At 43.1% G+C, this 288,358-nt stretch overlaps 2 protein-coding genes and 1 long non-coding RNA gene across 13 annotated transcripts; 2 read left to right on the forward strand and 1 right to left on the reverse strand.

Annotated features, from left to right (window-relative positions):
• The first annotated feature begins 27,158 nt into the window (after nt 1-27,158).
• ACTR2 (actin related protein 2) lies at nt 27,159-62,637 on the forward strand. Of its 2 annotated transcripts, XM_082672171.1 has the most exons (10): nt 27,159-27,360; nt 34,530-34,640; nt 36,697-36,711; nt 40,160-40,375; nt 44,035-44,107; nt 47,282-47,418; nt 48,764-48,913; nt 52,560-52,705; nt 56,776-56,908; nt 59,900-62,637. In XM_082672171.1, the coding sequence occupies exons 1-10, from the start codon at nt 27,313-27,315 to the stop codon at nt 60,068-60,070; spliced, it is 1,200 nt and encodes a 399-aa protein (XP_082528297.1). In that variant the 5' UTR covers nt 27,159-27,312; the 3' UTR covers nt 60,071-62,637. The 2 variants fall into 2 exon arrangements, with proteins under 2 accessions (XP_082528297.1, XP_082528298.1); XM_082672172.1 differs by lacking the exon at nt 36,697-36,711.
• A 3,114-nt stretch (nt 62,638-65,751) lies between these two features.
• LOC309833812 lies at nt 65,752-129,116 on the forward strand. Of its 9 annotated transcripts, none has more exons than XR_014297808.1 (7): nt 65,752-65,765; nt 115,709-117,348; nt 118,772-118,810; nt 120,106-120,186; nt 120,446-120,596; nt 122,146-122,449; nt 128,241-129,116. It is a non-coding gene; the product is annotated as an uncharacterized lncRNA (long non-coding RNA). The 9 variants fall into 9 exon arrangements; XR_014297815.1 differs by lacking the exon at nt 65,752-65,765 and having other exon boundaries at nt 115,046-116,011; nt 117,209-117,348; XR_014297809.1 differs by lacking the exon at nt 65,752-65,765 and having other exon boundaries at nt 115,046-117,391.
• SPRED2 (sprouty related EVH1 domain containing 2) lies at nt 117,403-236,034 on the reverse strand (the record flags this gene model as incomplete). Of its 2 annotated transcripts, none has more annotated exons than XM_082672293.1 (6): nt 117,403-118,292; nt 120,754-120,903; nt 139,449-139,513; nt 141,910-142,078; nt 149,728-149,905; nt 235,801-236,034. In XM_082672293.1, the coding sequence occupies 6 exons, from the start codon at nt 235,824-235,826 to the stop codon at nt 117,627-117,629; spliced, it is 1,254 nt and encodes a 417-aa protein (XP_082528419.1). In that variant the 3' UTR covers nt 117,403-117,626. The 2 variants fall into 2 exon arrangements, with proteins under 2 accessions (XP_082528419.1, XP_082528420.1); XM_082672294.1 differs by lacking the exon at nt 235,801-236,034 and adding an exon at nt 185,722-185,759.
• Between the last annotated feature and the right edge of the window lie 52,324 nt (nt 236,035-288,358).

The following is a 288,358-nucleotide window of genomic DNA, read 5'->3' on the forward strand; positions in this document are numbered from 1 at the left end:
ACTCTTTGTGACCTTGTATTAGGCAATGATTTCTTAGGTATGACATCTAAAGCACAAGCAACAAAAGATAGAGACTTATATCTAGAATATATCAAAAACTATTAAAACTTGGGACTTCCCTGGTGGCGCAGTGGTTAAGAATCCACCTGCCAATGCAGGAGACACAGGTTTGAGCCCTGGTCTGGGAAGATCCCATATGCTGTGGAGCAACTAAGCCCATGTGCCACAACTAGTGAGCCTGCAAGCCACAACTACTGAGCCCGTGTGCCACAACTACTGAAGCCTGCACGCTTGGAGCCTGTGCTCTGCAACAAGAGAAGCCACCGCAGTGAGAAGCCTGCACACCACAACGAAAAGTAGCCCCTGCTCGCGGCAACTAGAGAAAGCCCATGCACAGCAACGAAGACCCAACACAGCCAAAAATAAATAATAAATAAATTAATTTAAAAAAACTATTACAACTTAACAAAGACAAGTAGCCCAATTAAAAATGAGCAAAGGATCTGAATGGACAGTGCCCCAAAGAAAATACATAAATGACCGATAAACACATGAAATGATGCTCAACATCATTAGCTATCAGATAAATGTAAATGAAAACCACAATGAGATATGCTGTAATCAAAAAGACAAATAATAACAAGTATTGGCAAGGATGCAGAGAAATGGGAGCCCTCACACATCGCTGGTGGGAGTGTAAAATGGTGTAGCTACTTTAAATAACAGTCCAGAAGTTCCTCAAATGTTATACGTAAAGTCGCTCTGTGATCCAGAAATTCCACTCCTAGGTTTTACCTAAAAGGAATGAGAAATAAAAATATATGTTTGCACAACTTGTACTTATATACAAAGAACTGTACCTAAAGGTTTATAGAAACATTATTCATAATAGTCAAAAAGTTGAAATGACTCAAATGTCCATCAAATGATGAATGGATAAACAAAATGTGGTATACCCATACAATAGAATTATTCAGCAATAAAAAGCAAAGAAGTTCTGATATGTACCACAACATAGATGAACCTTGAAAACATGCAAAATGAAAGAACCTAGTCACAAAGGCCATATAATGTATGATTCTATTTATATGAAATATCCAAAAGAGGCAAATTTATAGAGGTAGAAGGTATATTAGTGGTTGCCTAGTTCTGGGGGGAATGGGGGAATTGGGGATGATACGTAAGGGGTATAGGGTTTGTTTTGGAGGTAATAAAATATTCTAAAATTAGTTGTGATGGTGGTTGCACAACTTGGTGAATATACACGGATCAAACCCGTGTCCCCTTCGTTGGCAGATGGATTCTTAACCACTGCGCCACCAGAGAAGTCCCTATTGATTTATTTTTGAATTGTACATTATAAGTGGGTAGATTTCATAGTATGCAAATTATATCTCAACAAAGCTGTTTAAAGAAAAAGCAAATGAGTTACAGTTTTCTAAAAGGATGTTAATTAAAGGATAATTCAAAATAACAAAGAATAGCTCTTTCAGGTAACCTTACCTAAAAGACGTGCAAAGATTTGACAAATTATTATTTAATCCTGTAAGATCTTTGAACAATGAGGATATTACAAATACTGAGAATGATATTTTTCTACTTTATTTTCTCTCCGCCCTTTTTCTTTCTCTCAAGAAATCACATTTTTATGTCTTTGAACGTCTTATACTATATTGATTTCAAAGTTCTTTTTGCTTCAACTAGAACTCTCTGAACAAAGGACATAGAAACAAATGAAATAAAAATTATTTTATTACATATACATATATAAATTTAAATTGTTACAAATTGGTATAATATGAAAAATGATTCTAGCTAAAAGGAACATAATAGGTCTCCATCATTTAATCCTATAACCTACCATGTATACAAAAGTCTAAGTTTTCTCACTTGTTTTATCTCTAACTTGTTTTCTTATTGGGAATAAGAACCCCAGACAGTCAAATGAAGTTAAGGAAATTATTTTTCAAAACCCGTTTGTCTGTACTGTCTGAGAATTATGTATTTGTCTCCTTTGGTTAAACCTAAATTCTCTAACTAAATTAAGTCTTTTTTAATTTCTAAACTCTCTCTTTATCATTAGTAATTGTCACAATTCCAGAGTTGTTAACAATTTGGCTGTGCTTTATGTAAGCCTTTTTATTTTAAGTTTATTTATAGCTGTTCATCTGACTCTAATAATACTCAAGAATTTATGTATGCTTTCTTTTATAATATGCTGTAGAAATCAAAACTGAGATTGAAAAAACTTATGAAGCAAATAATGTTTTTTTCCGTCTTTAAAACTTTTGTAGTTATTATACGTCATCTTCTCAATTCTCCCCACTGCTGAGGTTTAGGTCTCTATGACTTTGGCCAGGGCATTCAGGTGTCAGGAACAGTTGCATCGTCTACAAGGAAGGAATGGAAAGGAAGGAAGGCCATGATGAAAAGAGCCTAGCAGGATGGAAAAGCATGTTCTGCTTGATGGACTCTGAGAAGACAATTATTGAAAACGATAGAAAGGCATGCTCTCGGCACCGTGAAGGCCTGTCTCTTCACACAGGAGCTAAGAAGCATCAACCTGAGAGACAGGAAACATAATGAAAGAAGAAAAGGGGACCAGAGAGAGAGAGTGGTAAGCAGCAGAAACACAGATTAGAAATGGCCAGAAAATTGCAGAACCCAGAGGGCTATAGATGGAGAACAGGGGAGTGATGAATCAGGTGGAGATGGACCTGAACAAGTGAGAGGGCAGGTTGGGTGAGGAGGGTGAGGCCAGACTCTGATGGTGGAAAGGAAAAGAAGTGGAACCCCCAGGCAGCAAGTGGAATAGCCCTCAGCTCTGGGGAGGGTGCGGGGATGAACAGGAAGGAAGGGAGGATCAACACATATACTTTGATGTTTTCAGCACCAAAGGCAGGACAACTCAACTGTTTGGGTCAAGTGGGGAAAAGTGGGTGGGGGAAAGGTTTATAGAGGGTTGTGATAAACTGAATTACTCGTTCCTAATTCTAACATTTCCTTTATTGTACAATTCCCACCTCCTTTCTTGCAGGAGGTGGGAAAAGCATAAACAGATGTGCAAAGATAGGAAGTTGCAAAGTGTAATGGTGGGTAGGGAGTAGACGACTTCAGTTATAATGGAAGATTTATACAGGGGATCGGTAGCAGAAAAGCCTAGAAATCTGAGGCAGAGTCAGATTGTGCAAGTCCTCAGATATCAGGATAAGGAACTGGGCCCCAGCAAGGGGAAAGGATGGGTTTTCAGTAAGGATCTAAAGTAATGAGCACAATATTTTAGAAAGATACATTTACCAGTGAAAGACAGAATGGAGGGAGAGATCAGAGGCAAGAAAACGAGTTAGAAAACTAAGGTGCTTGTAGTTCAGAATAGGGGTCTTAAAGATTGTGTATAAAGAATTCTGCTTCTGGGCATTTACATTCTAAGGAGATATTTATGTATACAAAGATTTAACTACTAAAGATGCTTATTGCAACATTCTAATAAAACATTTATAAAATGTTTCTAAAAACACTTTAAAGAGCATCTTTTTGCAGCTAAATCTGTGCACACATTCATTATTTAATAAACTTCTATCTATAGGTTAAAAATCTCCTACTTTGCCAATGAAAATAAATCATTATGACCTTTCTTAGATCCACAATCCTAAAATGACTAACAAAGATATAGCTATATAGACACACACACACACACACACACACACACACACACACACACACACACACACTGCTGTATGAGCTCCTAAAGACAGAAGTATCAATGCATTGCTCAAATATACTGGTATTGGAATTGAGAAGGAATTACAGTGTTCTGTAGTTTTTGGAGACTTTCTCCATGACTACCATCTAAACTGATATGGGAGCAGGGCAGGCAGCTCAATCAGAGGAGGGTGAGAATCCTCCAGAGGGGATATCAGGGGCAATTACTTGTCTATATCTCATTTCTACACTATACTATAAATTCAGTGAAAGTAGAGACACAATACTATCCAAATAAGAAATAAATAGGATTTTTTAAATCTTTGAACAAAATTTTTTTCCTTCATCAGGCCAGTTCTGACCCAGTTCTAGAGATCAGCCAATCCCATGCAACGGGCTTCTATTTAGGTTACCTAGACCCATGATGCTGCAAGGGAGAGGGAATTACACTGATTGAATTAAACCCATCAGAGCTCTCCCTAGAAGCCGGGGATAGGGATCTGTCAATACACCCCCTGGGGTCTTATAGCTGCTACATTATTTGTAAGGAGTGGATGGATGTTGGTAGAATGAATATCTTAAAGATGAAATTAAAGCCGATGATAGCAGAATTCAAATGTCAAGAGAAATTGCATCGTATTGCAATAAAAGAATTTGCAGACGTGATCACAGAACTGCTAACAGCGATTTGAAAAATCTTAAAGAACAAATGAAATACCAAAAGACTAGACATATGTAGACAGTATTATAAGATGGGGGATTGGGCTTCCCTGGTGGCGCAGTGGTCGAGAGTCCGCCTGCCGATGCAGGGGACACGGGTTCGTGCCCCGGCCCGGGAAGATCCCACATGCCGCAGAGCGGCTAGGCCAGTGAGCCATGGCCGCTGAGCCTGCGCGTCTGGAGCCTGTGCTCTGCAACGAGAGAGGCCACAACAGTGAGAGGCCCACGTACCGCAAAAAAAAAAAAAAAAATGGGGGATGGTGAGGGTTAGGTGGAGGATCAATTCTTGTCAACTAATATAGCAACTTAAACTAACTCTAAGACAGTGGTTCTCAACTCCTGAGTGTCAATGAGACATTTTTAAATACTACAGTTCTTGATGGCACATGTGACTGGATTGAAAGACTCAAAGTTTCACTAAACAAGTCAGCAGTAATTACAAGGTACTGGCCACCCGAGGATAAACATGTCTGAGATTCATTGCGTAGTGAACAGCTGTTGCTTTGGTTTCCCAGCATCCATTCCCCACTCTTCAGAGAAAATAGCACACCAGAACATCCCTGGAGAGCCGCCTCTTCTCTGTTCTCAATCGGTGTGGTTGGAGCACTGGGGCTCCCTCAGTCAATAAACACTTCATATCTCCTTGGCCACAGTGATTGGTCCAAACCTGACCAATTAGAACGAGGACCAGGATTTTTGTTTGGTTCTTGGAGGAAAGAAGCTCTTTCTTTCCTTCTGGATTTGAGGCAGAAAGGATGTTGGAAAGAGCTGCTGCCTTCTTTTAGGCATCATGGAGTGGGGTATGGAGAAGGCAGCAGTGGAGTCTGTAACTGCCTGGAACCACCAGGTGGAGCCCGAGCACAATGCAGAGATAGCACTTTTTTTTTTTCTTTTTTTTTTGCGGTACGCGGGCCTCTCACTGTTGTGGCCTCCCCCGTTGCGGAGCATAGGCTCCGGACGCGCAGGCTCAGCGGCCATGGCTCACGGGCCTAGCCGCTCTGTGGCAGGTGGGATCTTCCCGGACCGGGGCACGAACCCGTGTTCCCTGCATCGGCAGGCGGGCTCTCAACCACTGCGCCACCAGGGAAGCCCAGAGATAACATTTTATGTGCCATATCTAGCTATGCTGGAAAATTTATTTATCTGAACTTTTCAGTTATGGGAGCTGTGTTTGACTATACCTTCTTATTCTCTATATTCTTGATGCTCTTGCATTTGGGGCCTTGATCCTGGAAAGACTCCCCCTCCCAGGGCTAGCTAATTCTTAGAGATAGATAGCAAACGACTCTCCCTGCTCGTTCCCTTTCCCACACCCAGAGCGTGCCTTTGACATACAAACCAAAGAATCCAGAGTCAAGCTCCCCAATGATTTCCTTTATCAAACTCTCACACACCAAGCCAATATTCCCCCTGCCCTAAATCAACCCAGGGCCAGGTACCAGACAGCTAGAGACCATCCCACAGCCCAGAGCCTACTGGAATAAGTCAACTATCCAATCCTAAACTTACTCGGTTACCTACCCTGTTTCACCCATTCTTTCTTATCGAAACCCTTTTAATGGCTCTGGGCCATGTTCTCCCCTCTCTATCCTCTCTGCCCCCTGACCAACCCTGGTCCTTTCCCACGTGGCCCTGTGTGGCATGCTGGGCCTCCTGTTTCTAGGGATCTGTGAGTATAAACTTCTTCTTTCATGACAATCATTTCCATGTGGGCGTGTCTTACCCTACCTGATTAAAACAAATCCTGGGTAAATTTTTGAACAGAACTCAATAAATGCCTTCCTTATTGTCTTTTAAAAATTTATTTTATTTATTTTTCGCTGCATTGGGTCTTTGTTGCTGCGTGCCGGCTTTCTCTAGTTGCAGCGACCGGGGGCTACTCTTCGTTGCAGTGCGCGGGCTTCTCATCACGGTGGCTTCTCCTGTTGCAAAAACATGGGCTCTAGGCACGCAGGCTTCAGTAGTTGTGGCACGCGGGCTTCAGTAGTTATGGCATGTGGGCTCAGTAGCTCTGGCTCGCGGGCTCTAGAGTGCAGGCTCAGTAGTTATGGTGCATGGGCTTAGTTGCTCTGCAGCATGTGGGATCTTCCCAGACCAGGGCTTGAACCCGTGTCCCCTGCATTGGCAGGCGGATTCTTAACCACTGGGCCACCAGAAAAGTCCCCTTTCCTTATTTTTTAAAAGCCAATACTGAAGCCAGTGCGCCTAGATCCTGTGCTCCACAACAAGAGAAGCCACCACAATGAGAATCCTGTGCACCGCAGCAAAGAGTAGACCCCACTCGCCACAACTAGAGAAAGCCCACGCAGCAACAAAGACCCAACGCAGCCATAAATAAATAAGTTTAAAAAAAAATTACAGTGCTGGTATCTGAAGAAATACCATTTTTCTCAAAGGTTGATTACATGCTCCTGCTTTGAGGTGGTCTGGTTAATGTATAATGCAGATGCACATTTTACGTTGGGAAAGACCTAACACAAAGGGGGCGCGTTATTTATTTTTTTCTTTCTGTCTTAGTTTGATTGGCCCGCCATAGAAAAATTTGTGATTTTACTTCATCTGTGTCAGAAAAAGTCCTAACTGATACATATAATTATTGCACTGTGGAGGCCTCCTGTGGCTTTTTGGTTGTTCGGCACATATCCATTTCCCCTTCTTTTGGTAACCTCACTCTGGTGTCCTGTTAGGAATTCTTCCTGTTCTTGGTCCATGTGCAGCAAATGGGTACCGTCCCTCCATCAAGACTTGAGCATGTGACCAGGACTGGCCAAGTGTTGGAATTCCATTCCCTGGTCACGGTGATTAGTTCAGCGGAGGTAATTTGACCAAATTTGCCTAATCACGATGAGTCACGGGAAAAGACTTCTTTTCAACTGACTTTGAACCCAGAATGATATAGGATGGAGAACTGTTGACACCATCTTACCATCTCAAGCTAAAAGCTTGCCTGAGATAAAGCCAACACAATAGCAATGTAATCAAGAGATGGGAAAAGAGAAATTGAGTCCTGATGTCATTATTTGAGTTTCTGATCACATTATGCTTGAAGTCCACCCCTACACTTTTCAGTTACATGAGTCAACTAATTTCATATTCTGATTAAGCCAGCTTAACTTAGTTTAATTAAGCCAATCACTTGTTAGAGAAAATTCTCTTATGAAATTTTAGCTTGGTTACTCTTCAGTACTGTGTCCTATTTGAGTAGAACCATTTACTCTTCTGACTTGTGAACCCTGGAGAAATGCTGATGTGTAGACCTGGGCTAACTAAGATGAACAAAATGCGCTAATAAAGGATACAGGTAGACATCACGCAGTGTTACCAAGCTCACTACACAACAGGCCAATAAATCGAGAGATGAGGTGTTGGGACAAGAAATAGTGACTTTATTCAGAAAGCCAGCAGACCAAGAAGATGGTGGAGTAGGGTCCCAAAGAACCATACCCAAGTCAGAATTCAGGCTTCTTTTATACTGAAAGGGGAGGGGGTGTGGCTGTTTGTTGCAAACTTCTTGGTGCTGGAATCCTATGTTCTTGCAGCTGTCTATGCAGGTCTGGTCACGATATTCCTATAAACCTCCAACAAGACAAATGTTATTCTCTGTTCTGTAACTTTTTATCTCCATATGAATGGAAAAGTGTTACACCTTTAAAGTTCAGAGCCTTCAGAATGTGCTATCATGTATATTTCAGGCTATAGGCAACATTCTTTTACAAAAGGTGCAGAGCCAGCATGACTAAGCACAGGCAACAGAGCACCCGCGTTAGAGCTAAAGGAATAGACTTAATATGGAGTCAAGTTTGCTCTTCTGTGTTACAATGGTCCATCAGTGAATATTCCACAGCTAAGAAAAGGAAAACAAAGCTCACTGTTCTCAGATTGTAATTTTTCTCACCTCTTTCCTATTTTCCTTATATGAATCCTGTCTCATTTTCATTAGATAGAATCAATCAGTTTATCTTTCTAGTATACAAATAAAAAAGCATGCTAGTAATTAATTCTTTGAATTATTCTTTGATTTTTCTGACAATCTTATTCTCCCACAGCTAATTTATTAATGTTCTAGGTTACAAGCAAACTTTCTTTGTTGCCTGTTTTTTGTCACATTATAAGGCAATTACCTCAAAGCAAATGAGGTGCCAATTTGTGCTCTATCACATCACCTTCTCAGCTCCAGGTCGTAGCAGACAGGCATCACCATGACCATGTGTATACTCAGTTATGGAAAGTATTAATTTTTCACATTAGTTAAGATTTTGTGGTACTCTTGTGAAGAATTCATGGAATACCAGTTTGCTGCCAGACAAGTTTGTTGATCTCCAGCACAGTTGTAGGATAGACTACTATATGAATGCTTGGTAAGTTCTTCTAAGATCGGGTGGTAGGCAATAAGAACCAGTAGAGGTTTATTAAGCAAAGTCACTTAAATTTTTGAGTGGGTTAATATTCTGAAATTCAGTAAAATGCCAGTTCAAATAAGGACACCAACATGGTCTTTCGTGATATTTTGCTTGGTAAAATAAAGTAACATGGGCCATTGTGTGCAGCTAATTGAATAATCAAAAAAATATCAATTTTTTCATTTAATTTATGTAAATAAAATATCTAGTATGTATTAAGCACTGTGTTAGGTTTGGTATACAGGAGGAAACTGCACCTCTCCCCACAAAAATGTGATACAGAATAAATGCCTTATTAGAAATCTTCATGTGAGCCCAGAGGAGAGGTCGCAAATGCAGCTTAGCTCTAACTACTCAATGGACTATTATGCCATCATTAAATACTATGCTTAAGAAAATTCGTGATGGTATTAAAAATGATTATATATGTAAAGGGAAAAAGCAGAACACAAATCTACATACAGATTTTCATCTTAATTATGAAAACCTAATCAAAATTCACACAGAAAAATACTAGAAGAAAATGCACCTAAATTTTAACAGTGGTTGTCTCTAGATAGTAGGTTATGAGCTCTATTTTTTTCTCTTACTTTTCTAAGCTTTACCCTCCTCCTTCCATGTTTTCTATTACTTTTATAATAAAGCACTTTAAAATTTATTATAAAATTGCTTAAAATAGTAAAAAGTAGACAAGTACAATGAACTCCTATGTATTTATCTTCCAGATTCAATGATTATCAAGATTCTGCCCATTTGCTGAATCTAGCCTTCTTTATTGTTTCCCCCAGAGTATTTTTTAAAATTTTTATTTTATTTTATTTATTTTTTTGGCTGTGTCGGGTCTTAGTTGCAGCATGCGGGATCTTTCGATGCACCATGCGGGCTTCTCTCTAGTTGTGGCACTTGGGCTCAGTAATTGCAGCGGGCAGGCTTAGTTGCCCCGCAGCATGTAGTATCTTAATTCCCCAACTAAGGATCGAACCCGAGTCCCTTGCATTGGAAGGTGGATTCTTAACCACTGGACCACCAGGGAAGTCTCTGTATGAGTGTACTTCTGTGCAATTTTATCACATCTATATAGATTTGTGTAACCACCACCACAATCCAGATACAGAACTGCTCCATCATCATAAAGATCTCTCAAACTATACCTTCAGAGTCATACCCATCCCCAACACCTGGCAACTACTGATCTGTTCTCTATCTCCAAAATTTTGTCATTTCTAGAATGTTATATAAATGGAATTAAACAGTATATCACCCGTTTAAGAGTGCTTTTTTTTAACTCAGCATAATTCCCTTGAGATCCATTCAAGTTGTTGTGTGTACCAATAGTTTCTTTTTATTACTGTGTAATATTCCATAATCTGGATGTACCACATTTTGTTTAATCATTCACTCATTAAAGAACATTTGGGTTGTTTCCAGTTTGGGGCTGTTGCAAATAAAACTGCTATGAACATTCCTATACAGGTTTCTTTGTGAATGTATGTTTTCATTTCTCTGGGGTAAATGCTTAAGCATGCAGTTGCTGCGTTGTATGGTAAGTGACGTTTAGTTTTATAAGAAATTTACAGGCTGAGTGTATTATTTTACATTCTGATCAGCAGTGTATGAGAGATCCAGTTTCTGCGTCCTTACAGCATTTGATATTATCACTATCTTTTATGTTAGTCATTTAATATTCTAATAGGTATGTAGTGGTATCTAATTGTGGATTTAATATGCGTTTCTATGATGGCTAATGATGTTGAATATCTTTTCCTGTGAATCTAATGGATATTTAAAAAATAATCTCGGACTTCCCCGGTGACACAGTGGTTAAGAATCTGCCTGCCAACACAGGGGACACAGGTTCGAGCCCTGTTCCGGGAAGATCCCACACGCCGCAGAGCAACTAAGTCCATGCACCACAACTACTGAGCCTGCGCTCTAGAGCCCGCAAGCCACAACTACTGAAGCCCGTGCGCCTACAGCTCATGTTTTGCAACAAGAGAAGCCACCGCAATGAGAAGTCTGCACCCCGTAACGAGGAGTAGCCCCCGCTCGCCACAACTAGAGAAAGCCTGCATGCAGCAATGAAGACCCAATGCAGCCAGTAAATAAATAAATAAGTAAGTAAATAAATAAATAAATAATCTCTAAGGATCCACCAAAACTTAAAGCAGTATTACTTCTGGGAAAGTGAGAAGGAACTGGGGTTAATGATGAGTATTAAGAGAGACTTAACGTGTACCTCTAATGTGTTATATTTTAAGAGAAGAATGAATTCATGTATTATTTATGTAGTTAATTATTAACTAAAAACAAAAAAGCACAGAATAAAAAACAGAAGCAGTATTTTATCATGGAAAGAACTCTGACTTCAAATCAGACAGACTTGGGCTTCCCTGCTGGCGCAGTGGTTGAGGGTCCGCCTGCCGATGCAGGGGACACGGGTTCGTGCCCCGGTCCGGGAAGATCCCACATGCCGCGGAGCGGCTGGGCCCGTGAGCCATGGCCGCTGAGCCTGCGCGTCCGAAGCCTGTGCTCCGCAACGGGAGAGGCCACAGCAGTGACAGACCCGCGTATCGCAAACAAAAACAAAAACAAAAACAAATCAGAGAGACTTGGGTTTGAATTCTGATGTTCCTACCAAGTGTGAGACTTTAGGTAGTTGATTTTAAACTCTTAGTCTTACTTCTCTTGACTGTAAAGTAGTGATAATAGTACCTCATAGGATTGACATGAGGAATTTGTTAAATTAGATAATATATTAAAAGGGCTTAGTATAATGTGTGGCAGAAAAGAGTTGCTCAGTAAGTAGCAGTAAGCTACTATTCCTAGTAAGAATGAGACTTTGTTAGTGTTTAATTTATTTAGACCTTTGACTCCACTTATCCTCCAATAAATGGACTAGTGTTCATTTTTCAGGAATAGTATCATGCTGTAACATGCTTAGTGATTTCATTCCATGCTTCCTAAATGAGTAATAGGTTATGCTTTTAGGTTGTACAAAGTTGACACTAGCAAATCCCTAGTAAACTCTTTTCCTTGAGGTCCTCGAAATTTACGAAAATATCTATAATGTTTAACAAAGCCTTTTTTCTACATCAGTGTAATTGTCAGAGCAAATCAACGTGGCAAGTATCCCTGTCCCATAATCTTAACCAAAGAGTAAAGAGTGATCATTTATCCTTAACAATGCCCAAACAGGTTTGCACAGGTCTGTTTCCCTGTGGCAACTTTACATTCCAAGATGAAATCTCATCCAGATATTCAAAAGAAACTCAAGCTCTCTGCACTATGTGATAAATGCAGGTGCCATGTCACCAAAATTAAGTGACAGCTCTCCAACATGAATTAGTCCACGTTAGCACACTTAGGTTTCTCTGCCACTGTTGATGTCTGGTCATCAATGCCAACATTCTTCTAGGTGACAACACGTTGCATTTCTCATTTACAGTGTGAATTCAATTCAAGTGTCACGTGTCAATTACCTATGTTTACCTGAACACACATAAAGAACTGATTGTATTTCTAGAAATGTTAATACAGGTCATGGGGGGTGAACGTGGTGAATCTTGTTCTGATAATTAAGGAGAAAAAGGAAACGTAGGAAGGAGAATAAGGAACAAGTATATGAGGTGAGCCTATCTGATCGTCTTAATGCTCACCCAATGAAAAAATAAAAGGGAACATGAATTTCAATGTTATAACTTGTGATTTGTAAAATAACTAATAATAATAATACTTTTTATAAATTCACAGAGTAATGCATCTATTGGGGGTAAAAAACCCAAACTGAACTGTGTAAAGTGAGAAAAGCTTAAAAAGTCTGGTCAGGATCACAAAGTTAAATCTTCTTAAAATGTAGATTAGAAGCCAGGTCTTCTTATTCATGGTTCAGGATGCTTTCCACTAGATTCATTATTCCATGGTATGCCTATATCCATTATTCCATCTTTTAACTTCTCTGTACCTCAGTCTACTCATCTTTAAAAGAAAGGGGTGGTAACAAGTCTGAAGGTAATCATGGGCATCTGTGGGCTATTTTCAATATTCTGCCAAATATCAGTGATACTGCTATTTCATGGCAGTGATACTGATTATTTCAGGGTATGCCACAAGTTACTGGAGCATGTGTCAGACAGTCACCTGTGCACGGTGAGCAAATAGAGGATGTGCTCTGTCTGGCAACAGCGCAGAGCAACAGTCAAAATTAAACAGCAAAGTGCACTCTGGGGGGTTCTCGTGCTGGGAAGGTTGGAAACCACTGAACTAGACTGCTATGTTGCTTTAGCAGTGGCAGAAAGAGAGTTAATTCCCGCTCACTCCTCTCTCTGTCTACGCCTTCTCTGAAAGCCAGGACTAGGAGATGAGTCAGAGTTTGAAGAGGGCTCATGGCTTCCTCTGGCAGTTGTAGGTAAAGATCTCAGCTGGACTCGTAAAGACCAGAATACAGATAAGAAGTGATCCTGGGAAGGTGGAAGAAGCTGACCCTAGACCTCCAGGCCAATGGAAGAGGCAGGGCTCGAGCTTTGTCTTATTAAGTTCTATTTTTATTTCCATAAACTTACATATCTTTATTTTAGACTCATTTGTTAAGCTTCAAGGCCCTGACAGCTTGTGACAAAAGCTCATGCTGTTCTGCACGCTGCTGTTGGGGGACTTGGCCATGGAACATACTCCTTTTTCATCTTCATTAGAAATTTAAATTTATCACTGCCCCCACCAGCATTGTGTTTCTTCTCTTTTCAATAGCAAATTATTAACATCAGATTTTAATCACAGTATTGAGGTAACAGAGTATCTTATTTAGGTTAAAGATAGATAAATTCTGAACTTAACCAAATTTTATACATTTTATGTAGATAATTCAAATGATTCTCAAATTGAAACTTTTGCTGTTCTGAGAGTTTACTTTTCTTTCAGTGATGACAGATCACTTGGAGGTCGAGAGCTTACATTTTGATGTTGGATACTGATGTCAGGCACATTTTTCCCCCTAAATCATGTGAAAAGGGAAACTCAAACCTACTTGGTTATTTTAAAAACTTTTTGGTGGTACTGGATCCTTATTTAAAAGTCATCTATTAATAGTTAAATTCTGAGAGCAATGACATGAATGAATGAATTTCACAAACAAAATGTTGAGCAAAAGAAACAAAAGAATATATAGTGTCATGATTCCATTTATACAAAGTCAAAACTAGGCAAAATTAATCTATGCTGTTAGAAGGTCAGTAATGTTTTCCTTTGAAGTGGAGAGGTAGGGCAGGATGGAAAGCAGGTGTGGGGACATCTTCTGGGGTGCTTGCAGTATTGTCATTCTTGACCTGGGCGTGGTTACATAGCTGTGTTCACTTAGTGATAACGTCTTGGGCCATTAAAATATCATTTGTGCATTTTTCTATATGTGTATTATACCTCGATAAAATTTATTTTAAACTTTATACAATTTACTTAAACATTCATTTTTAAACTCATGGGAAATACATGAAACCATCCCCTCTGTAAAAAAAGAAAACTGGACTATTTTAGTTAGGGTAAATCCTTTCTCATCCCTTTCAAATCTTGTACTCTCCCAAGAGAGTATCAGTTTATCCTTTTTACATACATTTATATACCTAAGTAAGGACAAAGAATATGTATAGTATCATTGTGTGTGTATTTTAAGTTCTGTGCTCTTTTTTTTTTCTAATAAATTTATTTATTTATTTTTTTGGCTGCGTTGGGTCTTTGTTGCTGCGCACAGGCTTTCTCTAGTTGTGGCGAGCGGGGACTACTCTTCATTGCAGTGCGCTGGCTTCTCATTGCGATGGCTACTCTTGTTGCAGAGCACGGGCTCTAGGCACGCGGGCTTCAGTAGTTGTGTCACATGGGCTCAGTAGTTGTGGCTTGCGGGCTCTAGAGCACAGGCTCAGTAGTTGTGGCACACGGGTTTAGTTGCTCTGCTGCATGTGGAATCTTCCCGGACCAGGGCTTAAACCCATGTCCCTTGCATTGGCAGGAGGATTCCTAACCACTGAGCCACCACCAGGTAAGTCCCTCTGTGATCTTTTTAAAACTGTGTGGATTAATAGACTTTGCATTGCTTCTTTCAGTAATACAGGGTATCAACAATATCACTAAGAAAACTTTAATAATTGTCACTAACTTATATATCATTTTGTAATACACTGTATAGTTTTATCACATATATATTTTACTTTTATATGCGTTATATATGTGATATACATTTCATTATAGTATAGGTTTATTATACAACTTGTAATAAAACTTATACAACAAAAGAGTCATTGCGTACCTGTCGGTCAGCAAGCCTCAAGGACAGAGAATTAAACCTGGAGATAGAAGCTTATAAGAATCAACAGTAAGTGGCTGAGTTTAGGTAGCAACGTACATAATGAAGTTTCAAAATTTGTAAAAGTGCTGCTGATGAGATTATGGTAGAGTGTCTTCCATATTTTATCTAAAAGCCTAAGGAAGCTCCCAAATCCAGGATTAAAATTTAATTTAAGCAGGATACACTATAATCTTGCAATTTATATTGCATCAAGTAATAAAGGCTTGATAAAAAGAAAGCCAAAAAAAGCAAAAAAATCAGCCATGGTTTATTTGGTACCGAGTATTCCACCTACATCAATACACACACTCACACACACACGTTAAAAAGTCAAACGGTTTAAAAAAGCTTTTAATGATGAACATCTACTCTCAATTTCTGCCTCCCCAAGGCAACTACCTTCAACTCTTTTAGTTGTTTCTTCTGATATTTAGCTCCTTATTTCTGAACATGTTTCTTCAGCTATTTCCTGATCTTTCTCACTTTAGACATCATTTATTAACCAACTATGGTAAAAGATCATTTAACTCTCATACAGTTCCTCCCCAACACACACATACTCCCCTACTCCTTATCCTCCTAACATCAACATATCATGATATTTGATTAGACCATTATTTAGTATTTATATTCATACTGAGCCATGTAGTATACCTGATGACATTTCCTTGTATTACAATTTTTAAAATTTTCCCTGGATTTAATCATTGCTTCATTTTCCTTTCTTAAAGAAGTTTTAACTAATTCATTACCAAACTCTCCACTAGAAGTATATATCTCTCAAACACTTAAAATACATCAGAAAACTTGAGTGTGTTGGGGGGAGGGGTGGGCAGGAGAGAGAGATAATTTCCCTTCTGAAGTACTTTGTCATGTTACTTGATATTTTTGTCCCGCCATTATTCACGGAATTCTTATTTCTCTCATGTCTCCAATCCCTGGTCTCCTAGTTCTCATGATTTTATATTTCTTGAATAACTCCTTCATTTTCCAGGAGTACATCCTTTAGTAACCTCCTGAGAAATAGAGCATGTCTAGAAAATTGTTTCTCAGTTCTTGGAAATAATCTTGTATTGTTTCTGAAATAATTTTCCTTCTGTTTTCTGGTATTAAACTTCCTGTCCCGATCCTCTATTTTTTAATTTTTTCTCTTATTTTCCATTCTGTTGTCTTTTTACTCTACTTTTTGGAAATTTTCTTGAACTTTATATTCTAACTTTTCTGTTGAAATTTTTCTTCTATCATATTTAAAATGTTATCTCTCTGGGGATATGAAGATATTAACTATAATGACGTTTTTTAAAAAAAATTATCTTCTGCTTTCTACATTGTCACTGTTTTGGTTTTTGTCTTAGGTGTTAGACATTTTCCTCAACTGTCTGATGATCTTAGCCTGTCCAATGATATTTAAGAGTGAAACACTAAAAACTTATTGGAAGCTGTCTGCTGGGCGCTGAGTCTTGCTGACTATTGGGTTTCATTGTAATGTGATCTAGCAGAGGTTGGCTATTTTTGTTAGAGGATTCCAAGCTGTCAGGATCTGTGCGTCTCACCTCTGTATAGGTTTTGCTTTTTCCCAGGAGAGGAAGAAGAGCAGAGTGGGCAGTGAGTAGGATAGAGGTGCAAAACTGATTACCAGCTTGTTTGCAGTTCAGTCAGAAGGAGGCTGGGTCTCACTCTTTTGGATGTAGTCTTTCCCTTAATCTCCCTGTTATCCTCAGCAGTGCCTGTCCCTGAGAATGGAGTCCCTTTGGCTTTAACTCACTCTAGAGTAAAGCCACTCCATTCCATGACAGAAGTTGGGGCGGGGATGGGGGGGATTGTGGTAGGTAGAGAGGTATGTGGTGCAGGGCAGGGTATCATCTGACTGGAAGGGGTGAAGGAGGAAATTTAGGGGTCCAAATGATTCTAACCTATTTTCAGTCAGTTCCTTTTCAGGTTTCTCGTGGATGGACTTGCTTCTTTTCCCCCATCTCAACCTCAGGCATTAAGTTTTCGGCTTTCTAGGCTTTGCTTAGTAACTATCATTCCTCCATCTGCTCTGCAGCTTACAAATATTTGTTGATAGCTTTCTTTTATCTGTTTTCCACCTTTTTTGTCTTGTGAGTTTTATGCTTAAAAAACCATTTTGTGTCATTTTAGTGGAATTAGGGAGAAAGTGGAGAAAATGTGTCATGCTTAACTGATGTCCTTACCATTTCTCCACGTTCAGTTTTAAAACAAAACCTTCCACAATGTTCAAAACTTTCAAGGGTGTGCCACTGAGATTGGGATAAAATCTACTTTCTTTGCCGCAGTCTATAAAGCCCTCCATGTAACCCTCTTCCCTTTAGTCACTGTGCTCCAGTCACAATAGCCTTCTTCTGTTCCTTGAATTAACACAACAACCTCATTTTATTTATTTTTTAAATTTTCTTAAATTAATTAATTGATTAATTTATTTAGTTTTGGCTGCGTTGGGTCTTCGTTGCTGCACACAGGCTTTCTCTAGTTTCAGCGAGTGGGGGCTACTCTTCGTTGTAGTGTGTGGGCTTCTCATTGCAGTGGCTTCTCTTGTTGCAGAGCACAGGCTCTAGGTGCACGGGCTTCAGTAGTTGTGGCACACGGGCTCAGTAGTTGTGGTGCACGGGCTTAGTTGCTCCGCAGCATGTGGATCTTCCCAGACCAGGGATGGAACCCGTGTCCCCTGCGTTGGCAGGTGGATTCTTAACCACTGTGCCACCAGGGAAGTCCAACAACCTCATTTAAAATTTTTTCTTTCTTTCTTTTCTTTTTTCCCCTTTGAATCTTTGTACTTGCAGTTACCTTCCCTGTAAAGATCTTCCCCCAGATATTCACATAGCTAGGTTCTTCTCATCATATAAGGCAAAGACCACCAGTCATCCCCAACGTCCATTCTCTTCTCTTGCTTGGAAATAGAACCTCCCGTTTTTAGCTTGGCACATGGCCATCTAGAACAAAGACTCCATTTTCCAGTCTCTCTAACAGCTAGATATGGCTGGCCAAGTTCAAGCCAGTGGGATGGAACTTGAAATAGTATATGGGACTCTCAGGAAGGGTCCTTACAAGGAAGATGCTTGCCTTTCTTGACCATCTCCATACCCCTGACCTGCCTTCCTCCTTCCTACTGGCTGGCATGTGGAAATGGTAACTGGATCACAACCAACCATGAATTAGAATGGAGGCGGGGGCAAACAAGATGCAGGAGACTAGATCCCTGTTGCTGTAGAGTGTCATTCAGCCCTACAATGCTAACCTACAAACTTCATTTATGTGGCAGAGAAATAACACCATTTTTAAGTCACTTTGTTCTAGGTTTTCTGTCGCTTACAGCTGAATCTAATCCTAATGGACACAAAGGCTCAGGTTAGTGTCACCTTCTTAGAGTGGTGTCCCCCATCCCAAGTCATATTCTATTATTTTCCTTATAGCACTTCTTGTTATCTGAATTTATCATATTTTTAAGTTCACTTGTTTAACATTTGTCTCTCCCAACTAGAATGTAAGCTTCATGAAGGCTGGGACCGCATCCAGGTCCTAGAATGGGACCTGACATAGAGTGGGTGTTCTAAATATATTTGCTGAGTGAATAACGATGCCCAGTCTGGTCAGAGCCCTACTGGTATTAGGAAAGCAGGCAGAATTCTCTAGACTCTTTGCACGGAAGACATCCTCAATTTTCTCTGCTCAGAGTTCACACTCATGTATCAATTTTCTAATTACTAATTCAATGTCCCAAGTGTTTGAAACTAGAAAATTAGCCTCTGAAAAGATGACTTAAACCTCTTGGTCAAGAGAAAGGTATGTCTCCCACCACAAATTAATAAACTGGTATGTGGTATATGATTGGTTAGGAGGCACAGCTTTCAAAGTAGGCAGACAAAAGTTTGAATATCAGTTTTACCATTTATAGAAAAGTGAACTTGACTAGTTAATTTACTGAGCTTAAGTTTCCTCATTGGTAAAAAAAAAAAAGGGACTAACAATACCTATATTTTAAGACTGCTGTGAGGACCAGGTGAGAAAACGCATTCAAGAGATTGAGCAGTTTGCCAAGGAGAGAGCCTGGAAGCAGGGGGACCAGGTTTTAAATCCAAGTCTTTGTGATGCTGGATTCTTAACCCTTAACTTTTACACCATCCCGCCACTAAAATGGCCCCCACGGCTATCCTTCTCAGTCTTATAGTCCTAATATGTTAGCATATCCCCTCAACTGACTTAGGCAGAATACTAACATTCATTCATTCATCCATCCATTCATTTATTCAATTTATTTATTTATGCCAGAAAGCTCAGTTTTATTTGGTGAAGCAAGACAGCATTTAGGACCTGGAGTTTATTCAGTGACGGAATTAGAGTATTTGGTAGGAAGAATAGCTTTTGGATTGGAAGGAGTACTGATAGAATCAGTGAATTCAAGTTTTAGTCCATCATAAACAGTAGAGTTTGTCTCTGAGTGAACTGCTTTAACTTTTATCCTGAAAGTTAAAAAACCACAAACCTTTATTGAGATATACAGATACCATACAATTCATTTATTTGAAGTATATACTATACTGTATGTCAACTATATCAATAAAACTAGAAAAAAAACAATATAATGGTAGAGTTGTATAACCATCACCACAAGCAATATTAGAACATTTCATTATCCCCCAAAGAAACCCCATATCCATTAGCACTCATTCTGCATTTCTCTGCTCCTCCCTGACAAACCCCTGACAGTCATAAGACAATCACTAATCTACCTTCTGTCTCTAAAGATTTGCCTATTTTGGACATTTCATATCAATGGAATCATACAATATTTGGCTTTTTGTCACTGGCTTCTTTACTTAGTGTGATGTTTTCAAGGTTCACCCGTGTTGTAGCATGTAGCAGTACTACACTCCTTTCTATGGCTGAATATTATTGCACTGTATGGACATGCCACTATATTTTGTTTATCCACTTTTCAGTTTATAGGCATTTGGGTTGTTTCCAGTTTTGGGCTATTGTGAATAATACTGCTGTAAACATTTGTGTGTGAGTTTTTGTGTGGACATGTTTTCGTTTCTCTAGTGTATACCTAGGAGTGGAATTGCTGAGTCATACGTTAACTCTATGTTTAACCTTTTGAGAAAGGTAAATACTGCTTTTTAAAGCAGCTGCACCATTTTACACTCCCACCAGCAATGCATGAGGGTTCCAATTTCTCCACATCCTGGTCAGCACTTGTTATGTTCCATCTTTTTGATTATAGCCATCGTAGTAAATATGAAGTGGAACCTCACTGTGTTTTTTTTTTTTTTTTTTTTTTTTTTTTTAACGGTGTGCGGGCCTTTCACTGTTGTGGCCTCTCCCGTTGCGGAGCACAGGCTCCGGACGCTCAGGCTCAGCGGCCATGGCGCACGGGCCAAGCCGCTCCGCGGCATGTGGGATCTTCCCGGACCGGGGCACGAACCCTTGTCCCCTGCATCAGCAGGCGGACTCTCAACCACTGCGCCACCAGGGAAGCCCGTCACTGTGGTTTTGATTTGCATTTACTTCATGGTTTCCTTGATGCTAATGATGCTAAGCTTCCTTTTATGTGTTTATTGGCCATTTGTATATCTTTGTGTAAATGTCTATTAAAAACGTTTTCTCTTTTTTTTTTTTTGTGGTACGCGGGCCTCTCACTATTGTGGCCTCTCCCGTTGCGGAGCACAGGCTCCAGACGCGCAGGCTCAGTGGCCATGGCTCACGAGCCCAGCCGCTCCGCGGCATGTGGGAATCTTCCCGGACCGGGGCACGAACCCGTGTCCCCTGCATCGGCAGACGGACTCTCAACCACTGTGCCACCAGGGAAACCCCGTTTTCTCATTTTTAAATTGGGTTATTTGTCTTTTTATTATTGAATTTTAAGAATTCTTTAATATGCTAGATAGAAGTCCCTTATCAGATATATGACTTGCAGATATTTTCTCCCATTCTGTGAGTTGTCTTTTCAGTCACTTGTTCGTGTCTTTTGTAGCACAAATGTTTTTTAATTTTGGTGAAGTGCGTTTTATCTATTTCTTATTTTGTTGCTTGTGCTTTTGCATCACATCAAAGAAACCAAAGCCTAATCCAAGGTTATGAAGATTTACCCCCAGTTTTCTTTTATGAGGTTTATAGTTTTATCTCTTAAGTTTACATCTTTGATCCATTTCAAGTTAATTTTTATATATGGTGAGGTGGGAGGAGATTAACCTTTTGAGCGAGGAATATCACAACTAAAATGCCAACTAAAATTATAGCTTTGGGGGCGCAGTGGTTGAGAGTCCGCCGGCTGATGCAGGGGACACGGGTACGTGCCCCGGTCCGGGAAGATCCCACATGCCGCGGAGCAGCTGGGCCCGTGAGCCATGGCCACTGAGCCTGCGCGTCCAGAGCCTATGCTCCGCAACGGGAGAGGCCACAACAGAGAGAGGCCCGCGTACCGCAAAAAAAAAAAAAAAAAAAAATTATTAACTTTGTACACTTAATGCCTATGAGATTTGTTTTTTTTTATTTTAAAAGTCATTTAACTAGCCTAGTTTCAAAACTATAACTCTTATTTGAAAGCAACTGCCGCAGCTAATTAGGTCAAAACCTCTTAGCTTTGGAAATGAGAAATTGTGGGTCAGGCAAACAGTACTTGACTGTTTTTTGGTCCAATCTGGCAACAATCATTGATGGCTGCTTCAAGTCCTAAGTGACAAGTTTATGGGGAACTCTGTAATAGATTATTTGGTAACACCAAATTCCAGTGAATAATCTTAACATCACTAAATATGGGATACCTTGACATTATGTTTCTTCAAGTGTGATGCAATAGGAAGTACATACTACTGCCTATGAAATACTTTTGCCAAGATAATTGAACCTTAATCTAATCGTACTTCTAGATCTAACTACCAGTTTACAAAAACTATGGAGGCTCATGGAACAAGAAAAACAATACTACGTGGATACAATCAGCTAAATCCAGAATGTGGGGAAATCTAGAGGACAAATGATCCAGTTTATTCACCCAAAATATAGTATAAAAAAGGATGGGGAAGTGTTATAGACTAAAAGAATCTTAAGAGACATATCAACCAAATAAATGATATGGATGTCCTCTTCCTGAGTTCTTCAGGTACAGAATAAGGTGTAATATACATGGTAATACTATCAGTTTCTAAAATGAGTGAACACCTTTGGAGTGAATTAAAGTTTTACTCAAAACATTCCCAAGGTGACTTTGTGCTCATTAAGTTAGAAACTGTAGATACAAGTAACTGCATTTTTAAGAGATTCCAAGGAAATCATTCTTATCTATAAATTCTGGAGAGAAAAGAGTTAATTATTTTTATTACCTTACTTCAATTGTTTTCCTTCTTAAGTAGAATACATATCAATGAGTAGGAGTGTATTTTAACAGTCATTGTATTGCTCTGCAACCATAAAAACATACTGTTCCATTTGAGGACAGAAGCTAAATCAGGTCCAAGTGAAATGCTAAGGAAGTCATCTCCAACTGGGATGCCAACTGAAGCTTCAGGTTTTCATGACAGATCTAAAGTTCCCCAAAATCCTGAGTAAACGGAACTTTGGAGTCAGGCATACCCATAACTATTCCTAGTTCTGATATATGATAATTTGATGAATTTGGGCAGGTAACAATTTTTAAAAACAACTCTGTTGAATTTACAAGGTATAATTTACAGGTCTCAAATGTACAGTTTCATGATTTTAGTAAATTTATACCGTTGTGCAACCATCACCAAAGTCTAGTTTTAAATTTCCATCACTCAGGCTTCCCTGGTGGCACAGTGGTTAAGAATCTGCCTGCCAGTGCAGGGGACACAGGTTTGAGCCCTGGCCTGGGAAGATCCCACATGCCGCGAAGTAACTAAGCCCGTGCGCCACAACTACTGAGCCTGCGCTCTGGAACCCATGAGCCACAACTACTGGAGCCCACGCACCTGGAGCCTGTGCTCGGCAACAAGAGAAGCTACCACAATGAGAAGCCCGCTCACAGCAACGAAGAGTAGCCCCCACTCGCCACAACTAGAGAAAGTCCCACTCAGCAGTGAAGTCCCAATGCAGCCAAAAATAAATAAATAAATAAAATGTATTAAATTTCCATCACTCCATAAAAGTTCTCTCATGCCTATATTCAGGCAAACGTGGCTCCCAGCCCAAGCAGTCATGGATGTGCTTTCCATATCTACAAATCTACTTTTTCTAGAAATTTCATGTTAATGGGACCATACAATACATAGTCTTTTGCAGCTGGTATGTTTTTAAGTTTCATCCATGTTATGGTAAGTAGTTTCCTTTTTATTGCCAAACAGTGTTCCATTGTATGGATATACCACATAGTTTACTCATTTACAAATTGAAGGACATTTGGATTGTTTCTACTCTTCACCTATTATGAGTAATGCCACTATGAACATTTGTACGCAAGTCTGTGGATATATGCTTTCATTTCTCTTGGATATATACCTAGGAGTGGAACTGCTGGGTATGGTAATTTTATGTTTAACTTTTTGAAAAACTGCCAACCTGCTTTCCAAAGTTGCTGCAGCGCTGTATGTTCCTACCAGCAATGTATGAGGGTTCCAGTTTCTCCACATCTTTGCTAACATTTGTTATGTTTTCTTTCTGATTATAGGCATTCTGGTGAGTATGAAGTGATATCTTATTATGATTTTAATTTGCATTAAATGATTAATGATGTTGAGCATCTTTCCACGTGCTTATTAGCCATTCATAAATCTTCATTGGTGAAACGTCTATTCAAATCTTTTGCCCATTTTAAAATTAGGTAATGTGTCTTCTTATAATGTTCTTAATATTTTCTGGATACAAGTGCTTTGTTGGATATATGATTTGCAAATATTTTCTTCTATTCCATGGCTTGTCTTTATCTTTTCTTAATACATGAATTAAAAGTTTTAAATTTCTATTAAGTATAACTTGTCAATTTTTTTCCTTTATGGATCATGACTCTGGTGTCATATCTAAGCAATCTTTAACATCAAAAGATTTTTGTTTTCTTCCAGAATTTATAGACTTTTAGCTCTTTTACGTTTAGGTCTATGATCCATTTGAATTAATTTTTATGTATAGTGTGAGGTAAGGGTCAAAGTTCTCCCCCCCCCCGCAGATATTCAATTGTCCTAGCACTATTTGTGTTAAAAAATTTTTTTAGTCTTTCCCTATTGAATTGTTTTAGCACATTTGTTGAAAATCAAATGACCATAAATGTAAAGGTTTATTTCTGGGCTGTCTATTCTGTTCCATTGATCTATATGTCTATCCTTGTGGCAATACCACACTGTATTCATTAGTGTAGTAGCTTTATAACTTTTCAAATCGGGTAGCAGAAGTCTGTCACCTTTGCTTTTCTTTTTCAAAATTGCTTTGGCTATTCTGGTTCCTTTACATTTCCATATAAATTTTAGAATCAAACTTGTCAATTTCTAAAAAGAAAAAGGGCTGCTGGGGTTTTGGTAGAGATTATATATATATATATATTTTTTTTCAACATCTTTATTGGAATATAATTGCTCTACAATGGTGCGTTAGCTTCTGCTGTATAACAAAGTGAATCAGCCACACATATCCACATATCCCCATATCCCCTCCCTCTTGTCTCCCTCCCACCCTCTCTATCCCACCCCTCTAGGTGGTCACAAGGCACTGAGCTGACCTCCCTGTGCTATGCAGCTGCTTCCCACCAGCCATCCATTCTACATTTGGCATTGTTATATGTCCATGCCACTCTCACTTCACACCAGCTTACCCTTCCCCCTCCCCATGTCCTCAAGTCCATTCTGATAGAGATTATATTGAACCTATAGATCAATTTGGAGAGAACCGTCAACTTATGTTCAATCCATGATCATGGTATGTTTATTTACCTAGATCTTTGATTTCTCTCAGCAATGTTTTGTAGTTTTCAGCGTATAGGTCTTGCATTACGTTCGTTACATTTATTTGGATTTTTCTGATACTCTTGTAAATGGAATTGTTTTCCTTACTTAATTTTCAGATTGTTAGCTGTTGGCATTTATAAATATATTGATTTCTGCATGTAGTTCTTGGTAGACTTAATTTTTTATTTTATTTTATTTTATTTTGCAGTACACGGGCCTCTCACTGTTGTGGCCTCTCCCGTTGTGGAGCACAGGCTCCAGACGTGCGAGCTCAGTGGCCATGGCTCACGGGCCCAGCCGCTCCACAGCATGTGGGATCTTCCCGGACCGAGGCACGAACCCATGTCCCCTGCATCGGCAGGCGGACTCTCAACCACTGCGCCACCAGGGAAGCCCTAGACTTAATTTTTTGAAGCCCCCGTTTTGTCATGTGTAAAAAGGAAATAGCTGCCTAGCAAGATTTTGTGCAGAATAATATACATACAATTTCAGCAGAAGGCTAGAAATGAAGCTCTCCCACACACAGAAAAATTCAGTAACCTAAAATGTGAGGTCACATTATTTTGGGGAAAGGGAAATGACCAGGATAAGCCTGCCTTCTGGCAGGAAACAGTTGCCAACAGCATTATATCTGTATTTGCATAATCAAGGCATTTTGCTGCATTTTCATTAGTGTAGCAAATAGATGTTTGTTGATATTTCCTATCATTTGCATGTGGTGATTTATAATTAGAAGAAAACAAATGTTACTTCTTAAAAAGTAAAAATTAGTAATCCATTTAATTTCATAAAGAGGAAAAGTAAAAGGACACAGAAATGCTTGAATTCAATTTGCTGAGACCAATTAAATATAATTCCATGAAAACTACACAGTGTTAGGCACTGGGTCCAGAAAAGTAAGACATGTAATTTATGAACTACTGCAAAGTTCAGCAGGCTGAGGTACCTCAATGACTACTGAAGCAGATGCAGGGAAGAGATTCCCCCGAGGCCTCCTACTCAGACTAACTTCTCAAACTTCCAACAACTATGGCAGCTTTATTTTGATCTTTTTTTTTTTCTTTTCTTTTTTTAAATTTTGGCTGTCCGGCTTGTGAGATCTCAGTTCCCCCACCAGAGATTGAATCCTGGGCCTTGGCAGTGAAAGCAAGGAATCCTAACCACTAGACCACCAGGGAGCTCCCATACTTTGATCTATTTTTATATGTTGGGTTTCCATATAAGATTAAATTTGAATAAAGCATTCTATGCCTTTATAAGGTTTGTAAACCACTGTCTAATAAAAAAACAAAGTGAAACTGAAAAGCAGTCTGGTATTATAATATTGAACTGAGGGCTCATGTAGAGTGGGCCCAGATCACAGAATTCCTGAGTGGCGGGGCCTTGTTTGAAACTGGGGTTGTCTGATTTCAAAGCACAGAGTCTGGGTTCAGATAGGTACATATACTGAAGAGGTGTGAAGCAACATCATGCTGCTGCAAGGGAAGTGGTGAGCAATGAGGCTGGAATCGTTAAGCACCTACTCTTGTTCACTTGACTAAGGGCGAACCGGGCAAAGACAGATTGGGCTGGAATTGGAGGAATCGGTGTAAATGCGCGATTTCACGTGTCTGTACCATCGCAGCTCTGCCCACTGAAAAGGCTTACAAGCAATGATACACCAAGCCTCATTCAATGGTGGGGTTAGCAAGGGTGTCTGCCGCCTCCCGCCCTCCCGGCAGGCTTCTCTGTCACATTCCATTGCGGTCTCGCCACAGACCAGATAGCTTTCATCCGCCTGCGCCTCCTTCAGCCGGGTAAGCGGAGCCCCCAACTCCTGCCACGCCTTAAGGAAAAGACCGCAGACGGAAATGACCGCAGCGGCCACCACCTCGGCGTCCATTTACACCCGGTGAAGCGCCGGGGACAAGACGCCGACAGGAAGAACCTGCATGGGCGGCGACCCTGAAGGCGGAGCTGGAACCGAAGCCGGAAACGGTGCCGTGGGCGGGACCTCGGGCTCCTTTGTTTCTTATTGGAGCTCAGCGCTGCCAGTCTCTGCCTCCTCCCTCCCGTCCTCACCTCTTCCGCGCCGGCAGTCAGTAGGTTGCGGGCAGGGGCGGGTAGGGGCGGACGGCCACTTCCGGGTGGGAGAAAAAAGCTGGGCCGCGGGAGGGGCCGGGAAGAGGGAGGAGGAGGAAGAGGAACCGACGGACGGCGGCGGTTGTAGGTTGTTCGGTGGCGGCGGCTCCGGCTCTCTTACGGGCGCACTATGGACAGCCAGGGCCGGAAGGTGGTGGTGTGCGACAACGGCACCGGGGTAAGCGCTTCGCGGGGAGGCTGCAGCGGCTACAGGCTCGGGCAGGGGATGAGCGAGGGGCGCGCGGGCCCTTGGCGCCCGGGGCTGCACCCCTGGGCCCTCGGCCCCCGGGGCCAAGGGGCCAGGGCCTCGCTTCCCGCCTCCGTGGGTGTGGCGCGCGAGAGGGTCGGGCCCCTTAGTTTACCCGAGCCCGCCACTCCCGCAGCTCGGGGTCAGGACGGCGGGCGAGGCCGGCACTGGATGGGGTTCCCACCTGCTGCCCGGCCGGGGCCGGCCCCGCGCTGGAGCCGCGGGATTCTGGCTGGCTAAAGGGCCGGAGGAGTAAAAGGCTGGGTTTGTGTGTTCCAGAAGGGCTCCATTCCCCAGGGCTGCCGGTGTGTAAAAAGAAGATCAAGAGGCCTTCCTCTTCCTGTATAGTTGAAGATACAGAACGGGAGGCAGGAAGCGGGTTTAAAGAAAAAAGGGAAGTGCTGTCATGCAGTGAGCCTCAGTCCTTTCGCAGTGTTTGTTTTTTTGTTTTCTTGTTTTTTGAGGGGAAGGGAGACCAGGTCGGCAGTGCATCATTTACTTTTTGTTCTGCATGCTGGAAATTTGGCCCAGGTGCAGCCCCGCAGAGACCAGTGTGTTCCAGTGGTTGATCTCGCACCCTTTAAGGCCCAAGTGTTAATTCCACTAACCTTAGGGGAAGTTAATCAGTTTGGGTACCCCTCCTCCTTTTTTTCCTTACTTGCAGAATACAGGTAATGTTAGTATTTAAGATTCTAAAATGCAAATAATTGTAAAAATCTGAGTAAAACACTGATATAGAAATTATTTGAAGGTTGTTTCTTTCAATCGCCCCCCCCCATTAAAAAAAATGTATTTTGGGCAGCAAAGTCAGCAAATTAGAAGACAGAAGTGTTACTTATTTTGGATGAGTTCTGTAGTGATCACTTCCCCCTACATTACAAGTCCTAACCATCTTGGAGCTGCAGTATTTTGTGACTTTTATCCCCTTCCTTCCATAAATGTGATAGATGAATTAAAATAGATTTTTTTTGAACTTTAGAGCCCTTTGGAAACTGGATTGTTGAGGGGAAAAAAGAGCTGATATTCACAGCTATAATATGCTGCCCTTGATTGAATTTGTTAGACTTTTACAAGTAGTGATGATATTAGCTTTATCTGACCTAAGTTAAAAACGGAGGAGAGTAAGAAGACATCCATACAAAATGGAATAGTACTTAAAGAAAAGGAGGCAGGTCCACCACTATAGAAACATTTTTAAGATCTATTGTTAAGTTTAAAAAAAAGTTTTACAGCAATTCCATCTTTATTAAAGATATTTATGTGTCTACAAATGTATGTGTATATGAAAGTTTTGGCGGAATTCATAAGAAATGTATGTTCATAGTGGTTACCTGTGAGACTAGGGCTAAGAGTGAGGTAAGGTGGGAAGGACTTCATCACCCTTCTGAATTATTGGAAAACTGTTCTTTGTTTTTTTAACAAACCATGTATTTTTAAACTATCTTTAAATGAAACTAACTATAAACATGTATTACTTTTACAGTTAAAACTCAGTTAAAGGTGCTTTTTAAAAAATATTAGCCTGATTCCCACTGTAGTCTCAAATTGACCTCTAAATAAATGTAAATCTTTAAAAGTTGATGTTAATATATTTTGTTTTGTGAATATGTCAGCTTTTTTCTTTAGAAATTGAAGTCAGTTATGTTTTAATGGATTCCTCCTCTTTGAAGGACAGTGAACCCTGTTTTTGTAGTATATGTTTTCTCATAATATTTAGGTTTTTTTTTCTTCTTCTTTTTTTAAAAAATTTTCTTTTTGGCTGCACCGCATGCAGGATCTTAGTTCCCCGACCAGGGATCGAACCCGCGCTCTCCGAGGTGGAAACGCGGAGTATTAACCACTGGACAACTGGGGAAGTCCCATAATATTTAGTTTTTATGTTACTATTTCATTAGTTTATCTGTGTTAGAAAACTGATTGTATATTATTGATTAGTCTTATGTCTAATCCATAATTTAAGAATCTTGCTTCTTAAGACAAAAGATCAGTTACTATGACATAAATAGAAAAGTGTAGTTAATTCAAACAAAAACTTACATATTTGGTGTTATGTTTCTAGTTACTCTAAAATTTTTATCAGATTTTCTATAGGACATGGTAGACTTCAAATGAAGAAACAGCTCTGATGTGGTATGTAGTCATGAATGCTGTGATATTTCTGAAAATTTAGAGAATTAGGAACCACTTAGATTCTGTATTTCTTATGGTTATACTTCATAGTCATTTTGATTTTACCTGATTGTACCTGAAGGTCTAATGATTCCTCTATGATTAAATAAAGAAGATATTAAAATTAAATTTCTAAAAACTTATGGAAATAGTTGTTACTCCAAAGCAATTTGCCTCTTACACATTTTAGGTGTTAAAATTATAGGTATTTGAGAACTTGATTTTTTTTTTTTAATTTATTTATTTATGGCTGTGTTGGGTCTTTGTTGCAGTGCGTGGGCTTCTCATTGCGGTGGCTTCTCTTGTTGCGGAGCACGGGCTCTAGGCGCGCGGGCTTCAGTAGTTGTGGCACACGGGTTTAGTTGCTCCATGGCATGTGGGATCTTCCTGGACCAGGGCTCGAACCCGTGTCCCCTGCATTGGCAGGCGGATTCTTAACCACTGCACCACCAGGGAAGTCCTGAGAACTTGATTTTTTAAGCCCCTCTGGCAGGCCCTGAATCGAATGCCCTAAGAGTAGGTGAGTTCTTGTGATCACATGCCAGATGTTGGTGCCGCTCTTCTTCCTCACTAGCTCCCAAGCTGACCACTGTCTCTTTTCCTCCTAGAGGAGGAAAAGCTCATCCATTTCCAGTACTTTATGCATTTCACCTTCATAACCATTCAAACCTAAAATGGAGCCTTTGTCCAAACCTGCACCTAAAATAGAGCTGCGGAAAGTGGCCAGATAAGTGAAAATGTGGAGATCTGCTTAGGCTTGGGTGCCTTGCAAGAGTGGGGCCTGGCCCCCTGGTGTTGTATATTCTTTTACCAAACTTGGGTGATTTCATCAACATTGAGTTAGTTCACCAACAGTGAAGACTTCTGGCGTGCCTACTGTGTGACTGGTAGGTATAATTTTCAGGGTCTAGTGATACAAAGTAGCTTATAGTGTTAGGTAATTATACTTTTACAATTCACATTTGTAGTATTATGGCCTTTATCAGGCTTATACAGATTTATATAATGAATTTAGGAGTGTTTGAATTAGAAACAAATCAGAAACAGGTTTGGTTTCACCCTATAAAATGCTTTGGCATAGGGCTTCCCTGGTGGCGCAGTGGTTGAGAGTCTGCCTGCCGATGCAGGGGACACGGGTTCGTGCCCCGGTCCAGGAAGATCCCACGTGCCGTGGAGCGGCTAGGCCCGTGAGCTATGGCCGCTGAGCCTGCGCTTCCGGAGCCTGTGCTCCGCAACGGGAGAGGCCACAACAGTGAGAGGCCTGCGTACCACCAAAAAAAAAAAAAAAAAAGTGCTTTGGAATAAATATAATAAATATTTTGGTGGTCTAAGATCAGAATAATCACTATGCAATTAAATTAATATGTCAATACCATCAATTTAAATTAATAAAGGAAAAATACAAATTAAATAAGTCCAAATGAGGCTTTATAAATCCCAATTTATTTTTTGAGGGAGAAAGGTACTTTTAGAGCAAATGTAGATGAGCTTTTTTTTGTTGCTTGAAAGAACATTATATTGTTCATGTTCTTACCATTTGATGACTCAGTAGGAAGTAAGGGAGCCAGTTTAAACCACAGTGCTATGAAGAGGAAACTATATATGGTAAAATCTATTTCTTAAACACAGCCTTACTGCACACAATGAGAGAACTAAGCCACCAAGTCTTAAAATGATTGGAATGGGGGGAGGTATCTCCAGGATTAAAAATGATACCAAACAAATAATTTAAAAAAGAATATTTTCTTTCTATTTTATTACATCGTGGTTTAGATGTTTTAAAAAATACTTGCTTTTTACAAGAAAGGAAATGGCAGGTTGTCTGTTGGTTATATGTTATTGAGAAATACATCATTGTAATTATATTCTTGTTATTATAACTATTAATGCTTTCACATTTGAAATAATGTGAAATAGTGCAGCACTTGCCATTTTGACCAAACACTAGTACCCTGTAGTAATGCTAGCACTGGATGGCAGCATCTACTTCCAGTAAGCTACTGCTTAAGCAGAATAAATGATTTCATTAATAAGTGATTGGTATCTTTAATTTGAACTAAAAGCCAAATTTCCATTTTTTATAAAGCACAGGAATAGTAGTTTACAATTATTTTTATAGTTTCAGGAGTTCTTAATATTTTGTCATCTTGCCTCAGGCACTTGGCAAATATTTTGTCCCGTGAAGTATGCTCAGACAAGAATTTCAAGATGCAAACTACCTGTCTATAATTGTTCAGGTTATAATCAGTAAACATTGAGTGATGTGATTATGGATTTACCGTGTTGCACGTTTCCCAGTGTGTTTGGCTCAGAATGAGGGGAGGCACGTCAACCTTCGCAGCCTCCTCCCTGCACCAGGACTTGGCTTACGCCCCATCCCAGGCTCCTGCCCCACCTTTACCTTGTGTTACGATTTCTCACTTAAATCATTTGTTTACATTTAATGTGCTAAAAATGCCCTTACAAACTTGTAGGTTCTTTTTTCATTCATTCTGTCATTTTTTTTAAGAACATTTATACCCATGTGAGCATGTTCAGTCTGGTGAATGGACACTTTTGACCCACCCAGTGTCCTTATCTGTTCATTATGTTAATACATAAGAATTTAATGTCTACATTATATTTGGTTTCTATATTTGGAACATATGTATAAATTATGACTAGAGCTGGTGATCATGACAGATTTTATTTATGTAGAAATTTGGATATGGTGGGGTAATGAGAAGAGATTCTCTGGTTTTGCATCTGATTTCCGTTCACGTCAAGTGAGCTGGCTTTTGACTTAAGGACAAAAGCGAGTTTGATTTAGAAGAGAAGCGTGTGAGAGGTTTTTTCATTTTCTTTTAATTTGAATAGACTAGAAAATAGTAAGTATTATTCTTTTCCTCTGTAGCAGTTGTCACTCCAACTCTTTCTGGGTCACATTGTTAAATTATTTGGGAAGACATTGTGGAAAAATGGAATAGCATTTCTGAATTCTGTTGAACACTTTTTTAGGGTGGGAAGTGTATTGCTCTTTATCAACCACTATTCAAATGGAGAGAGAGGTATGAGCAAGCAGGTAATCTATTGCATATGCCATCATATCACAGTAACTTCTGCCTTGGAAGCTAATCTGGTCAGAATTGTATCATAGTTTTAGAAATGGGTATGTGGCTGAATGGTAAACTAAGCAGGACTAGGTTTTGTGAGTTTGGAAGAAAACCTATCTGAGCAGTGTGTTTTATGTAGGTTCTAAAATGTAAACGTGAACTGAGGAGATACGAATTCAGGTGGTATTGGAAATATGCAATTTTAAAATTTTAGGCATATTTTTCATACCAGTAGCTTTAGTCTGCTAAAGACATGACTTCAACATATTTTTAAGAGCTCTATATATAAAAGACTTGAAATTATGCATGGCAGAATGTTCTAGACTATTTATAATTAAATGCGGTTCATCAACATCATTTCCAACAAGATTGTCTTTGCAGTAGAAAAATTTTATATTTTGGAGGGTTAGTCAGAAGTCAGTGAGTTTCAGGTAGTTGCTAACCTTTACCACTGTCAAACAAAACAGTTCCTTGTATGTAACCGCTTTCTCTCCACTTCCGTGTTATTACTATCATGCATCACATTCAGTTACTGTTTTTCTCCTTAATTCTTCTAAGAGAATATGGTAGCTGAAGCCATGGAACAATAGACTTTCTCAATATTAAACATATTCTCTAGGTTAAAATAATCATAGTATCATACGGGTCAACAGCAAAACTTCTAATATTTATTGATCAGTTAAATAATATGCATTTAGTATGTGTCAGACACTGTTCTAGGTGCTTGGGATTCATCAATAGACACAAAAATCCTTGCAGTGTACCATACATTGAATAAAGGCTTGGTAAGAGAGAGGGTAGAGACTGATTGCATTTCCTTTCTTTTATAGCTTCTTCCTCCCACTCTGAAGTTTTAAACTGCCTTTTCCTTGTAATGGCTGCTCTTAAAAATAAGTCTAAACAGACTGTATTATTGGTATAAGAACTAAAAACCCTTGGTTCTATTTTCAGTTTTACTGTAGATTGTTAAATCTCCTAGTACATCAGTTTCTTATTCATAAAATGGAAGTATTATTAGAGTCAGTGATATGTCCTCATTGGAGAAGTACACTATCTGAATATGAAATTATGTCATTTGTTATTACTGAATACGTTTGTCTAAATATAAAGATGTAAATAGCCCAAAATGCCTAATAAATGTTTATTTTGATGCTAGTCCATATGCCATTTGATTTTCCCATTTTCAAAAATGGGATTGCTTAAGTGAATTGCCAGACATGAATGAAAAGCTGCTTTAGTTCTGTTCATTTTCTGACATTTCTCTTTTAAAAATCCTTAGCATTTGTTGAGTGAATTTGTCCCTTCCCCTCTGTGCATCAAGGCAGTGGGCTCCAGCATGAACTGCTCAGCTTAACTCCCTGTGGTGGGGAGACCTAGGCACTAAATAAGCAGTTAACCAGTAAGGAAACGGGAACTCTGGTAGTAGCGCCATAAAGGAAATAAATGGAGGATATGATAGATGGGGTGACTACTTTGGGTAATTTGAAAGCAACAAAAGTTTAAAATATTATATAAATGCAAAGTGGTACTTTTCAGATACAGTTTTTAAAAGGGTAGTATCAGGGCTTCCCTGGTGGCGCAGTGGTTGAGAGTCCGCCTGCCGATGCAGGGGACACGGGTTCGTGCCCCGGTCTGGGAAGATCCCACATGCCGCAGAGCGGCTGGGCCCGTGAGCCATGGCCGCTGAGCCTGCGCGTCCGGAGCCTGTGCTCCGCAACGGGAGAGGCCACAACAGTGAGAGTCCCGCGTACCGCAAAACCAAAATGAAAACAAAACAAAACAAAAAGGATAATATCATAAATACCTTGACACTAACCCACTTTTACTGTTCTTTTCCAGTTTGTGAAGTGTGGATATGCAGGCTCCAACTTTCCAGAACACATCTTCCCAGCTTTGGTTGGAAGACCTATTATCAGATCGACCACCAAAGTGGGAAACATTGAAATCAAGGTAATATTTTATTTATTGATAAATGAGGAGCAAAACCTGTGAGGTGTTCTTTGAATTAAGTAGATTTAAAATGTGATGCCTTGAAAAGCAAAGGAGGAGGGCCGAATTTCTTATATTTAAAATTTTTATCAACACCTGAAGAAAGGCACCAGAAACTGAAGTTAATTTCATCTGACTTTAAGTATAGCTTGATGCCATCACTCTCTGAATGAAGTAAAATACTTAGTAAGATTTTTATGTTGATGTGAATACTATATTAGTGACTTAAAGTCCTATTACCTAATATAATTTTTAAAAGAAATCAGCCTGGTATTTTTATGTCTTTCAGTTCCATATATTTTTCTATGTTAGTGTCTCTTTGGGACCTAAGATTTTTCCTTCCCATGTTCTCATGGCCTGATCCCCCTACATTTTTATATAGCTAGTCAGGAAACACAGGATATAAATCTTATTGGTTCCTCTTTTCACCAGTATAACTGATTTCCATAGTGTGCAGGAGGAAGCTGTGCAAGTCTTTATTTGGCCTTGTATTTATCTTAGCACGAGGAGAGGGAAGGGAATATTGTCATTGCCTACCTGCTGTACTTAACATGAGTAACTGGATGTTAAGGGTGATAGATTTTTATCTTCTATTAAAGGGATTGAAAATCAAGTGGGAGTTACAATACTGTAGAAGAAAAAGAATCAAAAGTCAGTGGTCACCAATTGACTTACATTTTTCAGGTGGCCTAGGGATCAGCTTATACAAAATGCAGTAACATTTAGGGGCCCTTTCACTGAATCATTTGTGAACGGACTAGCATTGTTGGTCCTATCTGGACAGTCCTTGGCAAGACTTCACTGAATTGTTAGTGTGTGAGTTAGTGTGTGCCTCTCTGGAACGTTTATTTGAGATGTCTAGGAAGGTGGTAGTAGGTGGTAGAGGTTTGCTACTTGGTGGCTCTCTGCTGTTGGGACTAGAGAATTGAATTACACAATGAATAAAAGTACAAACTGAAACTTAGGTTCTGTGTTAATTTTTTAAAGACTTAAAAGAGTGAATGATTCTGGCCTCTGTTTTGTTATGTTACAATCAGAAGGGATACTCAATATGAGAGGTTTTTTGTTTTTGTTTTGGGGGTTTTTTAGGGTCTTTTGGGAATTTTGTGGAATTCTGTATTCTCTTATTGTGAACTCCTTTCATTCTGATTGAATTCAATCTTAAATGAACTCAACTTAAAATTTAGCTAATAATAGTGATAAGGATAAACTTTTTAATGATGTTGGAAGTCACACTTTTATTCAGTATCAGCCTTTTAAAGAAGAATGGCTTTTTTATATACTTTATGGATAATAACATTTTTGAGGTATTAAGATACATACAGCTCTTTTTATTGACCAGCATAGTCACAATAATTACCATTTTCTTGCTTTTTAAGGCCAAGTGATAGAAATGAAACTAGATGATATCCTAATAAGACGTTTTTGCTAAGGAATTCCCCAGTAGCATTTGCTTGTATGGTTTGTCAGTCTGTGTTCGATTGGCTCACTTCTGTTCAATCTGCTTAATCTTTTAAGTCTTTCAAGTTAATTTGTCTTCCAGTAGAAAACAGTGAAAGAAAACAGACCTGTGTCAAATTTAACTTGACTACTAGAGCTTGGAAAGTCAACTCTAAATACCCTTTACTTACTCAGCTAGACCTTTTCTGCTATTTATTTTCCTTAATTAAGGTTCTTAAATTCAGTAATGAATTAAAGAAATATGACTTTTTTGGAATTCCTATGCCTAGTGGATTGATTTATACTTTTTGTGTCTTGTTAGCTAAAATGTGGTAGACTAAAAACTGGAAATTTAAATTGTTTAATGAGTTTATTTTCATTCAGGAGTAATAACTGTCCATGCTAATTCGGCCCTAATTGTTAACTCCGTAAACTGTAGTAGTACTGCATCTGACCTCGACCTAATTTGTCTCTATTGCTTGTATGTTTAAAAATTTCAGTGAGGATTTTATTTAGGCCTTTTCTGACTCTTACTTCTACCTTCTCTCTCTTCACCTTTCTTGACCTGTTGAAGTAGAATAACAAAAAGATGGTAAGTGAGGTTACACACATGCTCTCTGTTTGTTTTCCACTTTTGCTTGGTGGGACAGTAGTTGTTGTTTTGTGTCCCTTTGGTATTGGGGAGGGGGGTAATTCCATATTTTAATTTTTTAATTTTTAAGTACTTTGATTTTTAACCTTTTTCATTGCTTCAATTTGGTAGCAACTAATTAAGTCCTATATTTCCTGATTGCATACAATGGACCAAATCAGAACTAATTACTAACATAGTTTTGAATTGTTTTCCTTGTGTTTTTTGTAGATGAATGTTACGATTAAAATGGAATGTGGTGTGCATTTTATTAGAAACCAAGTGGCTTTATTTAGGATATGTGTGATCCAGAAAATTGGGGTGAAGTTGTTGCATTTGGATAAATCCACTTTATTGACCATTGTTAAATTGAACACTGCCTGTCATAGCCTCTATATATATGTGTATATATTTGCATCCAGTACAGTATCATATGTGTATTTAATAAACTGAGTAAAATTTTAATGTGCAAATGAACTATAAATAGTAAAGGGGGAGAAAAAGAGATTGACTTGTTTCCTATATTATCCTTATCGATGAGCAGATTTTGCATTATCTGAGTATAAATAAGAAAAAGGTGGAAGTCTTGTAAGACTTTTGCATAGACAATAGATTCTTCCTCTAAATAAATACCATTGTGTGGCACCTTTTTCTTTTGAACTAGAACTAGGCGCATCCCAGGCAATTGACTCTTCACCATATTTTTCTGTGGTAGTCAAAGTGCTTTCTGTAGTAGATATTTTCAAGTTTGTTTGTTTGTTTTTAATATTATTTGTAAGCAGCTTTGACAGAGATTAATATCAGGCCTTTCTAGTGATATGTATTTTAACTAGTAACAGTAACTTTGTGAAATTTTCTTTTGAATAAACAAAAGCATTTAAAAGTGGAAATTCCTACATTTATCCTAAATAAAAGATCATGCATTTGTCTTAAAATCTGGAGGAGATTAAGAAAAAAGTGCACTTGTAGAGAACAGTGTAGGCTTAATTTAATGTTTTTTATGAAATTTTGTTCTAGGAATTTAATTGTGGTTTTAAAGTATATTTGCTCTACTTTTAATTTGAGGTGACATTGTTCAGAATGATTCTTGGCAAATCTCATCTACACTGCCTGCTTTTCATAAAATATAAATGCTTTTATAACAAAATCTCAGACAGTTACTATAATTTTTCATTCTTTCAGGTAATAGGTGATGGTTTAGGCTTGGTCCAATGATGAGGTGGGTGGTAAAAAACTAAGGCCTGATCTGATGGCTTATAATTTTGGTCTTGGGGATGCGGGCAAGTTACATAACCTTTTATCATTTTGGGGTTTTGGAAGTTAAAATGTTCTAAGGAAAACTATATGTTTTAGGATTTTTTGAAATAAAATTTTAGATATCAATACGTTTTTAAATTAGGTAGCTTGAGTTAGTCAAGACTATTTGCACTAATTTGATAAGTTAATACTCGTTTTCTTCCATTTTAAATGTCCTCTTTGTTCAGAGGGATGGTAAGATACTCAATGCCAGATGTTTTTTTCAGTTAATTGTTTATGGTATGTGTGCCCTAGAAGTAGATCCATGACACTTTTATTTTGAGTTGGCATCAGATCAGGCATATGTAAGCGCCTATTCTTGCATGGAATAAAAACTAAACAGTCTGATCAAATCAGACCAGACTTATACTAAATTTGTTGAAATGTAGTTGTGAATATATATCGATGATATAAACCATCTAATTATCTGATCTGTTATTACCTTGTATAACACAAAGAAAGATATATTCTAGAAGAAAGTAACAAAATTGTATATTAAGTTATATTGATGGCCAAAAGTAATATATGTACTTGGAGGTATAAATTCCTCCCCCTAACATTTTATTAAGAAGTGTTTAGAATACACAGCAGAGTTGGAGGAATTTTGCAGTGAAACCCATACATCCATCACCTAGATTCTGATATTAATGTTTACTATACTGATATATCACATATCTATCCATTTATCCATCTGTCAGTCCATCAGTGTATCTTGTCTTTTGATGTATTTGAAATTATCAGTATACTTCTCCATAAGTAATTCAACAAATGCATGTCAGTTACTAGAGTTCACAAATACAGATTTTTAGTTTTGCATTTTCCTATCAGATGATTCTAAATAGTTAATATTTAAGCAATTTGAGTATTAAGTTATGGTAAATTAACTTTATACAAAATTAGTTGCAACAGAAAAGTTTTAGTGAACATTTCTAGCATGTGCTTTAACTTTGTTTTTCCTTTTTGTTGTTGCTTTCAGTGGATTTTCTGGAAATCTGTTTGGTTTTTTTTTATTGTTGTTGTTTTTAGAGTCTTCACCCTTGTTTATCTCTTCTCTTTTTTTTTAATAGTTATTTTTAAAAGTTTTAAAGTCATACATGTATTTAAACTTCTGTTTTAAAATATCCTAAGGTCTTATAGCAAATAGCTATTTCTGATACTAGGGTTTTTTTTTTTTAATTGAATTCATCAGTATATGTAGAAATCAAGATTATTTAGCATTTTGACTAGCTGATTTCTAAAATAAATTTAAATTCTGGGACATCATTAGCCTTATACACACAAAATTTGACTTTTGAAATGTGGGTCATCTTAAGTATGCTGTCATTGGAGACAAGACTTGTGAGTATTCTGCTTCGTGTGTAATAGCATAGTTTTCCAGTATTGTACTTTAAGATTGAAGATGTCGCTCATGAGATAATTTTAAAGAAGAATTGCTTCTCTTTGTCTTAATTTTTTGTATCTCTACAAATTATCATTCATCTTGGTGAGGCATATATTGAAACTTAATTTCAATTCTAATTGAGGCATATATAGGTAGAAGTTTGTGAAATTTACAAGTTATGTGGTGCATATGTCCATTCTTACAGTGTAATAAAACATCCTTTTATTTTTTGCTTCTCATTATGCTTTATAGTAGTTACACTTATCATTTTGATATTTAGTACAAAGAAATGTGCTGCATGCATTGAGCATTTTTCTACAAGTTTTTTTTTTTCCCTGATGTGCTATCTCACATATCACAGGCCTTATTTTTTGAACATTTGAGCAAAAGAAACAGATGAAACCTCATACAAAACCCTCCAAAATATGAAAATGTGGGGTTTATTTGTGCTAATGCTCTTCTTTTGGAAACATATGTATTAAAGGTAAGGTCAATTTATTGATTTAAACCACGCTGTACATAAAAATTTATTATTCATGATTAAGATTTGCAAGGCATTGTTCATGAAAGAAAAGATCTTTTTAACTTGTGGAATGAAGAACTTTGTCTGAAAGTGCCAGAAAGATTAAAATTAATTATTCCCAAGTTTTCCAAAATATTATGGGAGGATAATTTTCTGAAGGTATTTTATACAAAAATTTGGTCTAAAGCTTTGATATTATAATTTTCTAGGATCTTATGGTTGGTGATGAGGCAAGTGAATTACGCTCAATGTTAGAAGTTAATTACCCAATGGAAAATGGCATAGTACGAAATTGGGATGACATGAAACACCTGTGGGACTATACATTTGGACCAGAGAAACTTAACATAGATACCAGGAATTGTAAAATCTTGCTCACAGAACCTCCTATGAACCCAACCAAAAACAGAGAGAAGATTGTAGAGGTAAGTTTTTAGATGGGTTGCGCACATATGTGTTTCTGTGATGTGATGTTAAAGCACATGTTTTTTCTTTTATCTTACCGTTGTCCTTAAGAATAAAAGGAATAAGAATAATTGTTATTTTCTCCCAGGTCCTATTTATTGAGCACCTAACTATGTTAGTCATTACTTATAAGTAGAATATACCAGTAAACAAAGCGAAGTCCTGCTGCCATGGAGTTTATCCTCTAGCAGGGGAAAACAGACCAAAAGAGCAAAAAGTGAGTTAATTGAATGGTTTGTTAGAAGATAATAGATGCTAAAGGGAAAAAAAAGAGTAGGTTAAGGGGGATGGGGAATGTAGGGAGGCTGCGTTTTTCATAGAATGTGGTAGTATGTGTCTGTGAGAAGGTGATATTTAAAGGGAGTTAGCCAGAATATATTTGGGAAGAACATTCCAGGCAAAGGAAGTAGCCAGTGTAAAGGTCTTGAAATGGGAGCAAGCCTGGCATATTAGAGAGTCAGCAAGGAAGCCAGTGTGGGAGAGCAGCAGGAGACGAGGTGGGAGAAGTAATGGGGCAATCTAGGGCCGTGTAGGCTCTAATAGGGAATTAGATTTAAACTCCAAGTGAAATGTACAAGGAAGGGACATGCTCAGATTTAGGTTCCTGTGGCTGCTGTGTTGAATGTAGATAGAACATAAGGAGGCAAGGGTACAAGAGAGACCAGTTTGGAGACTTTTTCAGTTACCTAAGCACAAGATAATAATGGTTAGGATTAGGGGTAGTAGCAGAGAAGGTAATGAGAAGTGGCCAGATTGTGGCTCTGTTTTGAAGGTAGGGCCAAAATATATTCTGATTTCTTAGATGTGGGTAATAGAGGGATAACGGCAAAGATTTCGCTTGAGTAACTGGAGGATGGGGAAAGACTGAGATAGTAGAAGAGGATTTGGGAGGGAAATGGATCAGCAGTCCAGTTTTGGACATGTTAGGTCTTCATTAGACATCCAAGCAAAAATGTCAAGTAGATGGTTATTAAGATCAAGTTCAGGAGAAAAGTCTGGGACTGGGGATAAAAACTTGGGAGAGTCATGAGGATATAGATAATATGGTTCACCAAAGAAGTGATAGTAGACAGAGGTGAGAAAGCGAAGGGCCAGGGAGATAGAGAAGAGCTGGGAAAGGAGGTTGAAACGGCTAATGAGGTAGGCAGTTACAGAGAGCAGAAAGTCTACATTCTTAATAGTTTAGATAGGTAACTTTTCAAGGTTGTCTTTCATTTTGTTATATATGAGATAGAAACCTTTAATTGCTTTGTATTTTAGTAGCTTTCCAGATACTACTTAATGTAAATATCTTGTTTTACTCAGTGGCTATCTTTAGATGTTTATGGAAATTTTGGAAGAGATTTAGAATTTTTATATTAAGTGTTTTAAAATTTTGAGATCATGGTTTTAGCTACAGAATCCATATCATTTCTTATGGTTCGTATTTTATTACTTTTTTCCCCTAGCCACCCCTAAAACTATGAAAGATGGGCTTTATTGTATTAGCTCATATTTTAATTGCATTTTACACTTTCTGGGTTTTTTTTGTTTTTGTTTTTTGCACGGGCCTCTCACTGTTGTGGCCTCTCCCGCTGCGGAGCACAGGCTCCGGACACACAGGCCCAGTGGCCATGGCTCATGGGATGTAATTTCTATGTAATTTTTCCGCGGCACGTGGGATCCTCCCGGACCGGGGCACGAACCTGCGTCCCCTGCATCGGCAGGCTGACTCTCAACCACTGCGCCACCAGGGAAGCCCCATTGTACACTTTCTGAATGGTTTACAATCACTAATACTTTGTGATGGATAAGTAGTCATTTGTAATTGCTATTTATTTTTAGCAGCTCATTACAAAATCAGAGTGAAGAGATATTTTTGCATTAAATCAAAAGGTTACTACACAAGGAAACCTTTCGGAAAGTAACACAATACCAGAATGAAAACCAAGTTTTCTTTCAAATGAAAAGTTAGGGAGATGACAGGTATAGTGTCATCCACTAACTAGCTATTTGACTAGGACACATATTTTTTTAATCTGCAAAAATGACAAGAATTAGTCTTACTGCACTCTAAGGTCTCATCTTTAGTTTAATGCTCTTTTTTACTCATGAGTGCAAATTTGGCTATGATTGATAATGCCCTACTTCAATCTCATCCAGAAAGTTGTATTAGAACTACAGATACTTTTTAATGATCTTATAAGTAAAAACAAATTCTAACAGACTGTCAAGTTGATAAATGCAAATACAGTTGACCCTTGAACAATGCAGGGTTAGGGGTGCCAACCCCCCTCGGTCAGACATTTGTGTATAACTTTACATTTGGCCCTCTTTATTCCAGTTCTGCATCACTGGATTCAGCCAATCTCGGATCATGTAGTGGTATAGTATTTATTTACTGAAAAAAACCTGCAATTAAGTGGACCTGCGCGGTTCAAACCTGTGTTTTCAAGGGTCAACTGTATAGCATTATTCTTCCATTTTCATCCCTGTGGTGGGGGAATAAAGGATGATGGAGTAGAATACTACTTAGAATATCTAGTTGCTTAATTGATGAGTGTGTGTTTCAGAGATGTAAAATTTATTTATGTATGTATGTATTTTAGAATTTTTTAATTGAATTTTATTGAAGTATAGTTAATTTACAATGTTGTATTAGTTTCAGGTGTACAGCACAGTGATTCAGTTTTGTTGGTTTTGGTTTTGTTTTTGGCTGCACCACGCTGTATGCGGGATCTTAGTTCCCTGACCAGGGATCAAACCTGTGCTCCCTGCAGTGGAAGCACGGAGTCCTAACTGCTGGACTGCAGGGAATTCCCCAGAGTTGTAAAATTTAAATTCTGTATAATTCTTATTGTGGTCAGTTGTAAAATTTCTAAATATGAGATATTCATAGCGGTAGTCAGCACTGCCAATCAAGGAATGCTCAGTGTAGATGACAGAGAAAATCCTATAGGATGTTCCCAGCCAACCTACACTACAGAGAATGAGCATGGTTGGGAGCAGAGAGGGCATGAGGGAACTCCTCCCTGCAGTGTACCTTGGCAGAGAGTGGAATGCAGCCTTGGCTCCAGTGGGGAGGGCAGGCTCAGCTGCTGAGCATTCAGGATCTGCCAGCATTCAGGAGTTGCTGTGTTTATTTTTGTTTTCCTGCCCTACTGTTTTATTACCTTTTTTTTTTTTTTAACTGCTGGAGGTAGAGACACAGTCTTTCTTGGCCCAGGTTGAGGGAGAGGGATGCGAAGGTAAGCAGTTAAGCAATTTCTATAGTTTGTCTTTAAATTAAAAGATATTTCCTTTAAGGGACATCAGTTGAGAAGAAAGGCTTGTTCAAAAGCAGAATGCTTTCTTTCACTCTAATTAGCCATTAACTAAAACACTCAGAAATCTTTGCTTTGTAGCACTTATGAAATGCTTGGGGACTTAGTGTGTATTCAAAAATCTGTCCCCAAAATTGGAGCTCTGTGACAGCAGGACTTCAGTAGAGGCAAAAAGAGCTAAAGAGAATGGAGGATTCTTTTGGGTTCTTTGATTCTATTTTGGATAGCTAATCCACTCTGACCATCAAGAAACCTTATACATACTTACTATGTAATTTCTAAATACTAATTTTTTCCCTTTCCTTTTGCATTTTCAGGTAATGTTTGAAACTTACCAGTTTTCTGGAGTGTATGTAGCCATCCAGGCAGTTTTGACTTTGTATGCTCAAGGTGGGTGAAGCTTAACTTTTAGTATAATCAGTTCAGCAAATATTTATTAAATATGTTTGATGTCAGAGGAGTTTGATTTTTTGGTAAGTTGTAAGTCCCAGAAGAGCACAATATATATGTATTTATATTTATTCAAATATTTTAAGTATTCAGATATTTCCACAATTTCTAAAATTTGTCAAATAAAATATACACATTTTTATTTTCTTTACTAAACAATGAAAGACTTAGGAAAAAGAAACTTCTCAATTTTTTTAAAAGTAGAAGGTTCCCTCTTTTAGGCTATTTAAAGTTAAAAATGTTTTATAAAGTGGAGAATGAAAATGGAATTTGTCCTCAGAATTGGCAGTTAAAAAGAAATAGAGCCAAAATGTTAGTATAAATCATGTTTGTCAAATACATAATAGGTTAAATACAAAGGAAAAGGCAGACATTTGAGAGTGCCTTCCTAACTTTTGAGGTGGATTTAATGGAGGGGAGCTACTGTGTTTTCTTGGTACTGCCGTTAGTAACTGCCTTGCTGTCCATTGGGAATAAAATAGTAGCCATGTAGGGAGAACTCTTTATATCCTGATGGTCTTATTGAGAACTTAAGGGGCCATCAGATATGTGCTACAGAGTTTGTTAGGCACTTAAAATGTAAAGATGCCTCAAGGACTTAGAATCTAATGGGGAAAAGATACAGAAATTGATTCAGCATGTCAGAGAAGATTTCTGAAGGAGGTGACAATTAAGTCTCAAGCCTTAGTACTTAAGCAGTGTATGACAATACAGTTGACCCTTGAACAATGCTGGTTTGAACTGCATGAGTCCACTTATACATGAATATTTTTTAATAGTAAATACTGCAGTACATGGTCCGTGGTTGGTTGAATCTGGGGATGTAGAGGAACCATGGATGCAGAGGGCCAATTATAAGTTATATGCACGTTAACCCCCATGTTGTTCAGGGGTCAGTTGTACTTGGGAAACAAACTAATATTGTCGTGATCCATCTGATTCTACACGTGTATGAGTAAAAATCACTTTTCAAAATACATGCTGGGTTTTTAAACTGTCTTTACTACTACATATAGATACTAAGAAAGTACTTGGGGAGAATTAAATTTTTAAATAGGCTTTATTCATTCACCAAGTGTAGCATGTGCCTCGATTTCTGTTTAGTGCAGAGGATATGGCAGTGAGTAAAGTAAGCTACTCCGTAAGCTACGTGTGGTCTCCTTGTCCTTAAGGCAGTTACAGCCCAGCTGTGAGTGATTAGTGCTTGTGTGCACCTAGGTAATTTTGTTTCATTTTTTTTAAAGTAAATTTCAGAAATTATTTTAGAAAATACTTTGGAAAATAGATATTAAAAATTTTGAATCTAAGCTTTGAAATTGGTGATAATAGTTCCATTTAGGGGGTGGGGATTGGACACTTCTGCTGAAATGATATTTTGTTTTAATTGAATGAAATTTACCTTAACAGATTTTTCTGGCAGTATTCATAAATTTATTTCTGTCCAAGGAGAAGATACCCTCTTTTAATTCCTGATACTTAGCTATTTTTGTTTACCTGTTGAATTCTTAATTTTGAGAAATGATAGTCCAGTAATACTAATCAAAAGAACTCTAAGCCGTGGAAAAATTCTCCTTCTTAAACAAGGTGGCTAGTGCTAACCAGTTAAACCAAAAAAAGTAAGAAGCAGCATTCGGAGCCAGGGAAGGTTTTTGAATAAGAGAGAGGTAACACACTGATTCAGGAAAGTATGTTTGACTGCATTTTGCAGACAGGATTGAGGGGAATAACAAATCATGGAGTCTGGGCTGGAAGTTAAAGTGGTCAGGGAAGGTATAAATGGAAAGGTAAGAACTAGATTGAGCGTTAAAGAATCCTTAGGAATGAAGTGGAAAGAATGAATAATCCAGTGACAGAAGGGTGTGGTACTAGAATCCGGTCAAATATGTAAGGGAAAGGCCAGTATGTAACCTAGTGGGAGTGTAGAAAATAAGGTGAGGTTGGATGGGAAGGTCTATTTGGAAAATAAAATATGTAAATTGCTGCTTTAGTTGATATTACTGGGAGTATTTTTGAATTAATAATATTGTGGATTCTTCTTTTTTACAATAGAAAGTCTCTTGTTTAAAAGAATGCAACCTTAAGAGGCAGTGTATGATTTTTATGAAACTTAAAAAATCAGTCAAGGAAAAACAGATTATATGAACTTCAGTAGGAGGTGGTATGAATAAACGTATTCCAAGATAAATCAGTTAACTTAGTGCATAATGAGAAAGAGGGAGATTGCCTACTCGGGGATGGGACAATGATAAAAGAATGCTTGAGCAAATTGTAGATAATGCATATTCTGGTTAAAATTTTTTTTGTTGTTAAAAATATTATTAGACTATTAAAAACTACTAGAAAACATGAGTCAGAAAAAGTTTTGTCTTTCCTGAATTAACCCTGACACAAAAGGTGAAACAGTAATTTGCAGCCATTTATAGTTTTAAACAGCACATATGAGAAACAAGGCAGCTTCTTTGCTGTTTTTTAAGAGGTTTAACTGACATTGTCTTTTTGGTTTCTGGTGAATAATTGAAATGATCCTTCGGCTAGTCAAGATGAATTGTTCTCAGATTTCTAGCTATCTAGTATCAACAAATTTTCCAAACACAGTTTTGTCATATGACAAAAATAATAACAAAGAACTAGATTATTTCAACAGGTTCACTATCAACTTGTGTAATATTTACCTTTCACAATGGTTTTCGTAAAAGTTATCCATGATGCTCTAGAAAATTTTACTTTAAGGGAATTCAGGGATCCAGATTAAGTTGGAAGGAAAAATAAAGACCATGTTGTATTTTTCCGTCCTAGGTCTGAAAAATAGTCCTAGGGCTATCTCCTGGGGTAGCCCATGATTAGACTAAAAGTCTCACAGGAGGCATGTGAGAGAACACTGACTTTAGTGTCGGTGTATTCGAAATAAGCTGCAAAATAAGCAAATAATAAATAATAAATATTATAAATAAATAAATTATTTATAAAATTATTATTTATAAAATTATTTATAAATAATAAAGAAATGCTGGCTTTTAGACCATTCTGTTTGGTTTCTTTACCAATATTTGAAATTTGCTGGCTTTGATTTTTCTGATTTGGCTTTTTATTTACAACCTCATGGTTCTTCCACAGGTTTATTAACTGGAGTAGTGGTGGACTCTGGAGATGGTGTGACTCACATTTGCCCAGTGTATGAAGGCTTTTCTCTCCCTCACCTTACCAGGAGATTGGATATTGCTGGGAGGGATATTACCAGATATCTTATCAAGGTAAGCAAAAAAAAAAAAAATGATAGAATTAGATTTTGTAGTTTTGTGTGTACCAACTTAACACAAAATTGAATATATCATCTCAGGATTCTAGCTAATCTGCACCACCAGAGAAGTGGCCCAGTTCATTATTCGTATAAAATCCATATGAGATTCACACACGTGATCTCTTGTATACTAATGAGAGTTCATCATTACGTAATTATATTTACTATTCCCAAGGAATGGGTAGAGAGGTATTTCAAAGATGGGGGAAGACTCTAAAACTTCCTTGAACAACCTAGGCAACCTTTCTGCCATAAGACCTTCCTTTGAACAGGTGGATGATAAAGTGTACTTGTGAATATAATTAGTTATAATTTTCTTTAAAACATTGCTGGATAAAGTATATAAGGCCACTATTTGGAGGCATGTGGGTTTTTTGTAATGTGGAAAAAAAAGGTTTAGAATGTTGTCTGTACCAGAATTCTGTAGTTAGTGTATTCTCTCCAGGTCAGTCAGTGGCTCTCAGTCAGGGATGATGCTACCCCCCAGGGACATTTTGCAGTGTCTGGAGACATTTTTTGGTTGTTACAGCTTTGCAGAAAGGCTGCTAAACATCCTACAATTAACAGGGCATCCCCTGCAACTAAGAATTGTAAGGTCCGATATGTCATTGGTGCTGCTGTGAAGAGACTGTTCTAGGATGAAATCTGTGCAATAAATTAGGTTGCATTAAGTCTTCACCTTGACATTGGGTTCCTTTAATCTCATTTAAAGTAATAATAAGATTGTTAATGAGAATTATAATACTCTCATTCTAAGCCAAAATTCTACTCGAAGGTGACTACCAAAGGAGTGCCCAAGGGATTTCTTTTGAACATAAGCCCAAAGATAAGGGGATTTGTTTTCTTAAGTTTTTATATGAAAATGTTGTTTATGATGCATATTATGTGGGGTTTTTTTGTTTTTAACAAATGCTATTGCCCATCTAATATGTGTCAGACATAATAGAAGTTAGGGATAAAACTTCGTTAAGACCTGGGGTATTTCATGAATATGGTATTGATTGAGCAAATTGCAGAATTATAGGAGTCCAGTGTAAAATATTATTTATTAATAGATATTTTGCTCATTTTGGCCATTTATTATTCATGAACTGTTAATTCTGTCTCTCTGTGAAACTGAAATATAAATCCTATTATGGCAAGTAATATTCCCATTTCTGAAATACTCAGTAAGAGCTAAGGCTTCACTGCCCATTGCATTTGGTATTGATGTGACATATTTAGAGAGCATTAATCGCTTTTGCAGAGTTGAACTTATTCAGATTACTTGTGGATTTACTGATATTTTTTTGTACCAGCTGCTTCTGTTGCGGGGCTACGCCTTCAACCATTCTGCTGATTTTGAAACAGTTCGCATGATTAAAGAAAAATTGTGTTATGTGGGGTATAATATTGAGCAAGAGCAGAAACTGGCCTTAGAAACTACAGTATTAGTTGAATCTTACACAGTAAGTATTTCCAGTGTATAATATATATGTGGTTTTAAAATGGACAACTTTGGCTATTGGTGTATGCTTAAGGAGGTTTTCTTGGAATCCAGTATTTTTGGTTTGGGTTGTTATAATATGTATATGTGTGATCTTTGATGTCTTTCTACATTATGATTCTATGATTTAATTATTTTAGGATACCGTATAACATGAAATAAGGCAAGAATCATGTATTGCTTTTCTACTTTAGGATGCAGTTAGATGTGAGATATTATTTTGAGACTCTAGTACCTGGAATAGCATTTTTCAGCATGGGTTTCATGTAATGTTATTTCTGTGAGATGTTAATAGGTATTTCACAGAAATTAAAATGGGGGCTAATTTTCAGGTAAGTTTGGGAGAGAGTTGATTTCACTTTATTAAAGGACTTCTCAGAGCCTTTGATATGCTGATTTGTACATGACTGCAGTAATTCCTCAGCATTTCATGGGGCTGGTGTTCTGAGATACTTTGGGAAGTGGTCATCCTATAGGATGGCTTTTATAATTCAGTAGGTGGCAGTCTTCCTGACTTAGTATTTTCTTAATGAGATGTTCAAAACAAATGTTAACTTGAAATTGAAACTGATGAGACTTAGAACCTAGTTATAGTTTACACTAGGGGAGTTGATCCTCCCTGAATTTTTAATGTATTGCTGTCTTTAAGTCTGTCATTCATCTGGGTATAAAGTACTTCCACATTGCATCTTTGATCAATGCATCTGGAGACATTTTTTGGTTGTTACAGCTTTGCAGGAAGGCTGTTAAACATCCTACAATGAACAGGGCATCCCCTGCAACTAAGAATTGTAAGGTCCAATATGTCATTGGTGCTGCTAGGATCTAGTAGTTATTAAAATGAAATTGAGTGATAGGCAATAAAAGCAAGTATTCTTAAACCATTTGATTCATGTAAACTCAACCTATCACAAATATGTACATAATAGTCATTTAAAAAATAATTATAGGGACTTCCCTGGTGGTCTAGCAGTTAAGACTCCATGCTTCCATATGGATGGCTAGTGGGAAGCTGCTGCATAGCACAAGGAGATCAGCTCGATGCTTTGTGATGACCTAGAGGAGTGGGATAGGGAGGGTGGGAGGGGGAGGATCAAGAGGGAGGGGATATGGGGATATATGTATACATATAGCTGATTCACTTCGTTGTACAGCAGAAACTAATACAACATTGTAAAACAATTATACGCCAATAAAGATATGTAAAAAAAAAGAAAAAAGGTTACCAGGGGATAAGGTGGGGGAGGGATAAATTGGGAAATTGGGATTGACATATACACACTACTATATATAAAATAGGTAACTAATAAGGACTTACTATATAGCATAGGCTACTCTGTTCAGTACTCTGTAATGACCTATATGGTAAGATCTTGAGTCTAAAAAAGAGTAGGTATATGTATATGTATAACTGGTTCACTTTGCTGTACACCTGAAGCTAACACAGCATTGTAAATCAACTGTACTCCAATAAAAATTATTTTTTTAAAAATTGGAAAAAAAAAAAGACTGCGCTTCCACTGCAGGGGGCATGGGTTTGATCCCTGGACGGGGAACTAAAGATCGTGTATGCCACATGGTACAGCCAAAAGAAAACAAAAACAAAAATAAATGAATAGGGACTTCCCTGGTGGCACAGCGGTTAAGAAACCACCTGCCAATGCAGGGGACGTGGGTTCGAGCCCTGGTCCGGGAAGATCCCACGTGCCGCGGAGCAGCTAAGCCCTTGAGCCACAACTACTGAGCTCGTGCCACAACTACTGAAGCCCGTGCGCCTAGAGCCCGTGCTCTGCAACAAGAGAAGCCACCGCAATGAGAAGCCCGCACACCGCAACAAAGAGTAGCCCCCGCTCGCCGTAGCTAGAGAAAGCCCACGCACAGCAGTGAAGACCCAACGCAGCCAAAACTAAATAAATCAAAAAAAAAGAATAAAAATAATTATAAATTTTTATAAGTTATATTGTTTAATTTTAGAAGATACTGATCCAAATAGTCAATAAGTCGATACTTTGCAACTTAATGATCTCCAGATTTGCTCTGGGGAGTCTTTCCTGAAGCCTTCTTGGCAGTTACCCTAGATTTATAATTTGTCACCTACCTGGCTTGGGAAGAAAGTGTCATGAGGCAGAGCATAAGGGAACTAGAAGTGTAAGACATATTTTATTTATTTATTCTCCTTTCTCAGAGAGTTTGAGGTAGGTTACAAAAATACATGCAACAAATAAACAGTGAACTGATGAGTAAATGAAGAGGGATAAGAGTGGACAAATAAAGGAAAGGGTAAGATTTGGTGCAAAGAAATGGGAAGCATACAGTTTTAACAGTTCCAAGAGGTAGTTCCTAGGGTAGGTGGCCCCAGGCTGGCCTGCAAATAGAGCTTTGAGAAGAGCCACACCATCAGAGGCTGGAAGGGCCAGGTACAGAGGTTTTGGTAACAGTAGTGTGCCATGTGAAGTTTTTCCATGTATCTTGGGGTGATTTCAAGTTTGGGTTTTAAAGTTTATTTTTTTTTAAGGGTAAATTTTTTTTTAAAGACATTGATTTGATTTATAAAAAGATAATTTTGGAGTGATTGCTTTGCACATACTTGTAAACAATCATAGCAAACGGGGGTAAATGTCTTAAGGAACTTGCTTCATCATGCTTTGTCATATTGGAAAGTCAGTTTTGGAATCTAAAGATAATTATTTTAATTATGTTATTTTAAACAAATATACTGTTAGAAATGTTAATGTAAAACTAATTCTGGTATGTCATACAAAAATGTGTCCAATGCCAGCGTATACAAGCATGCTTGTTACCTAGGTCAATTCACTGAATTGTGAGGGAGTTTTTGTTTAACATTTCTCATTTAATTAAATATAAACATGATGTAACTTAAGAGTTTTCTGCACAAGGTCATGTTGTAATGGTATCTGACCAGTTGTTTAAATCTCATTTTCTTAAAATTATATTTATTCATTATCATTTAAAATTTAATAGGACCTAGTAAGTAGGATACAACAGAATTGCCCAATAAATAGTCTAGGTCAATATTCTTTAAGTTTTCTTGATCATACAATTTTTTTAGATTAAATGATTTGACAGAAGTTTCACACGTGATATAAAGTGTTTTGATGACAAAATAATAGTTTCCCAGAGTAATTATTTGGTGAAAGGAATTACTTAAAATTTTTAATTGAATTTGTCTGTGCTCCATGGTAAAAATATCCATAAACTCACAAATGTGTTAAAATGATAAGCAACACTGACCCCAGCAAAAATCCAATTGCCATGGGCGATTAGCGCCACCTGTAGTGCTCACCTGCACACACCAGTGGATCATCACACACTCGTGCGTTGGCGAATCCTCCAAGAAATTCCTCCTATTTGGGGCCATGACATACCATTTTAAAAGCAGAACATAGCATGATAATAAAAACAATTATTTTGATGTATTTAATTTACCTTTTTTGTCTTTTTTCAAAAATGTATTTTCAGAGAAATATATTGCTGATAATGATTTTGGTTCTAGAACAGGTGTTTATAAGTTTATAAGTACTAACATCTAAAGAGCACTAGGAACTTTTAAAATCTTTTGCTGATACCTGATTGTTCTTGGTTTCTAGCTCCCAGATGGCCGCATTATCAAAGTTGGGGGAGAGAGATTTGAAGCACCAGAAGCTTTGTTTCAGCCTCACTTGATCAATGTTGAGGGAGTAGGTGTTGCTGAATTGCTTTTTAACACAATCCAGGCAGCTGACATCGATACCAGGTACATTAGAAATTGTTGTTTCAAAGTTATTTATCAGAAACAGATGGAATAGGGCTTCCCTGGTGGTGCAGTGGTTGAGAGTCCGCCTGCCGATGCAGGGGACACGGGTTCGTGCCCCGGTCTGGGAAGATCCCACATGCCGCGGAGCGCCTGGGCCCATGAGCCATGGCCGCTGAGCCTGCGTGTCTGGAGCCTGTTGCTCCGCAACGGGAGAGGCCACAACAGTGAGAGGCCCGCGTACCGCAAAAAAAAAAAAGAAAAGAAATAGACGGAATATAAATAGCTAGAATGACCAAGTTGTCTGTTGTCTCACTCAGGTTTCTGATAGGATGACACTGGTTGTTGTGTCAGGTGTGTCATTGTGTCTCAGGTGCCTCTTTAATCTTATTTTGAAATAGTTTAAATGTTGAAAGTTGCAAGAATAGGATAGAGAACTCCTATACACTATCCAGTTTTCAGTTTTACTGATTTTAACATTCTGCATGTTCGTGTGCTCTCTCTCTCTTCTTTCTTGAGCCATTTGAGTAGGTTGTATGCATAAGTCCTCTTTACTGCTTAATATTCACTTTGTATTTCTTAGGAATGAGGCTATTCTCTTACAGCCACAGTGCATTATTGAGTTCTGGGGATTGATTACTGACATACTTTTATCTACCATCTGTATTTCAGTTTTGTTCACTGTCCCAATAATGTCCTTTATACAGTTTTTCTTTTCTCCAGTAAAGGATCAAATCTAAGGTCACACATTGTATTTAGTCGTCATGTCTCTTAGTCACCTTTTATCTATTATAGTTCCTCAGTCTTTTATGACATTGATATCTCTGCAGAGTACAATTTGGGTTTGAATGTTTTCTCATGATTAGATTTAGATTGTGCATTTTTGGCTAGAACAGTACTTAAGTGATGTGTCCTTCTCAGGTTATCACATTCAGAGTGATGTCTGTTTGCTCCGAATTGGTGATATTAGTGTTAAACTCTTAATGAAGTTTCCTATTTTCTCCACTGTGTACGTTTTCTTTTTTTTTCCTTTCCTGACTTTTAAGTAATTTGTGGGAAAATCTTTGAGACTGTGTAAATCTCCTGTTCCTCATCAAACTCTGGCCCCCACCCCTTTTGGCATCTGTTGATGATTCTTGCCTAAATCCATTTTTATTGTGGTGGTTGCAAAAAGGTGATTTTTTCTCATTCTGTCATTCTGTATTTATTAGTTGGCATTCTAGCATAAAGAAGTCCTTTTCCTTTCTCCCTTGTTTTGTTTGTTGATTATCAGTATGGTCTCATGATTTTATTTGGTGGATTATAATTTATTACTGCCTTATTTCATTTTGGTGCTAAATTGTTCCTGATATCGCCTGTGAGAGCCCCTTCAAGCAAGCTCCTGTGTCCTTTGATGTGCCCTCATCTCTTTTTGAGCACATTCTACTTCATTCTGTTTTGTGGCACAGGATATTCCTGGCTCATCTTTAATTTTGTTTTCTGAATAGGTAGTGAAAACTATACAAAAAAGTATACTCAGAAGTATTACTCTCCCCACCCCTTGTCTTTCACCCTAGTCCTCCTCCCTCTTTTTTATTTTCTTGCACAAAAGGTAGCATACTGTAAATACTCCTTTGCACTTTGCTTTTTTCACTTAATGTATTTGAAACAAGCTTTTTTTTTTAATGTCTAAAACTGCCTTCTTTTTATACGGCAGGTTTTTATTATCCGTTTTATTCACGTGTGTATGTATGTCAATCCCAATCTCCCAATTCATCCCCTGCCCTGCCCCCGCTTTCCCTCCTTGGTGTCCACACGTTTGTTCTCTACATCTGCCGCTTCCTAGGGGTTGTCCTTATTCTTTGTTCCAGTTGCATTCTTTTTTCCAGTGTGATAATGCAGTGATAATGCTGCATTTAATAACCTTGTGCACACTGTATCTTTGTATTGTTGGGCATATATATTCTGAAAAAATGTCTGGGGGGAATAGTTGGGTTGAAGGATAAATGTGTGTGGTTTTGTTATTGCTCAGTTCCCTTCTATGAAAGTTGTACCCTTTCTTTTTCCCACCAGTCATATATGAGGGCACCTGTGTCCCCAACAGCTTGTTCACACAGTTTTTCAGCATTTTACTTTTATGCCAAGTCTAATGAGTGAGAAATGATATCTTAATGTAGTTTTAATTTGCGTTTCTCTTAAGATTGAAGTTGAATATATTTTTCTATGTCTAGGGCCATTTTTATATCTTATCCTGGTGAATTATCTGTTTGTGGCTTTTGCCTGTTCTATGGAATTAAAAAAAATGTTTTCTCTCAGTTTTTGAAAAAGTTCTTTTTATATTAGCTCTGTGACATCTATTGCAGACAGTTTGTCATTTTTCATTTGTCTCTTATGGTGTTTTTGGCCATACAAAATTTTGTTTTTATTTAGTTATATAAAAAGATTTATAATCTTTTATTGCATCTAGAGTTTGAGTCATAGTTTAGAAAGCTCTCCTTTGTACTCAAGTTATTGAGAAATTCACTCAGAAGCATTTTATTAAGCAAGTGTTTGCCTACTTCTTTATTTAACCCTGAATGAAATAACCCCCTAATTTTTGTGGGCTGGCTGGGAAACAGGCTGGTAATGGAAATTAATAAAAATAGCAGTTGGCTTATAAAAAGCTGTAAATCTAATGGAAGATGATCAAAAATCTCATCTAGACTTAATAATTATGATAAATTCTTATGGTAGGGATTGGGTAGATGCTTTTGTCCCTTGATTTAATGATCACTAATAGCAAAATTATATTTCAAAGTGCATTCCTATTGGTAGTGATTAAAGTTTTGGTGTTCCTAAAGCAATGGAGTGAGGTTCAGTACCCTCTCCACGTTGCTAGCTCTGGAAAGCAGCACAACTCAGATTTTGTTTTGCATGTCCTGTGTGTTGAAAGCATACATGTAAATGCTCATGGGGGGCTTCCCTGGTGGCGCAGTGGTTAAGAATCCGCCTGCCAATGCAGGGGACACGGGTTCGAGCCCTGGTCTGGGAAGATCCACATGCTGTGGAGCAACTAAGTCTGTGCGCCACAACTACTGAGCCTGCACTCTAGAGCCTGTGAGTCACAAGTACTGAAACCCGCGTGCCTAGAGCCTGTGCTCGGCAACCAGAGAAGACACGGCAATGAGAAGCCCGTGCACCGCAACGAAGAGTAGCCCCTGCTCGCCACAACTAGAGAAAGCCCGTGCACAGCAACGAAGACCCAGTGCAGCCAAAAATAAATAAATAAAAATAAATTAATTTTAAAAATAAAATAAAAATAAATGCTCATGGGCACTTACCACATGTAGCTATACCTCAACAACTTAGTTTATGTCACACTCATGTGCATACTTCTGCAATTAAATACAATACAGAACTTATTCTAGAAGCTAGAATTATAATAGCCTGAGCCTTTGAGAACCTGAAAGTAAGTAAAAACCTGGAAGTGAGTTTGAATGAGGCCAAAATGGATGTGACTTAGCTCCTGAGTTTTACTAGGAGAAGAGTTCCTCAGACCCTCACTTCAGATGATGTTACTTTTACTACATATGCGGTTATTTTAGATTTGATTATCTGGTATCATGACCAACAGCATATTTAAGGAAGAAAGCGAGGACTGCTCTAAGAAGAAGCAAGCACATCAATCTAACCAAAAAGAGTAGCTGACGGCCTCAAAGCAAAGGAGCAAAGCAAGAACTGGAATCGTGGTAGAATATGGTTAATTATAGTAAACAACCACATCTAAGTGGCTACATGGAAGCACTGTGATAGCACAGTCCAAATACTGCAAGTTAGTAATGTAAACTGGTCATTACTAAAAGACTCAATTACATTTGCAAGAAAATGTTATGTGCTTTAGAAGTATTGTTATCAAAATGCTAATAATTTTATATATAAAGAGGGTTTATTATCTATTAACAGTAGTAATAGCAAACATTCAGCCTTGTGGTTTACATGTTGAATTTTATTTAATTCTCCCAGCAGCCACCTGAGGCTGATGTAAATAAAAGCAACTCTGAGATACTGTTTTCCTAATCTGAAACCCCTAATGAATACCTATTGTGTTTTTCTAGATCTGAATTCTATAAGCACATTGTGCTTTCTGGAGGGTCTACTATGTACCCTGGGCTGCCATCACGGTTGGAACGAGAGCTTAAACAGCTTTACTTAGAACGAGTGTTGAAGGGAGATGTGGAAAAACTTTCTGTAAGTATCTATCAATAATCCAACTGTTAACGTACTTTTAAAACCCTGTAAAATAGTTTGTGACTCTTGACAGCCACCAGAGGGAGCAAGAAGTCTTTCTAAACAAATTCCTAATGCAGTCTAGTGTAGCCTTGAAGAGGTAGGAAGAAGTAAATGGTTCAAGATGAGCTTTGTCTCAGAGCGGTCCTAGTGCCGGGGCACCTCTGTATTCAGTGTATCGAGGCACCTGGGCCCAGGGCCAGGTATTTTGGTTCATCTGTAACAAACAGTCTGGAGCCAGAGGTGCCTGTAAGTATATGGGAAGAACCTGTCGTACTATGGGGAGAGAAAGACCCCTTTGGGTTTGTTTTTTTTTAACTTGTTTTTTTAATATGTAGTCAGCATTCAGTGCTACTCTTGGACTGTCTCATGTTTCTGACTGAGTTATTTTCTGGCTGTTTCTTGCATATGTCTTATCTCCCCAATCAGATTGTAAACAACACCGTGTCTCCAGTTCTTTTGCATCCCCGTCAACTATCATAGCTCTTGAAACAGACTTTAGTTGCTGGTTGTTGGTGTGTAGAGTAGGAAGAAATTTTTAAACTAGTACGTAACAGTTGGTGGTTATTTGGCATTGATTTTTTTTCTACAAACCTTGGACTGTGTGAAGTATACTATACATACTATGCATTCAATTAAGAGTCGTTTAATTCTAATTAATCTCTGAGGTTCATCTCACCAACTTTGATCAGTTTATATAATGAGATTACATCCTACAGAGGGCTGTATGTATTAGAGACACTACGTCACATCTTTCATTTGTGACTCGAATTGTTGAAATTAAATTGTGTGTGGACTCATACATTAAACAAATTAAAAGACTCAAAAGGAGCCATGTTGTCTAAGTACTTCACTCATTTGTCTGACTTTGAGTATACATATAATTTAAAATCAGTCTCAGATGATTATTTAGCAAATGCTTCTTGAACTCCTTCTAGGTGCCAAACACTTGTCTAGATGGTGGGAGAAACAAAACAGTGGTGAACAAAACCAAAAATCCCCGCCTTTAGTCTGTGAATAATATATCAGTAGTAATAAGCACTATGGAGAAGTCAGGTTAGGGGCTAGAGAGCGGGCAGTGATTGGGGGAGACGGTGTGCTCCTTTGTGTAGTGTGATCAGAGAAGTACTCCCGTGAGATAAGATGTAAGCCTTATTCAGCCACGGGGAAGTTTGGCTTTCCTCCTATTGAGAAAGGAGGATCTTGCGCAGAGATGGTAGGATCTGACTTGTTTAAAGGATCATTAAGTCTGGGTGGTGAATAGATTGTTGAGGGAAGGGAGGAGGAAAGGTGAAATCACAAGACAGGTTAGGAGGCTCTGAGAGGAGGAAGGAGCTGGGAGAGGTTTATAAGATAGACGAGGAGGTGTGAAGTGGTGTCTTGCAGAGTGCAAGAGAGAAGAGAAATGTCACGGGATTGCCGAGCAGCACTGAGGGGCTCAGCTGAGGTAACGTTTAAAGCTAGATGTTGAGTTTCTCCGACACGTGTTCAGTTGCTTGAAGGCAGGGGCAGAGCAAGAGAGTTGATAACCCGAGTTGGTGTTCTGCCGAGTGAGGGAGAGAAAGACAGAATCACTGAGGATGATGTCAGGACATGGTGGAGAGAGCACGCACACGTGCCACAGAGCGGGTATGAGGAGGAATAACCTGGGCATCTATAGCTGCCCTGGGCAAAGAGGGGTGGTGGATGGAATAGTCAGATAGGGTGAGTTTCTGAGTGGCTGTGGAGTTGCATGGAGGAGGGAGAGAACAGTGAACAAGAATTACTGTTACCAACCTCCAGAGTTAGGCAGGTAGTGAGAGAGAGAGAAATAGCAGCCAGTTGAGAAAGCTGCAGGGGCAGTGGTGTCCTCAGGGGCTAGCCAGGTGTCCCCGAGAGCGGGGTTGCCAAACCATAGCCCTGGACCAAACCTGGCTGTTTTATAAAGTTTTTTGGAACACAGCCAGACCCATTCTTTTGTCACATAATATGTTACCTATTGTCACATATCGTCTCTGGCTGCCTTTAGGTGTTGCCAGAGAGACCTGCAGAGCCTCAAGTGCTTAGTCTCTGGTCCCTTGCAGAAAAAGTTTGCTGACCCCTGCCAAAGAGTAAAAAAGTAACTAGAACAGTTAGAACAGTAGGTTAGCCTCAGAATTAATAAGTAAACAGATGTTTTTCTATGTCATGTGTTATGACAGATCCTACGGTTCATTTATGTGACGTAAAGACAATGTAGAATGACATAGTTATTTTGAGTCTTTTTGTGGGATTTGTGACTTTGTAAATAAAACTGCTGTTTCATTTTGAGGTTTCTCTTTCAGGTGTTGACTGACCTACAGATGGAGGTCTTTGTTAGACAGTTAATAGTGGCTCCTGCTTGTCTTTAATTTTGGTTACTGTGTTCATTTTTTCCAACATCCTCATAATTTATTTAGACCGTATTAGGCCTTGTTTATTTTGAGAACATTTCGTTTGAATTTGAGAGAATAGAAAGTGAGCTTTGCTTATAAGAAAAGAACTTAAAGCTTACTCTATTGCATGGGACTACAATCATAGGGGCGTGAGACCTTGAAGAAACTATAGCAGTCCTCTTATCCCAACTCTTCATTTGACAGCTGGCCAGGTGATTTGCCCATTAGTGGGAAACCTGTCACAGGGCTCTGGTACTTGGGCTCTTGGTAGGGCGAACATGGAATTCTTTGTTCAAATCAGGCTGCTTTTGAGAGTGACAAGGAGTGTAGTTAACGATGGGGCCACAGGTGTACATTGCGACTGTTCTAAGCACACTGGGATGGATGTGTGATCTCCTGGCTGTGAGTTTTGGGCAAATTACAAAATTTCTCTCTCTAACTGAGATACTTACATCACAGGACCTCTGTGAGAATTCAACAAGAGAATATAAGAAAAAGTCATCTTCATAAAGCAGAAAGCACCACGCGTGTGACGTTTTATCATCTCTTTCTCCTTTAGAAATTCAAGATCCGCATTGAAGACCCACCCCGCAGAAAGCACATGGTATTCCTGGGTGGCGCAGTTCTAGCGGACATCATGAAGGACAAAGACAACTTCTGGATGACCCGACAGGAATACCAAGAGAAGGGTGTTCGTGTGCTGGAGAAACTTGGGGTGACGGTTCGATAAACTGCGAAGCTGGTCCCCATCACACCCCTAATGCTTTCTTTTTTCCTTTATTGCCAATCTTTGAACTCATTCAACTCCAGGACATGGATGAGGCCTCTCTGTGCCCTTTGACTGGAAAGGTCAGGTTTTATTCTGGTGTCTTGCAGAAGTTTTGTTAAATTTGTGTTGATGTGGGTAAATCTGACTGCTTAATTCCACCACTTCCCTGCAAACACTAGAGGGCCGGGGTCCTGTCTGCTGCTCTGTTTCTCCTAAGTAGGCATTTAGATCATTCTTGTAGCCTTCCTATTTTCACTTTCCTGTTCTAATGCTGCTAGTTTTTAGTCTTTAGCACACTAGGTGGTATGCCTTTATTAGCATAAGAAAAAACAACTTCCACAGGAGCTTTTATGTGTTATTGGGGTAGGGTGGTGAGGGCTGAGTGGGCGGCTGCTGAACCCTTTGTAGCGTTTCCCCTGTGGTGTGGCGCTTTCTGTGTTACTGCTGCAGCTTTAAGTACCTTAAAGCTTCTGGTATTAACATTTTAGGGAAATGGTAGGCTCAGAACTAAAGCGTTTGGGGTGGGGTTTTGCTTGGAGGAAAGGGGGGGGGTTTGATTTTATTTTTTTGATTTTTGAGCTTTTCTGCTCTGGGGTACGTAAGATGAACTTTATTTACAATACTTTGATTCGGCAGGTTTTCTACTTTTGGTCTGCCTGGAACTATTTCCATATGCTGTAAAAAGCAAGTGTAGTGTCCCATTATTATGTGACTTAGGGATTTTTTATTTGTTTTTTAAAATCAACCAGATCAGCTGGGAGTATACTCCCTAGAATCTACCAATGGAAAAGTAACATTGAAAAAAAGCTTTTGGAAATTCAAATTACAGACAAAAAGTGCTTAAGAGCTGGTATTTTTCTGAGTGCTTCTGTTAATACCAGAAGCATTAAGGTAACCCAGTGCCAAGTACCATTCTTGCAAAATTCTTTTATATAACCAACCAGTGCTTATTTAATAAAAACAAGTAGATACATATAAATAATTACTGGCAGTAGGTTATAATTATTGGGTTAAAAATAACATTGAAATATGGGACTTGTGCCAGTTGGGTAATTTTCACTAGTTTTTTTTTGTTGCTATGTTTTCATTTAAAACCTGGAAGTGGAGTAAAATCTGACTATTTAAAATGTTGGCCAAAAAGAAATCAAGATTTAAATGCATATTTGTACTGAAAAACTAATCATAACTACTAAATCTCAGCCATCTTAAGCTTGAAAGAAGAATTGTTGGTATTTTGTAAATGTTAGCCGATTTACCTGTCAGAAAACCATATTTATGAATCCTGTTGGTATTGCTTGGTATCTGAAAAAATATCAAATAGTACCCAGACTTGAATTCCTTCTAAATTTGAAAAATAAAGTAATAAGAAATTGTATCACTCTAAGTACAAAATGCACATTCTGGAGAAAAATGTTTTTCTTCATTTCAAAACATTCTTTACTAATAATGACTTTGAAAGAAGAAGCGTACTTTTTTGGGTGACTGAAATTGGAGAAATTATTATCTATAGCATCTCTTTTTTTGTGAAGAAACTTAAAAATCAGTTTATATGAAATGAGCAGCAAAAGAAGGTTAGTTTTAATTATGCAGCTTCTGTTAATATTGTGTATTTTTTGTCTGTTTTACCTCAATTTGAACAAGTAAAAGAAGTTCGCCTGCATGCTGGACATGCTTCAGTACACGTGAATAGCCTATGAATAACGTTTGTTAGATTTTAGGGACGTGGGTATCAGAGTCACTTTGGAATTCTAAAGTGTTCCTAAGTCATGTTCTTATAAATCCCCCCCACCCCAGCCTTTTGAATACTGAGTTGTTAAAGGACACAGATGTAGGACCAGTATCTACTAGTTCATTTCAGGTAAATGGATTGACTTCTGACCTTTGGTCATGATTTTAAAATATGGGGGTAGAAGACAACAAAGAATGGGATAGACTCTTAAATAAAGCAATGAAAGCATTTGTCATTTGTCCCTTGAATGTAGAATTTGGTTTTAATTTTATAATTCTGCTAGCAAACATGACAGTTAAAATGATGTATTAATATATAGAAAGAGTATAGTTTTTAAATTACATTTTATAATTTTCCTATTCCAAGGTGAAATAACGCATTTAGTAATTTGGGGGTGGGGTGGGGAAGTATCATGTTTAATTGGAGTTGTCAGGTATGAGTCCCTCAGAAATTAAATTTTTTTCGGTTTTAAAAGAGATCTGATATATAGCTCTTGAAAACCTTTGTCACTTAAATTTCCAATAATTAAAATTCTTTTCTTTTAAAATTAGAATTGCCAATGCCTTGACCTTTGAGAAGGGTTTCTTAGAAATAGGTCCTGCATTTAAACTTTTTTCTTTAAAATGTGTTATTGGAAAAAAAAATGTGGTATTGGATGTTAACTTTTACACAGTTCTGAGCACTGTCAACAATATTTGGAAAGTATTTTGAGAGATCAATGGAAAGTTAAACATTCTAAATTTAACATGAATACACTTCTTTTTGATTCAGAAAATAAAATCAGATTTTTCAAAGTAAATTTGAATTTTGTCTTTGTTTTTCCTCTTAATAGTATTTCTCTTTGGTTTCATTTTCTTATTTTTATTCATATTTTCGTTTTTGCTAATGCAAGACGGATCGACAACTTTATGCTAGTTGTTAGGCAAAGTTCAGTTCAGTGACATTCTACTATATGACGAACAATAATTTATTTTTGGTATGATCTTTATTTCTGATATGATTTTAAATACCTAAGGGGGGGAAGAAAACCCTAGGAATAAAAGCAAATCACAGCTACAGCTCTGTTAGACTTTTTTCCCTCTAGGAGACTGTTTTGTCTCCCGGAAGATTTAAGGAGGCTTTGGCAGTGTTAGGAATGCTCGAGAGATCTATATGGAACATGCCTCTTTTCAACAACATTTTACCTCATCTGCAGACTTCTAGGCATATTATTTTTAACAAAGCAACTAAAGACACATGAAAATTTATTAAGCTGACCCAGCCCTTTCTTACTTTTATACTAACCTTTGAGGATGGGGTCTGGGGAGCAGATGTGAGGATTTTTGTTTTTCTTGCTCCATGAACTGTGTGCTTGAACCTCATTGCTCCCTTCACGGCCAGAGTCACTCAGGACTTCCTGAGGTTCTCCTCTGGTGTCTTTTATCCAGTCTCTTCCTGGTCACCAGAAGAATGGTGTGATTGCTATGTCCATGTTACAGAGGGGCACTGTATTAGGTGTCATTGTTGATGGAATGAATGACTCAGTGCTCTTCATTCGTTTTTTCACCCACAAACCTTGACCACTGTACAACTGAGTGTGGTTATTAACTACTAATTTTAGAACTATCGAAGAGGCTATCCAACGAAAGTGAATCAGAAACTCAAGGATTGATTTTAGCTCAATCTTTAACATGCTGTCTAACCTTGGACTAATTGGCCAACTACCCACAGTACCTGGGGGTATTTGTAGGATCACTTTTTTTCCTCCAGCTCAAATTTCTTGAACTATTTAGAAGCTTGAAAATGCTACATCAGAGGTAAGTGGAGGAGGTGGGGGAAGGACCTGGAAAAGTATATTTGCAAGTGTTGAGTGCTTTGTAAAGGCCAAATTACTGACTTTAACCCTGCCATATTGCAGTTACTTTAGCTACAGAGTAAAAATAAAGTTGGGATGTAAATAAGGCAGCTCTTAGTAGTTAGTATTAGCAGGGAATTGGTTCCAGGACACTACCCACGTGTCCCCCCCAGGATAACAAAATCCAAGGATACTCAAGTCCTTTATATAAAATGGCATGGTATTTACCTGTAATCTACACATGTCCTCCTGTATTCTGTAAATCATTCCTAGACTACTTATAATAACACAATGTGAAGGCTATGTGTTACCTAGATAGGGCTACCCTGGTGGCGCAGTGGTTGAGAGTCCGCCTGCCGATGCAGGGGACACGGGTTCGTGCCCCGGTCCGGGAGGATCCCACATGCCACTGAGCGGCTGGGCCTGTGAGCCATGGCCGCTGAGCCTGCGCGTCCAGAGCCTGTGCTCCGCAACGGGAGAGGCCACAACACTGAGAGGCCCACGTAACACACACACACAAAAAAAAAAATTAAAAGAGAAATTTGGGCCTTAACTGAGGTTCAAATGTTGAAAGTAGTAAGTTGATAATATACATTTGACCCCTTAATTTGAAATCTTCAGTGTACCTCCAAATGTGTGTGTGTGTTTGTATATGTTTTCTTAGATCTATCTACATGTGAAAGTGTTTGGCATTCAATTTAAGAACTATTGAGAAGGAATGTTGGTTTGGAACCTAAAACTACTGACTAGGTACAATTCAAAGGATCTTGATCAGTTAGGGAAGCCATTTTGCTTGTTTTGCTTTTACTTAGCAGTTTGGGTAGAATTTAATATGTTAAGTATCCTACAGAAAATTTATGTAGCTAGAGTATAATTATATAATTTTTAAAATACTCAGATCATTGCCTCTCAATGTCTTTGAAGTCAGAATCACATGGAGTGTTTAAAAGCGCAAGTTCCTGGGCCCCACTCTGGACCTCCAAATTTGACTCTTGGGCCTGAGGATTTGCCTGTTTTCCAACTGCACTGATGGTTCTGATCCCCGCCAAAGCCCTCACTCCCCTGCTGTAGGATATTAACAGGACGAACAGGACCCACACCTGCATGCCCTTGTCTCCCCAGGGCCCCAGGGCCCACACCTGCATGCCCTTGTCTCGCTCTTCTGAAAACTTCTAGAGCTTTCAGCAAATAGGTTCAGAAGTCAACAAGCCCTGGAAACTGATGCTGACCTCCACCCCACCGCCCCAAACAAATCCTCAGTTCAGGTGGTGATACTATCCTTTGCTCAAAATGCAAATTCTTCTGGGAAGGTTAAAGCACCATCAGTTATTTACAGGTTGGTGTGAGTTAAAAGGAAGTCCAGTGACTCAGACTGACACCTAGTGAAGATTAGCAGCTCTTTGTGATTTAAGTGGAGGGAAGGTCTAAGTTTCACCTGAGTCCATTGGTGAAAACAGGCAGGATCCTGAGGAGAGTAAAAAAGTCAGGAGGGTAAGTTCACTTTTTAGGGGCCCCTGTAGATGCGAGTTGGGTGCTGGAAGTGGTGAAGTGACCAGAGCAAACTGCTTATTTCAGAGTGGTTTTTAGAGATGTTTTCTCCTCCCTTCTGACTTGCATGGTTCCCAGCTCCCTGAACTCAAGGTAGTACAGCTAGTACTACGATCCAGGCACTTGACTGAAATGATTTGTAGTCTGCAAGGAGCCCACCTACCAGATGTAGCTTTACTTCTGGAGAGGAAATATCTGTTTCAAGTTCCATGCAACTAACATACAAGCGAACTTGGATGCACTGTGGAGACCACTTATATACAATTGATTCAAGTTTTGATTTTTTTGTAAGCTCAGTTCGTTATAAAATTTGGAAGTTTGTGGAATTTTATTATTTTAGTTGATAGCTGCTAGAGAGAGAGAGAAAAGCTTACTCTTGCATTTGCTCTTTTAGGCAGGAATAATTGTAGCCAGAGATTTGCACGGAGGGGGGCGGGGCACTGCAGCTACTACATATTAAAATTAAGTAACCAGCTGCAGGTGAGGAGGTGGTTAGTTTTCAGTGCAGAAACGCTCTCCAAGGAGGAGGTTGGTGGATCCTCTGGGTGAGTAGGAAGTGACTTTTATCTTCTGAACCTAATTCTTATATAGCTCATATAAGTAAGTTTTAGCATTTTCTGTAGAAGGAAAGTGTGTGGTTGATGCTGGATGCATTTTCTTGCTATTTGTTTGCCTGCATATCTCATTCCTACTGTTTTAAGCTTCTCTTAAATTTTCCATTTCACCCTGGAGCACACAGCAAATATCCTCCAGCATTTTAAGCACCACCTCTGATAGTACAGTTAGCTAAAAATGTGTATCAGATGTTTAGAGCCTTCTTTGTTCGCCGTGTTGACGCAAAGTTTGTCCAAAAGTGGAAATGTTTATGATGTCCAATAGTCACTTTAATGACTGCTATCAATACATTTCTTATGACATGAAAACTGACTGAAAAATCACAAGGTCCCCTAAAGCAGAATGCTGTTCGTAATGTGGATTTGGGGGGTATCAGTGTTTCCGACTTGCCTTTTCTCAAACACACAGGTGAAGGCTGTGCTAGGAAAACTATCTTCTGACTTTAAGCTACTACTCTTTTAAAACGGTGTGACAATTTCATGGTTGTCTTTTTTTTAAGTTTTGGATAATTTTACTAATCTCAGAAAAGAGATGGCTGAGTTATCTTTCTCTTCCATTTTATATATGTAGCACTCTTACGCCTTAAACATTTTTTCTCTTCATACCATTCAAGGGAAGCTAAGATTTGTGGTGTGAGCCAATGGAAATCTTCTCCTAGGTATTTGTTTTTTTAAAAAAATTGAAAAGGCTTCCTTGAGCATTCTAAATGAAAGTTTTCTTTGTTTTGTTGCATTTGTGGGTCTTTCGAACAAATATATGAGGGGAAAGATTTATGTAATGAAATGCCCATGTTTTAAGAGTCTAAAGAAGCTTAGATTTGTGGCACTCCCACCCCCATCTCTGCCGTCAAATCACTGAGACGAAAACTTCTGAATATGGCCTGGATCACAAAAAAAACCTTTGCTGTTCCCACATTCTCTGAAATGACATCTTAAACTCTTATAGCTCAAGCTTTGCTAACTGGCAAACTAAACTAAATGGAAGCCCCCTTCACTAGCTGATTTGATTCAAAAACCTCACACCGAAGGAGGGCCTTTTCCCACTAAATTTCAGTACAATAATTACTTTCAAGAATATATCCTGTTTTCTACAGGCGTGGAGCTTGTCTGCTAAAATAATTATGTGTGAGGCAGACAGGGAAAGAATTGCATCTGCAAAAGGCAGGACGAGTTTAGGAGATGAGGAGGTAAGCCCCTCGCTGACTCACAGCTGCCCACCCCGCAAGGAGAGAGCTGGCCAAGAACCTCCACGCTGATTTATGGAGGAGAAATGAGGAAACCGTTTACCCCAGATCTCTTGGATTTGTGACAATGTCAGTGTAAACTGTTTCCATTCAGACCAAGAGGGAATTCCGAGTCTCCGAGGTGTTCCCTCTCCCACCTCTTCCTCTCCTAGGACGTTCAGGCTGGTGGTTCTAAAACCTTGGGGTGCCTGAGAATCTCTTGGGGAGCTAATTATGGCGCAGATACCTGGCCCCACTTCCCGAAATTGAGGTGGTGGCACTCTCAGAAGGGCTCATTTACACTTAGAAAAACATGAACCAGAAACCCAGGGGGTTTTGTTCAAAATTAAGCTACAGCCTCAATGATAAAAACCTGGGTGTGTTTTTCCAAAGCTTTCATTTAATTGGGAGTTTTCTAACAGAATGAAGACAAAGGCTCTCCCGCCTAGAATTTACCACCAGGGACTCTTGGATTCCCGGTTAATCTCTCCTCCCCCCCTCCCCTCCCCCTCCCCTCCCTCTCTCCCCTCCCCCTCCTGTAAGACTAGAGAAGACCGGCTTCCGTTATCACTGTACCTTAATTTTACTTACAAAGGAAAGTGTTGCCAGTCTCATCTGTTTCAAAGGGCCTTTGTTTGAAATCCCTTTGGAAATGGAGCACATTTTCCTGGTTTACTGCCTTTCAGAGAACAAGAATGCATCTTAAACAAGTGTTTTTTGAACTTTTAAAGCTCCTTGACTTTCTGTGAGCTGAGCCAACAGAGGTCTTCAGACTCTACATTCATTAACGGAGTCACATAGGAAGCATTAGCGAGAAGGATGCCAACACGACAGAAGGCTGTAATGGTCACCATTTATTGAGCACACACTCAGAACCAGGCGCTGTCCCTCAGGGCACTTTACCAGCATTCTCTTGTATTTCAAATCGGATTTATTACCTTCACTTTGTAGATAGGAAAATAGATTGCAAAGGTAAAGTAACGCGGGGACTTCCCTGGCGGTCCAGTGGTTAAGACTTCCGCACTTCCAATGCAGGGCGTGCGGGTTCGATCCCTGGTCGGGGAGCTAAGATCCCAAATGCCACACGGTGTGACCAAAAAAAAAAAAAATGTCAAGTAACTGGAACAAGGATGCAGAGCTAGGAAATTCAGAGGCGGAGTTGAACTCAAGCACCTCTCTGGCTTCACAACCTTGGCTTCAACACCCTGTCATGTTTCTGCGTGATGGTCATCCGAGTCTCTCTCTCTCTCTAAGTAAGCCTCGACCAGCTTAGGACCTCGCCTGGACTCCACCCTCCACTCAGAGGCCTTGGGAAAAGCACTTGTCTCTTGTGTGCCTTAATTTAACTCAAGCCCATGAGTAAAGTGCCCCAGCCCGGAGTGGTTGACATCCCAAGTGCCATTAAAAAAGCGCTTTGATATGAAGTGCCCCATAAGAGCTTGCTCTTCTGTTTATAGCAAATCATTCCCATGAAAAAAAATTAAGTGGAGACTGGGAGTAAACACGTCAGTGGTCTGCTGGGCAAAGGCATTTAAATCCAGAGGGGCTTGTCACACTGAGGATTTATCAAGCTCAAACTTTTTTTCGGGGGAGGCTTAGTTTTTGCCTACCAAGTGTTCATTCTGGCCCTGAATTTAGATCAGAACTTGACAAATTCATCAGTGGAGATTTCAAAATTGCCACTCATCACAGGAAGGCAAGAAATGGAAAGAATGTCAGTTATTAAGGTTAGCAGTGGCCCCTGGAATCCAAATGGCCCTTGAAAAGAACACTTGGGGAGGGGAAACATTTGAATCACTTAAATCTGCTAAGGACTTGCCCTGTATGGAATGCTCTGAGGGTGGCGAGTGCATGGGCAACGCTCTCAGAGTGACTGTCATGCATGGGGGACAACCTAATGGGAGGCCATCTGCAGAGGCTAAACTGTGGAGGGCCATTGCCTTCTGGGAGACAGTGACTCTACTCCCATGCAGAGCAGCTGTGTGTCACTTAAGCAGCAGCTAAATTTGCTCGCTCTCTGAATTCAAGGGTGTTTCCCAGATCTCTGCGCCGTGAACAGCAGTGCTGTTTAAGATGGCCTTTATTGCTTTCATCCCCTTTGGCCAGGAGCAGAGGGAGGGTCCTGGCTCTGGGTCTCCATCGCTGCTGCAGGAGGACATGATTCATGGTTAGCCCATCTCTAAAAGCCCTGGGGAGCCAAGGGTAGGAAGGAAGGAGGGAAGTTGTGTAGCATAAACAAAACAAAAGAAAACCAAAAAAAGCGGCAAGAAAGTACTTCAGATGTGCAAGGATCTGTAATTCACGTACTCGTGGGACAGCTGAGGGTTAGGACCTGGTTTAAATGTTTTCACATGGAATGGAAATACCAAGAAAAAAGCAACCCAGCGTTGGAGGGCCTGACTTGGTTTAAAGAGGTCCTGGAAACAGATTCCTCTTATGTTGCTGGATATTTAGACACATCAAGTCCTATACATAAATTGTTTAAAAATATATGTAGCAGGTTATCCCATAAAGCAATTTATATTGCCAGTCTGCCTTCAGTTTTCCATGAGAGGATGAAATACATTTTATGAGATTTGGTTGAAAATAATTGATCACTTTTTTAAAAAAACTATGGTTTAAAAGAAGTGAATATACGGATAAAAAGTATGAAATGATCTCTTGGGTGTTCATCAAAACCCATTCCAAATGAAGGAGTCTCCAGCAGCAACTATTTTAGAGTAACTGGGCTGTTGCCTGGTGACCTTCACAATTCAGTGCTTTTATAATCAAAGGAGAGATTCCTCGGGATTAATGCTGTGGGCCACACCTCAGAGATGGTTTTTTTCCCCAATATCTTAATGGCCCTTTGGATAGAACCAAACACCTTTAAGAAGCAGGAGTGGTGGACATTTTAATAGGCTGCTAAATTATCTCATTATGAGGTGCGCCAGGGATTACTAAACCAAACGGTATGTTGCAATTGGAAGTGGTCAGCCTAACGCAGCTGTTCTGGTGAAGGGCTTGAGGGCCAGCTCACGTGGGAGCCAAAGTTTTTGCAAGTTTTGTACACGTATATGTGTTAAATTAATTTGAAGGTGATCTGTCAAGTTGAACTTGACAGTGAGCCAAAAACCAAACCAAAAAAAAATAACAAAATCAACTCATGACGATGTTCGTTTCAGTTTGTGCAGGATAAGCACATTTGAAAGTTCCTGTGTATTGAACTGACTCTGTAGGAAACACCTTTTTTCCCTCACTGGATAACATTATTAGCCTGTGTTATTTAGCCTGTATTATTTAGCCTGTTTTAGTTACACTCATTGAATCTTAAAACTTGCATGTAAGGTTAGGGGTCCCGTGGTTGAAAGCTTTCAAGCTGCATTTCCTAAATCAAACGGCGGGGTGGGGAGGTAAAGTAACTTCCCTAGTCATTCAACAGAACTTGAAAGGGGCTAAATGTCTGCAGGTATCATCCCTCCTGCCCTTTTCAAAGTAGCCCTCAAAGTTGGTCTGAAGCCAGTGACATTTAAAATCACTGTATTTGCATGAAAGTCTCTGAGTCTTGAATTTGAAGAAGTTAACTGTTCTCTGGGGCTCTAACCTGGGTGAGAGGCAGCCTGGGGTAATTTCCCTAATTGGTGAAACCCAAGCAAGACGCCTTACTCTCTGTGGTCCAGTGAGTTAGGGCATCACTGCATGAACCTCCCTTGCAGCAGAGTAGTCTCAGGGAAGTCCTACAGAAAGGAAATGGAGTGGACTTTCATTTGCCCGGCGCAAAGTCCCTCTCGTAATCACTGCCTCCTTCCTCTCTCTGGCCACGCGTCTATTAACACTACGCAAGGCGCGTTCTGGAAAATCATGGTCCTGGCCAGCAGCATAGACACAGTAGCGGTGGCCACATCCCACATTCCTGGACCCCTTTCTTCTCATCTGGAAACAGCAGGTTTCCAGGTGCTTGAAATAGTTATTACTTCCAGTCTCCTCCTCAGAAGGTTCACTTTAGAACTAAGATTTGAGGATTTTCCAGATTTCATTTTTTGTATTCAGAATAAGCCTTGAAATGCCAGAACAACAGAGGGAAGATGGTGACAGCAAAAGCAAGTACAGGAGCCTAGTGAGCGTGAAAACAACCTAGAAGCTGGGCGTTTTCCCTGGTTGCCTCGTTGGTGCTGTATTCGTGGATGTGGTCATGATGACTGTGGCCACCAAGCTTCTGTGGAACTCTCTTCCCATATTTAGGGGTTTTTCTACATCGTTAAGTGCTGCCTCCTTGAGACAGAAGTCACTGCTCGGTGTGCCCATCAGGCACTTCCACTTGGGAAGCAGACCCCCAGAGGAATGGGTTCCTGCCGAGGGGGTGGGAAGAAGCACAGGCCTGGGGCTCTTGAGTGCGGCCGCGCAGGGCCCCTGCTCTCCAGTGCCCAGTGTCAAGAGGTGTGGGCAGCAGAGGCTGTGTCCACAAGGGGAGGTGGTGGCTCTCCTTAGTAACTGAGTGAGCTCCCTCGTATCCCTTAGTAATTTCTCTTCTTTTCTGCTAAAACCGTCCAGGGCAGGTTACGCTGATCGCAGCTAAGACCCTGACTAGTATACGTACTTCCTGTCCCAAATGGCCAGGATGCAATTCTGTCTTTTTTTTTTTTTTAAAGGTTCAATTTTATTTATTTTTAAAATTTTGGCTGCATTTGGTCTTTGTTGCTGTGCGCGGGCTTTCTCTAGTTGCGGAGAGCAGGGGCTACTCTTCGTTGCAGTGCACAGGCTTCTCATTGCGGTGGCTTCTCTTGTTGCGGAGCAAGGGTTCTAGGCGCACGAGCTTCAGTAGGTGTGGCATGCAGGCTCAGTAGTTGTGGCACACGGGCTTAGTTGCTCCGCGGCATGTGGGATCTTCCCAGACCAGGGCATGAACCCGTGTCCCCTGCATTGGCAGGCGGATTCTCAACCACTGTGCCACCAGGGAAGTCCCGCAATTCTGTCTTAATGAAACTGGTGCTTTGCAACGAAGGACACAGGAGGTATTTCGGACACATTTAGTTCAGTAAAATAGAATGTGTTCATTCCTTTAAATGTCTGAGATAAGAACTCTGCATACCACGCAGAGTAGAGGCTGGCTCAATATTTGTCAAACTAAAGACGACTTTCGTTTTCAAGCGAGAGGCCCCACTCAGTCCCCCTCCATCTGGTAGAGTGAGCATCTGACTTAACGATTTTCATAGGAGCGGAAGGTCAGAAGAAAAGCAGAGAATGTACTCAGTTATGTCCTGCTGAGTTTATGTTTTTCACCCCAAGAATATGGTAAGAGTAATAAAATCCCAAGTAAATTTCCAGGAAATGTGGAGGAATTTATAAATGATCATAAAATAAGACAAGTTCACAGTGTTTTCCCCCTTCCTTAGAGGAGCTGGGAGTAGAGTGGGGAGGAGGTTGGTGAAGCATCAGAATTGTATTTGTCCCTCCTCTAAAATCAAGCAGAAATGTTAGGAACCAAGAAAGCCACGCTGCAAAGTGTTTTCCTTGTTGTCAGGAAACTGGAGAATTATTTAATCAAATAAAAACAAAGATTCAAAATTCACTGTCTACTATGGGCTTAGCTCTGCTGGCTACTCTAAGGAATACTGCAGCAATGTTTATTTTTCCCGAAACATTTGAGAGACATCGTGCCCCTTTATCTCGTATTAAAGGTATTAAGGTACCTCAGTGTATATTTCCTAAGAACAGGATATTCTCTTACAGAGCCATTGTACAGTGATCAAATTCAAGAAATCTAATACTGTCACAATGTTTTCTCTTCTACACTCCATATTCAAGTTTGTCAATTGGCCCAACAAGCTTGCAAAGCATTTCCCCCCATTCCAGTGAAGAATCAAATCCCGTACCACCTATGGCATTTAGATGTCTTGTCTCTTTTGTTTCTTTACTCTGGAACAGTTCCTCAGCTTTGACGTTGACATTGAAATGTTTGAAGAATAGAGGCCAGTGATTTTATTGACTGTTCTCCATTTGGGTTCCTCAGATGTTTCCTAGTGACTAGGTTCAGGTTACGTAGCCTTGGCCAAAAGACAACGTAAGTGATGTTGGGTGATGTCCACCTACGGTTCCTTTAGTTCACCTGGTCCATGCGTGGTCAGGCTTCTCTCCTGCATAGTTACCATCTTTGCCTTGTAACTAATAAGCAATCTGTAGGGTGATATACCTTGTCTTCTAAGGGACTACCACATTAGTGGAGGAGGTTGCAGAGGGCAATGATGAGAAGTGGCTTAAATCCTGACTGCCATTTGCTAGCTGTGTGACCTTGGGCAAGTCACCTAACCTCTCAGATCCACCTTTCCCCATCTGTAGAATGGAGTAAAAATATTTCCCGTCCAGCGTTGTCAAGAGGATAAATATGTAAGGTGCTTGGCCCACGGGAGGCATTGCACAAACATTAGCGCACTTCTCCTTCCCTTGCTCCTTTTAAACTTTTTAAAAGTAGCCTTTTAAAGGTTACTTTAGGGCGGTGGTTTGTCGATCTCACTATTGTTTCACTTGCTATCCAGGGACATCAAGGACAAGCAAGACATACAATGCGACACATATGGCAAGAGGCAGGAAACACCAGATATGCACTAGAGGCCTAGGGGGAAATGTCTGGACTTCTCTTCGGGAGTGCCAGGAGCAGGGGTTGAGGGAGCAAAAAAACGGCGGTCTTGAGGTGCGTGGTCACACTCAGCTGGAGAGTCAGCTATAAGGAAAGTGGCCAGTGGGACTCAGGTTATGAGACTTGACTTGGGCTCTAGGACTCCAGCTCTGCAACCTCAAGGACCCAGGGGTTTCACCCCACACCCAGACCAGAATCTGCTCTGCGCCCCACCACAAGCTGTGTCCCTGGAGTCCCTGGGAAAACCATCCCTCTGCTCTCAGCCTCCATTTCCTTATCTGTAGAATGAGGGGTTTTGACGAAATCTGTTGTTCTCAATCCAGGCTGGGCATGAGAACCAGCAGGGGAATTTTAAGAAAATGCCAGTTCCTGGGCCCATCCCCAAACCAATGAAATCAGAACCCAGACATCAGAATTTTTCAAAAGTTCCCCAGGTGATTACACCGTAAGCCAAATTTGAGAACCACAGGACTAATCTCAAATGTCCTTCCTAGCCTCCAGTATCTATGAATACTTGAATGGAATATTTTGAGGAACTGAGTTTCCTGGTGAACTTAGAATTCACCACCGAAAATTCCTCCTCGTTTCTATTCCTATATTTGAAAACATTTCTAAAGTGAATAAGTCTAATTAATTGTGAAGGTCCTTCTTACCTTGATGTTTCTATGGCTATGTGAGAAGGATATTCTGAGGAACTGGAGTCTTCTGGTTAATTTAGAACTGCACCAAAGATTCCTTTTCATTTTTATTCCTATATTTGAAAACTTATCTATTTTCATTTTTATTCCTAGTTTTGAAAACTTTTCTAAAGTGTACAGTTTCCTGCCTAGGGAAACAGGGACAGTAACTCCCTAACATGGGGGCTACTGCATGCCCTTTCCCGAGCCAGGGCAGACATTACTAATTGATGATGACACCTGCAACTTGCCTTAAAAGTCCTTCTCAACCTTAGCAGCCACAACCAATCAATCAGCTGACACTTGAGATGAATCCTATCTGCCATTCTGGGTATGGTGAATTTAGCTCGATATTTCTTTCATAACCAGGTACCTTTCAGGGCTTCAAGGGCAACATTCCATCAGCCCTTCCTCGACTCCAGTTCTTCCAAGTGCACAGGACTATTGAACAGGTGGTGTAGGGGGCTGTGCCACATGTATACTGAGTCTCAATAAACTTTGGGTATAAAAACATACAAATTTTTATAAAACTATGTTTTGTGGGCTTCCCTGGTGGCGCAGTGGTTGAGAGTCCACCTGCCGATGCAGGGGATACGGGTTCGTGCTCCGGTCCGGGAAGATCCCACATGCCGCGGAGCGGCTAGGCCCGTGAGCCATGGCCGCTGAGCCTGTGCGTCCGGAGCCTGTGCTCGGCAACGGGAGAGGCCACAACAGTGAGAGGCCCGCATACTGCAGGGAAAAAAAAAGTCTGCATTGTGGCTAGCTACTTTTTAAAAAATTAATTAATTAATTAATTTTTGGCTGCGTTGGGTCTTCATTGCTGCATGCGGGCTTTCTCTAGCTGCAGTGAGTGGGGGCTACTCTTCGTTGTGGTGCGCAGGCTTCTCATTGCGGTGGCTTCTCTTGTTGCAGAGCACAGGATTTAGGCGCACCGGCTTCAGTAGTTGTGGCTCATGGACTCAGTCGTTGTGACTCGCGGGCTCTAGAGCGCAGGCTCAGTAGTTGTGGCGAACGGGCTTAGTTGCTCCATGGCATGTGGGATCTTCCCGGACCAGGGATCGAATCAGTGTCCCCTGCATTGGCAGGTGGATTTTTAACCCCTGCACCACCAGGGAAGTCCCTTTTTTCTTTTTTTTCCTTTTTTAAACATTGAAGTATAGTTGAGTTATAATGTTGTGTTAGTTTCTGGCATACAGCAAAGTGATTAAGATATATTCTTTTTCAGATTCTTTTCCATTGTGGTTTATTACAAGATATTGAATATAGTTCCCTGTGCTATATAGTAGGACCTTGTTGTTTATTTTATATATAGTAGCTTGTATCTTCTAATCTCAAACTCCTAATTTGTCACTCCACCTCTCCCTTTCCCCTTTGGTAACTATAAGTTTGTTTTCTATTTCTGTGTCTGTTTCTGTTTTGTAACTAAGTTGATCTGTATCATATTTTAGATTCCATATATAAGGGATATCATATGCTATTTGTCTTTCTCAGTCTGACTTACTCTATTTAGAATGATAATCTCTAGGTCCATCCATGTTGCTGCAAATGGCATTATTTCTCTTTTTTATGGCTGAGTAATATTCCATTTTGTGTGTGTGTGTGTGTGTGTGTGTGTGTGTGTGTGTACACACACACACACACCCCACATCTTCTTTACCCATTCATCTGTCAATTTAGTTTGCTTCCATGTCTTGGCTGTTGTAAATATTGCTGTTATGAACATTGGGGTGTTTCTTTCTGAATTAGAGTTTTTGTCTTTTCCAGATATGTGCCCAGGAGTTGGATTTCTGGGTCATATGGTAATTCTATTTTTAGTTTTTTAAGGAAACTTCATGCTGTTTTCCACAGTGGCTGCACCAATTTACATTCCCACCAACAGTGTAGAAGATTCCCTTTTCTCCACCCCCTCTCCAACTTTTACTGTTTGTAGATTTTTTGAGGGGGGGATTATAGTTGTTTTACAATGTTGTGTATTCTTTGAGGACTTTTTAATGATGGCCATTCTGATGTGTGTGAAGTGATACCACATTGTAGTTTTGATTTGCATTTCTCTGATAATTAGCGATGTTGAGCATCTTTTCATGGGCATGTTGGCCATCTGGTATGTCTTCTTTGGAGAAATGTCTATTGAGGTCTTCTGCCCATTTTTTTGATTGGATCGTTTGGTTTATTTTGTTATTGAGTTATGTGAGCTGTTTGTATATTTTGGAAATTAAACCCTTGTCGGTTGCATCATTTGCAAATATTTTCTCCCAGTCTGTATGTTGTCTTTTCATTTTGTTTATGGTTTCCTTTGCTGTGCAAAAGCTTATAAGTTTGATTAGGTCTAGTTTATTTATTTTTGCTTTTATTTTTATTGCTTTGGGACACTGACCTAAGAAAACATTGGTATGATTTAGGTCAGGGAATGTTTTGTCTATGTTCTCTCCTAGGAATTTTATGGTGTCACATCTTATGGTTAAGTGTTTAAGCCATTTTGAGTTTATTTTGTGTATGGTGTGAGGGTGTATTCTAACTTCATTGATTTATATATGGCTGTCCAGCTTTCCAAGCACCGCTTGCTGAAGAGACTGTCTTTTTTCCATTGTATATTCTTGCCTCCTTTGTCGAAGATTAATTGACCGTAGGTGTGTGGGTTTGCCATTTACTTCTTTGGCTTAAATTGAATACAGAGAAGACAGTTGTGGGGAAATAGTATAGCAAATAGAGTAAGAGCCAGGATTCAAATTCTGATTTTGTCACTCATTAGGTCACTTTGGACCAGTTTCTGAAACTCTCCCTGTAAAATATGTCTAATAATAGTATCTACTTCATAGGGTTACTGTGAAGTTTGAATGAAGTAACAAAGCTAACACACCCAGGGTCTGACACAGAGTGAACTCTCAACAGATGTTACCCATTTACCTTGTTAATACCATTCATCAAATGTGTCATTGAGTTATGATTAATAAAAATTGCATAGAAGTGTTACAGGTAGTAAAGATACTAGCAGTGGAGTTAATAGAAGTACCTATGTTGTGCCCCAAACACCAGCTGATGGGAGGGACGTTTGAATCTGTGTCCATATAGTGGATGCTTGTCAATGAGGTCTTGGGTGGCAGTGACCCACATCTGGGATGTGGTCATATAAGTCTGGGGTAATCTACAGGAGCTGTGGTGTCCCAGAGGGGGCGTTTTGGAAATTGATGGGTGTAGTTTTTGGGTGACATGCCCATTGGCATCTGGGGATGAGGAGGAAGTTAGATGTCCTGCAGTGTTTGGGAGAGTCCCACGTGACTTTTGAATGTTCTCCCAGATTAAACTCACTACAGATGTACATCAGCAATACTTAGAACATGATAATTCTGAACATAAGTTCTAAAACGTTACTGGAAAAGTCCAGTAATTTAGAAGATCATTCCATGGAAAGAAACTTCAACGGAAGAAAGATCTTGTCCGGCAATGACTGTATAACTTACTCATGCTGTGCAACTTGCTGGTTCTACACATTAAGCGTTTCTAACTACAAATTTTCCTGAAAAGTGTTTCAATGCAGTAGGGCAGTACTGTGCAATGAAACCAACTGAAAATATGTAACAGAGATTTGAGATTCCTTTGAATAGATCTTGAACCAGATAGAAATTTGTAGGCTCATGTAATACAAGGATCTCATTGAATTTCATTGTTATTTTTAAAAATATTGTTATAATATTGCCATCTCTATTCATACAAACACACGCACACACACATAGGCACAATGATAAGAAATCTAGGTTATAAGAATTTCACTTTCAAATTGTTTTTCAGTTGGTCTGTTCTTTTTCAACACTATTCTGATTCCTTCCTCAGAGGTCTTCCTACCACTTGGCCTCTTTCAGTCCGTCCTCTCACAGGATACAGCCCCAAGTTCTTGTTAAATACCAGGGATTCTGTCTCTATAGTGACACCCCTGGTCATAAAGTAGGGAACTACCCTGATACTGTACTTACAAATAAGTCCCAGCTCATTTATGATCGAGTCTTATTGATCTCAGTATACTATCTTTATTTTAATTATAGTAATTTTATTCTTTCACGTACGTACAGTTAAGTGTTCTCTATTATTAGCTTAACACTCATTTTTCTCCTAGTGTCCATCCATACTTCTACCCTTACACTTTCCTGATCTTCTTATAGAAAGAGCTCTTGATCTTCTTACTTCTCTTAAATCCAAAACCCTTCACTATCAGCAGGTGCAGCAGGTGGCTGCTTCATTGCGACTCCCAGTACAGCCATGCGTGGGCATTTATATTTTGAAATACATGTTACTTTATTACACATTATCACCTTTTTATTTATCCTTTATGTTAGAGGAGTGGTTCTCAATGGAGGATGATTTTGTTCCCCGCAGGGAACACTTGGCAATATCTGGAGAACTTTTTGGTTGTCAGGTCTGTGGGTAGAAGCCTGGGACGCTGCTAGTATCTGCAAGTGCACAGGACAGCACTTCAAGAGTTACATGGCCCCATATCAGTAGTTCTCACGTTAAAAACTCTGTATTAGAGTTAGGGTATTACATTAATCTTTTAAAAATGTGTATAGATGACTTATATGATCCATGAACTTCATTTGTCATACAAACAAACCTTATAACAAAACCGAAACTTAAACATATAAACCCCTGGCATAAATAAAAAAGAGCAGGGCTTCCCTGGTGGTGCAGTGGTTGGGAGTCCGCCTGCCGATGGGGGGGACGCGGGTTCGTGCCCCGGTCCGGGAGGATCCCACATACCGCGGAGCGGCTGGGCCCGTGAACCATGGCCGCTGAGCCTGCGCGTCCGGAGCCTGTGCTCCGCAACGGGAGAGGCCACAACAGTGAGGGGCCCGTGAACCGCAAAAAAAAAAAAAAAAAAAGCAGAAGTTGTCTAGGTAGACTTTGGATTCCCCACCTCCACCATCACCCTTGAACTAGTTATGTAAATAGAAAATGACTTTGAAAAGTTTCTGTCCCTTAATCTCGTGTGGAAGCCAAAGGTCAAATGTGAAACTCCAGTGTGTCTAAATGGCTGAGCACCCACCCCCCAGCTGTGTTCCTCAAGTGACTGTCACCAAGCATCCTCGTGCCAGGAAACATTTCTTCAGCACCTGGTGGCTCTAGTCTTCTCCCCTCCCATTTTGACGACGAGTTTTTAGGAAACACTCAAGAGGCCCCAGGTCACCCACAGGATTTGGTAGAAGCACTTCCCCTTCAGTCAGCACCTAGTTCTGGGTCTCTATCACAGTCCCTAACCTAGAGGAACACAGCTGCAAGGAGGCAATAATGGCTTCCGCCCTGTGCCACAAATATCCTAAGAAGAATGTCTCAGCATTGTTTAAAGGCGTGGCACTTGGTGTGGCTAAGATGTGGGAGAAGTGAGTTTGTATATAGTACCATTAGCACATTCCTTCCCAAGATGCATTGAGACGTCTTTGCTACAAATGGGGTTCAACAAATGGAATGGAAAATTCCAGAGTCTGCAAGACAAAATAGGGGTGAGCAGACTTTGTAGGAGGTTCTGATTCTCTTCCGGTGGAGTAACTTGGCAGCATTTGGCCCCCGTGTCACCATTTATTATACTGTGTGGCTTTGGACACAGCCTTATTCTTCTGCACCCTGACGGATGTCCTCTCTAGGAAGGGGATATGGAATACCTAGCAGATGCCTGGCACACACAAAAGATACACCATGGGCTGCTTTTGCTTCATAAATCCACTCAAGGCTGTACAGCATAGGGGAAAGATGGGCCCTCCCCCTGTCAAAACTGGAGCTTGCTTTAAGTGAGTTATATCCACGACAGCTTGGGTAGCACTGGGGAAGGGTCCAGGCAGGAAGCCAGCCCTGAACTCTAAGCCACCTAAAAGCTACTTACTCACTTCGGACTGTCTTTGGACCCTGAAACCATCTTAAGAGGTACCGCTTGATCATTATAAGCTCTTGCTATGTGCCGACTCTCATTTTATTCTCATGATAATCCAAAATATAGGAGCTATTGTCCCATTTAATGGGCATGGAAAGTGAGGCCCGAGCAGTGATGTGAGTTGCCCAGGCTCAAGGTGGTGGGGACCAGAGGGCTGAGGCGGGACTAAACCCAGGCATGGCTCTTACCTGCTGCCTTTGCGCCTGCTTAGGGCCTCATTCCTTCCTTCTGGGGAAATCACTGCCCAAAACCCTCACACACCTCTTGGGAGGGGAGTTTGTGAAGGCAGCCAGCCCTTCTCCAGGACTCCCAACTCACAGGGCCTCAGCCCATCACTCCAGCCTTGGCTCCTAGCAACCACATCCGCTTGGTGGAGAAGTGGGTGGGGCCCAAAGAGCAGATTTATTGCGTCTCCAGCGCATTCGGCTCTGTCCCAGCCACATAGAATTGGAGCGATGACAAGGATAAATGTGTGTGGCTCTGGGCTCAGGCACTGAGGATTTATTTAGCACCTGCAGTAATAAAAAAATAACAACACTGCAGCGTGCAAGGCACCGCACGGTCCTGCGGAAGGATGCCGAGGAGGTGTGATACAGGGGACGCTCGCTTGCTCTCCAACTGCTTGCAGTCTAGTGACAGAACAGAGACGGTTCCCGGAGAACCTCCGAGAGGGAACAAGGTGGGGCATCTCTGAGATGAGGAACCCGAGAGGTTGTGTGCTCTGAGGTCACGTGGTTAGTGAGGAGTGGAATGACAGCTGCAGATTCTGTGACACTTCCATGAGCTTTCTTTTTCTTTTTAAACACACGTGGGAAAATCAAATTTAAGGGTACAGCTAAACAGAAAAGCTGCCCAGAGATAACTACTGTCATCCTGGTGGAGGACACCTCCCAGCCTCCTCTTTCTCTGTGTAGATGGACATGAACATGCCTGCAACGTGTGTCCTTATTTTACAAAGTTGGATCATGCACATACTGTTCAGGAAACCGCTTGTCTCCTTTATGATGCTGGCCAGCTATTTAAGTGGCTCTCGGCAAGGGGGCTGCCAAAGGGCAGGGAAGAGGGGCACTTCCAGGAAGTTCTCCCAGCAGAGCCTCAGGAGGTAGGTGGAAGGCAGGCAGGTGAAGATGACACCTGGAGGGGAAAAGATGAGCCTGGTGAAACGTGTGGAGGGCTTGAGCACAGAGATGCTGAAGGGAGCCTGTTCAGGTCTAGGGGGTCGCAGAGGAGGCAGAGTGTAGAAAGCGACGTGCTTCAGGGCTCCTCCGAGAGATGCAAGATGCTGGTGAGCCTGGCTTTGTGCTGAGGGAAACTCCCATCTCTGGCTTCTTTAGGTAAGCAAAGCATCCGGCTTTCCCGCAGCTTCCCACACACCTTCAGATGGCTCTTCAGGAGGAAGAAAGCATGAAACCAGTGTTTTCCGAGCTGTGTCCCAGAGAACACAAATCCCACAAAAACAGTTCTCCAGAAAAAGGGTTTAAAAAGTTTGAGAAATGCAATCTATTGTCGCCCCACCTTGGAGAACCACAAGGCACAGAAGCTTACCTAGGCCCTGGGAAGTAAGGAGATTGGTTTCACCCAGGGTTTCCCAAATGTATTTTCTCAGATGGTGCTTACCATCCCTGGGATTTCCCTCTTGCCCTGAGCCCAGTGATATTGGAGAAGACACCACGGAGCACCGGGTTGGGAGTCTCCCCTCATCAAGGTGACTTCCTTACCATCAGCGGAAAGCCCCAGGCCTCAGGCGCCTACACCCCGGCCCTTGCAGGGTCCCACAAGGGCAGAAGTCAGCCATCTCAAGGGCTCTTCCAGCTCTAACATTCTCCTTCTGAAATTCATGCCAGTTAAATCTCACTTGGAGAGAATACCTAGGGGGTGGGATAGCCTAGGCCATTTGTTGGTCAAATTTGTTGGTTAACTTCACTCATTTATTCAACAAAGATTTCTTGAGTTTCTATTATGTGTCAGGAACTGTTCTAAGCATGGGAGATTCAGGAGGGAATCAGATAAGATCTCTTCTCTTATTGCTCTCATGAGAAACAGAACTACAGATAAATAACTGTATCATATATTTGTCATCTAAATATTATGAAGATAAAGTAGTATAAGCACTGAGTGTGGGATGGGGGGATGGAGAGGGGTAAAGTGATCTGGGAAGGCTTTTCTTTTCTGGCTGTGCTGCACGGCTTGCGGGATCATAGTTCCCCAGCCAGGGATTGAACCCAGGCAGTGAAAGCACCGAGCCCTAACCACTGGACCACTAGAGAATTCCCAGGGAAGGCTTTTCTAAACAGGTGACATTGAGCAGAGACCTGAGGAAGTAAAGGATGAAGCCATGCCTAGATCTCAAGGCAGAGCATTTCAGGCAGCTAGAATAGCAAGTGCAAACGTCCTGAGGCAGGAGCATGCTTGAGGAACAACAAGGAGGCCAATGTGGCTTAAGGGAGTAAAAGACGGGGAGGGTATTAGGAGATGAGGTCGGAGAGATGGGGGGGGCAGATCTTGTGGGACTGTGAAGGTCATGGTAAGAACTGATTTTCTTCAGAGTGAGATGGGAAGCCATTGGAGGGATGGAGCAGGAGAGTGGCATGTGATACTAGGGAGGATTTCTGCTCTCTCATGGGGTGAACAATTTTCTACATGGTGAGAGCCCACTCTCTGCCTTTGAGAATAGCAGAACTTATGAAAAGTAATTGAATTTTCATCTGATGACTGAAGATCTCACAAGGCCTCAGGACTGGTCATTCATTCATTATACACCTACTATGTGCCAACATTTCTGCTAGGCACCAGAGATACAAATATAGTTGATATGACTTTTAGTTCCCGACTATTGATGCAAAACCATCACAATTACTTTGTACCCCTAATTAAGTAGGACTCCAAGCTTCCACTGGCCGTGGTGGCAAGGAGTTCCATCTCAGTCATATTTCAGGAGGCAGATGTTCTCCCTTTCCTCTATGGTTCCGTATGAATCCAGTAGCTTACAGGTACCTGGGAGGGGAAGGGCCTCTGGTCTCCAGTCTCTCATGGATGACGCCAAGATGCTCATGGTCCAAGCCCAGTGATATTTTCAAAGACAAGCAGCTCCATCTCTCTGTGCCAACTAGAACTTTCAAGATGCTTTCCTTGGTTCCGTGATTACAGCTCGTAAGGACGCAGTCTCCCTGGGATCTGCTTCCCACTCTCAGCGATCAGGTCATCAATGGATGCTTCGTGGGTACGTAAGCAGTCCCCTTCCTCAAGCCTCTTATAACCTTTGGTCCAACAGACAAGTAAGGCAGTTGTGGCTGGGCTCTGTTGAGCCGTAGGATAGACTACAGCTATTTTGCTTACAAAGAGTAAGCCGAAGTAGGCTATAGAACCCAAGTTCTTAAGTTGTTTTCTTTATTTTTAATAAATTTATTTATTTTTGGCCGCATTGGGTCTTCGTTGCTGCACGTGGGCTTTCTCTAGTTGTGACAAGCAGGGGCTACTCTTCGTCGTGGTGCGTGGGCTTCTCATTGCGGTTGCTTCTCTTGTTGTGGAGCACAGGCTCTAGGCACGCAGGCTCAGTAGTTGTGGCTCTCGGGCTCTAGAGCGCAGGCTTCAGTAGTTGTGGCGCACGGGCTTAGTTGCTCCGTGGCATGTGGGATCTTCCCGGACCAGGGCTTGAACCTGTGTCCCCTGCATTGGCAGGCAGATTCTTAATCACTGTGCCACCAGGGTAGCCCAAGTTGTTTTTCTGTTTGTTTGTTTTTAGTGTAATGTTCAGTTTTTAATGTGATTAATACAAAAATTATTCATTTTCAGTTTTGTGCAACAAGGGAAGGCGTACAACAGTCTGCTTCTGTTCTTGGGAAAGATGCTGTATTTCTTAAGACTGTAGAACAAAAACAGAAGTTTATGTTTTTACTTTTTCTTGGAGGTAGAAGGAGTTTCAGGGATCATGTAGACCAGATGAGAAAACTGGGTTAGTCCCTTAACCTCATCAAGTTACTTGCCCTCTCCAAGCCTCAATTTCCTCATGTCTTGGTTTTACTCCAGAGGATATTTACCATATATCACAGTCAGTCTTTTACTAGAAACAATAACCAGTTGAGTAGAATTTCCTTTGCGTATTCATGTATGTTCTGTTTTTGCTTCATTCCCTAGTTACTTAGGGAAAATGTCTCTCTCCTTCAACTCTCTTCATTTTTCACTCTTTGACTCTCCTTTTTTCTTTCTTTACCCCCTTTAAATTTGTTTACCAGTTTATTATAACGGATACAGATGAACAGCCAGGGCAAGGTCCGGAAGGGTGCTGAATGCAGGAGCTTCTGTCCCCAGGGAACCAGGGTGCCCCACCCTCCCCTCATGCGGATGTGTTCACCAACCTGGGAGCACCAAGGTTTTTTTTTGTTTTTAATTTATTTATTTAATATTTATTTTTGCTGTGTTGGGTCTTCGTTTCTGTGCGAGGGCTTTCTCCAGTTGCAGCGCGCGGGGGCCACTCTTCATCGTGGTGCGCGGGCCTCTCACTATTGTGGCCTCTCTTGTTGCGGAGCACAGGCTCCAGATGCGCAGGCTCTGTAGTTGTGGCGCACGGGCTTAGTTGCTCCGCGGCATATGGGATCTTCCCGGACCAGGGCTCGAACCCGTGTCCCCTGCATTAGCAGGTGGATTCTCAACCACTGCGCCACCAGGGAAACCCCACCAAGGTTGTTTTTAAGATCACTTGAAACTCTGGGTGATGTGAACCAGGCTGGGGTAGGTTGTACTGGGCCCTACAACCTCATCTGGGCCCTCCTCTCAGCCCGGGAGGCCCCCAGAGTCCTTTGTTCAGGAAGCAGAAGTGCCGCAGTGATCTGCCGCGATGGAGTTTGTCCTCTGCTCTGTAGGACGCTCTCAGAGAAGGGTCGATGGCAGCAGTGCTACAGCACTAATGAAGTTGAGGAAGTGCTGAGCTGAAAAGGGCACGGATGGGATAATTGAATCGGTGTCAGACACCTAATGGCTTCGAGAGACTTTTCTCCCTTATTTGGTAAGAAGAGCCCTTTCCCTCACATCCTCTGTAAAAGCTCAAGGAGAAAAGGATGTTCAGTCAGCTATATAGCAACCCTGTATATTGAGCAGGAGTTTGGGGAAACCATATGGAGGAGCACAGTTTTAAAGAAGGCTTTGGGGGCTTCCCTGATGGCGCAGTGGTTGGGAGTCCGCCTGCCGATGCAGGGGACACGGGTTCGTGCCCCGGTCCGGGAAGATCCCACATGCCTTGGAGCGGCTGGGCGCGTGAGCCGTGGCCGCTGAGCCTGCGCGTCCGGAGCCTGTGCTCCGCAACGGGAGAGGCCACAACAGTGAGAGGTCCGCGACCGCAAAAAAAAAAAAAAAAAAAAAAAAAGAAGGCTTTGGAGACTGTTAATAGCAGGCTGGGCAGGGCACAGGAAGAGGCAAATGAGTGTTTTCTACAAGATGCTGCCAGGTGATAAAATATTAAAACTAATAGCAACACTCACTCTTCAAGGAATGGTCTTAATGATACTGTCAGATATCTGGGCCCCGTGGTCAAATGGACAGTGAGCTTCGTGCTTGATCAAAAATAGTTTAATGGGCGCCATGAATGGTTGCCAAGAGTGCTTAATGGGTGCCAGGCCCCGGGCTAAACTCTTACATATGATCTCATTTAATCCTCACAACAGTCCAGTGAGGGAGGCACTACTATTATCCACATTTTACAGATGAGGAAACTGAGCTTTGCCCAAGATCACACAGTTATGAGGACGTGAAGATTGGCTTGAAATCTAGGATTGGAATCCAAAGCCAGTGTTTCCTTTCTTTACTTCTTTGACAAAAAACTCTAGGGAAAACCAAATATATCCATATATGGTAAAAGATAGTACAAAAGAATTTACAATGAAAATTAATTCTGTCTCACCAGACCCCAGTCCACTGCAGCCACCATTACTTGTTTCTTGTGTTGCCTTCCAGCTGTATAGAACACACACACAGATGTGTACATGCTTGTGTGTTTAAATGTGTGTGTATACAAATGGCTGTGTGCTCTCCACACTACGTGCACCTGGCTTGATATGTCTTGGAAGTCTTTAACGTCAGTACAGAGACACCTGCCTGGCTTTTAAATGGCTGCATAATTCATAGTATGGATATATCAAAACTTAACCAGTCCACTCTTTAGGAACATTTAGGACTTTCTAGATTTTTCTTGGCCTTTCTAGATTTTTGCCATCAGTAACAATGTCTCAGTAAGCATCGTCAGGCAAATGCCCCTGCACAAATGTGAGAGCAACGTTGTGTGTGCTTTTGATCACAAGAGCAAGATGACATCCAGGGACAGTTGGGGTCCCTCCCAGGTTGCTGAAGCAGAGATTGCACTTCTCTCATCTCCAGGGTGCTGGGGATGGCACCCAGGGGGCCATGCAGGCTCTTGGCTTTGGGACATCCCATCCATACTGCCCTCCAGTTTCGATAGTAACAGACTTCAGCACTGCCGGGTGCCCCAGTGACATTTCTCAATGAGAACAAGAATGTGGAGAGCAAAGGTTCCTCTCTCCAGCCACCATCTCATCCCATCCCACTTGGGGCAGTAAAGGTCAATTGTTCTGCCGGCCACCCCAGGCAGGTGGAGACCTGTCACACCTAAGGAGGCATGGGCTGAAGTACAGAGAGGTGAAGCAGCTTACCCAAGGTCACACAGCATACATGTTGGGGTGGACCGTGGGATGGGGCCGTGTCTTCCATCTCCTTGTGCACTGCCCTCTCCCCTGCCTCCTCATGTCTCAAGAAGGTCTGCTCAACAGAGGTTTGCCTCTTCTCTAGTTCTTAGTAAGTCTTGAGAAGATCCTGAAGCCCGTCCCGGGCTCAGGGGAGAGTGTGCAGGACTGATTAGCAAGGGGGAGGGTGTCGTCTTCTCACCTTTTTGCCTTTCCTTCACTGAATGAAGCTGGCTTTTTGTCTCATGCTGAAGTTTCTTATGTTAACTGCTGACATATTTGTATCAGTCAGGACAGTCTTTGGTGGTAACAAACAAATCCAAAATTATATTGGCTGAATACCAAGATTTATTTTTTTCCTTATTCATTCACTTCCTGATCCAGGCCACTCCCCCATGTCAGCTGTTCATCTTGTAGTGACTCAGTGACCCCATCTGCTTTCACCTGTGGCTTTCCACCTCAGTGCGTGGCCTCTATGATTGCCCTGGGGGCGATGTGTACAGTGCTTGGGGGTTGTGTGGAGAGAATGCAGCAGGGTCACACTAAGAGATGACTCTTAAATGCCTCTCTAGGTAACTTCCACTCAGCCCACTGGCCAGAAATAGGCACATGGCCACACCTAATTGCAAGAGACCAGGCAGTGGCAGAGCGACACATGGGTAACCCTGAGTAGTACGCATCTCTGCCAAGGCAACAGGCTAGTGGGGCCACGTGAATGTGGGCTACATGAATGGGCCTGCAGTCATTATTGTTAATAATTGTAGACTAGGGGACCAATAGTAGCTTTTAGGTGCTACTCAATTGATAGTTCTTCTGTAGAGGACTTTTATTTTTTTAACCATCTTTTTTCTTTTTTTTACATCTTTATTAGAGTATAACTGCTTTACAATGGTGTGGTAGTTTCTGCTCTATAACAAAGTGAATCAGTTATACATACACATAGGTTCCCATATCTCTTCCCTCTTGCGTCTCCCTCCCTCCCACCCTCCCTATTCCACCCCTCCAGGCGGTCACAAAGCACCGAGCTGATCTCCCTGTGCTATGCGGCTGCTTTCCACTAGCTATCTACCTTACGTTTGGTAGTGTATATATGTCCATGCCTCTCTCTCGCTTTGTCACACCTTACACTTCCCCCCTCCCATATCCTCAAGTCCATTCTCTAGTAGGTCTGTGTCTTTATTCCTGTCCTACCTTTCGGTTCTTCATGACATTTTTTCCCCTTAAATTCCATATATGTGTGTTAGCATACGGTATTTGTCTCTCTCTTTCTGACTTACTTCACTCTGTATGACAAACTCTAGGTCGATGTACCTCATTACAAATAGCTCAATTTCATTTCTTTTCATGGTTGAGTAATATTCTATTGTATATATGTGCCTCATATTCTTTATCCATTCATCGGATGATGGACACTTAGGTTGTTTCCATCTGCGGGCTATTGTAAATAGAGCTGCAATGAATATTTTGTTACATGACTCTTTTTGAATTATGGTTTTCTCAGGGTATATGCCCAGTAGTGTGATTGCTGGGTCATATGGTAGTTCTATTTGTAGTTGTTTAAGGAACCTCCGTATTGTTCTCCACCATGGCTGTATCAATTTACATTCCCACCAACAGTGCAAGAGGGTTCCCTTTTCTCCACACCCTCTCCAGCATTTATTGTATCTAGATTATTTTTTTATGCAACTATTTTCTTGTTATTTTTTTAACATCATTATTGGGATATAATTGCTTTACAGTAGTGTGTTAGTTTCTGCTTTATAACAATGTGAATTAGTTATACATATACATAAGTTCCCATATCTCTTCCCTCTTGCGTCTCCCTCCCTCCTACCCTCTCTATCCCACCTTTCCAGGCGGTCACAAAGCACCGAGCTGATATCCCTGTGCTATGCATCTGCTTCCCACTAGCAATCTACTTTACGTTTGGTAGTGTATATATGTCCATAGCTCTCTCTCGCTTTGTCCCAGCTCACCCTTCCACCTCTCCTTATCCTCGAGTCCGTGCTTCAGTAGGTCTCTGTCTTTATTCCTGTCTCACCGCTAAGTTTTTCATGACTTCTTTTTTCTTAAATTCCATATATATATGTTAGCATACGGTATTTGTCTTTGTCTTTCTGACATACTTCACTCTGTATGACAGACTCTAGGTCTATCCACCTCATTATAAAGAGCTCAATTTCATTTCTTTTTATGGCTGAGTAATATTCCATTGTATATATGTGCCACATCTTCTTTATCCATTCATCCCATGATGGGCGCTTAGGTTTTTTCCACCTCTGGGCTATTGTAAATAGAGCTGCAATGAACATTTTGGTACATGACTCTTTTTGACTTATGGTTTTCTCAGGGTATGTGCCCAGTAGTGGGATTGCTGGGTCATATGGTCGTTCTATTTGTAGTTTTTTAAGGAACCTCCATACTGCTCTCCATAGTGGCTGTACCAATTCACATTCCCACCAGCAGTGCAGGAGTGTTCCCTTTTCTCCACACCCTCTCCAGCATTTATTGTTTCTAGATTTTTTGATGATGGCCATTCTGACTGGTGTGAGATGATATCTCATTGTAGTTTTGATTTGCATTTAGCTAATGATTAATGATGTTGAGCATTCTTTCCTGTGTTTGTTGGCAGTGTGTATATCTTCTTTGGAGAAATGTCTATTTACGTCTTCTGCTCATTTTTGGATTGGGTTGTTTGTTTTTTTGTTATTGAGCTGCATGAGCTGCTTGTAAATTTTGGAAATTAATCCTTAGGCAGTTGCTTCATTTGCAAATATTTTCTACCATTCTGAGGGTTGTCTTTTGGTCTTGTTTATGGTTTCCTTTGCTGTGCAAAAGCTTTAAAGTTTCATTAGGTCCCATTTGTTTATTTTTGTTTTTATTTCCATTTCTCTAGGAGGTGGGTCAAAAAGGATCTTGCTGTGATTTATGTCATAGAGTGTTCCGCCTATGTTTTCCTCTAGGAGTTTGATAGTTTCTGGCCTTATATTTAGGTCTTTAATGCATTTTGAGCTTATTTTTGTGTATGGTGTTAGGGAGTGACCTAATCTCATACTTTCACATGTAGCTGTCCAGTTTTCCCAGCACCACTTATTGAAGAGGCTGTCCTTTCTCCACTGTACGTTCCTGCCTCCTTTATCAAAGATAAGGTGACCATGTGTGCGTGGCTTTATCTCTGGGCTTTCTATCCTGTTCCATTGATCTATCTTTCTGTTTTTGTGCCAGCACCATACTGTCTTGATTACTGTACCTTTTAAGTATAGCCTGAAGTCAGGGAGCCTGATTCTTCAGCTCCGTTTTACGTTCTCCAGATTGCTTTGGCTATTCGGGGTCTTTTGTGTTTCCGTACAAATTGTGAAATGTTTTTTTCTAGTTCTGTGAAAAATGCCAGTGGTAGTTTGATAGGGATTGCATTGAATCTGTAGATTGCTTTGGGTAGTAGAGTCATTTTCACAGTGTTGATTCTTCCAATCCAAGAACATGGTATAGCGCTCCACCTGTTTGTATCATCTTTAACTTTTTTCATCAGTGTCTTATAATTTTCTGCATACAGGTCTTTTTTCTCCTTAGGTAGGTTTATTCCTAGATATTTTATTCTTTTTGTTGCAATGGTAAATGGGAGTGTTTTATTGATTTCACTTTCAAATTTTTCATCATGATTGTATAGGAATGCCAGAGATTTCTGTGCATTAATTTTGTATCCTGCTACCTTACCAAATTCATTGATTAGCTCTAGTAGTTTTCTGGTAGCATCTTTAGGATTCTCTATGTATAAGTATCATGTCATCTCCAAACAGTGACAGCTTTACTTCTTCTTTTCCGATTTGGATTCCTTTTATTTCCTTTTCTTCTCTGATTGCTGTGATTAAAACTTCCAAAATTATGTTGAATAAGAGTGGTGAGAGTGGGCAACCTTGTCTTGTTCCTGATCTTAGTGGAAATGCTTTCAGTTTTTCACCATTGAGGGTGATGTTTGCTGTGGCTTTGTCATGTATGGCCTTTATTATGTTGAGGAAAGTTCCCTCTATGCCTACTTTCTGCAGGGTTTTTATCACAAATCGGTGTTGAACTTTGTCGAAACGTTTCTCTTCATCTATTGAGATGATCATACGGTTTTTCTCCTTCAGTTTGTTAATATGGTTTATCACGTTGATTGATTAGCGTATATTGAAGGATCCTTTCATTCCTTGAATAAACCCCACTTGATCATGGTGTATGATCCTTTTAATGTGCTGTTGGATTCTGTTTGCTAGTATTTTGTTGAGGATTTTTGCATCTATGTTCATCAGTGATATTGGCCTGTAGTTTTCTTTCTTTGTGACATCCTTGTCTGGTTTTGGTATCAAGGTGATGGTGGCCTCGTAGAATGAGTTTGGGAGTGTTCCTCCCTCTGCTATATTTTGGAAGAGTTTGAGAAGGATAGGTGTTAGCTTCACTAATTGTTTGATAGAATTCGCCTGTGAAGCCATCTGGTCCTGGGCTTTTGTTTGTTGGAAGATTTTTAATCACAGTTTCAATTTCATTGCTTGTGATTGGTCTGTTCATATTTTCTATTTCTTCCTATTTCAGTCTTGGCAGGTTGTGCATTTCTAAGAATTTGTTTATTTCTTCCAAGTTGTCCATTTTATTGGCCTAGAGTTCCTTGTAGTAATCTCTCATGATCTTTTGTATTTCTGCAGTGTTAGTTTTTACTTCTCCTTTTTCATTTCTACTTCTATTGATTTGAGTCTTCTCCCTTTTTTCTTTTTTTTAAACATCGTTATTGGCGTATAATTGCTTTACAATGGTGTGTTAGTTTCTGCTTTATAACAAAGTGAATCAATTTTACGTACACATATGTTCGCATATCTCTTCCCTCTTTCGTCTACCGCCCTCCCACCCGCACTATCCCACCCCTCCAGGCAGTCACAAAGCACCGAGCTGATATCCCTGTGCTATGCATCTGCTTCCCACTAGCAATCTACCTTACGTTTGGTAGTGTATAAATATCCATGCCTCTCTCTCGCTTTGTCACAGCTCACCCTTCCCCCTCCCCTTATCCTCAAGTCTGTTCTCCAGTAGGTCTGTATCTTTATACCTGTCTTAACCTTAGGTTCTTCATGACTTTTTTTTTCTTAAATTCCTTATATATGTGTTAAGATAGGGTATTTGTCTCTCTCTTTCTGACTTACTTCACTCTGTATGACAGACTCTAGATCTATCCACCTCATTACAAATAGCTCAATTTCGTTTCTTTTTATGGCTGTGTAATATTCCATTGTACATATGTGCCACATCTTCTTTATCCATTCATCCGATGATGGACACTTAGGTTGTTTCCCTCTCCGGGCTATCGTAAATAGAGCTGCAATGAACATTTTGGTACATGACTCTTTTTGAATTATGGTTTTCTCAGGGTATATTCTCAGTAGTGGGTTTGCTGGGTCATATGGTCGTTCTATTTGTAGTTTTATAAGGAACGTCCATACTGCTCTCCATAGTGGCTGTCCCAACTCACATTCAAACCATCAGTGCAGGAGTGTTCCCTTTTCTCTACACCCACTCCAGCATTTATTATTTCTAGATTTTTTAATGATAGCCATTCTGACTGGTTTGAGATGACATCTCATTGTAGTTTTGATTTGCATTTCCCTAATGATTAAGTTTGTTGGCAGTCTGTATATCTTCTTTGGAGAAATGTCTACTTAGGTCTTCTGCCCATTTTTGGATTGTGTTGCCTGTTTTTTTGTTATTGAGCTACGTGAGCTGCTTGTAAATTTTGGAGATTAGTCAGTTGCTTCATTTGCAAATATTTTCTCCCATTCTCAGGGTTGCCTTTTGGTCTTGTTTATAGTTTCTTTTGCTGTGTAAAAGCTTTAAAGTTTCATTAGGTCCCATTTGTTTATTTTTGTTTTTATTTCCATTTCTCTAGGAGGTGGGTCAAAAAGGATCTTGCTGTGATATTTATGTCAAAGAGTGTTCTGCCTATGTTTTCCTCTAAGACTTTGATAGTTTCTGGCCTTACATTTAGGTCTTTAATGCATTTTGAGCTTATTTTTGTGTATGGTGTTAGGGAGTGATCTAATCTCATACTTTTACATGTACCTGTCCAGTTTTCCCAGCACCACTTATGGAAGAGGCTGTCCTTTCTCCACTGTACACTCCTGCCTCCTTTACCAAATATAAAGTGACCATATGTGCGTGGGTTTATCCCTGGGCTTTCTATCCTGTTCCATTGATCTATCTTTCTGTTTTTGTGCCGGTACCATACTGTCTTGTTTATTGTAGCTTTGTAGTATAGGCTGAAATCAGGGAGGCTGATTCCTCCAGCTCTGTTTTTCATTCTCCAGATTGCTTTGGCTATTCGGGGTCTTTTGTGTTTCCGTACAAATTGTGAAATGTTTTTTTCTAGTTCTGTGAAAAATGCCAGTGGTAGTTTGATAGGGATTGCATTGAATCTGTAGATTGCTTTGGGTAGTAGAGTCATTTTCACAATGTTGACTCTTCCAATCCAAGAACATGGTATAGCGCTCCACCTGTTTGTATCATCTTTAACTTTTTTCATCAGTGTCTTATAATTTTCTGCATACAGGTCTTTTTTCTCCTTAGGTAGGTTTATTCCTAGATATTTTATTCTTTTTGTTACAATGGTAAATGGGAGTGTTTTCTTGATTTCACTTTCAGAGTTTTCATCATGAGTGTATAGGAATGCCAGAGATTTCTGTGCATTAATTTTGTGTCCTGCTACTTTACCAAATTCATTGATTAACTATAGTGGTTTTCTGGTAGCATCTTTAGGATTCTCTATGTATAGTATCATGTTATCTGCAAACAGTGACAGCTTTACTTCTTCTTTTCCAATGTGGATTCCTTTTATTTCCTTTTCTTCTTTGATTGCTGTGGCTAAAACTTCCAAAACTATGTTGAATAAGAGTGGTGAGAGTGGGCAACCTTGTCTTGTTCCTGATCTTAGTGGAAATGCTTTCAGTTTTTCTCCATTGAGGATAATGTTGGCTGTGGGTTTGTCATATATGGCCTTTATTATGTTGAGGAAAGTTCCCTCTATGCGTACTTACTGCAGGGTTGTTTTTTTTTTTTTTTTTTTTTCTGCAGGGTTTTTATCATAAATGGGTGTTGAACTTTGTGGAAAGGTTTCTCTGCATCTATTGAGATGATCATATGGTTTTTCTCCTTCAATTTGTTTATATGGTTTATCACGTTGATTGATTTGCGTATATTGAAGGATCCTTTCATTCCTTGAATAAACCCCACTTGATCATGGTGTATGATCCTTTTAATGTGCTGTTGGATTCTGTTTGCTAGTATTTTGTTGAGGATTTTTGCATCTATGTTCATCAGTGATATTGGCCTGTAGTTTTCTTTCTTTGTGACATCCTTGTCTGGTTTTGGTATCAAGGAGATGGTGGCCTCGTAGAATGAGTTTGGGAGTGTTCCTCCCTCTGCTATATTTTGGAAGAGTTTGAGAAGGATAGGTGTTAGCTCTTCTCTAAATGTTTGATAGAATTCGCCTGTGAAGCCATCTGGTCCTGGGCTTTTGTTTGTTTGTTGGAAGATTTTTAATCACAGTTTCAATTTCATTGCTTGTGATTGGTCTGTTCATATTTTCTACTTCTTCCTGATTCAGTCTTGGCAGGTTGTGCATTTCTAAGAATTTGTCCATTTCTTCCAGGTTGTCCATTTTCTTGGCCTAGAGTTGCTTGTAGTGATCTCTCATCATCTTTTGTATTTCTGCAGTGTCAGTTGTTACTTCTCCTTTTTCATTTCTACTTCTATTGATTTGAGTCTTCTCCCTTTTTTCCTTCTATTTTTTTTAACATCTTTATTGGAGTATCATTGCTTTACAATGGTGTGTTAGTTTCTGCTTTACAACAGAGTGTATCAGTTATATATATACATATGTTCCCATCTCTCTTCCCTCTTGCATCTCCCACCCTCCCTATCCCACCCCTCCAGGCGGTAACAAAGCATCGAGCTGAGCTCCCTGTGCTATGTGGCTGCTTCCGACTAGCTATCTACCTTACGTTTGGTAGTGTATATATGTCCATGCCATTCTCTCGCTTTGTCACAGCTTACCCTTCCCCCTCCCCATATCCTCAGTCCATTCTCTAGTAGGTCTGTGTCTTTATTCCTGTCTTACCCCTAGGTTCTTCATGACATTTTTTTTTCTTAACTTCCATATATATGTGTTAGCATACAGTATTTGTCTTTCTCTTTCTGACTTACTTCACTCTGTATGACAGACTCTAGGTCTATCTACCTCATTACAAATACCTCAATTTCGTTTCTTTTTATGGCTGAGTAACATTCCATTGTATATATGTGCCACATCTTCTTTATCCATTCATTGGATGATGGACACTGCGGTTGTTTCCATCTCTGGGCTATTGTAAATAGAGCTGCAATGAACATTTTGGTACATGACTCTTTTTGAATTATCGTATCTCAGGGTATATGCCCAGTAGTGTGATTGCTGGGCATATGGTAGTTCTATTTGTAGTATTTTAAGGAATCTCCATACTGTTCTCCACAGTGGCTGTGTGAATTTACATTCACACCAACAGTGCAAGAGAGTTCCCTTTTCTCCACAGCCTCTCCAGCATTTATTATTTCTAGATTTTTTTTAAGCAAGTGTGTTTTTTTCTTATTTTTTTAAACATCCTTATTGGCATATAATTGCTTTACAGTGGTGTGTTAGTTTATGCTTTATAACAATGTGAATCAGTTATACATATACATATGTTGCCACATCTCTTTCCTCTTGTGTCTCCCTCCCACCCACCCTCTCTATCCCACCTCTCCAGGAGGTCACAAAGCACGGAGCTGATATGCCTGTGCTATGCAGCTGCTTCCCACTAGCTATCTACCTTTCGTTTGGTAGTGTATATATGTCCATACCTCTCTCTCACTTTGTCACAGCTCACCCTTCCCCCTCTCCTTATCCTCAAGTCCGTTCTCCAGTAGGTCTCTGTCTTTATTCTTGGCTTACCCCTAGGTTTTTCTTGACATTTCTTTTTCTTAAATTCCATATATATGTGTTAGCATACGGTATTTGACTTTCCCTTTCTGACTTACTTCACTCTGTATGACAGACTCTAAGTCTATCCACCTCATTATAAAGAGCTCAATTTCGTTTCTTTTTAATGCTGAGTAATATTCCATTGTATATATGTGCCATATCTTCTTTATCCATTCATCCCATGATGGGTGCTTAGGTTGTTTCCACCTCTCCGTTATTGTAATTAGAGCTGCAATGAACATTTTGGTACATGACTCTTTTTGAATTATGGTTTTCTCAGGGTATATGCCCAGTAGTGGGATTGCTCGGTCATATGGTCGTTCTATTTGTAGTTTTTTAAGGAACCTCCATACTGCTCTCCATAGTGGCTGTACCAACTCACATTCAAACCAGCAGTGCATGAGTGCTCCCTTTTCTCCACACCCACTCCAGCATTTGTTATTTCTAGATTTTTTTGATGATGGCCATTCCGACTGGTGTGAGGTGATATCTCACTGTAGTTTTGATTTGCATTTCCCTAATGATTAATGATGTTGAGCAGTCTTTCATGGGTTTGTTGGCAGTCTGTATATCTTCTTTGGAGAAATGTCTATTTAGGTCTTCTGCCCATTTTTGGATTGTGTTCCTTATTTTTTTCTTATTGAGCTGCATGAGCTGCTTGTAAAATTTGGAGATTAATCCTTTGTCAGTTGCTTCATTTGCAAATATTTTCTACCATTCTGAGGGTTGACTTTTGGTCTTGTTTATGGTTTCCTTTGCTGTGCAAAAGCTTTAAAGTTTCATTAGGTCCCATTTGTTTATTTTTGTTTTTATTTCCATTTCTCTAGGATGTGGGTCAAAAAGGATCTTGCTGTGATATTTATGACATAGAGTGTTCTGCCTATGTTTTGCTCTAAGAGTTTGATAGTTTCTGGCCCTATATTTAGGTCTTTAATGCATTTTGAGCTTATTTTTGTGTATGGTGTTAGGAAGTGATCTAATCTCATACTTTTACATGTAGCTGTCCAGTTTTTCCAGCATCACTTATTGAAGAGGCTGTCCTTTCTCCACTGTACTTTCCTGCCTCCTTTATCAAAGATAAGGTGACCATATGTGCGTGGGTTTATCTCTGGGCTTTCTATCCTTTTCCATCGATCTATCTTTCTGTTTTTGTGCCGGAACCATACTGTCTTGATTACTGTAGCTTTGTAGTATAGTCTGAAGGCAGGGAGCCTGATTCCTCCAGCTCTGTTTTTCATTCTCCAGATTGCTCTGGCTATTCAGGGTCTTTTGTGTTTCCATACAAATTGTGAAATTTTTTTTCTAGTTCTGTGAAAAATGCCAGTGGTAGTTTGATAGGGATTGTATTGTATCTGTAGAATGCTTTGGATAGTAGAGTCATTTTCACAATGTCGACTCTTCCAATCCAAGAACATGGTATATCTCTCCATCTATTTGTATCATCTTTAATTTCTTTTATCAGTGTCTTTTAATTTTCTGCATAAAGGTCTTTTGTCTCCTTAGGTAGATTTATTCCTAGATATTTTATTCTTTTGTTGCAATGGTAAATGGGAGTGTTTTCTTTACCAAATTCATTGCTGAGCTCTAGTAGTTTTCTGGTAGCATCTTTAGGATTCTCTATGTATAGTATCATGTCATCTGCAAACAGTGACAGCTTTACTTCTTTTCCGATTTGGATTCCTTTTATTTCCTTTTCTTCTCTGATTGCTGTGGCTAAAACTTCCAAAACTACGTTGAATAAGAGTGGTGAGAGTGGGCAACCTTGTCTTGTTCCTGATCTTAGTGGAAATGCTTTCAGTTTTTCACCATTGAGGGTGATGTTGGCTGTGGCTTTGTCATATATGGCCTTTATTATGTTGAGGAAACTTCCCTCTATGCCTACTTTGCAGGGTTTTTTTTTTTATCATAAATCGGTGTTGAATTTTGTCGAAACCTTCGTCTGCATCTATTGAGATGATCATATGGTTTTTCTCCTTCAATTTGTTAATATGGTGTATTACGTTGATTTATTTGCGTATATTGAAGAATCCATGCATTCCTGGAATAAGCCCCACTTGTTCATGGTGTATGATCCTTTTAATGTGCTGTTGGATTCTGTTTGCTAGTACTTTGTTGAGGATTTTTGCATCTATGTTCATCAGTGATATTGGCCTGTAGTTTTCTTTCTTTGTGACATCCTTGTCTGGTTTTGGTATCAAGGTGATGGTGGCCTCGTAGAATGAGTTTGGGAGTGTTCCTCCCTCTGCTATATTTCGGAAGAGTTTGAGAAGGATAGGTGTTAGCTCTTCTCTAAATATTTGATAGAATTCGCCTGTGAAGCCATCTGGTCCTGGGCTTTTGTTTATTGGAAGATATTTTATCACAGTTTCAATTTCATTGCTTGTGATTGGTTTCTTCATATTTTCTATTTCTTCCTGATTCAATCTTGGCAGGTTGTGCATTTCTTAGAATTTGTCCATTTCTTCCAGGTTGTCCATTTTCTTGGCCTAGAGTTGCTTGTAGTAATCTCTCATGATCTTTTGTATTTCTGCAGTGTCAGTTGTTACTTTTCCTTTTTCATTTCTAATTCTATTGATTTAAGTTTTCTCCCTTTTTTCTTTATAAGTCTGGCTAATGGTTTATCAATTTAGTTTATCTTCTCAAAGAACCAGCTTTTAGTTTTATTGACCTTTGCTATCATTTCCTTCATTTGTTTTTCATTTATTTCTGATCTGATTTTTATGATTTCTTTCCTTCTTCTAACTTTGGGTTGTTTTTGTTCTTCTTTCTCTATTTGCTTTAGGTGCTAGGTTAGGTTGTTTATTTGAGATGTTTCCATTTTCTTAAGGTAGTGTTTTATTGCTATAAGCTTCCCTCTTAGAACTGCTTTTGCTGTGTCCCATAGGTTTTGGGTCGTCGTGTCTGCATTTTCATTTGTTTCTAGGTATTTTTTTATTTCCTTTTTGATTTTTTCAGTGATCACTTCATTATTAAATAGGGTACTGTTTAGCCTCCATGTGTTTTTATTTTTTACAGATCTTTTCCTGTAATTGATATCTAGTCTCATAGCATTGTGGTCGGAAAAGATACTTGATACAATTTCAATTTTCTTAAATTTACCAAGGCTTGAATTGTGACCCAAGATATGGTCTATCCTGGAGAATGTTCCATGAGCACTTGAGAAGAATGTGTATTCTGTTGTTTTTGGATGGAATGTTCTACAAATATCAATTAAATCCATGTTGTTTAATGTATTATTTAATGCTTGTGTTTACTTATTTATTTTTATTTTGGATGATCTGTCCTTTTGGGAAAGTGGGGTGTTAAAGTCCCCTACTATGAATGTGTTACTGTTGATTTCCCCTTTTATGGCTGCTAGTATTTGCCTTATGTATTGAGGTGCTCCTATGTTGGGTGCATAAATATTTACAATTGTTATATTTTCTTCTTGGATCGATCCCTTGATCATTATGTAGCGTCCTTCTTTGTCTCTTCTAATAGTCTTTATTTTAAAATCTATTTTGTCTGATATGAGAATTGCTATTCCAGCTTTCTTTTGGTTTCCATTTGCACGAAGTATCTTTTTCCATCCCCTTACTTTCAGTCTGTATGTATCTCTAGGTCTGAAGTGGTTCTCTTGTAGACAGTATATGTATGTGTCTTGTTTTTGTATCCATTTAGCCAATCTGTGTATTTTGGTGGGAGCGTTTAGTCCATTTATATTTAAGGTAATTATCGATATGTATGTTACTATTCCCATTTTCTTAATTGTTTTGGGTTCGTTATTGTAGGTCTTTTCCTTCTTTTGTGTTTCTTGCCTATAGAAGTTCCTTTAGCATTTGTTGTAAAGCTGGTTTAGTGGTGCTGAACTCTCTCAGATTTGCTTGTCTGTAAAGGTTTTAATTTCTCCATCAAATCTGAATGAGATCCTTGCTGGGTAGAGTAATCTTGTTTGCAAGTTTTTCTCCTTCATTATTTTGAATATGTCCTGCCAGTCCCTTCTGGCTTGCAGAGTTTCTGCTGAAAGATCAGCTGTTAACATTATGGGGATTCCCTTGTGTGCTATTTGTTGTTTTTCCCTTGCTGCTTTTAATATGTTTTCTTTGTATTTAATTTTTGACAGTTTGATTAATATGTGTCTTGGCAAATTTCTCTTTGGATTTATCCTGTATGGGACTCTCTGTGCTTCCTGGACTTGATTAACTATTTCCTTTCCCATATTAGGGAAGTTTTCAACTATAATCTCTTCAAATATTTTCTCAGTCCCATTCTTTTTCTCTTCTTCTTCTGGAACCCCCATAATTTGTATGTTGGTGTGTTTAATGTTGTCCCAGAGGTCTCTGAGACTGTCCTTAGTTCTTTTCATTCTTTTTTCTTTATTCTGCTCTGCAGTAGTTATATCCACTATTTTATCTTCCAGGTCACTTATCCGTTCTTCTTCCTCAGTTATTCTGCTATTGCTCCCTGCTAGAGTATTTTTAATTTCATTTATTGTGTTGTTCATCATTGTTTGTTTCATCTTTAGTTCTTCTAGGTCCTTGTTAAATGTTTCTTGCATTTTGTCTATTTCCAAGATTTTGGATCATCTTTACTATCATTATTTTGAATTCTTTTTCAGGTAGACTGCCTATTTCCTCTTCATTTGTTATGTCTGGTGGGTTTTTATCTTGCTCCTTCATCTGCTGTGTGTTTCTGTCTTCTCATTTTGCTTATCTTTCTGTGTTTGGGGTCTCCTTTTTGCAGGCTGCAGGTTTGTAGTTCCCGTTGTTTTTGGTGTCTGTCCCCAGTGGCTAAGTTTGGTTCAGTGAGTTGTGTAGGCTTCCTGGTGGAGGGGACTAGTGCCTGTGTTCTGGTGGATGAGGCTGGATCTTGTCTTTCTGGTGGGCAGGTCCACGTCTGGTGGTGTGTTTTGGGGTGTCTGTGGACTTATTATGATTTTAGGCAGCCTCTCTCCTAATAATGGGTGTGGTTGTATTCCTGTCTTGCTAGTTGTTTGGCATAGGGTGTCCAGCACTGTAGCTTGCTGGTCGTTGAGTGAAGCTGGGTGCTGGTGTTGAGATGGAGATCTCTGGCAGATTTTCGCCATTTGATATTATGTGGAGTTGGGAGGTCTCTTGTGGACCAGTGTCCTGAAGTTGGCTCTCCCACCTCAGAGGCACAGCACTGACTCCTGGCTGTAGCACCAAGGGCCTTTCTTCTACACGGCTCAGAATAAAAGGGAGAAAAAGTAGAAAGAAAGAATTAGTAGAAGAAGAAATAAAGAAACAAAGAAAGAAGGAAAGAAGAGAGGGAGGAAGGAAGGAAGGAGGGAAGGAAGGAAAGAAAGAAGATAAAGTAAAATAAAATAAGATAAAATAAAATAAAGTTATTAAAATAAAAATAATTATTAAGAAAAAAAACCGGATGGATAGAACCCTAGAACAAATGGTGGAAGCAAAGCTATACATATAAAATCTCACACAGGATCATACACATACATACTCACAAAAAGAGGAAAAGGGGAAAAAATTATAAATCTTGCTCTCAAAGTCCACCTCCTCAATTTGGGATGATTCGTTGTCTATTCATATATTCCACAGATGCAGGGTACATCAGGTTGATTGTGGAGATTTAATCCGCTGCTCCTGAGGCTGCTGGGAGAGATTTCCCTTTCTCTTCTTTGTTCTCACAGCTCCCAGGGGCTCAGCTTTGGATTTGGCCCTGCCTCTGCGTGTAGGTCGCCGGAGGGCGTCTGTTCTTTGCTCAGACAGGACAAGGGGTTAAAGGAGCAGCTGCTTCGGGGGCTCTGGCTCACTCAGGCCGGGGCAGGGGGGGTGGGTGGGGGGAGGGAGGGGCACGGAGTGCGGGGCAGGCCTGCAGCGGCAGAGGCCAGTGTGACGTTGCACCAGCCTGAGGCGCGCCGTGCATTCTCCCAGAGAAGTTGTCCCTGGATCCCGGGACCCTGGCAGTGGCGGGCTGCACAGACTTCCCGGAAGCGGGGTGTGGATAGTGACCTGTGCTCGCACACAGGCTTCTTGCTGGCGGCAGTAGCAGCCTTAGCAGTCTCATGCCCGCACTTTTCTCATGCCTGTCTCTGGGGTCCGCACTTTTAGCCGCGGCTTGCGCCCGTCTCTGGAGCTCCTTTAAGCAGCGCCCCTAATCCCCTCTCCTCGCGCACCAGAAAACAAAGAGGGAAGAAAAAGTCTCTTGCCTCTTCGGCAGGTCCAGACTTTTCCCCGGACTCCCTCCCGGCTAGCCGTGGCGCAGTAACACCCTGCAGGCTGTGTTCATGCCGCCAACCCCAGTCCTCTCCCTGCGCTCTGACCGAGGCCTGAGCCTCAGCTCCCAGCCCCGCCCGCCCCGGCCCGTGAGCAGACAAGCCTCTCGGGCTGGTGAGTGCCGGTCGGCACCGATCCTCTGTGCGGGAATCTTTCCACTTTGCCCTCCGCACCCCTGTTGCTGCGCTCTCCTCTGCGGCTCCGAAGCTTCTTCCCCCCTCAGCCACCCGCAGTCTCCGCCCGCGAAGGGGCTTCCTAGTGTGTGGAAACCTTTCCTCCTCCACAGCTCCCCCCCCACTGGTGCAGGTCCCGTCCCTATCTTTTTGTCTCTGTTTATTCTTTTTTCTTTTGCCCTACCCAGGTACGTGGGAGGTTTCTTGCCTTCTGGGTGGTCTGAGGTCTTCTGCCAGCATTCAGTAGGTGTTCTGTAGGAGTTGTTCCACGTGTACATGTATTTCTGGTGTATCTTCCAGTTTATAAGAAAGCCAGCGCATAGACAATTTCACGCCATGGGAAAATAGAGAGATCAGTACAGAATAGAGACTTTCTGCATGACAACTGGCCAGGCCTTTTCACAAGTTGATATCACTGCTAGTATTGGAGGGTCTCCTGCAGAGGTGGGGGCAACTGTGGCTCACCAAGGGACAAGGACGGTGGCAGCAAAAGTTCTGGGAAGTATTCCTTGGCGTGAGCCCTCCCAGAGTCTGCCATTAGCCCCACCAAAGAGCCCAGGTAGACTTAACTGTCTTATTGCCAAATAAAACACACGTACAGAAAACCCCACACAACAAACGCAGAGCTGAACCTTAGAAAATTATTATTAGGCAAATATTCTTTTTTTTCTATATTAATTGAAATTTATTAGTATTGGTCAATTTTATGCCTTCAGTATGGATTGTGTTTATTTCTGATTGTGGTGCACTGGCACATTTTCAAGGCTTAATACAATTTCCGGTTGCTTTTTACATGACAATAAGTGTAATGAAGATAATGTCATATTTTATGACAGAAATACTTTGTCTTAATAATTTTTTAATTGAAGTATAATTGATTTATTATGTTGTGCTAATTTCTGCTGTAGTGACTCACACCTATATATATTCTTTGTTTTTAATATTATTTTCCATTATGGTTTATCCCAGGAGATTGGATATAGTTCCCTGTGCTATAGAGTAGGACCTTGTTGTTTATCCATTCTAAATGTAATAGTTTGCATCTACTAACCTCAATTTCCCAGTCCATCTCTCTCCTTCCCCCCAACCCCTTGGCAACCACAAGTCTGATCTGATGTCTATGTCTGTGAGTCTGTTTCTCTTTTGTAGATAGGTTCATTTGTGCCATATTTTAGATTCCACGTATTAGTGATATCATATGGTATTTGTCTTTCCCTTTCTGACTCACTTCACTAAGTGTGATAATCTCTAGTTGCATCCATGTTGCTGCAAATGGCATTATTCCATTCTTTTTTTATGGCTGAGTAGTATTCCACTGTATGCATGTACCACATTTTCTTTATCCATTCATTTGTCTGTTAATGGACGTTTAGGTTCCATGTTTTGGCTACTGTGAATAGTGCTGCTATGAACATAGGGGTGTACGTATCTTTTCGAATTATAGTTTTGTCCAGGTATATGCCCAGGAGTGGGATTGCTGTATCATATGGTAGTTCTATTTTCAGTTTTCTGAGAAAACTCCATACTGTTCTTCATAATGGCTTTACCAACAGTGTAGGAGGGTTCCCTTTTCTCTACACCTGCTCTAGCATTTGTTATTTGTAGACTTTTTAATGATGGCCATTCTGACTGGTGTGAGGTGATGCCTCATTGTAGTTTTGATTTGCATTTCTCTAATGATTAGTGATGTTGAGCGTCTTTTCATGTGCCTACTGGCCATCTGTATGTCTTCTTTGGAGAAATGTCTATTAAGGTCTCTTGATAAGGCAAATACTCTTGAAACTGCCTCCCAATGCAAGAAACAGAACAATAGAGCTAATTAAACAATTTTTTGGACTAAGCACTCTGTTTCGCCAAACTTGAGTGTAACGCAGATTTGGAAAAGTGAAGTTCTGAATCTCAGAGGTACGATGGTCCGCTTTTATGCTGAGGGCTGCTTAATCCCGACAATGAACTTGCAGTGAGCCTGTGACGGAGGGAGCGAGGAGGTCCTCCCTTCTCGTGGTGAATGTGAGGGCGGGGATGTGGAGCGCCTGGGCGTGTTGCTGCCAGGCTCTCCCCGGGTGCCCTAACTGTGCCCTTGCTCCCGGGGTCAGCCTGCTTCTTGTGGCCACGGTGCTCCCAGGCAGTGCGTCCATCCACAGAGGTCACCCCACCCACCGTGAGGCCCCTCCTCCAAACTGCAGCCTGGAGGCCAGCCTGACCTCGGGGACTCCCAGCTCTGGGCGGGAATCCCAACGCCCCTGCCAAGGTATGTGTCAGCCTCAGAGGAGCACACCATGTTTTGGTAACTCGCAAAGGCCGAATCCTAGAAAGACTGCGTGTTCCCGGCCACTGGCCGCCCAACCTTGGTGATGCTTGGCCTGCCTCTGGGGAGCCCAGTGCACCTGCTGAGAGGCAGCAAGGGCAGGACGCTCCCATCTGGCCCTGTCAACATATATTTCTAGGCTCAAGTCAGACTCGGGAAAGTATGGCTTTCTCCCGTCCCCACACCCTGGCCCCCTTGCACCCATGAAGAAGCAGCTGACCCAGGTTTTGATAGAAAAAATGAGAATCTTCAGTCAGATGAGAGGAACAGAAGCAAACCTGTGCTGCCCTAATCTAGCTCAGACCTGACCCTCTTTCTGAGGAAGGGTCGAGGAAGCTGGTCCTCCTCTCTCTCTTTTCAGAGCATTTGGAACAAACTTCCAAAATACCAGAGGCTGAATGCAAACCTCCTTTGCTGTCATCAATAGGAGTGATGAATCATGCAAACCACGCCGTTTCTCTCGTCTCAAAATACTGCATATATACTTACATTTAGTGTCATTTTACATGTGCAAGGTATTTTTTAAAAGAAATTCTTTTCTCTCTCTCTCTTTTTTCCAAACCAAAAACACCAGCTGTAAAACCCACTGCTTCCTTCCCCGCCAAGTCTGCAGCGGTAGGAGGTGGCGGAGGCAGACAGCCGGGGCCCGCTGTGCTCTGAGTCAGGCCTCCCTCTCGGTGACTCACTGCCTGCAGAACAAACTTAAAAGCTGGTGAATGGCACTTAGGGGCCCACAGGCATGCAGGGAGGCCTAAAATATTTGCAGAGGTGCACACTGCTCATGGGCTGAAAGGCCACTATGTAAATATCTGGGCCCCACTGGGGCGAGGCATCTTCAAAGTGGCTTCTGCTTGTTGCATCAAGGCAGCAAGGAAGCAAAGACGTTCATTCAAAAGCAGCATGCAGGAACCACACCACAACTTCCTGGCCTCAGAGGGGAGACTCAGAAAAGGACCACAGCTGCGGGTCCCGTGTTTCTCCTCCACTGCACGCTGCACAGGCTGGTTTTGTGATGGCCTACAATGTCAGCTTTCAGGCTGGGCAGACATGATCAGTTTTGTCTCTTTTGGCAAGGAAAGGCTTTTTTGGAAGACGCTCAGAAGGCAACCATAGTTACTAATGGAGCATGGCGAGCATGAGACAGAGGTAGTTATTACCCAGGCTTGACAAAAGAAGACAAAAACGCGAGACGGTTTTTGCATCAAGCCACAAATATGACTCCCAAAGACCCGCCCCCCCCCAGGTGAGTGCAGAAGCAGACCAGACACACATGATACCCCTTGCAGCATCTCTCTAAGATTCCCAGAAAGTCCCACACAAATGTGAAACCTGGCAACAACCCTATGACAAAAGGGGAGGCTGGGAGCCAAACTCCAGGCAGATTTTTCACTAACCACGTTGTCCACTGGGATGCACTCAGAAGAACATTCTTGGATTTCGCACCATTTGTGTTGCCCCCTCTGAGCCAGAATGGGACAGACAGTCCCCAAGAAGAAAGGAAATAGTTTCGTTTTACTCAGTTCCTTCGTTGGTGATGATCTTCCACCTGGGCAGGCAGGAATTATCTTCGAGGTCAGACAGAGAGTAGTTTCATCCTCCTTTTCTGCCTCTCTCTAAATGACAGAGTACAGATCCCAGCATGCAATACAGCGTGTGAGAGAGAAGCATGGCTGAAGGTGTGCACCATCTTCAGAGGTTTAATTGCTAGAGAAATTGCCATCAACAGTGGTAAAAAAGGGGAAGGTGCTGGGAGTGGCTGCTCAGAGGTCTGCAAACTACATTTGGTTTTCCAGCCTAATCAGAGATCCCCAAAGCTGAGCAGGACAACCACCCCAGGCTGGCTCAGAGACACCCCAGACAATGCCCACCAGCATGAGCGTCTGAGCCAGGCAGGCTCCTATCCCCGAGAGGAAGCTGCCAGCACCCAAGTGGGAGGCTAAGGACCCTGCGTTTACCTCATCTGATGGGCAAGACTGAGCCTGGATAGAGGGGTACTTCTCCATGTGATGGAAAAGTACCGGGCTTCCCTGGTGGCGCAGTGGTTGAGAATCTGCCTGCCAATGCAGGGGACACGGGTTCGAGCCCTGGTCTGGGAGGATCCCACATGCCGCGGAGCGCCTAGGCCCGTGAGCCACAACCACTGAGCCTGCGCGTCTGGAGCCTTGCTCCGCAACAAGAGAGGCCGCGATAGTGAGAGGCCCGCACACCGCGATGAAGAGTGGCCCCCTTTTGCCACAGCTAGAGAAAGCCCACGCACAGAAACGAAGACCCAACACAGCAAAAATAAATAAATTAATAAACTACCCCCAACATCTTCTTTAAAAAAAAAAAAAAGTACCAACAAGGGGCCAGTGAAAAGACAGTAGAGCCTGAAGGAGAGAAAAGCTGTCCTCAAGACTTGGAAATAGCAGATCTCTCTGAACATGACTGTTGTTGATTTTTCTACAAGAAACAGAGGCTGATCTTAGATAACAGCTGCGCTGTGTCCTCTGAGAGATGCAAGAAGATATGGTCTCAATGGAACTGGCCGAAGAAGGAACTTAGAAGGAACAAAACAGTCTGAGATATAAGAAGAGATACAAAGAGAGCTGGTGAAAATAAGAAGATAATATAAAGTACCCAGAAGAGAAAAGGCAGAGTTAAAACTGCATTTGAAGAGAAAAAGGGCAGAATTGAGTAAGAAGCAGCCTGTTGACCAAAGAGAGGAAGAGGTCACAAACATTTTGTTCTCAGGATCCCTTTATACTCAAAAATTATTGAGGACCCCAAAGAGCTTCAGTCTGAGTAGGGTACAGTTATTGATATGACTGCATTAGAAACTAAAACTGAGAAATTTAAAACTATTTATTAAAATTTTATTTTAAATAATAAGCCCTTTGCATGTTAACATAAATAACATTTTTAATGAAAAACTGCTTTCCAAATAAAAAAAATAGTGAGAAGAGAGTCACTGGCTTATATTTTGCAAGTCTCTTTAATGTCTGACTAAATGAAAGAAAACTGTATTCTCAGAGCTTTTAAAAAATTGAGACATAATTGACATAACATGCTAGTTTCAGGTGTACAACATGCTGATTCAGCATTTGTATATACTGTGAAAGGATCGCCACAGCAAGTCCATCACCACACAGTTAAAAATTTTTTTTTCTTGTGATGAGAACTTCTAAGATTTACTTTCTTAGCAACTTTCAAATATACAATATAGATTATTAACTATAGTCACCATGCTGTACATTATTCCCAGGACTTACTTTATTTTATAATTGGAAGTTTGTACCTTTTGATCCCCTTCACCCATTTCACCCACCCCACGCTCCCTCCCTCTAGCAACCACCAATATGTTCTCTGTATTTATGAGTTCATTTTTCTTCCTTTCAGAATTCACATAGAAGTGAAATTATACAGTATTCATCTTTCTCCAACTTATTTCGCTTAGCATGATGCCCTCAAGGTTCATCCATGTTGTCACAGATGGCAAGCTTTCTTTTTTATAATATCGAGTAATATTCCAGTGTGTGTGTCTTGGCTACTGTAAATAATGCTAGAATGAACGTTGGGGTGCATTTGTCTTTTTGAGTTAGTGTTTTCATTTCCTTTGGATAAACACCCAGAAGTGGAATTGCTGGATCGTATGTTCTATTTTTAATTTTATGAGGAACCTCCACCATACTGTTTTCCATAGTGGCTGCATCAATTTACATTTCCCCCAACAGTGCACGAGGGTTCCCTTTTCTCCACATCCTTGCCAAGACTTGTTATTTCTTGTCTGATTGATAGTCATTCTAACGGGGGTGAGGTGATATCTCATTGTGGTTTTGATTTGCAATCCCTGATGACTAGTGACGTTGGGCACTTTTTCATGTACCTGTTGGCCATCTGTATGTCTTCTTTGGAAAAATGTCTATTCATTTCCTCTCCCCATTTTTTAATCAGATTGTTGTGGTTTTGCTATTGAGTTGTATGAGTTCTTTATATATTTTGGATATTAACCCCTTATCAGATATATGCTTTGTAAGTATTTTCTCCCATTCCATAGGTTTCCTGTTCATTTTGTTGATGGTTTCCTTTGCAGTGCAGAAGATTTTTAGTTTGATGTAGTCCCACTTATTTAATTTTGCTTTTGTTGCCTTTGCTTTCAGTGTCAAATCCAAAAAATCACCACCAAGACCAATGTCAAAGAACTTTTCACTGATGTTTTCTTCTAGGACTTTTATGGTTTCATGTCTCACATTCAAGTTTTTAGTACATTTTGACGTTTGTGTATGGTGTGATAGTGGTCCAGCTTTTGCATGTGGCTATCCAGTTTTCCCCCCACTATTTGTTAAAGAGACTATTCTTTCCCCATTGTACATTTCTTGGCTCCTTTTCTGTAAATACATTGACCGTGTATGTGCGGAACTATTTTTGGGTTCTCTATTCTGTTGCATTCATCTATGTGTCTGACGTTATGCTGAAGCCATGCTGTTTTTGTTACTATAACATTGTAATAGTTTGAAATCAGGGAGTCTCCAGTTTTGTTCTTCTTTCTCAAAATTGCTTTACCTAATCAGAGTCTTTTTTGGTTCTATACAAATTTCAGGATTGCTTGTTCCATTTCTGTGAAAAATGCCATTGGAATTTTGACAGATTTATTGGATCTGTAGATTGCTCTGGGTAGTATGGACATTTTAGCAATATTAATTCTTCCAATCCATGAACACAGAATATCTTTCCATTTATTTGCATCTTCTTCGATTTATTTCATCAGTGTCTTATAGTTTTTAGTGTATAGGTCTTTCACCTACTTGGATAAATTTTATTCCTAGGCATTTTATTCTTTTTGGTGTGATTGTAAATGGGATGATTTTCTTGTCTTCCTAATAATTCATTATTAATGTCTAGAAATGCATCAGCCATTTGTATATTGATTTTGTATCCTGCAACTTTACTGAATTTATTAGTTTAACAGGTTTTTTTTTGGGGGGGAGTCTTTATAAAGGATTTTCTACATATATAATATCATGTCATCTGCAAATAGAGACTGTCTTACTTCTTCCTTTCTGATTTGGATGCCTTTATTTCTTTTTTCTCACCTAATTACTCTCCCTAGGGCTTCCAGTACTATGTTGATTAAAACATACGGTGGGAGTGGGCATCCTTGTCTTGTTCCTGATTTTAGAGGAAAACCTTTCAGCTTTTCATCCTTGAGTATGATATTAGCTGTGGGCTTGTCATATGTGGCCTTTATTATGTGAGGTACTATCCTTTTAAACCCACTGTAATGAGATTAAAAAAAAAATCGAAACGGATGTTGAATTGTGTCAAAAGCTTTTTCTGTATCATCCATAGAGATTATAATGATTTTTCTTCATTTTGTTAATGTGGTGTATCACATTGATTGATTTGAAGATTCAGAAGTGTTCTTCCATCTCTGGAATAAATCCCACTTGATCATGGTGTATGATTCTTGTAATTATTATCGAATTTGGTTTGCTAATATTTTGTAGAAAATTTTTGCACCTATGGTTATCAGGCTTATTGGCCTGGAATTTTCTTTTCTTGTGGTGTCCTTGTCTGGTTTTGTATTAGAGTACTGCTGGTCTTGTAAAATGAATTTGTGTTTCCTCCTCTTTATTTATTTTTTGGAAGAACTGGAGAAGGATTAGTATTAATTTTTCTTTCTTTCTTTCTTTTTTTTTTTTTTGGGCCACACAGCATGGCTTGTGGGATCTTAGTTCACTGACTAGGGATTGAAGCCAGGCCATGGCACCGAAAGTGCCGAGCCCTAACCACTGGACCACCAGGGAATTCCTGATTCCATCTTGATAGGTTGTATGTTTCTAGAAATTTATCCATTTTTTTCTAGGTTATCCAATTTTTTGGTGTATAATTGTTCACGGTAGTCTCTTAAGATCCTTCATATTTCTGTGGTGTCGGTTGTAATGTCTCCTCTTTCATTTCTGATTTTATTTATTTGAGTCCTCTGTTTCTTGGTGAGTCTAGCTAAAGGTTTGGCAATTTTGTTTATCATTTTAAAGAACCAGATTTTAGTTTTCTTGATCTTGTCTATTGCCTTTTAAGTCTTTGTTTCATTTATTTCCACTCTGATCTTTGTTGTGTCCTTCCTTCTACTAACTTTGGGCTTCCTTTGTTCTTCTCTTTGTCATTTCTTGAAGTATAAAGTTAGGTTGTCTATCTGAGATATTTCTTGTTTCTTGATGTAAGCATTTATCACTATAAACTTCCCTCTTAGAACTGCTCTTTTTCCATTATTTCACTTTCAGTCTCTGTGTGTCCTTACATCAGAAGTGAGCTTCTTATAGGCAGTACATAAGATGGCTCTATAGAGACACATTATAATTAAAATGTCAAAAGTTAAAGACAAGAAGAGAATCTTAAAAGCTGTAAGAGGAAAACAACTTGTTACATACAAGGGAACTACTATAAGACTATCGGCTGATTTGCAGCAGAAACTTTGCAGGCCAGAGGCAATGGCAAGATATATTCAAAGTGCTAAAAGAAAAAAACTACCAACCAAGAATACTCTATGCCCAGAAAAGTTGTCCTTCAGAGTTGAAGGACAGAGAAAGTTTTTCAGACAAGCAAAAGCTAAAGGAGTTCATCATCACTAAACCAGCACTACAAGAAATGTTAAAGGGACTTCTTTAAGTTGAAAAGAAAGGGCACTAATTAGTAACAGAAAAACATATGAAACTATAAATCTCAATGGTAAAGGTATATATATATATATATATGGTAAAATTTAGAATAATCGAATGTTGTAAAGGTGGTGGATTAATCACTTATAAAGCTAGTATGAAGGTTAAAAGACAAAAGCAGTAAAAATAACTATAACTACAATAATTAGTTAAGGGATACAGTAAAGTATGTAAAGATAAGGAGTAAAGTATGACAGGAAAAACAGAAAATGAAGTGGGGGGAGATTAAAAATGTAGACCTTTAGAACATAATGTAATCAACTTAAAATAGACTGTTATAAGTTGTTATATGTAAGCCTCATGGTAATCACAAAGCAAAACCCATGGTAGATATACAAAAGAGAAAGTAATCTAAGCATACCACTAAAGAAAATTATCAAATCACAAAGGAAGAGAGCAAGAGAAGAAGAAAGGAACAGAGAAACTACAGCACGGTCAGAAAATAATTCACAAAATGGCAATGTGTGTGTGTGTGTATAATTACTTTAAATGGAAATGGACTAAAGGCTCCAATCAAAATGCATAGAATGGCTGAAGATGTATTTTTAAGTAAAAACAAAAAAAACAGGTTTCAGAGCAGTATAGGTAGATGCATAGCTGTATTTTTTTCCTCTCCAAAGAGAAAAACACATGCACACATCCACACACAAATGTATACACATACACACATCTGTGTATAAATGTATAGAAAAATCTGGAAGGACACACAGTGCTTACTTTGGGTGGGACAGAGGAGTGTTATGGGTTGGATTGTGTCTCTCCCAAATTCATAGGGAGTCCTAATCTCTTTCCTCAGAATGTGAACTTATTTGGGTGGGGATAGGTCTTTACAGAGATAATCAGGTTAAAATTAGCCATTAGAGTGGACCTTAATCCAGTATGACTGATATCCTTATAAACGGGAAATTTGGACACAGAGATACACAGAGAAGCTGATGTGAACAGTCCTAGCAAACTAGTACAAGGAGACACACCTTTTTAAACTTCTGTGGTGTATGACATTTTTATGACTATGTATATTACTTTTATAATAATCACAGCCCTCCCCCAAAACTGGGGAAAAAAAATAAGAGGGCAAGACACAATGAGAGGAAAAGGGTACAAGGCATGACTATCACGTAACTGGCTTTATTCCTCCTTTATAAATTTACAGAGCCTGTCTCCTCCTACTCTCCACCCTCTACCCCACCTCCGCCCTGGCCCCAACACTGCCCTTTAGGGGGTCAGCTTGCCTGGAAGAAACCACTAACACAGGGGGCTGCTCTAGCTGAGGAGATGGTAGGGCCCTGATTTGCAAGGCCACAACTGGTATCTGGTGGTGCAAGATGTCACCAGGGTCCTCTCCCTTCACTCCACCCATCTGGTTCGGGCCTAAACAAACAGACGAAGTGTGCTATTTCTAACCAGCTAACCCCACAAATCAGAAAGCCCAACAGGCCTGCAATCAGAGTGCCTGCAAGCAGCCGGCACACTTTTACAAGCTCTGGCCCCTTGTTCACATGGATGGCGCTGTGGCAGCCTGTTTGAAAGCCATGCTCAAATAACAAACCACCCTGAATCCCTGGGAAACAGAACTCTTGTGACAACACTTTGTCCCCTGGGAAGATCTCCTGATTTTCTGGGGGGCGCCCACCATTAAGGGTGAGTGGTAACTAGCAACGGGAGTGCAGCAGGGAGAAACAGAGGCCCAGGAGATGAGGCCACCGACTCACACCCCAAAGGCCGCAGAAGCGGAGCTGGAGGTTGAGGAAGGCGGCTCTGTACGGCAGGTTGTGTGCACTGGCTCCTAAGGAATCAGCCAGCCCTGTGCCCTTCCGCAGCCTTCGAGGGCTGTGAAGGGATCTGGGAGGGCCAGCAGCGAAGAAAAACCTAATTTAGAATTGCAGAGAGGTTCAGAAAAAGAAATCCCAACACACACATTTTGTAGGTCTACATACTCACAAAATATCCACAATGGCTTCGGCCTCCTGTACTTCCAAAGATGCTGTCCTTTCCAGTTCTTGGTGTTTCCTAGGGTCCCAGAATAGAGGAGGAATTGAGGAAGGAAGGAGCATTTTGAAGCACCTCCTGAGTATTGCACTGTAACGATAGTGTGAATTGTAATCATCGAGCCTCATGACATGCTGAGGGTGGCTATCCCACTTGTTACACCCAGGGAAACTGAGGCTCAGAAGGGTGACATCACTTGCCCAAGGGCTAACGGCTAGTAACTATCTAATGACTAGTAACGTGTTTCTCTACCCCTGCTTCCTCACCTGTGAAGTGGAAATGAACCCTCTACTCCGAAGAGGGTTGAAGGAGATGACGGATGTAGAGCCCAGCTCCTGGCTGAGCACACAGGGCACCAGATGACAGATGAATCCTGTAGCAGCCCGGACTGGGCAAGGCTCTTCCTGGCGCCCACTTTTCAAGCCCACAAACGGAGCGGGTGGACAGAGCTATCAGTGAGGGCTGGCAAGGACCTGGGCTCTGCAGTCAGTCATCTGGTTTGGTCCTTGCCTCATGAGACCACAGGTGACCTTAGTTACTTACCCCTTCTAAGCCTCAGTTCCTCAACTTCAAATAGGGATGACAGGAGGGACGTGCCTTGGAGGGTGGCGTGAGGTCAGATCTCGGGCCCCCTGAAGCTCTGGACGTGCCTTCCAAGTTCTCTTTTTTTAAAAATCAGAGCCATTTATTCAGGATTGTCATAATCAGTAAATGAATATATACTGTCTCAGCAAATATTATTTTTCTACTTCACCAATTCTCCTTCAGAGCAATCCCCCTATTCCTTGACCATCAAACTTCTTGAAAACATGTTTTACGTTTGATGTTTTTATTGACTCCATGTTGACTCTTCACCCCCTATTAACCTGGTTTGTGCCCCTCCCAGTCTAATGAAAGAGCTCTTATGAAGTTCTCTAATCATCTCTTAATTACCAATCTTCACGGCTTGTTTCTCTCCATTCACTTTCTAATTCCCAGCATCTCCTGTTGCTTTTCACCTTTGCCAGTGGTTTGGAAAAGTCACCCTTTTTGGCAAGAGTCAAGACTAATGTGAAGGGACCCCTCTGCACATCTCTTTTTAAGGCCCCTACTTGGTTCTCTAGAGAAGAAGCTGAAATTTTCTTCTGTTACCCTTAAAGGACTCCACACTTTGTCACTGTAACATTTGCGTATCCAAAGATCCCATTTGGAACTGAAAGTGGGCCAAATATCACTAAAATCCAACCGCTCTGAGGAGACCAAGGATCTTGGAGTTTTAACAGTTGTGTTCTGTGAGAAACTATCTTCCAAACTCCACACAAACACACTCTTAAGGTTCAGCAGGAGTCAGTGGGAAACAACCCAGAGGAAGTACAGCGGCTCCCTCCGTGGAGCACGCTTGGGGGAAGCCAGGCCGAGGAAGAGGGGGTGTTCCCTGGGCGGTGATACAGCATTCTTTTCACTTGAGGCATCTGAGCCCAAGGAGCTGCAGTCTCCCCCGGGGAATATGACATAACCAGAGGCGGGAAGGGCCTCAAAAACAGACCGGTGTCCACACATCCTCCTCAAAAGGAAACCCCTTCCCATCCTGTGTGCGAGAGCTCCCACGTCCGCAGAGGCTCGAACGCCACCGTCTCCAGACAAACATCCCAAAGCCAGCGATCTCATAGGATGTGTTTATATTTACACGGTACATTTTAAAGCAATGGCTACATTGGTCATACATATTAGAAACCATAAAAAAAAGTTAAGAACTAAAATGTACATCATACACTTGTATATATATTTTTTACACAGAGGTAAAAAGGCTTATTATAAAAAAATCAATACAACGGGGTTTTTAGTATACAGGTAAAGAATGAATTATGCTTCAGGCACTTTAATTTGTTAATGTGAGCAAATAGCTTGGTGGTTTTTTTTGGGGGGTGTGGGGGGGGAGGTTCGGGGAAAGCTTCCAAACAAACTCTTTTGGTTAATGTTTTGTTACCACAGATACAAAAATAAAATCTGAATAATTTCTCTTAGGTGGTTGACATCAGTATGGCAAAGCTGACTGGGAAAACACTACACACTGTCCGGCTGCAGTGTGGCAATCAGAGAGAGACGTATTTACATAAATGTCCCCATGGCTGTCCTTGTACCTTCTACAAAAACCAAAAAGGATACGCGGAGTAAGAGTCACTAGCGTTAACTCTTCGAAGGGGTGGAAAAGGACAAGGGGTAAAGGAAGATAGAAACAGATAATGAATAAACAGAGAGGGCAAACAAAAGCGTCTGGGATAGGTATATTCTTACTGAAATAAATAGGGACGCTTGAACTGAGGTCTAACAAAACATACATTAGTGTTGTGCTTTGTAGAGAGGAGACCTTGAGAAAGACCCTGAGAAAATGCCTCAGGACGGGGGAGAAGATGGTCTTTCGACAGCATTTGGAGGCTGGCTGAAGGTTTCTAGATGTTCTCCAGGCTGGGAAGTGGCTCTTTTCTTGCATCACCAGATTAACAGCTCTCTGCTCCTTTCCCAAACTGGAAGACCCAAACCAGTCACTTCGACAAATGAAAACGTCTACCAACAAACTCATAAGCACACTGGGTATTTACATCGGTGATCTGATAAAGAACTGCAAAGGGCTCTCAGGTGAGCTGAAAACATTCCCAGGAAGGTAAGTGTGGCTAGCACTTTCCCAATATGATTGGCAGACTAGAAAAAAAAGTCCCTTTCCTTGGAGACTGATGTCCTGTGTGCAATTGAGAAGGGATGGGGGGAGTGGGGAGAGAGGAAGGAGGCCATGCACTCAGCTGGCAATAATCACAGGAAGATCATGGTGGGAAGAGCCAGCGCTGACAAGCCTGTCCGCTACGGTCTCCACGGCATTCTGATTGTACTATGCTAGGTACAGGTAACCACTCTTCACTTTTCTTCTTTCTGCAATAACATTTGGCTATTCCTTGCAATATATTAGAAAAATACTCTTTTCCAGCTAATTAGAAGCCTCCTACGTGGCAAGGCGACAGGTGGACCCAGCCTGCTGACCTAACCATCCGTGCACCCAAAGTGGCAAGTTTGGGTTTGCAGGAGAAAGACACTTAGGCATCGGAAGGGTTTTTACATATGGCCTTGTTTTTTCCCAAGTGTAAACGAAGAATTTGGTGACGTGAAATTGAGTCCAAAATGAAAACAAAAACACAAACCCATGAACAAAATGCAACCCACCACTCTTCAAATTGATGACATTTAAAATTTCCCCCAGTTAATAGAAAATAGCCACTGGGGGGAAAAAAGCTCCCATAAGTTTTATTTACAACCTTTAGCGTTTCTCAACTGGACCGTGTTCGGGAGAACGCTGGCTTGGTTTGAAGAGACTATTTGGTTTGAAAAACAATGAGCAAAATTCCGTACTTCATTAGCGGTTTCTTCTGATATTGCTAAATTTTTACAAGTGGCGGTGACATAATTTTAAAAAGTTCTCCTTTAGGGGTAACCAGGGAGGCTCGGAGAAACCTGGAATCCCCTTTCTAGCCCTGGTCTGAGAGGATGCGATGCAGTTTAAAGAATTTTCCTGATTCTCGCAAGTTAATCTGAAGTTAAGGCTCAGTTCTCAGTCATTTTACGAGAGAATGTTTTGCATCAGTGAGTAACTGACCGACTTTTTTGGGGGGAGGGGTGTGGAGACAGAAGATGATGATGGGCTCAAGGGAGAAACTGCAGCTTACATGGGAAGTTTGGCTTTAGAAAAGTTAAAGCGATCTCGTTTTGTGGTAGAAGTTTGTTAACTAGCTCACCTCCTATACATAATCACTGACTGCAGGTTAAAATACATCTGGCAGGGTTTCATCATTCTGACATTCCATTTCCACAGGAACCTGAGGAAGCAAACTCGTCAGCCACAGGCAAGCTCAACCAAGAGAAAGATGGTCTTCGGAGCTCCTGGAAAAACCAACGACAAAACCCACCCAAAAATCAGCAGTTCCCACTGAAGGTGCCTTAGAACTGGAAGAGGTGGGCAGGAAGGACATGAAATCAACACCTGGATGATGAGACAGTTAGCTTGATTACAGATTGTTACTAATACACGAGGGTCTAGGCGGCGGTTCCTCGCCTTAGAACACTGTGTGCGCACACGTGGGTGAGACTGATGCAGGCGTGCAGAGTCCACCAGGCAGGTTCCCCAGGCTGGAACGGCGCCTTGGGTACCCAGGAGCGGGCAGAGATGAGAGGATGGAGGAGACAAGTCCCCTTGGGGCTGTGGATGGAGGGCGGTGGGGAGGGAAACCGAGTCACACAGCTGCTTTGTGCTTCCCGCCACAGCACCTGCACATCACTCCGCAGTGGTAGCAGGCCCGCAGGGGCAGGTAACAGCACATACAGGGGGCCAAGAAAGACAAGGCGATAAGGGCCATCCACCGGAGGCAAAACTTCTCGTCGCTAGTATCGCACGAGCACGGGTCTGTATAGTCCCCCTCGGGGTCTGACATACAGTGATAGAGCATGCTGTCCGCACACCACATACAGCTCACCCGGCGGATGCAAGTTCTCACGGAGTCGGGCGCGTCCTGACAGTGGCCCCTCCGGTTCTCCTCGTGGTTGAACATGTCGCGGCAGTACTCGCACCGAGAGCGCTCCCCGTCCTCTTTCCGCCGCCGGGACTTGCCCCGGGAGGGCTGGGTCTTGATCACGCTGCCTCCGCGCCCTTTAGGGTCCTCGCCGAGGCCAAAGTCTGAGGAGTCCACGTAGGGGTAGTTGTAGTCGTGCTTGGGGACCTCGCCCTTGGCGAAGCGCACGTAGGAGTCCGCGTCCTCCGAGGGGTCCAGATATTTGCCCCTCACTGGCGCGTGCCGGTAATCCTCGTAGCCCGTCATCCAGATCTTCTCCCGGGGGTTGATGCGCACGATCTCCTCGTCGTCGTCCGGGAAGCTCACCTGGCGGTAGGGCCTTGGCATCGGCTGCCCCAGGAAAAAGGAGGCGTTACTTCATAGCAGTGGCAAAACAAACCTCCGATATGCATCTTTCACCTTGGCAAAGGCATTGCTTTAAGGAACTGACCCATCCTGTAATTACTGAACAGCTTGTGGGTCAAAGATGTATTTCAAATTGTGAGTCCCAATCCCTTCCTGGGTCAGGAAGTCAATTTAATGGGTGGAGACCAGCATTTCCCCCCTTTCTGTTGCAGTATTACCATATATGGGGGGGAAGTATACACAGCGTAAGAGTAAAGTGAATTTTCAGAAGCTGGACATGCCCAGATCAGAAAGCAGAACTTGAGGCCTCCCTAGAATATCCTCAACCTCCCTTCTGTGACCCCCACCCCTAAGGTAAGGAACAGTGACCCCTAAGGAACATTGATTTCTAACAGCTTAGATTAGTTTCACCTGTTTTTGTACAGCATGCTCTCTTTTTTAAGACTGGTTTCTTTTTTGTTCAGAGAAACAGCAGAACACTGGAGTGCACTGCATGTTACAAGGTAAGTACCCTTGTTATCTCTGTGTACATAACATGTGCCCACTGGGCCATGATATAAAACGCATGTGTCACTGTGGGTCATGTGCAAAACAGCAAACTATGAGGCTCAGAAGTACCTTGTAATCTGGCTGGGAAGATAAGATGTTGAGATATGCAAAGGGTAAGAGTACAGGCTCCAGAGGCCAACTGTGTTTGAATCCTGCCAGGATCTCACAGGTGGTGAGCAGCAGAGCTGGAATCTGAGCCCAGGATGGCCCAACCCAGGGCCACACCCTCTAGCCTTCAAACCCAACCTGCATCCCTTAGGGAGGAATAGTCATCTCTGCAGGTTGTCCCGTTACAGTTTGCATCAGTGCCTTGTCCAGAGGAGCAGGTGCTGAATACATAGTTATTGAGTTGATGCAGGTAAGCCTGCCTTGCACAGGGCATCCCAGTTGTGGCAAACAATGAGATTTTCCACCTTCGACGCCCTTTGAGCGTGAAGGCTTTTTTGTACGGGGGCCTCTCACTGCTGCGGCCTCTCCCGCCGCAGAACACAGGCTCCGGACATGCAGGCCCAGTGGCCATGACTCACGGGCCCAGCCGCTCCGCGGCATGTGGGATCTTCCCGGACCAGGTCACAATCCCGTGTCCCCTGCATCAGCAGGCGGACTCTCAACCACTGCGCCACCAGGGAAGCCCCGAGCATGAAGGCTTTTTAAGGGATGAGGAGCATGGCTCTGAGCAAACCCACTGGAGTGGAATTCGGACCATGAAATTTACCAGCAAGTCGCTAAGCCTCAGACTTGGTTTCCCTGACGAGCAAACTGCATAGGGCTACTGAAAGAATGAGAGAAAGAATCTGTGCGGTGTCAGCATAGGGCCGGTCACACAGGATGTGCTTGGTACCTGTTGCCAATATTGTCATTATAATATTGTCCTAGAATTTATCACATGGTGATTAGCTTTACTCATCACTTCCCACCAGAGCAAGGGCCACGTCTCACAGGCTCTGATTTGCCCTAATTCCTGCCAGATTCTTCATGTCAGAGTTTCCCCAACTTTGGAAAATCACAATCCTTCATTATTTCAAAACAAATCTTGGGAGCTGACACAGACTTTGCTAATAATTTATTTTGCAAAGTAAGGAGAATCAAAAAGTCAATTCCCATCTATTGCTCCCATAATGTGATTTTAAAAAAGAACTTTTAATGCCAAAAATATTAGGAAGCACACACAGTAAAATGGATTTTGAAAAAAGTTCTATAAATCTATGTTATAAAACCTCAGTGCCTCATGCTTTTTCTCTTTTCAAAGCAGACTGGTGGCCACATCACCCACGTGGGCACCCGCCCACACTCCACAGTTTGAGAACCTGCTCTGAAAAACGGCCGCTTGGTAAATATTTGTTGAATTACTGAATTCCAGCTACAGCTCCCCAAGCAAGCCTGGGCCTGCAGCCCGCGATGCCAGGGTGCTCAAGCCAAGTGTACAGTATTCTGTGGTCCCAATCGCAGTCCTGTGCTTTCACACAAAGCCGGGAGGCCCTTTGGACACAGGAACGCATAGTGTTAGCGTATGCTAATGCACAGTATGCTACCAGGAGGTAGCATAGTGTCCTGCGTGAGCGGAGACCTGCATTTGCATCTTGTTCCAGCAGGGACTCTGTCTCCCTAAGCCTCGAGTGTCCCCATCTCTCAACTGGGGATGCGGAGACCTGCTTGTGGGTGATTTGTGAGGATTAAAGGAGATAAAGCACGTGAAGGGCTTGGCGAGGTGCCCGGCGCACAGAAGACTCTGCGTTGAGGGTGAGTCGCCTGCACCACCTCCAATATGGGGGCGGAGGTACTAAGTAGGAGAATAGGCCTAGGCTCTGGCGTGTGGCTGAACGCCAGGGGAAGGAGGCTGTTCCGGGATCAGGAGCCGCCCACCCCATGACCCCCCAGGAACGAGACCGCCACTCACCTGTTCGAGGTGATAGTGGTCCGTGGGGTATGGGTCGTGGAGGTGGCCCAGGGTATAAATCCTCCGGTGCTCACAGGACGTGGGGGAGGAGACTGTGCGAGGAGGTTGTTCCCTCTTCTGAGACGAATTAGAAGAACTGTCTGTAGCTGTCTGTGTAGAAGGAGATAGCCGTGAGTTAATTAAAAAAACAAAAACCAAACCCGCACAAAAACCTAACACACCGTCTACGCACACTGGTGGCGTCTCGCTGGATTCCCCAGAATCTTGAGTTTATCCTGGCTCTGGGAGGCCGGAGGACCCCTGAAGGGCCAGGTTGTTTAAACACGGCGGGCAGAGAAACCCAGCCACAGACCCTGGAAAGCTGGGTTTGTTTTCTCAAACTGTGGGAGCAGTGACCGGCTTTGGGGAAGGGCTCACCGCACCAGGCCTGCTGCTGGTGCGCTCCAGCTGGATCAAGAATGGTCACCTGTTTGTGGCCCTGGCTGCGAGGTCCTCGGGTAAGCAGAGGAGATGCAAACAGGCAAGAATCAAACCCATATGTTCCTTTGTGGGGCTAATCCCAGCCTGGGGACGTCTCAGAGATGAAGGATACCTCAGGGGTATCATAGGTACTGGCTTTCCAGGAAGAAATTTTGTAATCTTCGGCTCGGAGGCAAGCCTCGGGGGGTCACCATCTCTGGAGAGGGAGAGCAGAGCTGTTTTCCCAGTAGAGGCGACGAGTTCAGATTGGAGCCTGCATGATGGTGTCTTAGGAAGGTGATCAGCTATCAGAATGGACTGTGGCTGTGGACAGAGCACAGGCCCTCTCGCCTCCCTGTATGCCCACCACCTAAGTGCTCCATGCTCCCCGGTGACCCCAGGTGACGGTCTCATAAAGACTTTTGTCAAGTACAGCTGACAACTGCCTTTAAAACCAGGGCCCCTCAGAATTCTCACTACACTTCTACTTCCTTAGAGTGATGGACCCCACCCGCCCCTTTTTTTTCCGCAAATAAATGCAAAGGTTTTCCTTGATATCTAGGTGTCCTGTTTCTGGTAAATATCTAGGAACTCCTCCTTTGCTGTTGCTTCTCACTCTTATATTCCCCTTATCGTATTTGCTTATTTATCTCCTTTTATTTTCCTGTTTTTTGTTCGTGTCATAGATCCTCCAAAGAGCAAGGTAAGGTTGAAACAAATAGACTTATAAAAGTTATTCCCCTCCCATTTATAAAGTAATAAATGCTTAGAAAAATGGGAGTATAAGTATCCAGGAAAAAGAAAAGACACCCGTATTTCCATCATGCAGCACAACTGATGTTAATTTTTAAAACCTGGTGGACACGTGCAGCATGCCTTGGGAAACCCAAGCCTCCTGGATTTTTCTTTGATTGTTTGGTTCATGTGTTGCAGGGCTGATGCTGTTTCCAGTTCCACAATCCAGTGACTAATTCAGATATGGACACCCACACAGTCCTCCCTGAGGCAATATGGAGAGATTTCTGATGGAGAGGTCAGAAAAGATGCTGTCTGTCTCTATCTCTGAAGTTAAGAGCTAAGGGTCCTGTAAGCCTGGAATCCTGGTGAGGCAGCAGGGAAAGAAACTGTGTGAGGATGAAGTGAGGCAAAACCAAGGGAGGAAGGCCCCCGCAGACACCGCTTGAGCTTCTAGATCCCTCCAAGCCTGAATCCTGATCCACCCTAAGATGTCCCAAAGGTAAGAGCCAACTCCCTTTGATAATTTAACCCCGAATGAGTTGGGTTCGTCCCTTGGGTGCACCTTTCCCCCATTCCCGATTCCTTCTCTGTGGCAGCCTTCCACCTGCATCCCATTCCTGGCCTCTCTCTTGCCTCACTCCTCTGCAGCAGGTGGAATGGAACAGGGTGTCCAGAGCCTGCTACTTCCCTCCTCTACCTCTTGGGAGCCACCCAACTGGCAAATTGCATGTGCTGGCAACTATTCTTGGGACAGTGCGGTCTATTTGGAGGTCGAGGGCCCACCCCACTGCGGGGAGGGTGTGGAGACCCCAGCGCACGTGTGCCTGGTGGGGCAGGTCTGTCTAATCCTGGGGTCCGTTCCTGGAATGTCCACTTCCCACAGGTGTAAGCCAGCACTAACCTCATCAGTAAAGAAAGGGCTCCTATCGTTTTTTCTCAATCGGTTCAGAACTCAGATAGGAAAGAGTTGCTATTTACCCCTCAAATCCCAGCAACTGAAAGAGACCAGACTGATACACAAGAATTTTTACTTTCTTCCAAACTCTGGTCTGTCCTCCAAGTCTCACCCACCCTTTCCTTATGTCTTCGGAGATCCTGCCTCCCTCTTTTAACACACCGGTGGTTGTAAGTTGACAGCACGACAAAGCAAACAACCCTTAACAGTCTCACATTATGTGAAGGCTTATGATGTGCCAGGCCCTGGCTACATGTGAACACCACTGCAGGCAAAATATTGTCTCCACATCACACACAGGAAAACAGAGACTCGGAGAAATTCGGGATCCTGCCGACCGGTGGCAGGCAACCACTGGCAGAGCTGGACAGAAATGCAGACCCTGCCCTCCAAGCGCGGTTGGGATCTCAACGCACCACATCGCTGCTTTGCAAACCCTGGAGAGCCCATGCCAGTGCCTGCTCTGTGTTAATCTTGGTGAGATTAATACGAGTACAACTATTCCAAGTAAGACAGTGTGCCCTGACTCATACAAACTCAGGAGAAAAGGGGATGGTGTCTCAGAATACAAAGGTTTCAAAATAAAATGGACAACCTGGAAGAAATGGACAAATTCTTAGAAACGCACAACCTGCCAAGACTGAATCAAGAAGAAATAGAAAATATGAACAGACCAATCACAAGCACTGAAATTGAAACTGTGATTAAAAATCTTCCAACAAACAAAAGCCCAGGACCAGATGGCTTCACAGGTGAATTCTATCAAACATTTAGAGAAGAGCTAACACCTATCCATCTCAAACTCTTCCAAAATATAGCAGAGGGAGGAACACTCCCAAACTCATTCTATGAGGCCACCATCACCCTGATACCAAAACCAGACAAGGATGTCACAAAGAAAGAAAACTATAGGCCAATATCATTGATGAACATAGATGCAAAAATCCTCAACAGAATACTAGCAAACAGAATCCAACAGCACATTAAATGGATCATACACCATGATCAAGTGGGGTTTATTCCAGGAATGCAAGGATTCTTCAGTATATGCAAATCAATCAACGTGATACACCATATTAACAACTGAAGGAGAAAAACCATATGATCATCTCAATAGATGCAGAGAAAGCTTTTGACAAAATTCAACACCCATTTATGATAAAAACTCTGCAGAAAGTAGGCATAGAGGGAACTTTCCTCAACATAATAAAGCCCATATGTGACAAACCCACAGCCAACATCGTCCTCAATGGTGAACAACTGAAAGCATTTCCACTAAGATCAGGAACAAGACAAGGTTGCCCACTCTCACCACTCTTATTCAACATAGTTTTGGACGTTTTAGCCACAGCAATCAGAAGAAAAGGAAATAAAAGGAATCCAAAATGGAAAAGAAGTAAAGCTGTCACTGTTTGCAGATGACATGATACTATACATAGAGAATCCTAAAGATGCTACCAGAAAACTACTGGAGCTAAGCAATGAATTTGGTAAAGTAGCAGGACACAAAATTAATGCACAGAAATCTCTGGCATTCCTATACACTAATGATGAAAAATCTGAAAGTGAAATCAAGAAAACACTCCCATTTACCATTGCAACAAAAAGAATAAAATATCTAGGAATAAACCTACCTAAGGAGACAAAAGACCTGTATGCAGAAAATTATAAGACACTGATGAAACAAATTAAAGATGATACAAACAGGTGGAGCGATATACCATGTTCTTGGATTGGAAGAATCAACATTGTGAAAATGACTCTACTGCCCAGATCAATCTACAGAAACAATGCAATCCCTATCAAACTACCACTGGCATTTTTCACAGAACTAGAACAAAACATTTCACAATTTGTATGGAAACACAAAAGACCCTGAGTAGCCAAAGCAATCTGGAGAATGTAAAACGGAGCTGAAGGAATCAGGCTCCCTGACTTCAGGCTATACTTAAAAGGTACAGTAATCAAGACAGTATGGTGCTGGCACAAAAACAGAAAGATAGATCAATGGAACAGGATAGAAAGCCCAGAGATAAAGCCACACACACATGGTCACCTTATCTTTGATAAAGGAGGCAGGAATGTACAGTGGAGAAAGGACAGCCTCTTCAATAAGTGGTGCTGGGAAAACTGGACAGGTACATGTAAAAGTATGAGATTAGATCACTCCCTAACACCATACACAAAAATAAGCTCAAAATGCATTAAAGACCTAAATGTAAGGCCAGAAACTATCAAACTCTTAGAGGAAAACATAGGCAGAACACTCTATGACATAAATCACAGCAAGATCCTTTTTGACCCACCTCCTAGAGAAATGGAAATAAAAACAAAAATAAACAAATGGGACCTAATGAAACTTCAAAGCTTTTGCAGCAAAGGAAACCATAAACAAGACAAAAAGACAATACTCAGAATGGGAGAAAATTTTTGCAAATGAAGCAACTGACAAAGGATTAATCTCCAAAATTTATAAGCAGCTCATGCAGCTCAATAACAAAAAAACAAACAACCCAATCCAAAAATGGGCAGAAGACCTAAATAGACATTTCTCCAAAGAAGATATACAGACGGCCAACAAACACATGAAAGAATGCTCAACATCACTAATCATTAGAGAAATGCAAATCAAAACTACAATGAGATATCATTTCACACCAGTCAGAATGGCCATCATCAAAAAACCTAGAAACAGTAAAGGCTGGAGAGGGTGTGGAGAAAAGGGAACCCTCTTGCACTGTTGGTGGGAATGTAAATTGATACAGCCACTGTGGAGAACAGTATGGAGGTTCCTTAAATAACTACAAATAGAACTACCATATGACCCAGCAATCCCACTGCTGGGCATATACCCTGAGAAAACCATAATTCAAAAAGAGTCATGTACCAAAATGTTCACTGCAGCTCTATTTACAATAGCCCAGAGATGGAAACAACCTAAGTGTCCATCATCGGATGAATGGATAAAGAAGATGTGGTACACATATACAATGGAATATTACTCAGCCATAAAAAGAAACGAAATTGAGCTATTTGTAATGAAGTGGATAGACCTAGAGTCTGTCATACAGAGTGAAGTAAGTCAGAAGGAGAGAGACAAATACCGTATGCTAACACATATATATGGAATTTAAGAAAAAACATACTGTCATGAAGAACCTAGGGGTATGACAGGAATAAAGACTGTGTCCTACTAGACCTACTAGAGAATGGACTTGAGGATATGGGGGGGGAAGGGGAAGGTGTGACAAAGCGAGAGAGAGGCATGGACATATATACACTACCAAACGTAAGGTAGATAGCTAGTGGGAAGCAGCCGCATGGCACAGGGATATCAGCTCGGTGCTTTGTGACCGCCTGGAGGGGTGGGATAGGGAGGGTGGGAGGGAGGGGGACACAAGAGGGAAGAGATATGGGAACATATGTATATGTATAACTGATTCACTTTGTTATAAAGCACAAGGTAACACACCATTGTAAAGCAATTATACTCCAATAAAGATGTTAAGAATACAAAGGTTTCTACAGATCTCAATAAATACTTTCTGAATCAGTAGATAAGGGCCCTTCAGTATGATTCAAATCTCAAGGGTTAAACTGTTATCCAACACCCGTGTGCCAGGCACGTCTTAGGTTAGAAGCTACCCTCGTACTAAGCACTGTAATACACACTTGCCATTTAGTTCTCGGAAACTCAGTTAACACATCCCTCACCTGGTGTTAGTCACCTGAATCCACCTTGTTTTCTGTGACCTGTGTCCAGGTTAACAATGTAGGGAAAGTTATTCTGAGAAATGAGGCACACCCGGTATTTCCTAGTACTCCTAGTACTCCTCAGCCAATCAGACTCTCCCTTCCAATGCTCCCATCTTTCCTCCCCAGCCCCGGCCAGCCTCTTCCCACTGTAAAGTGCAAAGTTCCTGGACAATTTTCTGACAATTCAGAGAACGTGAGACTGAGAAAGGCCTTTCGAATTCTCCTACTCTGAAACAAATCTGTACAGAGGAGCGGTGAAGCCAGAGGCTGAGGTGTGCCCCCAGTTTACCGCCTCCTGCGGGGAGGTCCCAGCCCGGCCCACAGCCTCCTGCCGCCAGCCTGCTCTGGGCTTAGAGCGCGCAGGAGAGGTTCCATCGGAAGCGGAGGCTTCCCATCTCTGCTATCAGATAAATCTTGTCAAGAGGCTCAAGTGACCTACCCACAGAAGGAATGTACTATCAGGGTATCTCCAAGAGAGGCGAGAGGAAAAACCTTTCATCACACGTACCTCTGGACTGGTGCCCCCTTCTCTGCTCGTGGAGAAAAGCAGCCACTAGGCTGTGCACATCCGCACATCAACAAGCAAGATTCTAGAACATGTCTCTGTTACTTGTGTGCACAAGCTAATGACACCCACCAGCCTACCAATCGGAGAGCTTCACCTTCCACCTGGAAAGACTGGCTGCGTTTTCAGCTCGCCTTGGTGGTGGGGCAAGGGAATCTCGGAAGTGCTGCAGGTTTGAGCTCAAGAAGAACAAAAGCAGAGGTCCTCTGTGCTTGGGGACCTCAGGCTCCTTAGTGGGGTGGCTTCAGCGGCAGGCTTCCTGAGTCAGAGCAGGCAGTGCCAGCCTTTGATGCCACCCACTGTGAACAAGGCCAGACACTGCCACTGCGGCGCCGCCCACTTGTAGGAGGTCCCGTGTGACCGGAAGCAGTGCGCACAACCACTGTCACCTGCAAATGTACCCGCCAAAAAAACTTGCCTCCGGGTTTGCGTTCGACTCCAGCTCAGTGTCAATGCTCTGTTAAAAAGATGTCCAATTAAGAAGGCTGTAACCTAACATGAGGCACTGAACAACAGAAATGCGATGGAATGTTATAATGCTAAAAAACAGGGTCTCAGCCCAGGCAGACTGGATTTGAATCAATTCTCTGCTAATTATAAGTTGTCTGATTTTGGTCAAGGTGACCTCTAACTCCAGTTTTCACATCTGCAAAATGGAGCAAAAATTGTCCTCAGGGTTACTGCAAAAACGAAATGAGATTAAGCATTTCCATTTTCTAAACAGTCACTACTGATTATATAGAAAAGTTACTGATCCTGTGATCGGGTCCCCTTGCTTAACTCATAAAAATTCAAATGCTTTATCCAGTGATTCTCTGGACTTTTCTAAGCAAATCCTGTCACCCACAAAAGGTAGTCTGGTCTCCTTTCCAATATTTGTACCACCTTTTTCTTGCCTTACTACATTTTGCCAGGGTTTCCAGCATGATATGGAAAACCAGAATGTCTCTGTTTGTCTTGAACCTAACTTTGGTGGGACTTCTAATGATTCTCTGTTATATATAATGTTTCCAGATAACTGGAGTGATTATAAAGTTCCCAAAGTTTTGGACTTTCCTGATGGCACAGTGGTTAAGAATCCCCCTGCCAATGCAGGGGACACGGGTTCAAGCCCTGGGCCAGGAAGATCCCACATGCCGCGGAGCAACTAAGCCCGTGCGCCACAACTACTAAGCCTGCGCTCTAGAGCCTGCGAGCCGCAACTACTGAACCCTCATGCCACAACGACTGAAGCCCATGCTCCTAGAGCCCATGCTCCGCAACAAGAGAAGCCACCGCAGTGAGAAGCACGTGCACTGCAACTAGGAGTAACCCCTGCTCGCCGCAACTAGAGAAAGCCCGTGTGTGGCAACAAAGACCCAAAGCAGCCAAAAATAAATAAATTTATAAAGTTCCAAAAGTTTCCTTGGATTCTAGATTGCTAAGAGTTTTCACCAAAAGATGTTGGATGTAACCAGATGGTTTTTCTGTGTCTATTGAGATGACTACAGTCTCTCACCTTTGTTTCATTAATGCATGAATCAAACAGTTAAACTTTGCGAATATAAACCATCTTTGCATGCCTGGGAACGATCTACTCTACTGGTCTTTCATTACATTTGTTTTATAAATATTGATGTGATTTGGTAATATTTTACTTTAAAACGTTACGTCTAGATTCATAAGTGAGTTTGGCCCCTGTTTTTCCTCTACTTGAGCTCATCTTGCTAATTTTTGCAGCAGGGTTACGCTAGTCCTGTCAGCTGAGCTAGGCAGTGTTCTACCTTTTTCTATACTTTGGAACAATATCTATAACATGGAAGTTCTTTAAAAAAAAAAAATTGAAGTACAGTTGATTTACAATATTGTGTTAGTTTCAGGTGTACAGAAAAGTGATTCAGACACATACATTTTTTCAGGTTATTTTCCATTATAGGTTATTACAAGATATTAAATATGGTTCCTTGTGCTATACAGTACATCCTTGCTGCGTATCTATTTTATGTATGGGAGTTACGTTTCTTAACCACCTAAATTTGGTCCCCCTTTTAAGGGGTATACCTTTGACTACATTTTCAAATTTTTCTGTGGTTATATTAAAACACGTATTTTGAGTAATAAGCTTTGCATGGCCTGGTCCTAAAGGCAGTAATCTGAGACAAGAGTTTAATAAGGAAGCACAGGAGGCTGAGAAAAGAAAGGGAAAGGAGGTGGAAGCAAGAGTCAGAGGGCACTAACATGAAAGAGTGGGCCCCTCCAACCTTAATAAAATAGAGACATGACCAGCCTGATCAAGTCCACACTGGTAGGGAAAACACTGGGAGGCTGGCAACCAACCATTAATTTTCTTCTCTCTCTTGGGGATGGAGACACATGGGACGGATGCCACCTCCAGAGAGGCAAGCAAACAAGTACAGCTGCTTGATCCTCTCTGTATCCCCAGGAGCACATGAGCTGCTGTGAACACGCAGCTTGTAGAGCCAAGCCTGATCCGAGCAGCCATTTCTGGGGAGTGACAGAAATGTGTCACTATGTGTTTTGAATAAGGCATAGAAAACGAAGTGAAGAAACTCTTTAAGGAGCTAATCTGCGCTATCCAGGAATCATACAGAAACGTTAAGCAAAATAGCACTCCTCGGAGGGAACTGGGAAACCTCGACTCTAGGCCAGGCTAGGCCACGTGTCTTGGGCCAGGTGTTAACCTCTGTGGGCCGCAGTGTCCTCATGTGTAAAAGAGGGAGTCGCCCTGGATGATCTCCAAGGTCTGTTTGAGTTCTAAAACTTTTCTGTGTAATCGTTCTGGCTTCCTCCTCAGAACGTTACAGAGGAGTCTAAGACTATTGCTTAGTTGATTCGAGAGCCACAGAATGGATGCCAACTATACCTCAATAAAAAGTAAATAAAATAAGAAGTCATCACCACATAGGAAAAAAAAGCTGCAGGATTAATTCAGGCTGACAAGAGCAGAATTCTGCCCTGTCTTGTAGATGCTGCGGAATCTTTTTTTCTTGGCCGCACCCTGCGCCCTGTGCAGGATCTTAGTTCCCTGACCAGGGATCGAACCTGGGCCCCCTGCAGTGGCAGTGCAGAGTCCTAACCACTGGACCGCCAGGGAATTCCCGATGTTTTGAATTTTTAAAGACAGCTAGCTAGTAGTTATGACCCCAATTTGTATTATTTTTACTGCAATCTACCACCAAAATAGATTTCAGCCACTGATACAACCAAAGCAATATTCAATATTCTTCCTATTGCAGGGCCTTCCAGTTTATTTTTTTAAAAAGCATGTATGCACATGTGCATTTATATATAAGTATATAGCATTCTCCTCAGCCTCGGGCTGGGAGATGAGACTGATCTCATGGAAGTCTGGGCATCTTCTGCCTCTCAGAAGACAGTAAACTGTTCTGGGCGTCAGGAGACTGCCGGCTCCGGTGGTTTGGCGCTGAGTTGTCGTTTCTAACTCTTCAGCAAAGCAAGCCTTTCCCCTCAGTAGCTGTTAGACTGGCAGGCCTATGGCTAATCCTTTTCCCTTTGGTAAACAGGAACTTGTCCCCCATTCTGTCAACAGGTCGCACTGGCTCACCTGTCCTCAGGGCCTACATTGGTTCCAGGTGTCCTCTTTCAAAGAGGCAAGCGGAGCAGGAAATCTTTTACGGCTCCAGCTAGCAGGCAGTGTGGGTCTAAGAGGCTGCTGGTGGGGGGGAAGGAGATGACTCTGTCCTAGACTCTAAGACATTATTCTGTCCAGGACCCGGAGGATAGATAAAGTGGGCATTCCTCTACAGTGAAAAACAACAACAAAACCAAAATTCCCCCCCCACACAAAAAAACACAAGTTTTGGCGCTTCCCTGGTGGCGCAGTGGTTAAGAATCCGTCTGCCAATGCAGGGGACACGGGTTCGAGCCCTGGTCCGGGAAGATCCTACACGCCATGGAGCAACTAAGCCTGCGCGCCACAACTACTGAAGCCTGCATACTCTAGAGCCCATGCTCCGCAACGAGAAGCCAGCACACTGCAACGAAGAGTAGCCCCCGCTCGCCACAACTAGAGAAAGCCCGCACGCAGCAACGAAGACCCAACGCAGCCAAAAATAAAAATAAATAAATTTATAGGAAAAACAGTTTTATGTTTCTAAATTTTGAAATTAGGTGAAATTTTGACATGAAAGGAAAGGACTCTGATAAACCCACAGCTTAGCTTCACTGGCAGGGCTGTGATCAGGAAGCGGGTTTCAGGTAACCTTGAACATGTACTCTGCATGAATTAATAAAATGGAAATAGTAGTATATTACTATCCACAGCTTAAAAAGATGAGATGATACATGTGTAAGTGAAGAAAGACACAAATTGGTGGACTACCAAAATGCCTTTGGGCTTCCTGAAATTGAGAGCATCTCAAAGCTTTTGTTTGAACCTTAGACATTTAATTGCTTTAATTTAGCCACTGTAGGTATTACGTGTTGAATAAAAAGATCCTCCTCTTACTGTGCAATGTGAGCTTGATAATTACTGGCATTCAGAAGATAAAGCAGCTCCCACCCATCTTCTGAGAACTTCCATGCCACCCCATGCAGTGCTGGGTCTCAGCCAGCAGCATTAATGGGACGCCGCTCCCTGGTGTCACCCACAAAGCATAGCTGTCCTTCCCCCAAAACATTTTTGCTTTTCTTAACAAACCGCCATAGATTAGTTCCACTGACCCAGCCAGCAGCATTAATGGGACGCCGCTCCCTGGTGTCACCCACAAAGCATAGCTGTCCTTCCCCCAAAACATTTTTGCTTTTCTTAACAAACCGCCATAGATTAGTTCCACTAGTCAAACTCTGTAGAGGTAATTTACATTTCAACCTATTTTCTCTTTTACTTATTCTGTTCCTGCACCACTCTATCCCAATCCCTTAATTCCAAGGGTAAAGACAACAGAAACTTTTTTTTTTTTTTTTGCGGTACGCGGGCCTCTCACTGTTGCGGCCTCTCCCGTGGCGGAGCACTGCCTCCGGACGCGCAGGCTCAGCGGCCATGGCTCACGGTCCCAGCCGCTCCGCGGCATGTGGGATCTTCCCGGACCGGGGCACGAACCCGTGTCCCCTGCATCGGCAGGCGGACCCTCAACCACTGCGCCACCAGGGAAGCCCAACAGAAACATTTTTGATCAACTGATCTTCTAAAATGTGACTGGGGCTCTCAGGCGGGCACAAGAGAACCCCATAGTGCCACTGAAGAAGTCAGTTGAGGTTTTAAGCCAATGTACTAGTTGAAAAGTCCATCATTTAGGCGGCTCTTTGGCAATGATGAGAATCTGGTATATTTCATATGCGAAATCTATTGAAACTTATTGAATAAATATTTCCTTTTCTTAAAGTTCTCTGAAAGTCAGCAAGCAGATTTGGGGTTTGCATTCTAGGTGAACAGTGTATGGAACTGAGCACAAGTTGCTTCACCTCTCTGAGCCTTGGGGACTTTATCTGCAGAAATGGAAGTGTCAATAAGTACCTCATGGTCAGCTTTGAGGACCAAATACAGTAACGTACATGAAAGTGCAGGGCACAGTGCCAGGGATAGCTCCACGCCACAGTGCCTTTCCTTCTCCTCCCCTTGGGCCAGCAAACAGAAACTCAAAGGAAATATTTCACCCTGGGAAGGTTTTGAGTCCAAAAGGATCAATGATCACAGCTAATTAATGGCAGAACCAAGTTTAGACTCCTGGCCTCCCCCCAACTTCCAAACTCTGCACAAACAGGAGTCATATGCCACTTTACCTTTTAAAAACATCCCCTTTCTCAGAAAATCAGTAAACGAACCCCATTTATTACAAAACTGGTAGATTTGCCTTCAGTTTTAATGTGTGTTGGGGATGGATTAGGTGGAAAAAACTCTTCAAGAAAAGGAAAATTTTGTGGTATGCTGCAGTCTTCTGCTCCTATAAGTGAAAGCTCGATAGTTACAGAATTCCACAAATTCATTTGTTTCTACTTAATCAAGAATGAAAATAACCACGACTTGCAAAGACTCAAAAGCTCACCTAAGACAAACTGCTGCTTCATACTTTGGTTTCAACCACATGTTCTAGCCACGCTTTAGAAAACACCTGAAGTGGACGGGAGGGGTTGGAGATGTCATTAGGAGCAACTGCTCTGAATAACCAGAAAGTAATCAAATGCAGCTTGTGAGGAACAGGATATCAAGGGTTCAAGCGTAGGGCATGAGGAAGAACCACGTTTTCCAGTCTGGGCAAAAACATGGTTAAAATCTGACAATGCTGCAAAAGACATTTTTCCTACGTGAAGGAGGACTGCGTACCTAAACAATGAAAGGACGATGAAACACCACAACATAAACAAAAAAAGAAAAAAAAAAGAAAGGCTGGTTAACATCTTTATTGGAGTATAATTGCTTTACAATGGTGTGTTAGTTTCTGCTTTATAGCAAAGTGAATCAGCTATATGTATACATATATCCCAACCAGCCTTTCTTAACTGGGTTCTAGGAGAGAATTCCGACCCACACAAAATGCTATGAATGATTCTTCTCGATTCTGCAAATGACGGTACACAGTTAGTGCTATTCTAGGTGCACAAGAGAGAAGTTAACTCGTTACATAGGATGGATGCTGTAAAGTGTGAGGGGTTCATTAGGAATCTCTATTGAGAAGTCTTGCCCAAATCCAGAAGCAATACTGAGGTGGGAGAATAAACCTTGGAGGTGGGAAAATAAATCAAAACCTTATAGGGACTTCCCTAGTGGTCCGGTGGCTAAGACTCTGCACTCCCAATGCAGGGGGCCCCGGGTTCGATCCCTAGTCAGGGAACTAGATCCCACATGTCGCAACTGAGAGTTCGCATGCCACAACTAAAGATCCCACATGCCGCAACTAAAGATCCTACACGCCGCAACTAAAAGATCCTGTGTGCCGCAACTAAGACCCAGCAGAGCCAAATAAATAAAGAAGAAAAAAAAACCTCATATAGGGCCGGACTTCCTATTGCTATTCTGCGGACTTCTAGGCTGTAACACACACTCAGCCTCCAAGTCCGTCACATGAATGGGCCACACGGGGCACTGGTTACATATTTATCCTCTTATCTCTTCTCCCCTTTCCAACTTGGGTCCAGGAGAACCTAAAACGTAACTCTTGCATAAGATTGACATATAAAAAATAGAGCAGCCGAAATACCATAAATATAATTATTCAACAAATGTAGAGCAAAACGGCAGTGGTGAACGGGATGAGCGAGGAGATGGTGTTCGTTGCTCCTCCACTATGAACTGGCTGTGTCATCTTAGGCAAGTCGCCCATCTGACTGCACGACTTGTGTCTATAAAATGAGGCAAATCCTACTTTGTTTGCCAGAAGGAAGGAGGCTGGCTCAGCTGACATGAAAAAATCCCTTCCAATTCCAAGACCTAGAATGCTGAGGAGTTGGCACGTCTACAGGTATTCTCACCTCCTTGCAAGCCAAACATTTCCAGCTAACTCTTTTGTCAGGTCTCCTACCTTTAATGTGCCATTATTTCCACGGTGGACACACTTTCCTCCTCCTTGACCACCCCCCTCCCCGCCTTTTTGAGCAAACTCCCTCTTATTTTTTTCTTTCTTAAAAAAAAAATCAATACGTGTATATCATTTCATAGCTCAAGTAGCGATCTCGCCCCTCCCCATCTCAGCTTCTCACTCCCCAGAGAAATAAACCTTCAATTCTTGTGGCTCTTTCTCCTTGTATTTCTCTCTCCATCTTTTTAACAGCATCTTGTTAATACTACTCTTTCCTGATTTGCAGCTTTGGATATTATTTAAGGCCTTCTTATTATGGAAGATGAAGACTTAGCTATTTTCTACACCCCAAGTATCTTTCTATAAAGCAAATATTTCCCTAATCCCCCAGCTTTAGAGACAGAATCCAGCCACTCAGCACAATGACAGCTGAAGCACCGACAGCACTTGACCACAGATTCTCGACGAGCCTGCTCTGGAAGTACGTGTACCCTGCAGCTGCATTCTCCCAAGATCGTATTAAAATTCTCCTTGTCTAGCTACGAAGATGCTAATACCATTTGTAAATGATTTTAGAGCTCTGCAGCAGTAAATAAAGCACCAGGTTTCAATGGATCCAATCCTACAAGATAGGAACTTGAAAAATTGTTCATTAAATGACTATAAAACCCAGAGCCTCTCTAGTTCTATATAGTCCCTTTACTCACTGCCTCCCCATCCCCGATGACCCCCCTTCCTTGTGGGCCCCAAACCCTCTGGACCCAGAGTCTTCAACTGTAGGGCTCCAGGAGAACGTCAGTCCTAGGCTGGGGAGCAAAGCAGCTCGGCCTCTCCGCGGAGCTACACTGTCCATCTCTCAAGGGCACGTGGGCCTCCTCCACAAGACACGCCAGAGCACGTGTCTCCCCCACAAGACAAAAGCACAACAGAGGGATAGACTCTCGAGGGTCCTTCCGTTCTGTCCCTCTCAAGGCTCTCCGGCTCCGGGGAGAGAAATGAAAAGCTGTCTGCCAGAGGCACGGATGAGAGCGGGCTGACTCTCACCGGGGCCCCCAAATGCCAGCCACAGAACACTAGCCTCTGTTGTCGTTGCTTTATACCCTCTCCATTACTCATCTTACAAATCTGTACCAAATGGCTCAGGCACTGGAATTCCCTCCCACATCCGTATTTAATGCCGGGCACACCCTGGCCACCTAGGGATTCGCGTGCACCTGGATGGATCACGGTATCTGAGGTCTCCCAGGGAGCAGAGGAGACCGTGCGGGGTGGAAGGCAACAAGGAACATGAACACCCAAAGGCTTAGAGTGGGTGATGATGCTTGGAGCTCGTCTCCTAGTTGTAGATGCGTCGGAAAACACAGCAAGAAAAATATGACATGAAGCTACTGAGAATCCCTCAAACTCACCCACCTTTAGATGGTCCCCCAGGATAGCAATAAAGCCAATGAGTAAAATACGAAACCCTATGATTGTTACGTACTATGTTGGGGTTCAGAGCACCCATTTATTGAGCACCTATACAGCAAAGCTTTATAAGGTTGTAGAGACTATAATGAGGACTGCTTCTAATTAGATGAAGAGTCATTCATTCAGCAGATAAAATACGAACACCAAAAAAAGTGGCAGGCTTTCAAGTAGCAAGAGAGAAATAAACAAGAGTACTATGGGATTTGAAAGAAGAGAGAACAATCATAATTGGTTCAGGGAGAAATACTAAGACACATAGATGGATAAATAGCCCAAGACTCAGAAAATCAGAGCAGTGGCTAATCTGGAGTCTCTGGTGGTGGTTCCATCAGGAAAGATGTGGACACACACCAGGCTGGTGGCAGGAGAGGCGTGGGATGACTGCAGAGGCAATGTGTTGGCGACTGGCAAGACGCATGGGCAGAGTACGTGGGTATGTGTCTGCACACGCGTGCACACATGCCAAGCTGGATGCTAATTACCATCCTGAGAAGTCAGGGGGACAGGCTGGTTTAGGCGCTGAGAGTCAGGAAAGTATGAGACAGCCCATGCTTGGCGAGCACCCAAGCCCAACAACTTCTCCACGGTGGATATGGGGGTGCCCCTTCCTCCACTTCATCCCCCAACGTGGAACATGCATCCATATGTTGTCCAGTGTCCTATTTTCCTCCCGGTCCCAAGGAATCCCCTGAAACAGAGGGAAACTCCTGGTTCCAGCAGCAGAAACAAAAGACCTCCTCCTGGTTCCTCAAGTTATGCCTCTAAAGGTTTTCTCCCACATACGCTGTTCTCTTAGAAAATTCTCATTCTGGCTCGTCAAAAGTTGTAAGAGGGTCTATCACCATTTATACTCTTTCTATAATAAATGAGTTCCAAGTTCTAAACATCTGTCTTACCAATATAAGTTTTAGAACGCAACAAACCTTGGGAAGCTATAGGCTACACAGGAGTTAACGCAGCTGCTCTCTTCCATGGCTCCAGCTTTCAGAAATCTCCCTGATTTCTTAGGTCAAAATGTCTCAAGACAGGGAGCTCGTGAACAAACAGGAAACCTGACGCATTAGTCCCTGACGACACTCCCATCCTTACATGGGATGTTGCTGATAGTCAATGGCTTAATGACTGGGCTTGTCTTGGGGAAGGGAGGTAGTATTATTAATAGGCCCCTGTTTGTAAACAAGTGGAAGGAAGGCAAGGATCATAGACATCAGGGCCCACAGGGAATGCAATTAAGTCGCACTCCTCCTGCAGCGAGTTTCCGAGTGTCTGGAAGCAGCGGAGCTGTTTCTATACTTCCTTCCAGGCATTCGGCCTTACCCTAGAGCAGCACATTGATTCCCTGTGGATTAAAGGACAAAACCAGGAGGGATGCTGGCTTCCATCATCAGCCTGTTCCCTCTTGCCCTCTCCTGCTTCCATAAATCACTTCTGGCAGGTAGCTGGGAAGCAGCTGCGAATGACAGTTTTGCTCTGGAGCACAGGAAGCCACCTTTTAACCCGCCTGCTGTTGTTTGTCTCTCAAAACGTGACAAAGGAACAGATGTAAGCAACATGCCAACTGTCGAGAGGATCTGCTTGGAGCGCTATAGGAAGCCTGCTCAGAGCCACATTACACCAGCCGCTGTGCGGAGGCACAACTGAGTTCATTTCCTGACATATCCCCCCCGCACACACACCGTTGCCCCCGTCCCAAGCACTCTCTACTCATGTCAGGTCGGGGTCTGCAATGCTCAGGCAACTCAGTACATGCATCCCTGCTGCCACCTTCACTCCCCGCCTCGAAGCCCGTTCCCAAACCCTGTTCCAATGCCACTGAGGTCTGGTCCAGCCTCAGCTCCCAGGGGTCTTCTCTGACCCCCACAACCCTCCTTGTAAAGGACCTTGGGCCAGAGCACTTTACAGTCTGTGCTGGCTTCTAAGCTTCTCACAGGCCCATCTCATTGCTGTCCAGACCACCCAGTTACCTCCATGAGGGCTTGAGCTGGGTTCACACACCTGTCTTCCCAAAGTAGTCTTTTTCAAATTACTAGTTGCAGGATGAGCGGGTCGGGAATCAAGTTTAAAGGGTTGCAACTAATATTTAAAATATTAAATAAAAACACAGCTTATAAAAGATACTCTTGGGACAACTGAGGAATTATCAGGGAACTATTAGATGATATTATGAAATTCCTATTAATTTTCTTAGGTCCAGTAATGGTGTTGTATAGGAGAACGCCTTATTTTTACGCGATGCATGCTCACGTATTTAGAGGCGACTTACTTTCTACTGGATCAGCAGAAAAATTATGTGTGTGTGCGTGTGTGTGTAAGTTCACACGCATGCACAGATAAAACAAATGGGGCAAAATGTTACAACTGTTGACTCTAGGTGTAGAGTATACAGGTGTTCACTGTACTATTCTTTAAATATTCCTGTATGCTTGGAAAGTTTCATAATAAAAAGCAGAAGAAAATAAAAAGAGAAAAAAGTCACAACGCAGGGCATGAAATACGATCTGGTTTGGGATGTCTATGGATGTGTGTCCTAGGTTACAATTTAAATGTATTTCTTCCTGTGGGTCAAGGCCGAGACTTTGAAATGCTGCCCTACAGCTCCTGATGGCACAAGCACACAGCAGGTGCACACTGAACTGTTTGTTTAATTAACTTCTAAAAGCACAGAATTTTAGTGAAGGGGCAAGCTGAGAAATCATTTTGTCTCCAGTTACATCCCATTAACTCAAGCTGTGTCAAAATATCCAAGCCATTTCCTGCCTTAGCACACTTGGCTCTAACCTCAACTCCGCCTTCAGGACTCTTATCAGATGTTTAATTACTCATCAGGAAGGCTACTCCCCGGCCCCGCACCCACCGCGCAAGGGAGGTTGGGGGAGCTGGTTGTTAATGCAAAACTCTGAGAGTAGGGTGACCAGTTGTCCCAGTTTGCCTGGGACTGAAGTATGTATTTTGCTGGACTAGGGACTTCCAGTGCTAAAACTAGGACAGTCCCAGGCAAACCAGGATGGCTAGTCACCTTAAGTGTGAAGGAAGACCGGGAGCGCACCCTGGACAGCTCTAGGAGAGCCAATACTATGTGTCTTGTAGCATCACGGCAACATGAGGGACCAGGGAAGACCCAGGGCAGGAAAATTATGACAAGGCAGAGATCTCCCTGACAGCATCCCAACAGCAACAGCAAATACCAAATTGCCAAGTGTCTCTCATGCCCCTAAACAGAACCTCTCTCTGATTATTCACCAACTCATCTGGAAAGCAAAGGACCATGGGAACTTACTGTAAAAACGTCGTCATCACCAAGCTCAGCCTCATTATGGATGGTGGAAGATGATGTTGTTGAGCCTAAAAAGACACAAAAATCACAAAAAGGTGTTTCTAAAGAGGATAAGTCAAAGCCAATCATTTAAAAAAGTATATTTAAATAAACCACATCCTATTCCTTTCACATGTGAATCACCAGCAGAAATATGTTACCTGGGAATTAAATGCTTTTAATTTACCCTTCTTAATTGACTTTAGCCAGCATGTTCCCTAAATGAACTTTGCCTACTGTTGTTCCCAAATCAATCCCTCAAACTCCCTCACTGGCCACTGGAGACCAAGTACACAGAGAGGCACCACAGAGGCCAGCAGCATCATGACCGGCCTCCACCAGCGACCCCCGTGCCCCCACTGTGTAGTGGGAAAAGCAATGGATGGAGAACTCCGGGTTGGACGGGCCACAATCTCACTGCATAACTGGACTTAGAGGTCAGGGCTTTTCATTTACTCACGAGGGGATTTGACTAAGTAGCTAGTATGATTGCTTCCTGTACTGAAATTCAGACACTGTACTCTAAACCCCAGATTGTGGGAGCCACCTTCTAAGCTGATACCTGGGCAAAGAGGTTTTCTCTTGCAATACTAGGGTATCGATGAGTTTTCTTCGTTTTTGCGGGCCAACATTTAGGTTCATTTAGGTTCATGTCAGAAAACCCAGTTTATTCCATCAGGGAAAAAAATGGTCATTTAGGGTTCAACTGGTTTATCTGTTCAACGCTTTCTTCATTCTGGTACGCAAATCACTATAACTTCCCCTTTTCTTTCCTAATACCACTCCGTAATGTGTGGATCAAATCAACTGACGCTGTTAATGGCCAAAAGGAAAAACATACTTAAATTTGCATAAGTAGGGCTTCCCTGGTGGCGCAGTGGTTGAGAGTCCGCCTGCCAATGCAGGGGACACGGGTTCGTGCCCCAGTCTGGGAAGATCCCATATGCCGCGGAGTGGTCGGGCCCGTGAGCCACGGCCGCTGAGCCTGCGCGTCCGGAGCCTGTGCTCCGCAACGGGAGAGGCCACAGCAGTGAGAGGCCCGTGTACCGCAAAAAAAAAAATTTGCACAAGTGATAGATCTACCAAAAGGGAAATTTAGTCTCTATCTTCTCCTTTTCTTCGTTAGGTCTTACAAAACGTACATTTGGAAAATATTTTGCTATTACATGAAACTGAAATCAAAAGACTTGCTCAGAAAGAAATGAGAAACATTTACATTTCCAATGAGGGATCACAGGAGGAAAAACAAGTCCCACAATACCCTGTGTGCAATTCCTGTTGATCTCTGAGGATTTTTCTCTACTATTTGAATTACTCTAGTCAATCAACGTTTAAGGCAAGTTCGATAGAACAGAGCTAGGTAGAGTGTATACAGAGAAAAAAATAACAAAAGAATCAAATTTTGTGTGTAGCTTCAGTGACTAAGTGCGTGGACATACTGCTTCTACCAATAATACAGGATACTTTCTCTTCTAAACATTTAAAAGCTATGTTTAATAACAAGATTTTAAACATTTGCCACTTGTGTCAGATCTATGATGTGAACACTGGCTGTTACTCATTTTGGCCACCCTGGGATGCAGTTCCCTGATTCGTGTTCCAGCCAGAACTGTCTCCCTGCTGATGTTAAGAGATGTTTCTTTTGCTTTTCTCTCTTCCCCCAAATCCGTAATGAAGAAAATGACTTCAGAACATATTTTTTCATATACAAATAAAACATATATTCTTTTGTGATTAATCTCCCCAAATTCTGAATTTGGCTTTACCGTGCCTTGCTTAATATTCCTTTCTTCACAGGGCCCTGGCTATGGAAGCTTGAACCCTTTGATTTGATAACTGAATGTGTCAAAGTGGAGAATTTGTGTGTTTGGACTCTGTGGATTCTAGAAAAGCCCACGAGAACTCACTGCCCAAGAGCCTTCCAGGCCACGATTAAATGCAACACAGTGTTTACCAGCTGCTCACCCATGGACTAAGGAGTCACAGATCCCTCTGCCTTTTCAGTAGCAGACGTACCCCCTGGGCTCTCCTTACACAACAGTGGGAAGGCATGGAGATTTCTGGGCCCATTAGAATCTATTCTCCACCTCTGGACCAAATCTGACCAAAGCTGTTTCTCAATAGTCAGGGAAAGGTAAAACACATCAAAAAGTCATTCACATGGAAGTCTAGAACTTGTCTTTTCAGAGCAGAGTCTAAAAACCAATTGGAACCACTCGTTACTCTGAAACCCATCTCCTTTTCCCCTGCACTGTCACTTAAAGTTTTTTTCTCCTTGGATGTTCCTAAAGTTTTGGCCTCTACTGACCTGGCCCCCAACCTTCCTGCAAATAATCCACAAATATATGATGGCAGACAATTCAGATTAAAAAGAACCTGGAAACCTCCCATAGTCCCGCTGAGGATGCAGTAATAAATTCAATACCTTCTATAAGGTCTTCAATTGCTTTCCTCACTCCCCTGTCAAAGGCTCGAGCATCAGCAGGGCTTTGGAAAGTAAGTCCAAACTTCCTATTGTCGACCTTCCAGTGATGAAAGGTTGGGTTGGCTTTGGTGTAGACCAAGTCCTTTCTCACATAGCATTCCAATACCACCTGAAGGATTGAAACACACAGGCGGGTTACTTGTTAAATCGTCATGATTGTGTCTGGTTACAAAAAGCTAACTAGGAACCATCGTCCTTGGTGGCAACTAACGAAAACCCTCCCCTCTGCCTTCACGTATCTTTGAAGGCCTCTTGGAGGAAGGCTTTGTCTGCCTCTGTTGACCATGCACTCCTTGCTACCCCGTACCCTTGGTGGTCCTCCCTTGGTGGATTCTCAATCTTCCTTCTCCTGTCCTAATGCGTGTCTCTCAGTGACCTCAAATTCAACAAGCTGAGAAAATAACTAACTTGCTCTGAAAATTCTGCCCCTAGTAACTTCCCCTTATCTAGCAATGCCAACCCCTCTCTTTTCATTCTCTCTGGCTCAAATCTCTGTGGTTTTCTTTTGCCTCTTCGGCTTTCTCTATCCCCCGTATTATTATTCACCAAGTCCATTTCATTTTTCCTTCAACATCTTTTGTATCAACCCTGTTTCAATTGCTACTACCGTGATCTAGGTCTCTACTAACCTTTTATCTGGATTATTAGAACAATCTCCAAATTTCTAGCAATCTCGTCTCAGAACGGCCTTTTGACTAAGCTATGACTTTGAGCAGATTGGCTTAGACCTTTGACCTTTTTATCTCTAAAGCGGAAGCAACACCAACGTTATCAATGAACGTACACATGAACATGCTTTGAAAACACCAAACAGTAAGAAACCTAACAGGGTCACACACGCTTCCCAGTATATCGCATTATGTTTCACTCTTTTATTTACTTCCGTTTTTGTCACCTTCACAACTTAGTACTTGGTTTCATATTATTCTCTACCAGTTTCGTGTGCATTTGTTTTGTTCCCCTAACTAGACTGTAAAAGATCAAGATGTTTTATAAAATAACTCCCTCTGTGTGTAGAGTGCTACTGCGGGTAGAGATACCAGAGTTTAAGATTATAGAATAAAAGAGGCATTGCAATCATGCGAACGTAAACTCCAGTCTTTATTCATAGAAAGCTCCAAAATATTGACAATATTTATTTCTTTGGTTCCATTATATATATATCAAAATGATTTTGCTAACTTCTACTAGCTTTGATCTTGTTCTGGCAAAGTTCTACATTTAACAAAATGAGATCTTATTAATTTTTAACTAAGTGAAAGAATCAAGGCCTGCCTAAATTAATAAAAATTCCAATTAGAGAGAATATCTTTAAATGAGCACAACTTTCAAGAATACATCTAGGCAAACAGAAATTAAACATTGCCTAATAAATGTTCCCTAACTTAATAGATGAGAATAATAGTCAAATTGGCATATCAAATAGCAGTCCCAGTTAACTTTATTCCATTGTATTGAATGAAGACAACAGTCCCCTCGCACAGTTCTATTTATGATTAAATTGCTTACTATGGCCATTTTCCCCTAAGAATAACACAATGATTAAATGTCAGCCCAGCCCCATTCCAAATTGGGGATATCCAAATAACCAAGGCTTTAACTAACAAATGTTATCTATTTTAGAATTTAATAGTCTCAATGCAAAGTCTCAAAATAAACTTTTTTGTAAAAACAAAGACTTCTAGATGTTTCCCTATTTTTTGGGTGAAAAAAATTAGTCTTTGGTCGACATTTTCTGTGTTTAAGATTATTCCAAAGGTACATCTTCCTAGAGAAGTGCAATAAGTTCTTAGAAAAGTAAAGTTCAGCCACGTAAATTACGTGAGGGGGAGGAGGCCAGATACCATTTCTTTGTTCTCTTAAACAAAATTACATCATTACCTATCTAAGTTTAATGACAAGAACGAAAACGTTCAAATGCTTTCATCTTCCTAACAGGTATGACCCCTCTAGTGAAGTTTTGGCATAATAGGTATCAATCTTCTAAAGTGAAGTTTAGGCATTGACTTAAAAGTTGAGAAAGGCTTTTAAAAATAGCTTTTTAAATCAGATGCGTGGGGAGACAAAAAGTGATTATATATTCTTGTTGGAGGTTTCAAAAAAATCGATACAAGAAATCCATATTGTAGAAGATTTAAGTAATTTAGGTGAGTCCATGAAGGTTCCATTCTTGCCCATCTCACCGTCTCTACCCTCAACGCCTCTCCCTTCTCCAGAACTGCCCACTGTCGGTATGGTAGACACAACTCCAGTTCCCTTCCTGCAGCTTCTTTACATATGCATGTAAGTTTGTGTGTGTGAGTCTGTTTAAATGTAGCCAAGCCTATAAATTGGTCTTTAACTTGCCTTTTTCCCAAAAACGTGTCTTGGAGATACAGGAAGGTAAAAAGGATTCTGTTTAGTGGCTGCATAAATATTCCTCAGTACAGCTATATTAAAATTATTCAGCCATTCTCCACACTAATGGGCATTTAAGTCATTTCTAATTGGTTGCTTTTACACTGTCTAATGCTGGAATGAACATCCTTGAACATGTTCTCAAAGTTTGGTCTCTTGGGAGCCTTCCCTCTGCACCCCCAGGTCCTTTCACGGGGTCTGGGATGGCAAAACTATTTTCATATATTAAGATACTTTTGCTTTTTCATTGTGTTGCCAGTTCTGCTAATGGTGCAAAAGGAATGGTGGGTAAAACTGCTGTGCTGAGGCATGAATCAAGGCCAGGCAGTGGCACCAAACAGTACCAAAGTCACCGGATTCACCACTGTCACATGGTCAAAGTAAAAAAGGCCAGTCTTACGTAGGACTGTACTTGATGAAGCAGTTAAAAATTATTACATCTTGACCTGTGAATACACATCTTTCATCTCGTGTGATGAAATGGGAAGTACACATAATTGGATTCTCATATCTGCTTCTGCATTTGATCCGCTGTAATACGTCGCTTTGGCTGAAGTATGGGAAGAAACTCTGGCTTTGCACAAATGTGTAATTGGAAAAGGGAAGAGTATCTCTCATAGCCTTCTTACTTCTACTGCATGGGGAAGAATGACGATTGTCTCAAGGAAAAAGGTGTGTAATTGCTGCAGTTGTGAGTTGAACTAACTACTTTCCTCATGGATCGCCAGGTTTACTTGAAAGAACAGCCTACAGGTGAACTACGGTTATTCAGACTTGGGTACTTGGCCGACATTTTCTTGAAGATGAACACAGCGAGCCTGTCACCTCAAGGAGAATGAGGAGATATTTGTTGCCAATAATGAAATTTCAACTTTCAAGTGAAAATTAGAATTTTGGACAGCTTCCCAATACTTAAGACTTTTCTAATGAGATCAGTGGTGATATTAAGAAATGTGATTTTTTGATATTGTAGAATTAAATGTATCAACATTTGGAAGATCTGTTTAACTCAGTAAACCATTATTTTCCAAATGACCAATGCATGACGTTACAAAATCAGGAATGAGTAAAATATCCATGCAAAGAGAAAGATAAACCAGTGGATTTTAATGTAATAGAGTATAAAAAGGTCATTGATATGGTTTCAGAGTCCACATTTAAGAAACTACTACAAGCCGAGTTTTGGTGTAGCATCAAAGAAGTCTATCTACGATGGTCTGAAAAGGCTATTAAAATATTTCTATGTTTTCCAACTACATATCTGTGTGAGGCTGGATCTTCTTCATGTACTTCAACCAAAACATATGGCCACAGATTGAAAGCAAGAGTAGACATTAGAATCCAGCTATTTTCTATTAAGTCGGATAATAATAAAGAGATCTGCAAAAATGCAAAGCAACGCTATTCTTCTAATTATTTTTTTCTGGAAAATAGTTATATAGTTATTTGCCTATTCTTGCCTGTAAAGAATGTCATTTATGCTAACACTACTGTTTAATTAAGATTTTTTAACAATTTCAGTTTTAATTTCTAGTATGGTAAATATTAGTAGCTATAAGCTACAAGATAAAAGCGTTTTGGGGTCCTCAATACATTTTTAGAGGGTAAAGGGATTCTGAGACCAAAACTCTCCGATAGCTATCCATAAAGCTCTGCTGTCTATTTCCATAGGATAGGGTTTAGATGTGGAACTGCCAAGTAAAAAGGAATACACATTTTAAATTCATATCCTGCCAAATTGCCTTTCAAAGAGCTTTGCCGGCTGTGACTCCCACCAAATGTGTGTGGGAGCGCTCACAGACCTGCACTGGAATGCAACCTTTTAGATTTTGTGATTCACCTTCATAAGGTAGTTTCTCACAGGATTCATTTCAGAAGTAAAATCCTCTAATCTATCTAAAATAAGATTCAACTCAGAAATTTTTAGATTGCATATAATTTCTCAGGAAAACTTGATTGTCTCCGACTCACAAAAAATTATCCAAATAACTACTTTGTGAATGGATATTTGGAACACAAACTTTTCCCGTAGAAACAATGGAAGTTAAGTTCACAGGCGTCAACACAGAAGTCAAGTAACAACAACAAAAACCAATGTGCTGAATTCTAGAACTGCACTATGTTGGAAAAACCACTGACAACAGTTTCTATCAGAAAAGGCTGGTTGTCCCGGTTGGAATACTGGGAACTCTGATACCATCCGTTCTCTGTATTCCCAAAATGATCTCCACCCTCTCCTCGCCATTCCACCACTGAGGGGGAGGGGTGTCCTTCAACAACCCCACCCCATTTGCACAGCTTCCAGGAGGATTCATACCCTCCAGTGGGCAGAAATGCTGCATTACGTAAGCTTGGAGGCCAAAGGAGGAGTCACCATGTTGCCGTAAGTGTGTGTGGGGTTGTGTGTTAGGAGTCCCGGATTTACCGGAGTGTGAAACAGGCACAGTGAGGGATGCAAAGATGCAGAAGCACATCTGGGTGTATGGGTGTGTGATTTAACTACTAGTGGATATAATATATAAAAGTCCAGAAGTGTAGTCACAGAATGTAAGGGGGACAAGAAGAGGGAGAAGGTGATGGAGAAACATGACAGGGGAGGGGATGAGGCACACGATCCTTGTTCAACAGCAACACACAACAGAAGCTGGTCCACAGCCAGGACTGTCCTATTCCCATGCAGAGCTGGTATGAAGGGACCAGGTTTTGGCTTCACAATGAAATGGTTCCCAGTGCTGGCTCTGCTAATGACTATGTGCCCCAGACTGGGGAAATGGATCACTTCTTGGAGAATTGAGGTTCCCCATTACAAAGTGTAGATAATATCAATAGTATCCTCCTCCTTCAGAATGTTGCAGGAATTTAACTGAGGTTATTTACATAAAGGGCCTCAAACAAAATTGTAGACGCTCACAATTACTATGGTCAAGTCGGTGGTACGATACAAGTTTACAAATGTATCTATAAAATGAAAGGGCTGAATTAGACAATCTAAAGGCTATTTCAGGTTGACATATTCTATGACAAACCACAGAAATACCAGGAAAAAATAGACCTAAAAAGATGTAACCATTCAGGTACAATAATTTGCTAACACAAAAGTAGTAGCAATAAAAATAAAAAGGGAAAAAGTGAAAAAAAATTTTCTAGCAAAATTTTTGTAGGAAAAGAACCCCAACTAAAATAAAAAAGGCAAGCAACAGATTATAAAAATATCTGCAAATATATAGATGAAGATGAGTATCTTTATTATACTCAGAAGGCATACGTATCAAGGAGAAAAATCAGGCCCCAAAAGGTAAATACACAAAGGACACTGACAGATAATTCACAGTTAAGACTGTTTAACAAACAGAAAAACATTTGATCTCATTATTAATCAACAAGATACCACTGTTACTCTAATCAAATTGGTACAGATTTAAAATATGTGACCCTCAGTGTGTTAAAGAAAATTCTCATATATGCTGGTAGCAGCTCTTTGTACAAGTATCAAAAGTCATAAAAATTTGACCCCTCAAATTATTCCAAGTAAATAATAAGTGTGGAAAATGCAGGTAGATAATACTGGGGGTAGTGGGAAGGGAAGGAATCTTAACATATGACACTAAGGAGATCCTCAAATATACAATGGAAAATCAACCTGATACCAGCAACATGAAAAATTTCTTATGAGAATATCTTATGAGATATAAAACTTTAGGGACTTCCCTGGTGGTCCAGTGGTTAAGACTGCGCACTTCCACTGCAGGGGGCGAGGGTTCGATCCCTGGTCGGGGAACTAAGATCCCACATGCCATGTGGCCCAAAAAAACAAAACAAAACAAAACCACCACACACACACAGATATAAAACTGTTTACGAGCTCTGATTACAGCTAGATAAAAATAAAAATACGCACAAAGGGAAAAAAAACTATATCAAAGGGCTACAGGTGGTTATGCACATGCGACTTTGGCTCAGTTTGGGGTCAGAGTGACAGGATATCAAATACTGGTTCCCGGCCCCCAAGATGGGTCATCCAGAACAAGGAGTCTTTCTGAATCTTAGTTTCTTCAGTTATAGCTATATAGGCTACTGTAAGGATACAATGATACATCTCAACTAAAGGGCTAGCATTGTACTCAGCCCTTAGGTAAATGCTGGCTAAAAGGTAGTTATTTTACTTTTCCTTGTTAGTGTGGTTACATTGCCTTTATTGTGAATATCTTATAAACAAGAATGTTTTAATTATTTGACTATTATGTAAGGAATTTCTTGAATGGCCATGTTTCTTAAAATGAGCTATATTCTCCCTTTAAATTTTCATTCATTTCATTTTCAGAAATGAATCAAGTGTGAAAATACCATTTCTGTTAATCCATATATAACATTTAGAAATTGTTCTGCCTTATTTTGTAACCTTTATAAACATTAAGAAGTGGTTGCAGAAGAAGATTAAGTTTGTATACTCAGCACATAAAACTCAACACATGCCGCTGTCAAGGGTCTCAAATGTACCACTGACTTATTCCTGTGGTGTCTTTGTATTTTCTCTGTTGAGATCCTGCACATTTTGAATCAATGGTTGGCTTTGGAGTATACATTCCAGGATCGAATACAGATAGGAGCATGTTCTCCCAGATTCAAGGCCACCAATTAAAAATAGACAATTTTCCTTCGTATCATAGATTCCTTCATAACAAAGAACTGGACATCCAGTCCCTCCATGAAACTATGTTATAAACTATCAACGCCCCCATCTTTGTGAGATAATGATTACTCTCCAAAGTGCCTATTTTTAAGCATGTAGAATTATTACACAGGAGTGTAATGCCGCTGCTTTTTGTTACTTTCTTTTCCCAAAAGTGTTTTGTTTATTAGCTTATGAAATAGAAGCTGCAGTATTTTTGAGATAAACATTTATTTAGAAGTAACGTCAGACGACACTTCCTCTTTGCATTCTATCTCTCACCCTCCAAACCTTGATGGCATGCTCCATGAATAAACCCAATGTTTAAAAAAACTCTGACTTTACAGCTCACTACGATGTGATTCATAATAAAGAGCGTACTTTCATTTTGAACATCTTGTTACAGTGACAGCAAGACAGCTTAATTAATCAAGACGCAAATAAGACAGCCAAATGCACGGCTTCTAAGCATCTGAGTTATACGGTGTGTAGTAAAAAGTGACTTCACTGAAAAGCCAAGGTTAGGTTTTGCAATTTGGCGCCAGCCCTGTGAATTCTAACTTTGGAAGCTTTTGCAAGAGTCTGAAGTCAGAGAAAGAAGGAAAAATATACCTACAGGAAAAGGGCTATGATTTAATGTCAAGAAATCAGTCGTTGCTAATTTAACCCACGCGTTGCACGTCTGCCATTACCAGTTTGTCTTTCTGTCGTTCACCATGGATGAGAAAGCCGCTTCGTCCATTGCCTTCGGGGTGCATGACCTTACAGACCCCCACGCGACTGATCCCGCCTCCTTCCTGTGGGAACCATCCCCCGCTGGAGTCATCTCTGGTCATAACCACAGCCTTGACGCGCACAATATAGCTGTCACTAAAACGACAACAACAAGAAGAATGGGGCATGACAATGGTCTGGAGCTGGAGGACACGTTTCACAGTGCAAGGGGACCATAGCCAGCATTTTTGGGACTCATCAAAAGAAAATCTACGCCTGGCAGCAACCTTAAAAGATAGCCTGTATCAATGTTCAGGGAAAAACCCAAACTCTTAAACTCAATATAAAAGTACGTTTAAAAAAAAAAAAAAAAAAAAAGACGCCCAGTCATTAAAAAATATTTGTGAATCTTTGAGAATGTATGCAAGCATAACATTCTCCAGTTTCTAGGTGGACATATTAATAATAAAACGAATGAACTTCTATCTACAGTTTGGTATCTATAAGTTCGGAAAGACGAATCTATTAACTTAAGAGGACATTATGGTTTCAACCCTTAAAACTTGGTTTATAATGAATGACCAAGGCTTAACATTTTATAAGGATAATAATCTTCTGATTTAGCGTTAAGTAGACGATAGCCCACTCCTAAATCACAAATTCACGGTGCGATCATTTATATTTCAGTTCAAATACCCTTTACACATGTGTAGCCTTCTGTTTATGATTTTATTTTTTCCAGTCTAAACTTTGATTTCGCAATAAGTTCCTTTGCACATTGGCCATAAATCCTCTTTCCCCTCCAGAGACCAACTCTAGCTTCTTTTCGTTCTTCATCACTTTTCCGAAACTTATTTGGATTTTCGGCAAGGCCATTAAATTCTCACTTGCTGTTTTCTTTCTTGGAACAACATTGCTTTTTTTTAATCCTTCAAACATACATCCCCATCTTCTACATGCCAGGCACTGTACCAGATTCTAGGGAAACAAAGATGCAGAGTAACATAGAACCCTCTCTTTCTATGCACCCCAGGCCCAGTGCTCAGAGCCTTCACTGAGAAAACAGACACACTCAGAAGAGACCTTGCACCGGTGCCCACTAGCACGCCTACTACTTGGTACCAGTATTTGCTGCCTCCCCTCCTTTAACTGTGCCTAAACGATCCATGATCTAAGCCAGGGCCAGCGACTCCACTTAAATATTTTCCATGTGCTAACAGTGCCCCAATTCACATTTACACACCCAGACCTCTTCCCTAAGCTTCAGATCAGTAAAACCAACTGCCTGTGTGATTTCTCTGCTTTGGCATCTAGTAGTCACCTCAGTTAACACGTTTAAGACTGAACTCGTGATTGCCAACTGGCTCTTCCTTTGAAATATATCCAGAACACTTCTCTGACGACTGCAACAGCCTCCTAACTGGCCTCCTTACTTCCCATACCTGCCCAACTTTCTAAGGAAGTCGAAAGGTAAGTCAGATTACGACATTCTATTCAAACTCTCCAAAAGCTTCTTATATCACTCCGAGTAAGAGTCAAAATCTAGTGCATATCTTACTCTCCTCCTTGCTCATCCCACTTCAGTCCCATTGGCCTTGATGGTCCTCTGCATTAAGCACCCTACCTCAGGGCCTTTGCACTCGTTATTTCCTTCTCTTCAAACCCCATTTCCCACTCTTCTTTCCACACACCAACCAGGCTCATTTCCTTAATTCATTCGGGTCTCTGTCCAGGGTTATTTCATTAGAGAAGATTTCTCCGTCCACTTTATATAAAGCAGCACCCTCCACCCCTCTTACATCTTCTCACCGCGCTTTGTCTCTCTACATGCTACTAAATCAACATCTGCCCTGTTTGCCCACTTTTCCCAACCAGGATGTAAACTCCATGAGAGCAGGGACTTTGCCCTTTTTGTTTCCTGCTATATCCTTAGAACCTAGAGTGATGTCTTTCATGTAGTAGGTCGAGGAATGAATGGGTTAAATAGACAATATTTGTAAACAGGTTTTAAAAAATTATTTGTAGCTAAGAAAATCTCTGAGAAAATATAGTGTTCAATACTCATTTGCTTATGAGCCACAACGGCTTAACTGGGATAGGCTAAAGATTTCCTTTTCATTAACAGGAAAACTGAATTTAAAAAGTCACGTGGTTTCTATCATTAATCCATTCACCTCAGGATTCAACATGCATATTCCTTTAGATGAGAGAGATTAAGAACATTTTATAATACCTGTTTAGTTACATACACACAATTTGAGAATACACTTCCCCCACATTCCCCATTTATTCTAGAAAAACTAAGGGTTCCCAGGATGTGTAATTCTCTAGTATGAAACACAGCTTTCTCAAATCGTCTGTGAATGTACCGTGGGTTCATCCCAACAGGAAATGGCCAAGGTGAGTAACTGAAACTCTACACGCCTCTTGCTAAAACATGCTTTTACTTTTTTTTTGTTGCGGCTGTGTGCTCTTCTCCCTTCCTTTGAAGGGATTAAGTAAACACGAAAAAGGGAAGTTTGCATTACTTATGTTGGTGCCATAAACTTATTTCCAAAGAGTATCATTTATTAGAGATTCAAACAAATACCCCAGCCCCTGGCTTCCAGACGACAGGGGCTCTTCATTTTGGCCTTCGACTGTGGTCTGCAGCATCCTCTTTTCCTGCCCTGATTCCTTCCATGCCCATTCCCGAGGGCACAGACTTCTCTGTGGTGCGCTTCTCTATGGTCACACCAGTTTAACAGCTGAACACCAGGTCAACTGTTAATACTGGTGTAACTGATTAGGACCTGGTGTTGAGAGTGGGGGAAAGAAGACCCCCATCTCCTCTGGCAGCAACCCCAATCGCCAGCATTAACTGAGGCAAGTGACCATTGAAAACAAGGCAGGGGGATAAAATGTTGCACTGAAAGCTGCGACGGGTGTCTGCATAATCCAGCTGCATGGCCGCATGCCAACTGCTTCCTATCCGCGGTGTATTTACGTTATTCAGGCACTCACCCCGCCCAGAACAGAAAGGACAATGAACTCTACTACCAAAAAGGTATAAAGAAGGAAGAAACTCCCTTCCCACCCTCCCTGCCTCTTTCTGGAAAGAATTAAACAACATGCTTAAGCCAGATGCGGGGGTTTGTCTGTGGGGTGCGGGATGAAGCAGGAGAGGCTAAAGCAGATGCACTTCTTCATGTGCACAAGAAAAATGCTGCAGGTACGCGTTAGAAAATCCCCCCAAACGCTACTGTCAACAACAACAATCACCTCATGCTTCTGAAAGTTTCAACTGTTCAACTGGTGTAACTGATTAGGACCTGGTGAAGTTCCAGGCGTGGGTCCAAACACAAACTGAATGGAGCCCTCCCTAGTGTCTGAACTTGAGTTAAACTGACCCTCAGAGTCAATGTCATTACAAATGGTGTCTGACCACCACCTGAACACCACTACATTCTTTATATGCATTTTGAGTAAAACTGGCTTTTTCAAATTGGGCTGGGGATCTGGCCAAACGTGGTTCCTTGAAGGACAAAGCTTTGCACTCCCCACATGCAGCCTTATTTGTAAAAACAGGACTTGCTGTCCTGCAATCACTCAACATGCAACAGAGGTCGGTGACAGCCCATGGCAGGATGGGGAGGGAGAGAAAGAACAATTTTAAAGCTAGATTTTTGCTTTGGGGTGCTGATTCCAAGGTGGCACAAGTAGTTTTGCATCTCAGGCATTTATGTTCTAAGCTGTTCTCCCCAGATTCAAACCAGGCCCTGTCTGGGCCACGTTACAGAAGTAAACAAAGGGATTGTAGGAAACAGTGATGAGGCAGCATTGTGTCTGTAAAGAATGTTCAAAGCCAGACAGGTCAGCACTGCCTTGACCTTCTCAGCAGCTGAAGAAGCCTCTTTTTGAGCTTCAGTTTCCTCATTTGCAAAACACGAAGCAGCTTACACCGTGCTGGGATGTCCTGAGGGTTAAAGGCAGTAACTGAGGTCCAGTGCCTGATACAAAGAAGCTTGGTCAACTGTAGCCATCATAATTATTTTTGCTGAAAGGCTGACTTTAATTACAAAAGCAGGTCCTTTAAAGACAAGCCTTTCTGGCCCATGAGGACTGGGTTTCCTGACTGCCTGCCTTTTTTAGCTGTCGGAGAACGGGGTGGCAGGGAGGCTTGTCGGGCCTTGGACAGCAGGAGAGCATCCAAAACGGACCTCCAGCAATGATTAATGCAAGGCAGATTTATAAAGAACAGGTCTGAGCCTACATTTCAGGCACACCTGTAGGGAAGCAGTCCGTCTGCCATGTGGGAACTGGCGCTCTGCTCCTCTGGCTCTCCCACTGGCTTCAGAGATAGAGCCTGGAACTTTGACATCCGCCATAAATACTCCCCCCGCCCCCGCCCCCACGCAGCCAGCCCTTATCTGATCACAGGGTTCTCTCCATTATGCTAAACATTACATTCACTTCCTCCCAGGCCTCTTTTCCATCCTTCTCCACGTCACCAGACCTTGAGAGGGATTAGTCCAGATCGCCGCCTGTCAGGCTCCCTTTTGGTCCCAGCACAACCGCCAGCCGCCAGCTGAGCCAAATATAACACCACGTCCTCCAGGGGGACGAGGACCACTCTTCACTGTAATCACACGCCCGGCCCACCCCCAGTCTTCCTTGAGCCTATAGATTTCAAAAAGCTCTTTGATTTAATCAAATTGTTATGTGTATATAAAGTATTACATGTATGTGTAAAACGTATGTGTGTGAAATATATGTGTCTTGTCATCTTTTTAAAAAGGATCAACAAAATATTTCGGCAGAATCAAATGAGTTGAGGAGCCAAAGAGACTGGTCGTATTCTATTTAAAAGGGTGGTGGTTTCTTGAGTTTTAGTAGGTATCAACTACTTAAGAATTTTTTTTTAAGTAGGCTGCGCTGGTTTTAGAAATTTATATAATCCAAACTTTATAAAGTTTGGAAAGGAAAGCTGTACATAATGGAGTTTTATGCATGGTGGAAATGTGGTTTTCAGCTCTGTACAAGCCCCTACAGGTAGAACACTAGCTCTGCCCGCTTCCTGTCAAACAAAATGTGTGTTGTTTGTATGGTTAGGCCATTACGGGCAACAGTGGTAAGAAGAGCATCTAGACGTGCGAGACCCCACAGGAGCCAGTTCTGGTGAAGGCACCTGGCTCTCCTCTCAAATGCAAATGAGCAGCCACTACGAGGCAGAGAAGGACTTTTCTGAACATCAAGTGTTTGCTTCTTAAAGAGAACTGGCTTGCATGATATCAGAGTTGGGGGAGCTAAAAAGTGGGCTAAGACCACTCAAGAAAAAGGCTTCCCCACAGTTAACTTAACATCCATGAAATCAGCCATGAAGTACACTTGACGGAGAGTGGTCTTGGAAACAGCCCTACCCCCATATCTGCTAGTAAGAGCATCCAGGTACCTCGAACAGGTACTGACACCATAACTTCGCATGCATGGCACCAAGGCCCTCTGCCAGGGACCAGATTCACCCAGAGAAGAAAGCAGGCTCTTCATCCAATCTTCACAGTGTCCCTGCATTTCTGAGATGCTGCAGCTCATCTTGCCCATGCAGAGTCATTCCCCCAGACGATACAGCAGAGCTTTTATGTGTTTTACCTTTGTGATCAATTTATGCAGTTTTAAAATGGCATGTAATGAGTTTTCAGAATGGAACCCCAATATATAACATGGTACCTGGAAGGTGGTGGGTGCTTGCCTTGCAATGACTGGGGATGTAACCTTCATCCAGAAACTAACTGGGCGGAAAGCAGGGGTTCCTGCTTATACTGTGGAGTGGCAATAGGTTTTCCTCCTTTACTATGTGCTGGGCTCAGAATCTGGGAGTGAAGATAACTAGAAAATGTTTTAGGAATCCCCACTTTATTATTATTTGTGGCCATGCCACACGGCCTGTGGGATCTTAGTTCCCCGACCAGGGACTGAACTCGGGCCCTTGGCAGTGAAAGTGCAGAGTCCTAACCACTGGACCACCAGGGAATTCCCTAGGAATCCCCACTTTAATCCTGCATCACAGCTAGTTAAGTTCTGCTGTCCTGCAAGGTCACTAGAGCCCTCCCTGTCCAAGTTCCACCCTGAGCCAGAGGGGGAGGCATGGGGCGTGCTTATTCTCATCCTCACATGCCCCATGTAAGCCCAGCATCTTTGTTGTTCAGGCTACCTAGCTACCCTGAAGCATATAAATAGACCTACTCACCCACACACTATTTCATAGTGCATGTATCAAAAGGGGTTGTTTTCTCCATTACTACGAAGGACATTGCCAGCATGACTGATATTTGAAATAGGAATGATTCTTAAATTTAATAACTTATAAATAATTCCTTAGAACCAATCCTAGGAAGTTGAAGTTTATTAGACATGGGTCTCTAGTACTTTTATTTTCCTACTTAAACTTTAATACAAAAACTCTCCTCTAGAATAACCACTGCAAACTCGTTTCTATGAGCTACTGTTTCCATGATTCAAAATAAATGCCCCTACCTTGTTTATAATATTATGTACAATACTTTCCTTTACATTACAATGTGCATTTTCCAATCTCCAAGTGCTTCCTTTCAGGCCACAAGAGCCAGAGTAGCATGTACACTGAAAATCATTCTCTGGCACGTGGAGCTGAAACACACACCCTGCAGACGTCCATGGGAATGGACACCCTGCCAGCTGTCCCAAGTGGAGGGTACTTGCTGTTCATGGGTCCTGTGACCCTTAATGGCCAAGAAAAGGAAATGAAGCCAAGACACAAAGGAATAAAGATCAGGGCTGGAAGTTAAACATGTAAGCTTGACAGATGCTTAAGAGGCCTGTGAGGAAATAGTTGAGGAAATACCAGAGGCAGTTAGGGGTCCTCTGACATCCCCACAGCCTGGAAACACTGACCAGGGAGCACTCTGGTGAGCTAGAAAAACCTACAGCTGGCGAGGCAAGTCAGAGCTTCTCGTGGCCCCCGATCCCTCACCTCAGTGACAGCCCCAATTCCAAGGGCAAACCTTCCCACGCTGAACGGGAGGTGGTGATACCCACGGCAGCGCCCAGGTACGCTGGAGGTTATCTTACAAAACACTGGTTTTGGGGTTTCCTTCTCAGCAAGGTTTACAAAGTTATATTAGAATCACTCCACTGTACTGTCTTTAAAACACAATTTAGGGCTTCCCTGGTGGGGCAGTGGTTAAGAATCTGCCTGCCAATGCAGGGGACACAGGTTCGAGCCCTGGTCCGGGAAGATCCCACATGTCGTGGAGCAACTAAGCCCGTGTGCCACAACTACTGGGCTCACGTGCACTACTGAAGCCCGCACGCGTAGAGCCCACGCTCCGCCACAAGAGAAGCCACCACAATGAGAAGCCCATGCACTGCAATGAGAAGCCGCCCATGCACCGCAATGAAGAGTAGCCCCCGCTCGCCGCAACTAGAGAAAGCCTGCGCACAGCAACGAAGACCCAATGCAGCGCCCCCCCCCAAAATAATAAAAAACCCACAATTTAAAATTTAACCTCTAAGCTTTCCTCACCTGTAGTCTGAACAAGCATAAATCCTCCACAGGAAAAGAGTGATTCAGCTAGATTATACTTCTGTTGCTCTCGATTTTTTTTTTCCCCTTTTGGAAAAATCGTTTAACCAAAACCTTTTGATTTTACTTATTTAATATATCCAATGTCTTAAGGATGGAGCTACAGTTCTTTTTTTCTTCAACAAAAAACCCTTTCCTACCTACATTTAAATTCAGAACTTAAATTCAGAAACCACAAGAATACTATTGATAAATATATAATATCCACAATGATGGATCACTTATAACTGGGGCACAATAAAGATAAAGGCATTAGAGCTGTTATGCTAATGTACAACCTAAAACCATAACACCGGGCAGTGTTAAACCTGGGCAATGAAGTGTTGGCTGAAGTAAATCTTAGCACCCGAAGGCAATTTTAGAAGTTGTGTCTAAGACAGATTTTTTTAATGGCTCTTTGGCAACTCTCCCTGTGTCAATATAACTTTCCCGAGCAACTATCTCTTGAGGTGAGTAACGGACCCAGCTGGGAGAAGCAAGACCCGGCTGAGGTCAAGCCTGGAGAGATAGGGCAGGACAGGCATGGTAGCTTATTGTACAATTGGTGAAGAAAGGAATCATTTTTTCTTGAAATCTGAAGATTACTTGCTCTAATCTCTACTAATAGCAGAAATCCTAATTTCCCCACCCTGTGGATCCAGGGAACTGGAGATTCCTGGGCATATGGGCCCCTTAAATCCTAGGTGGGTTTCCTGGTTGACAGACCACTCCGGACCTCTGTATCCTTATTTGTCAAGTATCTCTACAGTGGATAATTACCTTAATAGGAGGCTCTGGAATGCATTTTAAATTATTTTTGAGTTTTAGGGGCTTCCCAGGTGGTGCAGTGGTTAAGAATCCACCTGCCAATGCAGGGGACACAGGTTAGAACCCTAGTCTGGGAAGATCTCACATGCCGCGGAGCAACTAAGCCCGTGTGCCACAACTACTGAGCCTGCGCCCTAGAGCCCGCGAGCCACAACTACTGAGCCCGCGAGCCACAACTACTGAGCCCACGAGCCACAACTGAAGCCTGCGCGCCTAGAGCCCATGCTCCGCAACAAGAGAAGCCACCGCAATAAGAAGCCTGTGCGCCACAAAGAAGAGTAGCCCCCGCTCAGCAACAAAAGACCCAACGCAGCCACAAATAATAAATAAATAAATTAATTAATTTTAAAAAATTATTTTTGAGTTTTAAAACACTGGCTCCAGAAAACTAACTCACACGACCCTCTACCACGAACAAAAATCCTTCGATTTGGAAGTAAATATAATACAATTAAAAAAAAATTTTAATTTACAATCCCACTGAATTCAACAAAGTTAAAAAAATTTTTGGAAAAGATTTCTTTTTAAAAACCCAGCATCAAATGATTCTCTGCAGTGCCTCAGATGAGGATTATGTTAGCACAAGGGGGATAATTCCATTTTAGACTCTTCCTTTCAAGGCAAATCTCCTTCACCAGGCAAGGCTGCCAGACCCACCTAGACGTGTCTGCATCCTGCCTCCACTCCTCGTTCCTTTTACCTGTACATCCAGGAACCATATCTGCTGTAGACAGTTACTGAAATAACAAATAAATATATCCATGTATCTGTGTTTTATTTTAATGTGAATTCTACCATAGACTTATACACAGATTCTCTAACATGGTTAACATGGATATTTTAAGATCACCTAAAACATTTTAGGAAATCACAGTAAGATTTTATCACAACAGTTCATTAACATTAAAGGCAATCGATGGGAGATTTCTGAGTTATTCTCAAAAATCATCAAAACACGAACAACTTTGACATGAATAAGCCACTTTAAAAAATGAAATTTATCTTATTCAAACCAAGATAGAATGAATCTGCTTCTTACAGACTGAAATGGTTCTGTCCTAAAGGGCGAGTTTCAGGGTGATCACACAGTGCGAAGTGGGGACAGGAGTCCTGGTAGGCGAGAGGCCAAAGTCTGCCTCTAGGTTTATGATTTTGCTTTTATTGTCTGCTGCTTTGCTGAGCCCAGAGTTCAGTGGGGTTCATAATTAATCAAGATCAAAGGATTACCAACTTGAAACAAACAAAATAACCCACAGCTAAAGAACCCTTTCTTCTCCTATGTATTTCTCCAAAAGCAATTAATTTTCTTTGACTTTCCCTGTTTTACACACCCTTCCAAAAATGGTATTTACGATCCACGTTTAAACCCCCAAAGGCCAGCTAATGGAAATGTGAGATTACTAAACAAAATTAACTCTCACCACATTAAAGTACACATGTAATAGAAAAATTGGTACTTCAAAACACAAACGGCAAAGGGAGTTGTTTAAAGTTAATAATCTCCAATTCAGGTCTTTAAATTGCAGCCCTTGAACTTTTGCGCCTGACTATCTCAGAAATCTTCGCTTTCTAACAAATTAGAGAAAACAAAAAGGAAGAGAGTGATTAATGATCACATGCTGAATTGATCCAGGAGAAGCACACCATATCTGCAACTCACTTTGAAATGCATAAAAAAATAACAGGGTGTCTCAGATGGACCGAGGGATGGATGGATAGATTATGTGGGTGATAAAGCAGTCGAAGTAAAATACTAGTTTGCAGGCTGGAGCTGGTGGGTGTTGACCGTATACTTCTTTCAACTTTTCTGAACACTTGAAGATATAAGGAGAAAGAGAAAATTTAGTGCTAGATTCTAAATGGAGATCAACACTAAACCTAGAAGATGCTGACAAAGGTACTGAAAAGTCTGGTTACTTCTCCTCACGTGATCCAGGACACATTTTCCATTTTTTTACCTGTCACCTACCACCCTCCACTCCAAAGCAAACCATGGTCAAAAGGTTAGGAAACTACTTTATCAACCTATGTTGATACCAAATTTTAAAGCTATAAAATCCTTTACAAGCCAGTCTTTAATAAGACCTGTTCTCAAAAGGAGGTGATAATTTCGCCCACAGGGAGGAAGGTCAGCATGTCCTGTTAGCGACAGGCTGACTGGATCGTGATCTACTGGACACGGACACCCTTTCAGGAGGCAAGAATTACCAATTCATTTAATTTCTTTTCTTCTAGGATTCTGCCACCTCCCTCATCAGAGATGAAAAGCTTAACAAACAAATAAAGCACATGTGAAGCATCTGTTCTCCCTGAAGAATTCTGGACCTCGTCCTTTCCCAGGCAGAGACTAGAAGGCCTGCACGGAGAGCTTAGGTCTTCAGTTATCACTGGTGAAGAGCCACACAAGTTAGTTACTCGCTTTTTAAGCTAGAAAGAATCGTAGAAATTATCTACTCCAGACCCCTCACTCAGATGGAAGAATTAAAATCCAGACTGGAGGGTTTCCCTGGTGGTGCAGTGGTTGAGAATCTGCCTGCTAATGCAGGGGACACAGGTTCAAGCCCTGGTCTGGGAAGATCCCACATGCCGCAGAGCAACTAGGCCCGTGAGCCACAACTACTGAGCCTGCGCTCCGCAACAAGGGAGGCCGCGATAGTGAGAGGCCCGCGCACTGCGATGAAGAGTGGCCCCCGCTTGCCACAACTAGAGAAAGCCCTCGCACAGAAACGAAGACTCAAAACAGCAAAAATTAATTAATTAATAAACTACCCCCAACATCTTCTTAAAAAAAAAAAAAACAGACCGGAGAAGGGACTTGTTCAAGGTCACTGGCATTAGGGACAGATAAAGAACTAAGATCCAATCTCCAAACAACTCTCCCAGACTCCCCACGCTTTGTTTTAAAGGGGTCCAGAATTGTGGCCCAGGTCTCATATCTCAGCTAGGTCATCCAGAGGATATAAGAGAGGTTATTCTCATGGGTCTCTTAAAATGTACTGGATGGACAACTGATTGTCAAAGGAATCAAAGAGCAAGTATCACTAACATAGCCGCGCGCAAAAATGGCAGAGCTGGGGGTGGGGCTGGGAAGTCCTCCCCAGTTTGGCAAAGTTTCACACCAACGGAGGCAAATCCTCATTTTTGGATCCACAGGGTGTAGCTAGTGCCCTACGTCAGCAGACTTGACCTCTGTGGCACAACTCCTTCTCACTCCCGGCTGAGACACCCCAGACCCACTAAGCCCCAGTTCGTTCATGTATAAAATGAGGGAGGGGGCCCAATGACCTTTGAGGTCCCTTTTCAACTTTGGCCTCTTTATAACTTTGTGTTAAAAAAAAACCACATGGCCGTAAAGTCATGCCAGAGGACTTAGCAAATATTCTACAAAAGCATATCAGAAAACTTTCAGCAGTGAAATGCAACCGAAAACATCTTTCGAATTGAAGAAAAGCTCTGAAACCACAAAGACCTGAAACCATGACAAACTAACAGATAGGCTCCCTCAGTGCAAGTGGTATTATGCAATTATAAAGCTCCCAGGAGCAAAGCTGGTCTATCAAAGTACTATGAGAAAAGCAAGAAAATGATGAAAGTTGCGTTTTAATAAGTTCCTTTGAACAAAATAGGTACAACCTAGCCATCCGGCTGGGATTACACATCCACAAATGCGAGATTCTCCTTAGCCACAATGGAAGAAAATCGCCAAGACATACTTATGGAGCAAATTCAGGCAAAAAAGAGAAGAGAAATTGTCTCTTTTCTCCCAAACAGTTCATCCTATAAGCTTTATCATTTGACTCAAGACAGCCACTCCAGTACCAATCTTCACTACTTTCAGAGAGAAAGAGGGAAAATGTTAAGAAAAAGCAAGGAAGCAATTGCTTAACTTAAAAATGGGGAGAGACATTTACTCGTAGGCCTTTGATAAAGAAACTCTGTGTACTTCAGGTTTCCCATTGGGTCCAGGCTGCTTCAATGTCACAAATGAGCTCTGGTCAAAGTTTTCTTGTCGGGGCTTCCCTGGTGGTGCAGTGGTTGAGAATCCGCCTGCTAATGCAGGGGACACGGGTTCGTGCCCTGGTCTGGGAGGATCCCACATGCCGCGGAGCAACTAGGCCTGTGAGCCACAACTACTGAGCCTGCGCGTCTGGAGCCTGTGCTCCGCAACAAGAGAGGCCGCGATAGTGAGAGGCCCGCGCACCGCGATGAAGAGTGGCCCCTGCTCGCTGCAACTAGAGAAAGCCCGCGTGCAGATACGAAGACCAAACACAGCAAAAGTAAATAAGTTAATTAATAAACTCCTACCCCCAACATCTTAAAAAAAAAAAAGTTTACTTGTAAATCAGTTGTTTGAAACGAGAACGTGATTTCCCCACAGAACAACCTAAAAGGGTGAGCAGTAGGATTCCCAATTCGGTCCATGGAAGCCTAATCAATTCCTAAAATACCTGAATCACAGGCCTATTCCCAAATGGTTTTGACTGCCCGCTGACCATCTCAACAGAAGCCTGTTTCCCTCCTCTGGTGGAACAGCCAGTTTTCGGCTGGGTTTTGCCATGAGTTTTCCTCCCTGGGTGTGGGGTGCAGGAGAAAGGGCAAGCAAGGAGAAGCTCTTAAACTCTTCATTTTGGCTGCATTTTGGGTCCCTGGAATTTGGCACTACCGGATCTTGAAGAGGGCAGAAAAGAGCCAGCCTGACGATCGCCTGCTAATAAGGCTGAGAAATCTTTACATCTATGCAAGCAGCAAACCAAACAGAAAGCACGTAAGGTACCCAAACTCACAATGACCGGTTTAAATGCAGTGTGACAATGGTACCAGTACCAGTGCTTTAGGAACGCCAAACAAGCGTCTCTGGGGAAACTGTTTTTTTTTTTTTTTTAAATAAATTTATTTATTTTATTTTTGGCTGCGTTGGGTCTTTGTTGCTGCACACGGGCTCTCTCTCTAGTTGCGGCGAGCGGGGACTACTCTTCGTTGCAGTGCACGGGCTTCTCACTGCGGTGGCTTCTCCTGTTGCAGAGCACGGGCTGTAGGCGCGTGGGCTTCAGTAGTTGCAGTACACGGGCTCACTAGCTGTGGCTCGCGGGCCCTAGAGCACAGGCTCAGTAGTTGTGGCGCACGGGCTTAGTTGTTCCGCAGCATGTGGGATCTTCCCGGACCAGGGATCGAACCCATGTCCCCCTGAATTGGCAGGCGGATTCTTAACCACTGCGCCACCAGGGAAACCCTGTTCTTTTATGATGGCGATGACTGCCGGTGAGCAGTTAGAAAGGCAGCCACAAGGCAAGGCTCACAGGATCAACACGCAGCAGCGACTCGACTAGTTCTTGACTTATACATAGAGGGACAGGATTTGACCTACGAGGGCAATTTCCTTCTGAGATATTACAAAACAGAGCCATCCTCTTGGTACACGTGCTTCCATTTAGTTTCTCTCCTGCCATAAAAGAACTGGGGGGTAAGGAGAATGTGTAGGCCAACTAGCTAGGAAGCTGGCTCACAGTTTCACACCATCTTCTTAAAATGTTGTTTCATTTGTAGGAGAGTATTCTAGTCTGATCTCAGAAAGAACTTCCAAGGAACATGAGAGATAATTAGGAAGACTAATAGCCATTTGATTTTAAGACTCATGATCTTCACGGATAATCGAGAGCCTCGGAGGCTAATAAGCTGCTGAATATGGACTTTCCTGGCTACCACCAACATGCTTGCTCCAGGGAGCCCGACCAAGCTATTGGTCATGCGTTCAGCGGTAGCTAAAGACCACTGCCTGAGGGAAGTCAATCCAGCAGCCAGGGCCCACTTCTAGCAGCGAGCTTTACAGGCAAGGTGGCCGTCTGTGTGGCCCAACAGATGCAACTACACTACCACGAAGCCGTGCTGTGGCTGCAGGCTGCCATCTAGTATCAGGACGGAAGGATGAAAGGGCTTCTGTCTGAATGCCTGATCGAGAGGAACTACTCACAGCCCAGCTCATGCACCAGCATGCTTCAGCAGCCTCTCAGGACTAAGCCCACCCCTAGGGAAGTCACAATCCCTGAAGGGAGCCACCTGGACTGAAAATTGCTCCACACCCAGCAAATTCCCACAGTGAGAAACTCAGTATATGGAAGCTCTTGGGTGAACTGAAAAGGCTAAACACAGAGTGATGTGACACGATGACACTTTTTCTCGTGTGTTTGCATATAGGGAATTAACCCTCACATTTATTGAAGGTCAACTCCTATCTCAAAAGGCAATTAATTTCACATCCACGGTTCACTGAAGTATTACTCACAATAGCCAAGAGGTGGAAATTACCTAAATGTCCATCAGGGGACGATGAAAAAAGAAAATACATACAACAGAACCTTTTTCAGCTTTAAGAAAAGGAAGAAATCCTGTCGTATGTTACAACATGGATGAACTTTAAGGACATTATGCTAAGTGAAATAAGCCAGTTCAAAAAGACAAACACTGCATGATTCCACTTTTAAATTCCATTATCTAAAGTAGTCAAACTCGTAGAAACAGAAAGTAGAACGGTGGTTGTGAAGAGCTGGGGTAGGGGGATATGGGAGTTGTTTAATGGGTATAGTTTCAGTTTTTCAAGATGAAAAGGTTTCAGAGATGTGCTGTACAATAACGTACATGTAGTTAACACTAATACACTGGACACTTAAAAATGGTTAAGATGGTAAATTTTATGCTATGTTTTTTGCCACACACACACAAAGTCAATTAATTTGAGAAATAAAAAGGGGCCACTTGAAATAGGTATACTCAAGAAGGACCCCAAATTCATAAATTTGGGACTTTGGCTAAAGAACATTTCTATTGTCCTTAGGTAAACATTACCTCTATTTTAAAAAAACCACAAAACTCTCCTCTAATGATGAATGTAGCATATGTCCATTGTGCAAACTACATACATTATAACCACGCTTTGATTTAAGAAATACTCTTCTATACTGTGAGGAATGATTAACAAACTACAAGACCTTCTCACGGTAACTATAAAAGATTCTGTCACTTATCACTAATATAGTTATAAGGACAGAATCTCTAAAAATATTTATTTATTAACATCTTTATTGGGGTATAATTGCTTTACAATGGTGTGTTAGTTTCTGCTTTATAACAATGTGAATCAGTTATACATGTCCCCATATCTCTTCCCTCTTAAAAATATTTTTTATGATTAGTACCTTTTTATTTCTTCTATACCAGCCTCAGTTTTTAAAATTATTTAAAACACACACACACACACACACACACACTCACAAGGATTTTCTAATGGTTCCATTTCTTCAACACGGGGGCTAGTGATTTTTTTTTTTTTTTTTTTTTTTTTAGTGTTTTTCAAAGCAGAAAAAGGGGCTGTTTTCTTTTTCTTTGGAATGAGCTCCTGCCAGATTTTGCACACTGCAGTTCTTTGGCAATGTGATGAGAACACATGCCCACCCACAGACACTAATTCTGCTCCTCACTCTTCCCAAGCAGCCTCTATGACACATGCTGTCTATACTCCATTTGATGGAATTCAAGATGCCCAGTCAAACAGCAGGCCCCGCGGGGCCGGAGCAATGGCAGGCAACCCATCTCTTCCACTGGATGGGCACAAGGAATGAGTGTTTAAAAGAAAACCACAAAAAAGCCAAACCCAACTTGTACGTCCCCAATCTGAAAATCTTTACAACTCTATGAATTAACACTGAAAATGAAAAGTCATCTCTTGGGTTGAAATCTGGAAAGAGATAGTATCTGGCTGTGGTTCCTTGCACAGAGCTCTGTGAAGACAGTGCAGCAAACTCCCCGAGCTGCACTCAAGAGGGTGCTCAAGGAAGGCAGCCTATCCTGCAAGCCAGCAGCTTTCTAAGAGGGCTGAACTGCCATCCTGGCACCAAGGCATTTGCTTGCTCTTTGGTGATTATCAGTCATGAAGAAATGCTGGTGATTAAGAATCCAACTATGAATGGGCATGGCTTCCATTAACTGTCCCTCATCTGTCCTAAGGCAATCTGGGCATAGATGACAATGCAAACAGGTTGTCAGCAAACTTATACCTGGAAGAATGCTCAGGACTAATAAGAGTCCATACTGGTTTGATAAGAGAGTGGTCATTCACCCCGTTCACATGTCCTTAAGAGCAGGGGTTGATGCCCTAAGGCTGTTCTGTACCTGTCTCTGGCTTTTCTGAGCCACATGAGAAAGTTGATACTCCCAGATAACGATTCAAGATTTATCTATAAGTGCTATTAATCCCACCCACTGTGTAGGCAGAGTGGCCATAAACCCCGGATGTGGGGAGGACAGTGTAACAGCAGAACAGTGGGCAAAGGACAACAGGCAACGGACAGGTCCAGCTCTCCCCCGGGGGCTACGGTTACAACCACGCATCCATAAACCATCCACCAAGTACAGAAGGACAGACTGCAAACTCACTGAACAGGTCTCTCTAAATACAAATAAGTATTTTTAAATGTTGATAGATAACGTATAGTATTTTGAAAGGATTACTGAATTCATTATAGCCTTGAGTCATTAGAATATAATTTTAGCCGATGCTAAAAAGGGGAGGGGTCTTCAAAACTCAAAGATTGACAAAGGCTGTCCTTGGTGTTTACTAATCTGTGCCACTAAAATATTCCAGGACGCTCTAAGCTTTCAGGATTCACCCTCCCTGACTGCCACTCCCCGCAAGGACGAAGGGGGAAAAATCCTTTGTCCCAGGTTGTCGGTCTACTTGGCTCAGAAGACGCGGCCACCGAAACTATCAAATGAATTTTTGAGTAGGGCAGTTCTTTCTTTGATATGAGAGCCGTCCAAGAAATGATAGATTCGGAAGAACCAGAAGGGAAGAGCTAAAAGTTGCTTCTACAAATAACCATCAGTGGCTCCGGCTAATCCATGAATGAAAAACCCAGGAGGAAACTGTTGCCTATACTGATGGATCCCCACTGAAGAGGGAATGAAAGCAAGGACAGGGCTGGGCCCGGATCACAGCATTTTCAAATGTGACACTACCCAGCGCAGAGCTCTGAACAAGGGCAGCGTCTCACTCAATATCTATCAATCGCTTCCAAGTTGAATGATGGGAAACCCACGGTACCAACTGCGCTCTGTATCCCCTCTCCCTCAAAAGGAAAAGAAGGAATCTGAAAACCACGTGGTCACTCTGGACTGAGGCTCTTGGGGCTTACATCCAAGGGGCTCCCAAAGGCTGCCACAACCCCAGGGGTGACTACAGAGATCAATATGCCCTGAGGGTGAAAAGTAACCAAAACCGAAAGAAATCACGCTGCCCTGAAATAATGCGGACAGGACCTGAGTTAGCCTCAACTGCACCAATCACAGGAGACCAAGGCCTTTTCACAGACATAGAAAAACGCCAATAAATCAAGAACTTTAAATGAAATGTTTTTATATACCTGCCTGTAATACTTTCTGTAGGCCTCAAGGAAAAAAAAGCTATCAAAACCTAAGATTTTAGGGGTAAGACAGGAATAAAGACACAGACCTACTAGAGAACGCACTTGACGATATGGGGAAGTGGGAAGGGTACGCTGTGACAAAGCGAGAGAGAGGCATGGACATATATACACTACCAAATGTAAAATAGATAGCTAGTGGGAAGCAGCCGCATAGCACAGGGAGATCATAGCACAGGGAGATCAGCTCGGTGCTTTGTGACCACCTAGAGTGGTGGGATAGGGAGGGTGGGAGGGACGGAGACGCAAGAGGGAAGAGATGTGGGGATATATGTATATGTATAGCTGATTCACTTTGTTATAAAGCAGAAACTAACACACCATTGTAAAGCAATTAGACTCCAATAAAGATGTGAAAAAAACTAAAAAAAGATGTTAAAAAAAAAAACCCTAAGATTTTAGCGAAATCAGGGCAAATTAGCTCATCTCCCCTTAATTCACATTATTTAGTCACATTATTTTTCTGATGACTTTTGACAAAATGAGCCCTGGGCTGAGTGTGGCATCCACCAAAGCTCCAAGAGACCCCCGTTCACTGTAAGACGGCAAAATTCGGGCTTTAGTTCAAGCTACATTTCTAAAGTAGCTTTTCTTCCATGACTTTAAAAAAAAATGTTAATGAGAAGGAATGAAGAGGACTCTCACTTTGAATCTGAAGTATTTTTTTAATATCGCCAAGTGCTATTATTAAACATTCACTATATATGTGTGTGTACACACACACATATAAAAATAAGCAGTACAGATGTGGGCAGGAAAATTCTTAGCAAAACTCCCACATATTTCAAATACTGTTCTTCCACATTATTGTCCTCTACCATAATTAGCATGTTACAGCCTAACAGGTGGCTTTCATTTATAGAATGCAAAATTAATGAAATTTGGAGATGGTCCTGTCTCCAAAAACAAATTGGCCATTCTAAAAATAGTGTACCCCTTAATCTACAAAACAAACAGAAACACACCAAACAAACTCATTTCATGCTGGCTCACCATATCATCGGAACTGCTGAATGCATTTTAATAAATAAATTTAATACATTTACTGACAGTTTAGAATACACATACCTCAAGGAAAACAAGTCATTATTATGGACTTTACAAGAAAGGGGAAGAGAAAAAAAGACTGCCTGTTTTTCCAGCTTGGTAACCTCAGATCTGTTTAATGCTCTCTGAGTGATAACAAAATTTACCACCACAGACAGGGCTGCTCCACAAATGCTAAATCTTAGGCAAATTTGTGGGCAATTGTGTTACAGGCCCTGACCCAGCCATTTTGGACAGACAGACCAGAAAAGCATAAATAGCACTGCTATAAACTAACTATAGCATCTGTCCCTAACAAGTAGGATACAAAAAGTATTTTTAAAAAACATGAGGAGACGCTGAATGGACTGTCAACACTTGGAGGAATGTTTAATACACTCAAATAAACAAGATATGTGCCTTAACTAGCCAGGCATTGTTTAAATTTAGTGAGTGAAGAGAGGGTCAGACAGGCGACACAGCCTCCCAATTATGCAGAACAATCCTTCAGATCATGTGAAAGCTATAATTAAATGTTGTTACCAAATCTCCACCACCCTTTCTCCCACCTAGAAAAAGTTAATGCATGAATTCAGTATGAGCAAATTATGATTTGCAAAAAAATATTCACTTAGTCGGGGAATAAAGCTTTCTGGCATTAAGTCATCCATCTTGGAGGGGTAGGAAAAAGCACAATATTGAAAAAAAAATCCAACATAATAAATAAAATAGTTACCATTAGACCACCTCCTTAGTTCATCTCTGCTTATTCATTTTTTAAAAAGTTTTAAGCTACCCCACTCCCCCCAAAAAGGTATACCACCTCTGCTGTTTCCTAGGCAGTATCTTTTAAACTCAGGGCTTAATAAAAGGGATGGGTTAACACCACTTCTATCTGAACGTCTAAGGAGAAATCTGTTTCCAGAAAGGAACATGAGTGGACAAGAGCTCTGTGTCAATCAAAAGACCAGTGGTTACCTATCTGTCCTCGCACGTGGATGCACACAGACACACACACACGCTTCAGTTCTGCACAATTAGAATAATTTTTTCCCCTCCCTTAAAAAATGTTAAAAGCAAACACCAGAAAGGTTAGGCAGAGGAGAACCACAAGAAAATGAAGTTCGTATAAACAGTAAGCACATACCTGGAAGGCGATGCCATTTCCGCTACATTGTAGAGCCCAAGTGCTGGGTATTAGCATTATTACTACTATAGAGCTTCCGAGAAAAATGGATCGGCTCTTGCGGACCTGAGAACCAGCTGGCTGCTTGAGAAGTGGTTTCCCCCATACATGATTCAGTCTCCTTGACAAATATACTGCATCGCACTGGATGAGTCATCTGAGGGTTAGTCCGCATTTTATAGGCCTGTTGTGTCATTACTCACATTCAACATCCTGCTTCTCAAAAGTGGAAGCTGGAAGTCTGACAGCTGACAGATGCTTTTTCCAATTAAAATGTTGTTTAAAAAAAATTCCTCTAAGTTTTGATGATCAGTCATTGATGATACTGTGAAATGCACAGGGAGCAAATGGCACGGCTCAATACCCCAGATCACAGTCTATACAACCACAAGGGCAAGTTGTTTACCCACCCCCATCCCCAAATAATTTTGTTCCGAGTTGAAAGCAAGGACCCTCCCTCCTCTTTTAAACTATCAGTGAAATCAGTATGTTGGTTCTTATGTTGTAAGGTTACCTAGTTGCAAGAGCTTTGTTTAAAAAAAAAAAAAAATACACATCAAAATTTTGTCCCTGGAATAAATCTGTTAGGTGGGATAGTGGGATTGGGTTTATAAAATGTCTACTTTTAAGAAAAAGTATGCTAGGGATGAAATGCTATAATATCTGGGATTTGTTATGAAATATTTTTGCCCCAAAAAGGGGAAGTTTAAAGAAATGTGACAAAATCTTGACCACTGTTGCACCTGTGTAGCGAGCATATGGGAACTGGCTGTATTATTCCCTCTTCGTTTGAGTAGCTTCGACAGTTTTCACGACAAAATATTTTTTAAAATTAAAAAAAAAAAATTCAGTCCTATGGGCTAATCGTACCGACACAAGGCAATTTTCTAGTTAGGTGAGAACTCACCATATGTGTGAATGGGGGCATCATTCACGCAGGGCAACCAAGCGGCCCTGGGGGTGTGGGGGAGTGCCAGCTGGAAGGTACGATACACGTGTCCTGAGGCCACCGTGAGGGTGCACCCACCCCCTGGACCCATCAATGCCTGGTGCCCTCTCCTCCCAAGACTGTCTGGTGGTTGTTCCACAGGCTTTCTTTGAGGACTTCACTCGTGAGCTCAATGTTGACATTACGAGGGATGGGTGACTCCAGCTTCCTTATATGGTTTTGGAAAGGTTCCATGAGAGATTATAGAAGTCCCATCCAAGTCCTCTCACACCAACAAACCTCACCGGGAGGTGGCAGGGCGTTTGCACGACTCGCTTTATGCTCAAATTGGATTAAACCACCTGAAGGAGGAAGACAGCTTTGATTTTATGGCCAAGAGAAACCCCATATATGGAAGCTCCAATGTATGTTAAAGGAAATCATTGTTGAAACTAGATGTTTAAAAAGCCATCTGTGTTGGTAGGTATGTCCTCCAAGTGTGACAAGTCATCACAGGGCACTGGAAATACAGAGGTCCTATGAAAGCCTAGGGCCTCGGGACTGCTCCCTTTAGGGCTGACATCGAAGGAGAGGAGGAAGTGTCAGGTCGAGACTCCCACCTCAGCCACCAGCCAACCAGCCTCAAAGGACTGGGCAAAGAGGGCTGAAAACTGGCTGCAAACGGTTGTGATGTCCTCACACCACATCAAGTGACCCTTACGAATCCAGACTGTTCAGGACTGTGTGGGCCGGAACTGAAGCCTTCCTTGGTTTTGACAGATTCTTTCCTCAATTGGACTGTAAGCTACAGGCTTATCAAAATGTCCCCTTGAAATTTAAAAATAACCTTCCACACACTTGCGAAGTATAACTGACCTTCATGCAACAGGTAGAAATGGGAGGAATTAATGAACTTCTAGCCTAATTTGAGTTTCTGTATTTAAGAAATAAATCCATACTTCTTTAAAGAACTGTATAACTCATATTTCACTAATTAAAAAATACAAGAGTAGGGACTTCCCTGGTGGTGCGGTGCTTAAGACTCTGCACTCCCAATGCAGGAGGGTCCCGGGTTCAATCCCTGGTCAGGGAACTAGATCCCACATGCCACAACCAGGAGTTCGCACGCCACAACTAAGAAGCCAGTGAGCCGCAACTAAGGAGGCTGTGAGCTGCAACTAAGACCTGGCGCAACCAAATAAATATTTTTTCAAAAATACAAGAGTAATAGCAATAATAATGTACATACACACAGAGAAAAGGAATGAGAATATGGCAAATACGGTAAAATGTTAACAAATGGGGAATTGGATATAGAGGAATCCTTCACACTATTCATTTCTCACTTACAGAAAAATTGCAAGTTTCAAAATAAACACAGAAACAAGAAAATACAAAATCCCTGTTACAAAAACAAAGAAAAAAAAGATTTTTATGGATTTAATAGCCACCACAGTTTTGCTGCTGCTCCCCTCACTCATTAAAAAAAAAAAAAAAAAAAATCTTAGACCATAAGGAAATTTACCAAAATGTAAACGTTAGGAAAGCCTCTCTGGGTTAGGGTTTCTCAAAGGGTGTTCCTTGCAAACAATTTTATAAGAGGCTCCAAAAACAAAGCAAAACCAAAGCCCCCTGAACAAACATTTTGGGAAAACAACATACTCCATCCTTGAGAATGCCGTTTGTTTAGTGTTGCATTTCACAAGCTCATCTGGCCACAGCAACCCCTCACCCATTCCCATTCCTATGAGCTGAAGAAAGCACTTTGGGAACTACTGCTGTAGGTAATGGGTTACGGAATGCTTTTTTTTCCTGATCTTTTACTCTAAGTTTTCTTCGGAACACGCCTCACTTACTATAAGAACAAAAGACACGCAGACTCGGTTTCTACCATTTGTAATGGAGATTTCCTTTTGGCTGACTTGCACACTGATGGCCACCAGCAGTCTGCCCTGACCACGCTACAATGGCCTCGCCACCATCAGTGCCAGTCGAGGACCCTTGCACCTGGGCACAGCAGGTTAACAGCTCATGCTGGTGTTGGTGTTTCTGTTAAGAGCGGGTAGGCCCTGGCTGAGGCCATCCAGAAGAGCTGCCCGGGCCCAGCTCCACCTGGCCAGCCTCAGAGCACTGGGTCTTGGAACGTGAAAATCAGCCTGGAGGTCTCTGGCTTCTGAATTCCCTAGGCCTTTAAATATTCATCTCCCAGCACTGATCCTTGGGTGTCAAGAAGCAGAACTCCCTGGGAAGCACAGCAGAACATGGCTTCCAATTTCTTATAACTCGCTAAAGGACTCTTATTTTTTTCATTCTTGCCATGTATTAATTTATACAAGAGTTTTCAGCAACTATCTCTTTGCATGTATTTTTTGGGGGGGGGAGAGGGTGGCTAAAGTCCCAATACTGGTTAATGTCAATATCTAAAAGCATAAAAGCAAATGTGAACGCCAACGATGTAGGTACCGTAGGCTGTGCCGTGCAGTGGTAAAGAGCTTGAGCCTGGAGTTACGCTATCTTGGTTCAAAACCCAGCCTGGCCCTTAGCTATGTTATGTAAGTTCCCTAAGCCTTTGCTTCTTTGTCTGTAAAATGGGTATAATACTATTAATAACCTCAGAGAATTGTTCTGAATGGGATAAATGTGATCTTTCACAGTAAGTACTTAGTATAGGGCCTGGCCACCTACAGAGCACTCGTTAATTCATGCAAACAACAACCATGAGGACGTTTGCAAGTTTTATGAATTTAGACTGTGAGACGTGGGCAAATCACGGCCAGCCACCACACTGGTCTGTGGCCTATCGTCTTGTGGCCACTTTAGAGCTACGAACGCAGAATTGAGCAGTTGTGACAGAAACCATATGGTCCCCACAGGTGAAAATATTTACTATCCAGACCTTTACAGAAAAAGTTTTTCGACCCCTGGTGATTAACGTCTGGGTGGATAAAGAACCAGGTCTTTTCCCTATAGAAGTTTTGGTCGTTGCTCCCTTACTTTGTTTAATATCTCAATTTAGAATCAGATACACAAGCATTATTTCTGGTGATTTGGTCCACACGAGCTGTGTAGCTCATGCTTTCCTTACAATGCAAAACACACACCACAGTGCTGTCTCATGGTGGGTGGAGAAATCCACAGAGCCTGAGGTTGCCTGTTGGTCTTTCCGCCTCCCCTCCTTCCTGACCTCCCCTATTTCAGAGTCCAGCGACCGCAGCTGATGTGATTCCACAGCTGTAATTTCCCTCCCCCAAGTCACATCTGTGCATTATGTCGAAACCACATGCGTCCCCAGAGCCTCAAGCAAGAGGTGAAAGATGATCTGGAAGAGGCATTTAGGAAACTGAGCAAAAAGAAATGAAGGGTGCTTTCAAGAGGGCTGGACAGCCATGGGCAGGATTCATACAGCACAAGCGGCCTTCAGAAACAACGGCTGCTGCAACACTGCCCCAGCCAGCAGGAGTCCTGTGAGGAGCCTGGGGCCAACCCAGAAAAATGAAGAACACGCCTCAAAGGCAGGTCCCAAGACTCATCCCCGCATCCAGTCGTGCTGCCTATTTTCTTTGGCAGGAACGCTTGTTTATTTGGGGAAAATAAACCCACAGTATTAATGGATAATGCAGGTGAAGGGACTCCTGGGACTGGTCTCTGTGAGAGGAAACTTGAACAAAAGAAACCATTCGAACTGCCTTCAGTTAGTTCTCTTATCAAAAAAAAAAAAAAAGTCTTAGCCAGCTGATCTGACAGAGATGAAATCTGGGGGCTACTTAGACACCCAGTTTTTCTGGTGGTCACTTGCCTTCCCGGCATACATCAACGTCTTTGCGACGGCAATCCAATAGAAAACCGCCTGTGTTAAATACTAAAGTGAAAGATGAGCGCTGGTCAAGAAAGAGGAGGGAAGCAGAGGATTTCAGATGGCACGCAGAGTGGCAAATCGCACTTGCAGCCAACTCAGTTTTCAGCTGTGTTCCTTAAGGTGTAACTGTCTAGCACAGGGGTAAAGGAAGGCTTTCTCCAAAGCTCGCGGTTAATTTGGGGATGTTCAGCTCGGCCAGAGCCAGAAGACCTGCGATGATTAAATGCATATGAGCTGTTAAGCTAAGCAGATCTTGTTTTTTTTTTTTTTTAATAATAGTCCCTATGATACGAGGACCTTTCAGAGCTGGGCTTGTGGATTCAGCCAGGTTTCTTTAGGGAAAGGCAACGGGAACTCACATTCACCCGGTGCCCATTTTGTGTGGGGTACTCTGTAGGGCTATATTAATGCACCCGCAAATTTTGTTCCTGGCCTGTGTGGAGGAAAACAGGAATGAGCTACTAGGTCGATTTAGGCTAGATAGTCTGAATTTTTCGGCACAGGATGTTACACAAACAAGACTGATAAAAGAGGAAGAAGGAGTCTGAAATACATCAGAAATATGGGAATGTCATCCTGGGAAATTACAGAAGGAACCATGGACTTGATTAGCAAGGAATAGGTAAGAGCATTCAGGGTTCTGGGTCTATGGCCGAGCTGCAGGCCAGGCGTCCAGCAGATCACTTTTCGCTTCCAGCCTGGAGAGCAAACAGGGCGACAGGGCCTGGCCTCAGAGACCTGGGCTGCAGACAGAAACCAAACCTACATCTAGGGGTGAAACTTCAAGTTCAAGGGATGAGGTTGCCTCAAGACCCGGAAAGACACTCTTTCTCTCTGTCTCTGTCCCCATACACACACATAGGGAGCGCCTAAGGGGTGACTCTTTCTGTACTTATGAACATCTGCCAGGCTGAACAGTGAGGTCTTTGCTTGACATCTGCTTAAGGTTGGACAGCTTATTCCTCAAGGTACACTCGTTATCATGAGGATCACGGCACAGACTGAGCATACTAGACCCGAATCTGTCATCAGCCTAGCTCAGTCCAATCTGTTGTCTTCCTAACTTCAGGCCAGAATTAGACCCGAAGCCACTCAAATGCTGCATAATCGCAGGGACAGTCTTCAGAAGAGGAGCCTACCACTCATCTTGACTGCTGTTGGTCACTAAAAACATATGCAAGACAATGGTAGTCACCTCTATTTGTCAGGTGGCTCTGCAGGTATTCAGCTGTGGAAATAAAAATCTCTTCTGAGAACTCCCAAGAGTACTCTTTAATCATCTGCCTACGTATACAGCACACGTGACTGGGGTTAGAAATCCTGCAAATTTATTCTGTTGGGAGGCAGGAGCTTGGGCCTGGCTTCACCACTAGCTATGTGACCTCGGGCTGCAGAGTCCCTTCTTTGTGCCTCAATTTCCTTGTCTAGAAAACGCAGGGCTTAAACTAGTTCAGTCCTTGAAGCTCCAAAACTGTACAAAGAATGGATTGATAACAGCTAAACGAGAAAACTGCCCAGTAATGAAAGCAGACAGAGGAGAGAGTGGAGTGGAAGGAAAGCTGGGCAGTGCTGGTTCAAGACTCAGGGCTTGTTGGGGCAGAGCTATGTTCCCGACCCTGGATCTAAGAGGCCAGCTTAAACTAACCCACACGCTTAAAAGGATGCAGATCTCGCAGCTTGCCCAGCTTGCCCTCTCAGCAAGCCCTTGCTGCCCTCAACGGCAATAGCAAGTCCGAGGGTGGGAGCGCCAGCAGGTGCCCCCAGAATGGGGCCCTGGGCCAAGAGGAGCTCTCCTGACAGTGCAGCCCTGAGGTCACATGGCAGCCACTGGCCAGGGTCGCTCTGTCCCCTCCCCCTCCCACTTGTATTTAACCAGGAAAAAATGTGATAGCACATGGATAGCCTAGGCAGTGGATAAATACCTCAGAAGTCCTCTTGCAGCAAGTGTCTATATATGTTGTGGTTATTTTCTGTCTTACATGTTCTCAAATGTTTATATTTCAATAAACCTCTCTCTCTCCCTCTCTCTCTCTCTCTCTCTCACACACACACACACACACACACAAAGGATGGGGATCTCATGCCAAAGCTGGAACTGACTTTTCCTTACAAACAACATTAGTCAACAATAGCAGCTAATGTCAACATTAGCCATGGTTGTATTATAGGCAGGTGCTGAGCCTTACAATCTCACAGGACTTTTAATCACAGACAGAAACTAGAGATAGGGGAACAGTCTAGCACACCCTCTTCTCCGTCTTCATGGCTATCAGTACCACAATGACAGCATTTTGCTATGATTTGCACGTTACCTTTGCCATTGGACTTGAGACTCTTAAGAAAAGTTTTTTTTCACTTTTGTAGCTCAGCGTCTGGCAAATGGTAAACCCTTGGTAGACTGAGTTTCTTCCATTCATTCAACAGATGCAGGTTAACCTTTATTGGCTTAAATAGGGGGTGGAGATTAACTGCTATTGTTGACTAATGTTTGTAAGGAAAAGTCAATTCAAGCTTTGGCATGAGATCCGCATCCTTTTAAATGTGTGGGTTAGATTAAATTTAATGTATTCTTTGCCACTATCTGAAACCTATTAAAAAATAATTGGGAAATAATATTTCCCCATTTTTCTATTTATTCATTTCTGATTTAAAAAAAACAAAAGATATTGCATGTAGGGCTTAGCCAGATTTTTTTGTTCCGTCTTTTAGTTCAGCACCCCCTAGTGGCAAATAAGTGATTTACAGGTTTAGCACCTTATGGGCCTTAACTGTTAACTAAAAACCAGAAGAGCAGCCTAGAATTCTAAAATGAACCTTAGAAATATCTGCTTCTACACCAACCACATTTGACAGATGAGAAAATTAAGATCATTGGCCAAGTTTCTTGTTCAAATTCAGTTCTAGCAGCCAGAAAGAACTGGGCCTAAAACTTCTGAAACTAAGTCCATTGTTCTTTACTGAGAATTACCTACCTAGCTAAAACCAAAATCATCCCAAAATTCTGTCACATTGTTAACTTCTGGTTTCGGAAAAGCAATCAGAGATGATTCCAAAACGAGAAAGTTGATGACGGTGTCCAGAATATGTACCTGCACTAGAATTCTCAGGTACCAGGTTAAATAAATCATCAGAAGGGTAGCCAAAGTTACTCATTATTCTGAAAAGTGTTTCTGACTTTGCCATCAACATTTAAGTTCTATCAGAAATTTTTAAAATGGGCCAGTGAAGCCGAGTTAGGGCTTGCCAGTCAATACACTGCAAACTATCAGATAAAGATTACAGATCACTGCCATAGGCACAAGCTTCTTGAGTTCTATGTAGGGAAGGCATAGGTGGTGAACATACAACTTGCTTCAAGCATCCCCCTTTCTCAGGAACCAAATATTTATAATCTACTACAGGGACAGAGGAGGGCTTACTCACTCTCTTCACTTAGTTGCCATTTAAAACGACAGTCTTCAAGTTTTATTAAAATAAGTATCAGATGGCTAAGAGGGAACAATGAGGGGGAACAGACAATGAACACGGGTCCCACATATTTTATAGATGAAAAACCAAAGAGTAAGCCCCAAATGCACAAACTGGAATAAAATATAAAAGGTACATTTGTGGCAGAGCAGAAGAAGAAGAATAGGTCCTCAGTGTCCTTGAATTTCATCTTTCAGAGTGCTTTTAAACAAGGCCTGTTCCTTCATGTTCTGTGTTTGAAATCTCCCCAAAGATTCTTTCTGTACCTCTTTCTCCACTCAAGGGGGAGAAAACTGTTCCATGGACTTCATTTGTTTGTTTCCTGTGAGCCCCGAGGAATTGCCTGATACTGAGAATATGCCGGATGTGAAGAGCAAGTCTTAACATCAGAACATCCCATGCTACTAGGGTGGGACCAGTTCAGCTCAGAGGGATTTTGCTACCACTCAAGAGAAGCTGAAATAAATATAAACATAGACAATATGGCACACAGGATGCCAATGCATAAGCAAAAGATTGCACAGAGGGACTAGAATGGGAAAGGAAGCCATGCCCACCCTCCCCAGCTCCACCCACCACGCCTCCTCCTCAGAAGACGGCAGCTAAATGTGCAGGAGGACACAGGCAGCCCACCTTCCCTGTCCCCTACAGTTCAACTTTGGATCTCAGGATGAGGAAGGGAAAAAGCCTATGGGCTGCAAAATAGCACCAAATATTTATAATCTACTACTGCAAGGCATCACGGGAAGAACATGCCACACATTCCCTGGGCTGGCCAGAGCCTCACTGGTCCATTTCACAACAGACCTGGCATGTTTAAGTACAGGTAATCAGCGGTCAGAAGCTTGCAAAACAGATTAGATGGGACATAACAAGTAATCAATTTATCTGTACAATGTAAGTACAGATGTATTTATCCCTTTTAATTCAGTTAATTGTTCTGCTTAGGTAACACATTCATGATTTATAAACCAAAGTATAAAAAGGTATACTCCCAACACATCCCATCTGTTCTGTTTCTTCTCCCACCCGACAAGCCAGCAGTAACCACCTTTTAAAAGTTGTGTATCCTTCCGGGGTTTATGCAAATACATTTATTCTCCCCTCTTCTCACAAAAAAGGTAGCATGTCAGTCACATGTTCTGGACCTTGCTTTTTATCCCTTGGAGATCTTTCCATATGGAAACATAGACAACTAATTCATTCCCTCCTTACCTCTGTACAATATCCGACCATAAGGATGCACCATGGTTTATTTAACCAGTCCCTCATTAATGAACATTTAGGCTCTTCTAAACCTTTTGCCATTGAAAACAATCCTGTGATGAACAACTTTATATATTAGAGTTGCTTTTATATATTAAGATGTTTACTTACTGCTCTGTAACTACCTGATCATGGTACAGAGATAGAAAGAAGAAAATCTTACAACTACAAATCCATCTGAAATCTTGACTTCAGAAAAAAATCATATTTTGGAAGTATATAAAAGGAGATTTTGATGTGGTTTGATACATATGGAGTAGGCACTCCGTCGACATTTGTAGAAAGAGACAGCATTCAGTTATTATCATTATTTAATAATAATTATTATTCAATTATTCTTTAACTTCTGACCCCTCAGAATTATTATTATTCAATTATTATTTAATGATAACTCAATTAGCATTCTTCTCCTTCTCACCCCCCAAAAGCCTCAGCACCCATCCATCCTAGGAGACACCCAGGCATCTGCCCCTTTAAGAAATTCTAACAGCATTCTATCTCATAGACGTTGTGCCGAAGCGATGACTATGAGGTGTCTAGTGCTGCCTCAGAGGACATAAGGTAACCATCTCTGTCGCTGGTCATCATCTGAACCTAAACTCAGAGGTCCAGCTGGAGGTGAAGGCACCCAGAGCCAGCTGCACCCCTGGGGAGGCAGGGCTGAGCTGTAGGCTGCTCCCCGCAACAGAGCCTCAGTCCCAGGTGAACCCCCAGAAGTAAACAGCTAATAGGACCCCTCAGCAGAGCCCAGAGAGGGCCCAAGAGGCAGTCCTAGCCCTTCCCAGCCACCGCCTCCAGCACAGGAGCAGGAAATTCTAAGCTGTCCACGGAACTGACTCATAATTCTCTTTTCACAAGCATCCTGAAGGTTCTATTCTAAGTTTACCAAAGGGAACATGCCTTCAGGCAGAAGCAGAACAGCACAGAAGTGGCTGCGGCTGGGGCCTCAATGAGCATTTCCTGTGACAGGTCAAGGTCCCACCAGAAGGGCTAAGAAAAGTATGGAGGAGACCAAATGCCATTTACACCTCCTTGCAGAGGTCCACATGCATCATTACCTGTGTTTGTACACAGCGATGGCTTAATTACCCCAGGGTTAAAGCCAAACATTAAAAATGAATTATACTTGTTTGGACACGAATTGGAACAAACCAAATGTATAAAAGCATTTCTTAAAACAAATAGGAAAAAACTGAACATGGATTTGTTATTAGATGAGATTACATAATTACTGTTAATTTTCTTAAGTGTGATGATGGTATTGTGGTTATATTTTTTAAGTCATTTCTTAGAGATACATATTGAAGTATTTATGGATGAAATGATGCATGGGATTTGCTTTAAAATACAACCCACCCCATCTCTTCAAAAAAGTGTGTGGTGAATGACTGCTGAATGGTGAGGACATGGGTTCCATTACACTGCCCTCTTTTTTCTTTTTTTTATAAATTTATTTATTTTTATTTTTGGCTGCACTGGGTCTTTGTTGGAGCACATAGGCTTTCTCTAGTTGTGGCAAGCGGGAGCTACTCTTACTTGCAGTGCGTGGCTTCTCATTGCGGTGGCTTCTCTTGTTGTGGAGCACGGGCTCTAGGCGTACGGGCTTCAGTAGCTGTGGCTCGCGGGCTCTAGAGCGCAGGCTCAGTAGTTGTGGCACACGGGCTTAGTTGCTCTGAGGCATGTGGGATCTTCCCGGACCAGGGCTTGAACCTGTGTCGCCTGCATTGGCAGGCGGATTCTTAACCACTGCGCCACCAGGGAAGTCCTATACTGCCCTCTTCACCTTTGAGAATATGTAAAATGTTTCATAAGAAAACACGTTGTTTTAATAGCTATATGCCACTGAGACCTCACTACTGAGGAGGACAGGCAGTTCAACCCCCAGGACGGACACCTTGGCCCCAGATGATAGAGTTAGTGACCCCACGAAAGCAAGTCAACTCAGTAAGTAACTGCACCAGAAGATTTTTCTTCTTGTCAAGTAAGACACTGGTTCTCAAACTTGCACACTGGAATCACCTGGGAGTTCTGTGTGTGTGTGTGTTTTCAAATTGGTGCCTAACCTAATTGTTTGAGGGCATGGTCTGGATTTCTAGATTTTTCAAAGTTCCAGGTAATTCTAACGGACAGCAACGTTTGAGAACCAGCGCTCCAGAAACCTAAAAGCGAGGTTCAGGAAAAAGTCAGGGGTAAGTGTTGAGGACAGTGGAAGCTAGACACCTTCTGCTCGAGTCTACCTGCAACCTCTTTAGTCTACTCAGCTGTCGGTCCAGGGCCCCCAAGTCTGGGGTCCAGGCCAAGCTTCCTTGAATTACTGGTGCAATTAAGGAGGACACTAGAGCTATACAGTACAACCAGGGACTTGGCAAATAGATGAAAGCCAGAAGCTGGGCCTACTTTAAATCCAAACAAGAGACGACCTGTTGTCAACATCAGGCTTGAAGTTCACATGACTGTCCACCTTCACTCACCTGGGCATTAATTAAGTGCCAATGTGCACCCTGCTGAGGCCACACTGTGTTTACCACAGAAAAGCGCCTGTTCTAAGAGGAGACGGTGGGTCTTAGGCAGCTTAATGGGTTAGAGCTGCTGGGCAATGGACCCCTAACAGCTGACCTTATTCAAAGCAGAGAGGAAGTGGCAATTCGCCTCTTGGGAGTATGAGCCTCACCTCACAGAGGGACTGGGGAAGTTTTCCTGTGACAGGTGGCATATTCTGATGTACAATTGTGGGTCTCTGCCCACATTTCTGTGGCAATGGGGTTAATTCTGGTGTCATTCTCAGGGCCCTGGGAGAGGTGGAGAGCTTGCATCTGTCAAAGCTCCTCATAGACGGAACCCCTCTGACCCTCTCTCACCACCACCCTGAAGTGTTATTGTGTTCTCACTTTACACAGGACAGAAACGAGGCCCAGGCAATGCTATGACGCCATAGTCAACCTGGCAATAGACAGCAGAGCTGGAGTTCGACCAAACAAATTCCACAGCCACGTCCTCCAAGATAAACTGAACGTGGCACCTCTCACATCCACCCATAGAAAATAATCCAAAGGTTGCTGGTGGCCCAGCCTTCCTGGATGAACCTATTAGTCATCATGAGCATCTATAGACACCAAACCCTTGAACTTTCTTCCATCATTCCATGGGGACATGCGTTTGTCCTCCACCCCTGGTGAGCCCCAGCTGAGTGCCGCTCTCCAGCCACTCAGAAGTCCGTGGAATCCGGAAGGAGGGAGGAGTCCTTCTCAAACGTCCAGCTTTAAAGTCCTGGCGGAGGCCAGCAAGCTGAGGGCCCTGCGCTAGACATACACACACTCCCACCTTCAGATTTGAATTCTGTACGTCACAAGGGGTAAACACACCAGGAACACAAGTCAACCCAGGGCCAAAGCCAGATTTTGGCCTCTACTCCTTGGATGCAGGAAACCTCCTGCTACGAGCTTCAGCAGCAGCTACACAAGTGGCAAATGAAAGGCCAACTCAGCTGGTACTTAATCCAGTAGGTGTACATAAGGCTAATTTTTTCTCCCAAAACACAACCTTATAGGTCTTAGTACTGCCCACTTACCATCAAACCCCTGCCTTTAAAGTTTTGGTCCTAGGAGACTCTGTTACTGTTCCAAAGATGCTGTCCCAGGTCAAAGCTGCCTGGAATCCTTCTTCTGGAACTGCCTTCGAGGTTAGTCTTTTTATTTTATTTTATTTACTTATTTGCTGCATTGGGTCTTTTTTTTTTTTTTTTTTAAGCGGTATGCGGGCCTCTCACTGTTGTGGCCTCTCCCGTTGCGGAGCACAGGCTCCGGACGCGCAGGCTCAGCGGCCATGGCCATGGCCCACGGGCCTAGCCGCTCCGAGGCATGTGGGATCTTCCCGGACCGGGGCACGAACTCATGTCCCCTCCATCAGCAGGCGGACTCTCAACCACTGCGCCACCAGGGAAGCCCTGCATTGGGTCTTTGTTGCTGCGTGTGGACTTTCTCTAGTTGTGGCGAGCGGGGGCTACTCTTCGTTGCGGTGTGTGGGCTTCTCATTGCGGTGGCTTCTCTTGTTGCAGAGCACGGGCTCTAGGTGCGCGGGCTTCAGTAGTTGTGGCTCACGGGCTCAGTAGTTGTAGCTTGCGGGCTCTAGAGCGCAGGCTTCGTGGTTGTGGCGCACGGGCTTAGTTGCTCCGTGGCATGTGGGATCTGCCCTGACCAGGGCTCGAACCCATGTCCCCTGCATTGGCAGGTGGATTCTTAACCACTGCGCCACCAGGGAAGCCCAAGGCTAGTCTTATAATAAATGAGTCTGCCATTAAAAATTAAAAAAAAAAAATCAATCCTTACTTTTTAGTTAAGCACCATTTCTTAACTTATAGTGGAACCATCACCAAAGCTTATTGTCGACTTATTCATTAGACTTAGCTCTAATGAACTTAAGGCCATTTCCAAACTTAAAATCTAGCTTTACAATAGAAATACTTAATATCACCACCTTTTCTTCTTCTGAAGAGTTCCAAAAAGGCTCCTGAAAATGTTTCAAGCAAATGGCTAGGAGATGGAGATGGGCATGGAGGTGCCTGAGATCACAGCTTTGAAAGATACACTCAAGTACCAAGGTGTACGGACTCAGATACAAAGGTACATACTCTGATACTGTTTGCCTTAAAACAACAAAAAACTCAAGCCACATGATATCTTATGGTACATTTTATATGTGCCTATAATCCATCATGCAGCATTAAATGGCATTAATAATAATCATAATGAAATGTTAGTTGACATTGACCTAACATGTGCCAAGGACACTATGCCTTCTGTGTCCTCTTGAAATCTCACAGCAGTTACCTGAGGCAGGGCCTATGAGTATCCCCATTTTACAGGTGGGGAAACTGCCACCCAGAGAATGGAGAACCTGCCCTATGAACCCATTGGGTGGCAGAACCAAAAGAGCAGTCGGACTCCGGGGCATACAGCTCTCAACCCCTGGGCTCATTTCCAAACCTCACCAGGTGAGCCAGCCACTGGTGGAGCTGCCCCTTCTGCACCAATACAACAGCAGCAGAGCACCCTGGTGATGCAAATGGAACATCTTGCAAGTCGGCCCTGGACCTTCCACCACAAAAACACATGGGGAGAAGGCTGTGTAGCACACAGTATTTCAAAAGCCAGGTGAGGGCTTCCCTGGTGGCGCAGTGGTTAAGAATCCGTCTGCCAATGCAGGGGACCCGGGTTCGAGCCCTGGTCTGGGAAGATCCCACATGCCACGGAGCAACTAAGCCTGTGCGCCACAACTACTGAGACCGCGTGCTGCAACTACTGAAGCCTGCATGCCCAGGTCCTGTGCTCCGCAACAAGAGAAGCCACAGCAATGAGAAGCTTGCGCACCGCAACGAAGAGTAGCCCCTGCTCTCCACAACTAGAGAAAGCCTGCGCGCAGCAACGAAGACCCAACCCAGCCCCCCACCAAAAAAAAAAAGCCAGGTGAGAGGGTGTCCTCCCAGCAAAGCTCAGAAGCACCCACAGTATTCAATTCTTAGCTCGGAGGGTTCAGCAACCCAGGACTGAACCCTCCCCTGGTGTCCTGTCCCAGCCTGTGCCGTCAACGTTTCGATAACAAACTAATGCTTGTGCAGAATGGAGCAATACATCCATGGGCTGGTCTGGCAGTGCCGAGTGACACCCTACGGTTAAACACCAGGATCTGGAGTCGCACTGTCCGAGCTGCCCTCCCCGCCCCATCGACTTCCAGCTATGAGTCCTCGGACAACTTACTTCGTCTTTCTAAAGTGCGTTTTCTCCATCTGTAGAATGGAGAAACAAGGCCGCCTACTCTGGGGTATCTCAAAGTTTGTGATGCCAATTAAGTGTACATGTAATAAAGCACATCACACAGAGCAAGAACTTTAAAAAAAATGCGATTTCTTATGTCAATTATTCCAGCAGAGCTTAAGTATACGACAGACAGCTATGTGGACAAAAGGTGGTCAAAATTACGGAGTGCCCTGATGCAGTGCTGTTCTGCTGCCTGATGACAGATCTCCCCCGCCGCCACCCTGCCGGTCAGCACAGGTGCCCAGAGAAATTTGACTGTGTCATATCCTTTGGCAAATGATAACTATACAATCCATCAGGTTCCTCCTGGACCTCTGAAGTCAACATGAAACTCCTTGTAACAGGGAATTACTTGGGGTTTTCAAACACCAGTTGGAATTTCCCCCCTTTTTTCCTGAAAGGCCAACCTGACATTAGGAGGTCGGCTGTGGTTCTGTACTTCTCAAAGCAGGGCTTTCTGAAGCTTCACATCCACTTTGCGTTTTCCCAAGATATGTTTACACTTGCATAACCACTCCAAAGGCGGTGGAGGGGTGGGGGGTGACGGACCTGGGGACTGGTCTCAAATAGTGGCTTCCCAGGCCCATCCGGAGAGTTCCTGAGTTGGCAGCTACCGGAGCCTGACCTGGGGCAGAAGAACAATCTAAACAAGAGAATAAAGCAAAACAATAAGCCCCCTGAACACCACGACCCCTGCATGTCCCAAGCTGACTGAGGGGAAGAGTTCTGAATCAGTGGGGGGCGGGGGGGGGGGAAGAGGCTAAGGGAAAAAAAAATTCAGCCAGGAGGGGTACTTTTGAAAGGATTTTTAAAAATTCCTGCTGCTGCTTATTCAGTTATTAACCCTCTGCCTGGAAGTAGGCTGTCTCACCCACTGCCCTGAGCAGTCTATGGTTAGGGCTGGGTCACCGCTCTGCCAGGCCACCAGGCAGAGGGACCTCTGTGACCTGTATTCGCCTCGAAGCCACAACAGGCAGCTGAGCTCACAGCACTGTCCTATAGAAATGTAACGTGAGCCCCACATGCAATTTAAGTTTTTCTAGTAGTCACATTAAAAAGTAATAAAACCCAGGCAAAACTAATTAGAATATTGAATAATATAGTGGACATAATCCAGTATATCTAAAATATCTTGGATAATATTTTTAATCAAGATGAAGGAATTACTAAGGAGATATTTTACATTCTTTTTCTTGGTACTAAGGCTTCAAAGTCCAAAGTGTATTGTACACTTACAGCCCATCTCAGTTCATACTAGCCTCATTTCAAGTGCACAACAGCCCAGGTGGCTAAAGTATTGGACAGTGCGGGTCTAGAGCAGTGGGCCATTCCCAATCTGGTTACCTGAATTGCCAAGGGCGAGGGGTGGTGCCCTGTGCAGAACATGACATGCCAACCCCACCTCGGAAGGGCTCAGGAGAGGCAGCTGGCAGCCTTCCAGGTTCTGCTGAGGCACAAGCCGCCACCCACACAGCCCAGTCCCCGCCACCTCTCTGTAAGAGTCATACAAGAAGACTTACATTTAAAATACACCCACCAGCGCTTCCCTGGTGGCACAGTGGTTAAGAATCTGCCTGCCAATGCAGGGGACACGGGTTCGATCCCTGGTCCGGGAAGATCCCACATGCCGCGGAGCAAGTAAGCCCGTGTGCCACAACTACTGAAGCCTGCGCTCTAGAGCTCGCAAGCCACAACTACTGAGCCCGTGTGCCACACTACTGAGCCTGCTCTCTAGAACCTGTGAGCCACAACTACTGAGCCCGTGTGCCACAACTACTGAAGCCTGTACTCAAGAGCCCATGAGCCACTACTGAGCCCGTGTGCCACAACTACTGAACCCCACGCGCCTAGAGCCCGTGCTCCGCAACAAGAGAAGCCACCGCAATGAGAAGCCTGCGCACCGCAACAAAGAGTAGCCCCCACTCGCCGCAACCAGAGAAAAGCCAGTGCGCAGCAATGAAGACCCAACAGCCAGAAACGATAAATAAATAAAATAATAAACTTATTTTGAAAAAAAGAAAAATAAAATAAAATATACCCACCAGCATGCTAGCCTGGGATTGGTGAAGCACAAAAAGTAGGAGACCAGAAAAAGTCTTCCAGAGGCAGGTGGACTCACTGGGCCGAGGAGTAAGGTGTCCACTCCTACTGAGCCACGCTGGTCTATCTGTCTGTTGGGTCTGAACTTGGCCCCAAGCTTCAACGTGGCTCTTTTTCTTTGTGCACAGTCACGAGCACCATGTATACCGCGTGTGCGAAAGGAAGCGGGAAGTTGTAAGATGTAAGAACAAAGTATGGTCCTATGAAGGGTATTTTGAACTCTTAAGGCGGGTGGAGACATTTCTGGAGCTATTACTCCCCTGTGGATATTCAGTAGGGTGTTTAAAATGTCCTCACATAGAGCCCTCTGCAGCTGTCACTTTGTCTCCCTAGGGCTCTGGTCAGAAAGAGACCACCTTTAGCCTGGCGGAGGTGGGCTGAGCACACCCATCAACGCCCACTGCAGCTCCCAATCACAGGGCTTCCCGTGTGCTGGGATAAGCCTTACTGGCTGGGGTGCCTAAATCGAAATCCTTCAAAGGAAAAGCCTGACGCATCAGTATGGAAAAGTCCTCTTATCATTTGGAAAATATAATTTAGGGCTTGGTAGATAAACATGTACAGGAAATACTTCTATAGAGGTCTTGATCCTCTGAAGATTAATAACCCACGGAACTGGAGACCAGCCTCAAACTTGGAGGAAGTAGGCAAGTTATAAAAACAGGAAGAACGGGAAGTTTATTTTTGGATGAATATTTGTTCTAGTGAAGCTCTCGATCCTGACAGAAACCTTGACCTGCAGGTCATTTGCTGCAGCGGAGCAGCTGCAGTGCGTGTTTCCACAAGCTGTCCCACCAGAGATTTCCGGGTCTTTCTGGAAAGGGCCTCGCCCCACTCCTGCAAAACATCTGCCTTGCTGCCACTGCTCAGGGCCTCCTTCCTCCCGCATTCCTGCCGGTCAGTGGACTCTTCAGCCCGGCTAGAAAGCTCAGGCATCGCCACCAGCCCTCTCTGCCGTCGTCCCCAGGGCCCGAAGCCGGCCCATCTCCCCCAGGTGCATGACCGGTAGCTCTTGGCTCCTGCTACGTCCGTTCCTGCATGATCTGATCAGCCTTCCTCCACAGACTGCCAGCCTCCCTGGCCTCACCAGCCTTTCCACTTCTCCTACAACCCCCGTCACCACACCTTCCATGGCTCCCCACTGCTTCGAGAAGAAAAGCCAAATCTTCTCCTGTTTGATAGACAGAGCTTTACACAACCTGGTCCAACCCCATCTTTACAGCCCTATCTCAATATATGCAGGACTGGCTCTGTGATTTGCGGGGCCCCGTGCAAAAGGGAAATAATTTGTGGGGCGCTTTGTTCAAAAATTATTAAGAATTTCACAATGGCAAGAGCAGAGCATTAAACCATGTGTGGTGGGGACCTTCTAAGCCGAGGCTGCATGTGAAGGCATTGGCTCACACCCACGAGGCAGGCCCCTACCATGCGCCTCCCTCAGACCGACCCCAGAGGGCAGTGGGCGCTGCCACCACTAAGAACCCTTCTCACCTCGCCTCACCCTCACTGAAACTCACCCCTCCCCTCAAAGACTTCAAGACAAGGAAATGGGCCTCCACCCTCTCAGGTAACCCGTTCAGATGCCCCTTCCACTGAGTTCTCTGGTCCTGGTTGATAGCATGGTTTAATTTATCTGTCTCACCTCCACACACCTTAATTAGACCAAGAGTCCCAGGGCTCTGGGTTCATTGCTTAGTCGTTACTGTGCCCTTCCCTTCCACCTTTCCAGAACAAAACTCGGTACACATTAGATCTCTATACATTTCTACTAAATGGCCGCTAGGAATATTGCTCTCTACCTCTAACGGCCACTTACAAAGCCTCCTATGACCTTGCCAAGTAACTGGTAAAAGGAAAATTTTTAAAAATTCCCCAGAGATCTTGCTTTTGCGCAAGAGATGCCCAGGTCCTCCGGAGACAGAATCACACGAGTTTGAGGGCGTCCGAACAGGAACTTCCATTAACCACCATTATGAAACCTACTGGCCAGACACCAAAGCTGCACATGTTGACTTCGGCAGTTGCTTCACAGGTGGCCCAGTGGCAGAAATCTCACCACCTTGCTGGCTGCCGCCAGGACCATGGGGAGCGTGGTAGAGGGAAAGGAAAACAGCAGTGCCAGCACTACCTTTCACATTACCCTGCCCGGCACAGGGGTGGGTAGAGCCCGAGGGGGCAGGGGGGAGCCATGTGTAATTTAATGCCCTATCACTGCCATTGGGAAGTAGGTTCAAGACAAGAACCTTGGGTTCTCACCTAGAAACTTTAAACGATTTCTCATTTCCCTTGACGTGAAGACCTTCTCAGGGAAAATGCTTATGAGCCCTTAAGTTCCTTCTGAGCAAAGAAGCAGAATGAGGTAGGGACTAGGGAGCAGAAGAGTGGAACACTGTTCACCACCACCCCTTCAATGTAGACCCACTTTCTTATTCTTCATGAAGAAAAATATTGGAAATCCCAAATACCTTTCTAGACATTCAGGCAAAGTTGATTTTTCCAGCATTTGTCAACTGATTGTTCTCATGGGAGATGGTGAGGCCAAGAAAGGCGGGGATACTGTACCAGAAAGCACAGGTATTAACTTTGTGTACCCTCTGGTATTAGAAGATCTTCGAGGAACCTCCTCCCCCGCAGTAGGCCGTTCAGCAACGGTAACCATAGTAACAATAGCAGCTATCATTGAGCAGGTTAATCATGGGGTGAGGGCTGGACCAGTTGTTCTCAGTCACATCTCTCCTGGCATTGGGACCATCTGTACCTTCCTTGTTTACTGGTTGCCCTGCTTATTGTGTAGCTCCCTCTTAAGAAGGTAAGGTCCCCTCTGATCACCCAAGACCCAGAACAGCACTGCCAGCCTAGTAAGGTCAACGTCATCATGGATTTGTCAAGAAGATATCTCCACCCTTACAGTCTGGTTCCCATTTTAGAGAGGAAGAGAAATCAAGGCTCAGGGTGTCTGAGGAAGGACATTTCAGGTTTGGGCTCTTCAGCTGTCACTCTGTGGGTTTAGAGCACTTTGTTGTTTCAGAAGTCCCAGGCCTTGCATCCTTTACAATGTCCCTTTGGAGAGACCCGCTTTCGCTGCCACGTCTCACCCAGCAAACATCTCCCACGTATGGCTCTTTTATTAAAAAATATTTTCTTAAATTAATGAATTTATTTTTGGCTGCATTGGTTCTTCGTTGCTGCACACTGGCTTTCTCTAATTGTGACGAGCGGGGGCTACTCTTTGTTGCGGTGTGTGGGCTTCTCATTGCAGGGGCTTCTCTTGTTGTGGAGCACGGGCTCTAGAGAGCAGGCTTAGTAGTTGTGGCACGTGGGCTCAGTAGTCGTGGCGCGTGGGCTCAGTAGTCGTGGCGCATGGGCTTAGCTGCTCCGTGGCATGTGGGATCTTCCTGGACCAGGGTTCGAACCTGTGTCCTCTGCATTGGCAGGCGGATTCTTAACCACTGCGCCACCAGGGAAGTCTCCACGTATGGCTCCTTAACAGGTACTTTTGTTGTTGTTTTTTTTTAAGTTGAAGCTGGTTTTACTATTATAGAAGAATACTTCGATTATGAATACAAATTCAGCAAACAGTCTGAGTATCTAAAACCCCAAGGTAGGGGCTGGGGGCTCTCGCACTGTGACAGGGTGATTTTGCGGGGAGTACCCTAAAAGGCTTCTGTGGGGTGGGTTATGTGTTTGGGACTCAGTCGGTGCTGGTTCCCCCAGTTGTCATCACAGAACACAGGCAACACAAGCTCCAAATGGCTACCAGAACTATCTCCTCCTTAGTCTGCACCTGAGGCTCTTGGTTGTACTTTCTGCATAAGGAATACATATACCATTCTCCAGCTGTGACCATGGAAAAGGGAGTGGGAACTCTAACAGGGGCTTCTGAGTTTCTTATCTAATAATTTATAACCCTGATCAATTAGTTTTTGCACAAAATAATGGCAAGCACACTCAGGTCTCAGTTTACTGAATGGACAGCAACAGCTAAACATACTCAATTCTGATACTAGTAAGCGAAAAATAATACAAAACTTTCAACCATACCGGGTAAATGCTTCCAAATTATATTTCAAGTAAACAGGACTTAAGCAGGAAAGGTTCAGTAATTGTGCACATGTAAACTCCAGAGTGAAGATACTGTAGCATTTGGTTCAACAAAATCAGAAATATTAAAGTAATTAGCCCTAGGCAACACAGAAGGCAGAGCTGTTTCCAATTCAGATCTGTTTAGACTATTAACTAAAAATGCAAAATTTAACCCAAACATATAAGTTTATGCAAAAAAGGGAACTTATAAACAAACACTGAACAACTAGGGAGAGCAAATATCTAAAAGCCACCCTGAGTTAGCAATGAGGCTCGTGTCAAGGCCATGTTCAGTGCATTAGCCAGCCTTACCCAGGAGCTGTGTTTAGGCCCGTACTTCAGTACAACGTTTGGAGGGGAGAGGTTTAACCTGAGTCAATCCAGAGCTTATGAAACTCTGAATCTGAGCCCTCGAGGCAAGGATCGTGTGTCTCCCATTAGGGGCAGGGCCAGAGACATTATCAGTGCCTGACAAAGGAGAAGGGTGAGGTAATGCCAGCCCAGGGCGCCGTCTGGGTAGCCTGCCCCACTTGACTGCCCGCGCAGCGCCTGCCTCCCAGCTAAGGTCTCCACTCCCATCCATCCTGGGCGGTGCTCAGATTAGCCAAGGTCCATGCCATGGGCTTGTGACTCCACTGCTGGAGATTTCTTGAGCCCAGAGAGTATAATGAGGCCTTTCACTGTCTTTCTTGGTGAGGATGGCTGGGAGGGCCTGGTCCGCTCACTGTGGGGTTTACTGTGTGCTCTTAGGGGCTGTTATCAATGGCATAGGAAGTCCCTAGGTCCCCTCCACAGGCTCTACCAGCGCAGACGAGGGATCAAAACCAGTGGGAGGTGAGGGGGTGGTAAGAAAGCAATTCTTCCCCAAACGCGCGCGCGCGCACACACACACACACACACACACACTCTCTCACTCTCTCCCCCTCTCTCTCTTCTCTCTCTCTCTCTCCCCCTCTCTCTGCAGTTGTGTTCTTGGTCGTTTCCTAGGTACCCAAAGCAAAACCCAAACTCTGAGCGTGTGGTCCAATATTATACATTTATATTTTTTTAATATTATGTATTCAGAATACATTATCATATTATAACTTTAATTATATGATCTTCCTCAGTCTAGCTCACAACCCACCTTCCTCCCAGTCTCCTTGGCTGGGAGGCTGAGAGGGAAATTGCTGTCCTGGGCAGCCACACAAGCCACCAATTCAACCAGTCTCCATAGGCACTAAAGGCGAACCATCTGGGGGAGCTGCCGCTGGTTGGGGAGGGGCGCACGGGATCCTGCGTTTCTAACAGCTCCGCAGGGACGCTGGCCCTGTGCAGGGAGCTGTAGGCACGAGGCACCTGGAAATCCCGACTGGCCCAGCCTGTCCCCTCGCTCTCGCTTCTCAGGCCCCCACCCCTCTTCCCTCTGAAGGGTGAAAAGGCCCTTTGATTCCCAGTTCTGCCCCAGCGTCAGGAATCCACCTGGCAACCCTCCCCTCTTCTCACCCCAGCAGATGCTTCATCCCCCTTCCAGACAGGCAGCAATACAAAGATATATTAGTCTTCCCCCCACCCCCGCAAAAGGGAACATCTTGCCTTGGGAAGCATAGTCTTTCCCCTGAACATTAAAAATCCTGAAGACACTCTACTTTTACAATTAAGAATAATTCTGCTACATTACTTCCCTCTTACCGCCTAAAAAAGTGTGTTGGGGGAAGGAGGGTGACATATATACTTTTGAACTTTTTGCAAGGAAGAGGATAAGGAAACACAGATTCTTTGGAAATGTAACACACGAGGTCCACATTTAAACTTTGTTTTCGCCTAAACATCACAGTCCCCATAAAGAAGTTAAGAACCTAAAACTTTTTGTTATTTGTCAAATAACAGATTTCTAAGATTTGAAAGCAAAAAAAAAATCCCTCCCCCCAACCAACACCTAAAAAGAAATGTCGATTTTGTGCTTCAACCTCGGGTGAGGAATGCCAGTGCCCTCTCATTGTTGCATTAATGTGGCAAAACAAACAATTAACAAGAAATTCTGGCAGAGTTCTCAGCAAGGTACAAGTTCAGACAACGGCTGAAGGCATTTCTTTTTGGTGCAGAAATGGAGTTGCTCTAACTTGAATGAGGGTTAAGAAGCTCTTTGCCATGCACAGATTTTGAAGGAGCTGGAAATTCTGCAGGAGTAAAACTTCATTTTAAGTTTTAAAAAAACCCTGAAGTACATTTTTAATATCTGGAAAGTAAAGAAAGTTTGTTGAAGAAATGTTTAAAGCAAGTAAGCAAAAAGAATGGGACTTCCCTGGTGGCGCAGTGGTTGGGAATCCGCCTGCCAATGCAGGGCATGCGGGTTCGATCCCTGGTCCGGGAGGATCCCACATGCCGAGGAGAAACTGAGCCTGTGGGCCACAACTACTGAGCCTGCGCTCTAGAGCCCGCAACCCACAACTACTGAGCCCGTGCACCACAACTACTGAAGCCTGTGCACCCTAGAGCCCACACGCCACAACTACTGAAGCCCGTGCACTCTAGGGCCCGCATGCTTCAACTGCCGAGCCCACGTGCTACAACTACTGAAGCCCGCGCACCTAGAGCCCGTGCTCCGCAACAAGAGAAGCCACCGCAATGAGAAGCCCGCGCACTGCAGCGAAGGGTAGCCCCCACTCGCTGCAACTAGAGAAAGCCCGCATGCAGCAACAAAGACCCAATGCAGCCAAAAAATAATAATAATAAATACTACCTGTGATCCACCACCTAGAGATCACCACTGCCGATAAAGCAACCTGCAATCACAGGGGTCTTAGCTGGACAAAGCTGAGGATGGATACCTTGATATACACATCATCCCCTCCCCATGCTTGGACTCATCTGGAAATTTGCAGAGTCCAGAACCATCATGAAAGATTCCAACACCTACAGAAATGTCTGATGGTCTGGGGAGAAGAGCCAAAATCACCTTCAGAGAGGACGACTGGTAAGGCAATCTTAACAAAATAAAAGAAAAGGAGAAGTGTTTCCAGAAATAACCAAAGCTGCACCTGGACCCAGCCCTTGCCACAAGATCATGCGGCAAAACTGAAAAAACTCTATCACCAGAGGCCAGCGACTCTACTATGGAAATCCCCACCTCGGGCTCCGGATGGGGGGAAGGTGTTTCCTCTGTTGGATGTCAAAGGCAGTCCCGGCCACGGCAGGGGCTGGAGTGAAGCAGCACTAAGTCAAACATGGCCAACTCAGCAGCCTGCTATAGGCAGTAATGTAATTGTCAAGAGGGGCAGCAACGGGAGTGGCTGGAGTGGAGGAACTGTAGAGATGCAGGTGGTGGTTTACAGCCCAGACTCTGGATCCAGACTGCCCGAGTTCAAATCCAGACTTTGTCAAGAGCTAGGGGCACCTGGGTAAATTAATCTCTCTATGCCTCTGTAAAGGGGGATGTGATAGCAGTACTTCTTTCATAGGGTTGGTTGATTAAAGAGAGTTAGCCAAGAAATGCATGTAGACCAATACTGGCCACACGTGAGCACCATTTAAGTTATTGGGTATTTATTTTTTCCTACACTTTCTAAAATAAGTCATATTAATTGTACCACTAGAAACTCCATTGCTTGATTCCTCCCCAGGTCCCATCAGCTTGTCACTTGTCCTTTATCTTTGGCTCTTCCTGCCAAATGGCACAAACTCATCTCAATACGTACTCGTATATACTAGAGTGACAAACTGTCCAGGGTAGGACTTTCAGTGCTACAACTAGGGCAGTGCCGGGCAAACCAGAATGGTTAGTCACCTTAATATACACATAAAAGTATAAGTAAGAAGACAAGAGTCATGCCTGTAACACCACCGCTCAGAGATGACCACACCAGGACTTAACAGGCTGGTGTAGTTCCTTCCGGTCCTCTTGCTATGCATGTTTCAGGCAAAATTTGGATCCTGATATGTAGATACAGAGTTCCGCATCCTGTTTTCACCCAATGCTGTATTCTCCATATTATTAGTAATTCCCTGAAAGTACTGCTTTCTGAGGCTGCATGCTATCTGGTCATACGGATGTTCCACGTGGCTTACCCACTCTCCTAGGCTCTCTTATCGACATTTTCAACTCACATAACTTTAAACACCACTGCCCATAAGTGGGTTTTCACCTGATTATTATCTTTAACTTTCTAGAAGAGGGCTTTTGGATAAAGATGAACTTTAAAAAAAAAAATGTACTGATATATATATATCACCGAATTGCTTTCCAGAAAGGGTACACCAAATTCTACTCCCAACAGCAGTATATGAAAAATGCCCTCCAACTAAGCCATACCAGCATTAAAAAATACTTTTCTGTTTGATAATTAATAACAGTTGAAAAAATGCTATTGTTTCATTTGCATTAGTTTACTAATTGGGGGAATAACTGCTGTGAAACTGCTATTATGTTTCTGCTGCATTTCTTTAATAATTCGTGGGTTGACTATTTTGTTCCATGTTTAGCCAACTACATTGTTCTCTTTTAACCAGTTAGCTTGGTATTTTTTAAAGTATTAAGTTGTCTATTTTTCTACCGGTTTCCTTAGTGTCTCTTTTTGTAATTTCCTGAACTCTTCAGAGTTTTATATTAACTCTATATATCACAAGTGAGGCAAACTTTTTTTTTTGCAATTTTGTCTGTTAAATTATCTGTGCTATCATACAAACCTTAGTGATATCAGTGATTTCCTCTGTAATTTCTTCCAGTACGTCTATGTGTGGGCAATCCTTTTCGTAGAGATGAGTTAAACATCTACCTATGGGTTCTTCTAGTTTATTTTTTAAGGTTTTCAGTTTTTAAATATTTATTTCAGTTTTGAAATAAAATGTGAGGTGAGGCTCTACATTCAAAGGAAATCATAAAACCCATGGTACAATGGAGTTATGCTGAAATGAGGAAATTGTTAAGAAATTAAATCTGCAGGATACAAACTGGAGATTTGCATGAGATCTACTCTCAGTAATGAATCAGCTCATTAAAAAGCAGTACTCAGGCATATACCCAGAGAAAACCATAATTCAAAAAGATACATGCACCCCAATGTTCACAGCAGCACTATTTACAATAGCCAGGACATGGTAGCAACCTAAATGTCCATCAACAGAGTAATGAATAAAGAAGATGTGGCACATATATACAATGGAATATTACTCAACCATAAAAAGAAACGAAATTGAGCTATTTGTAATGAGGTGGATAGACCTAGAGTCTGTCATACAGAGTGAAGTAAGTCAGAAAGAGACAAATACCGTATGCTAACACATATATATGGAATTTAAGGGGAAAAAAATGTCATGAAGAACCTGGGGTAAGACAGGAATAAAGACACAGACCTACTAGGGAATGGACTTGAGGATATGGGGAGGGGGAAGGGTAAGCTGTGACAAAGCGAAAGAGAGGCATGGACATATATACACTACCACACGTAAAACAGATAGCTAGTGGGAAGCAGCCGCATAGCACAGGGAGATCAGCTCGGTGCTTTGTGACCGCCTGGAGGGGTGGGATAGGGAGGGTGGGAGGGAGGGAGATGCAAGAGGGAAGAGATATGGGAACATATGTATATATATAACTGATTCATTTTGTTGTAAAGCAATTATACTCCAATAAGGATGTTAAAAAAAAAAGCAGTACTCAGGCATATACCCAGGGAAAACCATAATTCAAAAAGATACATGCACCTCAATGTTCACAGCAGCACTATTTACAATAGCCAGGACATGGCAGCAACCTAAATGTCCATCAACAGAGTAATGGATAAAGAAGATGTGGTACATATATACAATGGACTATTACTCAGCCACAAAAAGGAATGAAATTGGGTCATTAGTAGAGACATGGATGGAACTAGAGACTTTCATACAGAGTGAAGTAAGTCAGAAAGAGAAAAAAAATATCATATTAACGCATATATGTGGAATCTAGAAAAATGGTATAGATGATCCTATGTGCAAAGCAGAAATAGAGACACAGATGCAGAGAACAAATGTATGGATACCAAGGGGGGAAGGGGAGGGTGGAAGGAATTGGGAGATTGGGATTGACACATGTATACTATTGATACTATATATAAAATAGATAACTAATGAGAACCTACTGTACAGCACAGGGAAGTATACTTAATGCACTGTGGTGACCTGAATGGGAAGGAAGTCCAAAAGGGAGGGGATATATGTGTATGTACGGCTGATTCATTTTGCTGTGCAGTAGAAACTAACACAACATTGTAAAGCAACTATACTCCAATAAAAGTTAATTAAAAAGAAAAAAAAAAGCAGTACTCGACAATGAACAGGATCAAGCAGAACATGCCAGGGACACTCCATCCTCCTCCTTCGCCAGTCCTAGTCTTCCTAAGTAAGTGTTGTTTTAGTGGATTGTCAGGAGTTGAGGGGAAAAGATGAGGGATGAAAGCAGAGGGCAGTACAATAACAAGGGCAGGCTGGGGGTCCCTCAGGCCCTTCTGGCTCCAGAACCCAAAGAATGAGAGATTCTACCTGCTACTAAATAACAGGAAATAAGGAAATAAGGAGGAGCTTGTTAGGAGTTTAAAACAGATCTCTCCTTTGCAAAAGGTAAAAGATCACAGAACTAGCTATTGTTCTTATACAAATTTATTGCTACAGAGATCAAAACAAGGCAGCATCATGTTATTCAAAATATGCTGAGGGCTTCCCTGGTGGCACAGTGGTTGAGAGTCCGCCTGCCGATGCAGGGGACACGGGTTCGTGCCCCGGTCCAGGAGGATCCCACATGCCGCGGAGCGGCTGCGCCTGTGGGCCATGGCCGCTGAGCCTGTGCGTCCGGAGCCTGTGCTCCGCAACGGGAGAGGCCACAACAGTGAGAGGTCCGCGTACCGCAAAGAAAAAAAAAAAAATGCCGAATATAGCATCCAGCCACCTCTTAGCCGCCTGCACAGAAATGCAGTCCTATTGTGGGAAGCACACTATGTGGGGAATGTGCACCTCTCCCCAGCCTGCCCTTCCACCTGGCTCTCCAACCCCAAATCCAGAGCTGGAGAGTGCAGTTTTACTCAATACCTATTTGTTGAATAATCATAGTTTTTTCCTTCTTAATAATCCTAATAAAGGGATTTACCAGACATGAAAAGAGATCTTTTGGTGTCTCCTGATCTGTGGCCCCCTTCTCCAAACAATCATCTCAAATATCCTCTTGTACTGGGGAGCATATGGACTATTCTTTTTGAAGAAGTCATTCATTCATTTATTCATTCATTCAATAATTGTTATTGCTCACTGACAGGCTACTCGTGATGATGGGAGCAGAAAGCCATGGTGCAGTCAGAGACATCTGGGTTCCAGATCCCAGCTCCCGCAATTGCCACCTCGGGATGATCTTGATAAGCTACTTACCTCTGAACCTGGGCTCCTCATCTCTAAAATGGGTTTTAAACCACACAAGGTTACCGTGAGGACAGTAGAGTGTGGGAGAAGTACAAGAAGGCAAGAAAATTGTAAAATGGCAGAGTCAATAGTGGCTGCTACCTGGGGAAAAAAATAAAAAGCTTTCCCCGTGTCACATGCATGTGTGGATCAGATGTCTCCTCCGATGTAAATTTTTTAAAGTCCAGCGAACAATTTAAATTCTCATTTCCTCTCAGGTAGCTAATCTGCTAGAAATAGATCAACCACAGTTCAACAACTAAGCAATTACACGTCATTAGGCTCGGAAAGATGATTCCGCAGATGAACCCCTGCTTTTAAAATTCACAGGCGTTCTGGCAAAGTGTGCTGCTTTTAGAGGCTGGTCATGGATGGGAGGTGGCTGCTGGCACCCTGCACAGGCTTCTGTCTGTCAGGAAGCCGCTGTGAATGGACACGAACAGGGCTTAATGGACCTCCTGTTGCAAAGCAGCTTCAATAAACCCCCAAACTGAGGATCACCTCTGAGCCAATCTGACTGAAGACCACACACTATCTGAAGACTGACTTCTTATCAATATGTTTCACGGACATTCAACAAACATTCACCAGACCCACTTGAACTTGAAGAAAGAAGCACACTCCCCTAGTGTTTACTGAACCCGCATGGGGGCAGGGCTCCTTCCTCTGTCACTTCTGTCCATTTCTGATAGCAGGCTTGCTAGGAGCCCTGAGCTGTCTTGCTTATTATCTCAATATCCCGGTACATCAAGCCCAGTTCTGAGCACAGTGAGGCTCAAAGAAGGTGGAAGGCAGATATTCAAGACTGGCCAGCAGTCTTTTTTCCTTTTATATGAAGTTAAAAAAAAAAAAAAAAAAGAATTTTTTTTTTTAAACCACTATATGTTCACATGATGCTACTTCCATGTCTCATTTTAGGTAAGTTTATGCCAATCCGAGCGATGTTTACTCATTTTCTAAACGAGGAAAACGTGACTGCTCTCGTTGGGCTTGACTCTAGCCACAAGTGTAATGAGTACAGAGCTGTCCGGTCAGCAGGACTTGCCACATCTGGCAATTTCCCGCCATCACCAGCTCCCCCAGAGGGGTCCGGCCCACTGGCCGCCCATCCAAGTACCGCTGCTCGACGTCCCTCATTCCATCCCAGGTTCTTCTCCGGCCTGGGCTCTAAGTGTCCAGCGTTGCTCAGTCTGCGGCCCCTCCCCCTCCTCCCCACGCTCTACTCTCACCAACTTTAACCCTCTGCAGAGGATTTCGTCCGTCACCTAGCGCAGCCCTCGCCCCACTTGCGGCAGAACCTCGCGTCCCGACCCTTCCTTCAAGTCTGGGGGGTGAAAGGAAGCCGACCAGAGCCCTCTCCCACGCACTCCCCAGGGCTCCCTCCAACACCTGCACCCCGCAAGACGGAAGTCGGAAACCTCTGCCACTGGACTCACACGCCCTTTAGCTGCCCCCCAATTCTCCCACATCCCGGCTTCCTGTCTTCCAGTCCGTGCATCACCAACCGTCTCTCATGGGCTCCCGCAGTGGCCTGAACTCTCTGCCTCTGACCTCAAATCCCAGTTCCACTTGGCTCAAGTCACTTAGCCTCTCTAAACTTTCACTCAGTTTCCCTGTTGGTATAAGGGGGCTTGGATAGCACCATCGCATAGGGCTGTTATGAGGACTGAAAGACATTAGGGGTGTCAGGCACCTAGTGATGAACTCGAATTTTTTGCCTTACAGTTGGAAGCCCTGCTGGGGTCCCCTCACGCCCCGTGAAAAACCTTCCATTGCTCCCTGCGATTTACAGAGTAATTAGCTCCTCATTCAAGGTTTTTTTTTCCATCTGCCCCAAACCACTTTTTCTAAACCTTACCTTTCAAACTACTCCTTTTCCCCTCAGATGTCTTTTGCTGTGGCCAATACCTGCTCTGTCTTAAGAGGTCAACAGTTTGAGACGTGGAATCAGACTGTCTTGGGTTCAAATTTCCACTCTAACCTCTTATTGAGCTCCCTTGGGCAAGTTATTGAAGGGGTCCAGGCCTTAGTTTTGTTAGCAGGAAAGAAGCTGCTATGAGGATTACATGGGATAACGAGGCTGATACCTCGGTCAAGCGCCTGGGGTACAGTGAGCCCTCAATAAGCACTGATTACTCTTCTTCAGGGTCCCTATCCCTCCTCTCGCTTTGTAGTCTGAATCCTTGTTAAATACTTCGGCCTAAAACACCTCCCTCTCTGCATGGCTAAGCCTGTCCTGCAAGGCTCAACCCAAATGGCACCTCCTCCATGACGGGTTTACCTGCAACTCAGCCATCTAACTCATCACCTTCCCCTTCTAAATCCCTGCAGCACGTGGCCCTACTCTTGGGCACCTGCCCCACTGCAAGATGTCCTGGCCTGGACTGACGACATTTATGGACAGGCCCCACGTCTGATTCATCTCTGTGTTAGCCACACAGTCCTGGATAGGGCAGAACACTGGTAAATATTTGCTGAGTGAAAGAACAAATTTTTGGAGGAAAGGCAAGAGGGAGTTCCAAGCTTTGAAGACTTAAGGACCCAGCACCACAGTGTAACTGAGCAACAGGACAGAGATGGATCTGTCCTGGGACACACCGGAGAAGTAAAGAATGTTTTACTCCAAAGGAGCACTGAAGCCAAACTACACAAAGTAAAGTGAAGTCAGCCTCCTCCTGTCTACTCCAAGGGAAGCCTGGCTGCCTCTCCAGAGCCAAGAGTGGCCGCCATTTAAACAAATAAGTCCCGCTGCTTCTGGGCATAAACAGCCCTCCAGGCTTCAATCCTGAGGGGAGGGACTCTTGCAGATACCGTGCTTGAAAAATTAGATCTTTGATCCCAAGAGGCTATTCTAAACTTCTAACCAGGCCTGTCTGCTTAGCAGTTCACTCCTTAAAAGCCTGTGTTGGTAGCAAGTACAGCTGCCTTCTTAATCACTTACACCCCACAACCAACTAAAGATAGCTTGAGGAGGTCTGCCATATGCCAAATTCTTCTTTTAAATAAGAACACAAGAACCGTTCATGCAAGAAAAATTCAGTCATGGCCGTAAGAAAAGGAAAAAGGAAAAACACTTGGCTTTTCTTTGTTTTGAATGAAATACTGAAGTAGAAAAATTCTGATAGTGAAACAGATGCACACTATATCCTGACACCCCATTCACCAGGCTTATATGATTTACAAGGCCCGGCCTCTGAGATCCTTATCCCAACACTGATGAAAATCCTGAAGATGACCCAGCCCTGCCGGAAATCAGCCAACAGCAGTGCCAAGTGATAAACCCAGCCCTCAGTGCCACCATCTTGAACAAATAAGCCATTATTAACTCTTCTCTTTGGTAACTGGGTTGGGTTGTGGCTTAGGACATCTTTCTTTTCCTTTTTACCCAAACTGTACCAATCTTCTCAAGGCAAAACTGAATTCCTTTCTCTTCTGCAAAGCTTCTCTTAACTGCCTAAAAACCAACATAAATCTCCCCTTTCCCCCCATCAAATTCCTACAATGTTTTTGGCCCTTTGCTCATAATACAAGGTAACATGGAGTTATATTTAATTCACAGACTCTGGCCTTTCTAATTAGATGGCAAACTTCTTGAAGACAGCAGTCTTAGCTAGACGTCTTTAGACATGTCATTTCCTCCAAAGCACTTGACAGGGCTACGTGCAGCCTTGTAGAGAATATGCAGGTGTGAATACTTCTCCAGTGAAACCACTGATGCACAACCCTTCTGCCATCAATTTTAGTGATTATCCACTGGCTTCCTCAGGCTTAGCTCTCTTATATCACCTTCCACAATTCCACTCCTCACTCCTCCTGAAGTAGTTATATGACATTTTAATTAAATCAAGATTTGGTGGGGATTCCCTGGTGGCGCAGTCGTTAAGAATCCGCCTGCCAATGCAAGGGACACGGGTTCGAGCCCTGGTCCAGGAAGCTCCCACATGCCGCGGAGCAACTAAGCCCGTGTGCCACAACTACTGAGCCTGCGCTCTAGAGCCCGTGAGCCACAACTACTGAAGCCCGCACGCCGTAGAGCCCGTGCTCTGCAAGAGAAGTCACTGCAATGAGAAGCCTGTGCGACGCAACAAAGAGTAGCCCCTGCTCACCACAACTAGAGAAAGCCCGCATGCAGCAACAAAGACCCAACACAGCCAAAAATAAATAAAATTAATTAAAAAAAAATTGGTGGTACACTGGTATGATTAGATAAATATTAAAGTGGATCTTATAAAATGTGATGGCTATCTTTCTTATAAGCTTGTTTTATTCCTGCATTAAAAACAGCCTTCTTTTAAAATGTTTGCTTACTTTTCAGTGCACCAATTATTATTTCATCTACAACCCGGGCCAGAGCTGAAAAGCATTTTTTCAATACAATCAAAAGCATTTTTGCTCCGAAGGCCATCCCTTCTGAGACCATCCATCCTACACCACCCCCATGTGGACTGGCTGTTCTCAGGGCCTACATGTGTGGCTGCATGGCTGTGGCTTCTTCCCTTCATTTCTGTTCTGCGCTGGATTCCTGGATTTCATGGTGTTCCCTTTCTTTCTCCCATGCTCTGATGGAATGTTCTCTCACTCCCTGTTTTTGGTTCAGTACTGCATCTGGAACCCTAGGCTTTAGGATTCTGTAGCAGAAACTGCCTTCTATCCCACCCCCAACTTTGCACCACCCACGCAGCAGGCAGCTTGGTTTCAGCTTTCTCTGCTAAGCCAACATTCACACACTGGCACTCCATCTTGCAAAATATGGTTGCTATCCCTCTGGGAGGTTTCTGGGTTCATTCTGTTTTCATTCCTTACTGTCATTTTATTAGAGTTTTGGGAGGAAGCAGAGATATATACACCTGTTCAATTTACTGCGTCTAACCAGAAATCAAGGACTGAATGTTTACAAACAGAATTACAAGGTCAGTCACCATGTCTTGCACCATTTTTTTCCCTTCTAGCATCAAGTACAAAGACTTTATAAGTAGTGAGAGCTCAAGAAGTATTTGCCAATAGCGGTGGGTCAATAATTTAATTAAATAAATGCTAACAATTAGACCACTCAGATTATAAATGGTAAAGCAATCAGAATATTAAAACATACAAATACCTGTGCATTTTTCTTAGGTAATTCTAAAGGCACTTGGGTTTTACAGAAACTCGAACACAACTAGAGTACCTCACTTTCCGACATACAGTAGAAATGGCCTCTTTACAATACAAAACAAAGCAGAAAATCTTTAGGAATAATGTTTGTTATTTTAGTTTTTGTCCAAACAGTCGTGAATAAATACCAACTGCTGGCAGAACTCTAAAGTTCTTTGCATTCCAGATAAAGTCATTCATTTATTCAACAAATACTTAAGATTATATTGTGTCCTGGTACTTTCTAGGTGGCACTAGTGTATACTAGAGAAAAGAGAAACGTAGTTCCTGCTTACATACAGGGAAACTGACCATGAACATATAAATCAACAGACCATGGTACATCCTACACAGATTTAAAGCTGGACCACTGAGTGAATGGTGGTGTCATTTGTCAAGACAGGGAAGGGTAGGTGAGTGCGCTGCCCCCCTTTAGGAGATCGGAAGTTCTGTTTTGGACATTTAATGTCCAAAACGTCTTAACATTTAGATGCACATTAGATGTCCGTGTGGTGATACGGACACCAATCTGGAGTTCTGGGAATGGCCAGCCTGGAGAAATCAACCTGTGAGTCATCTGCACACAGGTGCAGAATGGTACATAAAGCCGTGGGACTAGATGGTACCCAGGCAGGCCTGGAGAGAAAGGGGAGAAGGGGGTGCTCAAGCACCTAAGGAGGTGAATCCTTAGTAAACACATAGTAATTCCCATCAGAGTTCACTATGCAATCACAGCATCTTAAGACAAAGTAGATGTTAAACGCACACCTATATTACTGCCTGAATTACAGCAATGTAATTCTGCAAAGCAGCTGCATCTGAAGACATTCTGACAATTCAGAAATTATTAAATCAATAGGCATGGTACAGATACACAAAGACTCATAATCAAGGTCTTTACTTTGCAGGACGGCAGAAGGTTTGCTTCAGTATTAAGCAAAAAAGGGTTAGACAGGGGCTTCCCTGGTGGTGCAGTGGTTGAGAGTCCGCCTGCCGATGCAGGGGACACAGGTTCATGCCCCGGTCTGGGAGGATCCCACATGCCGCGGAACGGCTGGGCCCGTGAGCCATGGCCGCTGAGCCTGAGCGTCCGGAGCCTGTGCTCCGCAATGGAAGAGTCCACAGCGGTGAGAGGCCCGTGTACCGCAAAAAAAAAAAAAAAAAAAGGGTTAGACCGTGATGAGCACATTTAGTCAAACTGAGAAACGAATCTACACGTTGGGACATTTTACACTTCTGCCAAAGAATTCATTGGCACAATTCTTTTAGCCAACACTGAACCCAGTAACATTTGATTTACAACCAAAATCCCAAATACATTCCCAAAAGCCAAATATAAAGCATCAGACTTCACTCAAGGTCCACAGTGAATCCTGAAATGTCCAAGCTTTTTCGAGGAGCAGCTATACTTGGCAGTACTGTGTTGGCCATGTGCAAACCAAACAATGGCCCTCCTAAGGAAACAACTATTTCCAGAAGGGATTAAGTATAGAAAAGTCAACATTTAGAATATGATATACTAGTCATCTTTAATCTTTTTTTTTTTTTTCATTTGCTGTACGCAGGCCTCTCACCGTTGTGGCCTCTACCGTTGCGGAGCACAGGCTCCGGACGCGCAGGCCGAGCGGCCATGGCTCACGGGCCCAGCCACTCCGCGGCATGTGGGATCTTCCCGGACTGGGGCACGAACCCGTGTCCCCTGCATCGGCAGGCGGACTCCCAACCACTGCGCCACCAGGGAAACCCACTAGTCATCTTTAGAACACAAAGGGAAACCTCAAAAAACTAAAGACAAATTAAAGCCTTGCTACTCAAAGTGTGGTCCACAGAGCAGCCAGCAGCATCAGGAAAACTTAACAGAAATGCAGGCTCTCAGCCCCTGGGCCCAGCCCTGCTGAATGGGAACTTGCAAGTTAGCAAGACGCCCCAGGTGACTCACACCCACATGTAAGTCCTGGTCTAGGAGGCCTGGACCTCAGGGCATTTGCTGGTGCTGTGCTGGTGACAGCAATAATCAGGTGAATAGGACATTTAAACACTTCACTCCAGAAGCAGCAGCATAGTCAGTTTTCAAAAAAGGAATGTTCATGCTAATTATATTCCCCGTAATTGTCCTAAGGATTGTGCGTAGGCAGGCAACCATGTAAAGTTAAAATCTGTAATCACATATACTCACAAAGTTAATCACATATATTAAATATATTAATGAACTACATGGGAACTAGGTAAGCACAAGTATATACAACGTGTCTTTAACCAAACCAAGTTGTTTTAAAAGTTTCTCTCTTCTCTTTATTAGACAACTAAACAGTCTCAATAGTGACAGTTTTCTTGGGGCGTTTTCTTGAGGAACACATATAAATTTAACATAGGTACTTATTCCTACTGGGCCCCATTCACTCATTGGGCAGATACTGCTTGCGCTCCTATCGTATCAGGCACTGAACACAGCAATGAACAAAACAGGCAAACGTCCTGCTCTCCTGGAACTAAACCGTATTGTGCAGAGTGGACCTGGGGTCTCTGGGAGCTGGAGAGTCAACACCCCGCCCCCAACAAGTCTGGGACACGAGGTCTGGGGGAAGCCACTGAGCAGGCAAAGGGTACAGGTGGGGGTCTACAAAACCGCGTGTCTGCTTCTTACAGATGCAGGCATGGCTCAGTCATCCCACGCACAGGTCCCCAGCTTGGACATCATCCTTTCCCTTCTGCCAAATAAATCCCTCCCTGCCCAACAACTGGCCCAGGACACCATCCGTGGGCAGACCTCACTTTCACTCCCCACTTCTCTCCCATCTTCGGGGCAGTATGGACACAGTTTATAAACATGATTAGAAACAATAATGGTGATGACAACAGCAGCTTGCTAACATTTACTGCATGCTTTCTTCTGAGCCAGGTGTGTCCCTACATCAGCCCATTTTCCAGAAGAGAAAACTAAGGGCCTTAGAGTTTATGTAACTGCTCTAGGTCACCTGACTAACAAATGGCAGAATCAGGACTCAAACTGCCTTCTTAGAGCACTTTTCAGCTTGGTGGAGAAAAGTACAGAATCGACATAAAAATGTAGACAGAGAAAGCTGTTTTTCAGGTAGTTACTGAAATATCCTTTTCATCTTTCCTTTTATCACTCCAACAGCAGTTAACAAGGGCCAGTGCCATAAATCCTGTTTTTCCTCTTGCTTACTTCTTTTATTCTGACTCCAAATACTCCCGAGTTAAAATGTTTAACAGGGGTTTTTTCCCACTTCATCACAGCTTTGTTACAAGTGCAAAGTAACTGTGAATGACTGTCCAAATAAGCAGGAGGAAAACCCCCCAATAAAGTCCATTACACACACCTGAACTTAATAGGCCTTCAAAACCCCCAAGCAATTGATCAGCGCCGCAGGGCTCTCGAGAACACAAAAGCCATTTTGTGGGAGGAATGCTGCGTGGCAATCTTCTTTTCTGTGATTTCACCTCATTTTATAACAATGTTCAGACATTTGGTTTGAGCAAGTATAGTAATTTACATTTCTCACTTTTAACTAATTTAAGCAGCTACATCTGAGCCCCTCCACAAGTCCTCACACTCATCCGCCCTTCTCCCCAGAGCACTCCTGTCTGAGAAGACCTAGCACCTTTTTGCCCAGGGACTGCCCCCACTTCCCTGCAGGCACTCTTTTAAATTCAAAACTAATCCTGCGGAAAAAGCTGACCGCCTGCGATGGGCAGCACCCCCCCACCACACACCCCCCTTTCTTTCTGGCACTCATCTGAATGATCCCGGTGGGGAAAGATGACCACCAAGCCAACCAGACCTCTCTGCTAGCCAACTGTGTCACCTGGGGCTCCACTCCCCAGGCCTCGGTGTCCTCATCTGTTAAATGGTGCTTCTGGCCTAGATGTTGTTGGTGGACACTCTTTGGAGCTGATGACGCAGCCCTCAGGTTAGAGGAGCAACCACCCGGAGGTGGCAGGGCCCTCTAGAGCCGGGGCAAAATGCCCGGGGCCGCAAACACCATCCCAGAGGCAGTAAATCCCTCAGCCTGTGCCCCCCAGAGAAAAAGCAAGAAAGCACGTTTCCTAACCCTCTTCACCCAAACCTCCACCCACACACTTTCCAGTCCTCCAACCCTCCTTAGAATTCACTCTCCAGAGCCGTCAAGAATAATGAATCAAAATGTTAAAAACACAGAAAGCGACACCAGTGCCCACCCCCTCTCCTGCCCCCCAGTCGAAGAGCCTAGTGGTGAGAGGTGGGACCCACATTTGTCTCAAAGGTGTCAAGGAGCTTTTAGAGAGAATGTGACAGGGGGCTCAGGTGGTGGCAGAAATGAAGCCGGTCACTACACTCTCTGTGCGCCATGCCTGAGATGTCCTGACTGTTTATCTCTGGGGAGGATCTTTTCCATTCAAGGAGGAGGTCAGGGGCAGGTGGCAACACAGACTTCAGGCTGCTCGACAAACCAGCCCTCCTGGCTGCAGGTTCGAGACAGGCCAGAAAGAGTTAACATCAAGTTCTCCTTCGTTGGGAGCAAACCTGTTCCGCCAGAGTGGCCAGATAAAGCGAGCCGCCACTTCCCTAGAGATAAGATCCACCTTTCCCGAGAGCTCAGACCCGCAGGTGAGGCAGCGCCCTCCACTCACACGGGCTTCTGCCCTAAGTCACTGGACACTACTTGGGCAGTAGAAAGTTTAGTCTCTTCCTCAAATGGGGGCATTCAGCAACTTTATTCATGGCTAAACGTCCCAGGAGAGAAAGTCTCGGACCTCACAGCTAATGTGAATAATGAAAAACTCCCAAATCACAATGACTTAACAAGAACTTGAGGTGGGTGTGGGGGGGGGGGAGGGTGATTAATGCCTATGCCTGAGTTCAAGGGAAACACCTTATGCAGTGAAAACCCATCAAATGACAATCTTTAGAGACATTTAAATTGTCCTCATCAAGTACAGATTCAGTGAGAGTGGCCTCGAATCTGTTGCTGTGTTGGCCACAGATGCAGGAGAAAAGTTGGTAAATCAAAGGTGTGGGTGCACGGCCTGCAGAGTTTCTCTCTGCTCCAGGCTGGGGGGATGCTGCTCATTTCAAGCAATTTTGTGCCGAGTCTTTGTGTACACTGACTGTCACATACACCCGAGTTCACGTGCTCTGCAAACCTAGATTTTGGTGTCTGGTTTGCTTAAATCAAAAGATCAACTTGTATTTGGATCACGTTGTCCTTTTACCTGTGAGGACACTGTATCTGCTCAAGCTTCACCACGGGAGCACAGGTAACTTCCCAGAACTCCATTTGGAGGACAGTTCTCCTTTTGGGCTCTTGGGAGTGTCTTAAAATACTGCTACTAACACAAAAGGGTGTGACGCCCTAGTGATAATTTTGCTCTCCAGAAGAAACAATAAAAATATCAAAAGCTGGGAAAGGAAGTCAGAGGACTAAAAGGGCAGAAAAAAAAGAATGTTATCAGAATGTTTATGACATAGCCTGCGTGTGGAGGGTAACTCCAAAATATGCCACCAGGCCAGGCCTCTGTTCCTCCTCTTTCCTAGTTCTTTCCCAGAGTCCCCTCTGGCACCCTGCACAGTCACAGATCCTTGGCAGTCTAGAATCTTGGTATTCAATGAACCAAATGGGTGAGGGGCTCTAGACGCCCCACATCCATTCACTTGACATAGACAGGATTTATTGGTCTGTTTTCAGCTCGAGAGAGTTCTTTGCAAATCCAGTCTCTTGGGCCCCTCTCCTCTCTTGCTGGTTCCATCTTCCAGGCTGCTTATCAGAGGGGCATGATCTGTCCCTTCTGTCTACACCTCACGCCCCCTCAACAAGGCTCTAAGTTGAAACTGCTTTCCAGATGCCAGAAACATTCACCTGGCTCAAACATGACGGGCACTGCAGCAAGCACCTTCACTGCTGGGTCTAAATGAATCCTCACACGCCTCATAAAATTAGTCCCAGCTGACAGATGAGGAAGCCAAAGTCTAGGAAGATAAATATACAATACAAGAGACAGGGTCCAAATCTGAAATCAGCTCCCCTGCCTCCGAGGCGGAGACTGTATTTATGATGCCACAGTGATTCCTATAGGAATTCCCTGTACATCACCTTCTCTGAACTGGTGGTAGAGCTCCAGGCAAACTGCTCAGCCAGACCCAAAGCCCCCTTCCAAGGCTTGTGTACAAAATCCCAGTCTCCAGTCCCAGGAATCTGTCAGGTTTTCTGGAGTGTTTCTTCTTCTTCTTCTTCTAAACATTTTATCTTGTTTGCTCACATTATAGGCTTCCCCCCCCCCTTTTTTTTTTTAAATTTCTGGCTGCATTGGGTCTTTGTTGCTGCACGCGGGCTTTCTCTAGTTGCGGCGAGCGGGGGCTACTCTTCATTGTGCTGCGCGGGCTTCTCATTGCGGTGGCTTCTCTTGTTGCGGAGCACAGGCTCTCTGCGCGTGGGCCTCAGTAGTTGTGGCGCATGGGCTTAGTTGCTCCGCAGGATGTGGGATCTTCCCAGACCAGGGATTGAACCCATGTCCCCTGCATTGGCAGGCAGATTCCTAACCACTGCGCCACCAGGGAAGTCCCTCTGGAGTTTTTCTTCAGCCCATAAGCATTGCCCTGATACTGGCTTTCATCATAACCCTCATCCTTTAATCCAAACCCTATGCAGTTAACAGTGGATATCTCAAAATCACAGATGCCAATTACAGAGCACCTCTTTGTGGACCCAAAGTTTTATGTACATACATCATCTGACTTAATACTTACAAGAGCCCAGAAAAATAGATATTACGGTCCCTCTTTTACATGTGAGGTTTTGAATGGTTCAGGTGATTTATCCCTGGTCACATGGCTAACAAGCAGCAGAGAGGAGTTGACACCAGGCCTGCCTTAGTCTAGAGGGGTACTGTGTAATACAGGAGGCACCTGGGGCTACTGAAACACAGCTGGTCCAAATGAGATGCCCTACAAGTGTAACGTACACACTGCCTTTCAAAGGCGTAGCACCAAAAATGCAAAATATTTCATTAACAATTTTTAATATCAATTACATATTGAAATGATGATTTAGATATGTTGAATTAAAATACATTAAAATTAATCTGTTTCTATTTACTTAAAAAAGAAACAAAACAAAAACACTGCTACCAGAACATTTTCAATTACTTATGTGCCTCCTGTAGTATTTGCACTGGTCTAAATTCTACGGTCTTTACTAAAAAGCCCTACTACCACCCTACAAGAACGCGGCGCTTAGCAATTTATGTTGCACACTATTTAAAAAAGAATAAAGCCACCTTGACAGCCTCACTTATGGTAACAAGAATTTTGTTTCCTGATGAAGACTTTAATTTTTTTTTTTTTTTGGCGGTACGCGGGCCTGTCACTGTTGTGGCCTCTCCCGTTGCGGAGCACAGGCTCCGGACACGCAGGCTCAGCGGCCATGGCTCACGCCACCAGGGAAGCCCCTCAGCACACTCTTGGCGTTTGATCATACCTTCTTCTCAGGCAGCCTCCTTTTTATCGGTAGTTGTACTCACCATCCTGGTTCTTAACCCTGACAAACAAAAATGGTTCCCAGGGGCTTCCCTGGTGGCGCGGTGGTTGAGAGTCCACCTGCTGATGCAGGGGACACGGGTTCGTGCCCCGGTCCGGGAAGATCCCACATGCCGCGGAGCGGCTGGACCCGTGAGCCATGGCCGCTCGGCCTGCGCGTCCGGAGCCTGTGCTCCGCAACGGGAGAGGCCACAACATGGTTCCCAAATCAAACCAAAAGAGGACCTAGCTTTTTGCTCTTAAGGAAGAGGCTTTCACATATGAGAAGTCAGGCGAAAGATGTCAGGCACAGGGTCTACAGTGAAAACCAGAAGGAGTTATGGCCCATACCTTTCCCTGGAGGAGTGTGTCTCAGCGCAGTGCGCCCGGCCGGCTGGCTGGTGTGTGGTTGGGGTCCTGGCCGGTGCAGCAGGACCTGAGGCTGCTTGCTCCCCCGGCGTTCACGATGGAAGGCCTACCAGCTGAACCTCTTGGCCTCCTGCAACTGCTAACCGTAACTGTTCGTCCTCTCTGAGGGCTTTCCACTTTTATACTATAATCATCACCATCAGCTGTAGCAGATACTCTTTTACAACTGATTGCTTTCCACATACAGCTGAGCACACAACCCAGGTTATCTCATTTAATCCTCTAGCAAGTCTTTGAGGAATTACTCTTTGAAAACAAGGAAATCACAGCTCTAGACCTAGGCAAGACTTATCCAACAGCAGGCTCTGAAAGCAACACTGAGGGAGACTGGGTCTCTCTGCCCTTCTTCCCCAGCATTCCTAGGATTATCCCCGCTGCTTGCAGTGGGGAGGGTGATTTAGTCAGTTGCAAAACTGCTAACACGGCACCGTTTAATAGTAACTTCAATTACTTGCTTTTAAACAGCACTCTCACATGATGACCTGTCAAATGGTACTTTACCTGTGTGCTACACCGGGCCACACATGCATAGGCTAAGCAAAGTTAACTAGCATGAAGGGACTTGTAAAACTAAACTACAACAGGGGAGAAAAGTTAGGGATGGAGTGGCGGCCTGAACAGGTCACTTCCTTGCTTTAAGCGGCTTCTATCTTGGTGTTAATTGACTTTGAGTTAAGAGCCTTTCATACAAATCGAGGGCAGCTGACCTTTGGAGCACCGGTGAGTTGTTGGGTAAATACGTCTTTATGGACTTCATAAAATGCAGACTGTGTAAATACACACTCAGGAAGTATTAAAAGCACTGGGTGGCTGGAGTAAAGGCACAAAGGCGGCCTTTAAGATTCCTGAGTACTCAGTAGTTGGATGGTTCAGAAAACGAACATCGAGGATGTAATTACAATTTAGGAAATAGATCTCAAACTCTGGCTTTCAGGCAGAGGAATCACTCGGGGAGCTTTTCAAAAATACAGATTCTCTGGGCCACACGCCCAGAGAGGCTGATCCAGGAGGTCTGGGCGGCCGCTGACATCCGTATTTTAACAAGCCCTCTAGACTAACCACGCTGAGTAGGTGGCCCAGGACCAGCTTCAAGAAACTATGATTTCAGTGCTCTAAGCAGTTCACTCACCTTTTCTCACCAGGTCTTCCGCACTGCTTCCAAAGAATACCACCCCGGGAATACAAAAGACTAGAGTCCTTCATTCAGAAGTGGAGAGAGCTTTTGGAGCAGCAGGGAACTCCCTTCCTCGGCCTGCCCAGCACAGCAAGAGCCAATAACCGATGCCCAGCAAGTACTCAGGCTGGCACCGGCAAAGCCTTCTTTATGCCTCTGAAAGGGAGACAGAGCTACTCCTACAGAGCCCAGAGCAGCTGAAAGCAGCACAGAAAATCAAGGGTACAGGCTCAGCATGGGCAGCACGCATTTTCCACGCAAACAGCCTGGTGCCCCTGCACTGACCCCAGCGCCCCGCTACCCCAGACTACATGGAGAGGCCACCATCCACAGCATCTATGAAAAGCACCTCCAGCTCTGGACCCCTATTTTACAGGAGACTCGGCTGAACGTGAACACTGATAAGGAGACCGGGATGGTGTCTGGGCAGCGGAAGCTGCCGTCCTGTATCGGCAGGGCGGTCAGAACGGCAGGGAACCGGCTGTCGCCGCCGCAGAGGACAGTGGTTCCATAGAGGGACTTGCTGACAGTCAGGGCCACATACCCGAGTCACCCCAGGCATGAGGGCTCCTTATCTCAGAAGTGTCAGAGTAGAAGCTGGAGGGCCATCCGGGGTGTCAGAACGGCGCATACTTCCCAGCTCCCTGAATTGGTAGGATCTACAGATCCCGTGTTTCCATCCCTGAGGTGGGGTGGGGATTCGGGGGGTGCTTTCACATGAACAAATGTGCCCCCGGCCACGAGTAACCCTTTCCCCAAAGCTTATCACAGTGGTTCATGACAGCATTTGCTTTTTCTACTGGACATGGAGACTGCCAAACTAAGTATCAAATGTGCTGACTTGAGTATTCCCAACGCCAGAAAGTGTCAGATCTATAAACAGTTTATGAAGGAGTATAGATTTTCAACAGCCAAAATGAGTACTTGCGGACAACAGTGAGTGTGTAGTTTTTTTGAAAAATTCACAGAAGCTATAGAAGAAGTTGCTAATCTTCCCACTCGAGGTGTGTGCCACCTCAGAAGCTCTAACGATCCAATTTCCACCAACAGGCTACTAGTAAAACGACTTAAAGAGGGAAACAGCAAGTCTTACGAAAAGAAACAAAAAAAAGGCCTAACCTTTTCAAAAGACGAGTTGTTGTTCTCACAGGCATGGCCTCAGCACACGTTCATTCTCATGCGTTTGTTTAAATTAAGTGATTCGTAATTTCACCTTCCAGGTTATGAGTCCTCCCATTTCCAAACAGAGGAAAGGCGGAAGGGCCGACACACTTCCTTGGTTTTTACACTTTTTTGCATTATCATCCCATATGGTTTCACCATCGAGGCTCTGGATGTAAAAATGCTTGCCCAAGGCTGCTTTGTTGGTCACTATTGTGCCAGCCTGCCCTCAACCCTGGTCTCCCTGCCTGGGAAGGGCCCGTCACCCACACCACCTACAACCAAGACCAGCTCTGCTGTTAGCTCTCCTACAAAGCTGTTTAGACCTTTAAAGCTTTCTCAGAGGTTCCAACCCCTTGTCAAGACACACTAGTCTAGAAAGAAACACACACAGTCAACTGGAGGAACCTTTAGGAGATACACAACTTTGGGTACCACTGGCCTCATCTCAAGGTCCATCTTGCCTCCAGCTTCCTGAGGGAGCTTTTTTGGAGGGAGGGGCAGAAGAGGGGAGCAAAGGGGACTAGGCGTAGATTGACAGGAAGCTGGAAATCTACAAATGAGGATGTGAAATAGGAGATTTGGTGTCTGAGGCCTGTGGACCCAGGCAGTTGTGTTCAGGCTGCCATTTTTCTGCAAAGAAGTCTTTGGATCTTACGAAGTCCTTAGTTGACTTGGTCCCATTTAAAAAAAAATTTGTTATAGTTGTAGCAAAATATACACAACATAAGATTTACCATTTTAACCATTTTTAAGTGTATGGTTCAGTGGCATTAAGTACATTCATATTATTGTGCAAGACTCCCATTTTCAAGTGCACCCTTCACATTTTCTCCTAAGATATTAAAACGCTTTTTCAGCCTTTCCCTCATTTGCATGTGGTGTCACACTTCTGGGTGACAAGCTACAGTCTTAAAATCTGGCATCAGTTTTTGTTAGAGACATTGGTTTTAAGTCAATGTATTTTCATTTCTAGGTAAAAGCATATGATTCTATAGCTGTTTTCCTTTAAATTCAAACAGATGCTGGTCCCACATTAACAAAGGTTTGTCAGAAATCAAATTCAAGGGACTTCCCTGGTGGTGCAGTGGTTAGGAATCCACCTGCCAATGCAGGGGACACAGGTTCCATCCCTGGTCCGGGAAGATTCCACATGTCGTGGAGCAACTAAGCCCGTGCGCCACAACTACTGAGCCTGAGCTCTAGAGCCTGTGAGCCACAACTACTGAAGCCCACGCACCTAGAGCCCGTGCTCCATAACAAGACAAGCCACCACAGTGAGAAGACCGTGCACCACAACGAAGAGTAGCCCCCCCTCACCATAACTAGAGAAAGCCCGTGAGCAGTAACGAAGACCCAATGCAGCCAAAAAAAAAAAGATAAAATTCAAGAACTATTCTTGATTCCTGTAAACTAACTGGCCCGAATCACCCCCAAAAAGAGACAAAATTTTTAAAACTCTTATACTTACTACTTTATTAAAATAGCTAAATTCATATCCCAAAAGCATCTGTGTTACATCACTAAGGAAAACTTCCAAAAAAAATTATTAGAGATTTTAAAGATTCAGTCAAACCTTTCAAAAAATTAATAAAAAACAGTCGTGAGGCTCTTTGGTGGTGCTAATGGTGGACACCAGGAGGGCTCATGCCAAGGAATACTACCCAGAACTACTGCTGCCACTATCCTTGTACCCACGGTGAGCCATAGCCACCCCCCGCCTCTGCAGGAGACCCTCCAACACTAGCAGCTTAGCAGTCAACCCTTCTGTTCTTAGTCCCGATACATGGATTTGAAGCCCAGTTCTACCAGTTGGCTGTGCGAAGTTGGACAGAGTGTTGGGACATTCACAGAAAGATAGACAAGATGAAAAGGCAGAGGGCTATGTACCAGATGAAGGATCAAGATAAAACCCACCAAAAAAACTAAATGAAGTGGAGACAGGCAACCTTCCAGAAAAAGAATTCTGAATAATGATAGTGAAGATGATCCAGGACCTCGGAAAAACAACAGAGGCAAAGATCAAGAAGATGCAAGAAATGTTTAACAAAGACCTAGAAGAATTAAAGAACAAACAGAGACGAACAATACAATAAATGAAATGAAAAATACACTACAAGGAATCTTCTGCCTCAGAATAACTGAGGCAGAAGAACGGATAAGTGACCTAGAAGACACAATAATGGAATTCACTACTGCAGAACAGAATAAAGAAAAAAGAATGAAAAGAAATGAAGACAGCCTTAGAGACCTCTGGGACAACACTAAACATAACAACATTCACATTATAGGGGTCCCAGAAGGAGAAGAGAGAGAGAAAGGACCCGAGAAAATATCTGAAGAGATTATAGTCGAAAACTTTCCTAACGTGGGAAAGGAAATAGCCACCCAAGTCCAGGAGGCGCAGAGAGTTCCATACAGGATAAACCCAAGGAGAAACACGCCATGACACATAGTAATCAAATTGATAAAAATTAAAGACAAAGAAAAATTATTGAAAGCAGCAAGGGAAAAATGACAACATACAAGGGAACTCCCATAAAGTTAACAGCTGATTTCTCAGCAGAAACTCTACAAGCCAGAAGGGAGCGGCATGATATACTTATAGTGATGAAAGGGAAGAACCTACAACCAAGGTTACTCTACTCAGCAAGGATCTCATTCAGATTCGATGGAGAAATCAAAAGCTTTAAAGACAAGCAAAAGCTAAGAGAATTCAGCACCACCAAACCAGCTCTACAACAAATACTAAAGGAACCTCTCCAAGTGGGAAACACAGGAGAAGAAAAGGACCTACAAAAACAAACCTGAGGGCTTCCCTGGTGGCACAGTGGTTGAGAGTCCCCCTGCCGATGCAGGGGACACAGGTTTGTGCCTTGGTCCGGGAGGATCCCACATGCTGTGGAGCGACTGGGCCCGTGAGCCATGGCCACTGAGCCTGAGTGTCCGGAGCCTGTGCTCCGCAACGGGAGAGGCCACAACAGTGAGAGACGAGCATACCGCAAAAAAAAAAAAAAAAAAAAAAAAAAAACCGGAAACAATTAAGAAAATGGTAAGAGGAACATACATATCAATAATTACCTTAAACATGAATGGATGAAATGCTCCAACCAAAAGACATAGGCTCCCTGAATGGATACAAAAACAAGACCCATATATACGCTGTCTACAAGAGACCCACTTCAGACCTAGGGACACATACAGACTGAAAGTGAGGGGATGGAAACTGACATTCCATGCAAATGGAAATCAAAAGAAACCTGGAGTAGCAATACTCATATCAGATAAAATAGACTGTAAGATAAAGAATGTTACAAGAGGGCTTCCCTGGTGGCGCAGTGGTTGACAGTCTGCCTGCTGATGTGGGGGACGCGGGTTCGTGCCTCGGTCCGGGAGGATCCCACATGCCATGGAGCGGCTGGGCCCGTGAGCCGTGGCCGCTGGGCCTGCGCGCCTGGAGCCTGTGCTCCGCGGTGGGAGAGACCACAGCAGTGAGAGGCCCCCGTACCGCAAAACAAAACAAAACAAACAAAAAGAATGTTACAAGAGACAAGGAAGGACACTACATAATGATCAAGGGATCAATCCAAGAAGAAGATATAACAATTATAAATATATATGCTCCCAACATAGGAGCACCTCTATACATTAGGCAATTGCTAACAGCTATAAAAGAGGAATTCGACAGTAACACAATATAGTAGGGGACTTTAACTCCTCACTTACACCAATAGAGAGATCATCCAAACAGAAAATTACTAAGGAAACACAAGCTTTAAATGACACAATAGACCAGATAGATTTAATTGATATTTATAGGACATTCCATCCAAAAACAGCAGGTTACACTTTCTTCTCAAGTGCACACGGAACATTCTCCAGCATAGATCACATCTTGGGTCACAAATCAAGCCTCAGTAAATTTAAGAAAATTGAAATCATATCAAGCATGTTTTCTACCACAACGCTATGATATTAGAAATAAATTATAGGGGGAAAAACGTAAAAAACACAAACACATGGAGGCTAAGCAATACGTTACTAAATAACCAAGAGATCACTAAAGAAATCAAAGAGGAAATCAAAAAATACCTAGAGACAAATGACAATAAAAACACGGGAATCCAAAACCTATGGGATGCGGCAAAAGCAGTTCTAAGAGGGAATTTTATAGCTATACAAGCCTACCTCAAGAAACAAAAAAAATCTCAAACAATCTAGCCTTACACCTAAAAGAACTAGAGAGAGAACAAACAAAACCCAAAGTTAGTAGAAAGAAAGAAATCATAAAGATCAGAGCAAAAATAAATGAAATAGAAACAAAGAAAACAATAGCAAAGATCAATAAAACTAAAAGCTGGTTCTTTAAAGAGATAAACAAAATTGATAAACCATTAGCCAGATTCATCAAGAAAAAGAGGGAGAGGACGAAAATCAATAAAATTAGAAATGAAAAAGGAGAAGTTACAACGGACACCACAGAAATACAAAGCATCCTAAGAGACTACTACAAGAAACTCTATGCCAATAAAATGGACAACCTGGAAGAAATGGACAAATTCTTAGAAAGGTATAACCTTCCAAGACTGAACCAGGAAGAAAGAGAAAATATAAACAGACCAATCACAAGTAATGAAATTGAACCTGCGATTAAAAATCTTCCAACAAACAAAAGTCCAGGACCAGATCCCTTCACAGGTGAATTCTCCCAAACATTTAGAGAAGAGTTAACACCCATCCTTCTTAAACTCTTCCAAAAATTTCCAGAGGAAGGAACACTCCCAAACTCATTCTACGAGGCCACCATCACCCTGATACCAAAACCAAACAGAGATACTACAGAAAAAGAAAATGACAGGCCAATATCACTGATGAATATAGATGCAAAAATCCTCAACAAAATAGTAGCAAACAGAATCCAACAGCACATTAAAAGGATCATACACCATGATCTAGTGGGATTTACCCCAGGGATGCAAGGTTTCTTCAATATACACAAATCAATCAATGTGATACACCATATTAACAAATTGAAGAATAAAAATCATATGATCATCTGAATAGATGCAGAAACAGCTTTTGACAAAATTCAACACTCATTTATGATAAAAAGTCTCCAGAAAGTGGGCATAGAGGGAACCTACCTCAACATAATAAAGGCCATATATGACAAACCCACAGCAAACATCATTCTCAATGGTGAAAAACTGAAAGCATTTCCTCTAAGATCAGGAACAAGACAAGGATGTCCACTCTCACCACTATTATTCAACATAGTTTTGGAAGTCCTAGTGACAGCAATCAGAGAAGAAAAAGAAATAAAAGGAATCCAAATTGGAAAAGAAGAAAAACTGTCCCTGTTTGCCGAGGACATGATACTATACATAGAGAATCCTAAAGATGCTACTAGTAGAAAAACTACTAGAGATGCTACTAGTAGAAAACTACTAGAGTTAATCAATGAATTTGGTAAAGTTGCAGGATACAAAATTAATGCACAGAAATCTCTGGCATTCCTATACACTCATGATGAAAAATCTGAAAGAGAAATTAAGGAAACACTCCCGTTTACCATTGCAACAAAAAGAATAAAATACCTAGGAATAAACCTACCTAGGGAGACAAAAGACCCGTATGCAGAAAACTATAAGACACTGATGAAAGAAATTAAAGATGATACAAACAGTTGGAGAGACACACCATGTTCCTGGATTGGAAAAATCAATATTGTGAAAATGACTGTACTACCCAAAGCAATCTACAGATTCAATGCAATCCCTATCAAATCACCAATGGCATTTTTTACAGAACTTAGAACAAAAAGTCTTAAAATTTGTATGGAGACACAAAAGACCCCAAATAGCCAAAGCAGTCTTGAGGGAAAAAAACAGAGCTGGAGGAATCAGACTCCCTGACTTCAGACTATACTACAAAGCTACAGTAATCAAGACAATATGGTACTGGCAAAAAAAGAGATATAGATCAATGGAACAGGATAGAAAGCCCAGAGATAAACCCACACACCTATGGTCAACTAATCTATGACAAAGGAGGCCAGGATATACAATGGAGAAAAGACAGTCTCTTCAATAAGTGGTGTTGGGAAAACTGGACAACTACATGTAAAAGAATGAAATTAGAACACTCCCTAGCACCATACACAAAAATAAACTCAAAATGGATTAAAACCTAAATGTAAAACCAGACACTATAAAACTCTTAGAGGAAAACATAGGAAGAACACTCTGACATAAATCACAGCAAGATCTTTTTTGATTCACCTCCTAGAGTAATGGAAATAAAAACAAAAATAAACAAATGGGACCTACTGAAACGTAAAAGCTTTTGCAAAGCAAAGGAAACTACAAACAAGACGGAAAGACAACCCTAAGAATGGGAGAAAATATTTGCAAATGAATCAACGGACAAAGGATTAATCTCCAAAATATATAAACAGCTCATGCAGCTCAATATTAAAAAAACAAACAATCCAATCCAAAAATGGGCAGAAGAGCTAAATACACATTTCTCCAAAGAAGATATACAGATGGCCAAGAGGCACATGAAAAGCTGCTCAACATCACTAATTATTAGAGAAATGCAAATCAAAACTACAATGAGGTATCACCTCACACCGGTTAGAATGAGCATCATCAGAAAATCTACAAAACAACAAATGCTGGAGAGGGTGTGGAGAAAAGGAAACCCTCTTGCACCATTGGTGGGAATGTAAATTGATACAGCCACTATGGAGAACAGTATGGAGCTTCCTTAAAAAACTAAAAATAGAATTACCATATGACCCATCAATCCCACTACTGGGCATATATCCTGAGAAAACCATCATTCAAAAAGACACATGCACCCCAATGTTCATTGCAGCACTATTTACAATAGCCAGGTCATGGAAGCAACCTAAGTGCCCATCGACAGATGAATGGATAAAGAAGATGTGGTACGTATATACAATGGAATATTACTCAGCCATAACAGGGAACGAAACTGGGTCTTTTGTAGAGACGTGGATGAATATAGAGACTGTCATACAGAGTGAAGTCAGAAAGAGAAAAACAAATATCGTATATTAACACATATATGTGAAACCTAGAAAAATGGTACAGGTGAACTGGTTTGAAGGACAGAAATTGAGACACAGATGTAGAGAACAGACGTATGGATACCAAGGGGGGAAAGCAGCGGGGGTTGGAGGTGGTGGTGTGATGATTTGGGAGATTGGGATTGACATGTATACACTGATGTGTATAAAATGAATAACGAATAAGAACCTGCTGTATAAAAAAATTAAATTAAATTAAAAAAAACGAACCAATGCAAAGGAGAAAAAAGTCGTATTTTGGACAGCTGTAGGTGATTTTTTGGTGTGCTTTAGAATGTTTCTTTATTAAATAGAAGGCCTCTTGGATCAACAATTAGAGTTTATTTTGTATTGTGTCTTATGATCTCACTTTACATGTAACATCAATTTGGTATCTTCCTCCCTAAGAAATTATTTGTTACTAACTTTAATGAGATGGAACCACAAAGAAAAAGCGGGAAGGGAAAGAGCAAGTCCCCTTCCCTAATATGGATGTGTGTGACCTTTTGAATCCCCTCCTGTATGACAGATGACTCAGGATAAATTAAGGGGCAGTGATAGGGGAATTTTTTTGTTGTTTGAGCTACAACTGACCTATAACATTAGTTTCAGGTGTACAACATGATTCGCTATTGCAAAATGACCACCACAATAAAGTCTAGTTAACACCCATAACCCAGGGGGGTCTTTAAAAACAGTGAGTAATGCTCCTTGGGTGGTGCCATCTTGGTTGGTCACAACCCTCTAGGTTTGATGGTATTCCCCTCTTCGAAACCCTGATTAGTCCAAGATACGGTAGAATCTCCTAGATTTTTCGAAATACTGACACAGGGTGTGAGGGTGAAATTCTAATTCAATTGGTCTAGGGAGGAGAAAGGTGAGAGTGGAATGATGGACAGGTGTTGTGTCCTAGGAAAGCATGGCAAACCAACCCGGATATGCTCCACCTGGGGCCTCTTGATATACTGATAAACTGCCCTTATTAGGACAGTCAGGGGAGGAGTTCTAGTTCAGGCTGCATGCCACGGGTGGGCGCTGAACCACAGCTGTCTGTTCTCCTTGTCACTGTTGTACTGCTAGATGCGGAACACGAGGAATGTGAAAGGAGGGATCTGCAGGTAAACCATTTATAACCAAACCACCTTGACCATCTGGATGATCCAGAAGCACTGGGACGTGGAACCTGAAACCCCACAGCGCAGTCTTTAGGCTCATAAGGGATCCTTTGCTCTATGAGTAAGAAGGATGCCCAGCGGATGGAGATTAAAACGGGGGGGTGTAGAACCCCAAGAGAAGGAAGGTGAGGTGTGCCTTCCCAGCCTGTCTGCTGGACCGTGGGCTCTTGCGGATAGTGTGTCTTGGTTTAGGGATTGTTTTTATTCTTCCTCAAGCCTAGGTTTCTACACAGCCACCACACTTAGCTATGTGGTCTGGTACACGGGATAATCCCAACTTTATCTGGAGTTAACCTGTGGGGCAGCGGCCTTACAAAAATGAAAGTAAAATGATACCATAAAAAATATTCATTATATGACCAGCTGGTCAACTCTTCCCTCCCTCTCTTTGCTGTAACAGCACCTGTTGGCTTAGAAATGTTCGGAGTTCTCACACTAGTGCGCCAAAACCGCCACCCTTCCCATGCTGGCATCCACCGACCTCCCACCGACCTCCCACCTCCCCCACCCCCCAAAACCTGCATATCAAATATTACTTCCTGCTGTCTATGACCACACCGCCTTGGCAGTTAACATCAAAAGCAAACACACGAAGAGAAGAGAAGGCACTGGAGCTGGGGAGGAAAGACAAGCGTAGGTAACGTTTCATAGACTTTTTTGCTAGCGCCCAGATGCAAAAACCTTGGTCACATGTATTTCAACTTCTCATCTAAGGGCTCATCTTTTCTCCCCCAGAATGGGGAGCTGAGGGTAGCCCTTCTCTGCTTCCACTCCCTACCCTCCTGTTCCTGAAACACACATGAGGAAGCCACCCCTGGGGACCCCTACCTGCCACCCGAAGGTGAGCCACGCAGGAACAGCGTCTGGCAGCTCACCTATTCTCAACTTGTGCAGGGGCTGACCGAGGCTGACACTCTGTTCAATGTTGATGGTTCCTCATCAACACGGGCTATGTTTATCTAAATTGAACAGGTTTCCACCATCTTTTTCCTGTCTCTGGAGGGTTCAACAGCTCAGGGTAACAATTGTCATGAATGTTTAACACAGCACCCAAAATGGGACTGGAACCAAGGCCAGATGACATCTGCTTGCTTATATATCCCAAGCCACCAACTAGCTGTGTGACCCTGGGTTCCTCCCTCGACCTCTCTGGATTGCAATTTTTCCGTAAAAGAAGGGAGCTGGCATTGTCCTAAGATACTCTCCAGTTTTATAATTTTATGGTCAAGTTGCAACCATTTTACTTCATCGAGAAAGGGCAACGTATTCTCCACTTCACAAGGGCAATTTCAATTGAGTGGTGCTGTGTTCCTGCAGAAGTAACAATGCTAAAAGCAAACAAAAAACAAAACCCCTCACCTGGTTTATTACTAGCCTGTAAGTTTGATCTACAAAGTAAGCTGGTTAATTTTGTTATGAATTTCAGAACCCCCCCTATCTTCCAATAAATGTAACGACAACCTCTTTGGAACAAAGGTTCCCACAGCAGGGCCTACTGCATTTCATTAGAGCCAGAAGGAAAGCCCTGCCCAGATACAGGTTCTTAGTGGCCTCCCTAACTCCAGCCTAGCCTGCAACTAGTTGCAATTTACCAACATATCATTTTATCATTTCTTTGCTTCAAAACTTTATACAGCTCCATTCCACCTAAGAAACAAAAGCTCAAATACGTATTTTGTTAGCCTGGCAGGGGATAACCACTCAAATTTAGCCTCGCCCGACTGGACCAGCTTTCTCTGAGCTCCCCAAGCACAAACCCAGAGGTGGCGTTTCCTCGTCTGTGGAAGAAACCTTTGGACATAAGATGCCTCCTCTCCAACCTGCCTGACCCACCACTCTCCCACACCATCACCGCCACCATCCTTATCTGAGTTCTCTAAAACTCAAGTCCCACCTGGTCGAAAGTGAACTCTCCCCTGGCTACTGCAGCAAGAAGTACTTGAATTTCTTCTTTGTATTTCTCTCTATTTTTAAAAAGAATATTATACTTATAAATAAGAACAAAAGTTTTCTTAAAACAAGAACTCTACTTACAATACTTGGAGCTACAAGAGTTCTTCAGCATTCTGTTACTATCCAATCCCTTTATTTTAGAGATGAGAAAGCCAAGTCCAGAGAAGCAGCTCGGCATCTTGCCGAAGGTCCCAGGGCAGCTTAGTGGCAAAGAAGTGATGGGAACCTAAGTTTCCTGACTCCCAGAACTTACTGTACATGGCAACCTGGTACCATGTTCTCTGCTACTTGGTATCCATTCAAGAGCTTCTAGTGTTGAGTATATCCTCTTTTCCACAACAGAGAGTTGTGTGCTGCCCAGCACAGGTGTTCAGCAAATGCAGGAGGGGAAAGGGAGAAGAGCTGGACGACAGATGATACACTCCCCCAGGAACCCCTTCTTAGGAGGAGACCCAACTTTGTGCCAAGTCTCTGTGGGGGGATGTCCTGACTCATTTTCAACTCCTCCCATCCACCTCTAACCAATGCCCTCTGCTTTCCTTCAGACCTTCCAACCAATCCCCAAACGGCCCAGAGCATAAACACACCCTTTGCATACGCATCCCCTACAGAATGACCACACTCGTGTTCTTACATCCAGCATGAGGGTCACAGCAGCGATTCCCAACTTTCTAAGAGTAAGTATTCAAAGGTTGAAAATTCAGGGCTCGGCCCTCCTCCCCAGGGATTAGAGCTGTATTTTTAAATAACTGTGAATTGAGAAAAATATCACAAACATTCACCGTGAACTCAGTACAGTAGTATTTTATTGAGGTTGTATTTGATGATTCTATAAATGTAGCTACATACATTGAAAGAGTCATACATGTACATGGCGGATGTTATGTACATATTCGCTTCACAAACAACACTTGAAGTGCTTATGGGTCCCCAGTCACTTGTTGGGCAACTCCTGGGTGGTGGCATCAGTTCAAAACTTCAGAGGGGGGGGTACCTAAATGCTGGGGAGGGACCTCTTCCTCTGAAAGAAAAATATGATAGGCCAACGAGGGTCCACAATCAGCTCATTTCAGATTTCTCACTCCATCTACCTTCTTGTTGGAGTTATTACTTATCACAGGCGTTGGTATTTTTAGTACCTCCTTGGGGGGGAAACAAAGGGTCTTACTTCAGTCCTCTGGTCTATTCTTGGCTTTCCCAGCAATGCTGCCTCAGGTAGAAAGCCGCTTTCCGACTCATATTCCGGGCTCTTTCCCATCTCTCCCCAGGAATTATCTCTAAAGAGTAAGTGCTGACAAGTGATTGATCATTTGCATTTTAACCCTATTCAAATTTGGGTAAATGGTTTAATATGCATGCTAATATTCTATCATTATTCCAATTAAGGAAACTATTATGTTCAAGTGTTTAATCAGGAGAATTAGGGAGAACTCCAGACACTTAAAATTAACCTTTAATAGTCTTGACATTCATTTCATTTAAGTGCAATTTGCCAAGCTATAAGCAACTCCCTGCCTAAGACTTCTGCTTAAGCACGTGGGGATTCCTGATAAGACCTAAAAGCAATTCATTTCCTAACTAGATTGCTGTCTAAAAGAATAAACTAAAAGGGCTACAATTTAAATACAATCAAGTCCCCAAGCAGTCACATTCCAGAAGACTTAAACATCATCATCTTGATCCCCAGGAACAACAATGCTATTCGCTTCAGAAACAACACAACCACTTCCTCTTTCTCTGACCTTCTCAGTTTAATTACTTCCTGTGATTTCTTCTAGGGCTGAGTGTGCCTGCTTCCCAGGGCGGCTGGCTTTCCATAGGAGACTGATTTGTCTGGAAGGTGCAGAATGCCAGCTGACAGACATTACACACAAAGAGCTGGGACTTCCTATTTCTCTTTTAGCGATGGATCTCTCGGGCCGCCTGGCATGCACCAAGAACTTTTTTTAAGCCATAAGAAGAAGAAAAACTTCTTCCAGCACCTTCGCATCTAAAATCAAGCTATACCTCAAAGCTGGAGGTCCTGCCAAGAATGGGGAAGGGCAGGCCCTTGATGATATCTCTCCGCCTGGAAGCACCACCTTCTTGTCCAATGAGCTTCTTCAATAGCTTCCAAATGCCAAGTATGTGAGGTCACCTTTGAAGACACAAACCTGGCAGCCGGGAGCTCACCATCATCACAGCCACAGACAGGCTCTTGCTACTCAAAGGTCCCTGGATCTGCAGTACCAGCAGCATCAGGAAGTTTGTTAAAAATGCAGAGTCTCTGGCCTTACTGAATCAGAATCCTCATTTTAGAAGATTCCCAGGTGATTCCTATGCACATTCAAGTTTAATCCTCCTCTCAAAACAGCTAGGCTAAAAAGCAGGTCCAGGAGTATAGCGTGCTTGGTTTGCCGTCCTGCTCACACACACTCCATCAAGGGCAAGGTGGCCGGTTCTCTTTCCAAAAGAGGTCTCCGTGGAACTGCTCTTTGTATCAGTACAGAAAAGGCCACCTCAGTGGGCACTGGTCCCCTACTCCACAGAGCTGAACAGGAATGCAAGGAAGAAATGTCATCTCATAGTTCCGAGGCACTTCCAGGATTCTAAACGAGTTCTAACTTCATTCGCTCAACGGTAATGTCAATCGAGCTGTACACGCGATAGTTTCTTTGCAAAAACTGAGGCTCTGTGAAGTCATGACACGTCATGTTGTTCTACAGACACGGGATCTGAAGTCAAAGACTGTGGGTAAAAATAACAAATCCTGCTCTGTGACCTCAGACAAGATGCTTAACCTGGCTGAATCTTTTCTTTGCCTGCAGCTGTGGACCCTTCTGGCTCTTGGGCACAGTCCATCCACGTATGAGTGCGTGAGTTTATGTACATGCAACACACAAGCGCACACACACTCCCCCTAAAAATGACTCGAAGAACTTGTTAGGGGATTCTAGGAAGGGCATGTAGCTCCTCTAATGCTCTGGAGGAAGACTTCCCTCCACCCCAAATCTGGGAATCCCAATGCTTGCAGCTCGAGGGGGGAACCCTGCAGAGGAAGAGGAAGAAGAGAGGAAACACCTCTGGCAGCCGGTCAGTCCATGATCCAGACCACACTGGCCTCACACCCCTAAGGCACATGGAAGTGTCTAGCACGCTAGAATGTAAGCTCCCCAAGGGCAGAGGGTGCTTCCGAGTCACAGCTCAGCTCCTGCCTGACAGGTAAGGTGTCTGGAACACTGGGTGCAGTAAGTGAATGGCACTCCACAGCTAGTCTCTCCCTTTCCTCCAGCCTCACCCCCACTGCTCTTTATTTTAGCCAATAAATAATTTATACAGTTAGGATCCAAGTATGCTCTAAAGTCAAGTTCTTTAGATTCAAAGAATACTAGACTCCAAATGGACGCCTGGAATCTAGCAAATCTACTCATTTTCCTTAGCATAAAAGACATCTAAGAACGGATGGTAGGGGCCTCAAAGCTGGTTTGCAGACAGCAAACTCCTCATCTGAAACCTGTTCACCCACAGATTAGTGAGAAGGCCACCATTAAGCCTTCAGGGCCAGAAAAGTAACACTGAGCCAGGGCACACCATCCTGGCACAGCAGGCTGGTTTTGGAATTTGGAGAGTGAGAAAAATCCCAGATACGATTTAAACTATTAAGCAAAGGAGAGAAATGTAATGACTATGTTAAGACTATATTCACACTTATCCAGCTTCCAAAGGTCTGTAAAAATGAGTAAAATTATTGGGATGCTGACGATTAAATTAAACCTCTGGTCCAGCATCCACTTTATTCCTTGGCTGGAAATATAAAATGCGAACACCAACACGGCACGCAAGTAGACAAAACAAGCCATAAGCCAGCTTACTCCTAAGAGAACTCTCAGCCTCACTCATTTCCACCAAGCCTATTGACTCTTGTTTTAGAGACAATTTGAACGCTATTGGTAGTATGATTTCTAGACCACAGACAGGGATGGCAAGAGAGTCAACTATATGCTACTATAGATAAGTACACTGACTGTTAAGAGTCTGTAGCGGGAAGAGGCAGAGTGTGACCCCAAAGCCCACGTTTCTTCCACTACCATCATGACAATCTGCCCCTCGCAGTAGTTCTGAAAAAAACAAAAACAAACAAACAATAAAACTCAAAGTCTTTTTGGATGTGGGTACAATGTGAATTGTCATTTAATTTTTTAGATAAGGTAAAACTATTTTTCAATTAATGAACATTTATGTTAACCAATCAATAAATGTTTGCAGAAAGCCTACTATGGGCTCAGCACTCTGCCAGGCTATGTGGTATACAGGTCAATAAGCTATTATTCCCACACCGGGAAGGGCAGACGGGCCAAGCTTCTGGGTGCATTCTCAGTTAGGGTGGGATGCAAATATTACAAAACAAACAGTGCTTATCTGAAAAATCAATAAGGGAGGCAGAGCCAAAGCAATGAGAAAAAGAAATAAGAGGAATAAACAATGAAAATGAAACACAAAGATGAACTAGGAAAGACAATTTAAAAAACTTAGCCTGAGGGGCTTCTCTGGTGGCGTACTGGTTAAGAATCTGCCTGCCAATGCAAGGGACACGGGTTCGAGCCCTGGTCCGGGAAGATCCCACATGCCGCGGAGCAACTAAGCTTGTGAGCCACAAGTACTGAAGCCCGCACTCTAGAGCCCACGAGCCACAACTACTGAAGCCCGCGAGCCACAACTACTGAAGCCCACGCGCCTAGAGCCCGTGCTCCGCAACAAGAGAAGCCACCGCAATGAGAAGCCCACGCACCACACGAAGAGTGGCCCCCGCTCGCCGCAGCTAGAGAAAGCCCGCGTGCAGCAACGAAGACCCAACGCAGCCAAAAATAATTTTTAAAAAGTTAAAAAACTTAGCCTAATTAAGTTTTAAGCGTTTATGAATGACCACAGGGGATAAATCTAAGAATGGAAACAACGAGATCTGAAAAGTCGTTATTTCAGTACAAAGAGGAGGGGCCAAAGCCCTACATTTTGAAGCTGCCCGTGTTGTTTCAATCTCTTCACTCACAACTGCTAAATGCCAGGGTGAAGTCAAAATCCATTTCTCCTTAGTGCAAGTCAACATAGAAATTTTGTTTTCAAGTAAATTTTCAACTACCCTTTGAAAGTAGCATAAATAACATAAACAGGATTTGCTATCATGTGCCCCCTGTGAACATATTGTTGACAAAAGATTACCTGAGAAATGAGTAGTTACAAAACAGTTGGTTCTTAATTTAGTCAACTCCTATGCCAGTTAATATCAAATATTTTACTAAGATCCAGGCCTGACTTCCTTTCCCTGACAGGGTACACCAAGCTGTGGTAACAATCTTCTATGCCTACTAGGGCAAGCACACAGAAAACGCATTTCACAGAGCACGGTGTGCACCAGTGCAAAACGTTCCTTTGACTCCAGTGACTAAAAGCCCTAGACAATGCCTTAAAAAATCATCAGTGTTCTAGCCTTAAATATTGATCAAAAAGAAACATTTACAAGAATAGTTAATGAGTTTATCAATGTGACTGGGTCTTTGAAAAAAAAAAAATCAGCCCAATTTACTTAAGAGAAAACAAGCCAAAACCGAACACAAAAACTTCCTGCTCTGCCTCTGTTATCATCTTGTTCCGTTTCTGAGGATTTTGCTGTTATATTGTGTATTTGTGTTCATCCCCATAATATAGGAACTCTGCCAATAGTGGAGTTCATCAGCACAGCTGTCTCCAACTTCAAGTGTTAAGACTCCATCAGAACCCTATAGCTACTGCAAATTGATAATACTGTGATTTCTGCCGAGATTCTCCTGCAGAGGCAGAAACACAGGCCCTGGCTTATTGTGTTTAAGACGTTCTACTTCCCAGTTCTCACAACAGTGATTGGAATCAAAATGGTTTTGAGATGTCAATCACAGATCACCACCACCAGATAGTTCTGCACCCAATTGCCACAAGACATGTTTCAGGTGAACACGGAGTTTCTGAGAAGGAGGTTTATACACAACCTAAGTTAACCAAATAGGACAACTATAATTATTGCATTAGTCTGCGGGGGCAAAACAGCATTTTAAAATAATCAAATCCATTTTTTAATTTAATAGATCTTTATTAAAAGCAACCACAATGTGCCCAATGGTATTGGGACAACAGTTAGAAAACTAGGCAGTTAAGAGGTAACCCTAAATCCCAAAAGCTCATGTTCTGGGACAGAATCTAGCTGGGTGTAAGTCCAACTCTAAATGGTGATAACTGTCACACAGTGTGGGAGGAAAATGCTATAAAGAGCCCACGGTTTTGACTTAGGGAGTCGGGGTGGGGAAAGTCTAGGAGGACCTCATAAGAGGAATGACTCAGAGCTGGCTGGCGGGGGGAATGAGCAGAATTTCACTTGCTGGAGAAGGAAAGGAAGAAAGATGACTCCGGAATAAACAGCATAAGCAAGGAGACTGTTGAGCAGAATAGTATCGGTACTGATACTGATCCACTTTTTATACATGTTTTTGGTTAAAGGGACTGGAAAAAAGGTAGCATTTGTTAAGATCCCTGTGGAAATAAACCCAACAGATGGAGGTTAGTCCAGGCCCACCACCTAACAAGACATACAGCCTTGCAGTAGGCACTTTATACAATGACAAAGTCTTTATACAGTGACAATGTCCTGGCTTATAAGCTTGTTAAGGTCTTTCCAAGGTTTTTGTTTTGTTTTGCTTTCAAGATTTTCTAAGGAAGAGACCAAGATTCCAATTCTGCATAGTCAACTCTGTTTTCAACATTTAAGGATTCTATTCAGGTAGAGTAGAAACACACCCCTTTTTTTTTAAGGCTAATGCATAGAGAACAGATCAATACTTGTAATGGGTCTAATTACCACAACTCTTATTTCAATGACTGTAGAGCGAACATTCCAGTAATAATCAACTCTGAATTCACAGTCCTCCCATTATCTTAAGGTGTATCACAGAATGCTCAAGCCCAAGTCTATTTAAATTCACTTTAATTCAGTATGTGCTTCATAGCACTTTCAGGGAAGATAAGGGAAATGAAAGAAATTATGGCAATGACAGACTGTCATCAATTCAGAAGAATTAGGGACAGCGTGACTGTCAGAAACAGTGTGAGCTCTGAAGTCAGAATGACTAAGGCTGAGCACCCTCTCCCCTTCTCAGACAGTACCTCATGGTGCTTTAAAAACACAGTCCTTCCTGAGCCAGGCTGCTGGGGTTACTTAACCTCTCTGGGCCTTGATTTCCGCACCTATAAATGGAGGTAATAAAACCATCTACTGCATAGAATTGTTGAGAAGACTAAATGAGTAAAGTGCTATAAAAGTTATTTGCTCTCTTCAGCTTCCTCATCAGTTAAATGGGGTAATACCTCCTTCACACGGTTATTTGAAAGTGAGCCTGTAAGAAACCTATCTCAGTGCCCAGCACAGAGCCGACACCAGACACCTGTTATTCCTAGTGTGGGCTGCAAGCTTTACACAGGCTAGCTCATTTAATTCCCACGGCAACTCCACGAAATCGGTAATATTTATTCCCATTTTACTCACTCAGATAAAAGCAAAGTGAGATACATAAGTAACTTGCCTTAGATCAGAAAGTGACCAAATGGCTAAGCCTTGAGCCATAAGAATATGTTACAAATGCATTTAAAGCGGGATCTTCAGCCCTTGGCTGAAATAACCAGTTAGAAAGACATTTTTCAGTCAGTTGAGACTGAGAGTTAAAGACAACAGGGAATTATTCTTAATTTTGTAAAGTGTGATCATGGTATTGTGGTTTCACGGGATAGTATGCTCGTCTTTTGGAAAGTAAGCTCAAGTAATTGGATATGAGAGTTCTAATGTCTAATTTCTTTGAAATGGTTCAGCAAAAATATTAGAGCCTTTTTTTAAAAAAAATGGGAAATCTTCCAACATTAGGGAAAATATGTGCGAGGGCAGAGCTACAAATCCATTCTCAGCAAGATGTGTGTTGCAGAGAAGAGTTCATGAACAAAATAGAAAGCTGAATGGTAGCCAGGTGTCTCCTGCTTGAGAAGGGTTTCTTCATTTTGTCTGCAAATTTCCAAATCATTTATAACCATGATCAAATGATTTAAGAATACAGACGGAATACATATGATTTAAAAAACATTTTCCACTCCCTGTATACAAAAGACCACTTTCAATAATGTATTGATGCTCGTTAATTTTTCAATTATTAAAAAGCAGATCTGTGGAGTTGTAAATCTTAACATGCATTTCTATCTGGAGTGGGATCAAAAAAGGATCAGGGTATTTTCTATATGGAAGCTGTTGTTTAGGACCATCAGCGAAAAGAGCATTCCTAAATTTATGAGCATGTATTTATTAGAGAACACTTTTATTTTTCTCTTTTCTTTTCTTTTTTGGCCACGCTGCACGGCTAGCAGGATCTTAGTTCCCCCACCAGAGACTGAACCCGGCCCACAGCAGTGAAAGTACAGAGTTCTAAAAACTGGACTGCCAGGGAATTCCCTAGGGAGGAGTTTTAAACTGACACGAAAAAGAACATTAGAAGACAAAACTTATTATTTTTAAAAAATTAAGCATGATTTTACCAGTTGCAAGACTGAGTTATTGTATTCTGATGCTAAGTGTAACGTATTTAAACACCTGTATTGTGTAATAAAAACCTTAAATATATGTGGACTATCAGGAAAATCTATTTCACCTAAGGCACAAATATATCTCTCAAGTCTCCAGTTTGATGTCACTTCCTTGTAAGTAACACACCTTGTCTACTTCTGAAAGATTATCTGAGGGACCTCAAACATAAAACCATTAGAAAATAGGAGACTGTAATGAATATAGAGGAGCAGTAAACAAATCTAGCGAAAACCTAAGCTAACATGGCTACCATAATCAAGCAAAAATTTTAGCGGAGCTTCCAGAAAGTGGTAGCAAAAACAAAAAAAAAGCAATCACAGCTAGCTCTGTAACTCAGAGAGAAACCTTCTTCCTGGCACCAGCATTTAAAAGGAATTTTTTTCAGAGGGATCATTACATAAGAACGTTAACCAATATAATGGACAGAGTCCACAAATGGCAGTTTACAGCCCGAACAGCCCGTTTTCTTAGCAGGCATTTCTTGTCTCATGACAAGGTCATTACATTAAAAGAAATCCCGAGAAGGCCACTTCTGCAGTGCGCTAAGGTGCCACAGCTTTCTGATTCTCTAACTGAAACCAGAACCTGTCCTCAAATATCCATTGTCTCAACTGGGCTTCTGACAGCAGTGGGGGCAGCCGGTTCCATGCTGAACTGCTCAGAAAGCCTGGAAGAGAGAGATTTATTTCTTGCTGGTGATTCCACATGAAATCCCTTTGCTTTGGATACCAGATGGGGTAGGATGTACAGCCGACCTGCTGCCCTGAAAAGGGAGCGGCCAGGCCAGTATCCCCAAGGGATGGAGCCAAGGAACCCAATCTAAGGCGGTGAACCAATCTCCAACAAGCCCAGAGCATGGCAACCGTCCCTCCCTGCTGCTACCGCTAACTGTGTGTTTAGAGCCAAACAAGGACCCATAAAAATACCTGTTTATTAGTCAGGTCCAAAAAGGGGCAAGGCGCAGCAGCATATTCCTCCCCCTGCGCCATATTTCAGCCCTAGAAGGGCAACATTTTACGATTTCAAGATACAGTCTATGAAGGCAAAGCAAAAGGTCTAAAATAGAAAGACCAGTAGATGTGGTGGGGCAGCGGACACGCACACCAGGCGGGATCCTCTCCAGCTACGGACGCGTGTCCGGCAGACCAGGAGTTACTGCAGTCAAAGCTCCCTAGGGACCCACAGAAAGGAAATTCCCTTTCCCAAACACCAACCCTCCCAACACCCCCTCCCGCCCAGCCTGGTGACAGCAGACGCCAAAGGATAAAGGGGCATTTAAAAAAAAAAAAAATTAGATTCTTAGAGCACAGCATTCTGTCACCTGCTGCATAGCCCTCAACGCCGGCCAGCCCAGAGTCACTTCCCCTCTCTGCCCCGGGTCTCAATGCTCGCGGGGGCAAAAGACCCGGGGCCTCGGGCGGGGGCTACCCACAGCCCTCACGCCCCTGCACACACGCACGGGGCCTCCCTCCAGGCAAGTCCCGGCGGCTACAGACCCGCTCTCTGCGCCCCGGCCAAAGAGCCCCAGCCGGCGCCGCCGCTACCTTGGCTAATGGCAGCTCTGAATGAAAGGAGCCGAGGCAGGCTCCGGATTTATGAATGTGCAGGGGAGGAGGGGAGGGATATCATGTGACAATAAAGGAGACCGTCTTATTCACAAAAAAAAAAAAAAAGTGGCTGGCGGCGGGCACAGCCACTGAGCAGAGACGGCCGCCGCGGTGCGGTGACCGCTCGGACCCGAAGCCGACGACCTCAGGCACGGGTTCGGGCGGCCCTGATTCTATTGCATCCGCGATCGGAAACGCCTCGGGCGCGGGTGGGAGAAAGCCAAACCGGACTCGGCGACCGTGGAGCCGGAGGGAGCTGCACCCTTGGCCCGGGGCTGGAGAAAGACACGGGTCCCGCGGGAGGCTTTACACAGAGACCCTCCAGCGAAGCGCCCCGAGCATTGTTCCCCTCGGGCCCGCGGGCTGGGCACGTACACGTGTGCACGCGCACACGCACAGATAAACACACACACAGATACATACACACACGTGTCCGCAGCGCGCTGCCCCGCACGCTTCCGCCCGCCCCCGCCGCACGACCTCTGATCCGCCCAGCAAGCAGCCCAGACCCCGCGGGACGCCTGTGCTGGGCCCGCCGGCGCGTGCACACACACTCACACGCGCCGCGGGACCCCTGGGCGGCTCCAGCACGCCGGCCCGCGCGGGGACCCGGGCGCACGCAGACCCCCGCGCAGCCCGCGCCCAGTCCTCCCTGTGCTCCGCCGTGTTTTTTATGAATGAAAATGTGGTATGCAAATGAGAGCGATTCAGGAAAACGACATGGCGGAGCCTCGGCCCCAGTGGGCTCCCGAAGGGACCGCGGCGCTAGCGGCGGTTGGGAGAGCCACAAAGTCACCGTGTAAAAACCCACCGACCCCGGGAAGCCGGAGCGGGGGTGTCAGGTCTTCCGCTCCCGCCGCCGAGGATCTCGGCGGGAGGAGTGTTTGTGAGTCCCCGGACAGGGAACGGGGACCGCCCCGAGGTCACCCGCGCGCCCTTGGTCCCCGCAGCGGCCACCAGCCCGCCGACCCAAGGCGCGCCCCCGCTGGCCCGCAGCAGTTTTCGCCCCCTCCTCACTTCAACAAGCAGGAAATTTCGCGTCCCAAAGCCCACAGGCCAGCGAGTCGCTGCACCCCACGCCAAGTTCACCCAACCAGAGTCCCCGCCCGCGTTCTCAGCCCCGGCCCCCACGCTGCCCCTGCGGGGCACCCTCGTCCCACCCCGCGGCCAAACTTACTCGTCCGGGTGTGTTTCTTCGGTCATTTTCCTGTTCACCTAGACGCCTGTCCCGCGGCGGGCAGCTTTGCTCCCTTCATCTTCCTGTCTGCTCACCCCCCTTCTTCACATCTCCGGAGATCGCCTGATTTGTTTGGGGGGAGCTGCTAGAGATGAAGGGGACGCCGCAGAAGGCAGAAGGGGAAGCAGGGCGACCGGAGCGCGGGGTGAGGTCTGGGGGAAGGGGTGCACAGGCAAGCTTCGGGGGGGAGTGAGCGCCGCAGCGCCGAGGGGCTCGGGGGCGGGGGGCTCCGGGGGCTCGGGGGCGGGCGGAGAGGAGAGATTTGGGCAGGGGACAGCGATGGGAGAGGAGGAGAAAAACAAGAGCGCCGTGGAGCGGCAGGGACCGCTGAGAGCAGGAGGAGAGGGCGGGCCGCGGGTGGGGGCTTGGTCCGGGGATGCCCCCGGAGAACCGGGCCAATCACGGTTCCGGGGAGCGCTCGGCGGTCGGGGGAGGTGCGCCTGGAAGGCGGTGCAGGGCGCCCGGTACGAGCCCCATCTCTTGACTCCGCCGATTTACTCCATATTGGATTCTCACCGCCGCCAACAGGAGGAGGAAGTAGGGCGGAAGCGATGACGTCTTCCCAGCGGCCAGAGGTGGTGGAGTGCAAAAAGCTTCCTACTTGCGACCGAAAAAAAAAAAAAAAAAAAGGAGGAAAAAAAAAAACTTTGTTCCGTCTACTGAGCATGCCCGGCTTCCTTTCCCCCCCACCCCCCACCCTCCCTCCTGGCTTCCACTCCCGGAGGAGCCCCGGAGCGGAGTTACTTGCGCCGCGTCTAACTCCGGATCCTCCTTCGTTAGCGCTCCGGGTTTTAAGATGCCCGAGAGGAGGGAGGAGGCGGCAGCCTCAGACTCGCACACATCTGGCTCCCGGTTGGTTCCCTCCCTCCTTCGAAACCCCTGGATTAAAAATCGGAGGACTAGGGGGGCGGGGGGGGGGGAGACGAGGAGCTCAGAGGAGGGCCGGAGGGGTGCTCGCGATCAGAAGATCAACTATCCCCGACCTTGGAGCGGGAGAGTGGGGGGCGGCACAGGTGCCTTTGCCAAGATTCTGAACGTCAGAGGCTTTTCAGTTTCACGTGAATCTTATGATCTTTTTTTTTCTTAGTAGGGGAATGGGCAATTTTAAGGAATCATTATTTGTACATTGAAAAAAAGAAATCCAACACAACCCAGAAACGTTTGCATTCCAGTAGAAATGAAAGACTTTCCCAGGTTAAAAGGTAAACCCAAATATGTTTTTTAAATTATTCAGTAAATCTCTCTCAAGTTGGTGGAGGATCGCCCTTGTCCCAGGCCCTTGAACGCTACAATTCCTGGCCCAGAGGTTGCCAGCTGCCTGGGCTTTGGCACAGTGAGATGGGGAGATGGAGAGCTCCTCGAGCCCTGTTCCCCCTCCACCTCCCCTTTGTTTTTAAATTATTTTTCCTGCCTTGGCCTGGGACCCTGGGCCTGGATGGGCCTGCACTTTCTAAAACAGCACTGTCTAGGCAATGGGCAGGCAACCTAAACAACTGTAACAGGATCTTTGCTTGGCTTGATGCTCTGCTGTTGCAGTCTTGAAATTCTTTATGGTGTTTGAACAAGGGGCTTCACGTTGTTACTCTGCAGTGGGTCCCACAAATTCCATAGCTATTGGATATTTCCTTCTGGGGTCTTGCTAGGGAGCAAGAGATGCAGTCTCTGCCCCTTCCTGATCTCCCAGTGCAGTACTTTTCTATCCTCCTGAATCTGCCAAGACACTACACAGAGATTTTTAACTTAATAGCAACCACTGAACAAATTAAGAGAAGATTATATGCCTCAAATGTAGTATACCTAAAGTGTACATGTATGCATTTGGACAGCCACAAGTACTCCGAAGACAGAATTTCACCTTGAGTCAAGGAAAAGCTAGTGGTTTACCCTAGGCTTCGTGTTTACGATAACCGTGATCTTGGTGGACGTGGATTGGGTTCCACCCACCCTTGATGCTGAGTGCTGCTGTGTGGTGGTGAAAAGGGCACTAAACAGGGGAGGAACACCTGGGTTCTGGTTTTCTCCTAGCAGTCCTGAGACCCTGAGTGAGGCTTTTAGCAATTCTTCAGTTTCTTTATAAAACAAAGATAACAAGGCCACGCTTGTCCTTCTGTTTTTGAGGCCATTGAGGGTCTATGAGAAAGCACTGAACAAAGCAAGACCTCGTTGTTGTCCAAATCCCCGTAAGGCTAAGGCATCTACCCAGTTCTCACCTTTGCCCATTGTTGCTTTTCTCAACAATGTTTGAAAGAGTTCCCACTCATTCATTCCTGAACTTCCAGGAACATGGACATTTGTCCATGTCAAAATTATCCACCCAATGGGCATCTCTTCGGCGCCACCCTCCAGTTTCAGAGTACTCAAATGGCAAGGTGGCAGGCGAGGTGATTATTAATTTCTGCAGGTAGGCAAGCTGATTCTGTGTTATCACAACTCATTCATCCAGCTCCCTGCTAATAGCAGTGAATGACTGGCCCAACCCAGGGACCAGGCAGCCGGAGGAACAAAACATTCCAAGGTCCAGGAGTAACCAGGTCCCAAATTGGTTGTCCTGCTGCCAGACTCCAGCAGGTCCTTAAGTTCTCTGAGCCTCGGGTTCGGTGTCTGTAGTGTCAGGATAACTCCCACAACATAGAGTCGTTGGGAGGATTAAATGGCTATAAAGTGAAGGCACTGCTGTGTTACGCACTCTGCAAATAGGAGATTAATGGCAACCATTTCTTCCTTCTAGCCTGTGGATTACCAAATGCTCCCCCCACCGCTCCTGGTCCTCTGTGTTCCTCTAAAGAAAACCTTGCAATTCTCTTCTGCCTTCTTCATTACCCAAAAGGGGCCTTTTGATGAAAATGTTCCTAGCAGGTCACCTCTTGTTCCCCCCCATCAATTGCTAACTGTGACTCCGGCAACTCCAAAAATAAATGGCGGTAGTGGGCGAATAACTTAAATGTTTTTTGATCTATCAGGGTGTTATCAAAGTCTACTGGATTGTTTCCAGAATAGGGGGTATCACGGATTCAGGGCTTTAATGACATTGCTGAAAGAGCTAAATACCCGCATCCCGGTCTCTCCCACACAACCAGCGAAACAAGGGGCAGGGAAAGCAAACCAAAGGTGTCTCGTACAGCGTCAAAAGTAATATTGATCTGCTCACAACTTCACGCTAACCTAGCGGAGCCCCCAGCAGGACCCCCACCTACCCGCCTCTCAACCGGAGTCCGGGGCCCGGGAGCACCCCCTCCCGAATCCTCCTCGCCAGCCGCCTGGAAAGCCTGGAGCCCGGAACCGGAGCGACCCTCGGCGACCGCCGGACGGGCATGCTCAGTAGACCCGCAGGTCTCCTTTAAGTCGGAAGCCGGCCGCGGCCCCCGCCCCCTCCCGCCCCGCAAGTGCGCGGGGAGAAGCGGACATTTTCTCCTTTTCAGCAATCTGCTCTTTCTTGTCCTTCGCCCCCGCTCTGCGTCCTCCCGCTTCTCGCCCGTCGGGGTCCGGTAGGGCGGGGAGTGTAGATCTCCCCGGGGTGGGCTGGTGATAATCAGTTCGCTTCTCCTCCCGGGTGTGTGGGGGCGTGGGATAGGGGGTGATTGGGGGGGACTCCACTGTGCCCTAAGGTTTGTGCTGCCCGGCCGCGGCCCGCAGGAGCCCCCCTACCGCCGCGGCGCCCCCCGCTCCCCGCCCCGCGAGGCGGGCGCAGCTGCGTTCCGCCTGTCCTCACCTCACCCCCATTCTGCCCCTTAGGTATTTCTCAATGACCGGCGCTCGGAAGACACTTCCGACCCGGGAGGGAGCGGGTAGCATTAGCTCCCGCTTTATCAGTTCCTTCCGGCCTGCCGGGAGCCCAGCCCTGCGCTCAGTTTGGCCGCGCCCGGGTGCTTTTATTATGCTGTTTAAATAAGCAGTCGTGTGTGCCAGGGTGTGCCAAGCGACCTTGCAGCCTGGCTGCCTCCCCCCAGACCCGCCGGCCGGAATGGAAACCCAAGCTCTCTCGTAATGAAGGGGATGATGCAAACTTAGAAACTGACCCGGCACCCGGGAATGATGCCCCACCCCCACCCTTGGCGCGCGGCGCCCCAGTCCCGGCATGAATGGCTGGAGCCCGATTGCATAATCGGCGCGGTATATATAGCCGGCGGGCACGCCGCTGACGCGCTCCTGCGTCCTGTTATCGTGAATACTTCATCGCCGATGGCGTTGGCTCCCGGGTCATTTTCCCTTTCAGCTGTACGGCTGGGATTTTAAATAGCAGAGATGAAAGGCTCTTGTCCCTGCCTCCCTCCTCCCTTGAGTTCATGTATTATGAATGAAACCTCGCTGCTTCCTGAAATCCCTACTTCAAGTAGGAGAGAGGCTCAAAGTCAAGGGTCAAGGCAGCGGTCCACCGAACCTCGTGTGTGTGTGTGCGCGCGCGCGCGCTCGCATCCGGGAGAGAGAGAGAGCAAGAGATGATTGACAGGATTGGGCAACCTTCTCGTTGAGAAAACGTAACCGCTTAGGGTTTGCCCCTGGAGTTTCAGTTTACAACTCTGCAGCCTCAATTTATGAGTAGATTATGCAAAGGGTCCTTTCGGCTGTGGCTGCTCGCTCTCCCTCAGAAGGCCTCGCCTCTGTAGAAGTGCTGTTTCATTCGGAGGAGCTGGTTCCCTTTCCCCTCCGAGGCAGCAAACATCCCCGGCTGTAAAAGCCCTGGGGACATTTGAGGTCTGGGAGAAAAGCAGTGCAACGGGTGTTTAGCCATTCTCTTGTTCTAGAACTCTTCTTAGAAGCTTCAGCTATGTCCAAAGATGAGGAAGTATAAACACTTATTCTTTCCAACTGTATTTCACAAATATGGAGTCATTTTAAAGATGACAGGATGCAGAGGTGTTTTTTACCCCTTCTCTTAAACACCAAGTTTCAACTTATTTTCTCAAAATAAAATGACTGGTTTTTCATAGATGTATTTCTGGCATGTGAAAGGCAGTGGTCTGGTCATTATTTTTCAAACTGGAGGCCCTTTCCTCCAACCTGCATTTAAAGTGCCAGGTGCTTTGTGAGGCTATGGGGATACAGTGGTCAATGAACCTCCTGCCCTCTAGGGTTTCAGTCAGGTGGGGCAACAGTCCCGTGAAGAAAGCGTTAGGACAATGGCATAACTGCTCTAAAACATGCGGTAAGCAGGAGAAAAAGCAGAGGTCAGGGAAAGGAAGGCTGCCCAGAGGAAGGGGTGTTTGAGCCAGATCTTGAAGGAAGGTGAGAGGGCGTACATAACTGACCCAAAGGCCCTAAGGTGTGACAGTGTGGGGAGCCAGGGTAACAGAGAGGCGAGGAGAAGGGCAGGTCAGGGAGGCAGCAGAGACCATGCTAAAGGAGGTTAGACTCTCTTGAAGTCTTGGAACCTTTTGCAGCAGGTTCACAGCTGAGCTATGTCCAGTCCCAGCTCTTTGCAAGGGCCCCTATAGTTATGCAAATTTAAGGTAAGTGGGCATCCATTGTTTGGGGGTTTGCAAACTGATAGCCCCTGGGTCAGATAAGGCCCCAGATAAATTTTGTTTTGCCTGCTTTTTTAAAGAAATCAAGCTAACAGTTGGAAATCAGAATATTTCACATAAAAATCAAGATTTTTAGCTCCTCCTGAAAAAACTCCAAAGATGTGGGGATGGTGAGTGCCAGATTCTTGCCTGGTAACAGTTGATTGCAGCAGAGTGGTTGCTGCCGAGTCTGTCCGGCTTCTGGCTCCTGTAGGCATTTGAGTTTTTGACCTCAGACATAAAAGAATCCTTTATGACTGGATCATGGTCCCACTCTGAGACCCCAGGTAGACAGAGCTTGGCACTAGGTACACAGCATTTTAAATGAGGAGCCTCTGGTCTCCTGGGAGGAAAGACACCAATCTTCGATCTCCTACCCCAAGACTCTATTATAAATTAGGCCAAACAGGGTGGTTTAGAATGGGCTTAGTCATAGCCCAGTGGCAGGGAAGCAATGAGGCCTCTAAAATAACAACGCTTATCCCCAGCTCAGGCTCTATTTCTGGGGAACTCAACCTAAGATCTCTGCCAACAGGGCAGGTGAGGTTCAAGTGATCCACTGGAAAACTCCCCAAATGGGATCATGTTTGTACCCTAAATTTATGGAGCGGCTTATATAAGTTACATACCCATTTTAAGCAGGGAATGCTAGACTCAGACTTACATTATTAATAGATTACTCCAGGCATGGAGGATGGTTTGCAGGAAGCAAAGCAAAGACTGGTTAGGGAGAAATTTTCTTCTTCCACAACAGAAATAACAATGCATGACAAAGCACAGTGGCATTGGCCATGGAGAGGGAAAACTAATTCCAAAGACACAGATGGGATGGAAATGACTTGGCTTTATGAGCTATTAGATATGGAGACTAATGGAGAGGTCTGGGATAACTTCCAAGTTTTTGACTTGGGAAATTGGATGGATCTTAGTGCCTCTGACATGATCGGGGTAACAGGAGGAGGGCTTGATCACGAATAGACAGTTGCTACCACTCAACTCTGAGACCCACAAAATAGGTCAGGGATTGAGGGATACAGGGAGGCCAGAACATAGGAAAGCAGAACCTAGAGATGGAGATGGAGGGACAGTTCCCTGAGGACATCAGTTGAGCAACTGGATTCAACCTTGCCTGAAGCTTGAGAATGATCTGGCCTTTTTAGATCAAGTTGGGCTTCTGTCACTTATAGCCAAAAAAATTCTAACTACCAAAATAGAAAGCCATATTTAGGATAGTGAAAAAGATTGAGAGGAACTAAGGAATGGAACATAAGGGAATTTTAGAATGTATGTTTGCTGTTTGCAATTTAACATAGGGACATCTGGGGTCAGTGCCAGGGAATTTCATAGAGATTCTGATTTAATAGAACAAATTTCTCCCAGGAAGTTAGTCAACATTTTATGAGTTGTACCAACCTCTCTTTTTGGCCTTAGCATCCCATTGTCACCACCTTATTTCACATCTCCAGCTCCCTTCTCACTCTTAATATCATGCCTCATTTTTACTACCTTTATTCCCCAGCCTCTTTCTTCTGTAAAGCTGATAACTGAGAAAGGATGCTTAATAATATAAGAATATGAACTTTTAGAATTGGAAGAAAATTAAAGATCATATGTTTGTGGCAACCAAACGTTTTACCCAAGCTTTTTGGAATGAGTAAAAGGAAAAGAGGAAAACAAAACTCAGTAAGATATGGTCCCTGTATCAGTTAGCTTTTGCTGTATAACAAACACCACAAGGGACTTCCCTGGCGGTCCGGTGGTAAAGACTCGGTGCTTCAACTGCAGGGGGCTCAGGTCTGATCCTTGGTCAAGGAACTAAGATCCCACATGCTGTGTGGCCAAAAACCAAACAAACAAAAGAAAACACAAAATTGTGTGGCTTAAAACAATAAACATTTTATTATCTCTCATGAGTGTGTGGCCTTTAGACCAGGTGACTGTTCTGGCCTCGGCCAGCTCAGCTGGGGCTAGATGATCTAGGATGGTCTCTTATGTATCTGGTGATTGGCAGGCTGACTGGTCTGGCCTGAGCTGGACTAGCTCATCTCTGCTCCATGTGATCTGTTATCTTCCAGTAGACCTGCCCAGATTAGATCACATGGCAGTGGTGGCAGGGTTCCCAGATCAGCAAGAGGGCAAACCCCAAAGTACATGCATTTTTCAAGCCTCTGCTTGCATCACATTTGTTTATACTATCTCATTAGCCAGAGAAGTCACATAGCCAACCCAGAGTCAAAAGTCAAGAAGCAGGGAATTAGACTTTCCTTCTTGACCAGAAGAGGAGCAGAGTCACATGGCAGGGGATGTGCATACAAGGATGGGAGGAATTTGTAGCCATTTTTATAGTCTACTTCAAATTTCACAGTTAGGGAAGGATATTTGTAATAATATACATTGATCACATATATAAGTGCTATGTATTTATTTATACAAATATATGATAAATATATTAGAAAATATACTCTAAGCATATACGTATGTCATATATTTTAATATAAGTATTCTATATTTATAGGTATACTATTTATGTATAGGAGTACTATTGATAGAATTAACTTCTGCCTTTACAGTCACTGACTTACGGCCAAAGTAACTAAAACTGCTTAATGTTGAATAGATTTGTTCGTGCTATAAAACTCTTCTCAATAATTTAGTGAATGAAGAAAGAGACATTTCAAACTTATTATGCTTTCCCTTCTTTCTTAGCATGAAAATCCTGTCTCTGGTGTGCCTTACTTCTTAAAATAGGTATATTCCTAAAGAGATCTAGGCAATTGAAATATTTGTTAAAAAAAACAAAGCACAGGGCTTCCCCGGTGGCGCAGTGGTTGAGGGTCTGCCTGCCGATGCAGGGGACGCGGGTTCGTGCCCCAGTCCGGGAAGATCCCACATGCCGCGGAGCGGCTGGGCCCGTGAGCCATGGCCACTGAGCCTGAAAAAAACAAAGCACATATAAAAAACACTAGGAAAACTTAACTATTTAAGATTGCTATAGACTGAATAATTTGGAAAAGCAAATAATCATCCCTTAATTTGCTCATTGTATTAACTCAGATTTTATATATCATTTTGGAATTAAAGCAAGGCTTACTTGTGTACTTTTTTGATGGTAGCAGAGGTGGTACTTTTGATGGGGGAAATGATGGTGGAGATGTTGAGTGGTAGTGGTGAAGGTAATAGCAATGATGGGGTGGAAGTGATGGTGTGGTGATAGTGGTGGAGGTGATTATGGGGATTACGGAAATGATGGTGGTGGAAAGATCTGAAATAGAAACTTTCAGTTTGCTGCAAGAGTTTCCCTGTGGTCCTCTCACCAGATCCCAGATATACAGACAGCTGGGCAAAGGCATTGAAGAAAGGACCAGAAAAACAGTAAGTCAGAGAAGAGAAGAAGATAAAATGTCGGATGAGACGCCCAGTAGGCCAGGCAATTTCCCATGATGCCAGGAGAGGCAACCAAGTACTCTTCTTCCAGGCCTCAGTTGGGTATCACTTGCTTTGCTCCAGGGAGGCTTCTCTCCCCTCCCCTTAGTTGGGCTAGGGGCGCCTCCCACGTGTACCCTCTTCTTCTACCCTAATGCTCTTTACACCTTTTGTAATTTGATATCTGCCTATCTATATTCCCTCCCAAGCTCACTGAGAGCAGAGACCACGTCTTTGTCTCTCTTACTGAATAGAGAGTCACTCTGACACATAGTGGGTGCCCTGTAATACTTACTGAGTAAATGAATGACAAGTCACCATGGTTTGCCTTCTTTCTTTCCCTCTAAAAGTGCCTTTTGCTCCATGGCATCAGAGAAAGTGCCCTTCTGATGACTTCTTGTGTGTTGCTGGCCCAGCCTTCTGATTTCAGATATGGGCTGGGAAGGTCCCCGGTTGAACAGTAATATAAAATCATGGAGTACTAGAGCTCAAAGGACATTAAAGGACCACCTGTTTTAAGATGAGGAAACTGGGGACCAGATGAGCCAAGTGACTCCGTTAAGATGACACAGATAGTCAGGGTCACATCCAGAACCGTACCTCAGGAACTCAAAGTCCAAATTCCATAACTAACGAGCCTTTGTTGGAATAATACCAGATGCACCCTTGGGGCTTATTTCTAGTTACGGTGATAGGACGCACTGTTGCTTATCGATGTTGAAGCTCGTTCATGAAGGAGAAAATGAAGACTTGCTTTTGGCTTTCCAAAGACTACTCAGGTGGCTATATATATATAAAAATATAAATATAAATATAAATATAAATATATACACACACACACACACACACACACACACACACACACGTAGGCCACGCCGTGGGCCTTGTGGGATCTTAGTTCCCTGACCAGGTATTGAACCCAGGCCGTGGCAGTGAAAGGTGAAAGCCTGGAATGCTAGCCACTAGGCCATCAGGGAACTCCCAGGGAGCTATACGTTTTTTCTTGCATTATGGCTCCCGTTAAATTCTACTGCACACTGCTGGTCTAGGGCAATAACGGTAATCCCTTTCTCTAGTTCTTGGTTTAGGGGTGGTCACGGTTTTTTCTTTTGACTGAGCATTGTTTTTTTCCTTGTTTTTCCTTACACTGAACTGTCACAGGGTGACCAATAAAATGCAAGGAGATGTCTGCTAGGGAAATACTGGAAAAAATTTGAATCCCTGAACAAAAGAGAGATATGGGCCTGCCCTCAGAAGTTCTTGTTTGAGACAGTGGTGTTCAGCACTTCCAGGGGGAGAATACCAAGAAAATCAAAGGAGAGCTGACTGAGAATCCTGGAATTTCTGAGCTACTGAGTTGACCAGACTTGGAACCCACCTACCTCTGGACTTTAGGTGATGCAAAATAGTACGTCTTTATTGTTTAAGCCACTTTTTACCAGTGTCTTGTTACTTGCGGTCAAACTAAGTGATTCACACTGTATTCATTCGTTGTATGCACAGAAGTCCCTGTTTTAAGCAAATCCCAGTGTTTCAACAGCAGGTGTCTGGTTGGTTTGCCACTTGCAGAAGAGGACTAACCAACAGAGTTAACTTCCAGACACATCTCTTTGAGACATCATCTGCTAACATTTGTAGGCTAAGAAATTTTTGTTGCTATTCATGTAACAACCAAACATTGACAATCTAAAAAACAAAAACCTCTAGCTTATAAGCACACAGGTTGTATGCTCGTAACATGTGGTTAAAATTCAATGGTTTTGTTCCATTGTTATTTGTGATTATAAGAGTAAGCCCTGGGACTGCCCTGTTGGTCCAGTGGTTGAGACTCCGCGCTTCCACTGTGTGTGGGGGGGTGGGAGGGTGGGGGGCGTGGCATGGGTTTGATCCCTGGTCAGGGAACTAGGATCCCACATGCTGGGCAGCGTGGCCAGAAAAAAAACAAACAAAAAAAAACAAATTTAAAATGCAAAAAAGTATAGCAAGGAAAATAATATCCCAGTAATCCCACCTCCCAGGTATAACCCTTGATAATATTCTGAATGTGTATCTTTATAGACTTTTCCTCTATGTATAGTGTATATTTTATTAAAATATAGTGTATATTTTAATAAAAATAAGATCATACTAAACATACTCTTTTGTAGACTCTTTAAAAAGACCTCAGTAATAATATTCATGTGTTCAGAATCCTAAATGTCTCATACACGTTTTCCAGAAAGCAGCTATGAGTTGATATCATTCTCTTTAGTCTTAATGTACATATGTATAGATGTAAAAATAGTTGGCAAATAGTTGACAGCTGGCAAAATAGCTTCATATAAATTATTTTATTCTTTCGAGCCCCTGCTGTAACCCATCTAAACTAGTACCTTAGCATTTATAACAAATATTGAACCTATTTGGACTAGCCTTTTTCACCAACTAAATCATAAACTCCTGGAGGGGATAGGGAAAGCAATGACCAAATTAACTAAGTTCTAAACACATATCTATATCTATCAGAATGCATAGTGCATGCAAAGTACTCAGTACATGTTTATAGAATGAACAAAAATGCCTGTACTGTTTTTGTTTTGCGATTACAATAAATATTCTGTAGGCAAATTTATATCGCTGTTTGCATTGAAATTCTCCTTTTACACCGGTTAAGATGACACAATGATTAACATCACAAAAGAAACAAACATTGGACTTCCCTGGTGACACAGTGGTTAAGAATCTGCCTGCCAATGCAGGGGACACGGGTTTGATCCCTGGTCTGGGAATATCTCACATGATGCAGAGAAACAGCCTGGGCACCACAACTACTGAGCCCACACACCGCAACTACTGAAACCCACACGCTCTAGGGCCTGTGTGCTGCAACTACTGAGCTTGCGTGCTACAACCACTGAAGCCCGCGTGCAAAGAGCCCGTGCTTTGCAACAAGAGAAGCCACAGCAATGAGAAGCCCGCGTCCTGCAACAAAGAGTAGCCCCCGCCTGCTCGCCGCAGCTAGAGAAAGCATGCACACAGCAACAAAGACGCAATGCAGCCAAAAAAATAATAAATAAAACAATAATAATAATAATAATGAGTTGTGTTTAAAAGAGAAAAAAGAAACAACATTACTTTATTATCACCAACATCATCATAAATCTTTTAATGGTCCAGACTTGAAGATTCTGCCTGAAGTCTGTCTTCTAGTTCTGGACTCGAATTTTAACCATTGATGTTTTACCCAACACCAGACAGCTTAGAGTTGAGCAGAAAAGCCATCAGATACCCCAGTATATCAAACCTGATATTTTTGGTTAGCAGATTTTTAAAAATTCAGGTTTAGTCATTTCTGACTAAATGTGTTCATTTTTATCTCAGTACTTGCTGTCCCATAGCTGTATAATCTCTACTTTCCTATTTGTTCTTCCTCATTTCCGCTCCCTCCTAAACCTACCATAGCCTAGCTTTTGTCCTCACCACTTCACATAAGCTGCTCCGAGTTTAGGTCATTTTATCTGATTGCTAAATCTGACAATCTTCCTTCAATATTGATTTGTCACCTAACCCTGCTGACCACTTCCACCTTCTTGAAAATCCTCCTCCAGCAGCTTCCACAACCCCAGCTTCTTGTTCCTCTTTACCTCTCTGTTTATTCATTTATTCTGCAAAAAATTTTTACTGAGTACCTGTGTTAAGTGTTATTATAAGAGTATGCAATAATGTTAATAATGCTGGCATCTACTGAGAGCTTTCCAAGGGCCAGGCAATGTTTTTAAATTTTAAACACTTTACATATATGAACTCAATCTCACCAGAGCGGGGGCTAAAACCTTTTTCTAAACAATAAATATTTTCCTAAAGGTAAATAGTTTTGGCTCTGCAGGCCCTGTGATCTATGTCACAACCACTGATCTCAACCACTATGGCATGGAAGTGACCACAGACAATACAGAAATGAATGGGTGTGGCTATGCTCCCATAAAATTTTGTTTACAAAACAGGTGGCTCAATGTGGCACAAGGGCTATAGTTTGCCAACCCCTGCTCTAAAATCTAATGTAAGTTCTGCTATGGCAGGAACTTCTTTCTGTTTTGATGTATCATAGATAGGAAATATTTGGTGAATGAACACTCTCCTTCTAAGAGAGGAACTACATATTTTAATCTCCATTTTACAAATAAGGACACTGAAGCACTGAGGTTAACTAACTTGCCCAAAGTCACCAACTGGTATGTGACAAATCCAGGATCTGAACCCACACAAGTCTGACGTCAGAGCCTGTGCTCTTAATCACCGGCTGCAGAGCCGTGGCATGGAGGAGAAGGTCGGCGGCTGTTCCCACGGGAGAGCAGAGCAGTTATTTTAGCTGGACCTTGAAGAGTGAAGAAGAATTCACCAGGAAGAAGTGAAGAGGGAATGGAGAGGCTTGGCATGCTAGGACGTAGAAACTGCAAGTACACAAAAATGCCTGATACCGAATGGCATTATGAGCAAACTGACAGCCAAGGAAGAAATTTGCTTAGGGAACGCATTTACTTTTCAGTAACTCACATGTCTGGACACAGGGTTTAAGGTGGAAAGTGGTGCAGATGTGGCTAAAGAAGTATGCTGAGGGCCCTTGTGTGAACGAATTTGGATTTCAACTTGGAGGCAGATGGGCTACAGAAGTGTTTTGAGCCTGGGAAAGAATGACCGTATTTGCATTTTAGATCCATTTTTTAAATTACATTTTATTTTAAAATTAGATGATACATGAATATTGTACAGCAAACAAAAGCTGAAAAGGTCTTCCTCTTGCCCATCTCCAGCCTTTCAGTTCCCTGTCCCAGAGGCAACCACAGAGTCCAGTTAGAAAGAAGACTTCCTCTGTAGTTGGAAGAATGGATTGGGTTGGGGTGAACTGGATGTTTTATTAATTAAGTTAATTTAATTAGTAAAGTTATTAGTAAATTGATTTAATTTTTCTCTTTAGGGTGGATGATAATGAAAAAAGGTTGAGGAAGACTGACCTACACTTTTTTTTTTGTTTTGCAGTACGCGGGCCTCTCACTGCTGTGGCCTCTCCCGTTGCGGAGCACAGGCTCTGGACGCGCAGGCTCAGCGGCCATGGCTCATGGGCCCAGCCGCTCTGCAGCATGTGGGATCTTCCCGGACTGGGGCACAAACCCGTGTTCCCTGCATCGGCAGGCGGACTCGCAACCACTGCACCACCAGGGAAGCCCTGGCCTGCACTTTTATAGATAGTTCCTCTATTAAATCCTCTTCAAATGACTCAAGTTGTGTGCATCTATTTCTGCCCATGTGCCAAACTGATAATGGATAGTGAGGCGAGGATGCAGGATGGTTACCCACATGGTACATGACCATAGAAAAAAGGCAATGTAACATCTTGGTACTAAGCACTGCCTGCTGGGATTAGAATCCTGGCCCTGCTGTGTGACTTTAGGGGATAATAATGGTACCTATCTCCTAGAGGTTGTGAGGATCTCACTCTCTGTGTGTTAGCTGTTGTTCAAAGAGTTGGATGATAAGAGCTTCAAAGGAGGAAGGGGTTTTGCCAGAGGGTGGAAGAATAAAGGTTTAGAAGTCGGATTGAGGAATACGGAGAGTGCCAACACCACTTCCCATGCCCATGGGCGTGGGAAAATGAGTAGTATCCTTTCCAGAATTCAACAAAGGAAGAAAGTTCCTTAGGGAATACATTCACTTTGCTGTTGAGTCAAGGAAGGAGCTAAAAGGTTAAAGGTGAAAAGAAGTTTATTTACAATTGAATGGAGGTTCTGGGGCATAGAGGAAAAGGCCTGAGAAAGGAGAGGGCAGAAGGTGGAAAGAAAGCCCAGAGCGGGATGGCAGATTGGAGATTAGGGTAAGGGAGAAGAGACCCAGCTGGAGGCAGGGCCACTGCATATGACAACTCTGGGCTGAGCAGGGCAGGGAGAGGACAACTATGGTCATATCTAACCAGCTGCCTATTTTTGTAAAGCCCACGAGCTAAAACTGGTTTCTACATTTTAAAAATTGCACTTACCAATAATGCATGAAACTGATATGAAATCCAATGTCAGTATTTATAAACAAAGTTTTATTGGATCACAGCTGTGCCGATTCATTTACCTATTTTTTCTGTGGCTGCCTTCACACTTCAGTGGCAGAGTTGGGTAGTTGCAGCAAAGACTGAACGGCACACACAAGCTGAAAGTATTTACTATCTGGCCCTTTACAGAAAAACTTTGCCGGCCCCTGCTCTGGTAGGTCATTCATGGTCTACAATATGTATGGCAACTCTGGAGTTGTGCAACACAGGGCCCTGGCCCTAGGAGTACTCATTTAGGATGGTGGTAAAGGATGACAATGAGGAAATGCATGGATGGAATTACATGGCCTCGAGGCTCTTTTTTGGAATGTGGGCACAAAGTTGTTTTGTTAGAACAAAGCAAGAACAAAGTTGTTTTGTTAGAATCCAGGTTGGCCGCCTGGATTCAATCCACCAGCTCTTGGATGGTGAGGGGCTAGGTGTGGTAGACACAACTGGTTGCCCACACAATCTCCATCTCTCCTCTTGCTCCTTACGAACAGAAGCCTGATTTTATCAAGGTGTTAATCTGCCCTTTTAAAAACAATCCTCTCGGGGCTTCCGTGGTGGCGCAGTGGTTGAGAGTCCGCCTGCCGATGCAGGAGATGCAGGTTCGTGCCGCGGTCCGAGAGGATCCCACATGCCGCGGAGCGGCTGGGCCCGTGAGCCATGGCCGCTGAGCCTGCGCGTCCGGAGCCTGTGCTCCGCAACGGGAGAGGCCACAGCAGTGAGAGGCCCGTGTACCGAAAAAAAAAAAAAAAAATATATATATATATATATATATATATAAAGAGGGTTGTTGATTTTAACTCATTGAATAGACTGGGAATCCATGAGTTCAGACTGAAAAATAGATGGAGGAAGAAGAAAAGTTCTTCTATAGGGTAAAAAGAAAAATAATAAACTATAGAATGAATGACAGAATTAGAAAATCACTATTTTGCAATCACCTTATTATTCTTTCAGGTAAGAGCATCAGTGAATGCTAAAATTAACAGGTGAAAATTTGATGAGAAACATGACGGTGATATAGTCGCCAAGCATCTCCCCCACATTCTTACTAATTTAACTTCAAAGGGGAAAATAGTAACTTTGTAGTAGGGAAATCGGACCAATACCACCTTACCACCTTAACCAAGTGATCACAGTTAATAAAGATTATGTGCCCCCTGATATGATGCCCCGAGAAGGACACCACATCACTTCTGTAGGATTCTGGTCACAAATATGTAACCAGAATCATGAAAAAACATCAGACAGTCCCAAATAAGGGATGTTGTACAAGTAACTGGCCTGCGGTCTTCAAAAATGTCAATGACATGAAAGATAAAGAGAGCTTTAGGAACTTTCTAGTTGAAAGTAAACTAAAGCAACATGACAACAAAATGCAATGTGTGATTCTGGGTTGGTTCCTGGACTAGAAAATATATTTTTCTTTGTGATAAAGCACATGAGGGGGACAATTGGCAAAAGCTGTAGATTAAATAATAGCATTGTATCAATGTTAATGTTCCTATTTTGATCATTGTATTATGGTTATGTGAGAGAAGACCCTTACTTTAAGGAAGCATATCCTGAAGTATGTAGGAGTAAATATGCATGAGGCAGAGAAAATGATAAAGTAAATGTGGTGAATGTTAATATTTGAAAATTTGGGGTGAAGGGTATACAGGAGTCCTTTGTACTATTTTTGCAATTTTTCTATCAGTTGGACATTATTTCCAAACAAAAAGTTAAAAAAACAAAAACACCTCATCTCCCCCAGGCAACCATGGGGTGAGATATTCGTATCCCCAATCCTGGCCAATGAGTTGTAGTTTTTAGCCTAATGGGTGAGGCTTTTCAGAAAACAATTATCTTTCTGAGAAAAAGGGGGAGGCTTGGCAAATGACTCTTGCCCTTTGCCCTTCCCCTTCTTTCTGCTTGGAACACAGGCTTAATGCCTGAGGTGGAGCAGCCATTTTAGGACCATGAGGACAAAAGGATCTGGAAGGAGCTTGAGTCTTCATTAAGCCCTTCCTGGACTGCCTTCTAGGTGAGAAAGTTAGGTTTCTATTACGTGCAGCCAAATGCAATTCCAACTAGAACATCTAAGGCTCCCAGTGGTGTTTAAGGTTTAAAGCAGCCTTTTTCATGGGCAATTGCTTCTAACTGCCCCATAAATGTTGATGTTCGCTAAGTTTGGGTCCTCAGCCTTCTCTCTCTCTGTGGTCTCCTTGGGTTACCTCATCCACTCCTACTTACCATTTAAACTCTGATCACTCTCAAGTTACTATTTTCTAATTGCTAGGTATTTTCTCCTAAATTGCAGACCACATATCCAGCTACCTACTGGAAACCTATGCCTATGGTCCACAGTCACTTCAACAGTTAAAAAGCTGAATTCTGTTTTCAGACACACACACACACACACACACACACACACACACACACACACACTAAGGATTCTCTTTCTCTATGCCTCTCTCTCTTTCTCTTCTTCCAACCACCATCCAGATACTTTCCCAAGTCAGAAACTTAGGAGTCATCCTCTCCTCCTATTTTCTCACCCCTGACATGCCATTAGTCATCAGGTCTTGATGACTCTATTTCCTAAATAGCTTCTGAATCCATTTCCTCCTCTTAATTCTCATTACCTGGATAGACGCCTCATCATCCCTCACTGGTATTTCTTCATTAATCTAAACAATCTCACTGCCTCTGTCCTTTGCTCCCCTAACATACTGCTGTCTGTTATCTTTCTAAAATGTAAATATGATCACTGTGCTTTCCTATTTAAAAAATTCCTGTCAATTAACTGCTTATGGTAATAGCGTCCCCCCCTCCCCAATTCCTAGTACAGTATGACAATGCTCACAGATTAACTTTCCTCTCTTGGCTGCCCTCCAGCACCACATCTCAGAAGGACTGTTGACTGCCCTGGCTGGTTTGTTATATTCTTAGGAGGCAACTTTTCCTCGGTTCCAATAAACCAGTGGTCTTCCCTTGTTCCAATGCTCGATTACTCGCAGCAAGTTGTACCTCACTTCATTCCATGTCAGATGACCTACATCGTTCTCTTATCTCTAGCAAAAATAGATTTTATATATTGACTGAAATGAGATGTGGGAGCCACATGTGCGATGGTGAGAGTTGAGCATTGCCTGAATCCAATGAATGCCATTCATACAGATGATATTTTAATCTGTATATGGTGGCCCAGGTAGGTGAGCTCTAGGGATGTGTACAACGCAACCTGGCTCCGCACTGTGGGTCTCCTGTTGCGTTGACTGTTTTTGAGGTAAGCAAGCCTCTGGTCCTGGGACCGATTCCTCCATTTCCTGAAGCCAGCTTCTGGGACTTGGGTGGGACGTGAGAGTCAGTAACAGAGCCGGAAACGAGGTTACTCAGCTTTGGAGGTGCCAGCCATGAGCCTTGTCCTTTAATAACCTTTCCTGCTCTGTTCCTAGAAAAATACTTTTTTTTTTTTCAAAACCCAGATCAAATGGACCCATTTAAGCCTTCCCTCACCCAGGCAGATTTAGACATTCCTCTTAGGAGCTCCCATGGTACTCCCCACCCTATAATGCGATTACGTATTTGCATGTTCGTTTCCCTGCTTCTGGTTTCCAGCATCTGAACACAAATCTTACTCCTTTTAGTATGTCCCCCAATGAGTGTATGTTCCCTAAGTAAAGCCTGATGTGTGGGGAATAATCAAAAATTGTGTGTTGACTGATTAAATGAATGGATGTTTCTTCTAGGTTCCAAGTGGGGCATAAAGGAGAGAGCTGGGACCTGGGTACCACTACCAGTTAGTTCTTCCACTAACTAGCTTTGTTACAGCGATCTCCCAACGGATCCTTCCCCTCCTCAATGAAGTGGAGACAATAACACCCATCCTGGAAGAGTTGTTTTGAAAATTAAAAGGGTGACTGATTATTCATTCAGTTGTAGGGATGTACTAAATTCCTTTCATGAACGAGGTGCTGTGTTAGGCACCAGAGGTATAACATTGTCTTTTCCTCATAAAGGTTTGCAATCTAGTGAGAAAGGCAGATAATTAAACAAAAATCTACAATAAAATATAGTGAGAATTATAATAGGGAAAGAACAAGATACCAGGGGAAAAAAGAACAGGGATTATAATCTAGTCTAGGCATTAGGAAAGACCTCTCCAAATGGTGTAAAACATTGGTAAAGTGCTATACTCATGTCAGCTAGGATATTATTGCTATAGATGAGATTGCCTTTGGATTCATAGGAGGCAGGCATCACATTGCAAAGTAAGGCTTCCTGGAAAATGTGGAGCATTGAGCTGGACCCGACTTCCTCTGATGTTGCTGACCAATCTTTATCAGAAGGTCACGCCCTTTGAATCCTATTTCCAGGATCAAGGATGGATTTGCCTTCCTCGGTCTACACTCCAACTTGCCTTGTGGCTCTGAGAACCAAGCCCTCCTGTTAAAGAAGAATATAAACCACAGAGATGGGGAATGCTATAGGAACATTAGAGGGGCCAGTGATGTTTGTAGGCCAGGCAGCAAGGTAGCACTCTTGACTTCTGCCTGCAAACGCATCCAGAATTCGACTGCCTCAGACCACCTCCTCTGTAACCGTCTGGTCCAGGCCACCATCATCCGTCACTGGGGTGACTGTAAAAGTTTCCAACATGGTCTTCCTGTTTTTACCCTTGCCCTCCTACAATCTGCCTCCACACATATTCCAGCTCTAAAGTTTTTTGTTCCTTCCTTTGGGCACATTAACTTGAAGAAGACCAGCTGTTTGCAAGGAAAGGAGGGCTTGGGTGAAAGAATGTGGAAGGAATTATGCTCGCTGGCAGGATGAGGAGATGCAGGTAACTGGTGCCTGCCTACTCCTCAGTGGGAACCTGTGGTAGGTAAATAAACGAGACCAAATAAGCCTTCTGATGTTGCGTTTGTATTAAAGCGTTTTTAGATAAGCCCCTGCTCCTTTACCCTTTCCCAGACTCCCCTCCTCCACATTTCCCACACATTCCCTAAGTTGCTTCCTGGCTGCGAACATCCCGTCTCTCTGCCCCCTCATCTTCTTTTCCTGACTCACCCTTCATGGTCTTTCCCAGCAATGCCTGAATATCCTCTTGTCTATCAAAGCCAGCTCCAAACAGTCATCATAATGTCCCAGACTCAAGGAAGGAGCAGGGGAGCCATCACCCCATGGTCAGCTCCTGAGGGTGCCGAATAAAAGTGCCAGACACTCAGTGTGGGTTTGCAGTGAGGACAGTTGACCAGGGATTCAGGCAGGACCACATCTTCCAGGATGATCTGCTTCAGATCTTGGCGTTTTTTCAAATGCCAGCAAGGTGAGGAATGAAGACACCTTTTATTCCAACACCTTTATTTTTCTTCCCCCAATTTCTATTCTGAATTTTTAAAAACTTAAAGTTGAAAGAAAGAGCAATGAAATTGCTAGATTCTTCACCTAGATTAACAGTTGTTAACATTTGCTTTCTTTTTCTATCCTCTTTTTTCTTTTCATGATTGAGATTATCTATTCTTTATCTATCTCTCTATCTATCTATCATCCAATGTTGGGGAGGAAAAATTTTTCCTCTACTCTTCTTGGTGCTTTGGCTGGTCTAATAATCAAATTAACATAAGAAAGATTAACTGGAGGAAAACAAATTGAATGACATACACATGAGGCCCCCATAAGAATCTGAGACCCAAGGGCAAGGGAGACAGTGAGGCTTATATGCCATCCTGAGCTAAGGAATGGGGCTTCAAAGGTGAGGGTAAGTCACAAGACAATAAGAAGAGCAGATGTTTGGTAATTAGGTGGCTGCCCTGCCAAACAGATAGGTCATTCAGATGAAAGTTATCTCTGGTAATAGCTCTCTCTCAGAGCCAGGCCCCCTAACTAAATTCTTTTAAGTAGTTAAGGGGTAGGTAAAAAGTTCTTCCTGAGTCTTTTGGGCTTCCTTTGGGCACATTAACTTGAAGCTCAAGTTAATTGAGCTTCAAGTTAACTCAAAATAATTCACATGCCGAAGTGGTACATTGTGGGGAGACTTGCTCTGAACCCCTTCACTATCTACACACACACATACATGGTGAACCTTTGGAAATTAAATTACAGACAACTTGATACTTCACCCCAAATACTTCATCATGCATTTCCTAAGGGAAAAGACATTTTCCTATACAACTCAATCTCAATATCACATCCACAAAATCTAACATTAGTGAAATAGTATTATCTGAAATACAGTCCAAAGTTTTCCAATTGTTCCAGGAATGTCTTTTAAAGTCCTCCCCACTCCACCCCCCCAGTCCAGTCAAGGATCAAGTGTTGCATTGTTTTGCATTTGGTTGTCATGTCTCTTTGGTTTTCTTTCATTTAGTACAGTCTCCTCACCTGTTGTTCTTGTTTGTCTTTCACAACATTGACATTTTGAAAGAGTCCAGACCAGTTGTCCTGTTGAATGGCTCCAACCTGGACTTGCCAGATTGTTTCCTTGTGATCAGGCACTCTGGATAAACATTTTTTGTCAAGGATATAACATGGGACATTTTGGGGATTTCCCTCTGCAAGTCCTCAGGAGGTATGCATCAATTTACCCATTATTTGTGATGCTAATTTTTTTTGTGATGCTAATTTTGACTGCTTGGTTCAGGTGGTGTCCATCAGATTTCTCTATTGTAAAGGTACTTTTTACCCTTTGTCATTAGTGAGGAATAAAAGAGAGGTAATACTTTGAGAGCAGGAAATATCCTGTTCCCCCAAAATCTTTTACCCAATGATTTAGCAACTATTGGTGATTTTGCTCAAAGCATTTATTATTACATCAGTGGTTGCAAAATGGTAATTTTCTGATTACATCCTTCCTTCTACATTTATTATCTATCATTTATTTGTTGAAAAATAGCGTCCCATCCCACCTTTTAAAATGTTTAACTCTGAATTCTAGATTCCTTGTTTTGTTTTGTTCAATGTTATAGTCCTCTATTATCACTGTTTTTTAATGTTCAAGTTTGGTCAGTAGAGCCATCACCTTTAATATTTGATTATTTATATTGACTTCTAAGATGATTATTCCAGGGCAAACAGTTGTTTTCTGTTGCTTTTTTTTTTGGAGTAAGTTTTGGGATTAGATTTTGGACCAGAAATTTGAAGGTCTAACTAGGATTATATGTTCTGAGATGTGTAGCAATTTGAAGAATTTCTAGTTGGCTTAAAGCACATGTGCTCATGAAATATGAATCAGAAAAAAAGAAACTAATTTATTTAGAAGGAGAAGATGAAGTTACAGAGGTATCTCCAGAAACCACCATTTTCATTACACCTCGAAGTTATCAGACATTAGAGAATATTTTCTTTTAATCTAAAACCTTCCAGGGCAATGCCAGGCTTATGAGAGGCAATAGGCGTCATCAAAACAGGGCTTTGTAGCTATACATAACTGGTTCAAATCCAAGGTCTTTCCCAGCTGTGTGACTATGGACAATTTACTTCACCTTTCTCACCTGTTTCCTAAGGTAGGTAATGAGAATACATGTATCCCGTACTTTTTGAAAGTTTGCTTTATGCCCCTTCGCTTTTACGAAAGACCTGCATTAGTACGTGTTTTCTATAACTGCAAGACATCCGAAGAGGATTTTCACTTTTCAAAAAGAAGTCGGAAAGTGAAAAAAGGCCTTCAGCATTGGTTTTGCATGAGCCATCCTGGAGGCAGCGCACCCCAAGCAGCAACAGTGAAACAGCCAAGCTCTTTCCCTGGGAACTGCACTCAGCATCTCAACATCCAGCTGCCATAGTTTTTAACTGTGTCTGTGAGCATCCATTAGCAAGATGTGTCGTAAGGTAATTGCTTCTTTGCTTTACGCCGTTTCGGCATATGAAAAGTTTCATAGGAGCACTCTCTTTTCGGATAGTGGGGGAAACCTGTACTGTTAACCGTGGGCTAGATATTTTGTCATGATTAAAAATAATGTAGCTTTAGTGCTTGTCAAGTAGTAGGAACTCAGGGCAAGTCATTCCTTTAAAAAGAGAAGTAGAGAAGGGAACTAAGTTGGGTTGCATGAATGGCTAAAAGCCTGTGTTGTAATAGCTGAACAAATGTAAATCAGTTGGCTGCGCCGAAGTGGAGATGCTCTAAAACCATTTCCTCTGCTCACGGAAGCCTGTAGCAAATGCATCTCACATACTGGAATATACGCGCCATGGAGCAGGGATTTCCATCTGTTTTATTCACTGTTTTGTCCCCAGTATCTAAAACATAGTAGGTGGCTCATTAGGTATCTTTTGAATGAGGGAATAAATGAATGACTGAATCAATATAGCTTACCACTTCTTATGTAACTCATAAGGGGCAGCCTCTACCTTCCTCCCCCTTTTCTAGAGTTGGATTCCTATGACATGAAGTGGTGTTGTCAGCTTGCTACTGCCACAGTTATGCTGTCTAACTAATTATCCTGAAGCTCAGTTGCTTAAAACAACAATCCTTTATTCTCATGCTCATAGGTCTACAGGTTGACTTGACTAAGCTAGGCTGGCTGTTGGCTCTGGGATCCAAGCACCAGGTTGGATTCAACTGTGTTTCATGTGTCTCTCATCCTCCTTGGACCAGTGGCTACCTGGGGCATGTGATCTGTTCCCTGTATCTCCTTCTGGGACCCAAGATGTAGGGTATGGGTGTTCGTGTGGGCATGGTCTCTCTAAGCTGAGTTGACTTTTAGGTTTTCCCATCATTCTGACAATATCGGCAGGTGATTTTTGGATCTACTAGATGCAGACATATATACACGCTTCACATTCCCCTTTTCAAGGCAAGCATGAATTCTCAGAGGCAGTTTGAGCTCCTAGGAGCTGTGTGCCAGGTACTATTCTAAGAATGTCATGCGTATTAATTCATTTAACTACAAACCATCCCATGAGATGTGGTTCTATTAATATTAAGCCCTTTTAGGGACAAGGACAGATAGGTGCAGAAAGGCTAAGTAACTTGCATAAGGTCTCTCACTGGTCATTAGGGGTAGAAGCAGGATCTGAACCCAGTTCTCTGTTTTGTGGCTTAACTTTACCTACTGCGCATTTCAGTTTAGTTGTTCAAGATGACCAGCTGTGGCTTTTTTCAGAGGCTTACAGGAGTGGCTATGGCAGACTCAAGCTCTCTGATGTTTCGAGCTACAAATATGTGAACCGAAGTCCGGTCGATTTGCATTTCTGGATTTAGGAGCAGATATTATTTATGAACTAACTGACCGACTAACAGGGAGGCCCCAGTGGAAGCAGGATGAAAGCAGAGCCAGGCTTTGCATGCAGTTACCACGGGGCCTAACTCTTCTTTCAGAAAATATCTCTCTGGAAGGGAGGCCTCAAACTGTGGATCCCCATCGTGGCGTTGAAAAGGCAGCAGACAACCCTCCTTTTCTAGGCACCTCCCCAAATAAGTCTCAACAGGATATGGCTCGTTATATTAGTTCTGTAATTTTATTTTCCAAATGATGCTTATCTTTGAATCTTGGCTGGGGAAGTTATAGCTAAGGTTAAATGAGGTTCAATGTTTTATGACAATACTTCCTTAGATTTACACATGACTTTAAAAAAATGTGTATGGGGCTTCCCTGGTGGCGCAGTGGTTGAGAGTCCGCCTGCCGATGCAGGGGACGCGGGTTCGTGCCCCGGTCCGGGAGGATCCCACATGCCACTGAGCGGCTGGGCCCGTGAGCCATGGCCGCTGAGCCTGCGCGTCTGGAGCCTGTGCTCCGCAACGGGAGAGGCCACAACGGTGAGAGGCGCGCGTATAGCAGAAAAAAAAAAAAAAATGTGTATGTTTTCATCTCTTAAAACCTGTGACAAAATACTGGATTATCTTCCATGCTGTCATTCATTTTCTACATTTGATATAAGTACTGAGCACCTCTTATTGTCAAGCCCTTCACTGGAACTGGGAAAGACACACTGAGCAGTGACCAACCAGCCTCTGATCTCAAGGAACTCATAGCCTAGTGCGGAGGTGGACGTGAAACCAAGGATCTCATAAGTAAGTGTACAATGCAGCCGTGAGGTGGGCTAAGGAGGCCAGGGCCTGGTGCTAGGAGAATGTGCATTGGAGCAATTTGGTATAGTTCTGGGAGGTCAGGGAAGGAATGCTTAAGCCAGGAGGGGGGAAGCAGCATGTGCAAATGCCCTGGACTATGTCTAGTATCAAGGACTCGGCCAGGGAGGCTGAGCAGAGCCAGGGAGGTGAGGGCAGTGGCAGAGGCCACTGGAGAGGTAATGAGTGCCAGATCACATGGCTTTTACAAAATGTAGTACCCAGGCTCTACCCACAAAGATTCTGATTCAGCTGGAGGAGGGATTAGATACAGGTTTTTCTTTCTTTCTTTTTTTCTTTTTAGGTTCCTTCAGGTAAAGCAGCCAGGGTTGACAATCATTAGCCTAGGGTTATTTAAGCCTTAATCTAAGGGCCTGGGAAACTACTAAATTGTTGACAGCAGGGGATGACATGACTCAGATATACATCTTAAGCCCCTAGGATACCTGTACATACATACACCCAGTGAAGAAAAAAGGAAGCCTTAGAAATATAGATTTAAATAGCTTTCAACTTTACAAAAAAGACTTTTTTTGAGATGAAAAAATAGAGACAACAATAGATGTGTATTTTTTTTCCTAAAGCTACTTAGGTATATGTTAGAATCTCTGGCTTTAGAAATTTGAATTCAAATAGAGTAATGCAAATTTCCAAGTCTTTGAAAAATTTTCCATATGTCCTCAGAAAACTCTCATCCTAAATCATGGAAGCTCCTTCCTTTAAAGTGAAAACCTTATACTCACCTAGGCTCTCTATATTTTTAAAAAATGTTTCCATAAAAGAACCACAGGTCACAGAAATTATTCTGATTTGAATACTTTGGCTACAGTAGGGAATTTGTGTGATACCTTTCCAAATAACTTGCCTTCCAAGTAAATCAGTTTGTTGATATTGAAAGTGTTTCCATAATAATATTTCATCTGATTCTTACGTTGTGTGGAAATTGAGGAACAAAGACATCAAAGTCTCTTTCAAGGTCAGACAGAAGTGAATAGCCCAGCCAGAACTACGCCTGAGTTTCTGACTTCTATCTTCATGGCCTTTTTTTCCCTCGTGCAAAAACTGGGAAACGTGATCTCATAAATCAGGACTTTTCAGAAGATTCCGGTCATGTGATTATAAGAATTGTCACATACTGTTCCCTCTTGTAGCTCCAGACATTAACTCAATTAAGCCTCATAACTCCACTTCAAGAGGAGAATTATTTCCATTTCACCTTTGTTCACCCAGGTTCTCTGTCTTCCCCATTAGATAGTCAGGTCCATGAGGGCAGGTCCCATGTCTGTCTTATTCACCAACGTACCCTCCCTGCCAAATACCTAGCATATAAGTAAGCAGTCAATAAAAATGTGTTACTTGGAAATTCTTTGAGGAAAGAACTACAATTATTCTCTTTAATTTGTCTCATACTCCCAGATGTGGCCTCTGGGACTGAGTAAATTCTTAACTAACTAGTTAGCCTGCTGAATTAACCCAAACTTTGAAAAGATTAGGTTGTCACCATCTCTTCTATTTTTAGGGTGATCAGCCATCCTCATTTGCTCAGGACCATCCCACTTTTAGCACTGAAAAGTCCTGCATTCAAGGAAACCTTTCAATCCCAACAAGACCAGGACACCTGGTCACACTAATTAGACCCAGAACATAAGATTTTTCACCTGGAAGAAAGTACCTTTTGGGCTTCCCTGGTGGCGCAGTGGTTAAGAATCCGCCTGCCAATGCAGGGGACATGGATTCGAGCCCTGGTCCGGGAAGATCCCACATGCCGCGGAGCAGCTAGGCCCGTGCGCCACGACTACTGAGCCTGTGCTCTAGAGCCCACGAGCCACAACTACTGAAGCCCAAGCGTCACAACTACTGAAGCCCGCACGCAGCAACGAAGAGTAGCCCCCGCTTGCCGCAACTAGAGAAAGCCCGTGTGCAGCAACGAAGACCCAACACAGCCAAAAATAATATATACATTTATTTAAAAAAAAAAAAAAAAGAAAGTACCTTTCGACCCAGTGGTTCTCCAAGTGTGATTCCCTGGACCAGCAGTACTAGCATCTCCTTCAAATCTGTAGGAAATAGGCAAATTTTGAGGCCCCTCTGTCCTTCTGAATCCAAAATTACTGGAGTGGGCCCAGTAATCCGAATTTTAATAAGCTCTCCAGGTAACTTGGATGCCAGATAAAGTCCGAATCACTGTCAACCTGAGTATTGTTTGATCAAACAGGAAGTATAAATAGATAGAGCCTGAAAGCAGACCACTAAGACAATGCCAGTCTGTCCTTCTTTGGCTTTAACTCTCTTTGGCTGTTTTAAATCCTCTAATCCTGGCTAAGCTCTCTTTCCATTGAAATGGTAAAGAAGGCGTGGGCGGGTGCCTCTTGACACACCCTGTGGCTTCAGAACTTGGAAGCCTTGGTTTACAATATGGTGGCTTTCAAGCAGCACTGGTTTCAGTGGCGACCTCATGTCTCTCTTCTTGGGCACGGTGGGTAGAGCAAAGGAAAGAAATGTTTTTCCATATAAAAGTGAGCAAGAATATGCCGTGTATGGGTCCAGGACCCAGAAGATGGTAGTGATGCGTCAGAAGAGTGTCTTTTAGAAAGAATAGAGTCACGATTTTCTCTCTTGTTTATATCACCAGGTTTTCAGAAACACGAAAGACAGGGCCAGACCTGACGTCCACTTCCACATCCTCCAGTTATTCAAATTCTTGAAACATCAATCAATCCAAAGTCAGTCACCCAGGCATTTTGCTGGTCTCCGTAACATTGGACACTTTAGATAGGATTCCTAGGTACACAGATACCACAAATTCCCTGGGGAGATAAGTGGGAACAAAAGGCACTGGAATGGCTTATCCTTTTTCCAGATAAGGAAATTGAGTGGATGATTGGATGATTCCTTGGATGACTTCAGAAGAGGCATCAGGGCTGGGAAGAGAAGTGAGGCGCTTCAGGCTTCTGCACACAGCTGAGGTCATTCGGGCTTAGAGGCATTCTTCTTTAAAGACCTGAAGACGGGGAACTTTTCTGAATGACTTATCAGACAGATGGCGTGATGGCTTCCAGCCATGGAACTCACTTACTCTGGATAGCTGTCAAGGATAAAAGCTCTATTTTCAGGTCTCATCATGAAGTGTTTTTTGTTGTTGTTGTGTTTAAACTTTTTTCCTAACATGGCTCCTAACTGGTTCGGTTGGTCAGGAGAATGGCATTCATCTAATTCTCTCTGGGGTGTTAGACTATGCAGGGGTAAAGGTGTGGGCACCACCATGCCGGAACACAAACTTGTGGACAGTGCCAGCCAAAACCAATTTCTGACTCACCAAGAAAGGATGTGCTGGGATCCCTTAAGATGCCAGGGCATTTTTCTAGGGCAATGTCTTGACCAAATGACCTTGCAAATCTACCTCCTTCCCGTCTCCATTTGCTCACCCTGTTGTCACTCCATTAACTAGGGATGAATAAAATATCCTCTCAAGTGGATCTCCAAATTTAAATAAGCAAACAGATGATATCTATGTTATCATATTGACAGCAGTGAACATTTCATTTGGATTTCATAGGACAGATACAGGTGATGTTACATGTTAATAACTAGAATGTGAGCTGCTTGAGGGCTTTTCTCTGAGTCCCCCTTGTAGACCTAACACCTCGCTCATAGTAGAAGCTCACTAAGTGTTATTCCTGGAATGCTGTGTAAAAGCATTTGGAAAACTATGAAGCACTCTAATATCTTTCTACAAATGCTCATATGTACCCGTATCTCTATACCAATCGGGACTACCTACATCGGTAGCTCTACTGTTTCCTCCTTTCTCTCTCTTTATATATATATCATGCATGCTTCGTACAGACATTCCTCAACCTACAGAGCTTTGCCAGTTGTTTCTCAGCCCCAAGGAGGATGTACCAGGCTGTAGTGCCTGGCAATTCCCAGCTTGCTCAGGAGCTCTCTCCCTCCAGCCCTCTCCCCCTCCCCTTTCTCACCAAATAGAGCACATTTCCACATGACCAGCTTGGCCTAGTCAGTGCTTAAAAAAAATAATCAAAAGCTTTAAAATGCTTTTCAATGGTTCCAAAACAATAAAGTCAGTTAAAAGGAACACCAGTGGTGCTATTGCGTTAGGTGGCAATGATCTGAAGTACAATGGACACAAAACTTTCATAGCATTAAGGGAGTGATTATTTTATTGACATGATTCCTCTTCAAACATATGTTTCAAACGGAGTGTAAGTATTGAAAAAATTAACTTTATTGTTAAGACTCAAATCCAGCTTTTATTGTCTGTGTAGCAGTTTGTAAATGGATCATGAATGGGCCAGACTTTTTGAAAGCGTTTGGCATATAACCACATGAAAAACTAGCAGATGTATAACTAGCCTCAGGTTTGTATTTCTACCATCCCGGTTAATCACTTAATCAGTCATCTCTCACATGAGTACCAGTGCCCTGACGAGGAACTCAGTTCTTAGGCCCCAGAACTTGGAAGGCATTGACCTCAGTGTTATGAAGGTGTGGGAGCCAGGAAGGTAGGTCTGAGAAGGATGGCGGGTGTCTCCTGGATCAGGCCTCATCTACCTTGGCTTACCGCCCCTTGCCTCCGGAGATACAAGGCCACCGTCATGAGGCACTTTGAGAGTTGTGGGAAATGAGCCATAACCAGTAACCTGGGGGAGACAGAGCAGGACAGACAGGTGGGCCTGGGATCTTTAAGACACTTAAAAAAAGTGTCAGCTGGGGGCTTCCTTGGTGGCGCAGTGCTTAAGAATCCGCCTGCCAATGCAGGGAACGTGGGTTCGAGCCCTGGTCCGGGAAGATTCCACGTGCCATGGAGCAACTAAGCCCGTGCACCACAACTACTGAAGCCAGCGCCCTAGAGGCCGTGCTCGGAAACAAGAGAAGCCACCGCAATGAGAAGCCCACACCGCAACGGAGACCGCGACTAGAGGAAGCCCACGCGCAGCAGCAAAGACCCAGTGCAGCCAAAAATAAACAAATAAACGTATTTAAAAAAAAAGTGTCAGCCGGTGGAGACCAGTCTTCTTTTTTTGTTTTTGTTTTCTTTGAGGTTTTTGTTTATTTGTTTCTATGAGTTCGGTTTTTTAAGTTATTTTTTTCTCTATATTTATTTATTTATTTGGCTGCACAGCATGTGGGATCTTAGTTCGACCAGGGATCCAACCTGTGCCCCCTGCAGTGGAAGTGTGGAGTCCTAACCACTGGACCACTAGGGAATTCCCTATTTTTTATTTTATTGAGATATAGTTGACATAAAATATTATTGTAGTTTCAGGTGTACTGCATAGTGATATTATGTGTGCATACATTATGGAATGACCACAATGATAAGTCTAGTAACTGTCACCATCCAAAGTTATTACAATATTATCGACCATATTTCTTATGCTGTATATTACACTCCCGTGACTTTTTATTTTATAACTGGAGGTTTATACCTCCTAATCCCCTTCACCTATTTTGCACCCTTCCCACCCGAGACCAGAGTCTTCTTAGCTAGAAGACTGAAGTTGTCCCAGGCAGCCTGACACTTCTTAGCAGTACCAGCTACATCACTGCTGCTTTTACACTTGCTTCTGGACATCCTGGGCATGAAATAAAGATACCGTACTACTGTACTCTATACACTACTGTACAGTAAAATACACAAAAGCGCAACTACTTGTAGAGGATGCACGCACGTGACAATGTACACCAAACACGCAAACCAACTTACGTGATTGGACATGTGAATGCACGTTTGCATCTTTGAAAGTTTGCAACTTGAAGGTTCATATGTAGGGGACTTACTGTATTGTGTTAGTGGATAATTTTTTTTCTTAATAGAAGAAATGCTGAGGGACTTCCCTGGCGGTGCAGTGGTTAAGAATCCACCTGCCAATGCAGGGGACATGGGCTCGATCCCTGGTCTGGGAAGATCCCACGTTCTGCAGAGCAACTAAGCCCATGCACCACAACTACTGAAGCCCGGGCGCCCTAGAGCCCAAGCGCCCTAGAGCCCAAGCGCCGCAACTACTGAGCCCGTGTGCTGCAACTACTGAAGCCCACGTGCCTAGAGCCCGTGCTCCGCAACAAGAGAAGCCACCACAATGAGAGGCCCATGCGGTGAAACAAAGAGTAGCCTCCACTCGCTGCAACTAGGGAAAGCCCACGCACAGCAACGAAGACCCAACACTGGCAAAAAAAAAAAAAAAAACAAAGGAAGCAACGCTGAAAGGTACTCTTCATCCTAGTTTTCTGCAAGGCTACTGATAGATCATACCACTCAAGAGTTGGAAAATCAGATGGTTTTACCAGCCTCAGCAGGGGACTTCAGCATGGAGGTGGAGGCAAGGAAAAAGCACCAGGAGTGGTGAATGCCTGCTGTGTGTCAGGCACTGTACTGGGCACTTTGCCTCCATAATAATCTCATGGGGTCAACCACTCAGTGTGGTTGCTGTTACTCTCCCATTTTGCAGATGAGGAAACCATGGGTTAGAGGGCAGAGGGTCTACAGCAGAGCTTCCCTATTGGTCTACTGAAATTGGTGCTGAGCTATCGATCCTCTCAGACCCAGTGGTGCCAGGATGGAGCCTGAGGGACCTGGAGCATCCTACCGTCAACTCCTGAGGAGAACACAACCTCCTCCTCATGCCCCGCCAGGTCACCGCAAGATGCCCCGGCCACAGGACAGGCCCATGGTGAGCTTGGGTTCGGGGCAGACCCTGCTCTTCTGTCCTCTGACTCTCACAGCTCCAGAGGGCTGGGGCAGGGCTTACAGGGGTGACCTCGAGAGCCTGCTTGTGGCCAAAGGCATAGAGAGTCTGGAGATGGAAAGTTTTCAGGATTAAAGCTGAGGCTGAGGTGCTAAACTGGTAAAAACTTCTCAGGTAACTTTGGGGAAAACAGATACCTTTCTTGTAAGAAAACAAAAGTTCTCTATTTGTGCACCACAATCTTAGGGTACAACTAAGAGAAAGAGGAGGGGAAGAGGACCCTGGGCCATCCCAACTCCCTGAAGCTACCATCAGCAAGGTCAGAAGGTGGCCAGACTTTGTCTTTGGTGAGCAGTGGCAGAGCCAGAGAGTTATGGCCCATATTTTCATGGTCTCTTGATTGGATGATTGGAGCTCCCTATGTTTTGTCTGCTGGCTGAGTAGTTTGGTGTCTGCACAAGGCTCGAACGCTGTAGCCAGACTCCAGGAGCGTCCATGGCTACATATGTGGAGAGAAGTTTTGAGTAACTGGAATGACTTTCCGTTGATGAGAGCACTGATTTTTTTTTTTTAATTGCACTTATAGTTTCTAAGACCCAAAATAGCCTTGGACTATAGAGCACAGGTTAGTTCTTTAGGCAAGTCTTGATGTATTCTGCCCTCTAAAAGGGACAGTCACTACCTCAGTTAATATATTAGGAGCTTCTGGTTCAAGACAAAGATTTCCACTGATGTGTCTTCAGGACAATCGCTGCTTCTATTCATTCCCATGGGAAAGGCAACTTCCAGAGAGAGATTCTCATGTCTCCACAAAGGTTTGGGGAGATAACCTGGGGAGTTCTGCAGCCTCTCTTTTTTTTTGTTCTGAGTGTGACTTGCTGGCAACTTCTCTCTTTCCCTAGGGGCCTTTGTTCTCAGAACCTTCCACCAGCTCATGTTGCGGGGAAAGAAGGCATTTTCCAGGGAGACTAATCATTCCTCGAATTTGTAGAGGGCTATCTAGTCTTTAGTACTACAGAGAACATTAAAAATATCGTAGGCTGGGGCTTCCCTGGTGGCGCAGTGGTTGGGAGTCCGCTTGCCGATGCAGGGGACACGGGTTCGTGCCCCGGTCTGGGAGGATCCCACATGCCGCGGAGCGGCTGGGCCCGTGAGCCATGGCCGCTGAGCCTGTGCGTCCGGAGCCTGTGCTCTGCAACGGGAGAGGCCACAGCAGTGAGAGGCCCGCGTACCGCAAAAAAAAAAAAAAAAAATATCGTAGGCTGCTCCTGCTTTTATAAATGAAGAATTGAAGTCTAGGGAAGTTAAATGATTATCCAAAATGTCACAGCCAGCAAGAGGCAGAGCCAATGATGATAAATCCAGGGTCCTTGTCAGGACACTAGACTAATCTCTTTATGGGTGGGGGATTCAGGCTCCATGAAGTCCATGGAGGGAAGCTCTTATTAAGTTTGTCCAGTATGTTACTTCTCTCCTATCTTCGTATATAGGATCAGGGTTGGGAGACAAGCACACACTCAAATGACAGAGTGGGAGAGTAGCCAAAGCTCCCAAGTCCTCTCCTTAGGTGGGGTTTACATGACTGTGGAAGGGTGCCCCCTTCCCCATCTTTCTCCTAATTCAGAAACTAGGTCAAGAAAGCTAACGGAATTAACGTAAAACAGATTAGCTCTTTCATTGGCCTAAGTAGTCCAGCTTCAGAAATATTTGGGAAAGATGATACCCAGGAGACTAAGATACTTATGCAATTAAAATATAAAGAATATAAAGATTGTGCCTGAATGACCTGACTCTGAGGTTACACTTAGCTGAAGGGCAGCCGTATGTACCAGGTCTGGGAAAAGAAGATTGCAAGGGCTGTAAGGCTCTTGTTTTGACCCATAGGTACAGGCCATAGCACTGGCCCTGGTTACACAGATATACCCTAGAGAAGAGTGGAGAGAATTTGACAGCCTCCCATGAATTCATTCTGAAAGGATTTACATGACAGGTACCGTGTGCCAAGGGTGGGTATGCAGATCTGAAGCCTGCCTGGCCCTGTCTCTGTGAGTTCTCAGTGCACCAGAGAGATGAGAATACGGGCTGGAGGGCAGCTGGGGGCAGACACCATCAGCTCAGCCTGAGCTGAGGGCGATTAGGGCCGCCCCCTGAGGCAAGGCAGCTGTGATCTCATTATATCTGCAAGTGCTGACATGGTCTCAGAGGGATCACCCCATGCTAGCTAACTGATCCCCTTATGGATTCGTCCTTCCCTGTAAATGGCTTTCAGATTTCTAAAGCAATTCAGTTGGGTGGCAGGAGTCAGTAGACTTTACCCTCACAGCCACTCCCACGCTCATAATTCGAGACGCTGCTTCAGGAATCCCATTTTCACAGCCGAATGTCAGCAGATCCAGTCTGATATCTGAGGATGAATTTGAAATCAATGGCAGTATATTTCCCAATCTTGGAAGTGTGCTTTCAGGCATTGTTGACTAATAGGCATTGCTGAAAGCAATCTCCATCCAAAATCTCTGTAATAAGAAACACATTTCACATTTATCGATCACTTACTTTGTGACACGCTGTATGTGCATTAGCTCATTGAATCCTCCCAACAACCCATGGGTGGGTCCTATTATTATCCCCGATTTATGGGTGAGTAACTGAAGCTGAGAGTAAATGATTAGCCCAAGAGCACACAAGGGGGAAGTGGCTTGGTGGGGATTTGTAACTCCTAAGCCCATGCTTTAAGTCCAAGCAGCTTAATCACCACATTAAACTGAATCTTTATCTGAAATAATGCAATACAAGAGGGAATTTTCTGTTTCAGGTCTTTTGAAGAAGTGGGAGGGGCTTCTTAGTCTTAGAGAAGTGGATAGTTTGAGGAAATTATGATTACCATAATATTTCCTATATATCCTTTTATACTTCGAAGATGACAATTATAAAGACTCTTTCATATGACCTTAAAGAGGGGAGGGCACTCATCCCTAACACCAAGGAGAGAGAAACCACAGGCTAAACATCTCTGCATGGTGCTGGCAGCGGTGAAATGGAGAACCGTTTCCCCATCTGTGCAGGGGGAAGGGTAATAGCACCTCCCCATTAGGGTTACTGTCAGGCTTAAATGAGATGATGTCTGAAAATTTTCTAGCACTGTGCTCAATAATTAACTCTAATTTATTACTCAAGGTTTCAGGGGGGAAAGATAAGTAATTTGACTAAGTAATTAAAAGTATATTTTTATTAAAATAAATGGGCATGCAGGGGACTAGAACGAAAACATTGCATATATTTAAAAAGATATAGATCAAATATGGACTTCCCTGGTGGCGCAGTGGTTAAGAATCCGCCTGCCTATGTAGGGGACACGGGTTCGAGCCCTGGTCCAGGTAGATCCCACATGCCATGGAGCAGCTAAGCCTGTACGCCACAACTACTGAGCCTGTGTGCTAAAGCCCACAAGCCGCAACTACTGAGCCCGTGGGCCACAACTAATGAAGCCCACGCGCCTAGAGCCCGTGCTCCGCAACAAGAGAAGCCACCGCATTGAGAAGCCCACGCACCGCAACAAAGAGTAGCCCCCGCTCGCCACAACTAGAGAAAGCTGGTACTCAGCAACGAAGACCCAACACAGCCAATAAATAAATAAAAGATATAGATCAAATATCAAAGAAATGTGATGCCAGTTATCGGGCCTCTTCAGGATCTGCCTCAGACGTTTATCTGTTTGTACTATTTCAATGAAAATGACTATGTTGCCAGGCCTTAAAAAGTCCTTTCCTCTTTAATGCTTCCAGCACCCAGAAAGGGGGCCCATTGTGACTTCCCTTGATATGTAAATGAAACCTCTGAGACCCGGACACCTAAAGTTGCCCATTTCAAGTTTGTTGTTTTCCCCCAAACTCCCTTTGTGTCTACTGAACCCGAGGAAGGCTGCGGGGAGGGTCTGTCTTCCAGATACCATCCAGAGAGGGAGCCCCGTGGGGACGCGGGATGCTTTCTGGGATACTTTCTACGAAGCTTCCATCGCAAGCCTGAGGAACCTTGATAACTTCCTCCTGTGTTTCCCTATCTCCTTTCTGTCTCCCTTTAGAGATTAGCAGTAAAACCCATCCCATCCACCACTCTTGTGAAGGAGGCTGACCTAATACCATTATTTCCTTTTTTTCATCTCTGAGGCCCAGAGAGGTTGTACTATTCCTCACAATCATACAAAAAGTTCGGAGGCGACCTAGAGGTTCAAGCACACGTCTTCCAATGTCTATTCTTGTGCACTTGCCACCCTGGACCGCTTGCATCTCAACAAGTGCCTTTCTGGAAATTGTGGTTAAGAGACCTGGACTCAAAGCTAGAGAGATGGGTGCTTGAATCCCAGCTCCACCTCTTCCTGGTGAAGCTTGAGGGGCTGTGGAACGTTTCATGACCCTATTACAGCTTTAGTCCCCAGCCACGCCTGTACATGGAGGGATTAAATGAAATGATCTCTTTAAAGGCTGAGCACAGGGCCTGGCAGAGAGTAAAGCCTCAAAAGATGTTAGCTGTTCATAGTCTTTCTTAGAAGTAATTCAAAGAAGTACATTTAGAAATTTAGGGGGAGGAACCTGCCAGTTTTTCGGGTTCACATCCAGGCAATGAGGGCCTTTTTACCTCATTCAGACGTTGCACAGAATCGTCTATATTCAGTGCTACCCCCATGTAAAGGCTGACATGTTTCTGTAACATATGAGGTCCTGGTAAACATTTAGCATTAACACTTGGGTTGAAGGGGCTGGGGTTCTTGATATACCTTTAAAACCAGTGTGGGGGGACTTCCCTGGTGGCACAGTGGTTGAGAGTCTGCCTGCCAATGCAGGGGACACGGGTTCGTGCCCCGGTCCGGGAAGATCCCACATGCCGCGGAGCAGCTGGGCCCGTGAGCCATGGCCGCTGAGCCTGCGCATCCAGAGCCTGTGCTCTGCAACGGGAGAGGCCACAACAGTGAGAGGCCTGCGTACCGCCAAAAAAAAAAAAAAAAAACAAACAAAAAAAAACCAGTGTGGGGGGCATTTTCACCAGAGAAAAGGGAAATTGGCTATATGGCAGCTTTGAGCCTTGCTGAGTGAGATTCCTATGCTGAAGAATGAATTCCTAGAGTCAGTCATGGTGTGGGGTTCGACACACAGGTCATCTCACTGAAGAAGAACTAGTTTGTAGGGAGGTAGTTTGTTTACTTGGTGTCTCCAAAGGAGCAGAACCTCATTCCTTGCTCACCGTTCCTGGGACAGATGCTCAGCCCGGGGATCTAGGAGGAGATTGTTAAAGAAAAAAAATACTCAGTGATGCTTGTTAAAGATGGTGAGGCAGGCTTTATTCAGAACCATCACAATAGCTATAGGGACCACTGCAACTGGGTTTTATAGCGGCGGAGAGAGATTGGGCTCAACTCAGAATACAGCATGGGCAAATGGGAATTTATAGCCAAGGAGGAGGATGGAGGTCAGGGACGAAATATTACTAAGAGGAAACATCAAGGGTAAGGGGGATTCTGGCTAAATTGACCTCACAGGATTCTTGCTGAAGACAGACCAGGGTGACCAGACATCACTTGGGGATGGTGGAAGATGATGAAACTGATCAGATATCGAGGGTGGGGGGGTTCTGGTTAAACTGACTTGGCAGGGTTCTTGCCCAAACTGGATTTTACAAGGAAGTGCACAGATCAGGATCCTGACTAAAGTTTTTTTGTTTTTTTTTTTTGGCTGCGTTGGGTCTTCGTTGCTGTACGCGGGGTTTCTCCAGTTGCAGTGAGCAGGGGCTACTCTTCCTTGCGGTGCGCAGACTTCTCATTGCGGTGGCTTCTCTTGTTGTGGAGCACGGGTTCTAGGCGCGTGGGCTTCAGTAGTTGTGGCACATGGGCTCAGTAGTTGTGGCTCGCGGGCTCTAGAGCACAGGCTCAGTAGTTGTGGCACATGGGCTTAGCTGCTCCACGGCATGTGGGATCTTCCCAGACCAGGGTTGGAACCCATGTCCCCTGCATTGGCAGGCGGATTCTTAACCACTGAGCCACCAGGGAAGCCCCTGACTAAAGTTTTGTCAAGCACAGAATCTTTGTCAAGCCTGTATCTTTGACATTCCCCAGTGCCGGCCAGCTACTGGGCTTCCTGGATGCCTCTAACCGTTGTTTGCAAAGGAAGTCATCGCTTTGGAAAGAATATTGGACAGGTTTACAAACACCCAGATATGGGTGGGGGAAGAGAAGCATCCCGTACAGTAAGGAGTCCTTGTCTCACTGAGAGAGTTTACAGTCCAGGAGTAAAGGAAACCCAATGAAGAGAAAAATCCATACTTGGCTAGAGGGGCAGCTTGCATCTGACCGCAAGAAGCCGGGAACGTGACCTGGATTTCCTCAAGGAGCCTGGAAGCAGTTCCTGCCCATTATCTCCTTTGTTATGAAACCCTCTAGGGAAAGAAGGGGTTGTTTTTTCATCAGCCCCCAAACCCCTTACAAGGATGAGACTGTGCCCGGAGATGGCAGGTGCCCAGGCTCAGGTGCACTGAGGATACAGGGAGGCTGCCTTGCATCTCCAGCCCACTGGGCTTTCCTCTTAACAGTGGGACAGATGGACAGAACACCACCTGGTTTCTACTAATCACATTTATTATCCAAGAGATGAGTGATGAGCTCTAGTTATAAGAAGTTGATTTGGGAGAAAGCCTAGGATGGAGACTCCCAGTTTAACTCTTTCTGACCAGCACAAGCTTAACAGGATGCAAAGATCCTACCCTGTCTTCCCCTTCCCCCTTTCCTGCCAACTAGTTGGAGGTCTACAAAGCCAGCTTATTTTTAGCCTTTGAGGCGAGGCTGATCCACGCTTTCCCTCGCCCCTTCCTTTGAAATGCAGTCCTTTTCTCTCCTGAGCCTGTCCTTGAGCAAAGAGAGCTCAAAGCTGCCCCATCTGCAGTATGCTGTGGCCACGGGCCCGGGAGTGTGAAGGTACAGCTGACCTGCCGGTAGGAAGCATTTAAAGGCATTGAAGTACCAATACTTCCAGCTGTCAGGATTTAAGTCATCAATTTGTTCATCCAACCTGTATAGGCAGCATCCCGTAGAACATTCTGAGGGGAGAGAGACAGAAAGAGATGGAGAGACAGAGAGGAGAAAGACAGAGAGAGACAGAGAGACAAAGAATCAGCATCAGGGTATTATTTCCAAGGAAGGATTGATTACTCAGGTAAACACAGAAATACCCTTTCTATGATAAAAAAAAAAAAAAAAATGCCCCACACCACAGTTTCAGTTACCTAAAAAAGAAGGAAGTATGTCTTTAAAAACATTAACAAGAAATATTTCAAACATATGAAGAAGTGCAGAGTATATTGTAATTCATGAGTATGAACTCCTAACATCCTGACTTACCATTTAGGGCTATTGACATTTTAAAAAATTTTAAGGAATAAGCATTATAAATATCAATTGAAGCCCTCTTGTGCTCGCTCCTCAATTCTCTACCCCATCTGAGGGGCTGTGTATCTCTCTAGTCCATCACAAGTATTTTCAAGGTAGTAAAAGAAAAGGAAACTTGTAAATTAGCCACTACCATTAAAAACATTCCTTTAACTTCCTTCTCTTCTTTAGGTCAGCAACCCCAACCTCTTCACCAGCACCATTAGGTTCCGGAATGGGTTTGGCCTTAACAGTGGCAGTTGAGAAAGCCAGAACCCCAAGGAGTGAGGTGTTTGTAGCTGACCCTGTGCACGCACAGGGGCGGACGCTGGGAAGGAGTGGTGTGACTCTCCCTTGCAACCCAGCACCCCCGGCACAGACCCTAGCACAGAAGAGCTGCTGGATGCAACCTTGTTGCGTGATTGCCTCTGTTAGTGAACGAATGAGCACTCAAATCCTGGCCACAGTGCAGTCCAAGCCCTGAACTTCATCCTAATAAATGATTCATCCTAATCAATCCTAATCAATGAAAACCTCTTTAGAGGGGATTCATCTTGTTACCTACTGCAATGGATGTGCCACCTGGGCAGTTGGTTGGAACTCAAAGCCAGGTTTCAGTAATACCAAGTTCTAATGCAACCCAGATTGCTTCCCAGAGTTCTCAAAGGATGGAATCAATATCTCCCCAGGAATCCAGGCTGGGCAGAGGGCAGGTGGCGGGAGGCCTGGGGTGGAAGAGTACAGGGCTGAGAGCTATCAGGACCCAGTGGGGAGGGACTTCACGCTGTGACTCTTGGCTGTATGGTCATTCGGAGATCTGATGCTGAGTGGGCGTCAGGCACTGTGTTTATTCACCGAATCCTTGTAACAAACCCATGAAGCAGGAGCTATTGAACCCTCGTGTACAGATGAGGAAACCGAGAACCAGAAAGCCTAAGTAACTTGTCCAAGGTCACACAAAAGGAAGTGGTGGAGCTGAGGTTTTTCCCAGGCTGGGGACTCCACAGTTCATGCCTTTGTTTAAGTTGGGGTATAATTTACATTCAGTAAAATTGACCCTTTTTAGTGGTATACAATTCTATGAGCTTTGACAAATGCATACAGTTGTAAAACCACTACCACAATCAATGTATAGAGCAGTTACCTCATCCTCAAAAATCCCCTATGTAGTCAATCCATTCACCAGCAGCCCTGGGCATCCAGGAATCTGTTTTCTGTCTATTTTGCCTTTTCCAGAATAAATGGAACCATACAGCCCTTTGAGACTGGCTCCTTTCACTTAGCAAAGTGCACGTGAGACTCCTTCTTCTGCTGCTACATACATCTGTTGTTTGTTCCTTTTTTCTTTTTTTTTTTGTTGAGTACTGTTACAGTGTATGGATGTACCACAGTTGGTTTCCATTCATTGGTTGAAGGATACTTGGGTGGTGCCCAGTTTGGGGGAGTTAAAAATAAAAATGCATCAACATTTGTGTACAGGTTTTTGTGTGAATGGAAAAACTCCTAGGTATTTACACATTTCATTTGGCTAAATACCTAGGAGTGAGATTTGCATAGCCCACGGTTTTAGCCAGACTCCAAGATGCTATGAGACTGAATATCCAGGACCCTGGAGATGTTACAGCCCCTGTTGCAGGGGTGAAGGCAGGGAAAAAAGATTTTCTTTTGATCCACACACTTCCAAAAACCTCAGAAACAATTGTTTTGTTCTAGTCTTTACCCTTTTTTTTTTTTTTGCGGTACGCAGGCCTCTCACTGCTGTGGCCTCTCCTGTTGCGGAGCACAGGCTCCGGACGTGCAGGCTCAGCGTCCATGGCTCACGGGCCCAGCCGCTCCGTGGCATGTGGGATCTTCCCAGGGCACGAACCCGTGTCCCCTGCATCGGCAGGCAGACTCTCAACCACTGCACCACCAGGGAAGCCCTACTCTTTTTAATATAGAAAAAAATGATAATGTTATAATCACAACAAAGTTTTAAGATTAAAATATGATTTTTGATCTGTGACAAGTGTGAAAAACTAAACACCACTCTTTTTTGTTTTCTTCACTATTTGTAATCTTAGTTCTCACACCCCAGACAAAACTCAACCTTTTCTCCCCACGACATAATACATTTCTAGTTGTTTCCTATATTGCTTTGAAAGCCATTATGGTCAGAGCCAGGCATTAAACAGAAAGTGTAGATGAGGTTTTCCTTCCCTCCTCTCTTGAGAATTCTGCTCTTTCCTCTCAGGTTTATTTTAACTCACTTCTATTCTACCCCACTTCTCCAGCCCCCTTCCTTACTCTCTCCCATCATCTACTTTGGAAGAGGGAGCTAGATTCTCAAATGGAAGCCTCCTTGTTATATTTGGTTAAAATCTCTCTATCGAGTTGAGGACACTTAGACATCAGGCAAACCATGTCTCCCCACTTTGCGTCCTGATGTGTGTATGTAAGAAGTGTGTGAAACTTCCCACTTCTAATGAAACTGTTCTTCCCATTTTTACATGGTGAGTCAGTAGTGGCCCTCCCACAAGATGGGTTCTGGTGAATTGACAAAATGAAACAGGACTTGGTGAAAAGAATTCACTTGCCATGCCTCCCCATGTAGGTAGGGGAATCATTTTCTCCTCCTTCTTTGGGCTGGATGTGCTGAGAACCTGTCTCAGAGTTATTGCCTGACTGGTTACAACAGAAACGTTCACATTCGAGACAAATGTAAGCAAGGATGGAGGAAACCCTCACAGCTGTGCCCTGTGGAGCTGTTTTCAGGAGTCAGGTGATATCTTTTGAGGTTGCTGAGTGTGTTAGCCTGGGTTCTTCCAAAAGCAGAGCTTGATAGGAATGTTTATATGTGAGCTGTCTATTGGAGAGTGAAACAGAGAAGGCGGGAGAGCCAACAAAGGGATGAGTTATTGAATTGGCTGCTTCCTGAGAAGCTTTGTGAAATGCAGCACAGGAACATCCGGGGGTGGGGGAAGAGGGGGTGGGAGAAGCATGTGTCCTTCTGCTCCCACGCCCTAGTGGGCAACGGTTGCCCCATGGACATCAATACCTCCCACTCTCGCCTGGCCTTTGGCAGAGTGTGGGGAAATCCAGGACACGATCCCCGCGTAGACCCGTAGGCTGCCTAAGGGGGTTGGTTGAACCTCCGGCTCTTGCTGAGTAAATGGCAACGCTGTTTGGGACTTCCTGGGACTGGGATCCAGCCTTTGCCTTCCTATCACCCTGGCTGTAAAGCTCTAGTTTACCCAGAGAGCTGGCAAGAAAGGTGGCTGTGGAATTTCTGTTTGGGAGAGGCCTGAAGACAGCCATCTGGCTGGGACCTGGGGGTAGGTCTTGAAGCTGTGTTTACATAGCAGACATTGTTTTTACTTAGACTGTATGTTTATCCGGAGATGACTGAAGGATAGTGGGAGCTCTTAGCTCTGCGCACAGCCGCCAAGGTGAGGTCTTTTGAATGAGTTCTGACCATGTTCGAGAGCCTTCAGTGCTTTTCGTGCCCAGCCTCTTCACAGAACCTCCCTTTCCGTCCAGTGTGTCAATCTGGCCTGCCCTCCCTCACTGGGGAGGAGGTGAGGGCAGGCAAAGGAGAAATCCTCCCCCAGCACAGGAACCGTAAATGAGGTCTCTGTTGCCAAGCCTTCAGGGAAATAGCTTCAACGCCCGAAGCTGGTGACTCCTAGGTTCCAGGCTGTGTGATCCAAGCACAGCAGTGAGAACTGGTGGTCATGCAGCGTCCTCCGGTGCCAAGTTTTCGGAGCTGGCAGCTGTGGTGGGCACATGCGTCATCCTCCTCAATCATCCCTCAGACCTGAAGGAAAGGTGACCTCTTTAATATGTGATCTGTATTCCTTTATGCATGTCTTGGCTTGAAAAGCAGTGTCGAATTACCATGTGTCTAATATCCTCTGGGATTGTCTCTTCAACCTTGGTTTTGCTCTTGGCAAACATCTCCTTTTCCTTCCCAAGTAGCTTTGACTTGAGGAAGGGGCAGGGCAGAATAATGAAAAGAATCGTCTAGTTTCCTTTGCTCTGTGGTTTTACTCACCCGTCTGTCCCCTTTCATTCTCCCTCCCTGTCCCTGCTTCTGGCCACCAAGTTGTCCCCATCCTTTTAGCCCCACTTCCTCCAGTTGTCTGAGGTCTGTCCACTCCAGTTCCCAAAGGTCACCTTCTCCTCCAAAAACAGCACTTTTCTGATGCATCACTTCTGCCCGATGACAACTCTGGTCTTGTAATTTATCTTTTCAGGTACTCGTGCCTTATCTTTATCGTCCCCCCCCCCCAACCCCCATAGATCACACACTCCTTAAATCTGTACTCACCACAGTGCCCGGTTTGTGACACTTTGCTATGGCAGCCTTAGGAAACTACTAAGCCAGCTCAGGGCAGTGATAATGTCTTACCCACCTGTGCCCCCGGGCAGTGTTTAGTTCAGACCGTGTTGGTTGACTCAAGATGTTAAAGGGAACTTTTTGAGGGTTATACATTACTGGAAGGTATGGCACTTTATAGCCTGACTACTGTCGCAGCTGCAGAAGTTAGGGTGTCAGATGCTGAGACGGGGCCAGGGGTGTGGGGCACTGAGCAGCTGCCTCCTGGGAGGACTGGACGGTACTAGGGAAGGGAGTGGAGAGGAAGCCAAGACTACCTTCACCTCCTTCCCAATTTTGCCGAGAGCTGGCCTGATTTCAGGGCCCTTGCATCAAATTACGTGGGTTCAAAAAGGCTCAGACACTCCTTCTGGGAGGAGGACAAATCCTCTAGAATCCAAGGTCCTGACTGTGGACCTTGGTCAGCCAGACTCCAGAGGACTGGGTATCACCGGGGGTAGGGAGAGGGGTGATGCTCTGGGGTTGAGGTCAATTTAGCAAGTAGACCGTTGTTCTCTCTCACACTCTGTGAAAGAGGATCAGAAGTTCACTGCATGGCTCTAAGTTCCTGGCAGCACTGTTTAGAATAGCAAGATTTTGGAAATGACCCAAACGTCTGACAATCGATGATTGGTTTAGCCAGACATTGGAATTCTATTCTGCCATTAAAAATGATGTCATGGATGATTGTTTATTGATATGATAAAAGGACATCATATATGAAAAACACATACACACATGTAATATTTTACATATCATACATGTATGATACACGCATGCAGGTATAGGAAAAGATCCATGAGAAACTAAGACCATGGTTATAACAGGGGTTTTCTCTGGCAGGTGAGATTATGGATGATTTCTCCTCTGCAATGGGCACATATCTGTGATATAAAGCTAAAGTTGTTTTAGTTTTGAAAAATGCTCCTGCAGTATTCCACGGGTTGAGCCATGAGAGTCCCCCTTTTCCCCTGTGAGAACTTACGTTTCTGCATTTCTTTGCCCAGGCTTGGGCTCTCTCTCCATGAGTCAACTGAGAGCCGTGTCAGAGCTGCACAGAGAAAACCTCATTGCTGGGGCAGGTGGGAGGTCTGGCCGGGAGCTCCTGGCAGCCCCTTGGGAGTCACCCTTTAGGTGCTGCAGGACCTGAGGTCACCTGCGGTGGTCCCTCCACATCGTGCAGGGCAGCGCTTCCCTGACCTCGACTTCCCCGGACCGTCTAACTTCGTGTCGGCCTCTCATTCTATTAAATATTGTCTTCCTTGAAACCCCAAGCCCCACACCTTGTCTCTAAATACTGATTTTAAAAAGTTACAATAGTCCACTCCAGTCCATCTCAGCCAGCATTTATTATTTTTTTCTTTTTCTTTCTTTTGGCCACGCTGTGCGGTATGCAGGATCTTGGTTCCCCGACCAGGGATGGAACCCATGCTCCCTTCAGTGGAAGCTCGAAGTCTTAACCACTGGACCACCAGGGAAGTCCCAGCTAGCGTTTAGTTTACTGCTTACTTTGTGCCAGGCGTGGAGTTAAGCTGCTGGGGAGAGCAATGATCACCGAGACAAGGGTCTTACCCTGGAGGAGGGACCATGACTGACGGATCACCGAGGTGCCAGGCACTTTGCTGAAGACCTCATACGCAGTCTCACTTTTAATTTAATCTATACAACAACCCTCTGGGTTTTTATGGTACGGATGAAAAATTAAGGGTTTGGAGATTGCTCAGTATGTGTTTAAATAGCAAGATGGGGGTTTAAATCCAGTTCTATCTGACTCTAACTAACTTGGAGTCTCCAAAGTGTCCACTATACAGTGCTTAGTTAGCCATATATCATAGTTTACTCAGCTACAGTCAGCCCTTCATATCTGCAGGTTTTGCATCCATGGATTCAACCAACTATGGGCCAAAAATATTTTTTAAAAAATTCCAGAAAGTTCCAAAAAGCAAAACTTGAATTTGCCACACACGTTGCCCCTATTTACATAGATTTACCCTGCATTTACGACTATGTCTATAGCATTTGCATTGTATTAAGTAGTATAAGTAATTTAGGGGTGATTTAAAGTATACAGGAGGATATGAGTAGGTTATATGCAAATACTGTGCCATTTTATATAGGTCTCTTGGGCACCCATGGAGTTTGGTGTCTTGGGGTGGGGTGGGGGTCCTGTAACCACTCTCCTGTGGATACTAGAGGGACGACTGTATTCCTTATTTGAACAACTGTATACTTTTAAGTATTTCCACTATTATAAGGAGACACTGTTATCATCTTGTACATGTACACAGCTTTTGCTGACCTTTAAAAAAATTTACATATCCACACACAGTATGTGTGTGTGAGAAAAAAGACTGAAAGTAAATACACTAAACACTTAATAACAATTCGATGTGGGGAGTGCGATTGGTCATGGGAGGCACAGGGAAAATAACTTCCACTTTAAAAAATACTTTTTTAGAGCAGTTTTAAATTAATAGCAAAACTGAGGGGAAGATGCAGATATTGCCTCTACGTCCCCTCCCCCATACCTCCAGCCACTCTCACTATCAACATCTCCCACCAGAGGGGTACGTTCGTTACAGCCAATGAACCTACACTGACATGTGATTATCACCCAGAGTCCATAGCTGACATTAGGGTTCACTCTTCATGTTGCACATTCTATGGGTTTTGACAAGTGTATGATGACATATATCCAGCATTACAGTATCACACAGAGTATCTTCACGGCCCTGAAAATCCTCTGTGCTCTCTCTACTCATCCTTCCCTCTCCACAACCCCTGGCAACCACTGATCTTTTTACTCCCTCCATAGTTTTGCCTTTTCCAGAATATCATGTAGTTGGAATCATAGTATGTAGCCTTTTCGATTGGCTTCTTTCACTTAGCAATTTGCATTTAAACTCCTCCATGTCTTTTCATGGCTTGATGGCTCATTTCCTTTTATTACTGAGTAATATTCCATCATCTGGATGTACCACAGTTTATCCATTCACCTGCTGAAGGACATCTTGGTTGCTTTCAATTGTGGCAATTATGAATAAAACTGCTATAAACATCTGTGTACAGGGTTTTGTGTGGACATAAGTTTTCAACTCATCTGGATAAATACCAAGGAACGTGAAACTGCAGGATTGTACGGTAAGACTATAACTTTGTAAGAAACTGCTAAACTGTCTTCTGAAGTGGCTGTACCATCTTGCATTCCCACCAGCAATGAATGACGGTTACTTCAGATCCCTGGATGCTGTTAGCATTTTGGACTTGGCCATTCTAATAGGTACGTAGTGATATCTCATTGCTGTTTTGATCTGCAATTCTCTAATGACATATGATATTGAGCATCCTTTCATATGCTTATTTTCCATCTATAAATCTTTGGTGAGGTGTCTGTTCAGGTCTTTGGCCCAGTGTTTAATCAGGTTGCTCGTTTTTTATTGTTGAGTTGTAAGAGTTCTTTGTATATTTTGGATTTCAGCCCTCTGTTAGAGGGCTTTTGCAAATATTTTCTCTCAGTCCGTGGCTTATGTTCCCGTTCTCTTGAGAATTTTCACTTCTTACTTTACACGTTTCAGTGTTGTTTGATTTTTTTTTCTCAAAGGGCAGGCAGTGCTCTTTGTGATAAAAAAGTTTCTTTTTTTTTTTTTTTAAACATTGCCTTTCAATGCATTGCAAATAAACTAGAATTTATCAGTAATACAACTGCTTTGAGGAGGATTCCTAGGCAAACTAAAAGATTTCCCCTAACCAGAGAGCTTGCTCTCTCTGGCCTTGCAAAGAAGAGATAGCAGTAAGCATGGTGAATATCTCCCACTGGAGGTAACGAACTTTTTAATAGCTTGTGTGTGGTTACGACTATGTCATATATTTCAGAGTTTAATGACATATTATACATTTATATGTCTGATAGAAGCTTGGATAAGCAGAGACTCTGCCTCCCTGAAAATAAATCCTAATGAATTGGATTCCCTTTAGCTAAAAGAAAAAACTGGAGACAGCTGTCTCAGCTAGAGAGAACAAAGAGAAAGTTTAAAAAGAGAGCACACTAGAGGCCAGAAAAAGACACTTGACAGAAGATAGACCTCTTCAGATGATGGACTTCTGTGGTCCTTATAGGAAGAGGATCTACGTTTATGGTCAAAGGCCTTGGGTCCCAGACCAGCTCCAGCATAGACTCACTTTGTGACTTGAACAAGATGCTAAGCTTTTTTTGAGCCCTCCTTTCTTTATTTTGGAAAATGCAGGTGATCATAATAGTAACAATCTCACAAAGTTGTTTATGGGAATTAAATGATGCTTCACTTTCAAAGCGCTTTAGAAAGAAAGAAGTGCTTGTTCTGACCTGCCATCCAAGTATTCCTTGGGTATTTAGACAAATTGTGTTTGAATGCCTACTGTGTGCGACCACTGGGCATACCAAGGACAATAATGCTTGGCATTTAACCTCAGGAATCTGTCAGGCAATATGAAAAGTCAGATATGTGAAAGGATCACCCGACTACTGTTGCACTGGAACTTATACCAGATAATTTGCCATTTGAACAGAGGGTCATCTGTGTTGTTCATGATTACGAGAATGTTCTTTGTGTCTTCCCAAGTAGATTGCAGGCTCCTTGAAGGTAGGGCCATGGCTTATTTTTCCTCCTACAGCAAACATATATAGTGTTGTCATATCTATTACCATGCATGGAGGGCTCTCTCTGTACTAGGCTCTGTGTTGAGGTCTTTCAGATATATTTTTAGATAGATCGTATGTGATCTTTAAAACAACCCTATGAGGTAAGTAATATGGTTATTTCAATTTTACAGTGAGAAAACAGAGGCACAGAGCAGTTAAAGAACTGTCATGTGGCCTCTCAGCTGTTGAGTGGTGGAGTTGGAATTTGAACATTGATTTATCTACCTTCACAGCCCATATTCTTAACTGCTGTGTTGAAACTTGTTAACTGGTTGTTAAATTCATCTTAGGGTTTGAAGTAGAGAACTTGGTGTTGCGTTTAAGGGAGGGTGGGAGGGAGGGAGACGCAAGAGGGAAGAGATATGGGAACATATGTATATGTATAACTGATTCACTTTGTTATAAAGCAGAAACTAACACACCATTGTAAAGCAATTAGACTCCAATAAAGATGTGGAAAAAAAAAAAAAGAGGAGGCGGGCTTCCCTGGTGGCGCAGTGGGTGAGAGTCCGCCTGCCGATGCAGGGGACGCGGGTTCGTGCCCCAGTCCAGGAAGATCCCACATGCCGCAGAGCGACTGGGCCCGTGAGCCATAGCCGCTGAGCCTGCGCGTCCGGAGCCTGTGCTCTGCAACGGGAGAGGCCACAACAGTGAGAGACCCGCGTACTGCAAAAAAAAAAAAAAAAAAGAGGAGGCAAGAGGTGAAGTACTGGAGAGCCTAGAGCCCTGAGAGGGAGCCTTTGGTTTCTTGTCATGGCCCTGGGGCTGGCTGGGGCGTGCGTGGGGGAAGGCGCAGCAGGGGGAGGGGATGTTCCCACCCTTGGGCATCGCATGCATTCTCCTGGTCCTGCACTGTGAGAACCGAGAGTATTTTCTCTCATTTGGCAACAACCAATTAAAGATCTCCGTGGGTTCCCACACAAGGAAGGACAGGTCAGTCAGGATGCGGAGCCAGTGTGCTAAGACAGTGGCATCCAGGGACCAGGCGGATCTAGGGCTGGGGGTCATCTGGGCTGCTGCTTACACAAGGACCCAGTGACGGAGAGGAGATGAAAGCAGGAGCTGGAAAGGGGAGATGCTGGGAGAAACAGTGAGGCAGACTGGGGGACAAATGGACCTTGTATTGAAAGGTTCTGGTCTTCATTGTTTTTGCTCTTTTTAGTGAATGTAATGATCTCTATCAGTCAGAATCCAGGAAACAGACAGCCCCTGGAGAGGGATGGTTCACAGAAGGGAGAAATGCTACCACCTGGGGCCGGAAGCAGCAAGGGGACAAGAGCGGACACCGGGACCCCTGAGAACTTTAGCTGTAGGACATGTCCCTTGACAGGAGCTGTGGCCTTGGGTAGAGGAACATAGCCCCTGCCAACCTGCAGCTTGGCAGGAAGTGACCGAGGGGGATAAACACCCCACTCCTCTCTTTTGCACCCTCTGATTTCGGGCCACTCACATAGGTTTCCCCCAACCAGATGCCAGAGAGCCAGCTCATGTATTTATAGCAGTCAGCAATTTGAACACAGAGCAGAGAGAGGAGCTGGAGGGCCACATAGAGAACACCCAGTGCCTGTATGCACAGAAGCAAGTAGAAGCTGCTCTAAAAATAACCAAGAGACTCTCAACAGGGAAGTATCTAAGTGAACAGTGACACGTCCACTCTAGGGAACACAATGTAGCGGTTGCAAGGACGGAAGAGATTAATAAATATTGGCGTGGATGGATCACTGAGACGTATTGTTGAATGACGAAGCGGATTGCAGAAAGATGCCTAGAGTAGAACGGCGTGTTTGTACACACACACGCGCGCACACACACACGCTGCTGTAAGTCTGTTAAATGCTCCAAGTCTACTGTCTATTATGGTGTGTGGTGTATGTGTATATGTACATGTGTGTAAGGTCTGGAATGATAATAGTGGTTTGCTTTGGGGAGGTGGGAGGAGGCAGTCAAAGGGGGTGAGAGTCAAAGGGGACTTTAGCTGTGGTAGACACTGGCGGTTGCCTAACAGCAGCCATTTCCCACCCTCTTCCATTCTTTCATACTAACAATTCAAATTTTGTTCAAGTATCAAAGGGCAGCACTGTACTCAGGGAAGGTAGGTCCAGGCATGGCTGATCTAAGCCAAGTACACTTAGACTGGTTGTCTTTGCCTGCGATGTTTTTTAGGAGTAACCATGCGACCTAGTCCACTGTTTTCTTCTAGAAGTATTTTTCTTGTTCTAATAACAAGGAGAGTATAGTGGATGAAGAGCTCTGCCTCTGCACCTCCTTTCTGTCTTAGGGTGATGTTGTTTGAAATTGTGATGCACGGAGCTATGGCAACCATCTTATGACCATGAGGGAGAGGCCAGGAGAATGGTAGAGTTCAGTCCAGCATCCTGACATCTCACTGTTCCAAAGCAGATATTCTTCTTCAAACTTCTTGTGACCTGAGATATTTAAATGTCTTTATTGCTTAAATCACTGTTAGGCAGGCATTCTGATACAATTAAATACATCCTAACCAATGCAGTAGCTTAATCTGAAATAGCTTAAGTATTTTCTCAGGAGAATTTATTCCTGTACTACTGGTGTAATTAAACATGTGTTTGTGAAGCTCCCTCAGGTGCTCATGCTTCATCTCCAGAATGGATCTGGTTCATCTTCTGCTGGCTCCCTGGGGCTCTCTCTACCCTTCAGGGTCCTCGTTTACCTCTGCCTCTGGGCTTCTTTGATTGATGATACAGGTGGACAAGCCTTTTGGAATAAACCCTCTATCCCTCCTGAAGCCGCTCCATCCCCTGCATCCCCCACTCTCTGGGGCTGCCCTTCCCACAGCACTCTCTGCAGGGCAGGGAGGCTGCCATGTGGTAACCAAAGACATCTGGGGAGAATGGAAACGTACAGAGTGGGAGAGGCCATTAAGTCCAGGCTTAAAGCCAAGAGCCGCATATCTGGGCGAGATTCCTTTGCTCTGCACCTGGGCCTGGCATATGAATATTATAAAGAAGCTCATTCTGATTTATCCAGGGAAGTCCTGTGGCTCCTTCAATTTGAGGGAGCTTTTATTTTATTTTATTTATTATTATTATTATTTTTGCGGTACATGCGCCTCTCACTGCTGTGGCCTCTCCCGTTGCGGAGCACAGGCTCCAGACGCGCAGGCTCAGCAGCCATGGCTCACGGGCCCAGCCGCTCCGCGGCATGTGGGATCTTCCCAGACCGGGCCACGAACCCGTGTCCCCTGCATCGGCAGGCGGACTCTCAACCACTGTGCCACCAGGGAAGCCCCTGAGGGAGCTTTTAAATCACTAGCACTCACTGCCTCTACTGGAGGTCTGGATTTTAAGCCCACAGAGATGAGCTACGTGAAAACATCTTAAAGAGGAGCATGAGTGGCTTGGGCAGGTTTGCGTTGGTGGAAGGTCACTCTGGAGGCCGAAAACTGTTGGCGGGCCCTTCTGATGGGTTGAGGGAAAGGAGCTGAGGTTTCAGTTGGGGCCCAGGGAAGGGGTGCAGGGGAGGAAACCGGTGTGAGTTCCCCCCTTTCTTTCATCGTGGGCGATGCTCTACATATGGTGGCAAGGCATGTTTTCTGCCTTCTTCAAAGCAAGGGTAGAGATGTTTTGGATGCTGTATTCAGGGGTGTTGAATTCAGGGAGCTCTCTCTAAGGGTTTCCTTTGTGGCGTTTGGCAGTCAGTCCTACATTAATCATTGCGTTCGTGGCAGGAGGGCTCGGCAGGGGGATGGGAAAACAGGACATGAGTTGTTCCTTTGCAACCCCCGCCCCCCGCCGCCCCGGGCGGTGAGTGGTGGTACCTCCTTCCTCCCTGCCTCTCTCCAGTAGCCCTCTTCCTGTTCGCTGCATTCAGGATCACAGGAAAGGGATACCTGTAGACTTTGGTGAGAGCTAAGGTTGGGAGGGAGAGGATAAGAAAAAGCAAACTTTCGCCTCAGATGCCCGGCTGCTTTATTATGCATGCTTCTCTCTTTCTCACTGTTTTTTGGAAAGGCTGAAAATAAACACTTTTGTAATACTGACTTGTAATTCACACTTTCCTGACAAGTTACTCAAACGGCAGCCACAGCCCGGTCAAAGAGGGATTTGGAAAAAAAAAAAAAAAAAAAAGAGGGATTTGACGCAAGCTTTTTTCAGCAGGCACTTTCTAATTCAGAATGTTCTAGCACAGCTGATCTTGCTACTTCTAAACTACCTGAGGGGCCATGGAGGGAATCTGGGAGCCCTGGGCCAGAACATCACCAGCATCTCCACCGCAAATTCAGACTTTTGAAATTGCTGGTCCTCGGGGACACTGTTCAACTCACTTTTCA

Source organism: Grampus griseus, assembly GCF_964374135.1.
Source record: "Grampus griseus genome assembly, chromosome: 15".
Lineage (NCBI taxonomy): Eukaryota > Metazoa > Chordata > Mammalia > Artiodactyla > Delphinidae > Grampus > Grampus griseus.

Coding starts and splice junctions, on each gene's coding strand:
- ACTR2 (XM_082672171.1), top strand. CDS start 27,313: ATGGACAGCCAGGGCCGGAAGGTGGTGGTGTGCGACAACGGCACCGGG. Junction 27,361..34,529: donor TGTGCGACAACGGCACCGGG/GTAAGCGCTTCG, acceptor GTTCTTTTCCAG/TTTGTGAAGTGTGGATATGC. Junction 47,419..48,763: donor TTACCAGATATCTTATCAAG/GTAAGCAAAAAA, acceptor TTTTTGTACCAG/CTGCTTCTGTTGCGGGGCTA.